Source organism: Heterodontus francisci, chromosome 4 (assembly GCF_036365525.1).
Source record: "Heterodontus francisci isolate sHetFra1 chromosome 4, sHetFra1.hap1, whole genome shotgun sequence".
In the NCBI taxonomy this organism is placed as follows: Eukaryota; Metazoa; Chordata; class Chondrichthyes; order Heterodontiformes; family Heterodontidae; genus Heterodontus; species Heterodontus francisci.
Window position 1 is genome coordinate 17,822,853 of NC_090374.1, and position 288,358 is coordinate 18,111,210.

The 288,358-nt window shown below is 44.2% G+C and overlaps 1 protein-coding gene across 2 annotated transcripts; it reads left to right on the plus strand.

Annotated features, from left to right (window-relative positions):
- The first annotated feature begins 23,457 nt into the window (after positions 1-23,457).
- Positions 23,458-193,629, plus strand: sh3bp2 (SH3-domain binding protein 2). Of its 2 annotated transcripts, XM_068029233.1 has the most exons (14): positions 23,458-23,801; positions 72,276-72,322; positions 95,988-96,130; positions 97,084-97,186; positions 125,800-125,917; positions 138,343-138,413; positions 144,938-145,023; positions 152,447-152,530; positions 154,604-155,531; positions 168,153-168,279; positions 181,848-181,903; positions 184,579-184,657; positions 184,756-184,815; positions 189,541-193,629. In XM_068029233.1, the coding sequence occupies exons 3-14, from the start codon at positions 95,992-95,994 to the stop codon at positions 189,676-189,678; spliced, it is 1,989 nt and encodes a 662-aa protein (XP_067885334.1). In that variant the 5' UTR covers positions 23,458-23,801; positions 72,276-72,322; positions 95,988-95,991; the 3' UTR covers positions 189,679-193,629. The 2 variants fall into 2 exon arrangements, with proteins under 2 accessions (XP_067885334.1, XP_067885335.1); XM_068029234.1 differs by lacking the exons at positions 23,458-23,801; positions 72,276-72,322; positions 125,800-125,917 and having other exon boundaries at positions 96,030-96,130.
- The last annotated feature ends 94,729 nt before the right edge of the window (positions 193,630-288,358 follow it).

Below are 288,358 nucleotides of genomic sequence, written 5' to 3' on the forward strand. Positions count from 1 at the left end.
TTTACTCTGTACAATAAATGTGAAACTGAGTAAAGATAGGCTCCAGCATCATCCTTCCATAACACTCTTTCTGGAATTTAACAAGGGGTCACCTGAGAGGGGTCTTTAAGATTATGAAATAGTTTAATAGAGCAGACACAGAGAAGATTTCCTGTGGGCAAATCTAAAACTAGGGGCCATAAATATAATTTAGTCTCTGTTAAGACCAGGTAAGGCAGGGGTCTAGGGCTCCCCTCTCAGCCTTTGCCTGGTTTGGCCATAACAGCGTTTAACTTAACATCTGGAGTATTTTGTACGGTACTGGCCTCTTTATTTAAGGAAGGATGTAAATGCATTGGAAGCAGTACAGAGAAGGTTTACTAGACTAATACCTGGAATGGGCGGGTTGTCTTACGAGGATAGAAAGGACAGGCCAAGCTTGTATCCGCTGGAATTTAGAAGAGTAAGAGGTGACTTGATTGAAACATATAAGATCCTGAGGGATCTTGACAGGGTGGATGTGGAAAGAATGTTTCCCCTTGTGGGAGAATCTAGAACTAGGGGTCACTGTTTAAAAATAAAGGATCACTCGTTGAAGACAGAGATACGGAGAAATCTTTTCTTTCAGAGGGTCGTGAGTCTTTAGAATTTTCTTCCTCAAAAGGCGGTGGGAGCAGAGTCTTTGAAAAGTTTTAAGGCAGAGATAGATAGATTCTTGATAAGCAAGAGGGTGGAAAGTTATCGGGGGTAGGTGGAAATGTGGAGTAATCAGTTCAGCCATGAACTTATTGACTGGTGGAGCAGGCTTGAAGGGCCGAGTGGCCTACTCCTATTCCTAATTTGTATGTTCGTATGTAATTTTTATAACACCGTGTTTTAAGCTTCCCCTCAGTGAATCCTTGTTCACCGTTCTCTAATTGTAATGGAAAAGAAATCAACCAGACAGGTTTTCTTAGATTTAAACAAGAAAGGTGTAAGTTTATTAACATTAAAACTCTAATTCAGTTAAAACTACTAGAAATATGCGACACAATCATGCATATGCGATAAACACACATGCAAATAGAGACAGAGGAGGAAAAATGTTTAAAGTAATAGCTGGAGTTCAGTTACTAGCTTTTGGGTATGATGTAGAGTCTTGGATTGCAGTTGTCTTGCAGTTCTCATTGGGACCCAGTGCATACTTTCAAACTTGTTTAGCTGCAGGAGTCTTCTCTCTTGAGGTTTGAGTGGCTTCAGTGGATCCCCCGGAACTTCATGAGAGAGAGAGGGAGAGACCTTCCTTCTCAGTTGTCTTCTAATTGCAGTCTCTGTTCAAAACTGTTCTATGCACAATTCAAACAACTTCAAGTTGGTCAGCGGGTTGTCATGTGACTAGTTCCTTATTTGGAACAACCTTCCCATTCGAGGTTTGTGGATTGTCCATCTTCGCGGACATACTCAGTGGAGGGATGGAATGCTGGCTTTTTGCACATTCAGTGTCTTTTGATCAAAATCCATCTGGTTAATTGAATCCGGGAGCAGTTCCATTGTCTTCTCCAGGCAACTGTCTTTTAGAATGCAAATGTGTGCAGCCATGCCTCCAGTGGTCTTTTAAACCAAGCCACTTTCAGTCCAGCAACAATTTAAAATTAATGTTCCATATAATGAAATTAATATGCCTCATTTTGGCAGGTGTGGTTTTCCTGACATCACGAATAGATCCAGTAGGGAATTCAGGAGAAACCTTTTACCCACAGAGTGGTTAGAATGTGGAACTCGCTATCATAAGAAATAGTTGAGACAAATAGTAAATATGCATTTAAGGGGAAGCTAGAAAAACACATGAGAGAGAATGGAATAGAAGAATATGTCTATAGGGTTAGATGAAGAGGAGTCGTAGAGTCATTATGGCACAGAAGGTGGCCATTCGGCCAATTAAATCCATGCTGGTTCTCTGTAGAGCAATCCAATCAGGCCCATTCTCCCGCGGTATCCCCATAGCCCTGCAAATTTTATTTCCGTTGAGTGCCCATCCAGATTGCCTTTTCAAATCATTGATTGTCTCCGCTTCCACCACCCCGGGTTCAGGTCATTACTATTTGTTGCATAAAAAAGTACTTCCTCAAATCCCTCCTGTATCTCTTACCCAAAATATTAAGTCTGTGTCCCCTAGTTCTTATCCCATCAGCTAATGGGAACTTTTTTTTTTGTCTACCTTATCTAAACCTCTAACAAATCTCCCCTCAATCTCCTTTGCTTAACTTCAGTTTCTCCATCATAACCTTGTAACTAAAATCCCCCATCCCTGGAACCATTCTGGTAAATCTCCTCTGCACCCTCTCAAGGACCCTCTCACATCCGTCCGAAAGTGTGGTGACCAGAACTGGACGCAATATTCCAGTTGTGGCCTAACCAGACCTTTATAAAGGTTCGGCATAACTTCCCTGCTTGTGTACTCAATGCTTCTATTTATGAAGCCAAAGATTCCCACAAGCTTTGCTAAGTACTCGCTTTACAACGGTATCATTATTGCTATATTGCCTCTCTGTATCCCTTCTGCTGAAATGCATCACCTCACATAGGATGCGGGAGGGATGTGAAGAAGATCTTTTTTATGCAGCAAGCGGTAATTACCTGGAACTTGCTGCCTCCCAGGGTGGTGGAAGCAGAGACAATGAATGATTTCAAAAGGAAATCTGGATAGGCACTTGAGGGAAATAAACTTGCAGGGCTACAGGGATAGATCAGGTGAATGGGACTGACTGGATTGCTCTATAGAGAGCCGGTGTGGCCTCTTCTACGTAAGAACCTAAGAACATAAGAAATAGAAGCAGGGGTAGACCATACAGCCCGTCGAGCCTGCTCCACCATTCAATATGATCATGGCTGATCTTTGGCTTCAACTCCACTTTCCCACCTGCTCCCCATATCCCTCAATTCCCTGAGAGACCAAAACTCTGCCTATCTTAGCCTTAAATATATTCAATGATGGCACATCCACAATCCTCTGGGGTAGAAAATTCCAAAGATTCACAACCCTTTGAGTGAAGAAATTTCTCCTCATCTCAGTCCTAAATTATCCCCTTTATCATATGAACATACGAATTAGGAGCTGGAGTAGGCCACGGCCCCTTGTGCCTGCTTCGTCATTCAATAAGATCATGGTTGATCTAATTGTAAGTTCAACTCCACATTCCCACCTACCCCTGATAACCTTTCACCTCCTTGCTTATCAAGAGTCTATCTACCTCTGCCTTAAAAATATTCTGAGACTCTAATACCACCTTGTTTTGAGGAAGAGAATTCCAAAGACTCTCAACCCTCTGAGAGAAAAAATTTCTCCTCATCTCTGTCTTAAACGGGCGGCACCTTACTTTTAAACAGTAACCCCTAGTTCGAGATTCTCCCACAAGAGGAAACATTCTTTCCACATCCACCCTGTCAAGACACCTCAGGATCTTGTATGTTTCAATCAAGTCGCCTCTTACTCTTCTAAACTCTAGAAGATACAAGTCTAGCCTGTCCAATCTTTCCTCATAAGACAGCCCGCCCATTCCAGGTATTAGTCTAGTAAACCTTCTCTGTACTGCCTCCAACACATTTACATCCTTCCTTAAATAAAGAAACCATTACTGTACACAGTACTCCAGATATGGTCTCACCAATGTCCTGTATAGCTGAAGCATAACCTCCCTACTTTTGTATTCAGTTCCCCTCATGATAAACAATAACATTCTATTAGCTTTCCTAATAGCTTGCTGTACCTGCATACTAACCTTTTGCGATTCATGCACTAGGACACCCAGATCCCTCTGCATCTCAGAGCTCTGCAATCTCTCACCATTTAGATAATATGCTTCTTTTTATTCTTCCTGCCAAAATGGACAATTTCACATTTTCACACATTATACTCCATTTGCCAGATCTTTGCCCACTCATTTAACCTATCTATATCCCTTTGTAGCCCCTTTATGTCATCTTCACAAGTTACTTTTCTACCTATCTTTGTGTCATCAGCAAATTTAGCAACCATTCCTTCAGTCCCTTCATCGAACACATTTATATAAGTTGTAAAAAAATTGAGGCCTGACAGCACACCACTCATTATATCTTGCCCACCTGAAAATAACCCATTTATGCCTACTCTCTGTTTCCTGTTAGCTAGCCAATCCATGCCAATATGTTGCCCCCTACACCATGAGCTTTTATTTTCTGCAATAACCTTTGATGTATCACTTTATAAAATACCTTCTGGAATCTAAATACAGTATATCCATCGGTTCCCCTTTATCCATGTTACTTCTTCAAAGAACTCCAATAAATTGGTTAAACTTGATTTCCCTTTCACAAAACCATGTTGATTCTGCCTGATTACCTTGAATTTTTCTAAATACCCTGCAATAACGTCTTTAATAATAGCTTCTAACATTTTCCCTAAGACAGATGTTATGCTAACTGGCCTGTAGTTTCCTGCTTTCTGTCTCCCTCCCTTTTTGAATAAAGGAGTTACATTTGCTATTTTCCAACCTAATGGAACCTTCCCCAAATCTAGGGAATTTTGGAGAATTAAAACCAACACTATCTCACTAGCCACTTCTTTTAAAACCCTAGGATCAAGTCCATCAGGACCCGGGGGCTTGTCAGCCTGCAACTCCAACAATTTGCTCAGTACCACTTCCCTGGTGATTGTAATTTTCTTGAGTTCCTCCCTCCCTTCCATTTCCTAATTTACAGCTATTTCCCCTTAAATGTCTGCCACTGCATCTCTATTGACTAATCCCCTAACCTAATTTGCCTGTTCACTTTAGCTAGCTCTGCTTTCACGCCCTCATAATTGCCCTTATTTAAGTTTAAAATACTAGATTAGATTTTTTAGATTAGAGATACAGCACTGAAACAGGCCCTTTGGCCCACCGAGTCTGTGCCGAACATCAACCACCCATTTATACTAATCCTACACTAATCCCATATTCCTACCAAACATCCCCACCTGTCCCTATATTCCCCTACCACCTACCTATACTAGTGACAATTTATAATGGCCAATTTACCTATCAACCTGCAAGTTTTTTGGCTTGTGGGAGGAAACCGGAGCACCCGGAGGAAACCCACACAGACACAGGGAGAACTTGCAAACTCCACACAGGCAGTACCCGGAATTGAACCCGGGTCCCTGGAGCTGTGAGGCTGCGGTGCTAACCACTGCGCCACTGTGCCGCCACTAGTCTTAGACCCACTCTTCTCTTCCTCAAAATGAATGTAATCTTCAATATATTATGATCACTGCTGCCGAGGGGCACCTTCACTATGAGATAATTAATTAATCCTATCTCGTTGCACAATTCCAGGTACGGTATAGCCTGCTCACTGGTTGACTCCAGAATATACTGTTCTAAGAAGTTATCCCGAAAACTTTCGATGAACTCCTGAAATTGTGCCCTTTGTTCTAGATTCCCCAGTCCGGGGAAATGCCTCAGTATCTACCCTGTTAAGTCCCTTCATAATCTTGAATGTTTCAATTAGATCATCTCTCATTCTTCTAAACTCTAGGGAATATCGAGTCATAGAGTCTCTCATCATCGGACAACCCCCTCATCCCCGGGACCGATCTAGTAACCTTTGCTGTACTGCCTCCAATTCAAGTATATCCTTCCTTAAATATGGAAACCAAAATTGCACACAGCACTCCAGGTGTGCTCTCACCAAAGCCCTGAGCAATTGTAGCAAGACTTCCTTATTCTTGTACTCCAATCCCCTTGCAATAAAGGCCCAAATGTTGGGCTGAACTTTATTTTATTTCATTTATTTTTATTTATTTTATTTTGAGATACAGCACTGAAACAGGCCCTTCGGCCCACCGAGTCTGTGCCGACCAACAACCACCCATTTATACTAACCCTACAGTAATCCCATATTCCCTACCACCTACCTATACTAGGGGCAATTTACAATGGCCAATTTACCTATCACCTGCAAGTCTTTGGCGGTGGGAGGAAACTGGAGCACCCGGCGAAAACCCACGCGGTCACAGGGAGAACTTGCAAACTCCGCACAGGCAGTACCCAGAATTGAACCCGGGTCCCTGGAGCTGTGAGGCTGCGGTGCTAACCACTGCGCCACTGTGCTGCCCCACCCTAGCCCTCTGATGTCAGGGCTCGTGGCAGAGTGGGGGTGGGGGCGAGTGGAAAATCCTTCCGGGAGAGGCCCGCCATGACCTTTGACGCTGGAAAGGCCCCGCAGCATTTTACCTGCGACGGCAAGGCCTCGGTGCAGCTCCTCCCCCAACACCCCCTCCCCCCCCACCCGCCACTTGGTGGTGGAGCCTTCATTTAGTATTCAAATGATATTACAAATAAAGGATCATTACCTGCCTGGTAGCAATGGCTGTGCCTTGCCGATACTCTGGGCGCTAACTGGAACTTCGTTCAGAGTTCCAAGGCGTGACATTGGTGGGGAGGGAGGAGGAATGAAAATTTCAGGGCGGGGTGGGGGGGAACGGGGAAAAACGTGTGGGAATGGTGGGAAGGGGTTGAGGTTCAAAGGTGCTGAAGTTGGAGGGTGAAAGGTCTTCATTTAAAAAATTGGTTTTCCTGGGGGTGGGATTATTTTATTTATTGACAACTCAGGGGAGGGTATTGGAAATAGGATTGAAAGTGTCAGTAAAATGCTATTTCTCCTTGCAGGGCAGTGGCTCCAGACACAGTTGCCGGGGATAGAGTGGCCGTCCTGTCTATGTCATCGGGGGTAGCTGCTCTGCCCTCTCCACTTAAATGAGCCCCCACGCGAAATATCACGGGGACTCAGCGACGGCGCATCAGTGTGGGAAGACCGCCTAGATCAGGGCACGCTGCCGCAATTTGCAGCCTGCTCATAAAATTCAGCACGCCATTTTTTTCCTAATTGCTTGCTGTACCTGCATGCTAACTTTTTCATTCCTTGTACAAGCACGCCCAAGTCTCTCTGAACATCAACACTTACGTTTCATGCCTTTTAAAAATATTCTGCTTTTGTGATTGTCCAACAGGTTCGAAGTTCTTTCAGCTTGTCTGGATGAGAGTGGGGGCTGCAGGGTGGATGAGCAACCTGACCATGACACCATGGTACAGGAAGCCATTCAAGTGGAAGGAGAAAAAAGGAATGTAGTGGTAGCAGGGGACAGTATAGTTAGGGGATTGACACTGTTCTCTGCAGCAAAGAGCGAGAGTCCAGATGGCTGTGTTGTCTGCCCGGTGCCAGGGTTTGGGACATCTGCTCAGGGCTGGAGAGGAACTTACAGTGGGGGGGAGGATCCAGTCGTCGTGGTCCATGTAGGTACCAACAACATAGGCAGGACAAGGAAAGAGGTTCTGCAAAGTCAGTAATTAAGATAAGTAACAATCTCTGCAAATTGGCATCGGGCAAATAAGATTAGAGAAATTAATGCGTGGCTCGAAGACTGGTGTGGTAGAAGTGCGTTCCGGTTCGTGGGGCACTGCCACCAGTACTGGGGAAAGTGGTGGCTGTATCGTTGGAACGGGCTACACCTGAACCGTGCTGGGGCCGGTGTTCTAGCAAGCCACATAACTAGGGAAGTAGAGAGGGTTTTAAACTGAATAGTGGGGGCAAGGATTCAAATTTGGGAAGATATGCTAAATCAAGTAGTAGAAACAAGGCAAGAGTGAAAGGTATTAATACAGGAAATGATCAACAGACTGTGACAGGAAGGGACAGAGCGTACAAATCGAAGAGTAAATCAACTCTTAAGGCCAGAGGTTACAAAAATAATAAAAGGACACAACTAAAGGCTCTGCATTTGAATGCACGTAGCATTCGAAACAAAACAGATGAACTGAGAGTGCAAATAGAAATAAATAAGTACAATCTGATCGCCATTACAGAGACATGGCTGCAGGATGTCATAGATTGGGACCTGAATATTGAAGGGTACATGGCATTCAGGGAGGGTAGGGAGCTAGGAAAAAGTGGAGGGGTAGCTCTGTTGATTAATGATGATATAAGCGCAATAGAGAGGGATGACCTAAGTTCAGGAGACCAGGATGTAGAAGCAGTTTGGGTAGAGATGAGAAAACATAAAGACAAGAAGTCACTTGTGGGACTGGTGTACAGGCCACCTAACATTAACCACACTGTAGGACAGGGTATAAAGGAAGAAATAATGGCAGCTTGTCAGAAAGGTACAGTGATAATTATGGGGGATTTTAACCTACATATAGACTGGAAAAATCAGATGGGCAGAGGTAGCCTAGGTGAGGAGTACTTAGAATGTTTTCGGGATAATTTCTTGGAACAATACATTCTGGAACCAACCAGACAGCAGGCTATACTAGACCTGGTATTGTGCAACAAGATAGGATTAATTAATGACCTCATAGTTAAGGCGCCCTTAGGTAGCAGCGATCATAATATGATTGAATTTTACATTCAGTCTGAGGGAGAGAAGAGTGAGTCAAAGTATTTTAAACTTATGTTACGACCAGGTGAGAAACGTGTCTCGGGGTCCATTATTATCTTCACCTGGTCTTATTGTAACAGGGTTTAATTTTAAACACGCTGTGTTTTGAGTTCCGCCTTTGTGAATTCTTGTTCACAGCTTTCCAATTATAAGGCAAAGAAATGAGCACAAACAGACTTTCTTTGATTTAAAGAAGAAAAGTGAAATTTATTAAACTTACTTAAACTCTAATACAGTTCACGCCTATGGATATACGAAGCGTTCACACTAGCATCGATATACACATGCAGATAGGGACAGAAAAGAGAAGAAAAGATAAAGTGGAACAGTTTGAGACAATATCTTGTTCCTGTGCTTCGCTCACAGTATAGTCCTTTTGTAGGTAATTCCTGTGTTTCATTGGGGCCCAGTATTCTGCGTAAACCTTGTTCACATAGGAAACTTTTCTCTCTTTGAGGTTCAAGATTCAGTACCCTGAGAGATGAGCAGGCAGAGAGGAGAGGAGGTCATTCTTACTTCAGTTCCAGGAGCACATGGCGCTCTGAGTTCAAATTCTGTTTTTCCAGTTTAAAACTCTCCTAGTTGGTCAGCAGGTAGTCACGTGACCCACTGGTTTAACCAGGTCTCTTCTGTGCATTGGGGTGGGGGACTGGTTCCTTTGTTTCAATACTGTCTGGCACTATGCAAATGTCCTTATAGCCAGGGTCTGCAGTTTTAAGTTTAAATGTTCATGTGGCAAAATCATGTGTGCCTCAGTCTTGGCAGGGGGGGGGGGGGGGGGGTGTAGTTTGCCTGACACTTAAATAAGGGCAATTATGAGGGCATGAAAGCAGAGCTAGCTAAATTGAACTGGCACATCAGGTTAAGGGATAGGTCAATAGAGACATTTAAGGGGATATTTCAGAATACATAGAATAGATACATTTCAACGAGAAAGAAAAGTTCCAGGGTGGGATCCACCATCTGTGGTTAACTGAAACAATTAAAGATAGTATCAAACTTAAGGAAAAATCATAATTGCACAAAGATGGGAGGCAGGTCAGAAGTTCGGACAGCATATAAAAAACAGCAAAGAATGACTAAAAGCTTGATAAGGAGGGTAAAATTAGAGTATAAGAGAAAGCTAGCTAGAAATATAAAGACAGATAGTAAGAGTTTATTTATTATTTAGAGATACAGCACTGAAACAAGCCCTTTGAGTCTGTGCCAACCAACAACCACCCATTATACTAACCCTACATTAATCCCATATTCCCTACCACCTACCTACACTAGGGGCAATTTACAACAGCCAATTTACCTATCATCTGCAAGTCTTTGGCTGTGGGAGGAAACCGGAGCACCCAGCGAAAACCCACGCAGACACAGGGAGAACTTGCAAACTCCGCACAGGCAGTACCCAGAATCAAACCCAGGTCCCTGGAGCTGTGAGGCTGTGGTGCTAACCACTGCGCCACTGTGCTATTTAAAAAAGAAAAGAGTTAACAAAGTGAGCGTTGGTCCTATAGAAAGTGAGTCTGGGGAATTAATAATGGATAATAAGGAGATGGCAGATGAATTGAACAGATATTTTGCATTGGTCTTCACCATGCAGGATACAAGTAACATCCCAGTATTAGCTGTAAGTCAGGAAATGGAAGGGAGGAACTCAAGAAAATTACAATCACCAGGGAAGTAGTACTGAACAAATTGTTGGAGCTGCGGGCTGACAAGTCCCCAGGTCCTGATGGACTTCATCCTAGGGTGTTAAAAGAAGTGGCTAGTGAGATAGTTGTGTTAGTTTTAATTTTCCAAAATTCCCTAGATTCGGAGAAGGTTCCATTAGATTGGAAAATAGCGAATGTAACTCTTTTATTCAAAAAGGGAGGGAGACAGAAAGCAGGAAACCACAGGCCAGTTAGCTTAACATCTGTCTTAGGGAAAATGTTAGAAGCTATTAAAGATGTTATAGCAGGGCATTTAGAAAAATTCAAGGTAATCAGACAGAGTCAACATGGTTTTTTCTGGTTGTGGTTGAAGGAGGGACATCAGCCAGGACACTGGCAGAACTCCCCTGCTGTGGGATCTTTACAATTCAGAAACAGGCCATTCGGCCCTAAACAGTCTGTGCCAGCGTTTACCTTTCACCCAAACAGGTAGGTTAATCATATTTAACTGCCTTGTTTGCACATCCCTTCAGTCCCTGTACCTGAAGGGAGGACTGTACCATCAGACCTGATGTACTGAGGGAGGCGGGTGGGGAGTTTTTACTTATTTGGAACTGATGTACTTGGCAGGGGAGATTGTACAATAAGGATAGAAATACTAAAGGAGTGCTAACCAGAGAAATATTGGTAAAATAGAGAGAGAAGAAAGCTTTCAACAGAACAAAGGAGGTTGGGGGGGTGAGAGTTGAGTGACAGATTTATTTATCATGTTCTTTCATACCCATGGGTTTTCTCGAGGGTCAGTTCGAAATCTCTTTGCCGTTATTGAGAGATGCCAATTGAAGGTCAGGGGTTTCTGAGAGTGAAACCGACAGGGTACTGGTTGGTTTCGAGAGAAATTAGGCAAGACACTTGCTCTCAGCCAGAGATGCTGTTGGGAGGGGGTGAGGGGAGCAATGGGGGGAGGAGAGGGGAAGTCCCAGAAACAGACCCAGAAAGTAGAAACCGAAGTCAATCAAAATAAAAACCCCTGAATAGATAGCATTATTATAGAATCATAGGGTCATACAGCACAGGAGGAAGCTAATCATCCCACCCAGCCTGCACTGGCCTTTTCCAAGAGCAATCCAGTTAGTTCCATTCCTTCGTTCCTTCGCCATATCCCTGCATTTTTTCATCCAAGTTTTTATCCAACTCCCTTTTGAAGGCTACAATTGGATCTGTATCCACTGCCCAATCCTACTAGGTTTCCCCCTGACACCTTGCTCCAGTATAGTCCCACTGGCACCCAGTTCTCTCAGGTGTCCCACTCGAGTGCCCATTCTTCATGTGCTAGTCCCGAAAGTAAGCGTGGGTAGGCTAGTCTGCAGTGAGGGGCACCACAGCTCAGCCAGATCCTACTCTCGGCCAATGCCCACACTTCCAGCTGGGTTCACTAGTCAGTGATCCACGTGGCCAATTGAAACCCTCTCTAGCTCAAGAGTTGGGGAAGGGGGGAAATGGCACCAGACCCAGCTGCAGTGCTCTCAAATGTCAGCTGTGGCTCAGTGGGCAGCACTCTGTCCTCTGAGTCAGAAAGCTTTGGGTTCAAAGTCCCACGCCCAAGACCTGAACACAGAATCTAGGCTGACGCAGTACTGATCGAGTCCTGTTAATACTGTTAAGCACATAAGAACTAGGAGTAGGCCACACAGCCCCTCAAGCCTGCTCTGCGATTTAATAAGACCATGGCTGAGCCCAACCTGGTTAAACTGACCCCCCTCCTGCCCCCTCAGGTGGATATAAAAGATCCCATGGCACTATTTGAAGAAGAGATGGGGAATTCTTCCCAGTGTCCTGGCCAATATTAATCCCTTAACCACCATTACTAAAACAAATTACTAAGGATTAATTATGAACTAATTAACAGACTGCAGTGACTGCACTACAAAAAATGCTTCATTGTCTGTAAAGTGCTTTTGGAATGTCCTGAGATTGTGAAAGGTGCTATATGAATTCTTTCTTTCAATTGTTGCTTGGCTTGAGTTCAGTATGGATCAGTGATTGAACCTGAGACCTCTGCCGCCAGCAGGGGGAGTTAGAGCATCTCTTTTCTGTTATTGGAGACTGAGAGGTGCCTTGAACTTGAATTGAATACTATATGGCTCTGCTCTACTGAGAGTTCCCATTCAAACATCAAAAGTTAGAGAAATAGTCAAATGAGCTGAGTGTTGAATCAGTGTGGAATACCCAGGTATTTTGAGGAGAGCTCTGTGGCACTTGTACTGTGTCCAAGAACAGTGGAAGGTACAAAATGTTCCACAAGACGTCAGAATGAGACTGTGAACTGGTAAGTAATTAACGCATCCCATGGCTTTGACAAGAGATTTTGGGATTGTTTTTCCAGAACCTCTGACCAGCCAAACCGTTAGCTGCTTACATTACACTTCAAAGGGTAAATCAGACACAGAGAGAAAAATAAAAGGGCGAGATTTTAACTCATTCAAAACCCATCCACTTGCACAGCGTTAAAGTCTGGCCCAAAGAGAGGGAATGAAAGAATAGATTAAGAGAAAGAGAAAAAAAAAAAGAGAAAGAAAGGAAAATTTTAAAAATCTCTAACATCAATATACTTACATGTAGGAATGAGTCACAAAAGTTTAAGTAGTTCCCTGTCCGAGACGGGGAAATTAGTTGACATTGCATTAACCATTATCATGGCGTTACAAGTATACTTATGCTGTTACTTATGGCCCTAACTTTCTGGGTCGAGTTAATGGAAAATTAATGTGTCAATTGAGCAAGTTCTTAAAAGTAACGGGGAAGCTAAGGGCGAGATGTCATTTGTGTGAGGCAACACAGGAGCGGGGGTAAATCGATCTGCAAATTCCGGAAATTCACAACTTACTGTGTAGTCATCTCCTGAACTTGCTGACTGGTACAAGATTTTTGTTTTTGTATTAAAAACTTAATGCTGTATGTTTTTAAAAATTGAAAAAGATTTTTCAGTGGACATTGACACCTGCAAATAGCTGAAATTTTTGGATATTTTGAAAGGAAGCTGACTTTGTATACAAGGACGGGAAAGCAGGCAATTTGAAGGAAACCAGCAAGGGGTTTGACCTTCTCAGAGCAACGCTTTGAATGACAAGGGAGACTCGATGTCTGGACATGTGACCTGTTTAAGGAAAGTTTTGCTTTCACTTTGGACCGTTTAAAAAAATAGTGAGTTGGACAAAGAGCAGGTATTTGAAATTTGATTTTTGACCTGCCTGGAGATCAGAGAGGAAGACCCAGAAAAAAGTGTTACCTCTCTCTGTAAAGAAATCCTACATCTCTTGAGAAGAAATCCAGTATTTCAAAGGTGGAAGATTCCTATTGCCTCCTGTCTCTGTCCACCATCTACACGGCACAAGCCAGGAGTGTGATGGAATACTCTCCACTTGCCTGGATGGGTGCAGCTCCAACAACACTCAAGAAGCTCGACACCATCCAGGACAAAGCAGCCCACATGATTGGCACCCCATCTACAAACATTCACTCTCACCACCACCGATGCGGAGTTGCAGTACTACGTACCATCTACAAGATGCACTGCAGCAACACACCAAGGCTCCTTAGACAGCACCTTCCAAACCTGCGACCTCTACCAACTAGAAGGATAGGAGCAGCAAATACATGGGAACACCACCACCTGCAAGTTCCCCTCCAAGTCACACACCACCCTGACTTGGAATTATATCGCCGTTCCTTCACTGTCGCTGAGACAAAATCCTGGAACTCGGTGGTAGGGAAATATAGGGACAGGTGGGGATGTGGTAGGAATATGGGATTAGTGTAGCATTAGTATAAATGGGTGGTTCATGGTCGGCACAGACTCGGTGGGCCGAAGGGCCTGTTTCAGTGCTGTATCTCTAAACTAAACTAAACTAAACTAAACTCCCTTCCTAACAGCACTGTGGGTGCACCTACCCCACATGGACTGCAGCGGTTCAAGAAGGCAGCTCACCACCACCTTCTCAAGGGCAATTAAGGATGGGCAATAAATGCTGGTCAGTGATGCCCACATCCCATGAAAGAATAAAAAAAAGACCTGGGAAAGTTGCAGTGATAAGGTGGGGTCGAGGCCATAGAGGGATTTAGAGATGAGATGAGGATGTTACATTTAATGCACTGAGGGTGACAGAAATCTACTGTGGGTCAGTGGAGATGGAAGTGCTCGTGTAGCCACAGTATTTATGTGGCTGGTTTAATTCAGTTCATGGTCAATGGTAACCCCCTAGGATGTTGATAGTGACGGCTTCAGTGATGGTAATAGCATTGAACATCAAGGGGAGATGGTTAGATTCTCTCTTGTTTGAGATAGTCATTGCCTGGCACTTGTGTGGCACGAATGTTATTTGCCACTTATCAGCCCAAGCCTGGGGGTTGTCCAGGTCTTGCTGCATCTGGACTGCTTCAATATCTGAGGAGTCATGAATGGTGCTGAACATTGTGCAATCATCAGCGAACATTCCCACTTCTGTCCTTATGATGGAGATGAAACAGCTGAAGATGGTTGGGTTTAGGACACTACCCTGAGGAACTCCTGCAGTGATGTCTTGGAGCTGAGATGATTGACCTCCAACAACCACAACCATCTTCCTTTGTGATGGTAATGTCACTGAAGCACAGAATTTAGACGAGAAAGAAGAACTGGTCAAGGATATATCCTTGGAAGATTGCTGAGGTGATCTGCGATGATGCCCTTTTTGGGAAGGGTGGGAGAGAAATCGGAGGAGCTTTCAAGTAAGACATCGGGCTCCCATGAGAAAAGTTGGTGTTGAAATCTTGTGCCCTCATCAAAATCTGTTGAGATTGGCTGTCAGCTATCCAATAGCACACTGCACTGATGGCTCTCCAGTTTTGTGGGGATTAGGTCATTTAAATGATTAGCATAAATTCCACCACAGCCTTGACCTTGCTAACTGAATGGGGCATACAGAAAATCTGGTTACCAGCTCAAATTTATAAGCATTCACCTTCATCAAGATTAAGTTGCTGTATATGAGGGTAGAAGGTGGTGTAGTGGTAATGTCACGAGACTAGTAATCTAGATGCCCAGAATAATGCCCTGGGGATATAGGTTCAAATCCCACCTTGGCAGCTGTGGAATTTAAATTTAATTAATTTTAAAAATCTGGAATTGAACACTAGTCACAATAATGGTGCCATGATTGTTGAAAAAACCCATCTGGTTCACTAATGTTGTTTAGGAAGGAAATCTGCTGTCCTTACCTGGTCTGGCCTACATCTGACTCCAGATCCACAGCAATGTTGGTGACTCTGAACTGCCCTCTGAAATAGCCTAGCAAGCCACTCAGTTGTCAAGGGCAATTAGGCATGGGCAATAAATGCTGGACTTGCCATTGACATCCACATCCCATGAAAGAAAAAAATGGGGGAAAATATTGTTTCAGCCTTCCGAAAGGTTCAAAGTGGATTATAAATATTTGTCAGCCCTGCCATTGTATTGAAGAAGAAGTACCAGGCAGAAATAAAAGGACTGGAAACCTAATGTGGAGGCATGAAATAGGATCTTTAGATGAGTGATAGAGTGTCACAGTGCCCTGATAATGGGCTGGCATGTGAAGGTGCTACCACATGAAGTGGTGCAAGAAGGATTTTACCATTTGGCACAGTGCAGGCACCCTTCCCCGATGATGATAGTGCCCCTGGTTTGCCAGGAGGTGGCACAACAGTCACTATATAATACATGGGTGGTGACCCTGCGGACTAGGGCAAGCTCAGTGCTCAGTCGTGCTAATGCCTCCTTCCCACAGGGAAAATGATGAACATTTTGCTTCTTTGCAGGCAAGTTCTGTTACTTACTTGATGTTTCAGTTGTCAACCAATGGACTGATCTGGCTTATGTCGCTGGTGGTGATTTAGAAGGACCCAATGTGCAATAACAACAACAATAACTTGCATTTATATATCACCTTTAACATAGCAAAAACATTCCAAGGTGCCTCACAGAAATGTTATCAAACAAAATTTGGCACTAGGCCCATAAGGAGATATTAGAACAAGTCGTTTTATTCTAGATAATAGCCAGGCAGTAAAGGATAGAACTGGGGGCTAATCTTTACACACTTTTAAACTTTTATTTACAGATATACACATTACAAGCATGCACTTCCAAACCCAACAACCACAGTTTCAGAAATAAAAACAGAAAGTGCTGGAAATAATCAGCAGGTCTGGTAGCAACTTTGGAGAGAAAAACAGAGCTAACATTTTCGGTCAAATGATGAAAGGTCATCGATCTGAACCGTTAACTCTGTTTTTCTATCCTCAGATGCTGACACATCCGCTGAGTATTTCCAGCATTTTCTGTTTTAAGTTTAGATTTCCAGCATCTGCAGTATTGCTTTGGAATCAGTTTCAGTCTGCTCCTATATACAGCAGCACAAGTGAATTCCCTGAATATAATTAAACACTCAATTAAACACTCAGGTGACCAAAGGCTTGGTCAAGCAGATAGGTTTTAAGGAATGCTTTAAGCAGGCGAGTGAGGTAGAGAGGCAGGGAGAGAAATTCCAGAGCTCGGGACCTCAACAGATGAAGGCATGGCCACCAATGGTGAAATGGTTACATTTGGGGCTGTGCAAGAGGACAGAATTGGAGGAGTACAGTGATCTCGGAGGGTTGTAGGGATGGAAGAGGCTCTAGAGATAGAGACGCCATGGAGGGATTTGAATTTTTAAACAGAGGCATTACCAGACTGGGAGCCAGTTTAGCTCAGCAAGCACAGAGCGATGGGTGAATGGGACTTGATATGAAGTAGGATATGGTCAGCAGAGTTTTGGATGCGCTCCAGTTTACAACAGGCACAAGATGGGAGGCCAGCCAGGAGTGTGTCGGAATAGTCACGTCCAGAGGTGACAAAGGCAAGAGTAAGGGTTTCAGCAGCAGTTGGGTTGAGGCAGGGGCGAAGATGGGTGTTGTTACTGGCTGGCAGTGTGATGCAAGTTGGCTGGTGGTCAAGATTCCAGGAGATGGTACAATGTTGTGCTTGGGCAGCCATGACTGGTCTCCCCTGAAGGACTCCCAGCCTACTTCATCTCACCCTATCATATATCCTTCTGTTCCTTTCACCCTCATGTGTTTATCAGGCTTCCTCTTAAATGCATCCAAGCCATCAAACCTGAACTAGTAGTGAGTTCCACATTATCACCAATCTATGGATAAAGAAATTTATTCTTATTTCCTTATTGGATTTATTAGTGCCATAATATATTTATGGCCCCCAGTTTTGGAGCCACTAGATGAAGTACACATGTGCACACTTAAAGAAAATCTAACCCTTGTATTTATTGGTGGAGGGGGGGAGATTGTACAATGAGACTCAATTTATGCTAAAACGCCCCAAAGCACTTGACACATTAAATAAGTTTTTCATAGCAGTGGGTGTTTTACAGTAAACCCAAGCAGTCATTTTATACCAACATGTCACCAAGCTACCTGTTGCTAACACCCCTCAATTTCCGATACCCCCTTGTTTACCAATATCATTGATTTCTGACACCTCCTCAATTGCCAACACACCTTCAATTCCTGACACCTTCGAATCCTGATGTCGTCGATTCCCAACACCCCCTCGATTGCCGACACAGTCATCTGACTCTCCCCACCCGACTCCAAAATGTTTCTGGTACTCCAGCTATCCCTGGCTCTCTGTCGTGGTGGCAGGACAGTGATGTCAGTGAGCAGAAGGCTTCTCCTCACAGCAGTCAGTGATGTCAGGGAGCTCAGAGGGAAGGAAGTGGGGGTTAGGGGGAGAAATTTAAATTGTGGGATCTCCCAGGTCAGGGAAAAGCAGCATTCTGGAGTTCTATTCCCTGTCCGGGGAGACTCCGAGCAAACCTGGAGGGTTGGCATCCCCGCTGGTGAAGCAACCTGCTCCAGCCCATTTCCAGAACATTCTGTCCTTTTAATGAGAGGGTAATGGGCCAGTAAACACTACAAGGAATCTAAAGGCTCCAAAATAAGGGTCAGGAATTCAGCTAAAGTGCCTGTGAGGATCCATGGGGTTGGTTTCCTCAAACAGATTTCCAAGCACTTACCTAGGGTTGCCAACTATCTAGGATTGTCCTGAAGTCTCTGGGAATTACATTAGAACTTAATAGGAGCAGGTGTAGGCCATACATTCCCCCGATCCTCCTCTGCCATTCAATAAGATCATGGAACATTGAAACATAGAAAAATAGGAGGCGGAGTAGGCCATTCGGCCCTTTGAGCCGCTATGCCATTCAATACGATCATGGCTGATCATCCAAACTCAGTAACCTGTTCCCGCTTTCTCCCCTTATCCCTTGATCCCTTTAGCCCTAAGAACTATATCTAACTCTTTCTTGAATATAATTAATGATTTGGCCTCAATTGCTTTCCGTGATAGAGAATTCCACAGGTCCACCACTCTCTGGGTGAAGAAATCTCTCCTCATCTCAGTCCTAAATGGCTTACCCCTTATCCTTAGACTGTGACCCCAGGTCCTGGACTCCCCCGCCATCGGGAACAGCCTTCCTGCATCTAGTTTGTCCAGTCCTGTTAGAATTTTGTATTTCTCATTCTTCTAAACTGTACTGAATACAAGCCTAATCGACGCAATCTCTCTTCATACGTCAGTCCTGCCATCCCAGTAATCAGTCTGGTGAACCTTCGCTGCACTCCCTCCATAGCAAGAACATCCTTCCTCAGATAAGGAGACCAAAACTGCACTCAGTACTCAAGATGTGGTCTCACCAAGGCCCTGTATAATTGCAGCAAGACATCCTTGCTCCTGTACTTGAATCCACTCGCTGTGAAGGCCAACATACCATTTATCTTCTTAACTGCCTGCTATACCTGCATGCTTACTTTCAGCGACTGGTGCACAAGGACACCCAGGTCTCGCTGCACCTCCCCCTTTCCCAATCTATCGCCGTTCAGATAATCTGCCTTTCTGTTTTTGCCACCAAAGTGGATAACCTCACATTTATCCACATTATACTGCATCTGCCATGTATTTGCCCACTCACTCAACCTGTCCAAATCACACTGGAGCTTCTCTGCATCCTCCTCACAGCTCACACTCCCACCCAGCTTTGTGTCATCTGCAAACTTGGATATATTACATTTAACTCCCTCATCTATATCATTAATATATACTGTGAATAGCTGGGGTCCTAGCACTGATCAGGCCTGATCTTTTACCTCAACGCCACTTTCCCACCCTATCTCCATTGCTAATTACATATGAACATGCGAACATACGAATTAGGAGCAGGAGTAGGCCATTCAGCCCCTCAAGCCTGCTCCGTCATTCAATAAGATCATGGTTGATCTGATTGTCACCTCAACTCCACATTCTTGCCTATCCCCGATAACCTTCCACCTCCTTGCTTATCAAGAATCTATCTACCTCTGCCTTAAAAATATTCATTGCATTTTGAGGAAGAGAGTTTCAAAGACACAACCCTCTGAGAGAAAAAAATTCTCCTCATCTCTGTCTTAAATGGTCTTTATTTTTAAATAGTGACCCCTAGTTCTAGATTCTCCCACAAGGGGAAACATCCTTTCCACATCCACTCTGTCAAGACCCCTCAGGATCTTATATGTTTCAGTCAAGTCGCCTCTTACTCTTCTAAACTCCAGCGAATACAAGCCTAGCCTGTCCAACCTTTCCTCATAAGACAACCTGCCCATTCCAGGTGTTAGTCTAGTAAACCTTCTCTGAACTGATGCAACGCATTTACATCCTTCCTTAAATAAGGAGACCAGTACTGTACACAGTACTCCAGATGTGGTCATACCAAGCCCTGTATATCCTCCTGACTTTTATATTCAATTTTGTATTCAATTCCCGTCAGAATAAACAAAAACATTCTATTAGCTTTCCTAATTACTTACTTGCATACTAACCTTTTGCGATTCATGCACTTGGACACCCAGAGCCCTCTGCATCTCAGAGCTCTGCAATCTCTCACCATTTAGATAATATGCTTCTTTTTTATTCTTCCTGCCAAAGTGGAGAATTTCACATTTTCCCACATTATACTCCATTTGTCAGATCTTTGCCCACTCACTTAATCTATCTATATCCCTCTGTAGTTTCCTTATGTCTTCTTCACAACTTACTTTCCCACCTATCTTTGTGTCATCAGCAGATTTAGCAACCATACCTTTGGTCTGTTCATCCAACTCATTTATTTATAAATTGTAAAAAGTTGAGGCCTCAGCACAGATCCCTGATTGAAGCTTAATCTCCTAGACACTGCTGTGAACAATTATAGGGGCATTAAAAAAATAGGGTTTATTTTCATTTTCTTCCATGCTTTTGTTTACTTGTTATAAAAATACTGGAGTTGGGAAAAACATCTGTGAGACTGACAGTCAAGAATCATCTAATTGGGTAATTAAGGCTGAAGGTAGGAAACCAACCAGGAGAGCGTTGGAATAGTTGAGCCTGGCTGAGGTTTTCAGCAGCCAATGAGTCCTTCAACTGTATTGTCACCATGGCAATATCTATGGTCATCTGTGAAATGAATGAAATTGTAAGGAGAGAAATTACATCTCTATTGAGGAAATGTGTTAGAAACAGGCAAAAACTGGGAACTGGCCTGTAAAATGGTCTATCTGACCGGTTGCAGTGCCTAGGAAATATTCCTCTCACATCCCTCTCTCAATTGGCACCACTTCGATTAGTCACAGAAGCGACGAATCTAACCAGAGAATCTCCTCTTTTTACTAAATTTGACTTGCGCAGTCATGCAAATGATGGAGTAGAGAAGTTTTCCGACAGATGACTCACCCTGTGACTTACATGTGTTTCATGAACAGTTGCATCACCTGCAAACATCCAACCACATCTAATAAAAGTTTCTGTGTCTTACTCGTTGCAGTAAAGTGAATTTCCATTTGATATTTATTAGGTGCTTTTTCTGTAAATTGCACTCATTCCAAAAAAGTGATAACCAGTTTTTGACAGATGTAAGTAATAAACTGACAGCTCCTCCCCACCCGCCCCCCTTGCTTTTTAGTTTTAGCAGTGGCTCAGTGTGTTGCACTCTCTCCTGTGCGTCAGAAGGTTGTGGGTTTATGTCCCACTCCAGGACTTGAGCATAAAAATCAAGGCTGATAGTCCCAGTGCTGTACTAAAGTGGAGGAGCCTTTCAAATGAGATGTTAAACCAAGTCCCTGTCTGCCCTCTCAGGTGGATATAAATGATCTCATGGCCACTATTTTAAAGAAGAGTAGGAGCGTTATCCCCAGTGCCCTGGCCAATGTTTATGCCTCAACCGACAACACTAAAGCAGATTATCTGGTCATTATCACTTGCTATTTGTGAAAACTTGCTATGAGCTGATTAGCTGCTGTGTTTCCTACATTACAACAGTGACAACACTTCAAAAGTACTTCATTGGCCATAAAGCACTTTTGGACATCGCAAGAATTTGAAAAGTTATATAAATGCAAGTTCTTTCTTTTTTCCCTCGCCCTTTTCTGAAATGTAAAATTTCACAAGTGCCACATGTCCTCCAGTATCTCCTCCCGGTGGCCATGTGAGAGGAGACACAGTATGACAGGCTGCTTGACAACAGGAGGGACAACTGCCAGTCATCACCTGACATCCACAAACATGCCCATTTCTAGCAAAGGTCACTGGATAGCCAGAATTGTGGCTGCCCACCCCCTAAACCAAAGAGGATGAAGAATTGAAGCATGCCAACTATCACGCAAGCCGAGAGTGCTAGCCGATTCAGTACAGAGCAGGAATCAATCCTGCCAACACCGTAACATCTGTATGGCTCAGTACTGCAGAGGAGGCTCCGTGATGATCCCATTGTCAATGACAGCGGAGCCCAGAATGCGTGCAAATGTATATTCTGTAGAGTTTAGAGGAATGAAAGATGCAGGGGGAATGTGAGGAGGAACTTTTTTACGCAGTGAGTAGTAATTACCTGGAACTCGCTGCCCACGAGGCTGGTGGAATCGTAGACAATCAGTGATTTCAAAAGGAAATTGAATGGGCATTTGAAGGAAATAAACTTGCAGGGCTATGGGGATTGAGCGGGGGAGTGGGACTGACTGGATTACTCCATGTAGAGCTGGCATGGATTTGAGGGGCCGAATGGCCTCCTTCTATGCTGTAAATGATTCTATGTAATATGTGATCTCATTAAAACATATAACATTTTTAAGAAGCTTGAGAGGGTAGATGCTGCAAGGATGATACTTCTGGATGGGAATCTAGAGTTAGGAGTCACAGTCTCAGAATAAAGGGTCAGCCATTGAGGACTGAGATGAGAAGAAATTACTACACTCAAAGCATTGTGAATCTTTGAAATTCTCTACCCAGAGGGCTGTGGATGCTCAGTTATTGGGTATATTCAACACAGAGGGCGATAGATGTCTGGTATTAAGGGAATTGAGGGATATGGGGAGAGTGTGGACATAATGGAGTTGAGGTAAAAGATCTTATTGAATGGCAGAGCTGGCTTGAAGGGCCGAATGGACTACTACTCCACCTATTTCTTATGTGCTTATGTTCTTAAAAGACAAGGCTGAAACAATCACACCATCTTCAGCCAGCAGTGCTTTGTGGATGATCCTTCTTGGTTTCTTTTTTTATTCATTCCTGGGATGTGGGCATCGCTGACCAGGCCAGCATCTATTACCCATCCCTAATTGCCCTTGAGAAGGTGATGGTGAGCTGCCTTCTTGAACCGCTGCAGTACATGTGGGGTAGGTACATCCACAGTGCTGTTAGGAAGGGAGTTCCAGGATTTTGACCCAGCGACAGTGAAGGAATGGCGATATAGTTCCAAGTCAGGATGGTGTGTGACTTGGAGGGGAACTTGCAGGTGGTGGTGTTCCCATGCATTTGATGCTCTTGTCCTTCAAGGTGCTAGAGGTCGTGGGTTTGGAAGGTGCTGTCTAAGGAGCCTTGGTGCGTTGCTGCAGTGCATCTTGTAGATGGTACACACTGCTGTTACTGAGCGTCGGTGGTGGAGGGAGTGAATGTTTGTGGATGGGGTGCCAATCAAGCGGGCTGTTTTGTCCTGGATGGTGTTGAGCTTCTTGAGTGTTGTTGGAGCTGCACCCATCCGGGCAAGTGGAGTGTATTCCATTACACTCCTGACTCCACTAATGATCTGAAATAATGATCTGAACTCACATTTGTTGTGTTGTTAGTTTTGTTCTCCGGATTACTAGTGCACTAACATGACTGCTAAACAACTCTACCCCTGTCAAAGGGCTTCACCCACAGCCAGTTCCCCTGGTGTCCGATAGTGCTCTCACTGTGCAGCAATGGTGACATCCAGCACTCACATGGTTAACAGAAAGTAGCCGAGGGAAGCGAGAGGGCGCTTCCAGTTTGCACCCTGTTGGGTCGAGAGGTAGTGAGGTTCGTGCTGAGGTCGCGTTCTGGGGCAGGCACACAGGATTAGATCAAGTGCAAGGGCAAATTCTACTTGTGCAGCTGAAGCTTCCACAGGGGCGACTGAGAACCCGGCAGTGAGAATTATTTCTTGAAAAAGAAAGCCTTTTCCCCCTGCACTCGAACAGTCCGCCGTACTCAAAGGAACTGAGTCACCGGGTTGCGTTGAGGAAGTTCAGAGAGGCTGTTTGGGAGACTCTGCACTGACTGAGGGGAAGAGTTCAACTCAGATGACGCTCCTCTGGTGAAACATCGAGCTTCTGGATTCCACTGGGACTCCAATGGAAGTTTTACTCAGGTACACTGTTATTGCTGTGTTGTTAGTTTAATGTTTTTAAGTTGGGACGGATTGAATTAAGTTTGAATTAAACTGATAGTTTGTTCGGAGAGAGTCCTTGTGTTAGAAACCCTGAAACCTGTAGGTTGAGTTCTCTCGGAAGGAAAATGTTCGCCTCCAGATGTCGTGGACACGTGTGGGGCTGTGTATCCTGAAATGATAGTCTGTTATGGAAATGAAACAGGGCGAGTGGCAGTGAAGGAGATGAAAAAAATGCCATTATTCACCTTCATCTATTTTGCAACAAGCTATAAATTATTTAAAGAATTTAAGAAAAAGGCCATTTGGTTCATCGCTCCAGTACGTTAGGAAATTCATCTGTAATTTATTTTTAAATAAAGTCCAGAAAATCTGGAATCACCCAGTATCTGTGGAGTGAGAAATGACAAGTTGATAATGCGGTTGAGGACTCTCCAAATCAGTTCTGAAGAAGGGCCCATAGGAGAAGCGTTAACAGGTGCGAGCGGCAGAATGGCCAAGACGACTTGTTTCCAGCTTGTTGTGGTTTTGTTCCACATTTCCGGCAAATGCTATGTGTATATAATCAGAAATTCACTCCCGAAACTGCTCTGCTTCTCTACCTCTCTTCAATCTCACCTTAAAACAATACAGCAAGTAATTAGGAAAGCAAATGGAATGTTGGCCTTTATTGCAAGGGGAATGGAGTATAAAAGTAGGGAAGTCTTTCTACCAGTGGTGTGCCACAGGGATTGGTGCTGGCCCCTCTGTTGTTTGTCATATATATTAATGACTTGGGTGTGAATGTAGGGGGCATGATTAGTAAGTTTGCAGATGACACCAAAATTGGTGGTATAGTGGACAGTGAAGAAGGTTGTCTAAGGTTACGACAGGATATAGATCAACTGGGAAAGTGGACAAGGGAGTGGCAAATGGAATTTAATGCAAACAAGTGTGAAGTGATGCATTTTGGGAAGTTAAACTAGGGCAGGACATAAACAGTGAATGTCAGGGCCCTAGGGAGTGTTGTTGAGCAGAGAAACCTTGGGGTGCAAGTACATAGTTCCCTGAAAGTGGCAACACAGGTAGACAGGGTGGTGAAGAAGGCTTATGGCATGCTTGCCTTCATTGGCCGAGGCATTGAGTACAAAAGTTGGGACATCATGTTACAGTTGTACATAACGTTGGTTAGGCCGCATTTGGAGTACTGTGCGCAGTTCTGGTCGTCGCACTACAGGAAAGATGTGATTAAGCTAGAGAGGGTGCAGAAAAGATTCACAAGGATGTTGCCTGGTTTGGAGGGCTTGAGTTATAAAGAGAGATTGGATAGGCTGGGTCTGTTTTCCCTGGAGCAAAGGAGGCTGAGAGGGGACATGATAGAGGTATATAAAATTATGAGAGGCATAGATAAGGTAGATAGCCAGAGTCTGTTTCCCATGGTAGGGGTGACTAAAACTAGAGGGTATAGATTTAAGGTGAGAGGGAGGAGGTTTAAAGGGGATCAAAGGGGTAAATTGTTTACTCAAAGAATAGTTGGTATCTGGAATGAGCTGCCTGAGGAGGTGGTGGAGGCAGGAACAGTAGCGACATTTAAGAAGCATCCGGACAGGTACTTGAATGAGCAAGGCAAAGAGGGATATGGAATTAATGCAGGCAGATGGGATTAGTATAGATAGGCATTACGGTCAGCATGGACGTGGTGGGCCGAAGAGCCTGTTTCTATGCTGTATGACTCTATCACTCTAAGTGCACAGGGCGTTGATAAGACCACACCAAGAGTACTGTGTACAGTTTTGGTCTCATTATTTAAGGAGGGATATACGAGCATTGGAGGCAGTTCAGGGAAGGTTCACTAGATTGATTCCTGGGATGAAGGGGTTGTCTTGAAAGGAAAGGTTTTAACATTTTTTCGTGGGATGTGGGTGTCACTGGCAAGGCCAGTATTTGTTGCCCATCCCTAATTGCCCTTGACAACTGAGTGCCTTGCTCGGCCATTTCAAAGGGTAGTTAAGAGTCAACCACATTGCTGTGAGTCTGGAGCCACATATAGGCCAGACCAGGTAAGGATGGCAAATTTCCTTCTCTAAAGGACATTAGTGAACCAGAATAAAGAACAGTACAGCACAGGAACAGGCCATTCGGCCGTCTAAGGCTGTGCTTATCTTGATGCCTGTCTAAACTAAAACCTTCTGCACTTCCGGGGACAGTATCCCTCTATTCCCATTCTATTCATGTATTTGTCAAGATGCCTCTTAAATGTCGCTATCGTACCTGCTTCCACCACCTCCCCCGGCAGCAAGTTCCAGGCACTCACCACCCTCTGTGTAAAGAACTTGCCTCGCACATCCCCTCTAAACTTTGCCCCTCGCACCTTAAACCTATGTCCCTGAGTAACTGACTCTTCCACCAGGGAAAAAGCTTCTGACTATCCACTCTGTCCATGTCACTCATAACTTTGTAAACCTCTATCATGTTGCCCCTCCAGCTCCATCATTCCAGTGAAAACAATCCGAGTTTATCCAACCTCTTCTCATAGCTAATGCCCTCCAGACCAGGCAACATCCTGGTAAACCTCTTCTGTACCCTCTCCAAAGCCTCCACGTCCTTCTGGTAGTGTGGCGACCAGAATTGCACGCAATATTCCAAGTGTGGCGTAACAGCTGTAGCATGACTTTCCAATTTTTATACTCTATGCCCCGACCGATGAAGGCAAGCATGCCGTATGCCTTCTTGACTACCTTATCCACCTGCGTTGCCACTTTCAGTGACCTGTGGACCTGTACTCCCAGATCTCTCTGACTGTCAATACTCCTAAGGGTTCTGCCATTTACTGTATACTTCCCACCTGTATTAGATCTTCCAAAATGCATTACCTCACATTTGTCCGGATTAAATTCCATCTGCCATTTCTCCGCCCAAGTCTCCAACCGATCTATATGCTGCTGTATCCTCTGACAATCCTCATCACTATCCGCAACTCCACCAAACTTTGTGTCGTTTGCAAACTTACTAATCAGACCAGCTACATTTTCCTCCAAATCATTTATATATACTACAAAGAGCAAAGGTCCCAGCACTGATCCCTGTGGAACACCACTAGTCACATCCCTCCATTCAGAAAAGCACCCTTTCACTGCTACCCTCTGTGTTCTATGACCGAGCCAGTTCTGTATCCATCTTGCCAGCTCACATCTGATCCCGTGTGACTTCACCTTTTGTACCAGTCTGCCATGAGGGACCTTGTCAAAGGCTTTACTAAAGTCCATATGGACAACATCCACTGCCCTTCCTTCATCAATCATCTTCGTCACTTCCACAAAAAATTCGAAAAAAGTTGGTGAGACATGACCTCCCCTTCACAAAACCATCCTGCCTCTCGTTAATAAGTTCATTTGTTTCCAAATGGGAGTAAATCCTGTCCCGAAGAATCCTCTCTAATAATTTCCCTACCACTGACGTAAGGCTCACCGGCCTATAATTTCCTGGATTATCCTTGCTACCCTTCTTAAACAAAGGAACAACATTGGCTATTCTCCAGTCCTCTGGGACCTCACCTGTAGCCAATGAGGATGCAAAGATTTCTGTCAAGGCCCCAGAAGTTTCTTCCTTTGCCTCCCTCAGTATTCTGGGGTAGATCCCATCAGGCCCTGGGAACTTATATACCTTAATGCTTTGCAAGAAGCCCAACACCACCTCCTTTTTGATATGGTGGTCATGTCTTCAGCTGGCAAGGCCCCGAGCTCTTCCAGATGGGTTTTTACAGCAATGATAGTTTCATTAGGAAGACTAGCTTTCAATTCCAGATTTTCATTCATTAAATTTATTAATTAATTTAATTTTAAATTCCACCAGCTGCCATGCTGGGATTTGAACCTGTGTCCTCAGGGCATTAGCCTGGGTCTCTGTATTAATAGTCCAGAGACATTACCACTACACCACTGTAGGTTGAGCTTAAAAGAACGAGAGGTTATCTTATTGAAACACAAGATTCTGAGGGGGCTTGACAGGATAGTTGCTGAGAGGATGTTTCCCCTTGTGGGGGAATCTAGAATTAGTGGGCATAGTTTCAAAATAACGGATCACCCATTTAAGATGGAGATGAGAAATTTCTTCTGAGGGTTGCGAATCTTTGGAATTTTCTATCCCAGAAAGCTGTAGAAGCTATTGTCATTGAATACATTCATGGCTGAGATAGATGGATTTTTGAAATATAGGGGAGTCAAGGGTTAGGGAAAATAGGCAAAGTGGAGTTGAGTCCAAGATCAGATCAGCCATGATCTTATTGACTGGGGGCGCAGTGTATCCTACTCCTGCTCCTATTTATATCCTATTCTGCCTCTGAACAACAGTTTGGCCACTTATCCTGTTGATTTCTTTGCTTGATGACACGTTTTGTTTAATAACGCCCCTGTGAAGTGCCTTGGGACGGTCTACTACATTAAAGTTGCTATATAAATGCAAGTTGTTGTATTTGGGTTTTTGCATGTATTTTGAATGAGAGCAGTATCTTTTTATTTACCTCTTGCCTCCTTCAGTAGATTATTTCAAACTTCAGTCTCTCTTTGAGTGAAGACGTTTTTCCTGGTACCTGTTCAAAAAGTGCTTTTGACTAATTTCCATTTATGTCCTTGCGTCGTACTTTTATAAAGTATTGTAAATAATTAGGACTTATTTTATCGGCAACACCTAAACTTTTTAAATTCTCTGTAAAGTGACACTGTTTCTCACAAACGTGGTATAGAATGAGTTGAATTTCTATAGCGTCTTTCATAACCTCGGGATGTCCCAAAGTGCTTTTGAAGTGTAGTCACACAATCCCACAAGCCTCTGAGATCTCTGCATTCCTCGAATTCCACCCTCTTCAACATTCCCGATTTTGATTGCTCTACCACTGGTGGCCATGTCTTCAGCTGGCAAGGCCCCGAGCTCTGGAATTCCCTCTTTAAATCTCTCCAGCTTGCTACGTATCTTTCCTTCTTTGAGACACTCCTTAAAAACTACCTTTTGAACAAGCTTTTAATCATCTGCCCTGTGCCAGTGCCAAAGTTAGCTTTATAATGCTCCAATGAAACATCTTGGGATGATTAAGGGTGGTGTTATAGATACATGTCGTTGTGATGTAACAAATGCCATAGCCAATTAGCACATAGCAAATGACCACAAACAGCAATGAGATAATTACCAGATAATCTGTTTAATGATTGGTTGAGGGATAAATATTGGCCAGGGCATTAAAAAGAAATTCCCTACTCTTTGAAACAGAGCCATTGGGACTTTTACATAGTGTGCTGGGAATGTCAGTCTGGATTTTCCGCTCAAGTCTCTGGAATGAGACTTGAATCCATGAGTCAGAGGCTGAGCCATGGCGAACTGATGTGTGCTACGGCATATATCTTCTCTCCTTTGGCCTCCTTGTCTCGAGAGACAATGGGTAAGCGCCTGGAGGTGGTCAGTGGTTTGTGGAGCAGCGCCTGGAGTGGCTATAAAGGCCAATACTAGAGTGACAGACTCTTCCACAGGTGCCGCAGATAACATTGGTTGTCGGGGCTGTTACACAGTTGGCTCTCCCCTTGCGCTTCTGTCTTTTTTCCTATCAACTGCTAAGTCTCTTCGACTCGCCACACTTTAGCCCCGCCTTTATGACTGCCCGCCAGCTCTGGCGATCGCTGGCAACTGACTCCCGCGACTTGTGATCAATGTCACAGGACTTCATGTCGCGTTTGCAGACGTCTTTAAAGCGGAGACATGGACGGCCGGTAGGTCTGATACCAGTGGCGAGCTCGCTGTACAATGTGTCCTTGGGGATCCTGCCATATATACACCAGATTAATCCAGCAGTGCAGAAAATAACAGAAACACAAAATAGAATGATTGGCATTCCTTTTCCAAATTACTCAATCGGCCCATCTCAATCCTCTGAGACCCATTTTTGTTTCATTTCATTCTTATTTGTTCACGGGATGTGGATGTTGCTGGCAAGGCCAGCATTTGTTGCCCTAATTGATGGTGAGCTGCCTTTTAGAAGCACTGCAATCCATGTGTTGTAGGTACGTTCACAGTACTGTTTGGAAAGGAGATCCAGGTTTTTGACCCTGATGGAATGAGAATATATTTCCAAGTCAGGATGATGTGTGACTTGGACTGGAACTTGTAGATGGTGGTATTCCCATGCATCTGCTGCCGTAAGAACATAAGAAATGTGACAAGAGTAGGCCATATGGCCTCTTGAGCCTGCTCCGCCATTTGATAAGATTGTGGCTTTCCACTTTCCTGCCTGACACCCATTACTCTTGACTCTCTTGTAGATCAAAAATCTGTCTAGCTCAGCCCTGAATATATTCAATGGCCCAGCCTCTACTGCTCTACCCAAAAGTCCACTCCACAAGTTGTTTATTCATGCAAAGAACTTCCTGACATCAGTCCTAAACTTGCCTTTTACTAGCTTGAGCCTGTGGCCCTTTGTTTTACTGGCACCATTTAGTTTGAAGTAGCATTGTGGATTTACTTTTATCAATATTGCTTCCTGGCTTGCAAATTTCTGAGATCTTATCTCAGTTGCCTCTTTCACAAGCTGAAGACCTTTCCTTATATTTGTTAACCAAAGGTATGAGGGATTTGGGCCAAAGGCGTGTATATGGAGTCATGTCACAGTTCAGCCAGGATCTCATTGACAGCAGAAGCTAAAGCTTCTGAATGGCCTACTCCTGTTCCTATGTGCCTGAAAGCCTCCCAAGCTTCTCCATTCATAGCTCAGTTCCTCTGACATTATCCTCTTTCTGTACTTAAATGTCTTCTTTGTATCTCAGTGACCTGAACTTGATGCAGCCTGACCAGACCTCTGTTCAGTTTCATGTTGGCAGTCATGCTCCAGTGATGTAGTAATACTGCTCAGCGTACTATTTTCTTCATTGGTTGTCCCATGGTCATACATATTGACCTTCATTTCCTCCAATTCTTTCGTCTGCCAACGTTCCTTCCAGGGTCTGCACTGAATGCTGCTGGAGGGCACAGAGTATGAAGAAGGGAGTTTGGTAAGTGAGGGAGTTCAATCAGGAGGGGAACTAAAGTTTAGTTTTTGTTTTGTTTACATTCAGCAAATAACTGAAATTACTGTTTAAGTTAAACGGCAAGTTAGCTTTCTTACCAGTTTTACTCAGGGGTATACAAGCTCTCTGAGAGGAGCTGTAGCTAATTAATTAGGTAGCTAGCTTAAACTGGTTTCTGAGCTCCAGCAAAGCTGACACATCATTGTTTTCAGAGTGTATAAATTCAGGGGACTCTCAGTGCTGCTGGAGGGTACAGAGTATGAAGAATTGAGTTTGGTAAGGAGGGGACCTGTAAATTAATTAAGAGAAAAAGAGGGCGGCACAGTGGCGCAGTGGTTAGCATCGCAGCCTCACAGCTCCAGCGACCCGGATTCAATTCTGGGTACTGCCTGTGTGGAGTTTGCAAGTTCTCCCTGTGTCTGCGTGGGTTTTCTCCGGGTGCTCCGGTTTCCTCCCACAGCCAAAAGACTTGCAGGTTGATAGGTAAATTGGCCATTATACATTGCCCCTAGTATAGGTAGGTGGTAGGGGAATATAGGGACAGGTGAGGATGTGGTAGGAATATGGGATTAGTGTAGGATTAATATAAATGGGTGGTTGATAGTTGGCACAGACTCGGTGGGCCGAAGGGCCTGTTTCAGTGTTGTATCTCTAAATCAAAATCAAAATCAAAAAAAAAACCTAAATCAAAAATCAAATCAAATTGAATTAAATTAACACAATAAAGATGGCAGGACGGGTGATGTGTTGCAGCTGCAGTATGTGGGAGCTCCTAGATGCCACAGCAATCCATAGCAACCACATCTGTAGTAAGTGCCTGCAGCTCGAGGAGCGTCAGCTCCGAGTCAATGAGCTGGACGCTGAGCTGCAGACACTGTGATGCATCAGGGAAAGGGAAAGTTACCTGGACACTTTGTTCCAGAAGGCAGTCACACCCCTTAGGATAGAATCATCGGTTTCGGTCAGTGGTCAGGGACAGGTGTGACTGCGAGTCAGGCAGGTAAGGGGATCGAGACAGTGGGACTGGAGGATGTTCAGCCCTTTCAATTGAGCAACAAGTTTGAGATTCCTGCAGTTTGTTTGGACAAGAATGAGGGCTGTAGTGTGGATGAGCAGACTGACCATTGCACGATGGTACAGGAAGCCATTCAAGTGGGGGGAGCAAAAAGGAAAGTAGTGGTAGTAGGGGACAGTATAGTGAGGGGCATTGACACTGATCTGTGCAGCAAAGAGCGAGAGTCCAGATTAAAGGTTCAGAGACCTGAAATATTAACTCTGCTTCTCTCTCCATCGATGCTGCCAGACCTGCTGAGTATTTCCAGCACTTTGTTTTTATTTCAGATTTCTAGCATCTGGAGTATTTTGCTTTTATCTCTGAAACAGCTATGCAGTTAGTCGATTTCCTCTGCTCTTTCTCCATAGCCCTGCAAACTTTTATTTTTCATGTCTGTATCCAATTCCTTTCTGAAAGTTACTAATGAATCTGCTTCTACCACCCTTTCAGGCAGCGCATTCCAGATCACAACAACTCACTGCATTTTAAAGGAAAAAGTAATTCTCCTCATCTCCGCCCTGGTTCTTTTACCAATTATCTTAAGTCTGTGTCTTCTGGTTACCAACCCTCCTGTCAGTTCCTGATTTTGAACACCTACATTAAATCTTCCCTTAACCTTCCCTACTCTGAGAAAATTCCATTCCCTAAACTCACTCCTGTAATAGGTACCTGTTGCTTCCTTTTCTTCAACCAGTCTCTAATTTATTTCCTGGTTTTACCTATCATTCCCACAACGTTAATCATACATAGCAGCTTTTCATGCAAAGATGGACAGAATTTTCATTGATCAAGCACTTTTTCACATTCTTTCAGGGCATCCCAAAATTCTTCACGGGCAATGAATTACTTTTAGGAACAGGAGAAGGCCATTCAGTTAGATCACGTTTGGTCTGTACCTCAAAAAGCCTGACTACCCGACCCGAACCCGACCAAACCCGACTACACATGTCGGGCTTGGGTGGGTCGGGTCTATATTTCTGTGTCCAGCCTTCGGGCTCGGGTCGGGTCGGGTTCTGATTGGCTGTGGTCAGATTTTGCTTTGTATTGTTTTTTTTTAATCTACATTTTGACACTATTTTTGTTCTGGACTAACAACATGTTTGATATTGTCGGGTCGGGCATAAAAAAAATTGAAGGACTCGGGCCCGGGTGGGGCTTGGGTTGGCTGTGGTCATGTCGGGCCCCGATCGGGTTTTAATTTTATACCCGAGCCAGGCTTTACCACAGCTCCGTTTACCCACCTTGGTTCCATATCCCTTCATAGTTTTGAAGGGCAGTCACTATTATGTTGGCAAATCTAGAAGCCAGTTTCTGCACACACCAGTGAGATAAATCCTGTCTAGAATACTGGAAGAACACTATTCATCCCCCTCATCCTTGTCACTGCAGGATTTGTAGAGTTTGCTATTCTGTCTTATTTCACCTCTGGACAGTAGTGGCAGCGCTGTCCAACTTTTAGAAGCGGGAGGCTGGATACACAACAATAACTTGCATTTTTATCGTGCCTTGAACATAGTAAAATGTCCTAGGTTGCTTCACAGGAGAATTATCAAACTCCTCTTAAAGGAGGAGAGAGAGGTTTAAGGAGAGAGGCAGAGAGGTTTAGGGAGGGAACATGGCCACCAATGGCAATGGTAAGGGGATCAGGGACGCTCAAGATGCCAGAATTTGAGGAACAGAGGATGGCGGAAGTTTACAGAGATGGGATATGCCTAAAAATATCAGTAGGTCCTCCACCTATGGTAATAGAGAAATACAAACACCCATACACAGTGCAATACCATCGTACAAAAGGTGACAAACACCCATATGTTGAAAGTCTAAATCCCCATAAATCAGAACTCCAAACTCCCAAAATTTATGTGCTACTTCCCTTTCCATCCTAATTAGGAATTGGACAAATAGCTGAAAAGCAGACATTTACTGTGGGGAAAGAGTGGGTCTTTAATTGGATAACTCTTTCAAACTGCTGGCAGGCACAATGGCCTCCTTTTGTGCTGTAAGATCCCTAAGAATGCCCTCGTTATTCCACTTTCTTTCCTCATTATTTCCCTCCATTTTCCTCTATCCACTCCTTCCTCTGAAACTCTAATGCTTGGAGACTCCTTGGTCTTTAACCTTCCCGGGGCTGCTAAAGGTTGATTTCTTGATTGGTAAAGGAGCATTCCCTGACTGATCTAAATCCATCAGTCAGAGAGTTCACTTTCTCAATTCCCTAGGCCTGGGCAGGTTAAAGATCTGAAACTGACTAGTAATTGAAATTCACCTGGTGTACAAGCACACAAAGCCAAGAACCTTCTTGGACCTCAAAGGCTAAAGGGAGTTTGTGGGCTGGATTTTCCCTGTGGGAAAACCCTCATCCATGTCTTTGTTACCTCCAGCCTCGAATATTCCAATATTCTCCTCGATGGGCTCCCACCCTGCACCCTCCATTAACTTGAGCTCGTCCAAAACACTCCTGCCTGTATCCTAACTCTCACTACGTCCCGTTCACCCATGACTCCTGCCCTTGCTAACCTACATTGGCTCCTGGTCCAGCAATGGCTCCATTTTAAAATTCTAATCCTTGGTTTCAAATCCTCTATGGCCTCGCCCCTCCCTATCTCTGTAATCTCCTCCTGCCCTACAACCCTCTGAGATATCTGCGCTCCTCTAATTCTGGCCTGTTCACCATTCCTGGTTTTAATTGCTTCACCATTGGTGGCCGTGCTTTCAACGACCTAGGCCCTAAGTTCTGGAATACCCTTCTAAGCCTCTCCTCCTCTCTACTTCACTTTCCTCTTTTAAGGCACTTCTTTTAGTCAACCTCTTTGACCAAGATTTTGGTCATCTGCCCTAATATTTCCTTATGTGGCTCGGTTTGATAACACTCCTGTGAAGCGCCTTCGGACGCTTCACTATGTTAAGGGCGCTATATAAATGCAGGTTGCTGCTGTTAAAAGCGATGCAGTTGAGGGAGGTGGGTGGCGTAGTGGTATTGTCACTGGACTAGTAACCCAGAGACCCAGGGTTCATTGGGGACATTGATTCAAATCCCACCACAGCAGAAGGTGGAATTTGAATTCAATTAATAAATCTGGAATTAAAAAGCTAGTCTAATGATGGCCATGAAACCATTGTCGATTGTTGTAAAAACCCATCTGGTTCACTAATGTCCTTTAGGGAAGGAAATCTGCTGTCCTTACCTGATCTGGCCTACATGTGACTCCAGACCCACTGCAATGTGGTTGACTCTTGCATGCCCTCTGAAATGGCCCAGCAAGCCACTCAGTTGTATCTAACTGCTACGAAATCAATAAAAAGGAATGAAACAGGACGGACCACCCGGCCTCGACCTCGGCACCGGAAATGACAACGACAAACCCAGCCCCGTCAACCCTGCAAGGAGAGCTGTCCCACAGACTAGTCAAGCAACAGCCGGACATTGTCTGTCAGGTGTGATTCCCTGAGTATGACTATGTCCCAGACACTGCCATCACCATCCCCGGGTATGTCCTGTCCCACCGGCAGGACAGACCCAGCAGAGGTGGCGGCACAGTGGTATTTAGTAGGGAGGGTCTTGCCCTGGGAGTCCTCAACATTGACTTTGGATCCCAGGAAGTCTCATGGCATCAGGTCAAACATGGACAAGGAAACCTCCTGCTGATTGCCACCTACCGCCCTCCCTCAGCTGATGAGTCAGTACTCCTCCATGTTGAACAGCACTTGGAGGAAGCACTGAGGGTGGCAAGGGCACAGAATGTAATTTGGGTGGGGTCTTCAATGTCCATCACCAAGAGTGGCTCGGTAGCACCACTGCTGACCGAGCTGGCCGAGTCCTAAAGGACGTAGCTGCTAGACTGGATCTGCGGCACGTGGTGAGGGAAACAACAAGAGGGGAAAACATACTTGACCTTGTCCTCACCAATCTGCCTGCCGCAGATGCATCTGTCCATGACAGTATTGGTAGGAGTGACCACCGCACAGTCGTTGTGGAGATGAAGTCCCGCCTTCACATTGAGGATACCATCCTTCATGTTGTGTGGCACTATCACCATGCTAAATGGGTTGATTTCGAACAGATCTAGCAATGCAAAACTGGGCATCCATGCGCTGTGGGCCATCAGCAGCAGAATTTCTCACCCACAATCTGTAACCTCATCCCCCACTCTACCATTACCATCAAGCCAGGAGACCAACCCTGGTTCAATGAAAAGTGCAGGAGGGCATGCCAGGAGCAGCACCAGACATACCTCAAAATGAGGTCTCAACCTGGTGAAGCAACAACACAGGACTATCTGCATGCCAAACTGCGTAAGCAGCATGCGATAGACAGAGCTAAGCGATCCCATAACCAACGGATCAGATCTAAGCTCTGCAGGCCTGCCACATCCAGCCGTGAATGGTGGTGGACAATGAAACAACTAACTGGAGGAGGTGGCTTCACAAATAACCCCATCATCAATGATAGGGGAGCCCAGCACATCAGTGCGAAAGATAAGGCTGAAGCATTTGCAACAATCTTCAGCCAGAAGTGCCAAGTTGATGATTCATCTCGGCCTCCTCCTGAAGTTCCCAGCATCACAGATGCCAGACTTCAGCCAATTCGATTCACTCCGCGTGATATCAAGAAATGACTGAAGACACTGGATACTGCAAAGGCTATGGGGCCTGACAATATTCTGGCAATAGTACTGAAGACCTATGCTCCAGAACTTGCTGTGCCCCTAGTCAAGCTGTTCCAGTATAGCTACAACACTGGCATCTACCCTGCAATGTGGAAAATTGCCTAGGTATGTCCTGTACACAAAAAGCAAGACAAGTCCAAGCCGGCCAATTACTGCCCCTTCAGCCTACTCTCAATCATCAGTAAAGTGATGGAAGGTATCATCAACTGTGCCATCAAGCGGCACATGCTTAGCAATAACCTGCTCAGTTTGGGTTCCACCAGGGCCACTCAGCTCCTGACCTCATTACAGCCTGGGTTCAAACATGGACAAAAGAGCTTAACTCGAGGTGAGGTGAGAGTGAGTGCCCTTGACATCAAGGCAGCATTTAACTGAGTATGGCATCAAGGAGCCCGAGCAAAACTGAGGTCAATGGGAATCAGGGGGAAAAGGCTCCGCTGGCTGGAGTCATACCTAGCACAAAGGAAAATGGCTGTGGTTGTTGAAGGTCAATCATCTGAGCTCCAGAACATTCGTGCAGGGGTTCCTCAGGGTTGTGTCCTTGGCCCAACCATCTTCAGCTGCTTCATCCATGACCTTCCTTCAATCATAAGGTCAGAAGTGGGGATGTTCGCTGATGATTGCACAATGTTCAGCACCATTCGTGACTCTTGAGATACTGAAGCTGTTCATGTAGAAATGCAGTAAGACTTGGACAGTATCCAGGCTTGGGCTGATAAGTGGCAAGTAACATTCACGCCACACAAGTACCAGGCAATGACCATCTCCATCAAGAGAGAATCTAACCATCTCCCCTTGACATTCAATGGCATTACCATTGCTGAATCCCCCACTATCAACATCCTAGGGGCTGCCATTGACCAGAAACTGAACTGGAGTAGCCATATAAATACCATGACTACAAGAGCAGGTCAGAGGCTACGAATCCTGTGGCGAGTAACTCACCTCCTGACTCTCCAAAGCCTGTCCACCATCTACAAGGCACAAGTCAGGAGTGTGATGGAATACTCTCCACTTGCCTGGATGGGTGCAGCTCCAACAACATTCAAGACGTTCAACACCATCCAGGACAAAGCAGCCCGCTTGATTGGCACCCCATCTACAAACATTCACTCCTTCCACCACCGATGCACAGTTGCAGTACTACGTACCATCTACAAGATGCACTGCAGCAACACACCAAGGCTCCTTAGACAGCACCTTCCAAACCTGTATGGGAAATGGGTTGGACACAGTTGAGGGCCCTTTCAACCACAGTGAGGAGGATTCCTCATTTAAGAAAAAGGGAAGACCTATCAGAAGCACTGTTGTGGAAGGTCGAATCATCAGAGCAGATGCATTGGAGGCTCAGATACTGGGAAAATGGAATGGAGTCCCTACAGGAGGCAGGGTGTGAAGAAGTGTAGTCAAGGTAGCTGTGGGAGTCAGTGGGCTTATAATGAATATTAGTAGACAACCTATCCCCTGAGATGGAGACGGAGAAGTCGAGGAAGGGAAGGGAAGTGTCGGAGATGGACTATGTAAAGGTGAGAGAAGGGTGGAAATTGGAAGCAAAGTTGGTGAAGTTTTTTAGTTCGGGGCGGGAGCAGGAAACGGCACCAAAAGAGTCATCAATGTACCGGAAAAAGAGTTGGGGGAGGGGACCTGAGTAGGACTGGAACAAGGAATGTTCGACATATCCCACAAAAAGACAGGCATAACTAGGACCAATGCGGGTACCCATGGAAACACCTTTTATTTGTAGGAAGTGAATGGAGTTGAAGGAGAAGTTGTTCAATGTGACAGCAAGTTCAGCCAGGCGGAGGAGGGTGGTGGTGGATGGGGACTAGTTGGGCCTCTGTTCAAGGAAGAAGTGGAGAGCCCTCAAACCGTCCTGATGGGGGATGGAGGTGTAGAGAGGGTGGTCTTGGCTGAGGGATTGAATGCTGACCTCCTTACACTTTGGTTTTCACCCTGAGAGTGTCTGGTTTCTGTACAGCGGAGCCTGTAGTTTCTATCGAACTCTTACCCCATTGCTTTAAGATTAGGTGGCAATGTTTGATGATGAGCAAAGTATACTTTCATCCCTCAGCCAGGACCACGCAAAAATACAAACCGATTAGCTGGGTGATTCATCCTATTGATCATAGAATCATACAGCACAGAGTGTCCTTTTGGACCATCATGTCTGTGCCAGCTCTTTGACAGAGCTGTCCAGTTAGTCCCACCCACCCTATTCTTCCCTCCGTAGCCCCATAAATTCATAAGTTATATATAAATTATAAATCAATTATCTTTTGAAAGTTAGCGAGATCTAGTGTGAAAAATTCCTTCTGCATTTCCCTAAATAACAACAGACTGCACTTTGTAAGTAACCCATAGAATCGTAGAATCTTATAGCACAGAAAGAGGCCATTTGCCCCTCTGGCTCTTTGAATGACTAGTTGTGCTTAGATCCACACCCCTGTTTTTTGTCCATAACCCTGTGCATTCCTTATTCCTCATCCTCAAGCACCTGTCTAACTCTCTTTTGAAAAGAGGGGTTAAATGAAGGCATTGGATATGACAGCAGGAAGCACAAAGCACCAGCTTTATTTATAAATTCGTGTGCTATCTTCAGAATAAAGTGGTCATTATCTCAGTTTGTCAGACTTTGCTAATGTTTGTCTTGCAAAAGTGTATGCTGCAAAAAAAGCCGGCCTTCAAATAAGGGTTTGGTGTTCAATTTGATCAAGAAAAGAAAGAACGTGCACTTATATGGCACCTTTCACAAGCTCAGGATGTCCTGAACCACTGATAAAGTAATTTTCAGTTGTGCAATGCAGGAAATGTGTGCACAACAAGCTCATACAAACAGCAATGTGATAATCTGTTTTAGTGATGTTTGTTCAGGGATAAATATTGGCCAGGACATCAGGGAGAGCTTCCCTGCTCTTCTTTGAAATAGTGGCCATGGGATCTTTTACAGCCACCTTTGTTTTTTATTTGTTACTGGAAGGTGGGTGTCCCTGGCAAGGCCAGCATTTGAGAAGGTGGTGGTGAGCTGCCTTCTTGAACCGCTGCAATCCATGTGGTGCAGATACACTCACAGAGCTGTAGGAAGGGAATTCCAGGATTTTGACCCAGTGACAGTGAAGGAACGGCGATATAGTTCCAAGTCAGGATGGTGTGCAGCTTGGGGGGGGAACTTGCAGGTGGTGATGTTCCCATGCATTTGCTGCTCTTGTCCCTCTGGGTGGTAGAGGTCGTGGGTTTGGAAGGTGTTGTCAAAGGAACCTTGGCGAGTTGCTGCAGTGCATCTTATTGATTGTACATACTGCTGCCATTGTGTGTTAGTGGTGGAGGGAGTGAATGTTTAAGGTGGTTAGTGGGGTGCCGATCGAGTGGCCTGCTTTTTCTTGGATGGTGTCGAGCTTCTTGAGTGTTGTTGGAGCTGCACTCAAGTTGAACTGGAGACCATTCCCATCATGCTCCTAATTTCTGCCTTGTAGATAGTGGACCTGAAAGGGGATAGGAACATAGCAGCAGGAGGAGGCCATTCAGCCCATCGTGCCTGCTCCACCATTCAATACAATCATAGCTGGTCATCCACTTCAACGCCTTTTTCCCACATTATTCTCATATACCTTTATGCCATTTGTAGATGGAGCCTTGGTTTAATGTCTCATCTGAAAGATGGCACCTCCTGGAGTGCTAGCACTGGAATTTGAGCCTAGATTTTGTGCTGAAGTCTCTGGTTTGTGCGTGTAATACTCCTAAATGGTGTCACGATCATACTGCTGGGTTTAAACACTCCCTGCATTATGGGGTGCGCTGGCACCTTTATAAAGCAAAAGTACTTTCAGTCACTCAGTACCTTTCATATCCCGTCTCAAGGGCCTCACAACCAGTGGATGATTCTTGAAGTTCAGTTCTGCTGTTTTGTGGGCCATATATCACAGCCAGTTTGCACAGCAAGATCCCACAAACAGCAGATGAGGTAAATGCATAGTTAATCTTTATTTAGTGTGGTTTTTATTTATTTTTTATTTAGAGATACAGCGCTGAAACAGGCCCTTCGGCCCACCAAGTCTGTGCTGACCATCAACCACCCAATTATACTAATCCTACATTAATCCCGTATTCCTACCACATCCCCACCTTCCCTCAATTCCCCTACCACCTGCCTACACTAGGGGCAATTTACAATGCCAATTTACCTATCAACCTGCAAGTCTTCGGCTGTGGGAGGAAACCGGAGCACCCGGCAAAAACCCACGCGGTCATAGGGAGAACTTGCAAACTCCGCACAGGCAGTACCCAGAACCGAACCCGGGTTGCTGGAGCTGTGAGGCTGCGGTGCTAACCACTGTGCCACCCTTGATTAGGATACCTTCTAGTTCTTCTTTTGATGGGATCTGTTAAATATGCAAGAACTGGGTTTAAAGCCTGTCTGAAAGATGCCAACTCCGACAATACAGCACACTCTCTCAGTACTGCACTGGAGTGTCAGCCTGGCTGGTAAGCTGAGGTATTGGAGCAGAGCTTTGAATCAATGTCCAATCTTCTTGCAAGAGCACGAGCAAAACAGATGGGTCAAACTTCAGGGCATTGTTGGTTGGGTTTAGAATGATGAACGGACCAACTTCCACTTGTTTCTCGCACAGTACAGTCTCACTTAGTCTACTTTTTAAGCTTAAACTTTCCTTCATTAATACTGTGTGTAAAAATTAGTGGTTAGATCCTGATCAGTAGTGTAGCAATTTGATCATATCACCCACTGCATCTCTGTGCGCTCTGCTGATTACAGACACGATCAGAGGGTATTAAGGCTTGTGGAACCAAGGCAGGTAGATGGAGTTAAGATTCAGATTGTCCATGATGTAAATCAGTATTGTCTAATAGGATTTTGATGCTCGCCAAACGTGTGGTAATTGGGTCACCAGATCTGCCACATGATACAAAATATATGCAATATTGATAAAACAAACATGCACCAATCAAGACTGATACACTCACTGTCAGAGCCAGGAGAACAGCATCAAAAGGGTTTTGCAATCCAACTGTTCCGCAAAGCAAGCCTTCTGTATGCACTCTCAAAGGGTGATGACTATCTGTTATCCCAATATCCCTTGATTCCCTTAGTGTTCAAAAAGATCTATCGATCTCAGTGTTGAATATACTCAAAGACTGAATATCCACAGTTCTCTGGGGTAGGGTGTTCCAAAGAGCTGGTGGTAGAAACTGGCTGAATGGATCACCATTCAAGTGTTGCACTGGTATTATGGGATGGCTCCATAATTTAATATTTTCTGGGGGTCCTACCAAGCTTGTAGCCTGGCTCCAGAGCACTCTGTGGCCTCAATGGAAGGGGAGCAATGGGGTACACCAGGTCTGATCATCTGGGCATGGACACCTGATTCGTCTCAACATTATCACAGTGTTACAGCCACAGAGAAGTTATGGGGGAGAGAGAGAGCGATGCACCTGAAGACAATTTATCATCACATCTGTGCACAAATAGAAGGATCGGCTAACAAAGAATCTAAGGAGCTTGCATTTTTATAGCACCTTTCATGACTACAGGACATCCAAAAGTACTTCATGACCAATAAAGTATTTTTGAAGTGTAGTCACTATTGTAAAGCAGGAAATTCAGCAGCCAGTTTCTGCACAGCAAATCCTACAAACAGTAATGGAATGAATGACCAGATTTTTTTTTTTGTGATGTTGGTGGAGGGATAAATATTAGCCAGGACATTGAGGAGAACTCTAATATTTTTATAACTAGTAAACAAGTCTTCAAAGAAATTACAAATAGAAACACAATTTTAATGCCCGAGTTAGATTTTTGTCCTGGGTTTGTTCATAGCAGTGTCCTGGAGATTAAACTTTAATTCCTGGAGACCCCAGGATAATCCTGGAGTTTTAGAAATTCTAATTACACCTCAATGTTGTCACATTATAAACAACGGTGATGTTGGTACGGTGCCCAGGCTCTGACTTTGCTGTTCAGGGCTAGCCCATATTTCTTCAGCTTTCTACTTGTACCAGAAAAAGGGAAAATAATGTGAGCTGATCAAAGTGACTGTTATTCTGTTTCAGTGATATTGGTTGAGGGATAAATATTGGCCAGGACCCCAGGAAGAACTCCTCTGCTTTTCCTTGAATAATGTTGTGGGATCTTTCATACTGTTAATGGTGGAATGATTAAAATAGAGGATATGCAAAAGGCAAAAATTGGAGTATCACAGAGAGATCTCGGAGGGTTGTAGGGCTGGTTACAGAGATAGGGAGGGACGAAGTCATGGAGGGATTTGAAAACAAGAATGGGAATTTTAAAATTCAGTCATTGCACAAGGGTGATGGGTGAACGGAACTTGGTGCGAGTTAAGATAAGGCAGCAGAGTTTTGAATGAGCTCCAGTTTACGATATCACTCCAAAACAGGGTATTCAACCCAACCAGTCCATGTTCTCCTGAATATTCCTAATCACATTTACTCACCATGTTCCTCATATTCCTTTATCCATTTATCCAATCTAGTCTTCAAAGTTGACAGAGCTTCTACCTCAATCATTAACCTTGGACATTGCACTACTATTGGAGTGTTAGCCTTGGCTCACTTACCTCTGAGTCACAAGGTTGTGGGGTTAAGTCCCACTCTTGAGCACATAATCCAGGCTGAGAGAGTGCTACACTGTCTAAGGTGCCATCTTTTGGTTGAGATGTTAAATCGAGGCCCTGACTTCCCTCGCAGGTGGATGTGAAAGATCCCATGTCCACTATTTTGAAGAAAAGCAGGTGAGTTGTCCCCAGTGTCCTGACCAATGTTTATCCCTCAATCAACACCAAAAACAAGTTATCTGATCATTCAGCTCATTTTTGTTTGTAGATCTTTCTGTTTGCAAACTGCTGCCCCCATTCCTTCAGTACCACAGTCTTCCTTCTTCCAGTTAATGTAAATGTAGAGCAACAATCATCATTTTATATTCAGGTGTTTAAGCCAGATAATTCAATCAGGAGTAGCGATGTGTACTGCTGTGATGCTGCAAGATAATTACATCGAGGTAGCAGAATGTATTGCTGTGATATTGCCAGATATTTGGGTCAGGAGTAGCAGAGTGTATCGCTGTGGTGCTGCCAGATAATTGTCAGGAGTAGTGGATTGTATTGCTGTGATGCCTCCTTCATATTTGTGAATCGGGAATTGAGTTGCTATCTGTTCCATGGTCTGCTCTGGGTACCACAGTCATGTATTGGAGAGTTTTCAATTTCCCGTTTTAACTGCAGTTGCCATGGTTTGTGTGAATGCAATGTAGTGTTGCCCATGAGCTTTGTGGGAGATTGAAACCAGGATCTTCTATGTCAGGTCTATCAGGAGGTGTTTTTTCAGGGATTTTTTATGAATTCCACTCGGCTTTCCAAACTTCATCAGAATTGAAGTTGATTTATTTAAGGTTAGCACCTAGGTCCCAAAAGGCTTGCAGTGACTTCAAAGGATGTTGAGTCTTAATGGATGGGGAGATGTTCATTTTCCTGAATTTGCTGGACTCCCCTGAGGATTGCTGCTGTGTGGCGAACAGATGGGCGAACCGATATGCTGTGTGACAGCACGACCAGCCAAGGTCTTGGGATCGACTTGAGGATTCCAGTACTACACGCATTGCAGTTTCAGTTGGATATCAGCAAGTTGAGTACAGTTACTTCTGGTCCATTCCAGTACATAGTACGAGGCTACAGCGTACGCCAGGGGCATTGCTGATGTTCAAAGCACTGATGCTAATGCTCCCCAAATGATTACAACAGTGACTATACTTCAAAAATCCTTCATTGGCTATAAAGCGCTTTGGGATATTGAGAAGTCCTAAAAGGTGCTATCTAAATGCAAGTTGGTTCTTTCTATTGCTTCACTCACAGAGCAAATCACGACAAAACGTTACTTGACTTTTTAACCAGCCCTTAGCAAGATCAAAACTGCTTCTCCATCCTACCACCACCAGCTCCCCCCACACCCCACCTCCAAATTGATACTAAACCTCTGGAGCACAATGCAGACAGTGGAGGAATACTCCGAGTAATGCTAATGATATATAATCTCCTCTTCCTTCTTCCAATTATTCCCTAGGCACTAACGCTGGTCTTCACCCCATGGCATGAGATCAGTTTGTCAGTGATTGCTTCACCGCTAACCTGCCCATGCTGACACAGTCCTAGTTAGATGCCTTCCTTCTGCTTTTTGTAATAATACAGTATGCACATACTTCCAATATTATTCTGAGACAGTAGTATTGAATCCTTTTGTAAAAAAAAGGAAGTACAGTTAAGGGAAAAGTAACCTCTTTCAAATAGTAACAAAGTGGCCATACATACCAACCGTAATAGCTCAACTTCTGCTAACTTCTCTATTTTTACAGCAGCAGTTACATCCTTGTTTTGGAGGCAACAGCACTTAGAGCCAGTTAAAATGATTGGAAACTGTTGCTTAAAGGGTTGATTCTCTAATCCACTGCTTCCAGAGGGAGCTGCAATCGTAGGGAACACATCCCTATCCGGTGCTCCCAGAGGGAGCTGCAATCGTAGGGAACACATCCCTATCCGGTGCTCCCGGAGGGAGCTGCAATCGTAGGGAACACATCCCTATCCGGTGCTCCCGGAGGGAGCTGCAATCGTAGGGAACACATCCCTATCCGGTGCTCCCGGAGGGAGCTGCAATCGTAGGGAACACATCCCTATCCGGTGCTCCCGGAGGGAGCTGCAATCGTAGGGAACACATCCCTATCCGGTGCTCCCGGAGGGAGCTGCAATCGTAGGGAACACATCCCTATCCGGTGCTCCCGGAGGGAGCTGCAATCGTAGGGAACACATCCCTATCCGGTGCTCCCGGAGGGAGCTGCAATCGTAGGGAACACATCCCTATCCGGTGCTCCCGGAGGGAGCTGCAATCGTAGGGAACACATCCCTATCCGGTGCTCCCGGAGGGAGCTGCAATCGTAGGGAACACATCCCTATCCGGTGCTCCCGGAGGGAGCTGCAATCGTAGGGAACACATCCCTATCCGGTGCTCCCGGAGGGAGCTGCAATCGTAGGGAACACATCCCTATCCGGTGCTCCCGGAGGGAGCTGCAATGGTAGGGAACACATCCCTATCCGGTGCTCCCGGAGGGAGCTGCAATGGTAGGGAACACATCCCTATCCGGTGCTCCCGGAGGGAGCTGCAATGGTAGGGAACACATCCCTATCCGGTGCTCCCGGAGGGAGCTGCAATGGTAGGGAACACATCCCTATCCGGTGCTCCCGGAGGGAGCTGCAATGGTAGGGAACACATCCCTATCCGGTGCTCCCGGAGGGAGCTGCAATCGTAGGGAACACATCCCTATCCGGTGCTCCAGGAGGGAGCTGCAATCGTAGGAACAAATCCCTATCCGGTGCTCCCGGAGGGAGCTGCAATCGTAGGGAACACATCCCTATCCTGTGCTCCAGGAGGGAGCTGCAATCGTAGGGAACGCATCTCATAAAATGGTACAGAGAGTGATGACAAACGGCGGTTTTAGTGACTGGAAGCCAGTGTCCAGTGGTGTACCCTATTGTTTGTCATTTATATAAATGACACAGATGACTATGTTGGCGGTAGGATCAGTAAGTTCGCGGATGACACAAAGATTGGCCGAGTGGTTAACAGTGAGGTTGGGTGTCTTGAGTTACAGGAAGATATAGACGGGATGGTCAAATGGGCAGAAAAGTGGCAGATGGAATTTAACCCTGAAAAGTGTGAGGTGATACACTTTGGAAGGAGTAATGTGACATGGAAGATTTCATTGAATGGCCTGACACTGGGAAGTTCCGAGGAACAAAGGGACCTTGGCGTGTTTGTCCATAGATCCCTGAAGGCAGAAGGGCAGGTTAATAGAGTGGTGAAAAAGGCATTTGGGACACTTGCCTTTATCAATCGAGGCATAGATTACAAAAGCAGGGAGGGTCATGTTGGAGTTGTATAGAACTTTGGTAAGGCCACAGCTGGAGTGCTGTGTGCAATTCTGGTCGCCACATTATAGGAAGGATGTGATTGCACTGGAGGGGGTGCAGAGGCGATTCACCAGGATGGTGCCTGGGATGGAACATTTAAGCTATGAAGAGAGGTTGGATAGGCTTGGGTTGTTTTCGCTGGAGCAGAGAAGACTGAGGGGTGACCTGATCGAGGTGTACAAGATTATGAGGGGCATGGACAGGGTGGCTAGGGAGCAGCTGTTCCCCTTGGTTGAAGGGTCAGTTACTAGGGGACACCAGTTTAAGGTGAGGGGCGGGAGGTTTAAGGGGGATTTGAGGAAGAACTTTTTTACCCAGAGAGTGGTGACGGTCTGGAATGCCCTGCCTGGGAGGGTGGTAGAGGCAGGTTGCCTCACATCCTTTAAAAAGTACCTGGATGAGCACTTGGCATGTCATAACATTCAAGGCTATGGACAAGTGCTGGCAAATGGGATTAGGTAGACAGGTCAGGTGTCTTTAATGCATCGGTGCAGACTCGATGGGCCGAAGGGCCTCTTCACTGTATTATTCTGTGACTGTGATTCTTTTGCAAGTCAAGGATGTAACTGCTGCAGACTGAAGTTGAGCTACTGCTGTTTATTTGTATGGCTGCTTTGCTACTATTTGAAAGAAGAGGCCATTGTTCCCTTAATTGTACTTATAAAAAAAAAAAAATAATTTTAACACTCCTTAATTCAATAATACAGCCTCAGAATAATAGAAGTATGTGTGTTCTGTATTATAATAATAATATAAAAGCAGAAGTGAATGGCAGGGTATCTTGTCAGGACTATCTAAAGGAAATTATGATGTGGATGCTGGTGATTTTCCAAGGTGAAGATCCTCCCCTCGCTGACAGTACTGAATTGCAGAAATGCTGCTGAAATGTCAGCCTGCTTTCAGGAGCATGCTTCCAAAGGGATACCATGAACAAGAAGGTCTCTTGCTACTCCGATGGCTAAGCTAATTTATCCACACTCATGCACACCAGGAAGGTCCAAGGTTGGATTGCCAGTCTGCTCTGAGCTAGCTGATCCCAGCTTTTCTTCAGTTCATTCATGGGATGTGGGTGTCGTTGGCAAGACCAGAATTTATTACCCATTGCTAATTACTCTAGATGAGGTGGTGGTGAGCTAACTTCTTGAATACAACTGAGTGGCTTGCTAGGCCATTTCAGATGGTAGTTAAGAGTCAACCACAGTGCTGTGGGTCTGGAGTCACATGTCGGCCAAACCAGGTAATGGTCACAGATTTCTTTCCCTAAAGGAAATTAATGAACCAGATGGGTTTTTTCATGACAATCTAGTAGTTTTATTGTCACCATCATAGATACTAACTTTTTTATTCCAGATTATTCCAGACAACAGACTTATGAGCAAAATTATGGAATAAAAGGGACAGTAACAACATGGATATGAAATTAGCTGAGTGATACGAAATAGAGAGTAGTAGTTAATGGATGTTTTTTGGGCTGGAGGAAGGTTTGTAATGGAGTTTCCCAGGGGTCAGTGTTGGGACACTTGATATATATTAATGACCTGGACCTTGGTGTGCAGGGCACAATTTCAAAATTAGCTGATGATACGAAACTTGGAACAATTGTGCACTGTAAGGAGGATAGTGTAGAACTTAAAAGGACATAAACAAAAGTTGTTGAAATGGGCGGGCAAGTGGCAGATAATGTTCAATGAAGAGAAATGTGAAGTGATTCATTTTGGTGGGTAGAATGCGAAGAAACAATATAAAAGGTACAATTCTAAAGGGGGTGCAGGAGCAGAGGGACCTGGGTATATATGTGCATAAATCATTGAAGGTGGCAGGACAGGTTGAGACCGGTCAATAAGGCATACAGTATCATGGGCTTTATTAATAGGAGCATAGAGTACAAGAGCAAGGAAGTTATGTTCAACTTGTATAAGACTCTAGTTCGGCTCAACTGCAGAATTGTGTCCAATTTTGGGCGCGGCACTTTAGGAAAGATGTGAAGGCATTGGAGAGAGTACAGAAAAGATTCATGAGGATGGTTGCACAAGAAATAGAAGGAGGAGTAGACCATATGACCCACTGAGCCTGCTCCACCCTTCAAAACGATCATGGCTGATCTTAGGCCTCAACTCCAGCTTCCCACCCGCTCACCATATCCCTGATTCCCTGAGATTCCTGTCTTTCCCAGCCTTAAATATATTGAATGATGGAGCATCCATAACCCTCTGGGCTGGAGAATTCCAAAGATTCACAAACCTTTCGGTGAAGTAATTTCTCCTGATCTCGGTCCTAAATGATCGGCCCCTTATCCTGAGAATGTGTCCCCGTGTTTTAGATTCCTCGACCAGCGGAAACAATCTCTGCATCTACCCTATCCAGCCACTTCAGAATAGAGTCAGAGAGAGTTTTACAGCACAGAAACAGGCCCGTCGGCCCAACGCGCCTACGCCAACCATCAAGCACCCGTCCAAAACTAATCCCACTTCCCCACACTTGGCCTGTAGCCTTGTATGCTATGGCGTTTCAAGTGCTCATCTAAATAATACTTAAATGTTGTGAGGGTTCCTGCCTCTACCACCCCTTCAGGCAGTGTGTTCCAGATTCCAACCACCCTCTGGGTGAAAACATTTTACCTCAACTCCCCTCTAAAGCTCCTTACGTTAAATCTATGCCCCCTAGTTATTGACCCCTCTGCTAAGGTAAATAGTTTTTTCCTGTCTATCCTATCATTGCCCCTCATAATTTTGTACACCTCCGTCAGGTCACCCCTCAGCCTTCTCCGCTCCAAGGAAAACGACCACAGCCTATCCAGTCTCTCTTCAGAACAGAAATGCTCCACCCCAGGCAACATCCTGGTGAATCTCCTCTGCACCCTCTCCATTGCAATCACATCCTTCCTATAGTGTGGTGCCCAGGACTGTACACAGTACTCCAGCTGTGGCCTAACCAGCATTTTATACAGGTCCATCATAACCTCCTTGCTCTTATATTCTGTGCCTTGGCTAATAAAGGAAAGTATTCCGTATGCCTTCCTAACCACCTTATCTCCCTGTGCTGTTGCTTTCAGTGATCTATGGACAAGTACACCAAGGTCCCTCTGACCCTCTGTACTTCCTAGGGTCCTACCATCCATTGTATATTCCCTTGCCTTATTAGTCCTCCCAAAATGCATCACCTCACACTTCTCAGGATTAAATTCCATTTGCCACTGCTCCACCCATTTTACCAGCCCATCTATATCGTCTTGTAATCTAAGACTTTCCTCCTCACTATTTACGCCACCACCAATTTTCGTAACATCTGCGAACTTACTGATCATACCTCCTATATTCATGTCTAAATCATTAATGTACACTACAAACAGTAAGGGTCCCAGCAACGATCCCTGCAGTATTCCACTGGTCACAGGCCTCCATTTGCAAAACAACCCTTGACCATCACCCTCTGCCTCCTGCCACTTAGCCAATTTTTAATCCAATTTGCCAAATTACCCTGGATCCCATGGGCTCTTAACTTCTTAACTAATCTCCCATGTGGGACCTTATCAAAAGCCTTACTGAAGTCTATGTAGATGACATCAATTGCTTTACCCTCATCTATACCTCTAGTCGCCGCCTCGAAAAATTCAGTCAAATTTGTTAGACACGATCTCTCTCTGACAAAGCCATGCTGACTATCCCTGATTAATCCCTGCCTCTCCAAGTGGAGATTAATCCTGTCCCTCAGAATTTTTTCCAATAATTTCCCTACCACTGATGTTAGACTCACTGGCCTATAATTATCTGGTTTATCTCTGCTACCCTTCTTGAATAATAGTACCACATTCACTGTCCTCCAGTCCTCTGGTACCTCTCCTGTGGCCAGAGACGATCTGAAAATTTGTGTCAGAGCCCCTGCTATCTCCTTCCTTGCCTCACACAACAGCCTGGGATACATCTCATCTGGGCCTGGGGATTTATCCACTTTTAAGCCCGCTAAAACAGCTAATACTTCCTCCCTTTCAATGCTAATTTGATCAAGTATATCACAATCTCCTTCCCTGATCACTACACCTACATCGTCCCTCTCCATTGTGAACCCAGGTGAAAAGTAATCATTCAAAACCTCACCTATGTCCTCCAGCTCCACACACTGATTACCTCTTCGATCTCTGATGGGCCCCACTTTTTCCCTGGTTATCCTCTTGCCGTTAATATACATAAAATGGGGATTTTCTTTATCTTGCCTGCCAGTGATTTTTCATGCCCCCTCTTAGCTCTTCTAATTACTTTTTTAAGTACTCCCCTACACTTTCTATACTCCTCTAGGGCCTCCGCTGTTTTCAGTGCTCTGAATCTGCCACATGCCTCCTTTTTTTTTCTATATTAGAGGGGATAGCCTGAGTGCCAGAGGAATTCTTCAAGTGCATTCAGGAGAGCTTTTTGAGCCAGGACGTAGAAAGTTCTACAAGAGAAGGGGCAGTACTGGACTTAATTCTAGGGAATGAAGCCGGACAAGTGGTAGATGTGTCAGTGGGGGAGCTTTTCGGGGATAGTGACCATAACTCTGTAAGATTTAAGGTTGTTATGGAAAAGGACAAAGACGGGCAGGAAATGAGAGTACTGAATTGGGGGAAGGCACATTTCGATATGATAAAACAGGATCTGGCCAAAGTGAACTGGGAGCAGCTTCTTATAAGAAAGTCTACATCAGACCAGTGGGAGTCATTTAGAAAGGAAATTGCGCGGGTTCGGGTCCAGCATGTTCCCATAAAGGTGAACAGTAGAACCAATAAGTCCAGGGAACCCTTGATGTCAAGGGTTATAGAGGATTGGATAAATATGTTTCAATGAGATCGCCTCTCATTCTTCTAACCTCCAGAGAATATAGGCTCAATTTACTCAGCCTCTCATCATAGGACAACCCCCTCATCCCAGGGACCAATTTAGTAAATCTTGGCTGCACCATCTCCAGTGCAAGTATATCCTTTCTTAAACATGGAGACCAAAACTGCACATGGTGTTCCAGGTGCAGTCTCACCAAAGCCCTGCATAACAAACAAATAGTTGATTGGTTGGTGAGAGATTTCTCATATCTCTCAAAACTTGGGTAATTTTAGTAATTGTAAGCTTTTATTTACTAATAGTAGTAAAGCTTAATAGATTGGCCGGTATTTCCTATTAATTAAGTAAATAATTAATTAGTTATTTAAAACACAATCAGGATGATGATGTGTTGCACCTGTAGTATGTGGGAGCTCATGGTCACCGATGTGACCCACAGCAACCATGTCTGCAGTAAGTGTTTGCAGCTCGAGGAGCTTTGGCTCAGAGTTGATGAGCTGGAGGCCGAGCTACAGACACTGCGATGTATAAGGAAGTGGGAATGTTACCTGAACACTTTGTTCCAGAAGGCAGTCACACCCCGTAGGATAGTGTCTTCTGATTTTATCAATGGTCTGGGACATGAGGGTGTGACGATGAGTGAGGCAGGTAAGGGGATCAAGATGGTACAAGTGGAGGGGACTCGTCCCTTGCAATTGTTTTAACAGGCTTAAGGTTCTTTCAGGTTGTATGGTAACAGCGAGAGCTGCAGGGTGGATGAGAAAACTGACCTTGGCACCATAGTACAGGAAGCCATTCTAGTGGGGGGAGTAAATAGTGATAGTAGGGGACAGCATAGTCAGAGCTCTCTGCGAGAGGGAGAGTCCCGAAAGTTGTGTTGCCTGCCCAGTGCCAGGGTTTGGTACATCTGCTCGGGGCTGGGGAAGAACTTGCAGTGGGAGGGGTAGCATCCAGTTTTCGTGGTCCACGTGGGTACCAATGACATAGATAGGACTAGGAAAAAGGTTCTGCATAGGGAATATAAGCAGCTAGGGGCTAAATTAAAAAGCAGAACCTCAAAGGTAATAATCTCTGGGTTATTACCTGAACTACGAGCAAATTAGTGTATGGTAAATAAGATTAGAGAGTTAAAGGTGTGGCTCAAAGATTGGTGTGGGAGAAATGGGTTTCGATTCATGGGGCACTGGCACCAGTACTGGGGAATGTGGGAGATGTACTGTTGGGATGGTCTTCACCTGAACCATGCTGGGATCAGTGATTAGAGTCGTATACCTAGGGCAGTAGAGAGGGATTTAAATTAAATAGTGGGGGTGAGGGATCAAGAGAGGGAAGATGTGATAATTTAAAGAGAGAGGAGAAGGCAAGAGAGCAAGATAGCAATAAGAATAATGATAATCACAGTGTGACAGGAAGGGACAGTGCGTTCAAATTCAAGAGTGAGCTAGCAGATAAGACGAGAGGTTGCGAACTAACAGAGTTGGGTGGGGGAGGGGGGGGAGATTTTATGAGAGGTGAGATTTAGAAATCCAAAGAGAAAGGCCAAGGCGTAGGAACGGTATAGTTTTGTGGGTAAAGACAAACAGAATGGGACAGGAAAGAACAGAGAATTTAACAGAAATTGTACATCAGTAAATTAGGTCATTGAAGGGAACGGGAGCAAAGAAATGAAATTAAAGGTTCTATATCTGAATGCACAAAGTATCTGCAATAAGATAGATGAACTAGTGGCACAAATAGAGGTACATGATTTAGATCTAATCACCATAACAGAGACATGGTTACATGGTGATCAAGGTTGGGAAATAAATATTCCAGGGTACACAATATTTCTGAAAGACAGACAGAATAGCAGTGGAGGAGGGGTAGCACTGATGATAAAGGATGACATAAGGACATTAGTGAGGAAGGATCTGGCCTCAGAAGATCATGAAGTAGAATCAGTATGGGTGGAAATAAGGAAAAGCAAGAATCAGAAAACACTGGTGAGAGTTGTTTATAGGCCCCCTGATAGTAGTTTTAACTTTGGACAGAATGTTAAACAAGAAATTATTGGAGCTTGTAACAAAGGCAATGTAATAACTGTGGGGACATTAATCTTCATATAGACTGGGACAATGAAATTGGTTCCAGGGATGAGGAACTTCAGGTATGAAAACAGATTGCAGAAGTTGGGACTGTTTTCCTTGGAGAAGAGAAGGCTGAGAGGATATTTGATAGAAGATTCCAAATCATGAGGGGTCTTGACAGAGCAGATAAAGAGAAACTGTTCCCACTCGTGAAAGGATCAAGAACAAGAGGGCACAGATTTAAAGTGATTGGCAAATGAAGCAAAAGCGACATGAGGAAAAACTTCTTCTCACAGCAAGTGGTTAGGATCAGGAATGCACTGCCTGAGAACATGGTGGAGGCAGGTTCAATCGAAGCATTCAAAAGGGAATTAGACTGTTATCTGAAAAGTAAGAATGTGCAGGGTTACGGGGAGAAGGTGGGGGAATGGCATTAGGTGAATTGCTCATTCAGAGAGCCAGTGCAGACATGATGGGCCAAATGGCCTCCTTTTGCGCTGTAACAATTGTGTGATTCTGATTTATTTAATTAATTGAGTTCAGCTACCATAGCAGGATTTGAACTTCTGTCCCTAGATAATTAGTCTAGGTCTCCAGATTACGAGTCCAGTAGCATAACCACCAAGCTACAGTACCCTGTTGGGGCAGGGTAAAGGCCTTTTTCCCTTTGGTCTCTAGGAAGGAAATTTCAGCCAGTGGAATCAGTTTCTCCCTATCTTTTTAAAGGAAAATAAATTCTCATATCCTCCCGGATTTTTTGCCAAGTAACTTAAATCTGTGTCCTCTGGTTACTAACTCTCCCGCCAGTAGAAACATTTCATCTTGATCTACTCCCTCAAAACCCCCCATAATTTTGAACACTTGTATTAAATTTCCCATTCTTTACTTTAAGGAGAATAATCTCAGTTTCTGCAGTCTCTCCACATAACAGAGGTTCCTCATCCTTGGTATAATTCAAATAAACCTTCTCTGCATCCTCTCTAAGCCCTTGACATTCTTCCGAAAGTGTGGTGCCCAGAATTGGATACAATAAGGCGCAGCCAGTGTTTTATAAAGGTTTAGCATGACTTCCTTGCTTTTGTACCTAAGCCTTTATTACTAAAGCCTAGGGTCTTGCATGGTTTATAAACAACCTTCTCAATTTGTCCTGCCACCTTCAAAGATATGTATGCATACACGCCTAGGTCTGTCTGTTCCTGCACCCTGTTCAGAACTGTATCATGTAATATATATTAGGTGCATAATCTGGGCTGACACTTCAGTGCACTACTGAGGAAGTGCTGCACTGTCGGAGGTGCCGTCTTTTGGATGAGATGTTAAACTGAGGTTCTGTTAAATGGACACCATTTCAAGAAGAGCAGGAGAGTCATAGAGTCATACAGCACAGAAACAGGCCCATCGTGTCTGTGCCGGCCATCAAGCACCTAACTATTCTAGTCCCATTTTCCAGCACTTGGCCCGTAGCCTTGTATGCTATGGCAGTTCAAGTGCTCATCTAAATACTTCTTAAATGTTGTGAGGGTTCCTGCCTCCAGCACCACTTCAGGCAGTGCGTTCCAGATTCCAACCACCCTCTGGGTGAAAACATTTTTCCTCAAATCCCCTCTAAACCTCCTGCCCCTTACTTTAAATCTATGCTCACTGGTTATTGACCCCTCCGCTAAGGGAAAAAGCCTATCGAACCAATCAATGCCCTCATAATTTTGTATACCTCAATCAGGTCCCCCCTCATCCTTTTCTGTTCCAAGGAAAACAACCCTAGCCTTTTCAGCCTCTCTTCATAGTTCAAATGCTCCAGCCCAGGCAACATCCTGGCGAATCTCCTCTACACCCTCTCCAGTGCAATCACATCCTTCCTATAGTGTGGTGCCCAGAACTGTACACAGTACTCCAGCTGTGGCCTAACTAGTGTTTTATATCGCTCCATCATAACCTCCCTGCTCTTATATTCTATGCCTTGGCTGATAAAGGCGAGTATGCCCTCCTAACCACCTTATCTATCTGTGCTGCTGCCTTCAGTGATCTATGGACAAGTACACCAAGGTCCCTCTGACCCTCTGTACTTCTTAGGGTCCTACCATCCATTGTATATTCCCTTGCCTTGTTAGTCCTCCCAAAATACATCACCTCACTTCTCAGGATTAAATTCCATTTGCCACTGCTCTGCCCATCTTATCAGCCCATCTATATCGTCCTGTAATCTAAGGCTTTCCTCCTCACTATCTACGACACCACCAATTTCCGTGTCATCTGCCGCTGCCCAATGTATAACCCTCAACCAACATCAAAAAGCAGATTAACTGCTCATTTAGCTGTACGCAGATTGATGTATTTTCCTGCAAAACAATAGTGCCTACACTTCAGAAAGAAGCTAGTTGTGATATAAATGCAAGTTCTTTATCTTGTCTGCTATTAGCAGCAAAAGACTTGGGTGAAAAATGCAGTCTAGTGTTCCTGTGGCAGTAAAGTCCCTATAACTGGAACTTTCCCTTCATTTTTTTTTGGCTGTTTGATTGAAAGTGAGACTGAAACACTCTGAAACTAGTAGCTTCTGTATTTGTATTAGGTTCACAATGAGTATGGTACAAGAGGATTTGATTAAGGAGCCAATGGGGGACAAATTACATGGCTGCTGGTGGGGGGAGGGGAGGGGGGGTCGGGAGGAGTAGGGTTGCCAACTCTGGTTGGATGTATTCCTGGAGGTTTCATCACCTGCCCAAGAATCTGCCTAGTGAACGTTCTCTTAACTGCTTCCAATGCAAATATGTCCCTCCTTAAATAAGGTGACCAAAACTGTACACAGTACTCTAGGTGTGGTCTCACCAATGCCCTGTACAGTTGTAGCAAGACTTCCCTACTTTTATACTCCACCCCTTTGCAATAAAAGGCTAACATTCCATTTGCCTTCCTAATTACTTGCTGTACCTGCATGCTGACTTTTTGTGATTTAAGTACGAGGACAACCAGGTCCCTCTGTACGACAGCATTCTGCTGCTTCTCTCTATTTAAATAATTTTCTGCTTTCCTATTCTTCCTGCCAAAGTGGGCAACCTCACATTTTCCCACATTTTACTCCATCTGCCAAATTTTTGCCCGCTCACTTAACTGATCTATGTCCTTTTTCAGGCTCTTTGTATCCTCCTCCCAACTTGCTTTTCTATCTATCTTCGTATTGTCAGCAAATTTGGCTACAATACAGTTGGTTCTTCTATCCAAGTCATTAATACAGATTGTAAATAGTTGAGGCCCCAGCACTGATCCCTGTGCCATTCCACTAGTTATAGTTTGCCATCCTTAAAATGACTCATTTATCCCAAATCTCTTTCCTGTTAGTTAGCCAGTCTTCTATCCATGCTACTATATCACCCCCAACACCATGAGCTCCTTACCTATGGAGTAACCTTTTAGGTCGCACCTTATCGAATGCCTTTTGGAAATCCAAATACACTACATATACTGGTTCCCCTTTATCCACCCTGCTTGTTGCATCCTCAAAGGACTCTAATTAAATTTGTCAAACATTATTCCCTTTCATAAAACCATGTTGACTCTGCCTGATTGCATTATGATTTTCTAGATGTCCTGCTACTACCTCTTCACATAGAACATAGAACAGTACAGCACAGTACAGGCCCTTCGGCCCACGATGGTGTGCCGACCCTTTAACCTACTCTAAGATCAAACTACCTACATACCCTTCATTCTACTATCATCCATGTACCTATCCAAGAGTCGCTTAAATGTCCCTAATGTATCTGCTTCTACTACCACCGCTGGCAGTGCATTCCACGCACCCACCACTCTCTGTGTAAAGAACCTACCTCTGACATCTCCCCTAAACCTTCCTCCAATCACCTTAAAATTATGCCCCCTGGTGATGGCCCTTTCCGCCCTGGGAAAAAGTCTCTGGCTATCCACTCTATCTATGCCTCTCATCATCTTGTACACCTCTATCAAGTCAACTCTCATCCTTCTTCGCTCCAATGAGAAAAGCCCTAGCTCACTCAACCTTTCTTCATAAGACATGCCCTCCAGTCCAGGCAGCATCCTGGTAACTCTCCTCTGCATCCTCTCTAAATCTTCCACATCCTTCCTACAATGAGGCGACCAGAACTGAACACAATATTCCAAGTGTGGTCTAACCAGGGCTTTATAGAGCTGCAGCATAACCTCGCGGCTCTTAAACTCAATCCCCCTGTTAATGTAAGTCAACACACCAAACACCTTCTTAACAACCCTATCAACTTGGGTAGCAACTTTGAGGGATCTATGGACGTGGACCCCAAGATCCCTCTGTTCCTCCACACTGCCAAGAATCCTGTCTTTAAGCCTATATTCTGCATTCAAATTCGACCTTCCAAAATGAATCACTTCACACTTTTCCAGGTTGAACTCCATCTGCCACTTCTCAGCCCAGCTCTGCATCCTGTCAATGTCCCGTTGCAACCTACAACAGCCCTCCACACTATCCACAACTCCAGCAACCTTTGTGTCATCGGCAAACTTACTAACCCAGCCTTCCACTTCCTCGTCCAAGTCATTTATAAAAATTACAAAGAGCAGAGGTCCCAGAACAGATCCCTGCGGAACACCACTGGTCACCGAGCTCCAGGCTGAATACTTTCCATCTACTACCACCCTCTGTCTTCTATGGGCCAGCCAGTTCTTTATCCAGACAGCCAAATTTCCCTGTATCCCATGCATCCTTACTTTCTGAATGAGCCTACCATGGGGACACTTATCAAACGCCTTGCTAAAATCCATATACACCACATCCACTGCTCTTCCTTCATCAATGTGTTTTGTCACATCCTCAAAGAATTCAATAAGGCTTGTGAGGCATGACCTGCCCCTCTCAAAGCCATGCTGACTATCTCTAATCAAACTATGCTTTTCCAAATAATCATAAATCCTGTCTCTCAGAATCCTCTCCAATAATTTGCCCACCACCGACGTAAGACTGACTGGTCTGTAATTCCCAGGGTTATCACTATTCTCTTTCTTGAACAAGGGAATAACATTTGCCACCCTCCAATCATCTGGTACTACTCCAGTGGTCAGTGAGGATGCAAAGATCATCGCCAAAGGCGCAGCAATCTCTTCCCTCGCTTCCCGTAATAACCTTGGGTATATCCCGTCTGGCCCCGGGGACTTATCTGCCCTCATGTCTTTCAAAATTTCCAGCACATCCTCCTTCTTAACATCAACCTGTTAGAGCATATCAGCCTGTTTCGCGCTGTCCTCACAAATGACAAGGTTCCTCTCACTAGTGAATACTGAAGCAAAGTATTCATTTAGGGCCTCCCCTACCTCCTCCGACTCCAGGCACAAGTTCCCTCCACTATCCCTGATCGGCCCTACCCTCACTCTGGCCATCCTCTTGTTCCTCACATAAGTGTAGAACGCCTTGGGATTTTCCTTAATCCTACCCGCCAAGACTTTTTCATGTCCCCTTCTCGCTCTCCTAAGTCCATTCTTCAGTTCCTTCCTGGCTACCTTGTAACCCTCTAGAGCCCTGTCTGATCCTTGCTTCCTCAACCTTAAGTAAGCTTCCTTCTTCCTCTTGACTAGCTGTTCCACATCTCTCGTCATCCAAGGTTCCTTCACCCTACCATCCCTTCCTTGCCTCATCGGGACAAACCTATCCAGCAGACACAGCAAGTGCTCCTTAAACAACCTCCACATTTCTGTCGTGCATTTCCCTGAGAACATCTGTTCCCAATTTATGCTTCCCAGTTCCTGCCTAATAGCATTGTAATTCCCCCTCCCCCAATTAAATATTTTCCCATCCCGTCTGCTCCTGTCCCTCTCCATGACTATAGTAAAGGTCAGGGAGTTGTGATCACTATCACCGAAATGCTCTCCCACTGAGAGATCTGCCACCTGGCCTGGTTCGTTGCCAAGCACCAAATCCAACATAGCCTCCCCTCTCGTCGGCCTATCTACATATTGAGTCAGGAAACCTTCCTGGACACACCTGACAAAATCTGCTCCATCCAAATTATTTGCACTAAGGAGGTTCCAATCAATATTAGGGAAGTTGAAGTCACCCATGACAACAACCCTGTTACTTCTGCACCTTTCCAAAATCTGCCTCCCAATCTCTTCCTCCGTGTCTCTGTTGCTATTGGGGGTCTATAGAAAACTCCCAATAAAGTGACTGCTCCTTTCCTGTTTCTGACTTACACCCATACTGACTCAGTAGACAAACCCTCCTCGACGACCTCCCTTTCTGCAGCTGTGATACTATCCCTGATTAGCAATGCCACTCCCCCACCTCTTTTACCTCTCTCCCTATTCCTTTTGAAACATCTAAACCCCGGAACATCCAACATCCATTCCTGCCCCTGTGATAGCCAAGTCTCCGTAATGGCCACAACATCGTAGCTCCAAGTACTGATCCATGTTCTAAGTTCATCACCCTTATTCCTGACACTTCTTGCGTTAAAATAGACACACTTCAACCCATCATACTGGCTGCAACTTTGCCCTGTCAACTGTCTAACCTTCCTCACAGACTCTCTGCACTCTGTATCTGCCTATTCAACAGCTACCCCATCCACTGATCCGTAGCTCCGGTTCCCATCCCCCTGCCAAACTAGTTTAAACCCTCCCAAAGAGCTCTAGCAAACCTCCTGCCCAGGATATTGGTGCCCCTCCAGTTCAGATGCAACCCGTCCTTCTTGTACAGGTCCCACCTTCCCCAGAAGGTATCCCAATGATCCACATATCTGAAGCCCTCCCTCCTACACCAGCTCTGTAGCCACGTGTTCAGCTGCACTCGCTCTCTGTTTCTAGCCTCACTAGCACGTGGCACCGGTATCAATCCTGAGATTACTACTCTGCTCGTCCTGCCTTTTATCTTCCAACCTAACTCCCTATATTCGCTTTTCAGGTCCTCATCCCTTTTCCTAGCTATATCATTGGTACCGATGTGTACCACAACTTCTGGCTGCTCCCCCTCCCCCTTAAGAATCCTGTAGACTCAATCCGAGACATCCCTGACCCTGGCACCCGGGAGGCAACATACCATCCGGGAGTCTCGTTTGCGACCACAAAATCTCCTGTCTGTTCCTCTAACCATTGAATCTCCTGTCACTATCACTCTCCTATTCTCCCCCCTTCCCTTTTGAGCCACAGAGCCAGGCTCTTTAATAATGAATTTTAGCATTTTCCCAATGACAGATATTAGGCTAACTGGCTTATAGTTTCCTGCTTTCTGTCTCCCTCCTTTCTTGAACAGAGGTGTTATATTTGAGATTTTTGAATCCACTGGGACCTTTCCAGAATTGAGGGAATTTTGGAATATTACAACCGATGCATCCTCTATCTCTGCAGCCACTTCCTTTAAGAACCTAGGATGCAGGCCATCAGGTGCAGGGGACTTGTCAGCCTGTATTCCCATTACTTTTTTTCCAGTGATAGTGATTGTTTTAGGTTCCTCCTTCCTTTTTGCCTCCTGATTTTCTACTATTTTTGGGATGGTTTTTGTGTCTTCTGTTATGAAGGTGGATACAAAATACTTGTTCAAAGCCTCTGCCATTTCCTCGTTTCCCATTATTAATTCACCAATGCTCACTTTAGTTACTCTTAACCTTTTTATATATTTGTGGAAACTTTTACTGTCTTTTTATATTTTTTGCTAGTTTTCTCTCATACTCCAATTTCTCCCTCTTTATTACTTTTTAATCACCCTTTGCTGGTTTGTAAAATGTTCCCAATATTCTGGCCTACCACTAATCTTTGCAGTATTGTACACCTTTACTTTCAATTTGATACCAACCTTAACTTCCTTAAATTAGCCATGGATGGTGCATCCTTCTGGTAGAGTCTTCCTCAATGGAAAGTATCTTTGTTGAAAGTTCTAAAATATCTCCTTAAATGTCTGCCATTGCTTCTCTACTGTCTTTCCTTTTAATCTATTTTCCCAGTCCACTTTAGCCAACTTTGTCTTTATTTATGTTTGAGACACTAGTTTCAGACCCACATTTCTTACCCTCGAACTGAATGTGAAATTTATCATGTTATGATCACTCTTGGCTGGAAGATCTTTTACTTTGAAGTCTTTAATTAATCCTGTCTCATTCACATTGCCTGGTCCCTGTTAGGTTCTAGAACGTATTGTTCCAAGATGTCTCCAATACGCTCGATGAACTCATCCTCCAGGCTACCTTTGACAATTTGATTTGTGCAATCAATATGAAGATTAAAATTACCCACGATTATTGCCATACATTTCTTGCAAGACCCCATTATTTCTTGATTTATATTCTGTCCTACAGTGTAGCTACTGTTAGGGGGCCTATAAACTACTCCCACCAGTGACTTCTTTCCTTTGCTGTTTCTTATCTCCACCTAAACTGATTCTATATCTTGATCTTCTGAACCAAGATCCTTGCTCACTATTGTACTGATCTCATCCTTTATGAACAGTGCTACCCCACCTCCTTTTTCTTTCTGTCTGTTCTTCTGAAATGTTAAATATCCTTGAATATTCAGGTTCCAGCCTTGGTCACCTTGCAACAATGTCTCTGTAATGGCTATCATGTCATACTCATTTATTTCTATTTGTGCTATCAATCACTACAAATGTTGCGAGCATTCAGATATAGAGTCTTTAATGCTGTCTTCTTACCATTTTTCCCTTCTCTGACCTTATTTGCTGGTGCACTCTTATGTTATTACACTCTGTTCCTTCCTGTCACCCTCTGGTTCTCATAACCTGTATCATTACCCTGCACTATTTCCTTGTCCTTTGTCTTTAACTTTCCAAATCTCCCCTCAGGTGAACCCTCCCTTCCACTAATGAGTTTAAAGCCCTCTTTACTGCCCTAGTTTTGTGATTTGCCGGGACACTGGTCCCAGCATGGTTCAGGTGAAGGCCATCCCAATGGTCCAGCTCCCTCTTTCCCCAGTATTGGTGCCAGTGCCCCATGAACTGAAATAAAAGCAAAATACTGCAAATTCTGGAAATCTGAAATAAAAACAAGAAAAGCTGGAAATGCTCAGCAGGTCTGGCAGCATCTGTGGAGAGAGAAACGCAGTTAACGTTTCAGGTCAGTGACCCTTCATCAGAACTGGCAAATATTAGAAATGTAAAAGGTTTTAAGCAAGTAAAGGGGGGAGGGCAAGAGATAACAAAACAGAAAGTGTTGATAGGACAAGGTCACAGAGAATAACTGACCAGAAGATCATGGAACAAAGGCAAACGGTATGTTAATGGTGTGCTGAAAGACAAAGCATTAGTGCAGAGAGGGTGTTAATTGACTGTAAAATGAACAGCCCTGGCTCCAAGCACAAACATTAAAAAAAACCATGGATAGGCACAGTAGAAACAAACTAAACAAACTATATAAAATAAACAAAGAAAAAAGAAAATAAAACTAAAAAGGGGGGCCCGTCATATTCTGAAATTATTGAACTCAATTTTCAGTCCGGCAGGCTGTAGTGTGCCTAATGGGTAAATGAGATGCTGTTCCTCGACCTTGCGTTGATGTTCGCTGGAACACTGCAGCAAGCCCAGGACCGAGATGTGAGCATGAGAGCGGGGGGGAATGTTGAAATGGTGAGCAACCAGAAGCTCAGGGTCATGTTTTCAGACTGAGTGGAGGTGTTCTGCAAAGCAGTCACCCAATCTACGTTTGGTCTCCCCAATGTAGAGGAGACCACATTGTGAGCAGCGAATACAGTATACTACGTTGAAAGAAGTACAAGTAAATCACTGCTTCACCTGAAAGGAGTGTTTGGGGCCTGGGATAGTGAGGAGAGAGGAGGTAAATGGGCAGGTATTACATCTGCTGCGATTGCAGGGGAAGGTGCCGTGGGAAGGGGACGAGGTGGTGGGATTAATGGAGGAGTGGACCAGGGTGTCACGAAGGGAACGATCCCTTCAGAATGCTGACAAGGGAAGGGAGGGGAAGAACCTTGAACAAAAACATTGAATTCTCATATTGAACAACTTCTCCTTCAACTCCACTCACTTCCTTCAAGTAAAAGGTGTTGCTATGGTGAGTACATTAGATTAGATTAGATTAGAGATACAGCACTGAAACAGGCCCTTCGGCCCACCGAGTCTGTGCCGACCAGCAACCACCCATTTATACTAATCCTACACTAATCCCATATTCCTACCAAACATCCCCATCTGTCCCTATATTTCCCTACCACCTACCTATACTAGTGACAATTTATACTGGCCAATTTACCTATCAACCTGCAAGTCTTTCGGCTTCACCAGAGATGGACCATGGGTACCCGCATGGTCTGGGTCCTAGTTATGCTGGCTTTTTGTGGGATATGTCGAACATTCCTTGTTCCCGTCCTACTCGGGCCCCCTCCCCCAACTCTTTTTCCAGTACATTGATGACTGCATCGGTGCCGTTTCCTGCTCCCGCCCGGAACTGGAAAACTTTATCAACTTTGCTTCCAATTTCCACCATTCTCTCACCTTTACATGGTCCATCTCCGACACTTCCCTTCCCTTCCTCGACTTCTCTGTCTCCATCTCTGGTGATAGGCTGTCTACTAATATTCATTATAAGCCCAGCAACTCCCACAGCTACCTTGACTACACTTCTTCACACCCTGCCTCCTGTAAGGACTCCATTCCATTTTGCCAGTATCTGAGCCTCCGACGCATCTGCTCTGATGATGCTACCTTCCATGATAGCACTTCTGATATGTCTTCCTTTTTCCTCAACCTAGGATTCCCCCCCACTGTGGTTGACAGGGCCCTCGGTCATGTCCGGCCTATTACCCACACCTCTACCCTCACCCCTTCCCCTCCCTCCCAGAACCGCGACAGGGTTCCCCTTGTCCTCACCTTCCACCCCACCAGTCTCCAGATCCAAAGGATCATCCTCTGCCACTTCTGCCACATCCAGCGTGAGGCCACTGCCAAACGCATCTTCTCCTTCCTTCCCCTGTCAGCATTCTGAAGGGCTCATTCCCTTCGTGACACCCTCGTCCACTCCTCCATTAACCCCACTACCTCGTCCCCTTCTCACGGCACCTTCCCAGGCAATCGCAGGAGGTATAATACCTGCCCATTTACCTCCTCTCTCCTCACTATCCAAGGCCCTAAACACTCCTTTCAGGTGAAGCAGCGATTTACTTGTACTTCTTTCAATGTAGTATACTGTATTCACTGCTCACAATGTGGTCTCCTCTACATTGGGGAGACCAAACGCAGACTGGGTGACCGCTTTGCGGAACACCTCTGCTCAGTCCGCAAGCAGGACCCTGAACTTCCGGTTGCTGGCCATTTCAACACTCCCCCCTGCTCTCATGCTCACATCTCTGTCCTGGGCTTGCTGCAGTGTTCCAGCGAACATCAACACTAGCTCGAGGAACAGCATCTCATTTACCCATTAGGCACGCTACAGCCTGTCGGACTGAACATTGAGTTTAATAATTTCAGAGCATGACGGGCCCCCCTTTTTATTTTTAGTTATTTTTTATTTTATTTTAGTTTGTTTAGTTTGTTTCTACTGTGCCTACCCACTGTTTTTTTTAATGTTTGTGCTTGGAGCCAGGGCTGTTCATTTTACAGTCAGTTCACACCCTCTCTGCACTAACGCTTTGTCTTTCACCACACCAATAACATACTGTTTACCTTTGCTCCATGATGTTCTGATGAGTTATTCTCTGTGACCTTGTCCGATCAACACCTTCTGTTTTGTTATCTCTTGCCCCACCCCCGCTTTACCTGCCTAAACCCTTTCACATTTCTAATATTTGCCAGTTCTGATGAAGGGTCACTGACCTAAAAGTTAACTCTGCTTCTCTCTCCACAGATGCTGCCAGACCAGCTGAGTATCTCCAGCATTTCTTGTTTTTATACCCCATGAACTGAAACCCACTTTGCCTATACCAATCTTTGAACCACGCAGTCAACCCTCTTTATTTAAAAGTTCGTTCCTGGGGTGTGGGTGCCGCCACCCCACGTAAAATCCTATTTACCCTATGCCAATTTGCTCATGGATCTGGTAATAATCCAGACATCATTACCTTTGGGGGTCTACAGAGAGCTGGCATGGACTCATCCTGTACCGTAATGACTCTATGAAAGTGACTTTTTCTTTAATATTCATGATTTTTCTCCCAGAGTTGCTTGCAGCTGTGTCCAGGTGATTATTCTTTAATTCCTGCAGTCTCCAGACAATTCTGGAAAGTTGGCAATCCTAATGGGGAGGAGGGGAAGTGTTTAGACATGATGCTTCAACCATCATGAGTGTGGAGCAGGCTTGATGGGATCAACTTGTCTTTTCCTTTCCGTCAATTCTGTACTTCTGTATTACATAGTGATGCATAGAATTTCTCTATACATACATTCTGTATGCAAGCTAATCACGCTCATCCGTCCTGTACCTGTATCTCCTTGTGCCTGATTTCTCATTCCCCTATCTGGTCTTTTCCCGAATGTTGACATCGTTCCTGCCTCAAGCACTAGCACTGGGGTTCCCAACTGTAGATGGATGTATTTCTGGAGGTTTGTTTTCAGAATCACGAGGTAGTGTAAATGGGGAGAAACTGTTCCCATGAACATAAATAAAAACAGAAAGTGGTGGAAATATTCAGCACTTCCTGTTTTTTATTTCAGATTTCCAGTATCCGCAGCATTTTGCTTTTATCCCGTTAGCAGAAGGTCAAGAACCAGAAGTCACCAATGTAAGATGTATGCGGATGCTGGAAATCTGAAATAAAAACAGGAAGTTCTGAAAATACCTCAGCAGGAGAGGTGGCGCCTGTGGAAAGATGAACAGAGTTAACTTTTCAGGTCGATGACCTTTCACCAGAACTGGAAAACGTTGGAGAGGTAACAGCTTTTAAGCAAATACAGAGGTAGGGGAAAGGGGCAGGGGAGGAAAAAACAGAAAAGGCCTGTGATAGGGTGGGAGACAGGAGATATTAAATGGCAGAATGGATGCTGATGCAAATTAAAAGGAGATGGTATTTTTTGAAGTGTAGTTCACAAACTGATTTTCTCATGCAGTCCCTTGTCATGAAGAAATTTGAGACTTTGTCAGAACAATGGTATAAAATTCCAAGATTCAAAGCTGCAATTTTTTTTTTCCTTTCAGCAGTTTATTTTCAGTTCTAGAATTTCATAAGACAGGAAGCCTCCTTAAATTGAGGCTTATGTTACATACTTCACTGCAGTAACTTTGTTATTATCAAAAGACATTTCTTCAACAGGGTAATTAACCCATTATGGTTAATTGGCCCTTAGCCAAGCTATTCCAGTACAGCTACAGAATCTATCTACCCGACAATGTGGAAAATTGCCCAGGTATGTCCTGTCCACAAAAAGCAGGACAAATCCAATCCGGCAAATTACTGCCCCATCAGTCTACTCTCGATCATAAGCTAACTGATGGAAGGGGTTGTATCAAGTATCAAGCCCCACTTAAACAGCAATAACCTGCTCACTGATGTCCAGTTTGGGTTCCGCCAGGGCCACTCAGCTCCTGACCTCATTACAGCCTTGGTTCAAATATGGGTAAAAGAGCTAAACTCAAGAGGTGAGGGGAGAGTGATTGCCCTGGATAGCAAGGCAGCATTTGACCAAGTGTGAAATCAAGGAGCCCGAGCAAAACTGGAGTCAACAGGAATCAGTGGGAAAACTTTCCACTGGTTGGAGTCATAGCTAGCGCAAAGGAAGATGGTTATGGTTGTTGGAGGCCAATCATCTAAGCCCAAGAACATCACTGCAGGACTTCCTCAGGGTAGTGTCCTAGGCCCAACCATCTTCAGCTGCTTCTTCGATGACCTTCCCTCCAGCATAAGGTCAAGTGGGGATGTTCGCTGATTGTAGAATGTTGAGCATCATTCGCAACAATTCAGATACTGAAGCAGTCTGTGCCCATACGAAGCAAGACTTCGACAACATTCAGGCTTGGGCTGATAAGTGGCAAGTATCATTCGTGCCAGGCAAAGTCTCCAACAAGAGAGAATCTGACCATCTCCCCTTGACATTCAATGGCACTTTCAGCATTGAATCTCCCACTATCAACATCCTGGGATCAGAAACTAGACCAGAGCAGCCACACAAATACTGTGGCTGCAAGAGCAGGTCAGAGGCTGGGAATTGTGCAGCGAGTAACTCACCTCCTGATTCCCCAAAGCCTGTCCACCATCTACAAGATACACAAGTCAGGAGTGTGATGGAATACTCACTACTTGCCTGCTCCAACAACACTCAGGAAGTTCAACACCATCCAGGACAAAGCAGCCTGCTTGATCAACACACCATCCACCACCTTAAATATTCACTCCCTCCACCACTGATACACAGTGGCAGCAGTGTGTATACAAGATATAAGATGCACTGCAGCAACTCACCACGTCTCCTTCGACAGCACCTTCCAAACTTGCAAATTCTTCCACCGAGAAGGACAAGGGCAGTAGATGCATGGGAACACCACCACCTGCAAGTTCCCCTCCAAGTCACACACCATCCTGACTTGGAACTGTATCGCCGTTCCTTCACTGTTGCTGAGTCAAAATCCTGGAACTCCCTTCCTAACAGCACTGTGGGTGCACCTGCCCCACCTGGACTGCAGCGGTTCAAGAAGGTAGCTCACTAGCACCTTCTCACGGGCAATTAGGGATGGGCAACAAATACTGGCATAGCCAGCGATGCCTGCATTCCAATGAAATGAATCAAAAAAGGACTTTACTCATATTAACATTTTTAATATTTGCATTCTTCTCTTGCCCATCCATTTTTTATTCTTTCATGGGATGTGGGCATCACTGGCAAGGCCAGAATTTGTTGCCCATCCCTAATTTGCCCTTCAACTGAGTGACCTCCTGGGCCATCTCAGAGGGCATGTAAGAGTCAACCACATTGCTGTGGGTCTGGAGTCACAAGTAGGCCAGACCAGGTAAACACGGCAGATATTCTTCCCTAAAGGGCATTAGTGAACCAGATGGGTTTTTCTGACAATTTCTGACAGTTTCATGGCACCATTACTGAAAGTATCTTTCAATCCAGATTTTTATTAATTAATTGAATTTATATTCCTGCTGGGGTGGGATTTGAACCTGTGTCCCCAGGGAATTAACCTGGGTCTCTGGATAACTAGTTTAGTGACATTATCACTGAACCCCCATCTTCCCCCTAATTGTAATCAAATTCTTTGTTACTTTATAGAAGCAGAGTATCACAAAACTAAATTTAACAATTTAAATAGCTAACTGGAAGTTGGGTAATTGTTAACTACTTCCAAACTGTACATTTCTAGTTTGTCGATGACACGTTCTGCTTGAAACCTGAAGCCTGAACTGCTGTGAAAGCTGAAAAAGAAAATGGTCCATTAAAATGCCTGATATTGTGCCCCAGATACTCTTCAGGGTGAAATCGTTTAGGTTTTGGCCCTTTGCATCTCTGAGTCCAGTGTCAGTTCCAAAATCAGCCTTCATTTCAGGAGAAAATGCTGGAAATACTCAGCAGGCCTGGCAGCATCCGGGAAGAGAGAAACAGAGTTAACATTTCAGGTCAGTGACCTGCACCAGCAGAACTCTGACAGACACACACTGACCAGTGCCACTCAGCCCAGACAACACACTGACCAGTGCCACTCAGCCCAGACAACACACTGACCAGTGCCACTCAGCCCAGATGCACACTGACCAGTACCTCCAGGAAACAAAGAGTAGGCATAAATGGAGCATTCTCAAATTGACAGGCTGTGACTAGTGGAGCGCTGCAAGGATCAGTGCTGGGGCCTCAGCCATTTATAATCTATATTAATGACTTAGATGAAGACACAGAGAGTAATGTTATCTAAATTTGCTGATGAATCAAAGGTAGGTGGAAATGCAAGTTGCGAGAGGACACAGAGAGGCTGGAAAGAGATGTAGGCAGGTTAGGTGAGTGGGCAACAAGGTGACAGATGGAGTATAATGTGGGAAAGTGTGAGGTTATTCACTTTGGTCATAAGAATAGAAAAGCAGAATATTGTTTAAAAGGCGTGAAACTTGTAAATGTTGACATTCAGAGAGATTTTGGTGTGCTCATGCAAGGAATACAGAAAGTTAAAATGCAGGTACAGCAAGCAGTTAGCAAGACAAATGGCATGTTGGCCTTTATTGCAAGGGGATTGGAGTACAAGAATAAAAAAAGTCTTGCTACAGTTGTTCAGGGCTTTGGTGAGACCACACCTGGAGTGCTGTGCACAATTTTGGTCTCCATATTTAAGGAAGGATATACTTGCATTGCAGGCAGTACAGCGAATTTTAAAAAATTCTTTCATAGGATATGGATGTTGCTGGCAAGGCCAGCATTGACTTCCCATTCCTAATTGCCCTTGACAACTGAGTGGTTTGCTAGGCCATCTCAGAGGGCAGTTAAGAGTCAACCACATTGCTTTCGGTCTGGAGTCACATGTAGGCCAGACCAGGTAAAGACGGCAGGGATCACTGCTGGGACCTCAACTTTTTACAATTTATATAAATGACTTAGAGGAAGGGACCGAAGGTATGGTTGCTAAATTTGCTGATGACACAAAGATAGGTAAGAAAGTAACTTGTGAAGAGGACATAAGGGGGCTACAAAGGGATATAGATAAGTTAAGTGAGTGGGTGAAGACCTGGCAAATGAGTATAATGTGGGAAAATGTGAAACTGTCCACTTTGGCAGGAAGAATAAAAAAGAAGCATATTATCTAAATGGTGAGAGATTGCAGAGCTCTGAGATGCAGAGGGATCTGGGTGTCCAAGTGCATGAATCGCAAAAGGTTAGTATGTAGGTACAACACGTAATTAGGAAAGCTAATAGAATGTTATCGTTTATCGTGAGGGGAATTGAATACAAAAGTAGGTCATGGTTCAGCTATACAGGGCATTGGTGAGACCATATCTGGAGTACTGTGTGCAGTACTGGTCTCCTTATTTAAGGAAGGATGTAAATGTGTTGGAGGCAGTACAGAGAAGGTTTACTAGACTAATACCTGGAATGGGCGGGCTGTCTTAGGAGGAAAGATTGGACAGGCTAGGCTTGTATCTGCTGGAGTTTAGAAGAGTAAGAGGCAACTTGATTGAAACATATAAGATCCTGAGGGGTCTTGACAGGGTGGATGTGGAAAGGATGTTTCTCCTTGTGGGAGAATCCGAACTAGGGGTCACTGTTTAAAAATAAGGGGTCACCCATTTAAGACAGAGATGAGGAGAAATTTTTTCTCTGAAGGTCGTAAGTCTTTGGAATTCTCTTTCTTAAAAGGCGGTAGAAGCAGAGTCTTTGAATATTTTTAAGGCAGAGGTAGATAGATTCTTGATGAGCAAGGGGGCGGAAGGTTATCGGGGGTAGGTGGGAAAGTGGAGTAATCAGTTCAGCCGTGAATTTATTGAATGGCGGAGCAGGCTCGAGGGGTCGAGTGGCCTACTCCTGCTGCCAATTTGTATGTTCGTAAGTAATGGGTCAATTTAAAACAAATCCTTGGGGGAGGGGGGAATTTCTTAATTCAAGAGAGAAAAATGTTTAAAATAATCTGCTCACCTGCTATTGGCGGAGCTAAAGACATAGCTAGACTCAGAGTGTCGCTGGAAGTGTTTGAGTCCTGGTGTTAGCTGTGGCTGATTGGGTAGTTTTCTTGCCTCTGAGTCAGAAGGCAATGGGTTCAAGTCCCAATCCAGAAACCTGAGCCCAAAATCTAGGCTGACATTCCCAGTGCAGTGTTGAGGGAATGCTGCACTGTTGAAGGTGCCATCCTCGCTAGTTTTTATCTTTCAATATTTATCTGCTCATAAATCTCATTGCTGTTTGTGAGCTTTTTTGCTGTGTGTGAATTGGCTGCCATATTTCCTACATTACGAATGGCCTCCTTCTATGCCCTGAAGATAATTACAACACTGACCTTCCTTCCGAAGTATTTCGTTGGCTGTAAAGAGCTTTGGGACATCCTGAGATTGTGAAAGGCACCAGAGAACTGCAAATCTTTCTTTCTACCATCCCCTCTGACCAGGCAAGAAGAGGTTTACTAGAATGATACCTGGACTACAGGGGTTAAGTTACGAGGAGAGATTACACAAATTAGGCCTGTTTTCGCTAGAATTTAGAAGGTTAAGGGGTGATCTGATTGAAGACTTCAAGATATTAACAGGAAAAAACAGGCTCGATAAAGATAAACTATTTCCACTGGTTGGAGATTCTAAAACTAGGGAGCATAGAACATAGGACCAGACGGTTCAGGAGAGATGTTAGGAAGCACTTCTTCACACAAAGGGTGGTAGAGGTTTGGAACTCTCTCCCACAAATAGCAGTTGTTAATTTAAAATCTGAGATAGATAGATTTTTGTTAAGCAAAGATATTTAGGGATATGGGCCAAAGGCAGGTTTACGGAGTTAGGCCACGGATCATCCGTGATCTCATTGAATGGTGGGACAGGCTCGAGGGGCTGAATGGCCTACTCCTCTTCCTATCTTCCGATGTTCCTATAAGAGCATATTCTGTATCACCGTCACAACAGAGATGTGCAGACTGCCTTAACTTCCATATAATACAAAAAAATGATAACATAAGGCAGTCTCTCCGTCTATTATTTAATCCTAAGGTCCTGATGTGAAAAGCAGAATTAATGATTCAGTTGTGTTGCATAATTATATTTCTAATCATGTTGCATGGTATTTGTAATAGGTGGAGTTTCCTCTTCGGGTGTGACTGGAGATCTGGGCGACGGTTTTTTTGCGACGGTTCTGATGAAAAAGCTAGCGCAATCGAGCCGAAACTCAAGGCCTATGTCTTTCCTTAAGTTGTTGAAATGCTGATGTGATTGTTGAATATGTTGTTCATTTGTTGGCAGTCTTTAGAATCTGCTCCAATACCAAACATTTGATGTTTGCTTTCCACAGGAATTGAATGTGCTTCCTAATCCTCCAATAGTGGCCTCTCCAGGCAGGTATGTACTCTGTTGTTCAATCTTGCCATTGTTATTTGATTATGGTTATTCCAATTCATATCCTGGTGGAAGAAATCCAAGAGTGAAAAGCTGACGCTGCATTATCTGCACTAAGCTGCAGCTCCGATGGCCAACAAAGGAATTGATGTCAATCAGTCATGGTGTCAGCCTGAGGTACTGGGTTTTTAAAAATTCATCTGTGGGATGTGGGCGTCGCTGGCCATGCCAGCATTTATTGCCCACCCTAATTCCCTTGAGAAGGTGGTGGTGAACTGCCTTCTTGACAACTTGAGTGGTTTGCAAGGCTATTTCAGAGGGCAGTTAAGAACCACCCACATTGCTTTCAGTCTGGAGTCACATATAGGCCAGACCAAGTAAGAAAGCGGGTTTCCTTTCCCTAAAGAATATTAGTGACCCAGCTGGTAACTGGTACTTACATCCTCTCCGCATCTACCCCCTCAGTATCTTACATGTTTCAGAAAGATCACCTCTCATTCTTTTAAACTCCAGTGAGTATAGGCCCAACCTGCTCAACCTTTCCTCATAAGATACCCCCTTTATCCCAAAAATCAACCTAGTGAACTTTCTCTGAACTGCTTCCAATGCAAATGTATCCCTCCTTAAGTAAGGAGAGTAAAACTGTGCACAGTACTCTAGGTGCAGTCTCTCCAATGCCCTATACATCGTCACTATTACTGATGCCAGGTTTTTTTATACCAGATTTCATTTAATTAAACTTAAATTCCCAGGTGCTGCAATGGGATTTGAACTCATGTTTTCCGATCAGTAGCCCAGGTCACTGGATTACTACTCCAGTGGCATAATTACTTTTCTAATGTACCTTAGTGCTACCAGTGTCAGGCCTTTTGGGGTGGTTCAGTGGTGTCCCTAAGTTGTCTGTGACTCATTCAGCTGTTTTATTTTAAGTTGGTTGAACGTACAGTACAACAGTTACAATCAGACTCGTGTATTTCTGTAGGAACAGCAGGCTTTTAAATGATCCTTGGACTTTGTGCTCTTTTATTGCTTGATCTGCCTCTTGGAATCAGATTTTGGCCCAGATTTCTTTCTCGTTCCAGGAGCTAGCATTGTAAGATCATATGAAAAAGGAGTAGGAATAGGCCATTTGGCCACACAAGCCTGTTCTGCCATTCAATAACCTTTTCCAACATTTTACCCACAACCGAAGTAAGGCTCACAGGTCTATAATTACCAGGGCTGTCTCTACTCCCCTTCTTGAACAAGGGGACAACATTTGCTATCCTCCAGTCCTCCGGCACTATTCCTGTCGACAATGACGACATAAAGATCAAGGACAAAGGCTCTGCAATCTCCTGCCTGGCTTCCCAGAGAATCCTAGGATAAATCACATCTGGCCCAGGGGACTTATCTATTTTCACACTTTCCAAAATTGCTAACACCTCCTCCTTGTGAACCTCAATCCCATCTAGCCTAGTAGCCTGAATCTCAGTATTCTCCTCGACAACATTTTCTTTCTCTACTGTAAATACTGACGCAAAATATTCATTTAACGCTTTCTCTATCTCCTCTGATTCCACACACAACTTCCCACTACTATCCTTGATTGGCCCTAATCTAACTCTAGTCATTCTTTTATTCCTGATATACCTATAGAAAGCCTTAGGGTTTTCCTTGATCCTATCCGCCAATGACTTCTCGTGTCCTCTCCTTGCTCTTCTTATCTCTCCCTTTAGATCCTTCCTGGCTAGCTTGTAACTCTCAAGCGCCCTAACTGAGCCTTCACGTCTCATCCTAACATAAGCCTTCTTCTTCCTCTTGACAAGCGCTTCAACTTCTTTAGTATTCCAGTCTCTGTCTTCTAGTATTGATTTCAGCCAGAAACGCCTGCATAGATGCATCTGAAAACCTGGGAGCTCTTGCTCCTTTCTTCCCTGAGGCTGATGCTCCTTGAAATATCTGACACTATCTGTGGCTGGAAAATAGATGAGCATCCTTAACTGGCTATGGTGGCAAACACATCAAATGTGTTGGGGTGGATTCATGTGGACAGGTACTATTGCTGTTCTGCTGCTAAACATGCCTACAGGAGGCAAATACAGCTCCTGATGGTCTTTGCCAGATAACCTACTGCCTTTTGAAAGCTTCATAACAACATCTCTAAGGGTCTGCAGGATCTAACTAATATCATCAGCTCCGTCCTCCTGCTGATCAGTGCCATGGCTGGAGTCCACTTTCATGATGCCATTTTCTCCTGGTTACTGCATTGTGATGTTTTTAGCCAGCTGTCTCAGATACCAGCTTATGCAGGTGTCAGTACATAGGATCAGGTTTCCCACACACCTACAGTGACAATGCAGTCTGTTGAAGAGTGCCCTCCCCCAGTAGGTTAGATCTCTGACGACAACCGATAACGTTGGCGAGTATCGGATTTTGTACCAGAATAGCTTAATTTTAATTAATTTGCATACTTAATGCTCATAATACATCTATTTGTTAATAGCCTTTATTAAATATTTATTACTAATTTGTAGCAGAAAAGTCTGTGATACGTTTACCACCATAGCCAGTTTAAGCTGCATATCTTCCTATTAGCATAAAACTCATGAATCACGTGTACTCCTGGTTATGGAACAACGCAAAAGAATTCAGTGGTTGTTCACAGATTTACTCAGAGCATCACAGACCATATTGAAATAAAAGATAACTACTACAATACTGTTCAAAGTCTAAGCTAACATTAGACTAGACTATTAACTGCAAGAAACTGATTTGCAGTAAGCAACTGAAAATCTGTGTCTTTGAACGAAGCAACCGAATTTAAATGATGAGCTTATTCGGGCTTTGAACTAAGAGGTTATTAAGAACTGTGCCATAGGGCAGAGTTTTTTCAGCCCCTTGGAGGTGGGGGGCCAGGAAAATTGGAACAAAATGCATCAGGTCGCCTCTCCGATGTGTTTTTTTTCCTTCGTTTCATGGGAAGTGGGTGTCGTTGGCAACTCCAGCATTTGTGCCCATCCCCAATTGCCCTTGAGAAGGCGGTGGTGAGCCGCCCCCCCCCCCCCCCCGAACGGCTGCATTCCATCTGGTGCGGGTACACCCACAGTGCTGTTAGGGAGGAAGTTCCAGGATTTTGATCCAGCGACAGTAAAGGAACGGCGATATATTTATAAGTCTGGATGGTGTGTGGCTTAGAGGGGAACTCGCAGGTGGTGGTGTTCCCACGCATCTGCTGCCCTTGTCTTTCTAGGTGGAAGAGGTCATGGGTTTGGAAGGTGCTGTTGAAGGAGCCTTGGTGAGTTGCTGCAGTGCATCTTGTAGATGGTGTACACTGCTGCCACTGTGCGTCAGTGTTGGAGGGAGTGAAAGTTTAAGATGGCATATAGAAGGTGGTGGTGAGCTGCCTTCTTGCATCGCTGTAGTCAATGTGGCGTAGGTACACCCACAGTGCTGTTAGGAAGAGAGTTCCAGGATTTTGACCCAGCGACAGTGAAGGAACGGTGATATAGTTCCAAGTCAGGATGGTGTGTGGCTTGGATTGGATCTTGCAAGTGGTGGTGTCCCTATGCATCTGCTGCCCTTGTTCTTCTAGGTGGTAGAGGTCACAGGTTTGGAAGGTACTGTCAAAGGAGCCTTGGTGAGTTGCCTCAGTGCATCTTGTATATGGTACACATTGCAGCCAGTGGTGGTGGAGGGAGTGAATGTTGAAGGTGGTGGATGGGTGCCAATCAAGCAGACTGCTTTGTCCTGGATGGTGTCGAGCTTCTTGAGTGTTGTTGGAGGTGCACCCATCCAGGCAAGTGGAGAGTATTCCATCACACTCCTGACTTGTCTTATAGATGGTGGGCAGGCTTTGGGGGAGTCAGGAGGTGGGTTACTCACTGCATAATTCACAACCTCTGACCTGCTCTTGTAGCCACAGTATTTATGTGGTTGGTCCAGTTAAGTTTCTGGTCAATGATAACCCCCAGGATGTTGACAGTGGGGGATTCAGCGATGATAATGCAATTGAATATCAGGGACAGATGGTTAGATTCTCTCTTGTTTGAGATGATCATTGCCTGTCACTTGTGTGGTGTGAATGTTACTTGCCACTTATCAACCCAAGCCTGGATATTGTCCAGGTCTTGCTGCATCTCTACACAGACTGCTTCAGTATCTGAGGAATCGTGAATGGTGCTGAACATTGTGCAATCATCAGCGAACATCCCCACTTCTGACCTTATGATGAAAGGAAGGTCATTGATGAAGCAGCTGAAAATGGTTCGGCCTAAGATACTACCCTGAGGAACTCCTGCAGTGATGTCCTGGAGTTCAGATGATTGACCTCCAACAACCACAACCATCTTCCTTGTGCTAGGTATGATTCCAACCAATGGAGAGTTTTCCCCCTTTTTAGAATTAGAATTAGAATTAGAATATTACAGCGCAGTACAGGCCCTTCGGCCCTCGATGTTGCGCCGATCATCTGACCTACACTATTCCATTTACATCCATATGTCTATCCAATGACCACTTAAATGCCCTTAAAGTTGGCGAGTCTACTACTGTTGCAGGCAGGGCGTTCCACGCCCCTACTACTCTCTGCGTAAAGAAACTACCTCTGACATCTGTCCTATATCTTTCACCCCTCAACTTAAAGCTATGTCCCCTCGTGTTTGCCATCCTCATCCGAGGAAAAAGACTCTCACTATCCACCCTATCTAACCCTCTGATTCCCATTGACTCCAGTTTTGCTAGGGCTCCTTGATGCTATACTCTGTCAAATGCTGCGTTGATGTCAAGGGCAGTTACTCTCACCTCACCTCTTGAGTTCAGCTCTTTTGCCCATTTTTGAACCAAGGCTGTAATGTGGTCAGGAGCTGAGTGGCTCTGGTGGAACCCAAACTGAGTGTCACTGAGCAGGTTATTGCTAAATGCCACTTGATAGCACTGTTGATGACATTTTCCATCACTTTGCTGGTGACTGGGGGTAGAGTGATGGGCCGATAATTGGCCGGATTGGATTTGTGTTGCTTTTTGTGTACAGGACATACCTGGGCAATTTTCCACATTGCCGGGTAGATGCCAGTGTTGTAGCTATACTGCAACAGCCTGGCTAGAGGTGCGACCAGTTCTGGATCACAGGTCTTCACTCCTATTGCCTGAATGTTGTCAGAGCCCATAGTTTTTGCAGTATTCAGTGCCTTCAGGCATTTCTTGATATCAGATGGAGTGAATCGAATGGGCTGATGATTGGCATCTGTGATGCTGGGGACTTCAGGAGGAGGCCGAGATGGATCATCCACTCGGCACTTCTGGCTGAAGATTGTTGCAAATGCTTCAGCCTTATCTTTTGCACTGATGTGCTGGGCTCCCCCATCATTGAGGATGGGGATATTTTGTGGAACAACCTCCTCCACTTAATTGTTTAATTGTCCACCACCATTCATGACTGGCTGTGGCAGGACTGCAAAGCTTAGTTCTGATCAGTTGGTTGTGGGATTGCTTAGCCCTGTCTATTGCATGCTGCTTCCACTGTTTGGCATGCAAGTAGTCCTGTGTTGTAGCTTTACCAGGTCGATACCTCATTTTGAGGTATGCCTGGTGCTGCTCCTGGCATGCCCTCCTGCACTCTTCATTGAACCAGTGTTCATTCCCCTGGCTTGATGGTAATGGTAGAGTGGGGGATGTCAGGCCATGAAATTAGAGATTGTGGTTGAATACAATTCTGCTTTTGCTGATGGCCAACAGCACCTCATGGATGCCCAGTTTTGAGCTGCTAGATCTGTTTGAAATCTATCCCAAGCAATATGGTGGCACATAATTCGATGGAGGGTATCCTCAATGTGAAGAAGGGACTTCGTTTCCACTAGGACTGTGTGGTGGTCACTCCTCCCAATACTGTCATGATGCAGATGCATCTGCGGCAGGCAGATTGGTGAGGACGAGGTCAAGTATGTTTTCCCTCTTGTTGTTTCCCCGACCACCTGCCGCAGACCCAGTCTAGCAGCTATGTCCTTTAGAACTCAGCCAGCTCGGTCCATAGTGGTGCTACCGAGCCACTCTTGGTGATGGACATTGAAATACCCCACCCAGAGTACATTCTGTGCCCTTGCCACCCTCAGTGCTTCTTTCAAGTGGTGTTCAACAAGGAGGAGTGCTGAGGTGGGATGGGGGTGGGGGGGGGGGTGGGGGTTGTGGGGAGCGGTGGTAGGTGGTAATCAGCAGGAGATTTCCTTGCCCACATTTGTCTTGATGCCATGAGGTCTGGAGTCGATGTTGAGGACTCCTAGGGCAACTCCATCCTGACTGTATACCACCATGCCGCCGCCACCTCTGGCACCACTGACAGAACAGACCCAGGAATGGTGATGTTTGTGTCTAGGACATTGTCTGTAAGATATGATTCCCTGACTATAACTATGTCAGACTGTTGCTTGACTAGTCTGTGGGACAGCTCTCCCAATTTTGACACAAGCTTCCAGATGTTAGTAAGGAGGACTTTGCAGGGTCCATCCAGTTTCATTCCTTTTTAGCTTTTTCTCTAGCGGTTTGGTGCAACTGAATGGCTTGCTAGGCCATCTCAGAGTCAACCACATGTAGGTCAAACCAGGTAAGGACAACAGATTTCCTTCCCTATTGGACATTAGTGAACCAGATTTTTTTTTTATGACAATCGACGATGGTTTCATGGTCACTATTACTGAGCCTAACTTTTTAATTCCAGATTTCGTAATTGTATTTAAATTGCATCAGCTACCATGGTGGGATTTGAACCCACGCCCCCAGGGCATTAGCCCAGGCCTATGGGTTGCTAGTCCGTGACATTAGCACTGAGCCACCTCGAGATAAAAGGGTAGTAACCTTTTATGTGGCATCTTATCAAATGCCTTTTGGAAATCCAAATACACTACATCTGCTGGTTCCACTTTATCCACCCTGCTTGTTACATCCTCAAAGAAGTCCAATAACTTTGTCAAATACGATTTCCCTTTCGTAAAACCATGTTGACTCTGCCTGATTGCATTATGATTTTCTCAATTTCCTGCTACTACTTCCTTAATAATGGATTCTAGCGTTTTCCCAATGACAGATGTTAGTCTAACTGGCATATAGTTTCTTGCTTTCTGTCTCCAAGCTTTCTTGAATACAGGTGTTAGCTCTTAAGTTTTCCAATCTGCTGGGACCTTTCCAGAATCTGGGGAATTTTGGAAGATTACAACCGATGCATCCACTATCTCTGAATACCCTAGGATTCAGGCCATCAGGTCAAGGAGACTGGTCAGCTTTTTAGTCCCATTAGTTTTCCTAGTACTTTTTCTCTAGTTTTAGTGATTGTTTGTTTTATGTTCCTCCCGGCCTTTTGCCTCCTGATTTTCTACAATTCTTGGGATGCTTTTTGTGTCTTCTACTGTGAAGACAGATACAAAATAATTGTTCAATGTCTCTAACATTTCCTTGTTTCCCATTCTTAGTTCCCCAGTCTCATCCTCTAAGGGACCAAAGCTTACTTTTCCTTTTTATAAATTTGTAGAAGCTCTTGTTCTTTTTATGGCTTGGTGCGTAGCACCCTTGTCTCTGAGTCAGAAGGTTGTGTGTTCAAGCCCACTTCCGCATGTAATCAGGACTGAGAGCTTTTGGGTGAGACATTAAAGCGAGGCCCCTTTCTGGTGCACGTGAAAGATCCCATGGTCACTATTTTGAATAAGACTGGTTGAGTTCTCTCTGGGGTCCTGGCCAATATTTATCTCTCAACCAACATTGCTGAAAAAAAAAGATAGATTTATCTCATTGCTGTGTGTGGGAGCTTGCTGTGCACAAATATGCTGCCACATGTCCTACATTTCAACAATGGCTACAATTCCAAAAAGTACCTCATTGGCTGTAAAGCACTTTGGCATGGTCTACGATTGTGAAAGGTGCTGTATAAATGCGTTACCGGTCCCGTTGGTCTTTCTTTCAACCTATTTTAATACGTTTGTATGTACAAATTTCAAAGTTTGTCCGTTGGGGACAGAGATGAGTCTTCTAAGAATTCCAATTTTTCCAGTGCTTGAGTTGGAATTAGTGCTAAATATCAGTGGTCAGACAGGCACTATTCACGATCTAGCAAAAGAGACCAGCAATTTCTGCCAGTGATTTGTTCTAATAAATGGGGCATGAATTGGTCTTGGGCAGTTGTACAAAACGTGCAATATCCATTTGGCACGCCACCCAATTTTTTTATTTCTTCCATTGAAGCCAATGGGGCGGGGGTTGGTGGGGGTGGTGGGGAAGTGTAAAACAAGCTGCTGATTCATTAGTGCCTCTTTTTCACTACCATCCAAGACCAACCACTGTGTTGATTGTGCAGCTGAGGAACAGTCAGTAACACTATCGTGGAAGGTCCAATGGTGCATTAGGTCTGTTCCAGCCCCAATGTCACCCATTCCATTCTTTCAACAGATGACTCAGCTGGGCAGAAATCACATTCCCCACCTCCCCTCTGCCACCCATCTTACACATACTTCAAAGGTACTTCATTGGCTGTAAAGCGCTTTGGAACGTCCTGAGGTAGTGAAAGGCACTATATAAGTGCAAGTCTTTTTAAAAGTTGCTTCTTCTTTGATACGATACTGCTTGTGAGGGAGGATCACTTGACTGATCCGTTACCAGAGCTTTAGTGTGCTGCCTGACACACTTTTATCAGATGGGTTTCTGTTTGGACAAATACAAGTTTAAGACAAGGAAAAAAAATTACTGCAGCAGTTGGAAATCTGAAATAAAAAGAGAAAACATTGGAAACACTCAGATCAGGCAGCATTTGTGCAGAGCGAGAAACGGTTAATGGTGATGGAGGGCTTGGAGGCAGGGGAGATGTTGGGATGACTCCCTGAAACATTCCTGCCACTGGGCAACTTTCCCAGGGACAGACCGGGAATAGGATCAGCTGCCCCCTCCATGGGCTCAGGACCCCAATTTGATCCTGATGTCGGGGCCCTGAAGCTCGTGGGAGAATCCAGACTAATGTTTCAGGTTGATGTGTGTTTAGGTGGGATGTTGACTAGTTTTTGACCCACAAGGTACAAACTCTGGTTTCTTAATCAAGGTAGAGAGTTTATTAAGTACAGCAGAATGTACAAGCAATACTTAACCAACAGCAGTAGTTATACAGCAGAGTATAGGGTCCCCTCACTCCTTGCTTTCTGAGCTGCTGTGGTGCTGTCTTCTTTCTTGAGGTGTTCTGTTCACTGTAGGTTAGTTTCTTTTTGAATCAGTGCACCCTGAACTGTCCCAGCATTTATGGCCCCCCTCCGAGGGTTCCTTCCTTCCGTATTAGGTTACAGTCCATCCTTTGATTGTTCAGGTATGACCTCACCTTCTTTATATTGTCTCTTCTAGTTTGTAGTAGTCAGCTATAGCAGATATGACCCTTCACTCTGTAATTGTCTCTGCAGATGGCTTGATGGCCCTAGTCATTGTCACAAAATGGGGAATGTTTGCTGTCCCCATCCACTATTCCAGTCTTGAAGGGTCTCTGAATATCTTTATTTGCATTACCATTACTCTTGTTGGCACCCTCACCACCTGCTGCAGACCCAGTCTAGCAGCTATGTCCTTTAGGACTTGGCCAGTAGAGGTGCTACTGAGCCACCCTTGGTGATGGATATTGAATTTCCCTACCCAGAGTACATTCTGTGCCCTTGCCACTTTTTTCAGTTGGTGTTCAACATGAAGAAGCACTGATTCATCAGCCGAGGGGGCGGGGTGCGGTAGGTGGTAATCAGCAGGAGGTTTCCTTGCCCATGTTTGATCTGATGCCATGAGTCAATGTTGAGGACTCCCAGAGCAACTCCCTCCTGTCTGTGTAACACTGTGCCACCACCTCTGGTGAGTCTGTTCTGCCAGAGGGACAGGACATACCCAGGTGTGATGCTGGTGTCAGGGACATTGTAAAGTATGATTCTGTTAGTATGACTATGTCAGGCCGTTGCTTGACTAGTCTGTGGGACAGCTCTCACAATTTTGGCATAAGCCCCGAAATTATCATGCACAGTCGAAAGGGCTGGATTTGCCTTTGTTGTTTCCAGTGCCTAGGTCGAGTTTCATTCCTTTTCTTACACTTTGTAGTGGTTTGATACTAAAAAGTGGCTTGCTAAGCCATTTCAGAGAGCATTTAAGACTCATCCACATTGCTGTGGGTCTGGAGTCACATGTAGCCCAGACCAAGTAGATTTCCTTCCCTAAAGGGCATTAGTGAACCAGATGGGTTTTTACACCAATCGACAGTGGTCACCATTACACTAGCCTTTAACTCCAGATTTATTAATTGAATTCAAATTTCAGCATCTGCCATGGTGAGATTTGAACCCATGTCCCCAGAGCATTTGCCTAGGCATCTGGATTCATAGTTTGATGACATTAGCACTACACCACTGCCTCCCTATTTATATGCCTTTGTAGCTTCCTTATGTCCTCTTCACAACTTAACATGATTCTAAACGCAAAGTCCGTAACTTAGTTCTAATCTAATAAATTGATAATATACAAAGTATAACTATTCAGAGCATAACTGCAACATCACTCAAAATCATTCAACTTGCAAACTCACATGAGGTGCTATATTTTAATCAGGACATAACATACATAGATTCATCCAGCAGAAAAAGCATGGCAGAGGATAATCTTAGTTCCTACATGACCTTTCATCAGTAATGGAAGACGTCAGAGATTTAACAGTTTACGAACAGGTATGGAGTCAGGGGAAGGGTGGGGACAAAAAGGAAGGTCTGTGATGGCATGGAAAGGCAGAGTGAATAAAGTAGTTCAGGGATAATTATGTAAGGTGTAAGGGGAGTGGTAATGGGACTATAAAGGGATAAAACCATGTGGTGCCAGTGTTGAGCTGCTCCCTGTCGCGCCATACCAAGCTATAATACTCACTTCCAAGGATATTGCCAATGCTTTCCCTTGTTGGGCAGAGGGAATGCCTCTTTGGGCAAGGGACTTAACTGGGTGCTAGTGGGACCTGTACCCCAGCAAAAATCCAGGATAGAAGTGGGGAAGATTTCTTAAAAGTTGAACAAGGAAATAGTTTGCAGGAAATTAACTTTACACAACCCATTAGGTAGAAAACAACCTTTATCTGATAAACATGCAACTCATTCCATGTATAAAGGCTATAAAGCTATGTCAATGCCACTGTCAGCAGATCGATAAAGAAGAGAAAGGCACCACCCTAAACCAGGAAGGTGCCAATTTGATCAGTGCTAAAATAGCTGATCTCAGCTGGGCAGCTTTAGGAGCTACAGTTTGCCTCAGAACCCCTGGGTTAGTGGGGGTGGGAGGGAAATAAGCAGGGTTCCCAATACATAGAATATTACAACACGGAAACGGACGATTTGTCCCAACAGGTCTATGCCAGTGTTTATGCTCCACAGAAGTCTCCTCCTGTCCTATTTCATCTAACCTTAGTAACAGACCCCTCCATTCCTTTCTTTTTTATGTACTTACCTAGCTTGCCTTTAAAGTGCATCTTGGCTATTCACCTTAACTACTTCATGTGATAGAAAGTTCCATGTTCTAACCATTCTCTGGCTATAGAAATTTCTCATGAATTGCAATCCAGTGGCCCTTGCACAGACAGTGGAACTAATTTTGAATTGCTGTAGCAAGGAGATAGTACACAATGGGCTTACATAAGAACATAGGAATTAGGAGCAGGAGTAGGCCACTTGGCCCCTCGAGCCTGCTCCACCATTCAATAAGATTCTAAAAAAAAAAGGTCATGGCTGATCTGATTGTAACCTTGACTCCACATTCCCGCCTACCCCAGCTAACCTTTCACCCCCTTGTTTATCAAGAATCTATCTACCTCTGCCTTAAAAACATTCAAAGACTCTGCTTCCACTGCCTTTTGAGGAAGAGAATTCCAAAGATTCACGAGCCTCTGAGAAAAAAAAAATTCTCCTCATCTCTGTCTTAAAATGTTAACACCCCTTCCCATCACCCCAGTAGTTCAATGGAGATTGGGCGAGGCTAGATTGAGCAAAGCTGGGGAAACTCCACCCCCACCACCCCGCACTCTCCTTAATGCTGCCTCCTGATATTTATTGGCTAAGCTTGCAAAGAGGCCACTTTGGTGAAGTGTGGGAGGAAGCTTGCTGCTTGTACAGCCACATCCTGCAGCAGGAGCAGCACCTTCAAAGAGGAGGAGGCAGAGAACACTACCAAAGAAATAGCTTTTTCCACTCTGAGAATTGCACGATGGGAGAGAGAAGCTTCCCAATGTGGGACTGATGAAAGAGCAATGCACAACATAGGGTGGAGAAGGGTGGAAGGTCCTCTGAGTGCTTTTTCCGTTATCTGAGGACTCAGGTGCCCAGTGGCCCAGCAGTGGGATCACGTTGGTTTGCTGTAAACATTTGGCCACAGCTCAACATTACCGATGGGCACACCAGATATTCCGGTGGTCATTTATTGGTTGAGATGAAATGGAACAGAGGGAAACATTAGTAGAATTTGACATGACTACTGAAAGAATACTTTACATCCCCATGTAACTGTGTGGGATGATGCTGACATGGTGTTTATAATTCTTGAACTGTTAAACAAGAGAAAGAACTTGCATTTATATAGCGCCTTTCACATCCTTAGGATGTCCCAAAGTGCTTGACAGCCAATGAGGTACTTTTGAACTCACTGTTGTAATGTAGGAAACGCATCAGCAAGTTTGTGCACATCAAGCTCCCACAAACAGCAATGTAATAATGAACAGATTATGACCGTGGGACAGCTCTTATACTCTTCCAGTAGTGGCGTGGGACCTTTTACTTTCACCTGAGAAGTCAGATCTCATTTGAAAGTTGGCATTAGTGCTTCACTGGGAGCGTCGGCCTTGGTTATGTGCACAAGTCTCTGGGGCTTGAACCCACAATCATCTGACTCAGGTGGGAGTGCTACGAACTGAGCCAAGCCACCAATGTCATTCTCCAAACAGGAAATCTTAGAACGAGAGCTTCTTGTAGCAGGGAGCATGGGAATGTACTGATAAGACTCAACATTAGCCTGACCCCTACCATGAGCAAAGCATCATTAGGGAAAATCCCTGTCATAGAAAGACATATGGAGAATGGTATAACCAGTCTTCAGCCCTCTCCTTAACCAGTTCCTGCTCCAAGTGAATCCAGATCTCCAAGGCATTCCCTTGTTTCTTCATGTTGGTTGCCACCCAATGCATGATGGTATCCTTTACAGAAAATGCTGGAAATACTCAGGAGGTCTGGTGGCTTTTGTGGCGAGAGAAACAGAGTTAATGTTTCAGGTTGATGACCTTTCATCAGAACCCGAGAAAAGGTCATCAACCTGAAATGTCAACTCTGTTTTTCTCTCCAGAGTTGCTGTGTATTTGCAACATATTTTGTTTTCATTTCAGATTTTCAGCCTCTGCTGTATTTTGCTTTTGTATCACTGTTTTATCAACTTGCTTTCACAAGCTGTTGATGAGTGTCAAAAAACATTCCCAAATCTTGACATATCAAATAGCATCCAGTTGCCCCTCTGGTTATTGTGTCAGATGATATTTCACTACGCAATAGTCACTACTTCAAAATGGATATATTGTGTGTAGAGACATTTACATGTCAAAGCGTGTTTTTTTTTTATTCGTTCCTGGGATGGGTGTCACTGGCTAGGCCTGCATTTATTGCCCATCCCTAATTGCTATTGAGAAGGTGCTGGTGAGCTGTCTTCTTGAGCTGCTGAAGTCTTTGAGGTGTAAGTACATCCACAGTGCTGTTAGGAAGGGAGTTCCAGGATTTTGACCAAGCGACAGTGAAAGAATGGTGATATAGTTCCAAGTCAGGAACCTGGTTTTTCTCATATTTTGTTGTGGGAGCTTGCTATGCACAAAACTGGGCTATGAGTTCAAATTCCAACTTAGCAAATTGTGAAACTGAATTGAATTCTTGAATTGATTCTGAATTCAAGAAATCTGGTAGATTTTTGGGGGAGTGAGATTAATTGGATAGCTCTCTCAAAGTGTTGACACAGGCATGGTGGGCCATGTATGCTGTAAGATTCTATGTAACACCATGCCAAAAGGCAACTTTAAACTTGCAGTGATGGAAGGTTGCGTAATGCATGCTTGTCATCAAAGTATTCATGCTTTAGCATATGATAGTTATGTCTTTAACTGTGTCTGCTTGATTTTGATTTCCCTTATAAGCATTTGTTGTTCTCCGCCCACCGATGCAAGAAGTGATATTTATAATTCAGAAATGAGGAGGAGTGAGTATAGAATGCGTAGGCGAGTGGAGATAAATAGATCTATAAATATCTTTCACAACAACAGCACTGTTGAGCTGACACATTCTTGTGTAGCAACAACACGGGCTGGAGAGCTAAGAACAGCAGTCAATCATTAAGTCCCTCGAACCTCTTTCACCACTCCGTTCGATCATGGCTGATCTGTACCTCAACTAAATCTACCGCCAGCCTTGGTTCCATAGCACCCAGTACCCTTATCTAACAAAATTCAGTTTTGAAATTTGCAGTTAACCTGCAGCCTCAGTGTTTTTTTTGGAGAGAGCATTCCATTCAATCAGATGAAAACGGGAGATACAAAAATGGGCAAATTTCCCACTCCCTGTTTTCCAACTAATATTCTTAACTCCCCTCTGCTTCCAGCTGTGGTTCAGTTGTAACCTTTCTTTCCTTTGAGTCAGAAATTTGTGTCAAGTCCAACTTTAGTGATTTAAGCATATAATCCAGGCTGCCATTCCCAGTGCATTACTGAGGGAGTGCTGCATTGTCGGAGGTGTCATCTTTTGGTTGAAATGTTAAGCGAAGGCCCCTTTTGTCTTCCCGTGTGAAAGATTCCACTGTACTGCTCTCAGAAGAGCAGGAGTTGTTTTACCCCAGTGTCTTGACCAATATTGACTAACTTCACAAAAACATTGTCTGGCCATTATCTCATTACTGTTTGTTGTATCTTGCTGTGCACAAATTTGCTGCCCTATTGCCTACATTTTGACAGTGACTGCACATCAAAATTACTTCTTTGACTGTAAAGTGCTTATGGACATCCTGTGATTGTGAAAGGTGCCTAATAGAAATGTAAATTCTTTCTTGCTTTCCCTTAAAGCCTTAGATTCTGTGACAAGGTACATGAGTGGATTCTATAGTGTGTGGGCATTCCACTCCCCAAAAGCAATGAAGGTGAAAATTAGCCCAGTGACCCTTACTCCAGCGTGAGAGTCGCTAATTTTGACTCACCCATAGAATTACATAGAATTTACAGCACAGAATCAAGCCATTCGGCCCAATGGTCTATGCTGGTGTTCAGGTTCCACACAAGCCTCGTGCCACCCTATCAAAATATCCTTGTATTCCTTTCTCCCTCATGCACTTATCTAGCCTCCACTTAAATGGATCTATGCTATTAGCCTCAACCACTTCATGTGGTAGCGAGTTCCACATTCAAACTACACTCTGGGTAAAGAAGTCTCTCCTGAATTACTTATTGGATTTATTCCCGACCATTTTATATATATATGACTCCTGCTCTTGGTCTATCCCACAAGTGGGAATCTCTTTTCTACGTCTACCCTGTCACACCCTTTCACAATTTTAATTACTTCCGTCAGGTCATTCCCCAGCCCCCTTTTCTATGGACAAAAGAGACTCAACTTGTTCAGTTTTCCTGGTAGGTGGGGTATCATCCATGTAAAATGTTTTTGCTCCTTCTCCAGTGCTTCCATATCCCTTTTGTAATATGGAAATCAGACATGTGGTCAAACCAATGTTTGATACAAAGTTTACCATGTGTGGCCAATCTGTGTGTGAATTTCAATAGTGAGTGTTCAGATTGTCAGAAACAATTACACAGAACCCACCAGTCAAACTTCAAGGAGGGATTGCTGAACAGTGATGGGATTCTTGGTCAATATTGCCTTCCCTAACCTTCGAATATTGAGGGCAATTTTAGCAGATCTTGATATCGTCCCAGTTGTGACCAGTTAAATTCAATACAGGTCATGAATTGGTCTTTATGGGTCATCTTCTCAACATCACCAGCTCGCGTTTATATAGCACCTTTAATTTAATTATCCCAAGATGCTTCATAGGAGCGTTATCAGACAAAAACTGACACTGAGCCATGTAAGGAAATATTAGGACAGGTGACCAAAACCTTAATCAAAGAGAGAGGTTTTAAGGAGTATCTTAAAGGAGGAAAAAGGAAATAAGACTTGTATTTCTATATTGCCATTTGGCCCCTCTAGCCTGCTCCGGCATTCAATAAGATCATGGCTGATCTGTTTGTGTCTCAAATTCCACACTCCCATCTACCCTCGATAACCTTTGATCTCCTTTCTTAAATGGTGAGAGGTTGGGAAGTGTTGGTGTCCAAAAGGACCTGGGTGTCCTTGTTCATGAGTCACTAAAAGCTAGCATGCAGGTGCAACAATCAATAAGGAAGGTAAATGGTATGTTGGCCTTCATCGTAAGGGGATTTGAGTGCAGAAGTAAAGATGTCTTGCTGCAATTGTATAGAGCCTTGGTGAGACTGCACCTGGAGTATTGTGTACAGTTTTGGTCTCCTTATCTAAAGAAGGATATACTTGCCATAGAGGGTGTGCAAAGGAGGTTCACCAGACTAATCCCTGGGATGGTGGGATTCTTTTAATGAGGAGAGATTGAAGAAACTGGGCCTGTATTTTCCAGAGTTTTGAAGAATGAGAGGTGATCTCAATGAAACTTAGAAAATTCTTACAGGGTATGACAGGGTGCATGTAAATAGGATGTTTCCCTGGTTGGTGAGTTTAGAACCAGCGGACACTGTTTCAGAATAAGGGTAGGGCATTTAAGACTGAGATGAGGAGGAATTTCTTCACTCGGATAGTGGTGAATCTTTGGAATTCTCTAGCCCAGAGGGCTGTGGAAGCTCAATCATTGAGCATGTTCAAGACAGAAATCGATAGAAATGATAAGGGATGTGGAGATAGTGTGGGAAAGTGGCATTGAGGTAGATGATCAGCCATGATCTAAATGAATGGTGGAGCAGGCTCAACAGGCTGAATGGCCTAATCCTGCTCCTATGTTCCTACAAAGATCTTGGCAGGTATAGGGCTGCCGGCAGTTATAGAGATAGGGAGGGGCGAGGCCATGGAACCTCGATAAGCAAGAAGGCAAAAGGGCAGGGGGATGGTGGCTTCTGTTGAGGAGCTAGAATCCATAGAGAAGTAGTGGGACCAGTGGCCATTTTCTCATTCCATGTTTCCTTATGTTTTTAATGTAAAGTATTTACTCCATGACCCCAATTTTAAATAGGCATTCTACAGCACACTCGGACTCTCTGATGACCGCCGGAGTAAAAATGGTGGCGGGCACTAAAGCATTGTGTTGGGATTGTATTATGCGAATTTAACATTTAAAACCCTTTCCACCACTTGACCCCCTTCTTTTCGTGGGGTAGGGGGAGGTGCAATCAGCACTGAGGCCTAGTATTCGACAAATAGCTACTGGTTCTCTGAGACTTTAAACTGATGCTACTTGTCACGTACTGTTTGGGAAGAGTTGTATCAGCAGGCGTGGGGTAGGGTGAGGGAATGTGTGTGATGTCATTTTTGGTGCAGAATTAGAGTGGAATGCTTCCTGTAAATATAAAAGTCAAGAAAGTGTTGTAAATGCAGATGATCATTTTATTTTTATAAATGTTGTGATCAGAAATTGTGCAGCTGTTGAAGGAAGTTGCCAGCAAGAATCATCCTTCAGTGTTGTATGTGAGGAGAACGAGTCTTTGTCATATTGGGAGGTGCTGGAGTCAGTGAACTCATGGGACACAGATTCCAGCAGCATCCACTGACCAGCCCATTCCTCTCTTTATAACCAGATGGTGGGGAGAGCATCTGATGCATTTCAGTGAATCATTTGCCTTCTCTGAATCTGTAGATGAATCACTGATAAAGAGGTGTCTGATATAAATCATGCATTATTGGATTCTTTGTTGTGTGGGAATGGAAACAGGTAAGTTATATTGCTATTTTGTATCTCATTTCCTTGTCATTTTTCTCCTCCTCTTCACTCCGAAGGCTTTGACTCCTTGGCCATTATTTATTTACGTGTAGGCCTAGGCACTAAGTGTTGGCAGGGTAATGCTGCTCATGTCATCTTCCAACATTTACACACGTATCCTGGGAAATGCGTCACCAGTAACTTGAGCCCTTCACACACGTGCTTTATAACCAAGGCATTATAGACATTATTATCGTGGTTATGTTACTTGGCTAACAATTGGGTCGAACTAATAATTCAGAGATTGTGAGTTCAAATTCCACCATAGCAGTTTGAGAATTTGAATTTTTTTTTGATTAGAGATACAGCACTGAAACAGGCCCTTCGGCCCACCGAGTCTGTGCCGAACATCAACCACCCATTTAGACTGATCCTACACTAATCCCATATTCCCACCAAACATCCCCACCTGTCCCTATATTTCCCTACCACCTACCTATACTAGTGACAATTTATAATGGCCAATTTACCTATCAACCTGCAAGTCTTTTGGCTTGTGGGAGGAAACCCACGCAGACACAGGGAGAACTTGCAAACTCCACACAGGCAGTACCCGGAATCGAACCCGGGTCCCTGGAGCTGTGAGGCTGCGGTGCTAACCACTGCGCCACTGTGCCGCCCCAAATTGAGCTTAAGAAGCAAAAAAGACTGCAATAAAAAGCTGGTATCAGTGAAAGTGACTGTGAAGCTGTCGGATTGTCATAAAAAAACAACTGGATCACGAGTGTCCTTTTAGGGAAGGAAACCTGCCGCCCTTACCTGATCTGGGGTTATATGTGACCCCAGCCCACACTAATGTGGTTGACTTTCAGCCAGCCTCTGAAGAGGCCTAGCAAACTACTCCGTGCTGCTTCACGGAACAATTCAAGAAGATTGCCCACAACCAATCACTTTCTTTGGGAACAACGGGTGGGCACTAAACGCTGGCCATGTCAGCGATGCTCACTTCGGAGAATGAATAATGGACCTCTTCTGAAGCGAGGCCACTGTTATGTTGTGGATTTAGGTCTGAGTCCATTCAGCTGATCATAGGCCAGGTTTCGGGTCGAATGCTATAATTGAGGCTCGGAAGGAAGACTTGGAAGGAAATTGGAAAAAAAATTAGGCAAAGCGACTGCACCTGCTAGAAATCCAGCAGACTCTTACCCCCTTCCCTGACCCCTTTACAAACACTGTTGACTGTGGAGATCAGGAGGGCCTTGAATTGAGCACTGCTGTGATGTCCCTTGTGGTGCCAAACCTTAATGGAGTCTTGTGTGTGAACACCTTTCCACGTGGAGTATATTACCAGTGGCCACCTGACACCAATGCAAGTTCTTAATTTCAGTGCGAATCTGCACCTGCAGGAGAGGAGAAGGATAGTTGACAGGAAAAGGAGGGTATTTTATTTTTAAATTTCAGCTGAAGAGTAGATCCATGAGGAGAGAACGTTTAGTTGAGAGTGAGTAGCTTATTGGAAAGAGAATTCCACATCTCACTAACTGCTGGTTTCCGTTGTCTCCATACAAATGTGGACCTAATGGGTTTCAAGAGGGAATTCCAGAGCTCAGGCCCAGGCAGCTGAAAGGCCTGGCCGCCAATGGTGGAGCGATTAAAATTGAGGATACGCAAGAGGCCAGAATTGGTCAAGCTTAGCGATCTCGGGGTTTTAGGGCTGGAGGAGGTTGCATAGATAGGGAGGGGCGAGCTCATGGAGGGATTTGAAAACCAAAATGAGAATTTTAAAATCGTGGTGTTGCCAGACTGGGTTTTCCCAGTTCCTTTGCTATGAGCATGCAAAGTAGACACTGGGAAAAGGTTTAGAAATAGATTGGAATGTTCATGGTCACCAGCAGATCTTGAAACATTTTCTCGCAGCATCAACATCTGGGAAAATGTTAACATTGGAAGTTTGTTTGGCATTCTTCCATCTGTGAAAGATGTTGGACATGCAGTAAATAATCCACTTAGGTGGGGTGTCTTTTGATGCACCTTTGCTGATGGCTGTGAAGGCCAATCCTTGAGAGGCAGGTTCTGCCACAAGTGCTGCACGTGAAGCTGCCAAGTAACTCTGTGAGTTGTTGTTTTTGACGTTGGCTCCTGTTGCCAAGCATACCCAAGGGCCTTCTGTATGGTGAGGTAGCTGGGGCCAGACGACCAGTGGGGAGCCCAAAGCTCCACATCAAGGATGCTTGTAAGCATGAGATGAAGGCCCTAAATGCTGACTATCACACACTGGAGTCACTAGCTGGCGAAAGAGTGAAATGGTGACACATCCTGTGGACTAGTGTGCACTACCACGACAACCAACATTGGAAGAGGATGCATGCTATTGAGAAACTGTTTCAAGCACTGCTCATCACAATATGGCATCACAGAGTGCAACTGAAAAATGACAAATATGCAACAGGCAAGTTAGATTCTGAAAAGACAAGTAAGCATTTCACGTGAGAATTCCTGCATCAGTCCATTCTGATGAAAGGTCCAAGTCTGAAAATTTAACCTGTCAAATTCTTATTGACAGACCCCAGGTGCCTCAGTGAGTTTATTCAATGGGTGCTTACTGACCTACATTGGCTCCCTGTCTGGCAACACCACGATTTAAAAATTCTCATTCTGGTTTTCAAATCCTTCCATAACCTTTCCCCTTCCTATCTCTATAATCCTCAGACCTACAACCCTCTGAAATATCTGCGCTTCTCCAATTCTGGTCTCTTGCATATCCCCGATTTTCTTCGCCTCACCGTTGGTAGCTGCCTTGGCTCAAAGCTCTGGAATTCCCTCTCTAAACCTCTCCGCCTCGCTAAATGATTATAGCACCTTTCACAACATCACAGAGCATGTTACAATTACTGTATGAAACATAGCCAATTTATGCATGGAAAGCTCCCACAAACAGCAATATGATAAAGACCACTTTAGTTGGTTGAGGGATAAATATTGGCCAGGACACCAGGGATAACTCCCCTGCTCTTTTGTGAAATAGTGCTGTGGGATCTTTTCCGTCCATCAGAGAGGACAGACGAGGCCTCCCAACAGTGTAGCATTCCCCCAGTACTGCTGCAGAGTGTCAGCCTGGATTTTGTGCTTAAGTCTCTGGATTGGGACCTTTATAAATCATTGGTTAGACCTCAGCTAGAGTATTGTGTTTATTTTAGAAAGGACATTAAATCCTTGATGAAGGTGCAGAGGAGATTTACCAGAATGGTACCAGGGATGGGGGCTTTAGTTATCTGGAGTGGAGAGGTTAAGCTGTTCAAAACTGTGAAAAGTTTTGATAAAGTGAACAATGGGAGAAACTTCTTCCACTGGCAGAAAGCTCACTGATCAGAGGACACAGATTTAAGATAATTGTCAAAAAAGCTAGGGAGATAAGAAATGTTTTGACTCAGCAGGTTTTTATGATCTGGAATGCATTGGCTGAAAGGGTAGTAGAAGCAGAATCAATGGTAACTTTCAAAAAGGAATTGGAACTGTACTTAAAAAGGAAACTTTTGCAGAGCAATGGGGAAAGAGCAAGGGAGTAGGACTAATTGGTATGTGTTTGAGAGTTCGCACAGGCACGAGGGGCCGAATGGTCTCCTTGTATGCTGTATGATTCTGTAAAGAGAATGTCCAGCCAACTTGGTCTTGTCTACTTCCAATCAGAATGGGCCACCTCTTGCCTATCTCCAAGTGAAAACTATTTTTAAAATGGAGTATGTTGGCATAGCGGTTATGTTGCTGAACTAGGAATCCAGAGGCCTAGACTAATAATCTGGAGACATAAATTCAAATTCCATCTCGGCTACTGGGGAATTTAAAGTCAGTTAATGAAATAAATCTGGAATAAAAAGCTAGTACATTACTGGTGATCAGGAAACTACTGGATTGATGTAAGCACCCATCTGATTCAGTAATGTCCTCCGGAGATGAAAATCTGCTGTCCTTACCTGGTCTGCCCTATATGTGACTACAGACCCACACCAACTCTTAACTGTCCTCTGAAATGGCCTAGCAAGCCACTTAGTTGTACAGAGATTTGCAATGAATGCTGGCCTTGCCAGCAATGCCCAAATCCTGTGGGTGAATTAAAAAATGATTGGTATGCTGGTTGTGGGCTCCAAAGAAAGACAAACTTATTTATATCGCACCCTTTGGGAATTCAGGATACTGGGGATAACTCGTATATTCTTCTTTGAAATAGTACCACGGGATCTTCTTTGCCCACTTCCGAGGCAAATGGGGTCTCAGTTTAATGCCTCATCAAAATAGATATTGTGATGGGAGGGGTTTCAATATGCTTGTTCTGAATGAATAAGCCAGTAAAGCCTTCCACGTTTTTGTCTATCGTGTGACCTTACGTTACTAAATCTGTTCTCAAAGTCCAAATCTGATCATAACGGGCGTGTCAGCAAAGTTAACGCCCATGGAATAACCGGGACAGTGGCAGCATGGATATAAGTTGACTGAGTGACAGGAAACAGAGTAGGGGGTGAATAGTTGCTTTTCAGACTGGAGGAAGGTGTCTAGTGCGGTTCCTAGGGTCAGTATTGGGGTCACTACTTTTCTTGATATATATTAATGACTAGACTTGGGTGTGCAAGGAACAATTTCAAAATTTACAGATGACACAAAACCTGGTGATATTGTGAACTGTAAGGAGGATAGTGATAGACTTCAAGAGAACATAGACAAGCTGGTGGAATGGGCGGACACCTGGCAGATGTAATTTAATGCAGACAAGTGTGAAGTCATACATTTTGGTAGGAAAAATGAGGGAAGGCAATATAAAATAAAGGATATAATTCTAAAGGGAATGCAGGAGCAGAGGGACCTGGGGGTAGATGTGCACAGCTTGTTGAAGGTGACAGGGCAGGTTGAGAAAGCAGTTAATAAGGCATACAGGTCCTGGGCTTTATAAGTAGAGGCATCGAGTACAAAAGCATGGAAGTTATGATGAATCTTTATTTTTTTAAAAACTGGTTCGGCCTCAACTGGAATATTGTGTCCAATTCTGGGCACACATTTTAGGAATGATAAGAAGTCACTGAAGAGGGTGCAGAAAAGATTTGCGAGAATGGTTCCAGGGATGGGGAACTTTAGTTACGTGGATAGATTGGAGAAGCTGGGGTGGTTGTCCTTAGAGAAGAGAAGGTTGAGAGGAGATTTGATAGAGGTATTCAAAATCATAAGGCATCTGGACAGAGTAAATAGGGAGAAACCGCTCCCATTGGTGGAAGCATCGAGGACTACAGGACACTGATTTAAGGTGAATGGCAAAAAAACCAAAGGCGACATGAGGAAAACCTTTTTACACAGTGAGTGGTTAGGATCTGGAATGCCTGAGAATGTGCTTTCAAAACATTGTGGCTTTCAAAAGAGAATTGGATGATTATCTGCATAGAAAAAAATGGCAGTGCTACAGGGAAAAGGCCAGTGAGTAGGACTAGCTGAATTGCTTTTGCAGAGAGCTGGCACGGACAGGACCACTGAATGGCCTTCTGTGCTGTAACCATTCTATGATTTCGTAATGATAAAAATGTAAGTAAGCAGAAGTCTAAAACCCAGTAATCCCTGAGGTCGGGTTAAGTAACTGTTGGATAATAGGTTGCAGTAATGAATTGGTCCTGTTCGGGCTGGTGTGAATTTAATGGATAACCAGTAATTTTTGATAGTTGTTTTGTTTCAGCGCAATGACCACTGGAGCAGAGGAGAACTGGCCGATGCCAATGCGAGCGATTGGAGCCCAGAACCTCCTCACCATGCCGGGAGGGGTTACACTGTCTGGTTACCTCCATAAAAAAGGAGGCTCCCAATGGAAGATCATGAAGTGTAAGTTCATTAGCCAGCCAAAGTTTTTCGAGTTTATCAAATCAATTTCTTCACCTCCTTCTGCCCCTGGTGCCAGGTATAGAGTGTCTTCCTCTTCCAATGCCAGCCTTCTTTACATCCCCTATCCTCTCTTCAACTGTACCCTCACACCCTAATTCTTTTCCCGCCATCTCTGTGAAACTCTTCAGGATGATTCCCTATATTAAAAGCGTTTTAAGAAATGCAAGTTGTTGTCATTTGTTCATGTTCATGAGATTAAAAACAATGATAGGGAGATAAATATTGGCCAGCACATGCAGAGAACTCCCCTGCTCTTCTTTGCCATTATGGGCACGTAAGGCAAAGCCTCGTTTTAAGATTTCATCCGAATGTTTGATAATATGATCCATGCGAATGATGTTTGATGGTAATTTGTTTTTCGAAGCTGAAATGTCCACTTCTGCCAGTCCTACACACTCTTCCTCTCCTGAGGGCTGGAGATCACACTTCCACTGAGACTGGCAGGCATTTCTGAAACCAGCAGCTGTAGAAATCCAACCAACTGTCTCTCCAATTTCTCTGCTTCCCTGTGGGAGTGAAGCCTGGTCTTTGGCTACTCTTCCCCCACCAAGGAGATGAGAGAACCAGTTATCACAAAAGGAGGCCATTTGGCCAATTGTACCTGTGCCAGCTCTTTGAAAGAGCTATCTTCTACACTTTCCTCATAGTCTGGCAAAATTTTCCATTTCAAGTATTTATCCAGCTCCCTTTTGAAAGTTACTGCTGAATCTGCCTCCACCAGTCTTTCAGGCAGTGCATAATAAATATTTAGGTAGACGAATATTAATAGTTCATTCCTGCTCTGATTTTTAAATTGATTTTGTCTTCTCCATTCACTCGGTCACCTAGCTTCCTTACTTCACCCCAAGGCCAGTCTTTACTGTTATAAATTTGATTTTTATTTATGATTTCAGGGCCACTGCGATTTGTCATCATTCACAAAGGCTGCATTTACTACTTCAAATCCAGCACTGCAGCCTATCCACAGGGAGCGTTCTCTTTGAATGGTTACAACAGGTCAGTACCCAGCAACTATATTACCTGTATCAGACCTTCCCCACTGCGGTTAAAGCAGGTTGGTGGGTGGGTGGGTGCTGGGGCCAGTGAGTGTGTTTCCGCTGATTGATCATTTTATCCTGTGAAATCCATCTGGTTCACTAATGTCCTTTAGGGAAGGAAATCTGCTGTCCTTACCTGGTCTGGCCTACATGTGACTCCAGACCCACAGCAATGTGGTTCACTCTTAACTGCCCTCTGAAATGGCCTAGCAAGCCACTCAGTTGTCGAGGGCAATTAAGATGGGCAACAAATGTTGGCCTTGCCAGTGACACCCGCATCCTAGAAAAGAATAAAAAAAATTCCAGAACACTGCTATGAGCAAACACGATTCACCATTCAAAAATTTGTGAGTTTTTTTCATTGTCTTTGAGCACTTTGATCATTAGTAATAAAAATATTGGAGATGGAATCAAAAGGCTGCTTAACACACAGTCAAAAATCATCAAATCAGGTAACTAAGAGCATACTCACATTCCAGTTGGCCACGGGAAGGCAGGACACTACCAGGATGGTGGTAATGGGCGGCCAATTGAGGGGGGATGGTGTGGTTGGAGGCAGGAGGTCATGTGATGAAACTTCTGCTAATGTGTCCAACCAGAGTTGGCAATCCTAGGTCCCGATGACATAGTAGGGACCCTTCCTGCTTCTGTGAAGAAGGGCCTCGGCAGCTTATGGACTGGCGTTTTTGCTGCCTGCTTAGTAGAGCAGGTTAAAGTTGGGAGGCTTGGTTCCTGCCGACTCTAGGAAGGTTAGGCAACCCGAAAGATTTTAATTGTCCAATTGTCTGGTTTCTGCTGGAAAGGAGGAATTTAAAATTGCGCTTTTTTATAAATTATTGAGAAAGACGACGCTCCTGCCACCCTCTAAACATTAAATGTTTGGCAGCCTTGACCAGATGCTTGTATCAACATGCATGTGCAGAGTATGCCCATTTTGGGTATTGTGTTACTTATACAGAGGAAATGTGACACAGCTCTTCCAGCTGCACATTACACCTTACAGATAGGTGGCCTTAGATCAGTGTTGTGGTGTTGCTGGATTGCTAAGTCCAGCTTTGGGCCCGAGTGGAATATGGACATCAGGGAGGCATTTTGCAGTGAGTCGACTTTGCTGCTTCAAAATTACCAAAGTATCATAGCCATTCCTGAAAGAGTCTGCTGTTAGAGGCTGCTCAGTGATGCTGCTCCTGTTGTTGTATAAAGGAAATGCTTGTTCTAAAGATAGCCTGTTCTAGATAGAAGCAGGACTGTGGCTTCCCCTTTGCAACTCATAGACACAGGACGTCGACCACATTCAGATCAGTGTGCCACATCATTACACAGTATGCAGGGTCTTTTGTAGAGGTTAAGCTGGTTCATTTAAAAAATCTATGCAAATCACTTCTGCTTTCCCCTCCATCCTGCCCCTCTGCAACTCTTTGTTACCAAGATACAGATCCATGTGCCCTCCACTATTAAGAATTGGTTGTTCCTGTAACGAAAGAAAGAAAGATTTTGCATGTACATAGCATCTTTCAGGACTTCGAAAAGTGCTTTACAGTCAATGAAGTATTTTTGAACTGTAGTCACTGTTGTAATGTAGAGAACCCAGCAGCCAATTTGCACCCAGCAAGCTCCCACAACCAGCTATGAAATAAATGACCAGATCATCTGTTTTAGGTGATGGTTGACAGATAATATTGGCCAGTAGATCAGGGACACTATCTCTTCTCTTTGAATAGTGGCCATGGAATCTTCAATGTTCACCTGAGAGGACAAATGGGGCCTTGGTTTAACATCTCATCCAAAAGATGGCACCTCTGACAATTCCCATAGTACTGCACTGAAGTGTCAGCCTGGATTTTGTGCTGAAGCATTTGGAGAGGGACCTGAATCCAGGCATGAAACTTGAACTGTAGCATGGTCCTTGTAGGTGACCCTCAATAGATTCAATCGGACTGGGTGGAGAATGAAAGCAGAGCTCAATCAACACACACAAACACACATCAGTGGAGAAGTGGTGAGTAAGTGAAAATTCCAAAGAACATTCCCTTATAAATCATTAAGAAAATCATGTAGGTGTAGAGATCAGGGAGGGGGATTGTGATATAGTTGAATATATTAGCATTGAAAGGGAGGAAGTATTAGCTGTATTAGCGGGCTTAAAAGTGGATAAATCCCCAGGCCCAGATGAGATGTATCCCAGGCTGTTATGTGAGGCAAGGGACGAGATAGCAGGGGCTCTGACACAAATTTTGAAATCCTCTCTGGCCACAGAAGAGGTACCAGAGGATTGGAGGACAGCAAATGTGGTGCCATTATTCAAGAAGGGTAGCAGGGATAAACCCGGTAATTACAGGCCAGTGAGTCGTAACATCAGTGATTGGGAAACTATTGGAAAAAATTCTGAGGGACAGGATTAATCTCCACCTGGAGAGGCAGGGATTAATCAGGGATAGTCAGCATGGCTTTGTCAGGGGGAGATCGTGTCTAACTAACTTCATTGAATTTTTTGAGGCTGTGACTAGATGCATAGATGAGGAAGAAACTTTTTCCCTTAGCGGAGGGGTCGATAACCACAGGGCATCTTCTTTGGCCTCCTTGTCTTGAGAGACGATGGGTAAGCGCCTGGAGGTGGTCAGTGGTTTGTGAAGCAGCGCCTGGAGTGGCTATAAAGGCTAATTCTAGAGTGACAGACTCTTCCACAGATGCTGCAGATAAAATTGGTTGTCGGGGCTGTTACACAGTTGGCTCTCCCCTTGCGCTTCTGTTATTTTTCCTGTCAACTGCTCAGTCTCTTCGACTCGCCGTTCTTTAGCCCTGCCTTTATGGCTGTCTGCCAGCTCTGGCAATCACTGGCAACTGACTCCCATGACTTGTGTTCAATGTCACATGACATCATGTCGCGTTTGCAGACGTCTTTAAAGCGGAGACATGGACGGCCGGTGGGTCTGATACCAGTGACGAGCTCGCTGTACTATGTGTCCTTGGGGATCCTGCCATTTTCTATGCGGCTCACATGGCCAAGCCATCTCAAGCGCCGCTAGCTCAGTAGGATGTTTATGCTGGGGATGTTGGCCACCTCGAGGACTTCTGTGTTGGAGATACGGTCCTGCCACCTGATGCCTAGGATTCTCCGGAGGCAGCAAAGATGGAATGAATTGAGACGTCGCACTTGGCTGCCGTACGTTATCCAGGCCTCACTGCAGTAGAGCAAGGTACTGAGGACACAGGCTTGATACACTCGGACTTTTGTGTTCCGTGTCCGTGTGCCATTTTCCCACACTCTCTTGGACTGTCTGGACATAACAGTGGAAGCCATTCCCATGCGCTTGTTGATTTCTGCATCGAGAGACAGGTTACTGGTGATAGTTGAGCCTAGGTAGGTGAACTCTTGAATCACTTGCAGAGCATGGTCACCAATATTGATAGATGGACTATTTCTGACGTCCTGTCCCATGATGTTCATTTTCTTGAGGTGATGATTAGGCCAAATTCGTTGCGGGCAGCCGCAAACCTGTTGATGAGATTGTGCAGACACTCTTCAGTGTGAGATGTTAATGCAGCATCGTCAGCAAAGAGAAGTTCCCTGATGAGGACTTTCCGTACTTTGGTCTTCGCTCTTAGACGGGCAAGGTTGAACAACCTGCCACCTGATCTTGCGTGGAGGAAAATTCCTTCTTCTGAAGACTTGACCGCATGTGAGAGCAGCAGGGAGAAGAAGATCCCAACAGTGTAGGTGCGAGAACACAGCCCTGTTTCACACCACTCACGATAGGAAAGGGGTCTGATGAGGCGCCTCTATGCTGAATTGTGCCTTTCATTATTGTCATGGAATGAGGTGTTGATACTGAGTAGCTTTGGTGGACATCAGATCTTTTCTAGTAGTCTGAAGAGACCACGTCTGCTGACGAGGTCAAAGGCTTTGGTGAGATCAATGAAAGCAATGTAGAGGGACATCTGGCATTTCTCCTGTATCTGATGAAGGGAGAACAGCATGTCAATGGTGGATCTCTCTGCTCGAAAGCCGCACTGTGCCTCAGGGTAGACGCGCTCAGCCAGCTTCTGGAGCCTGTTTAAAATGACTCGAGCGAAGACTTTCCCCACTATGCTGAGCAGGGAGATTCCACGGTAGTTGTTGCAGTCACCGCGGTCACTTCTTATAGAGGGTGATGATATTGGCATCGCGCATGTCCTGTGGTACTGCTCCCTCATCCCAGCACAAGCAAAGCAGTTCGTGGAGTGCTGAATGTATCGCAGGCTTGGCACTCTTGATTATTTCAGGGGCTTTTCCACTGGCTAGAGAATCAATGGCATCACTGAGTTCCGATTTTGTTTGTCCAGCTCATCCATGACTGGCAGAGACTGGGCTGCATTGAGGGCGGTCTCAGTGACCACATTTTCCCTGGAGTACAGTTCTAGGTATCCACCCAGTGTTTCAATTGCTTGCATTGGTCAGTGATTGTGTCCCCTGATTTAGATTTAAGGGGGGCAATTTTCTTGATTGTTGGCCCAAAAGCTCTCTTAATGCCATCATACATTCCTATAATGTTTCCGGTGTTGGAGGCCAGCTGAGTACGACAAATGTACAGGGGGCATAGATTTAAGGTAAGGGGTAGGAGGTTTAGAGGGGATTTGAAGAAACATTTTTTCACCCAGAGGGTGGTTGGAATCTGGAACGGACTTCCTGAAAAGGTGGTAAAGGCAGGAACCCTCACAACATTTAAGAAGTATTTAGATGAGCACTTGAAACGCCATAGCATACAAGGCTGCGGGCCAAGTGCTGGGAAATGGGATTAGAGTAGTTAGGTGCTTGATGGCCGGCAAGGACACGATGGGCCGAAGGACCTGTTTCTGTGCTGTATAACTCTATGACTCTATGTATACTCTATCAAAACCTTTCATAATTTTAAAACCTCTATTAGGTCTCCCCTCAACCTTCTCTTTTCGAGAGAGAAGAGACCCAGCTTGTTGATCCCTTCCCGATAAGTATAACCTCTGGTATCATTCTTGTAAATCTTGTTTGTCCCCTCTCCAGTGCCTTTCTATCCTTTCTGTAATAGAGCTACTAGTAACGTACTCAGTATTCTGCGTGTGGCCTAACCGTGGTTCGGTATAAATTGAACGTGACTTCTCCGCTTTTCAATTCTAGCTATCTCGAAATAAAGTCTCGTGCTTGGTTTGCTTTTGTTATGGTCATTATTGACCTGTTTTGCAACTTTCAGTGATTTATGTATTTGTATTTCCAGATCCCTTTGCTCCTCTATTCCATTGATATTTTTATTTTCCAAGTAATATGTGGCCCTTAGTTTTCTCACCAAAGTGTAATACCTCCCACTTATTTGTGCTAAAATTCATTTGTTAATTATATATCCATTCTGCAAGTTTATTAAGATCTTCTTGTGACTGTCTTGTAAGTAGGATCTCTTAGAGAGTGTGTCCATTCAGAATTTGCACTGGTCACCAATAAGCATTATGTTTATATATCTTGAATAGATGAATCAAGTAATGTACAGGCGTAGATTATGCTGCTCATCTTTGCATGTTACACTGGAATACACCAACACTAGGACCCTGTAGAATCTTTGTTCACTATGTCTATGGTAATGCAGTCTTTGAGAGATTTTGAGCCTTCCATTGCAAGCACAGTGACCTCATTTACACCAGCCTCTCCTTCTGCTCCCTCCCTCCCAACCCCGCCTTTCTGCTCCTTGTTTCCGGAAAGCACAGCCTCACACAAAGGGACTGTCTTATGCTGCACACAAATGGCTAGTCAACATGTGTGAGCGTGGACAGTGAAGGGCTTAGGCTCCCAGTGGAGAGTCTTGCTGAGTGGAAGCCCATATTGAAAATTTGGGACATGGGCCGGAATTTCCCGCCCACACCAAAAAAGTCAGGGGCAAGCCTGCCTTTGCCTGGCCTGAAAGCTACACTGTAATTTTACATGGCACAGGCCCTTAATTGGCCTCCGTTGGGATTTCCGCCCCTCTGAGGCAGGAAGTCCTGCCTCCAAGAGCTGACAGCTGCTCAGTTCCAGTGGCACCTCTGGGAGCAGTGGCCACTACTGGGAATGCACCCAGCAAGAGCAGCCAGCATGGATGCCAGCCTAAAACAGGCGAGTGGGGGTCGGGCCTTGCTAGGAATAATCTGCTGGGTGTGTGAGTCAGAATTTAGGACAGGCGGGTTAGATTTAGGTAGAGCTGCCCTTACTGATGGCTGATTTACTGTTTAGAAATGTGGCTGTCGTAGCCAATTGTCATGCTGTTACAGGCACCATGGCTGAAACAAGCGAACTGGGGGACCAAACCTAGCCTGTTCAATTCAGATATTCGCCAGCTAAAGTAGCTGAGTCATTGGTGGGGGAGTGGGGAAGGCTGGCCTTTATTTATTTAAGGACACCTGTCTTAGTATGACATATTATACCCTGTTAGAATGGCGAAAATGGGTAGGCACAGTATGTGACTTGAAGCCAGATTCACTCTGCTACTGTAACACCTAGAGGCAGGTCCTGTAAATAGTTGGCTCTGTACTGTATATAATATCTGTTTAATAAACCTGTTTGAGATCTTCAACCAGCTGGACTCCATGCATCTTATTTATGTTGCATCAGACAACATAAGAAGAACTTATTACATGGTGGCAGCTGTGGTGAGAAGATAAAGTCTAAGATTGAAGACCACAGGTCAAACAGCTCTGAAAACAACCTTTCCTACAGCCAGAAGAAAGTTTTAAAAAAAAAAGTACTGGTCCAAACAGGGAAAGAAGAAAACACTTATCTGAAGCTGTAGAAGACTGTGCTGAACGACAGGCTGCAAATCAATCACTGCAATCGGGTCAGTCATTGTCCCGATGGTCCAAGAATCCCCATTGAAAAAAGATTTGAGGTGCTTGCAAAGTTTTTTTTTAAAAGGCTCAGTAAAAAAAACACAGGGAAAACCCAATTCCTATCTCTGGCTGATGGATTGTTCTCGAGGGCTCTCCTCCCAGGCTGATTGAAGTCGTCACCATTACAAGAGGCACCTGACAGCAAAACATGCAGGAATCCTCCATTCGCGCAGCTCGCAGCTAAAGCTTAAAAAAATGTTATCAAACCACTTGAGAATGAAGACCTTTCATTCACTCAGCCAGAGTTAAAAAAAAACCTCATAAAACCACTCAAGTGTTAAAAATTGCCTATTGAATGGCTGTATAAACAAACTCTAGCAGGTGCTACCAGGTGTGGACTAGACGAGGGTGCTGGATGCTAGATAAACAGACAACCACTGCTAAACACCTGCTCCTGTCAATCAAAGCAGCTAAGAGTTGTTTTTAAAGGAAAAGCAGTACAGTCATAGAACAAGTCTTAAAGCAAATTTTATTTATTTATTTTATTTAATATACAGCACTGAAACAGGCCCTTTGGCCCACTGAGTCTGTGGTGACCATCAACCACCCATTTATACTAATCCTGCATTAATCCCATTACCCTCTCACATCCCCACCTTCCCTCAATTCCCCTACCACCTACCTATACTAGGGGCAATTTACAACAGCCAATTTACCCATCAACCTGCAAGTCTTTGGCTGTGGAAGGAAACCGGAGCACCCGGTGAAAACACACGTGGTCACAGGGAGAACTTGCAAACTTCGCACAGGCAGTACCCAGAATCGAACCCAGGTCGCTGGAGCTGTGAGGCTGCGGTGCTAACCACTGCGCCACTTATGTAAAAGAACAGCAGGAAGCTGGATGTCAAATTTCCCAGCATGAACTGGAAGGCCATGGATATCCGAGTTCCAACTTGTCAAACAAAGAATGCAGTTATGCTTCACTGACAAAGCAACTGTAGAACCAGAAAAGCAAGCTGTAAAAATTCTGATACCAGTTGGAAATGAATACCTCAGGCATATCAGAAAGATCCTGCAAAGATATGGAAAGTACTGGAAGATCAACTCTAATTAAGAGTGAATTTCAGAATTCACAACAACAACCACAGGAATCAATCGACCAGTTTGTCAGTAGATGCCGTTGTAAGGGCAACAAATGCGAGTTTTCAGAAGCTGAGCTGTCAGACTGAATAATGGAGTTGGTGATTGTATCAACACCCACTGAAGTGTTTCTGAAAGACCTCTTGTGGGAAAATAAAAAGTCACAGCATTGATGCACTGCTGGAAGATGGCAGGAAATACGAAGCCATTGTAGCTGGACAACAGCATCTGCAAGAACTAGGTGCAGCTAACCGTATCAGCACAATAACCAGGTTGAAAAGAGCAAGCAAGCTGTGTGGTAAATGTGGTTGGTTCCATTCACGACGACATCCTGCAGTTCAAAGCCTGTGCAAGGTGTGCGGTGCAAAAGGACACTGGGCTCACCTATATTTTTTATTTGTTCCTGGGATGTGGGCATCGGTGGCTAGGCCAGCATTTATTACCCATCCCTAATTGCCCTAGAGAAGGTGATGGTGAGCTGACTTCTTGAACCGCTGCAGTCCATGTGGGGTAGGTACATCCACAGTGCTGTTAGGAAGGGAGTTCCAGGATTTTGACCCAGTGACAGTGAAGGAACAACAATATAGTTCCAAGTCAGGATGGTGTGTGGCTTGGAGGGGAACTTGCAGGTGGTGGTGTTTGAGCTGCACCCATCCAGGCAAGTCGAGAGTATTCCATCACAGTCCTGACTTGTGCCTTGCAGATGGTGAACAGGCTTTGGGGAGTCAGAAGGTGAGTTACTCACCGTAGGATTCCGAGCCTCTGACTTGCTCTTGTAGTTTCTGATCAATGGTAACCCCCAAGATGTTGAAAATGGGGGATTTAGTGATGGTAATTCCATTAAATGACAAGGGGAGATGGTTAGATTCTCTCTTGTTGCAGATGGTCACTGCCTGGCACTTGTGTGGTGCGAATGTTTTCCGCAGGGTTGATGGGGCTGGGTTTGCGTGGTCGTTTCAGGTCGATGCTGGGTGGTCCGTCCAGTTTCATTCCTTATTGACTTATGCAAGAAATCTGGCTCCAAAGACAGCCAGAAGTCACCGTAGGACACAAACAAACAACAGACAGGCACAGCAACAGGACAACAGCAGAAAGGAGGGCTCCAGAGACCTGCATAAACACAAGCCGATATGAGGTCCACAGTGAAACAGAGCTGAGAGAAGGCTGAGAGAGAAGTAATTCTCAGCAGGAAGATGAACAGGCATTCCACATTGTGAACCTGACACATCATGTTGGTGAAGTCAAACAACTAGAAGCTTTTGCCACTTAGCATTACCTGCCCAAAGAAAGCTGGCAAACATACACTTGAGGTTAAGATTGACACTGACGCTAGTGCAAATATCCTACCAGTCTGAATCCTGAAAGATATGTACTGGAGTAGTTGGAAATCAATGATACAACCAACAACTACTAAGTTATCTGCATACAACGGGTCACCCATCCCGTACAGTGACACGCTAACAATGGAATGCAGTTATGGCAAGTCAACATGGAAACCACAAACATTTTACCTAGTAGACATGAGTGGACCAGTAGTGGCAGGACTGCCAGCATGCAAGAACCTCAATATAACTATCCACAAGAGCATTGCCAAGGGGAAATCTTCAGTGACTGGAACCCGCTCACAGACTCCGGCCAGCATCAAATGGTGCAGTCTGGAAACCCAGCAACAGTACAACTGTGTCGCGCCTTCACCTCTGCTATCCAGAGAACCGCCAGCATCACAAAGAACCAGAATGGGCAGGTACTGCCATGAGGCCAAGTACTCCTCCCCCAACAAGTCCTTGACCTTGAGCCCAAGACCGTCAGAAGCGGAGGATGAGGAGAGGCGATGGACATGCAATGTTCTGAGGAGGCAGAGGAGGAATGAATTGAAGCATTGTCCATTGGCTCTTAGAGATGAGGTGTTGGAACTTTCCAAGAATGATAAGACCTCAAAAGTGGTCATTTTGAGAAAAGCAACAGAGTATCTTAGGCTGAACATCAGACAACATAAAAAGAACTCTTTACATGATGACAACTCCGATTTACAGGGGAGGTTGTTCTTTATTTATTTAAGGACACCTGTCTTAATGTGACATCTTATACCCTTTAAAAACTGCGAGAAATGGGCAAGCACAGTCCAATCCTCTAATTGCCAGGCTTTTTTTTCCCCAAAAATAGACCCTATTCATAAAATTTGTTTTAAAAAAAAAATACATTGCAGAACATTTCAAATTGGATCTAATTTGTCGTGGGGCAGGGAGCATTTTACACTGTAGTTAAATCTTCAGAGAGCTCGTCATCTGATCAGGATGCCCTGTCCCTAATGCTAACTGTCTAATGCTGACTGTTTCACTCGCATTGTGACGTAGTGTAACAACCTCAGTGAGATCATTATCGTGAAAAATACGAGATATGAACCCCCTAGAACAATTTAAAGAATTACACAACATGATTTCACATTTTAAACAAAGAACAAAGAACAGTACAGCACAGGAACAGGCCATTCGCCCCTCCAAGCCTGCGCCGATCTTGATGCCTACCTAAACTAAAACCTTCTGCACTTCCGGGGATCGTATCCCTCTATTCCCATCCTATTCATGTATTTGTCAAGATGCCTCTTAAACGTCGCTATCCTACCTGCTTCCACCACCTCCCCCATCAGCAAGTTCCAGGCACTCACCAGAAATCCCCATTAACTAAATAGTACTTTGCAAGTAGCTGATGCCCCAGATTACAAAGAAAAGTATTTTCTTTACTTATTAAAATTCATGGAAACCTCACACTACACTTAAACATTACACAGTCCTTTTTAATGGCAAAAGCCTGGTGGTTAAATGTCCCAAATCCCTCCCAGTAGTAATGGGTTGGATCTCCCAGACCTTTTCAAAAATCAATGTCCTCTTCAATTGCTTCTCCGAGCACTTCCAACCTGGATGACCGTGCATAAGGTGATTCCTGGTGATCCTGCTGGTCTTCTACTTCTCCACAAGCTTCAACCTTCAGAAACTTTTGCTGTCTCAGGCTTCCGACAGCAGGTGTCTCCTCTCTCTTTCTCTCTCTCTCTCTCGAGGCCGCAACCGCTGGTTTCTTCTCTTCGCCTATCTGTCTTCAGATAATCAGTTAAATTTATCTGGACACAAAAATCAATAGCTTATTATCCTGTTCCAAGACACAAAGTACAGTCTGGTTTCACAGAGCCACTTGGACCTTCCATTGTTCCCAGCTGTTAAAAGCTGCTTGGTACATTTGCATCTACAGAATCACTGACTCCTTGTTTTATGACCTACAAGTCTGGGTGAGCGAAACCCATTGTTCGTCAGATGTTACTCCTGTAGTCTCTGTTTTTTTTTAAAGTCTTTGATTTGTTGTCCTGGTAACCAAGACTTCTGTCTTATTCTTTCACAGAGTGGATGTGAGGTCACCTGACCTTACGGACTCCATCTTGAACTTTTAAAAATTACAGTTTTAAAAACATAATCATGAAACAGAGTCCAGCGTTCATCACACATCAAATTGCTCTTCCTACCTCACATACATGTCATGAAGTTGTTTTCATACACTTAACAGGCTAGATTCTGAGCAGCTAAATTTCAAGGGATCTAAATCCATTGTCCCCATCTCCTCCATAATAACGCATCTCCAGACCCATTGCATTATTATACTTCTATATTACAACAAATACTTCAAAAGTACTTAATTGGCTGTAAAGTGTTTTGGGACATCCTGAGATCATGAAAGGTGCCATATGAATGCAAGTTCAATCTTTTTTTACTGACCTAATCGGATTGGTCCTGAGCACTGTCTCCACAGTAGTATTGTCACTATGTTAATTAGAATAGTCTTGACAGCTTGATGACCTCCTCTAATTCCCATGTAATTGTAATGTTCAGGTCCCCCTTCACTTACTACATTCAGGATCAGTGATGGAGGTTGATAGCTTTACTGAATCGAGCACTCCTTATAAAGCTGCAACCCACAGGCGTTCTATGTGAACTTTGCGGAGATGGTATGTTCAAGCTCAACAAATGTACATCCTGACTGTAGTCACTATATTCAGATTTTTCTTCTGAATCTCTGTCAGAATTCTCTGAAGTTCAAACTTAACCTTTCATTGTGGTCTGTCCAACAATGTTATGCAATGCAGGTGTTGTCCCCTTATCAGACACGTTTGCAGATGACCAGAGGGAGCTGGATGCGGAAATTGAGTACACACTGAGTTCTGCTGAAAAATATCTATTTTTGTTGCACAGAATTAGAGAGGTTTAAGGCACAGAAATAGGTCATTTCGCCTAACATGCCCATGTCAACGTTTGTGCTCCACACGAGCTTCTTCCCACCCTCCTTCATCTTACCCCATCAATATATCCTTCTATTCCTTTCTCCCTCATGTGCTTATCTAGCTCCCGCTTAAATGCATCTATGTTATATGCCTCAACTACCCAGAGAATCGACAGCAGGCGGGAAAGTGGAGTTGAATCAAAAATCTGTCTATCTCAGCCTTAAATGTATTCATCAACGAAGCATCCAGAACCCTGTGAGGTAGAGAATTCCAAAGATTCACAAACCTTTGAGTGAAGTAATTTCTGCTCATCTCAATCCTAAATGATTGGCCACTTATCCTGAGACTGTGCCCCTGTGTTTTAGATTCCCCGACCAGCGGAAATAATCTTATCCTGTCTGTTAACCAATCCTCTATCCATGCTAATATATTACCCCCCAACTCCATGTGCTTATCTAGATTCCCCGTAAATGCATTGATGCTATTCGTCTTAACTACTCCATGTGATAGCGAGTTCCACGTTGTCATCACTCTTGCCACAGGGTTCAGTCCTGGGGCCTCAACTTTTACAATTTATATAAATGACTTGGATGAAGGGACCGAAGGTATGGTTGCTAAAATTGCTGATGACACAAAGATAGGTAGGAAAGTAAGTTGTGAAGAGGACATAAGGAGGCCACAAAGGGATATAGATAGGTTAAGTGAGTGGTCAAAGATCTGGCAAATGGAGTATAATGTGGGAAAATGTGAAATTGTCCATTTTGGTAGGTAGAATAAAAAAGAAGCATATTATCTATTGGTGAGATATTGCAGAGCTCTGAGATGCAGAGGGATCTGGGTGTGCTAGTGCATGAATCGCAAAAGGTTAGTGTGCAGGTACAGCACGTGATTAGGAAAGCCAAAAGAATGTTATCATTTATCACGAGGGGAATTGAATACAAAAGTAGGGAGGTTATGCTTCAGTTATCCAGGGCATTGGTGAGACCACATCTGGAGTACGTGTACAGTATTGGTCTCTTTATTTAAGGAAGGATGTAAATGCGTTGGAAGTAGTTCAGAGAAGGTTTACTAGACTAATACTTGGAATGGGCAGGTTGTGTTACGAGGAAAAGTTGTACAGGCTAGGCTTGTATCTACTGATGTTTAGAAGAGTAAGAGGCGACTTGATTGAAACATACAAGATCCTGAGGGGTCTTGATAGGGTGGATGTAGAAAGGATGGGCTGAATTTTACCAGCCCCTGATGTCGGGACTTGTGCGGAAGGGCCCGGAAAATACCTCCGGGAGAGGTCCGCCACGGGCCTTGACGCTGGGAAGGCCCTGTCCAATTTTACAGGCGGCGGCGATGCCTTGGAGTGCCCCACCCCAGCCGCTTGGCAAAAAAACTTAATTTAAATATGTTAATAAATTGTAATAAATGAATAATTACCTACCTTTCCACGACGGCTGTTCCACGACGGCTGTTCCAGCCAATTGCTGGAAGTCCCGTGCTTTCGGATCTCCATTCAGAGATCAGAGGTGGAACACTAGTGGGGGGGGGGGGGTGCAGCAAAATCAAATGTGATTGGTTGAGGAGATGGTGGGAAGGGGTTAGAAGAAAGAAAGTTCGGAGGAGAAAGGTCGTGATCGAAAATATTTTTTTGGGGGTGGGGGGAAGAGTACAAAAAATAAACTGATTAGTCATTAGGGGGTGGTTGGTGGGAGAGGGGATTGGCACTGTGAATAAATGTTCAATTTTGTTATTCAGAAAACTGTGACTTTAAATATTGTGATGAAATGGAATGGCCTGAAGCCTTTTAAAAATGGCACCGGCACCAGTGTTGTGGCACTGGATGCCGTTGCCAGGGACGGAGTGCCCACCCCCTCTACATCATTGGGGGCTGGCGCCGTGCTATTTTTTAAGCTCGTCATCGCTTGAAAAATTCATCCAAATGTTTCCTCTTGCGGGGAGGATCTAGAACAAGGGATCAAAATAAGGGGTCGCCCATTTAAGACAGAGATGAGGAGAAATTCTTTCTATGAGGGCCAGGAGTCTAAAGAAATCTCTTCCTCAAGAGGCGGTGAAAGCGGTGTCTTTGAATATTTTTAAGACAGAGTAGAGAGATTCTTGAGAAGCAAGGGAGTGAGAGGTTATCAGGGGTAGGTGGGAATGTGGAGTTGAGATTACAATCAGATCAGGCATGATATTGAATGGCAGAGCAGGCTTGAGGTTCTGAGTGGTCTACTCCTGCTCCTAATTCATATGTTCTTGTTGCGTTGGTCTTCATGGTTTTGCTCGGGTTTGCAATCTGCAGACTAAACGAGCCTTAGTTCACACACAGCTCATGAATTGAAAGCTGGCACTCGGCATGCAGCTGAAGCCACGGGATGCTGCTCTTACGAGAATTTTTTAATGTGTGTGTGGTTTACAAATTAGAGTCTATTCAAGGTCATATATAGTGTCCATTTGAGCAGAGACAGGATGTGAGTTTTGGTGTATAGCATCCTTGCAAAGCTTGAAAACAGCAACTGTAGCATTTCAGCCTCTGCATCCAGCGCTACATCAATACTGACCCTGCAATGTGTGTGGTTTCTTGTCTATGACACTATTCAGAATCAAATGTTGATCAAAGCCAGTTGGGCAGGTCGATGGTACAGACTAATTATTATTAACGTCTGACCCCACACGGTTTAAGTTCAGCCCAAGATTTCCGTGCCAGATTTCGCTTGAGTTGAATTTTTTTTAAAGTTTATTCTTGAGAAGTTGATGGTGAGCCACCTTGTTGAGAACTGAGTGGCTTGCCAGGCCATTTCAGAGAGCAGTCCGATTATTGTGGGTCTGAAGTCACATTTGGCCAGATTGAATTAGAATGGCAAATTTCCTTCCCTACAGAACATGAGTGAACCAGATGGGTTTTTACAACAGTCCTTTAGTTGCAGAGTCACCATTACTGATCCCAGACTTATTTAATTAACTGTACTTAAATTCTCCAGCTGCCGTGGGAGTTGAACGCCTGTCTGCAGATCATTAGTCAATTAACAATCACTACACTATTAGCTCCCAATGGGACCTGGCAAACACACCAGTTCTTCCACCCACCCCCCAACAACATTAAAAAGTTTTTTTTCTCTATTAAATCTCTCCTCTTTTTATTTGTATCGTTCCCCATCCAAACTTCTATTTAAATCCCTTTAGAGCCTGCCATACTCTTCAGGAGTTTGACGAATTGAATGTAATTCCTGATGAGCATGAGCCCACCTCATAAAACTGACCTTAAATCATCACTTAATAAACATTAAGTTGGCAGTCTCACTCGGGGAGTATTGTATGACTGTTGTATGAAATGGAGAAAACATCACACAGGTCTAGTAAGGGGATGTTCTTCGAGGGCTGGGTACAGTCATATAGTTGGGACAGGATAGAGGGAGGGTTAACTCTGCACCTGGCTGAGCTTGATGTTGAAACAGTCTGTACTTAATACATCGCAATAGTGGAGCAACAACAACTTGCATTTATATAGCTCCTATAACATAATAAAATGCCCCAGAGCACTTCACAGGAGCATTATCAAACAAAATATGACAGCACGCTAGATAAAGAGATATACGGACTGATGGCCAAATGCTTGGTCAAAGTGGTAGGTTTTAAGGAGCATCTTACAGGAGGAAAGAGAGGTAGAGGGGTGGGGAGGTTTAGGGAAAAGAAAAAAAGACTTGGATTTATAATGCATTTTTCACGACCACTGGACGTTTCAAAGCACTTTATGGTCAATTTCCCCTGCACCCCCACCCCCTCCCTCTACCCCTCCCCCTTGCATCCCCTCCTCCCACCGGCACCATCCTACACCTGTGTAGGGGCCCCAACAACCCCACTGCCTTGTGGGCGTCTCGGGAGAGACCAAGGCTAAGGGAGTAAACCCTAACAGAAAATCCGGAGCGGAACCCCGTAGGCGGTCATGTGTCACCTTTGGCATGTTTCCGGCAGTTCCTGCAGCCATACTGGTGCCAAACGTCGTGTCCTGCACTCCTTTGGACCCCACCAGAAAGGCTGAGAGGGGGGTTTTGACGACTGGGCAACTCTCAACCTCCATAAATTTGCCCAGGCATGCGCCATGGAGAGGTCACTCCATAGTTGCCTCACAGCGACTAAAACAACACGGAAGGCAGCAGTTACGGGTTATAAGTCCAGATAAATTGGCGTAGAAACTGGGCGCCACGGGTTGCCTTTGTCGGTGGGAGAGGTCATTGCACCTCACTGGACAGCTACCGCCCGCCTCAAACCGGGCAGCCCCCGGTCAATAAGGTTCTGTCCCGCCACAGTCTGCCTGCTTCAATGGGTGCTTGGAGCTCAGGGTCATTGCCCGAAAGGTGGACTGATACACCGCACCAAACAACATGAAAAAAGGAAAGAAGGTACCAGCCCTTCGCTTTGCAAGCTGGAACGTCAGAACTATGTGTCCTGGCCTGTCGGAAGACCTTACACAAATCAACGATTCTCGGAAGACCGCCATCATTAACAACGAGCTCAGTAGATTCAATGTGGACATTGCAGCACTTCAGGAGACTCGCCTCCCCGCGAGTGGCTCTCTAGCAGAGCAAGACTACACCTTCTTCTGGCAGGGCAGGGATCCTGAAGAACCAAGACAGCATGGAGTGGGCTTCGCCATCAGAAACTCCTTGCTCAGCATGATCGAGCCTCCCTCAAATGGCTCGGAACGCATACTGTCCATCCGACTGCTCACCACCTCTGGTCCAGTACACCTACTCAGCATCTATGCTCCAACACTCTGCTCCGCACCTGAAGCTAAAGACCAGTTCTATGAACAACTCCACAACATCATTAGCAGCATCCCCAACACCGAACACCTATTCCTGCTGGGGGACTTTAATGCCAGGGTTGGGGCCGACCATGACTCATGGCCCTCCTGCCTTGGGCGCTATGGCGTTGGAAGGATGAATGAGAACGGGCAGAGACTGCTTGAGTTGTGTACCTATCATAACCTCTGCATCACCAACTCGTTCTTTCACACTAAACCCTGTCACCAGGTTTCATGGAGGCACCCAAGATCACGTCGTTGGCACCAGCTAGACCTCATTGTCACAAGGCGAGCCGCCTTAAACAGTGTTCAAATCACACGCAGCTTCCACAGTGCGGACTGCGACACCGACCACTCCCTGGTGTGCAGCAAGGTTAGACTCAGACCAAAGAAGTTGCATCATTCCAAGCAGAAGGGCCACCCGCGCATCAACACGATCAGAATTTCTCACCCACAGCTGTTACAAAAATTTCTAAATTCACTTGTAACAGCCCTTCAAAACACTCCCACAGGGGATGCTGAGACCAAGTGGGCCCACATCAGAGACGCCATCTATGAGTCAGCTTTGACCACCTACGGCAAAAGTGCGAAGAGAAATGCAGACTGGTTTCAATCTCATAATGAAGAGCTGGAACCTGTCATAGCCGCTAAGCGCATTGCACTTTTGAACTACAAGAAAGCCCCCAGCGATTTAACATCCGCAGCACTTAAAGCAGCCAGAAGCGCTGCACAAAGAACAGCTAGGCGTTGCGCAAACGACTACTGGCAACACCTATGCAGTCATATTCAGCTGGCCTCAGACACCGGAAACATCAGAGGAATGTATGATGGCATGAAGAGAGCTCTTGGGCCAACCATCAAGAAGATCACCCCCCTCAAATCTAAATCGGGGGACATAATCACTGACCAACGCAAACAGATGGACCGCTGGGTTGAGCACTACCTAGAACTGTACTCCAGGGAGAATGCTGTCACTGAGACTGCCCTCAATGCAGCCCAGCCTCTACCAGTCATGGATGAGCTGGACATACAGCCAACCAAATCGGAACTCAGTGATGCCATTGATTCCCTAGCCAGCGGAAAAGCCCCTGGGAAGGACAGCATTACCCCTGAAATAATCAAGAGTGCCAAGCCTGCTATACTCTCAGCACTACATGAACTGCTATGCCTGTGCTGGGACGAGGGAGCAGTACCCCAGGACATGCGCGATGCCAATATCATCACCCTCTATAAAAACAAAGGTGACCGCGGTGACTGCAACAACTACCGTGGAATCTCCCTGCTCAGCATAGTGGGGAAAGTCTTTGCTCGAGTCGCTCTGAACAGGCTCCAGAAGCTGGCCGAGCGCGTCTACCCTGAGGCACAGTGTGGCTTTCGTGCAGAGAGATCGACTATTGACATGCTGTTTTCCCTTCGTCAGATACAGGAGAAATGCCGTGAACAACAGATGCCCCTCTACATTGCTTTCATTGATCTCACCAAAGCCTTTGACCTCGTCAGCAGACGTGGTCTCTTCAGACTACTAGAAAAGATCGGATGTCCACCAAAGCTACTAAGTATCATCACCTCATTCCATGACAATATGAAAGGCACAATTCAACATGGTGGCTCCTCATCAGAGCCCTTTCCTATCCTGAGTGGTGTGAAACAGGGCTGTGTTCTCGCACCCACACTTTTTGGGATTTTCTTCTCCCTGCTGCTTTCACATGCGTTCAAATCCTCTGAAGAAGGAATTTTCCTCCACACAAGATCAGGGGGCAGGTTGTTCAACCTTGCCCGTCTAAGAGCGAAGTCCAAAGTACGGAAAGTCCTCATCAGAGAACTCCTCTTTGCTGACGATGCTGCTTTAACATCTCACACTGAAGAATGCCTGCAGAGTCTCATCGACAGGTTTGCGTCTGCCTGCAATGAATTTGGCCTAACCATCAGCCTCAAGAAAACGAACATCATGGGGCAGGATGTCAGAAATGCTCCATCCATCAATATTGGCGACCACGCTCTGGAAGTGGTTCAAGAGTTCACCTACCTAGGCTCAACTATCACCAGTAACCTGTCTCTAGATGCAGAAATCAACAAGCGCATGGGTAAGGCTTCCACTGCTATGTCCAGACTGGCCAAGAGAGTGTGGGAAAATGGCGCACTGACACGGAACACAAAAGTCCGAGTGTATCAGGCCTGTGTCCTCAGTACCTTGCTCTACGGCAGCGAGGCCTGGACAACGTATGCCAGCCAAGAGCGACGTCTCAATTCATTCCATCTTCGCTGCCTTCGGAGAATACTTGGCATCAGGTGGCAGGACTATATCTCCAACACAGAAGTCCTTGAAGCGGCCAACACCCCCAGCTTATACAGACTACTGAGTCAGCGGCGCTTGAGATGGCTTGGCCATGTGAGCCGCATGGAAGATGGCAGGATCCCCAAAGACACATTGTACAGCGAGCTCGCCACTGGTATCAGACCCACCGGCCGTCCATGTCTCCGTTATAAAGACGTCTGCAAACGCGACATGAAATCGTGTGACATTGATCACAAGTCGTGGGAGTCAGTTGCCAGCATTCGCCAGAGCTGGCGGGCAGCCATAAAGACAGGGCTAAATTGTGGCGAGTCGAAGAGACTTAGTAGTTGGCAGGAAAAAAGACAGAGGCGCAAGGGGAGAGCCAACTGTGCAACAGCCCCAACAAACAAATTTCTCTGCAGCACCTGTGGAAGAGCCTGTCACTCCAGAATTGGCCTTTATAGCCACTCCAGGCGCTGCTTCACAAACCACTGACCACCTCCAGGCGCGTATCCATTGTCTCTCGAGATAAGAAAAGAAAGAAGAAAAAAGAAGTACTTTAGATGTGTAGTCACTGTTGCAATGTAGAAAATGTGGCAGCCAGTATGCGCACAGCAAGCTCCCACAAACGGCAATGTGATGATGACCAGATAATCTGTTTTTGTAATGTTGATTGAGGAGTAAATATTGGCCAGGATACCGGGTATAACTCGCCTGCTCTTCTTCAAAATAGTGCCATGAGATCTTTTCCATCCACCCGATCAGGCAGATGGGACCTCGGTTTAGTGTCTCATTCAAAAGACGGCACCTCTGATAGTGCAGCACTCTCTCAGTGCACTGGAGTGTCAACTATGATCTTTGTGCTCAAGCCCAGAGCTTAGGACCTAGGCAGCACCATTGGTGGCTGTGCCTTCAGCCCCCACTAAAATCGGGGATGCTCAAGAGGACAGAATTGGAGAAGCAAAAGCCATATACCCTTATGCAACATGTTGCATAATGCAGTGTATCTGTAGAATGATTTTATCATGGTAACTACATCACACTTAGCCTCATGGTCTGATAACTGCTAGAGTTATGAGCAGCTTTATGCTATCCTTTGGGAACTGGCTACCCCTGTTCAGATAAGAAATCCTGTTATTATTGATGAATGTTTGAATCATACCTATAAATCGTTAAGTTGGATTTTATACCAAAACCAAACTGTGCCATTTTCAGCTCTGGCCATTGGATAGGGTTGCCAACTCCGGTGAGATGTATTCCTGGATTTTCATCTCAGGACCTCCCACCTCCAACTGCCCCACCTAATCAAACAGTGTTTTCCACCCATCCCCAATGTATTTATAATGGAATAACTGAACGTGTTCAAAGAAAATGAAAGTAATGCTCCAATTCTTTTTCTCCTGCGTTATCTTTGGCATGTAAATAATAAGTGGGTATTAAGAGTGTGGCCTATTAGGGACAAAGAAGATGCTTCGAGGCATAGGGAAAGGCTAGAATACTTAATGAGTACTTTGTATTAGTGTTTACTAAGGAAGAGGAGACTGACAAAATATCAGTAGAAGTGGAGAGAGTAGAAGCAATAGATAGGGTAAAACTTGTGAGGGAGGAGGTACTGAAAAGGATGGCTGTGCTTAGGGTAGATAAGTCACCTGGTCCAGATGGCTTGCATCCCAGGTTGCTAAAGGGAGTGGGGGTGGAGAAAGCAGAAGGGCTTGCCATAATCTTCCAATCTTCCCAAGATACAGAGGAGGTGCCAGAGGATTGGAGAGTGGTAAATGTGACACCCTTATTCAAGAAAGGATGTAAGGACAGCCTTAGCAACTACAGGCCAGTTAGTTTAACATCAGTGGTGGGTAAGGTTTTAAAAACAATACTCAGTGAAAAAAATCAACAGGCACTCTCAATAAGGGATGAGATCAGCACATTAGTGAGAGAGGATCTTAGATCGAAGGAGCAAGATGTAGAATCAATTTGGGTGAATCTAAGAAACAGCAAGGAGCAGGAAACATTGGTGGGAGTTGTTTATAGGCTCCCAAACAGTAGTGGTAATGTTTGGCACAGTATAAATCAGCACTAATGCTGTGGAGTATGAATTCCTGGAGTGTGTTGCGAGATGGGTTTCTGGAGCAGTACATTGAAGAACCAACTAGGGATCAGGCTATTTTAGATTTAGTATTAGGGGCCAATTAATAACTTTACTGTAAAGGAGCCTTTGAGAAATAGTAACCATAATTTGATAGAATTTTACATTAAGTTTGAAAGTGATATAGTTCATTCTGAAACTAGGGTCTTAAATCTGAACAAAGGAAACTATGAAGATACAAGGGCAAGTTGGCTATGGTGGATTGGGAAAATACACTAAAAGGTTTGATGGTAGACAAGCAATGGCTAGTATTTCAAGAAGTATTACATGGTCTACAACAAATATACATTCCTCTAAGACACAAAAACCCAACAGGAAAGAAGTTAAAGATTGCACTAGGTCAAAGGAAGTGGCTTATAAGGTTGCAGAAAAAGTGGTAAGACTGAGGTTTGGGAGCAGTTTAGAATCCAGCAAAAGATGACCAAGAAACTGATAAAGAAAGGAAAAAGAGAATATGAATGCAAACTAGTGAGAAACATAAAGGTGGACTGTAAAAGTTTTTTTAAGTATGTGAAAAGGAAAAGATTAGCAAGGACGTATGTGGGTCCATTGCAGGCAAGACAGGAGAATGTATGATAGAAAATAGGGAAGTGGCAGAGAAACGAAACAATTACTTTGTGTTTGTCTTCATGGAGGAAGACAAAGAAAATCTCCCAGTAATACTAGGGAAGCAAGGAATTTGTGAAAATAAGGAACTGAAAGAAATTAGTATTAATAAAGAGGTAGTATTCAAAAAATTAACTATTGTATATAAATCCCTGAACCGATGAGCTACATCCCAGAGTATTGAAGGAGGTGGTTATAGAGATAGTGGATGCATTGGTGGTTACCTTTCAAAATTCAATAGATTCTGGAAAGGTTCCTGCAGACTGGAAAGTAGTAAATGTAACCCCACTATTTAAGAAAGGAGAGAGAGAGAAAACGGGGAACTACAGACCGGTTAGTTTGACATCAGTCGTAGGGAAAATGTTAGAATCTATTATAAAGGATGTTATGCCACTACCAAATGCATCTTCCCCTGTCAGCATTCCGAAGGGATCGTTCCCTCCGCGACACCCTGGTCCACTCCAAAAAAATTTTTTTTTTTCCCTACCACATCCCCACCTGTCCCTATATTTCCCTACCACCTACCTATACTAGGGGCAATTTATAATGGCCAATTTACCTATCAACCTGCAAGTCTTTGGCATGTGGGAGGAAACCGGAGCACCCAGAGGAAACCCACGCAGACACAGGGAGAACTTGCAAACTCCACACAGGCAGTACCCAGAATTGAACCCGGGTCGATGGAGCTGTGAGGCTGCGGTGCTAACCACTGCGCCACTGTGCCTATCTCTATCCTGGACTTGCTGCAGTGTACCACTGAACATCAACGCAAGCTCGAGGAACAGCATCTCATTTACCGATTAGGCACACTACAGCCTGCCGGACTGAACATTGAGTTCAATAACTTCAGAGCATGACGGGCCCCCCATTTTACTTTTATTTTTAGTTATTTTTTCTTTTTTACATTTTTTTTTTGTTTATTTCATTTTATCTTAGTTTGTTCAGTTTGCTTACCCACTGTTTTTTTCATGTTTGTACTTGCTGCTGTTCAATCTTCAGTCCATTAACACCTTATCTGTACTAATGCTTTGTCTTTCAACACGCCATTAACATATTGTTTGCCTTTGCTCCATGACCTTTTGGTCAGCTATGTGGCCTTGTCCAATCTACACCTTCTCCTTTGTTATCTCTTGCCCCACCCCCGCCTCACTTGCTTATAACCTTTGACATTTCTAATATTTGTCAGTTCCGAAGAAGGGTCACTGACCTGAAACATTAACTCTGCTTCTCTTTCCACAGATGCTGCCAGACCTGTTGAGTGGTTCCAGCATTTCTTGTTTTTATTTCACTTAAAAATAATGATATTTATGAAAGGGAAATCATGTTTGACAAATCTGTTGGCGTGTTTTGAGGATGTTACTTGTAGCATAGATAAAGGAGTACCAGTGGATGTGGTGTATTTGGATTTTCAGAAGGCTTTTGATAAGGTCCCACACAGGAGGTTAGTAACAAAATGTGGGCACATGGGATTGGGGATAATATATTGGTATGGATTGAGAATTGGTTAACAGATAGAAATCAAAGAGTAGTAATAAATGGGTCTTGCTGACAATAGAGTCCTGTTGTTGAAGGTATGCCTGTATACTCAAGTTCTATACTACTAAACGACTATTAATAAATGGATCATTCTCAGGATGGCAGGTTGTTACGGCAAGGATCAGTGCTGGAGCCACAGCTGTTGACAATCTATATCAATGGTTTGGATATGGGGACCAATGTAATATTTCCAAATTTACTGATGACACAAAACTAGGTGGGAATGTAAGTTGTGAGGAGGATGCACAGAGGCTTCAAGGGGTCTTGGACAGGCTAAGTGAATGGGCAAGAACATGGCAGATGGAATATAATGTGAATAAGTGTGAAGTTATCCACTTTGGCAGAAAAAAATGAAAGACAGCATAATTCTTAAATGATGAGAGATAGGGAAGTGTCGATGTCCAAACGAACCTGGGTGTCCTTGTTCATAAGTCACTAAAAGCTAGCATGCAGGTACAGCAAGCAATTCGGAAGGCAAATGATATGTTGGCCTTCATCGCAAGGGGTCTTGAGTACAGGAGTAAATAAGTCTTGCTGCAATAGAGCCTTGGTGAGACTGCACCTGGAGTATTGTGTACAGTTTTGGTCGTCTCATCTAAGGAAGGATATACTTGCCATAGAGGAAAGCATTGTGTACCATCTACAAAATGCACTGCAGCAACTCACCAAGGCTTCTTCACTAGCACCTTCCAAACCTGCGACCACTACCACTTAGAAGGACAAGGGTAGCAGATGCATGGGAACATCACTATCTGCAATTTCCCCTCCAAGTCACACACCATCCTGACTTGGAACATTTTAGTTTTAGAGATACAGCACTGAAACAGGCCCTTCGGCCCACCGAGTCTGTGCCGACCATCAACCACTCATATATACTAATCCTACATTAATCCCATATTCCTACCACATCCCCACCTGTCCCTATATTTCCCTAAATCGCCATTTCATCACTGTCGCTGGGTCAAAATCCTGGAACTCCCTTCGAAACAGCACTGTTAGTGTACTTACACCCCAAGGACTGCAGCAGTTCAAGAAGGCAGCTCACCAGCACCTTCTCAAGGGCAATTGGGTTTGTGCAATAAATGCTGTCCTAGCCAGCGATGCCCACATCTCACAAACGAATAAAAAAAAAGGAGGTTCACCTGACTAATCCCTGGGATTGCGGGACCGTCTTATGAGGAGAGGTTGAGAAAACTGGGCCTGTAGTCTCTAGAGTTTCGAGGAATGAAAGCTTATTGAAGCTTACAGAATTCTTACCAGGCATGACAGGGTGGACGTAGGTAGGATGTTTCCCCTGGCTAATGAGTCTAGAACTAGGAGACGTAATCTCAGGATAAAGGATAGGCCATTTAAAACTGAGATGAGGAAGAATTTCTTCACTCAAAGGGTGGTGAATCTTTGGAATTCTCTACCCCATGGGGCTGTGGAAGCTCAATTATTGAGCGTGTTCAAGACCGAAATAGATGGATATCTGGATACTCATGACATGAAGGGATATGGAGATAGCATGGGAAAGTGACGTTGAGGTAGGTGATCAGTCATGATCTAATTGAATGGCGGAGCAGGCTCGAGGGGCCGAATGGCGGCTATGTTCGTAATACAGAGCAAAATTTCAAAATTTGCCAATGACACCAAACTTGGAGGAGTGGCAAACAGCGAGGATGATAGGAACTGCCTGCAAGAGGACATAGCTAGACTATCAGAATGGGCAGATAAGTGGAAGATGGAATTTAATACAGAGATGTGTGAGGTGATGCATTTTGGCAGAAGGGTTAGGGTGAGGCAATATAGATAGACTTAATTGCGCAGTTCTGAAGAATGTGTAGAACAGAGGGGTGCATGTGCATTGATCTTTGAAGGTGGCAGGATATATTAAGAGAGTGGTTAGCAAAGCAAAGCATATGGGATCTTGGGCTAGAGTACAAAAGCAGGGTGAACCTTTATAAGGCTCTGGTTAGGCCACAGCTAGAGTATGTTGTGATAGTGTATTTGTTAGTATATTAAATATCTTAATTTAAATATGTTTATGCAAATATGTCATCACAGGAAGTGATGCAATGTCAAGCAATTCAGTTCTCTTGCACAGCCAGTTAGCACATGTAACTTGAAGCAACAAGTCTCCTTAAAACTTTGCATTCAAACCTTTATGCCTGCCCTTCAACTTCGTTTATATTTGTCCAGAAAGAGATGATACAACTGAGCACTGAGTCCAGTTCTGTTCACCACACTTTAGGAAGGATGTGAGCATCTTTGAGAGGGTGCAGAGGAGATTTACCAGGGATGGAGGATTTTTAATTACAAGGCTAGGTTGGAAAAATGGCGTTGTTCTCCCTGGAGCAAAGGAGATTGAGGGGAGATTTGCTAGAGGTGTACAAGATTATGACAGGCTTGGATAAGTTAGACAAGGAAAAACTGTTCCCATTAATGATAGTACAAGGACTCGGGGACACAGATTGAAGGTTTTGGACAAGAGATGCAGGGGGAATATGGGGAAGAACCTTTTGTACACAGCGAGTACTAATGACCTGGAACTTGCTGCCCACAAAGGTGGTGGAAGTGGAGACAATCAATGACTTCAAAAGGAAATTGGATGGGCACTTGAAGGAAATAAACTTGCAGGGCTACAAGGATCGAGCGGGGGAATGGGACTGACTGGAATGCACCGCGGAGAGCCGGCATGGACTCAATGACATGGATTTGTTAAGGGAAGGTTGTGTCTTACTAACTTCATTGAATTTTTTGAGGAAATAATAAGGAGGATTGATGAGGGTAGTGCAGTGGATGTTGTCTACATGTATTTTAGTACGGCATTTGACAAGGTCCCACATGGCAGACTGGTAAGAAAAGTAAAAGTCCATGGGATACAGGGGAATGTGGCAGGTTGGATCAAAAATTAGCTCAGTGACGGGAAACAAAGGGTAATGGTCAATGGATGTTTTTGTGAATGGAAAGTGGTTTCCAGTGGCATTCCACAGGGATCAGTGTTGGGTCCCTTGCAATTTGTGGTATATATTAATGATTTGGGATTAAATGTGGGAGGCATGATTGGGAAATTTGCTGATGACACAAAACTTGGCCATGTAGTTGATAGTGAAGAGGATAGCTGTAGACTCCAGAAAAATATCAATGGCTGGTTGAGTGGGCGGAAAAGTGGCAAATGGAATTCAATCCGGAAAAATGTTTCTTTGAGAGGGTGCAGAGGAGGGCAAGGAATGCAAGGGAATACACAATAAACTGGAGGATATTGAGAGGGGTAGAGAAAGTGAGAGACCTTGGAGTGCATGTCCACAGGTCCCTAAAGGTGGCAGGACAGGTAGGTAGAGTGGCGAAGAAGGCATATGGAATGCTTTCCTTTATTCACCAAGGTAGAGAATACAAAAGCAGGGATGTAATGCTGGAACTGGATGCAATGCTGGAACTGTATAAAATGCTGGTTAGGCCACAGCTGGAGTATTGTGTACAATTCTGGTCATAATACAGGAAGGACATAATTGTTCTGGAGAGAGTACAGAGGAGATTTACAAGAATGTTGTCAGTGGCAGCTATGAGAAAATATTGGATTGGCTAGGGTTGTTTTCCTTAGAACAGAGGAGGTTGAGGGGTGACTTAATTGAGGGGTACAAAATTATGAGGGACCTAGATAGAGTAGACAGGAAGGACCTGTTTTCCCTAGCAGAGAGGTCATTTACCAGGGGACACTGGTAAATCCAGATTTAAGATGATTGGTAGAAGGATTAGAGGGGACATGAGGAGAAACTTTTTCACCCAGAGGGTGGTGGGTGTCTGGAATTCGCTGCCCGGATTGGTGGTGGAGACAGAAACCGCCAACTCATCTAAAAGGTACCTGGACCTGCACCTGAAGTGTTGTAGCCTGCAAGGCTATGGACCAGGTGCTGGAAGATGGGATTAGAATAGGCGGATGGTTTTTTCAGCTGGTGCTGACACGATGGGCTGAGTGGCCTCTTTCTGTGCTGTAACTTTTCTATGATTCAAATGGCCCCCTCCTATGCCGTAAAGACTCTATACTTGCCGTAATGTCCAGGAAACTAATCTTTGATCCCTGGAGGCTCCAAGACGGCGCTAGAGTCTTGGTAACCGTAGGTTAACTGGCTTAACCAAAAGCCAAAGACTGAGTTTTTAATTCACTCTAGAGATCTGACGCTGCTGGCAAGGTCAGCATTTATTGCTCATCCCTAGTTGACTTGGGAACTGTGTGGCTTGCTCAGCCACTTCAGAGAGCAGTAATAAGTCAACCACATTTGGAGTCACATAGAAACAATGATTGCACTTCAAAAGTACTTAGTTGTTTGTAACGTCCTGTGGTCATGAAAGGTGCTATATAAATGTAAGTATTTCTTTCTTTTGTAAAGCCAGGCCAGCAGGTTCACTTCCCTAAAAGACATTAAGTGAATTAAAAACAAAATACTGTGGATACTGGAAATTAGAAATAAAACCGGTAAATGCTGGAAATACTGAGCAGGTCTGGCTGTTGAGAGAGAAACAGAGTTAACGTTTCAGATCAATGAACATTCGTCAACTGAAGTGAAGCAGTTGATCTTTTATAACATTCACCAGCTTCATGGTCACTTCTACTGGTACAGCTTTTTAAAATTTCAAAACTGAATTCAAATTCTCAAGCTGCCTCTAATGTAAACCCTCTTAATGAGAAAAGACTGGTGAATCTTGGACATTCCTTCACTGTTGCTGGTTCAAAAACCTGGAACTCCCTTCCGAACAGGATTGTGGGTGTACCTTACACCATGTGGGCTATAGGGGTTCAAGAAGGCAGCTCACCACCACCTTCTCAAGGGCAATTAGTGATGGGCAATAAATGCCGACCTTGCAAGTTCTTTCTTTTTATCCACCGGGAACTGGATTAAAAGTCTTCAAGTGTGACATTACTTATCACACCAATGTAATCATTACGATCACTTGTGTTTGAAGTCTGGAGCAAATTACAGCATCGTGAATGGCTTTGCTGTGATGTTTATATCTTTTTTTCCCCCTAGAGTTATGAGATCAACTGAGGAAACAACTTCAAGCAACGTGTTTCCCTTCAAAATCATTCACGTTAATAAGAAACACAGAACCTGGTACTTCTCTGCAGCGTGTGAGGAGGAGAGAAAGGTGAGAGCGGTTTTTATTGTGCACAGTGCTGCTTGTGTCTGGTTGAGACAGTTGAGGGCAGGGAAGTGCCAGGGTCAATGACTGCCTGCAGGCAGAGGATGGTATGACTCATGACAATAGGGTCATTTGGAGGTTACAAGCCATACTATCCTGACTTCTTTTAACTGCTGTTGTGTGTGCTGCATTTAAAAGTATCTCAAACGTGCAAGCCAAACTTTTTTTTAAAGAATAGAATATAAATTGTCCAATTTTTTTTTTATTGTTTAAGCTTAACCCCAGTTCTCACTCACAAGACAGCAACAAAATACTGAAGAAGGGTCACTGACCTGAAACGTTATCTCTGCTTCTCTCTCCACAGATGCTGCCAGACCTGCTGATTTTTTTCCAGCACTTTCTGTTTTCCCAACAAAATACAGTGGATGCTCAAAATTTGAAACAAAAACAGAAAATGTTGCAAACACTCAGCAGGTCAGACAGCATCTGTGGAGAGAAAACCCGAGTTAACGTTTCAGGTTGATGATCTCTCATCAGAACTGGTAAAGGTTAGAAATAGGTTTTCAGCAAGTGAAAGGAGGGCAGGGAGGGGGGGAGAAGAACAAAAAGGAAGGTCTGTATAGGGTGGAGGGCAGGCGAGATTAAATGACAAAAGGTTTCATAGTACAAAGCCAAGTAAAGAAACAAAAGATGTGTCTGGATGAGGTGTAACTGGCAGGAGAGCAGCTGTCCAAACACAAAGTAAAGGATTAAGAAAGAAAGTGGGGGTGGTGGGGTGGGGGAGCATGAAAAACAGTTTTAAAAAAAACACGAAGAAAGAAAAAATGGGGGAAGAGATTATAAACTAAAATTACTGAACTCAGTGTTGAGTCCAGAATGCTGTAAAGTGCCCAGTCAAAAGGTGAGGTTCTATTCCTCAAGCTTGCATTTGAGCTTCATTAGGACACTGCAGCAGACCAAGGACAGAAAGGTGGGACCAAGGTGAAGAATTAAAATGATAAGTGATAGGAAGCTCAGGGGCATGCTTGCGGACTGAACAGCGGTGTTCGGCAAAGTGGTCACTCAGTCTACGTTTAATCTCCCCAAAGTAGAGGAGACCACATTATGAGTCCATCATTGGCTAAAAACATTGAAATCACAATTAGCTGCCTCCCGTTTGTGTTGCCCAGTACGTTAGCTATTCACTACATGTGATACTTACTTTCATTTTTGATTAGTAAATAAAATGGAAAGTAGATACCAATGATAGGTATGTGATCTCATTACTTATTCACACGATGTATGCCTGTGAATTTTGTGTAATGCTTTTGTGAAGTAAATATACATACGTGTGTAAAGTCTGTTTACCTGTATTGTGTGGGTATATTTTTTAATTCATTCATGGGATGTGGGCATCCCTGGCAAGGCCAGCATTTATTGCCCATCCTTAATTGCCCTGAAGAAGGTTGTGGTGAGATGCCTTCTTGAATTGCTGCAGTCCATGTGGCGTAGGTACTCCTACATTGCTGTTAGATAGGGAGTTCCAGGATTTTGACCCAGCTACGATGAAGGAATTGTGGTATATTTCCAAGTCAGGATGGTGTGTGACTCAGAGGGGAACTTGGAAGTGATGGTGTTACCATGCGCCTGCTGCCTTCATCCATCTAGGTTGAAAGGTTGCGGGTTTGCGACATGCTGTTGAAGCAGCCTTGGTGAATTGTTGCAGTGCATCTTTCAAATGGTACACGCTGCCACTGTTCGCCACTAATGGAAGGAGTGACTATTTAAGATAGTGGATGGGATGCTGATCAAGTGGACTGCTTTGTCCTGGATGATGTTGAGTTTCTTGAGTGTTGGAGCTGCACCCATCCAGGCAAGTGAAGAGTATTCCATCACACTCCTGCTCTGTGCCTTGTAAATGGTGAAAAGGCTTTGGGGCGTCAGGAGGTGAGTCTGGCGCTGCAGAACACCCAACATCTGACCTACTCTAGTAACCACAGTATTTATGTGGCTGGTCCAGTTAAGTTTCTAGTCAATGGTTACCTCCAGGGTGTTGATGGTGGGGGATTCAGCAATGGTAATGCCATTAAATGTTAAGGGGAGGTGTCTAGACTCTCTCTTATAGGAGATGGTCATTGCCTGTCTCTTGTATGGCACAAATGTTACTTGCCACTTTTCAGCCCAAACCTGAATATTGTCCAGATTTTGCTGTATGTGGGAACAGGCTGCTTCAGTATCTGAGGAGTTGTGAATGGAACTGAACACTGTACAATCATGAGCCAATATTTCCACTTTTGATGTAACTTTGGAGGGAAGGTCACTGATGAAACAGCTGAAGGTTGGGCTTTGGACTCTGCCCTAAGGAATTTCTGCAGCAATGTCACGGGGCCGAGAAGATTGGCCTCCAACAACCACAACTTTGTGCCTTCAGCACTAAAGCCAGGATGCTATTGGGGCCCATAGCCTTTGCTGTATTCAGTGTGCTCAGCATTTCTTGATATCACGTGGAGTGAATTGAACTGGCTTCTGAGATGGTGGACTTCAGGCGGATGCTGAAATGGATCATCCACTCGGCACTTCTGGCTGAAGATGGTAATAGATGCTTCAGCTTTCTCTTTTGCACTCATGTACTGGGCTCCATCATCATTGGGAATGCTCCTCGAGCCTCTTCCTCCTGTTAGTTGTTTAATTGTCCACCACCGTTCATGGCAGGTCTGCAAAGCTTTGATGTGATCTGTTGGTTGTGGGATCGCATAGCTCTGTCAATATCCTGATGCTTTCACTGTTTAGCATACATGTAATCCTGTGTTCCAGCTTCACCAGGATGGCATCTAACTTTTCGATACACCTAGTGCTGCTTTTAGCTTGCTCTTATACACTCCTCATTGAATCAGGGTTGGTCCATAGCTGGATGATAAAGGTAGAGTGAGGGATATGCTGGACCGTGCAACATGGATAAAGGAGAATCTGCAGATGTGGTGTACTTGGATTTCCAAAAGGCATTTGATAAGGTGCCAAATCAAAGGTTACTACACAAAATAGGAGCTCATGGTGTAGGAGATAACACATTAGCATGGATAAAGGATTGGTTAGCTAACAGGAAGCAGAGAGTAGAGATAAATGAATCATTTTCAGGTTGGCAAGCTGTAACTAGTGGAGTGCCACAGCGATTAGTGCTGGGGCCTCAACTATTTACAATCTATATCAATGACTTGGAAAAAGGGATGGAATGTGTTGTTGCTAAATTTGCTGATGACGCAAAGATAGGTAGTAGAGTAAGTTGTGAGGAGGACATAAGGAGTCTGTAAAGGGATATTGATAGGTTAACTGAGTGGGAAAATTTGACGTTTGGAGTATAATATGGGAAAATGTGAACTTTTCTACTTTGGTAGGAAGAATAAAAAACCAGTATATTTAAATGGAGAGAGATTGCAGAACTAGCGGTACGAAGGCATCTGTGTGTCCTGGTACATGGATCGTAAAACATTAGTATGCAGGTACAGCGAGTGATTAAAAAGGCAAATTGAATGTTGTTGTTTATTGCAAGGGGAATGAAATATAAAAGTTGTACAGGGTGTTGGTCTGGAATATTGTGTATAGTTTTTGTCACCTTATTTAAGAGAGGATATCATTGCATTAGAAGCATTTCAGATACAGTTCACTCGACTGATTCCTGGAACAAAGGGGTTATCTTATGAGGAAAGGTTGGACGGTTTGGGCCTGTATCCATTGGAATTTAGAAGAATGAGAGGTGATCTTATTGAAACATATAAGATCTTGAGGGGACTTAACAGAGTGGATGCTGAGAATGTTTCCTCTTAGAGAGACTAGAACCAGGGGACACAGTTTAAAAAAAATAAGGGTCTCCCTTTTCACATGGCGATGAGGAGAAATTTTTTTCTCTGAAGCTCGGTCGCCTGTAGAAGTCTCTTCCCCTGGAGAGTAGTGGAGGCAGGGTCATTGAATATTTTTAAAGCTCTGTTAGATTCTTGATTGACAAGGGAGTCAAAGGTTATAGCAGGTAGACAGGAAAGTGGAGTTGAGACCACAAACAGATCAGCCATGATCTTGCAAATGGCGGAGCAGGCTCGAGGAGCCGAATGGCCTACTCCTGCTCCTAATTCATATATACGTATGTAAATACTACAAATGTGTTTTAAGGCTTGACAATATTGTGCAATCATACCTTATTTGGATAACATACTTTAACTAAAAAATTCTTTCATGAGATATGACCATTGCTGGCATTTGTTGCCCATCCCTAATTGCCCTTGAGAAGGTGGTGAGGAGCTGCCGCCTTGAACCTCTACAGTCTATGTGGGGTAGGTATACCCACAGTGCTGTTAGGAAGTGAATTCCAGATTTTTCACTCGGTGACAGTGAAGGAACGGCGATATAGTTCCAAGTCAGGATGATGTGTGTCTTGGAGGGAATTTGCAGGTGGTGCTGTTCCCATGCATCTACTGCCCTTGTCCTTCTAGGTGGTAGAGGTCATAGATTTGGAAGGAGCTGTCGAAAGAGGCTTGGAGAGTTGGTGCAGTGCATCTTGTGTATGGTACACACTGCTGACACTGTGTGCCAGTGGTAGAGGGAGTGAATGTTGAAGGTGGTAGAGATGGAGTGCCAATCAAGTGGGCTGCTTTGTCCTGGATGGTGTCGAGCTTCTTGAGTGTTATTGGAGTTGCACCCATCCAGGCAAGTGGAGAGTATACTATTTCTTACTGATGTTCAAAATCAACTGGCTTTATCCAAGTTTGGCCTACTTTGTGGGACTCTAATTAATCTCCCTGATTTTAAAGATGCAAAAGATTAAAAAAATTTAAAACTCCCATAAAGGAAATCCCAGGTTTTTACATTGGTAGTAAAAACTGATTTTGAGAGTCCTTCATTCTAATTTACACAGCAATGCAAATCTTCTGATTATTTTGTTGGGAGTGGGGTGGGGATAAAAAAAAAACCCAAAGCTTATTGTTGTAGTCAAAACAGGAAACAAAAGTTCTGTATATTGAGCGGTGTGCATTCACTCAGTGAAGTGAACAAAGGTGTAAGTATTGACCCATTTTCATAAAGATCATGCACAATGCTCCATACGTCAGTTGCTCTGGTTAAACTGTTTGTCAGTTTGTTAGTTCCCTACCCCTAAGTTAATACATACAGCCACTTTTGTCAGTTCTTGTGCCTCTGCCCTTTACAACTGTCTTTCTAAATCTTCTTTACATCTCTCTGCCTTAAAAAGCCCACTGAAACATAGCTTTTACTTTCTGTCCCCTCCCAACAGTAACAACTTATATAGCACCTTTAAAGTCTGAGTATTATAAATTAAAACTGCCACCAAGCTACATAAGGAGATATTCGGACAGGTAATCAAAAGCTTGGTAAAAGAGGTAGGTTTTGAGGAGCATTTTAAAGAAAGGAGAGGCAGAGGTTTAGCTTAGGGCCTTAGCAACTAAAGGCATGATGCCCTGTAATGGAATGCAGAAGAGGCCAGATTTACAGGAACACAGATATCTCAAAGGGTTGTGGGGCTGCAGAAGATTACAGAGGTAGGGAGCACAAGGCCATGTAGGGATTTGAAAATAAGGATTAAAATTTTAAAGTCGCGGTATTGTTTAACCGGGAACCAATGTAAATCAGCATAGAGGTGATTGATGAACTGGCATTGGTGCAAGTTGTGATGAACCTTTATAAAGCAATGGTTAGGCCCCAACTGGAGTATTGCATCCAGTTCTGGTCACCACACTTCAGAAAGGATGAGGGTGCAAAGGAGATTCACCAGAATGATTCCAGGGATGGGGGATTTTAGTTACAAAGTTAGGTTGGAAAAACTGGGGTTGTTCTCCTTTAGAACAAAGGAGATTGAGGGGAGCTGTACAAGATTATGACAGGCTTAGACAAGTTAGACAAGGGAAATCTGTTCCCATTAACTAATGCTACAAGGACTAGGTGGAGATAGAAGGTGTTGGGCAAGAGATGCAGGGGGAATATGAGAGAGAAAATTTTTTAATGCAGTGGGTGGTAATAACCTGGAACTCATAACCTAGAAGCGGAGATGATCAATGACATCAAAAGGAAATTGGATGGCCACTTGAAGGAAATAAACTTGCAGGGCTATGGATTGGACTGTTGAGTGGGGCTGACTGAATAACTCCATTGAGAGCCAGCATGGACTCTATGGGCCAAATGGTCGCTTTCTGCTGTAAATGACTCTATGACTCTAAGTATGAACACTGGCAGAAGAGTTTTGAACGTCCACATGTTTACAGAGGGTAGAATGTGGGCAATTGGAGAGGTGTGCATTAGAATAGTCAAATCGAGAGGTAACAAAAGCATGGATGAATGTTTCAGCAGATGGGCTGAGGCAGGAGCGGAGTTGGGTGATCCTTTGGGACTATGTCGCCATTCCTTCACTGTCGCTGGGTCAAAATCCTGGAACTCCCTTCCTAATAGCACTGTTGGTCTACCCCAAGGACTGCAGCGGTTTAAGAAGGCAGCTAGCCACCACCTTCTCAACGGCAATTAAGGATGGGCAATAAATGCTGGCATAGTCAGTGATGTCCACATCCCCTGATTGAATAAAAAAAAATCACAATTGTTACAACACAGGAGGCCATTCAGCCCATTGTGTCTGCACTGGCTCTCCGAATGAGCAATTCACTTAGTGCCATTCCCCGCCTTCTCCCCTTCACCCTGCACATTCTTCCTTTTCAGATAACTATCTAATTCCCTTTTGAATGCCTCGATGGAACCTGCCTCCTCCGCACTCTCTGGCAGTGCATTCCAGATCCCAATCACTCGCTGCGTGACAAAGCTTTCCCTCATGGCGCCATTATTTCTTTTGTCAGTGATCTTAAGTCTGTGCCCTCTCATTCTTGATCCTTTCATGAGTGGGAACAGTTTCTCCCTATCTAATCTGTCCAAACTCGTCATGATTTTGAATCCCTCTATCAAATCTCCTCTCAGCCTTCTCTTCTGCAAGGAAAGCAGTCCCAACTTCTGCACTCTGTCCATGTAACTGAAGTTCCTCATCTCTGGAACCATTCTCGTGAGTTTTTTCTGCACACTCTCCAATGCCCTCACATCTTTCCTAAAGTGCGGCGCCCAAATTGGACGCAATACTCCAGCTGAGGCCAAACCAGTGTTTTATACAAGTTTAACTTAACCGCCTTGCTCATATACTCTATGCCCCTATTAATAAAGCTTAGGATAGTATACTGAATGATTTATTAACTGCTTTCGAAACCTGTCCTGCCACCTTCAATGACTGATGCCCAGGTCTCTCTGATCCTGCACTCCTTTTAGAGTTGTACCCTTTATTTTGTATTGTCTCTGTGTTCTTCCTACCAAAATGAATCATTTCACACTTGTCCGCCCATTCCACCAACCTGTCTACGTCCTTTTGAAGTTCTACACTACACTACAAGGATCCCAAAACTTACCCTGGGAAACTCCATTACAAACCTCCCTCCAGTCCGAAAAACATCCATTAAACATTAGGCTCATTCCTATCACTCAGCTAATTTTATATTTTTGAAAGGTCACAGATCTGAACGTTAACTTTGTTTCTCTCTCCACAGGTGCTGCCAGACCTGCTGACTATTTCCAGCACTCTCTGGTTCTATTTCAGATTTCCAGCATCTGCAGTATTTTGCTTTTATTTATTACTCTTATCAACCCTCTCTGTTACCTCTTCAAATAACTCCAGCAAATTAGCTAAATATGATTTTCCCTTAATAAATCTGCACTGGCTTTTCTTAATTAACCCGCATTTGTCCCAGTGACTATTAATTTTGTCCTGAATTATTGTTTGTAGATGTTTCCCCACCACTGAATATAAACTGACTACCCTGTAGTTGCTGGGCTTATCTTTACACCCTGTTTGAACAAAGAGGTAACATTTGTAATTCTCCATTCCTCTGGCACCACCCCTGAGTCTAAGGAATTTGGGAAAATGTGATGTTATAAAAGTGGAAAGAAGCAGTCTTAGTGATGGTTTTTTAACATGGGTGGATGCTCACTCTGGGGTCAAATATGACACCAAGGTTGCGAACAGTCTCTCCAACCCTCCTCCCCCTTTTAATTTCCTGCACAGGATCCACTAAGATTGCCAATCTTCCAGGATTGTTCTGGAGTCTCCAAGAGTTGAAAACAAATTTCCATTTTTATCTTCTTTAAACACTTTTATTTATTAATTATAAAAATATTGAAGATGGTGGGGGGCAGGTTGTTTTGACCGACAATCAAGAATCGACCAATGGGCTTTCAAATTGGCTTGGAAAGGCGATGTGCTATGAGGATGTACATGTCGGGCGACCAATGGGGAAAACATTGTGTAAGGAGCAGTTGAAGGTAGCAGGTCATGTGATGAAACCTGCATTAATCAATGCAAGCAAAGTTGCCAACCCTGTAATCCACCTCCGTGTCTGGAGTCAATGGGAATCAGGGGGAAAACCCTCCACTGGCTGGTGTCATACCTAGCACAAAGGAAGATGGTTGTGGTTGTTGGAGGTCAATCATCTGAGCTCCAGGACATCACTGGAGGAGTTCCTCAGGGTAGTGTCCTAGGCCCAACCATCTTCAGCTGCTTCATCAATGACCTTCCTTCAATCATAAGGTCAGAAGTGGGGATGTTCGCTGATGATTGCACAATGTTCAGCACCATTCATGACTTGACAGATACTGAAGCAGTTCGTGTAGAAATGCAGCAAGACTTGGACAATATCCAGGCTTGGGCTGATAAGTGGCAAGTAACATTCGCGCCACACAAGTGCCAGGCAAAGACCATCTCCAACAAGAGAAAATCTAACCATCTCCCCTTGATATTCAACAGCATTACCATCGCTGAATCCCCCACTATCAACATCCTAAAGGCTACCATTGACCAGAAACAGAACTAGAGTAGCCATATAAATACTGCGGCTACAAGAGAAGGTCAGAGGCTAGGAATCCTGAGGCGAGTAACTCACCTCCTGACTCCCCAAAGCCTGTCCACCATCTACAAGGCACAAGCCAGGCACTTGCCTGGATGGGTGCAGCTCCAACAACACTCAAGAAGCTCGACACCATCCAGGACAAAGCAGCCCGCTTGATTGGCACCCCATCCACAAGCATTCATTCCCTCCACCACCGACGCACAGTGGCAGCAGTGTGTACCATCTACAAGATGCAGTGCAGCAACGCACCAAGGCTCCTTAGACAGCACCTTCCAAATCCACGACCTCTACCAGCTAGAAGGACAAGGGCAGCAAATGCATGGGAACACCACCACCTTCAAGTTCTCCTCCAAGTCACATACCATCCTGACTTGGAACTATATCGCCGTTCCTTCACTGTCGCTGGGTCAAATTCCTGGAACTCCCTTCCTAACAGCACTGTGAGTGCGCCTACCCCGCATGGACTGCAGCGGTTCAAGAAGGCAGCTCACCACCACCTTCTCTAGGGCAATAAGGGATGGGCAATAAATGCTGGTCTGGCCAGTGACGCCCACATCCCGTGAATGAATAAAAAATAATAATAAATGCGGCATTTTCAAGCAGTGACTAATGGAGTGCTACAAGGATCAGTGCTGGGGACTCAGCTATTTACAATCTATATTAATGACTTGGATGAAGAGACAGAGAGTAATGTATTTAAGTTTGCTGATGATGCAAAGGTAGATGGAAAGCTAAGACGTGGGGAGGATACAGAGAGGCTGCAAAGAGATATAGACAGGTTAAATGAGAGGGCAACAAGATGGCTGATGGAGTATAATGTAGCGAAGTGTGAAGTTATTCACTTTGGTTGTAAGAAAAAAAAATATTTTTTAAAAGGTGTGAAACTTGCAAGTGTTGATGTTAAAGGAGACTTGGGTGTGCTTGTACAAGGAATGCAGAAAGTTAGCATGCAGTACAGCAAGCGATTAGGAAGGCAAATGGCATGTTGGCCTTTATTGCAAGGGGACTGGAGTCCAGGAATAAAGAAATCTTGGTGCAATTGTACGGGATTTTGGTAAGACCACATCTGGAATACTGTGTGCACTTTTGGTCTCCACATTGGAGTTGGTTTAGCAAAGGTTTACTAAATTGGTCCCTGGGATGAGGGGATTGTCCTATGATGAGAGGCTGAGTAAATTGGGCCTGTATTCTCTGGAGTTTAGAAGAATGAGAGGCAATTTCATTGAAACATACAAGATTCCAAAGGGGCTGGATAGGGTAGACGCTGAGAGATTGCTTCCGTTGGTTGAGGAATCTAAAACACGGGGACACAGTGTCAGGATAAGGGGCTGATCATTTAGGACTGAGATGAGGAGAAATTACTTCACTCATTAGGGTTGTGAATCTTTGGAATTCTCTACCCCAGAGCATTGTGGATGCTCCATTTAAGGCTGGGATAGACCAATTTTTGGTGTTTCAGGGAATAAAAGGATATGGCGAGCAAGTGGAGTTGAAGCCTCAGATCAGCCATGATCGTATTGAATGGCAGAGCAGGCTCGATGGGAAATATGGTCTACTCCTGCTCCGAGTTTTTTTGGTGTTCTTGTATGTAGAGCGAGATTTACTCTTTGTCTAACCCATGCTGCACCTGCCCTCAGAGTGTCCAGTGCTGAGTTAGCTGAACTCGCCCAGAGTAGTGGGACTGGCTGATTAATTAATTGGCTTCCTCCAATTAAATATTGGGAAGATAGAAGGCATTGTCTTCACTCCCCACTGCAAACTGAATTTTACAGCCCCCCGATGTCGGGGGTCGTGGCATGGGAAGGAGGGCCGGCAAAAGCCTCCAGCAGAGGCCCGCCACAGCCCTCAATGCCGGGAAGTCCTGGCCCAATATTGCTAGCGGCGGCGAGGCCTAGTGACAGCCCTGCTGCCACTCGGCTACAGGAGCCCCATTTAAATGTTTAAATTTATTTCAATAAATGAGTTTATTGCTTTTCCGCTCCCACCATCCGTCCCAGAGTGATATTGGTGCTGGTGGCCGGCACTTCCGTGCCTTCGGATCCCCGTCTTGGGTGGGGCGGGTAAGTTTTTCAGTGTGGGTGTGGGGAGCGGGGTCAGACTCATTTCATTGGTCGAAGGGGTAGGGGTAAATTGTAAAGTTTATGAACTTTGTTGGGGGGAGGTCAGGTACATATGATAAGTGTTTTTGTGGGGGAGAAGCAGGTAATTAATTCAGTGATTATTGGGGGGGGTGGGAGAGGGTCAGGATCAATTTATTTTATTTTTTTAAAACACTGTATTAAATTGAATGTTAGGGCTTGAAGCCCTTTAAAAATGGCGTCAGTGCCTACGCAGAGACTGCTGACGCTACTGCCGGGAACGGACTGTCAGCCACATCATCGGGGCGGGGGGCAGTCCATTCCAGCCATGTAAATGAGCCACCATGTTTAATGTCGCGGTGGCTCTGCAATGTGTGGTGGCTCCACGACGTGCGGTCCACCTGGGTGGACCGCCATTATTTACGTTCAGTTTCAGCAGTGGGAATGTGAAATGCAGCCCTCTGTTACCAAGCCACTGAATCCACACCTCACCCTAACAAACTATCTGAGGCTGAACCCGTCTGTTCCCAACGTTGGTGCTCCAACTAGATATCCACTCCATCACTGAGACCGTCTATTTCCACCTCCATAATATCACTTCACTTCGCTGCCGTCTCGGCTCATCTGCTGCTGAAACCTTCATCCATACCTTTGATACCTCTAGACTTTGCTATTTCTACAAAGTCCTGGATGGTACCTCACATTCTACCCTCTGTAAACTTGAGGTTATCCAAAACTCTGCTGCCTGTATCTTAACTTGCACCAAGTTCCGTTCACCTATTATGCCTGTGCTCGCTGACCTACATTTCCTCTTGGTTAAGAAATGACTCGATTTTAAAATCCTCATTCTTGTTTTCAAATCCCTCTAGACTTGCTTCTCGCTACCTCTCTATTCTCCTCCAGCTGTACAATCCCCAATATATCTCTGCTCATCTAATCCTGGCCTCTTTAACATGCTCGATTTTAATTACTCCAGCAATGACAGCCTAGCCTTCAGCTGCCAAAGGCCTAAGCTCTGGAATTTTGTCCTTAAACTTCTCTACTTCTCTTTCCTCCTTTAAGATGCTCCTTAAAAGCCACCATTTGACTAAGCTGTTAGTTATCTGTCCTAATATCTCCTTGTGTGGCTCGGTGTCAAATTTTGCTTTGTGTTGCTCCTCTAAAGTGCCTCTTTGTTTGGACTGGAAGTGTAGTATGGAAGAAGAGCTGGATAGGAGGTCACAGCCTCAAGGTTTCATTCTAAAATGATGTAACGACTATTCAGTACCAGAATTTTAAGAGTTAAAACAACGCATGTTGTATGCAGTGTGCCAATTGGATGACCGGGATCAAGAAGGCTTGGGAGCCTTGATTGCTCCCTCTTCCCATGCCTTCCATGGTTAATTGGTGCTGAACAGATGCCATGTAATCTGGTCTGACCGTTCTTTATTACTATTCCTTTCAGGAGTGGATGATGAGCTTGCGAAAAGAAATTGATCGTTATCATGAGAAAGCAGACTCCCAAGGAAATCTGAGGTACTGGGTTACAGTGAAAATATTTCAACTACACAAAAGTTCATTTTCTACAGATACAAATATTTTTTAACTAGAAGACCCACAAAACATTTGTGGTCAAATTAGTATACTTAATCAATTCCATCATTGCATCCATTCCCCTCCTACACCATCCTCCTATCCCACGCCACCCCTCCCTCCCTTGCCATCCCATGCCATTCCATCCTTCCCATTCCACCCCCCATCTCATTCCATTCCTTCCCATGCCACCCAATCCCAATCTTCCGATGCCACCCCCCCTCCAATGCCATCCCCTCCCTCCCATGCCGTTCTCACCAGAGCAAACCTTAAAGTTTGAAGAATCTCTTGCCCAGTGTTCTCTTTCACTGATTCCATGTCATGAGTGAATTTTCATTGTGCACCAGGCTCAGTTGTCCACATCTTAATTGCCCTCATTCTCTGTGGGCTTTTCTTCCTGACAAAGTGAACAACTTTACATTTTCCCACATTATACTCCATCTGCCAGATTTTTGCCCACTCTCTCAAACCATCTATATCGGTCTGCAACCTCCTTATGTCCTCTTCACAACATACTTTCCTACCTATCTTTGAGTCATCTGAAAATTTAGCTACCATGCCATCACTCCCCTCATCTAAGTCATTAATATAAATTGTAAAAAGTGGAGGCCCCAGCAACGACCCCTGCGGATTCCACTCGTCACATCCTGCCAATCAGAAAAGGACGCATTTATGCATACTCTCTGTTCTCTGTCAGCCAGCCAATCTTCTATCCAAGCTAATATGTTATCCCCCCCCCCCCCCCCACACCATGAGCTCCTACTTTGTGCAATAACCTTTTATGTGGCACCTTGTCACATGCCTTCTGGAAATCCAAGTACAGAACGTCAACGGGCTCCCCTTTATCCACAGCACATGTTACTCCTTCAAAGAACTCCAATAAATTGGTTAAACATGATTTCCCTTTCACAAAGCCATGCTGACTATTCACGATTACCTTGAGTTTTTCTAAGTGCCTAGTTACAGCCTCCTCAATTATCAATTCTAACACGTTCCCCATGACAGGTGTCAAGCTAACTGGCCTATAGTTACCTGTTTTCTGCCTCACCCCTTTCTTGAATAGAGGGGTTATATTTGCTATTTTCCAGTCTGATGGAACCTCTCCAGAATTTCCCAATTTTGAAAAATTAACACCAACGCATCTACTACCTCATTAGCCACCTAGGATGAAGTCCATCAGACCTGGGACTTGTCAGCCCGCAGCTCCATCAGTTTGGTCAGTGCAGTTTCCCTGGTGATTGTAATTTCACCAAGTTCCTCTCTTCCTTCCACATCCTGATGTGCAGCTATTACTAGAATGCTTTTTGGATCCTCTATGGCGAAGACAGAAGCAAAATATTTGTTCACTTGATCCACCATTTCCTATTATCTAATATTAACTCCCCATTCTCACTCTCTAGAGGACCAACACTCACTTTACTTACTCTTTTCCTTTTCAAATACCCGTAGAAACTCTTGATATCTGTTTTTACATTTCGAGCTAGCTTTCTCTCATATATTCTAATTTCTTTCTCCTGATTAACCTTTAAGTCATTCTCTGCCGTTATTTATGATCTTTCCAGTTTATATGTAGATTAAAATCACCCCTTATTACTGCCTTTATCCCTTTATCACAAGCACCCAATATTTCTTCTTGTATACTTCGTCCTACATTATGGTTACTGTTAGGGGGCCTGTAGAACACTCCCACTAGTGACTTCTTTCCTCTACTATTCCTCATCTCCGCCCAAACCAATTCTACATCCTGATCTCTTGAACCGAGGTCATCTCTAACTATTGCACCAATGCCATCCTTGATTAACAGTGCTACCTCTCCACCTTTATCTAGCTTACTATTCTTCTTGAATATTATATACTCCTCAATATTCAGGACCCAATCCTTGTCATCCTGCAGCCATGTCTCTGTAATGGTTATCAGATCAGATTTATTTACTTCAATGTACGCTGTCAGTTCATCTACTTTGTCATGAATGCTATGTGCATTCAGATACAGAGCCTTTAGTTTTGTATTTTTGTTATCTTTATAACATCTAGTCTTGACTGTTGGTGTGTTATTAGGTTTTTTTCTCTTTGTCCCTTCCTGCCATTCTCTGACCTTCATTTTCCATATTACTATTCTGCTCTCCTACCTTGACTCTACCCCTTCGTTTGCAATGTCTACCCAGGCTTGATCCCTCACCCCACTTGTTTAGTTTAAAGCCCTCTCTACTTCCCTAGTTATACTGTTTGCTCGAACACTGGTCCCAGCACAATTCAGGTGCAGACCATCCAACGGTACAGCTCCCACTTTACCCAGTGCTGGTGCCAGTGCCCCACGAACTGAAACCTACTTCTCCCACACCAGTCTTTGAGCCATGTATTCATTTCGCAAATCTTATGTGCCCTCTGCCAATTGGCATGTGGCGCAGGTAATAATCCAGAGATTATTACCTTGAGGTTCTGCTCTTCAATTTGTTGCTTAACTTCTCATACTGTCTAAGCAGAACCTCTTTCCTAGTCCTACCTATGTCATTGGTACCTACATGGACCATGACAACTGAATTCTCCCTCTCCCACTCCAAGTTCCTGCCCAGCTCTGAGCTGATGTCCTGAACCCTGGCACAGGGTAGGCAACACAGCCTCTGGACTCGGGCTGTTGGCTGCACAGAACAGTGTCAATCCCCCTCACTATTCTATCCCCTACTACCACTACATTCCTTTTTGCTCCCATCACTTGAATGGCTTCCTGTACCACAGTGCCATGGCCAGTCTGCTCATCCACCTTGCAGACCTCACTTTCATCCACACAGGTTGAGAGCACCTCAAACCTGTTTGACAATTGCAAAATATGAGTCTCTTCCACTACTGTCTGCTCGGTCCCTTTACCTGCCTCACTCATGGTCACATCCTCCTGTCCTTCACTGCTGACCAAAACAGATGACCCTGTTCTAAGAGGTGTGACCGTCTTCTGGAACAAAATGTCCAGGTATTTCTCCCCCTCCCTTAGGTTGCACAGTGTTTGCAGTTTGGCTTCCAAATCAATAATCCTGATCTGGAATTCCTCCAGCTGCTTACATTTTCTGAGGACGAGTTTGCCCTCGATCGCCTTGGCATCCAGGAGCTACCACATACCACAGCTGACATAACACCTGTCCTGGCATTGTTACTTATGCTATAAGTTAATTCAGCTTAATTACTTAATCACTTTCTTAATTAACTCTCTCACTGTTTACCAATCTACTAAGTTTAACTAGTATTACCAAATGAAAACCTTACAATTTCTGAAATTACCTGAGTTTTGAAAGATATATAATAAAACACTCATCAACCAATCTTGGAGTCAAAGGAAGAAGCCTCACCAACTGCTGGAGACTAAAAAAGATAGGAAGAGGAGCCCTTCTTTCCCCCTCTGCACAGAATTCCCATGTGTACCAAATTTCAGCTTCACTCTGGCAATATCTCTCACTCGGGCAACTGTCTCTTCTCACTGCGTCTCCTCACAGGCAAAAGTGCTTCTCATGGCAGAAAGGAGTTTCCTGTAACATCAGATTGGCAATTCATGCTTATTTAGACTGAGACTCAATCATTTTGAATTTTAAAAAGTGACCTATTTTAATCTCTCTGTATTTACAAATGAATGCACCTCTCGGGTTGAAGTTGGGATTTAAAATTTTAACAATTAATGTATCAACACATTCACAGTTTTGAAGGGTAGTCACTGTTGTACTGTAGGAAAAGCATTAGCTAAAATGCACGTAGTTTGCTCACAACATAACAGAGAATTAGAATTAGAACATTACAGCGCAGTACAGGCCCTTCGGCCCTCGATGTTGCACCGACCTGTGAAACCATCTGACCTACACTATTCCATTTTCATCCATATGTCTATCCAATAACCACTTAAATGCCCTTAAAGTTGGCGAGTCTACTACTGTTGCAGGCAGGGCGTTCCACGCCCCTACTACTCTCTGAGTAAAGAAACTACCTCTGACATCTGTCCTATATCTATCACCCCTCAACTTAAAGCTATGTCCCCTCGTGTTTGCCATCAACATCCGAGGAAAATGACTCTCACTATCCACCCTATCTAACCCTCTGATTATTTTATATGTCTCTATTAAGTCACCTCTCCTCCTCCTTCTCTCCAACGAAAACAACCTCAAGTCCCTCAGCCTTTCCTCGTAAGACCTTCCCTCCATACCAGGCAACATCCTAGTAAATCTCCTCTGCACCCTTTCCATAGCTTCCACATCCTTCCTATAATGCGGTGACCAGAACTGCACGCAATACTCCAGGTGCGGTCTCACCAGAGTTTTGTACAGCTGCAGCATGACCTCGTGGCTCCGAAACTCGATCCCCCTACTAATAAAAGCTAACACACCATATGCCTTCTTAACAGCCCTATTAACCTGGGTAGCAACCTTCAGGGATTTATGCACCTGGACACCAAGATCTCTCTGTTCATCTACACTACCAAGAATCTTCCCATTAGCCCAGTACTCTGCATTCCTGTTACTCCTTCCAAAGTGAATCACCTCGCACTTTTCCGCATTAAACTCCATTTGCCATCTCTCAGCCCAGCTCTGCAGCCTATCTATGTCCCTCTGTACCCTACAACATCCTTCGGCACTATCCACAATTCCACCGACCTTAGTGTCATCCGCAAATTTACTAACCCACCCTTCTACACCCTCTTCCAGGTCATTTATAAAAATGACAAACAGCAGTGGCCCCAAAACAGATCCTTGCGGTACACCACTAGTAACTAAACTCCAGGATGAACATTTGCCATCAACCACCACCCTCTGTCTTCTTTCAGCCAGCCAATTTCTGATCCAAAGCTCTAAATCACCTTCAACCCCATACTTTCGTATTTTCTGCAATAGCTTACCATGGGGAACCTTATCAAATGCCTTACTGAAATCCATATACACCACATCCACCTGTTTGGTCACCTTCTCGAAAATCTCAATAAGGTTTGTGAGGCACGACGTACCCGTCACAAAACTGTGCTATCGCTAAGAGGCATAACCTGCTTTTTTAAAGGGTTGACTCCTTTGTTTGAATAGAGAAAAAAATTAGCTTTGTCCCATTCCATCAATTTTACTAATATCCCACATGGATATTTCATCCCATTCTTACACTTTCTAGATTATAAATTTCACTACTTCTACTCAGATATTGAGAGCTCTGTCAGAGTCAAAACAACACAGAAGGAGGCCATTTGGCCCATTGAGTCTATACTAGCTCCCCGTAGAGCAATCCAGTCTGACCCATTCTACCGCTCTACCTCCGTAGACCTGCAAGTTTATTTCCTTCAAGTGTCCATCCAATTTCCTTTTGAAATCATTGATTGTCTCCACTTTCACCACTCTCATATGCAACGAGTTCCAGGTCATTACCACTCACTGTATAAAAAAAAAAAAGTTCTTCCTCGCATCCCCTGCATCTCTTGCACAAAATCTGTGTCTCCTAGTCCTTCTCCCATCATGTATGTACATCTTTTTATTGCTAGGAGTTCTGGGGTAATGATACAGTTGATGCCTCATTTGCACAAGTGCATGCACATTGAGTGGAATTTACACAGGAAACCTGCAGTCTAAATTATGTGATTACTCTTTAATTCCAAGGAAGAAAATGAGCTCATTATCTTCCTTGGTAGGTGAATCCAGTGCTTTTGGAAATAAAAATGAACAGGCAGTATAAATGAAATGGTACATTGTAATGTGCGCACGGGAATAGAAGATGCAGATTCACGTACATAAATCTTTGAAGATGGCCAGACAAGTTTATAAGGCTCTATTTAAAAAAAAAATACAGGATCCTTGTCCTTATAAACAGAGGCATAGAGTACAAAAGCAGGAAAGCTTTGGTAAACCTTTTCTAATCACTGGTTAGGCCTGAGCTAGAATATTGTATCCAATTCTGGACACCACAGTATAGGAAGGACCTCTTATGCAGTGAGTTGTTACGATGTGGAATCTGCTGCCTGAGGAAGCAGATTCAATTCTAACTTTCAAATATACTTTCAATACTTTCAAGTATATAAATACTTGAAAAGGAGAAACTTGCAGGTCTATGAGGAAAGAGTAGAGGACTGGGTCTAATTGGATAGCTCAAAGAACTGGCACAAGTATGATGGGCCAAATGGCCTCCTCTACGCTGCATGATTCCGTGAAATAAATGAGAGTTAAATGATCATTAACGAATGATGTAAAACTAACAATGTTCAGATTCTAGTTACCCATTAATTATCCAGGTTGCTAATTGCTATTTTTCTGACAGTATAATACCTACAGTTAATACACAGCAGGCCTGCCAACACTTGAAACTAAAAAAGATAGGTTCAGGTTTGAGGTGCAGATCCTTCATCAAAGTGGCACTGTGAATCTCCAACATTAAAGAGAACTCGTGATGAGGCAACCCCAGCGGTGCTGGATCCAACAGTGTGGATTTTAGCAAATCTTTTTGTATGTTCTTCCTTTCAGTGACTACTCTGATACTGAGAAGTTTTATGGCTCAGTAGAGCGCCCGGTGCAGATAAAATACACGTCAGGAGAATCAGAATCTGGAGGTAGGGAGTTTGCTTTTTGCTTTTCTGCTATATTTACTGGAATCCTGTATTCTGGGTAATGATGGGAGCTCTTACTTCAATAGGCTGGTGCTGGCGCCAATAATGTGCGACTCTCATGCTGTCAAATATATGAACCAAAATCCACAAGGCCAGTGCCAACAGTAATGCACTTTTTCATGCATCTGCTGACAGAATGATGATCTTCTGTGGCCCTCAGATGTTTTCAGCGTATCTCTAGATCTCCATCTTGATGCAAAGTAGCGTGGTTAAGCAGGGTAATCCACCGAAACAGCTGAGTGTGAACTATCAAGACCTGTTACATCCAGTATTTTCCCCTGAATCTGCCACATGAAATATCCCAGATTTTGTGGTCAGCAGCGATGGAGTGGCACTAGCTGTTGGCTTTCAAGAAAGATGCCCACAAAGATTTAGCAGGCTCTCGAGATTTTTCCCATTTCCAACATCATGTTTTAATGACTGGAAGCCAGTGTCCAATGGCATACCACAGGGATCTGTGCTGGGTCCCCTATTGTTTGTCATTTATATAAACGACACAGATGACTATGTTGGGGGTAGGATCAGTTAAGTTCGCGGATGACACAAAGATTGGCTGAGTGGTTAACAATGAGGTTGAGTGTCTTGGGTGACAGGAAGATATAGACGGGATGGCCAAATGGGCAGAAAAGTGGCAGATGGAATTTAACCCTGAAAAGTGTGAGGTGATATACTTTGGAAGGAGTAATGTGACACGGAAGTATTCAATGAATGGCCTGACACTGGGAAGTTCCGAGGAACAAAGGGACCTTGGCGTGTTTGTCCATAGATCTCTGAAGGCAGAAGGGCAGGTTAATAGGGTGGTGAAAAAGGCATAAGGGTAGGCGGTGGCGTAGTGGTATTATCACTGGAGTAGTAACCCAGAGACCCAGGGTATTTCTCTGGGGACATGGGTTCAAATCCCACCACAGCAGAAGGTGGAATTTGAATTTAATTAATAAATCTGGAATTTAAAAAAGCTAGTCTAATGATGGCCATGAAACCATTGTCAATTGTTGTAAAAACCCATCTGGTTCACTAATGTCCTTCAGGGAAGGAAATCAGCTATCCTTACCTGGTCTGGCCTACATGTGACTCCAGACCCACAGCAATGTGGTTAACTGTTACATGCCCTCTGAAATGGCCTAGCAAGCCACTCAGTTGTACCTAACTGCTACAAAGTCAGTAAAAAGGAATGAAACTGGACGGACCACCTGGCATCGACCTAGGCACCGGAAACGACAACTGCAAACCCAGCCCTGTCGATCCTGCAAAGTCCTCCTTACTAACATCTGGGGACTTGTGCCAAAGTTGGGAGAGCTGTCCCACAGACTAGTCAAGCAACAGCCTGACGTTGTCATACTCACGGAATCATACCTTACAATGTCCCAGACACTGCCATCACCATCCCCGGGTATGTCCTGTCCCACTGGGCACAGTGGTATACAGTAGGGAGGGAGTTGCCCCGGGAGTCCTCAACATCGACTCTGGACCCCATGAAGTCTCATGGCATCAGGTCAAACATGGGCAAGGTAACCTCCTACTGATTACCACCTACCGCCCTCCCTCAGCTGTTCACTCAGTACTCCTCCATGTTGAACACCACTTGGAGGAAGCACTGAGAGTGGCAAGGGCACAAAATGTACTCTGGGTGGGGGACCTCAATGTCCATCACCAAGAGTGGCTCGGTAGCACCACTACTGACCGAGCTGGCCGAGTCCGAAAGGACATAGCTGTTAGACTGGGTCTGCAGCAGGTGGTGGGGGAACCAACACGAGGGAAGAACATACTTGACCTTGTCCTCACCAATCTGCCTGCCGCAGATGCTTCTGTCCATGACAGTATTGGTAGGAATGACCACCGCACAGTCCTTGTGGAGACGAAGCCCCGCCTTCACATTGAGGATACCGTCCATCGTGTTGTGTGGCATTATCACTGTGCTAAATGGGATAGATTTCGAACAGATCTAGCAATGCAAAACTGGGCATCCATGAGGCGCTGTGGGCCATCAGCAGCAGCCGAATTGTACTCAACCACAATCTGTAACCTCATGGCCCGGCATATCCCCCACTCTACCATTACCACCAAGCCAGGACACCAACCCTAGTTCAATGAAGAGTACAGGAGGGCATACCAGGAGCAGCACCAGGCATACCTCAAAATGAGTTGTCAACCTGGTGAAGCTACAACCCAGGACTACTTGCATGCCAAACTGCGTAAGCAGCATGCGATAGACAAAGCTAAGCGATCCCATAACCGACGGATCAGATCTAAGCTCTGCAGTCCTGCCACATGCAGCCGTGAATGGTGGTAGACAATTAAACAACTAACTGGAGGAGGTGGCTCCACAAATATCCCCATCCTCAATGATGGGGGAGCCCAGCACATCAGTGCGAAAGATAAGGCTGAAGCATTTGCAACAATCTTCAGCCAATAGTGCCGAGTTGATGATCCATCTCGGCCTCCTCCTGAAGTCCCCAGCATCACAGATGCCAAACTTCAGCCAATTCGATTCACTCCGCGTGATATCAAGAAACGACTGAAGGCAATGGATACTGCAAAAGCTATGGGCCCTGACAATATTCCGGCAATAGTACTGAAGACCTGTGCTCCAGAACTTGCCGCGCCCCTAGCCAAGCTGTTCCAGTACAGCTACAACACTGGCATCTACACTGCAATGTGGAAAACTGCCCAGGTATGTCCTGTCCACAAAATGCAGGACAAGTCCAACCCGGCCAACTACTGCTCCATCAGCCTACTCTCAATCATCAGTAAAGTGATGGAAGGTGTCATCATCAGTGCCATCAAGTGGCACTTGCTTAGCAATTACCTGCTCAGTGACGCTCAGTTTGGGTTCCGCCAGGGCCACTCAGCTCCTGACCTCATTACAGCCTTGGTTCAGACATGGACAAAAGAGCTGAACTCAAGAGGTGAGAGTGAGTGCCCTTGACATCAAGGCAGCATTTGACCGAGTATGGCATCAAGGAGCCCTAGCAAAACAGAGGTCAATGGGAATCAGGGGGAAAACCCTCCACTGGCTGGTGTCATACCTAGCACAAAGGAAGATGGTTGTGGTTGTTGGAGGTCAATCATCTGAGCTCCAGGACATCACTGGAGGAGTTCCTCAGGGTAGTGTCCTCGGCCCAACCATCTTCAGCTGCTTCATCAATGACCTTCCTTCAATCATAAGGTCAGAAGTGGGGATGTTCGCTGATGATTGCACAATGTTCAGCACCATTCGTGACTCCTCAGATACTGAAGCAGTCCGTGTAGAAATGCAGCAAGACTTGGACAATATCCAGGCTTGGGCTGATAAGTGGCAAGTAACATTCGCGCCACACAAGTGCCAGGCAAAGACCATCTCCAACAAGAGAAAATCTAACCATCTCCCCTTGACATTCAACGGCATTACCATCGCTGAATCCCCCACTATCAACATCCTAGGGGCTACCATTGACCAGAAAATGAACTGGAGTAGCCATATAAATACCGTGGCTACAAGAGCAGGTCAGAGGCTAGGAATCCTGTGGCGAGTAACTCACCTCCTGACTCCCCAAAGCCTGTCCACCATCTACAAGGCACAAGTCAGGAGTGTGATGGAATACTCTCCACTTGCCTGGATGGGCGCAGCTCCAACAACACTCAAGAAGCTCGACACCATCCAGGACAAAGCAGCCCACTTGATTGGCACCCCATCTACAAACATTCACTCCCTCCATCACCGACGCACAGTGGCAGCAGTGTGTACCATCTACAAGATGCATTGCAGCAATGCACGAAGGCTCCTTAGACAGCACCTTCCAAACCCGCGACCTCTACCAACTAGAAGGACAAGGGCAGCAAATATATGGGAACACCATCACCTGCAAGTTCCCCTCCAAGTCACACACCATCCTGACTTGGAACTGTTTCGCCGTTCCTTCACTGTCGCTGGGTCAAAATCCTGGAACTTCCTGCCTAACAGCACTGTGGGTGTACCTACCCCACATGGACTGCAGCGGTTCAAGAAGGCAGTTCACCACCACCTTCTCAAGGGCGATTAGGGATGGGCAATAAATGCTGGCCTGGCCAACGACGCCCACATCCCATGAATGAATAATAAAAAAAAAACTTGCCTTTATCAATCGGGGCATAGATTACAAAAGCAGGGAGGTCATGTTGGAGTTGTGTAGAATTTTGGTAAGGTCACAGCTGGTGTACTGTATGCAATTCTGGTCGCCACATTATCGGAAGGATGTGAGTGCGCTGGAGGGGGTGCAGAGGCGATTCATCAGGATGTTGCCTGGGGTGGAACATTTAAGCTATGAAGAGAGGTTGGATAGGCTTGGGTTGTTTTCGCTGGAGCAGAGAAGACTGAGGGGTGACCTGATTGGGGTGTACAAGATTATGAGGGGCATGGACAGGGTGGATAGGGAGCAGCTGTTTCCCTTCGTTGAAGGGTCATTTCCGAGGGGACACAAATTTAAGGTGAGGGGCAGGAGGTTTAAGGGGGATTTGAGGAAGAACTTTTTTACCCAGAGGGTGGTGACGGTCTGGAATGCACTGCCTGGGAGGGTGGTAGAGGCGGGTTGCCTCACATCCTTTAAAAAGTACCTGGATGAGCACTTGGCACGTCATAACATTCAAGGCTTTGGGCCAAGTGCTGGCAAATGGGATTAGGTAGACAGGTCAGGTGTCTTTAATGCATCAGTGCAGACTCGATGGGCCGAAGGGCATCTTCTGCACTGTATTATTCTGTGATTCTGTGATCAGTTTTAATTTGGTGCCATCTGCAGGGAAGCTGTAATGTCTGGGAACAGAGGGCAGGAAGCAGAAAGGGTGATCAGCCAATCAGATTGAAACATTGTCACAGACAGCAAAGGAGGAAGTAAAAAGCAGGGAATATAAATCGCCTTTAAATCACTGTACAGAAAGTGAAATAAAGATTGGGACATACTCATGGGGCTATGGGAGAAATACATATCTGGAAAAAAAAGTTTTAAAATATATATTTTATTTTTTAAGATCAGCAATTTTTAAATGTTATTCTGAGTCAATAAGACACAACACATGTAAAATTAGTTTTACAGGGCCAGAGAATTTGTTTAGCGGTATCTATGATTTAGTACACTATTAGTACTCCTGGCTGATCAAGGCTTAACAATTTCATTGTTTTTTTACAGCAAGAATATTGTATAAATTGAAGTTCATGACCAATCAATGCGTTCTAATGATTCCATCTGTGAAGATTGCTACAGTGCACCCTATAGAGCAGGGTTGGCCAACCTTTTCACGTGGAGGCCACATTACAATTTTTGTTTTACAAAGAGGTCCGACAGAATTTTGGAAGGATAAAGGCATTAAAAATTAATCTTGCTATTAAACAAAACAACAACAAATGTGCATTTTTGTGAAGAAGCTTTAAATGAGAAAATTAATTTATTGACTTATATTCTCATCACTATGTTGGACATTGATACAGTGAGATATCTGGCATTGTTTTGCTTGCACAAATCGTCAATGTCTGCCAGCACATGTCCTGTTGTGATGTGGAGTATGCCGGATAGCTGTCCATCTGTCTGGGGTGGTCTTGATCACTCTCTCTCTCCCTCCCTCCCACTCTCTGTTGCCCCTCCTGCTCCATGTTGCCGCCCTCTGTGTTCCCCCCTTTGCTCCGTGTTCTCCCCCCCCTCCCCGCTCGGTGTTCCCCCCCAGCTCGGTGTCCCGTCCCCCCCCCACCCCCCCCGCTCCGTGTCCCCCCCCCCCCCCATCCCACCCCCCACTCTGCATTCCTCACCCTGGTCTGCGTTCCCCTCCCCTCTCTGTTATTTTCCCCCCTCTCTGCGTTGTTCTGCCCCCTCTCTGCGTTGTTCTGCCCCCTCTCTGTGTTTGGAGGGAGTTTGGAAACCACCGTTCCCGATGTTATCACCTGTCAGCTGTGAAACTGACAGTGCGATTTTTAAAAAAGCCGATCTGAATGAAGAAGACGATGGAAAATTTCTCATCTGTTAAATACATCCACGGGCCAGATGGGAACCTTTGGCAGGCCAGTTCCTGGCCCATGGGCCGTATGTTGGACATAGAGAAACAGGGTATCACTAACAGCAACCTTTGGATTTCTATGTTTAATTGCGCTTGTGTGGACGTCAATAGTTGCTGTCATTTCTACACAGTAATGACAGTGAGTGCTAACAGTTATGCAGTCATTACAGCCACAAATTCTAGGCTCGTATATTCCCCAAGACTCGCTGGTTGTGTTGCCAGCCTTCCAGGATTGTCCTGGCGTCTCTAGGAATTGAAGACTAGTCTCCAGAACACTGCTGTGAGCAACTCCAGAGAAAAATCACAGGGGCTTTAAATAAATTGTATGTTTAAAAAAAAATTTCTTTAAATACTTTTGTTATAAAGTATTGCAGCTGGGGATGGGGGAGTAGAAGGCTGATTACCAGTCAAGAATCATCCAATCAATAAGGTAACAAAGAGTCTGTTTTCCAATTGACGTGGGAAGGCAGTGTGCCTTGAGGATGGATACATTAGGGGACCAGAGGTGAGTTCGTGGGAGCAGTTGGAAGTCATATGGTGAAATCTCCCAGAAAATGTTCAATCAGAATTGAGAACACTACTGCTGTGTCAGAGGGAAAATAAACTTGCATTGTTCTTTGGTTACGCTTTCCAATATGCCTGTTGGAGGTACATGAACAATTTTCTGAAATGGCCTCCATTGTGCCTTCAAGAGAACAGAGCAAAATAAACGTGGGAGGGAGATGCACAGAACTTGATAAGGAATTGCACTTCCAAATCTCGGGTTATAACTAAAAGTTCCTTCAATTCAAAAGTTGTGTTTTTGCATCAAAAAGTCACTTGTCACTGTGACTAATTAAGTATAAATCCCTGACTGGATGGAGGGTTGGGAGATGAGAACCTGGGAACATAGCTCTGTGAGGGGGTGCAGAGCAGCAAAGATCTGGGAGGTAAAGAGAATGGAGTCATCTGAGGCAGAAGTGTCTCTTCACTCATTCACTTTCCCTTCATGCGGTCATTCATTGTGTTCCTCACATGCTCTCCATTCATTAGTTACTCCAGAAGTTACAATAATTTAATTGAGCCTGTGCTGGTGTAGATATAAATGTTAGCAGATCCATTAACTCTACCTCCTCTCTTGTACAGAACATACAGTGGGTACAATCGTGTTGATGTAGTGTAAGGAGGGGGGGGGGGGGGGGGTGAGATCCTTGGTCACTACATATAGCAAGATTGTAAATAGGTTTGAATATATTCTCTATTGAGTATTTCTAGCAATGTTGAAAGATACTAAGCAGAGCAAGTCTTCACATGTACAAAGTACCCAAAGGAATCCGTACCCCAATGTCTTCTCCTTTATGTATTTACAGCCTTTAATTGTCTTTTTCAGATTATGCAGATGATGATGATGATGATGACGATGAGGATGAGTACCTGAGACCAGATGGACTCCACGTAAGCCCAGAATCAGAAGGTACTGAACCATTCGAACCATTTTACTGAATACTGTTTTATGATAGGTTAATGAGGCAGAGAAAAGGCCACAAGCCCAAAAGAAATAGGAGCAGGAGTAGGCCATATGCCCCTTGAGCTGATCTTTGACCTCTGTTCCACTTTCCTACCCGATCCCCTTGATTCCTGGAATGCTGGAACTGTATAAAACTTTATAAAACGCTGTTTTGGGAACAGCTGGAGTATTGCGTACAGTTCTGGTCACCACATTACAGGAAGGAGATAATTGCTCTGGAGAGAGTACAGAGGAGATTTACAAGAAGTTTTCAAGGTTTGAAAGTTGCAGCTATGAAGAAAGATCGGATAGGTGAGGGTTGTTTTCCTTAGAACAGAGGAGGCTGGGGGTGACTTAATTGAGGGGTACAAAATTATGAGGGGCCTAGGTAGAGTAGACAGGAAGGGCCTGTTTCCCCTAGAGGAGAGGTCAATTACCAAGGGGCACAGATTTAAGGTGATTGGTAGAGGATTAGAGGAGACATGAGGAAAATCTTTTTCACCCAGATGGTGGTGGGTGTCTGGAATTCACTGCCAGGAATAATGGTGGAGGCAGAAACCCTCAATTCTTTTAAAAGAAGTGCTGTAAACGGCAAGGCTATGGACCAGGTGCTGGAAGGGGGGATTAGATTGGGCGGCTAGTTTTTTCGGCCGGCACGGACACAACGGGCTGAATGGCCTCCTTCTCTGCTTTAATTTTTCTATGATTCTATGGTTCTATTCCATTAGTGTCCAAAAATCTATCAATCTCAGCCTTGAACTTACTCAATAACTGAGCATCCACAGCCCTCTGAGATCCAGAATTCTAAAGATTCACAACCTTCCGAGAGAAGAAATTCCTCCTTATCTCAGTCTTAAGTAATCAGCCCCTTATTCTGAGACTCTGCAGCCATAGGAAACAACCGCTCAGCATCTTATAAGTTTCAATGAAATCTCCTCTCATTCTTCTAAACGCCAGAGTGTATAGGCCCAATTTGGTCAACCTTTCATTGTTGTACATAGTCTTGGGATACTTTGGAGATAATTGCACCACTGATGACATGTTATGTTCTATGTGTTATGTTCTGTTCCACTGCAATGTTAAATAATTCAAGGTGGAGTGGGTAAAATTCTCCAGTGGTAATTTTGTTGAATGAACCGGTGTGATCACAATGCAGAATTTCCTGGCTTTTCCCAAAGTTTACAGTAAACAATAACAACCATAAGTAAGTTAGATTTGCATTTATATTGACACCTTAAAGTTTCAGCTATGGCTCAGTGGTGGCACTCTCGGTTCTTAAGTCAGAACGTTATGGGTTCAAGTCCTGCTCCCAAAACGTAAGCATGTGATCTTGGCTGACACTTCAGTACAGTACTGAGGGAGTGTTGCACTGTCAGAGGTGCTGTCTTTCAGGTGAGATATTAAACCGAGGTATTGGCTGCCCCCTCAAATAGATGTAAAAGATCCCTTGGCTCTATTTTGAAGAAGAGCATCACAGGAATTTTCCCCTGTGCCCTGGCCGATAGTTATCCCTCAGCCATCGTCACTAAAACAAATTAGCTGGTCATGATCACATTGTGGGAGCTTGCTGTGTGTAGATTGACTTTAGCGTTTCCTACATTACAACACTTCATTTGTTGTAAATCACTTTGGAACGTGCTGAGGTGGTGAAAGGTGCAATCTTTCATATATCTCAAAAATATCCCAAAATGCAACATGCAGTGAACTGTTTGTTTTTTGAAGTATGGTCACTGTGTGGGTAATAAAGAATAATAAGGTTGTCATAAGGCATAATGTTGGGACAGTCTAAATGGTAACACAGGATGCTAACGTCCCTTGATTCAACAAACACAGATATTCCCAACAATCAGAAGTGCTAAATGGTTGTAGAATGCATTGAACCAGTTAATTTCTTAATTTCTTAATTTACAGGAGTCAGTGAAAAGGATTATAGACATCTTCCGTTACATATTTGCAAATTGCTTCTGTAGTAATTCAGTAGGCATTTTAGTTACTGTATCAGTGAATTGAATATTCTTTTTCTCTTTCCAATGTGTTTAGATTTTTGCCCTATATTGAATTCGTCTCCAAGCCATTCAGGAAGAAGCAGTAAGAAACCGCTCCCTCCTCTGCCACCTCCCAATCAAAGACGCACGTCACTTGGGTTGGCTATTAAAAAAGAGAATTTACCAAGTTCACTACAGGACCGTTTGCCTCCCCGACGCCCTTCAAAAACTGAAAATAGTGCACTGTTCAGATGTTCATCTCCCAATGCATCACCAGGCTGCCCAAACCTCCCTCCTGTACATTTAAAACCCACTTTTTGTGAAAAGGAGCTACATATGAGACTTACAGAAACCACAGACACTGATGTCAAAGTGAGAAATAACTTTGCAATGGAGTTAAATAAGCACTTACAACAGCCAACTGGAAAAAGGACATCACTCGATGTTGCATCTCCTTCTGTGCCTATGAACAAAGGATCGAGTGCTGGATTGCCTCCGCTGCCCATGAACAAAGGATCTAGTGCTAGACTTCCTCCAGTGCCTGTGAACAAAGAATCTAGTGCTGGACCTCCTCAAGTGCCTATGAAAAAAGGGTCTAATGCTGGATCTCCAATGCATATGAACAAAGGACCTAGCACTGGATTTTCTCCAGTTCCCATGAACAAAGGATGTAGTGCTGAATCTCCTCCAATGCCTCTGCCCAAAGGATCTAGTGTGGGCCACCCTCCAGTGCCTTTGAACAAAGGATCTAGTGTGGGCCACCCTCCAGTGCCTTTGAACAAAGGATCTAGTGCAGGACCTCCTCCATTGCTATCGAACAAACCCACATTGTCACCAATTCCATCCCAAACTGAACAGGTCAAACCTAAACTATACAAACCAGACATACTGCCAAAAGGAGCTCAGGTTTTGGCTAAACCACTACCTGTTGCTGCTAAGCCTAAGATTCAAAAGCACAGCACACTTCCGGCATCACCCTTACAGTAAGTGTTTTAATATAATAAATTATTAATATGATTGTGTATTTGATGTCTCAAGTAAACTGGCTATTCAACTTATCAGTCTGTGTTGGAATTTACCCTCCAGGTGAGCAGCAGGTCTAATCACATTTATTTACCCTGTTTCCATATTAAATGTTCCTTCTAAACGTTTGGCTTCATCCAGCTATCCAATCACTAGCCCTGGAAGCAAATTCCACCGCCTCACAACTCTGTGTAAAGAGGGCCTATCCCTCACTCTACCATTAATGTCAAGCTAGGGAACAAGCTCTGGTTCAATCAAGAACCCAGAATGGTACAGCACAGAAGAAGGCCTTTTGTCCATCATGCCTCAGAAGAGCATGTGAACAGCAGCACCAGGTGTACCTAAAAATGAGGTGCCAACCCGGTGAAGCTACAAAGCAGGACTACGTACATGATGCACAGCGGATGCAGCATGCTGTAGACAGAACTAAGCTACTCCACAACATAGGGATCAGATAAAAGCTTTGCAGACCTGCCACGTCCAATTGTGAATGGTGGTGGACAATTGAACAAATAACTGGAGGAGAAGGTCACGATCAATGATAGGGGAGCCCAGCAGGTGAACGCAAAAGACAAGGCTAAATGGATGGTCCCTCTCAACTTCCTATTCTATTTGAAGAATGAGAGGTGATCTCATTGAAACTTACAAAATTCTTACAGGGTGTGACAGGATAGATGTGGATAGGATCTTTTGGCTGGCTGGTGAGTCTAGAACCAGGGGACACAGTCTCAGAATAAGGAGCAGGTTATTTAAGACTGAGATGAGGAGGAATTTCTTTACTCAGAGGGTGGTGAATCTGTGGAATTCTCTACCTCAGAGGGCTGTGGAAGCTCAATCATTGAGCATGTTCAAGACAGAGATCAATACATTTCTGAATACTAATTACATCAAGGGATATGGGGATAGTGGGGAAAAATAACAGAGGTAGGTGATGAGCCATGATCTGTTTGAATGGCGAAGCAGGCTTGACAGGCCAAAAGGCCTCTACTCCTGCTCCTATTTCCTATGTTGCTATGTTCTGAGGACCCCACCATCTCAGGCACAGTCTTGGGACAAGGGGTCGATCATTTAGGATTGAGATGTGAAGAAATTTCTTCACTCAGAAGGTTGTGAAGTTTTGGAATTGTCTACCCATAGGATTGTTGATGCTTCATCATTGAGTATGTTCAAGCCTGTGAGACAGATCTCAGGGAATCAAGGAATATGGGGAGTTAGGGTAAAAGTGGATTTGAGGCAGAAGATCAGCCATGATCATATTGAATAGCAGAGCAGGCTGAAGGGGCCGTATGGTCTACTCCTGCTCCTATTTCTTATGCTGTTATCTCGGACATCAGTCTTTAGCCAATTCGGTGTTCTCATGTGATTTCAAGAAGTACACTGGATACAGCCAAGGCTGTGGGCCCCGATTACATCCCGGCTGTTGTGCTGAAGAATTGTGCTGTGGAACTAGCCATGCCTCTAGCCAAGCTGTTCCAGTATAGCTACAACATGAGCACCTACCCAACAAAGTGGAAAATTGTTTAATTGTGTCCTGTCTCCAAAAACAGGACAAATCCAGTCCAGCCAATTACCCCCTCATCAGTCTATTCGTAATCATCAGCAAAGTGATGGAAGGTGTCATCGACAATGCTATCAAGCAGCATTTACTCACCAAATGATATATATAAATTGTTGTTGAATTACTGTGCCAGAGGAGAAAGATTTTCGGGTACAGGCTCACAGGACATAGACAGCATAAGGGGATAAAGTAAAGCCGAATGGAATTCTAGGTTTTCTTACAAGCAGTATAGAATATAAATACCAAGAGGTAATGAGACTATATCGAACTTTAATAAGATCTCAATTTCAGTCTTGTGTGCAGTATTAGATTCCACACTAAAGGACAGATATTGAGGGTATAATGCAGATTCACCAGGATGCTGAGGAAATATAAATACAAAGAATTTAGGTCTTTCTTTAGAAGGAAGCAGAATACAGAATATATGACAGAAAGGGACACAGATACAAGATTAACTGTAAGAAATTGATAGAGAGCAAAAAGAAACTTTTTTTATTTTCATATATTCATTTGTGGGATGTGGGCATCGCTGGCAAGGTTAGCATTTATTGCTCATTCCAAGGCCTATTAGAGTATAATCATTGCTCATTTTAACCAAAATTGATGATGTCACGCTGAAAGCCATTGATTTCCATCTGCTACCTTTTAGCTGTATCCCTCATCCTATCAATATCCATTTGCAGCTGTGATACCTCCTATCTTGGTATCAGCTGAAAATTTCAACAACACGCCCTTTAGACCTATATCGAAATGTTTTATAACACTGAACATAAGTGGCCCACAGAACTGAACCCAGACAGACAAGACAAAACCCACTTCTGGCCACATTTTAAAAACTGACCTTAACATATACTCCTTGCTTTTCCCCTTCCAACCAATTTTTAATCCACTCCTCTCTCTAATTCCATACCCCTTCATTTTCTATAGTAATGTCCCATGTTATACCTTGTCAAAAGCTTTCCTAAAGTCTACATATACTACATCTACTACATTTCCCTCATCTACCTTATCTGTTACTTTAGCAAAAAATTCTGAGGTTTGTCAAGCAAGATCATCCCTTTTGAAACTTGCACTGACTACTCCTAACTATTTTCTCATCAGATATGTGGTAATTAAAAATTCTGAAATTTTCAATACCACTAATTTTAATGCTTAATCAGTCTCTCTTATTAAAAATAAGTACTACATTATCCACTCTTCAGTTCTCTGACAAACATTTACTGTCAATAGGGCCCTGAAAAATAATTTCTCGGGCCTCAGCAATTTCCTACCTCAGATCCCTCAGGACTTGAGATATCTTATCATGCCCTGGCCCTTGGTGGTCTTTCAGCTTAACTCATTTATTTATTTATTCTAATGTTTAAATTTTGTTCTTCAGATGTGGCTGTTGCTAGCTAGGCCAGCATTTATTGCCCATCCCTGATTGCCCTTGAGAAGGTGGTGGTGAGCTGCCTTCTTAACCCGCTGCAGTCCATACGGTGTAGGTACACCCACAGTGCTGTTAGGAAGGGTTTTGAACCAGCAACAGTGAAGGGAAGGCGATATAGTTCCAAGTCAGGATGGTGTGTGGCTTGGACGGGAATTTGGTGTTCCCATGTATCTGCTGCCTTTGTCATTCTAGGTGGTAGACGTCACAGGTTTGGAAGATGCTGTTGAAGGAGCTTTGGTGAGTTGCTGCAGTGCATCTTTCAGATGATACACACAGCTGCCACTGTGCATCTGTGGTGGAGGGAGTGAATGTTTAAGGTGGTCAATGGGGTGCCAGTCAACCAGATTGCTTTGTCCTGAATGGTGTCGAGCTTCTTGAGTGTTGTAGCTGCACTCGTCGAGGCAAGTGGAGAGTATTCCTGACTTGTGCATTGTAGATGGTGACAGACTTTGGGGAGTCAGGAGGTGAGTTACTGACTGCAGAATTCCCAGTCTCTGACCTGTTTTTGTAGCCACGGTACTTATATGGCTGGTCCAGTTAAGTTTCTGGTCAATGGTAACCCCCAGGGTGGTGTTAGTGAGGGATTCAGCGATGGTAATACCATTGAATGTCAAGTGGAGATGGTCATTGACCGGCACTTATGTGGCGCAAACGTTACTTACCACTTATCAGCCCAAGCCTCGATGTTGTCCAGGTCTTGCTGCATATGGACACAGGTTGTATCTGAGGAGTCACGAATGATGTTGAACATTGTGCAATCATCAGCTAGCACCCCCACTTCTGACCTTATGATTGAAGAAAGGTCATTGATGAAGCAGCTGAAGATGGTTGGTCCTAGGATACTACCCTGAGGTACTCCTGCAGTGATGTCCTGGGACTGAAATGATTGATCTCCAACAACCACAACCATCTTTCTTTGCGCTAGGTATGATTTCAACAAGTGAAGACTTTTCCCCTGAATCCCATTGACTCCAGTTTTGCTAGAGCTCCTTGATACCATACTCAGTCAAATGCTACCTTGATGTCAAGGGTTTGGACCAAGGCTGTAATGAGGTCAGGAGCTGAGTGGCCCTGGCAGAACTGAAACTGAGCATGTGAACAGGTTATTGCTAAGCAAGTGCTGCTTTATAGCACTGTTGACGACACCTTCCATCACTTTGCTGATGATCGAGAGTTGACTGTTGGGGTGGTAATTGGCTGGGTTGGATTTGTCCTACTTTTTGTGGACACGACATACCTGGGCAATTTTCCACATTCTCTGGGAGATATCAGTGTTGTAGCTGTACTGGGACAGCTAGGCTAGGTGCGCAGCAAGTACTGGAGCACAGGTCTTCAGTACTATTGCTGGCATGTTATCAGGGCCCATAGCCTTTGTAGTATCCAATGCTTTCAGCCATTTCTTGATATCACATGGAGTAAATCGAATTAGTTGAAAATTAGCAGCTGCGATGTTGGTGACCTCAGAAGGAGTCCAAAATGGATCATCCACTCAGCACTTCTGGCTTAAGTTAGTTGAAAATGCTTTAGCCTTATCTTTTGCACTGATGTGCTGGATTGGTATGTTTGTGGAGCCTCCTCTTTTTTATTCATTTATGGGATGTGGGTGTCGCCGGCCAGGCCAGCATTTATTACCCATCCCTTATTGCCCTTGAGAACAAAGAACAGTACAGCACAGGAACAGGCCATTCGGCCCTCCAAGCCTGCGCCGATCTTGATGCCTGTCTAAACTAAAACCTTCTGCACTTCCGGGGACCATATCCCTCTATTCCCATCTTATTCATGTATTTGTCAAGATGCCTCTTAAACATCGCTATCGAACCTGCTTCCACCACCTCCCCCGGCAACAAGTTCCAGGTACTCACCACCCTCTGTGTAAAGAACTTGCCTCGCACATCCCCTCTAAACTTTGCCCCTCACACCTTAAACCTATGTCCCCTAGTAACTGACTCTTCCACCCTGGGAAAAAGCTTCTGACTATCCACTCTGTCCATGCCACTCATAACTTTGTAAACCTCTATCATGTCGCCCCTCCACCTCCGTCGTTCCAGGGAAAACAATCCGAGTTTCTCCAAACTCTCCTCATAGCTAATGCCCACCATACCAGGCAACATCCTGGTAAACCTTTTCTGTACCTTCTCCAAAGCCTCCACGTCCTTCTGGTAGTGTGGTGACCAGAATTGCACGCAATATTCGAAGTGTGGCCTAACTAAGGTTCTGTACAGCTGCAGCATGACTTGCCAATTTTTATACTCTATGCCCCATAGAAGGTGGTGGTGAGCTGCCTTCTTGAACTGCTGCAGTCAATGTGGGGTATGTACACCCACAGTGCTGTTAGGAAGGGAGTTCCAGGATTTTGACCCAGCGGCAGTGAAGAAACAGCGATATAGTTCCAAGTCAGGATGGTGTGTGACTTGGAGGGGAACTTGCAGGTGGTGGTGATCCCATGCATTTTCTGCCCTTGTCCTTCGAGTTGGTAGAGGTCGCGGGTTTGGAAGGTGCTAAGGAGCCTTGGTGCGTTGCTGCAGTTGTTCCTGTTGTTCTTCCTGTTGTTTAATTTTCCACCACCATTCACGACTGGATGTGGTAGGACTGCAGAGCTTATATCTGATCCATTGGTTGTAGAATTACTTAGTTCTATCTATTGCATGCTGCTTCCGCTGTTTGGCATGTGTGTAGTCCTGTGTTGTAGCTTCACCAGGTTGACGCCTTCATTTTTAGGTATGTCTGGTGCTGCTCCTGGCATGCCCTCCTGCACTCTTCATTGAACCAGGGTTGATCCCCTGACTTGATGGTAATGGTAGAGGGTATTGTCCATGACAATATTGGTAGGAGTCACCACCACACAGTCCTTGTGAACTCCTCACATTGAGGAAGCACTCAATCATGTTGTGTGGCGCTATCACAATGCTAAATGGAATAGACTCAGAACAGATCTAGCAGCTCAAAACTGGCCCCTCAGCGCCTCAGGGATGCCATCACCCCATCAGAATTCAATACAATTTGTACCCTCATGGCCCGGCATATCCCTCACTCTACCATTACCATTCAATGAGGTGTGCAGGAGAACATGCCAGAAGCAACACCAGGCATACCTAAAAATGAGATGCCAACCTGGTGAAGCTACAACACAGGACTATGTGCATGCTAAAAAGCATGAGCAGCTAAGCAATCTCAAAACCAAACAATCAGATGAAAGCTCTGCAGTCCTGCCACATCCAGTCAAGAATGGTAGTGAAAATTAAACAACTAACCAGAGGAGGAGGAGGCTGCATAAAAATCCCCATCCTCAATGATGTCAGAGCCCAGCACGTCAGGGCAAAAGACAAGGCTGAAGCATTTGCAACCATCTAAAGGTCAGAAGGGCCAAGTGGATGATCCATCTTGACCTTCTCCTGAGGTCCCCAGCATCACAGATGCTAGTCTTCAGCCAATTTTATTCACTCCAAGTGATATCGAGAAAGAGCTGAAGGCACTGAATGGTTTTGAATACAGCAATGGCTATTGGGCCATGTCAACATCCCAGCTGTAGTACTGAAAACTTGTGCTCCAGAACTAGCCATGCCATTAGCCAAGCTGCTGTAGTACAACTACAACACTGGCATCTACTTGACAATATGGGAACTGCCCAGATATGTCTTGTCCACAAAAAGCAGGATAAAACCAATCAGGCCAATTACCACCCCATCAGTCCACTTTCAATCATCAACAAAGTGATGGAATGTGTCGTTGACAGTGCGATCAAGCAGCACGTACACAGCAACCACCTGCTCACTGATGCTCAGTTTGGGTTCCACCAGGGCTACTCAGTGACAGACCTCATAACAGCCTTTGTCCAAATAAGGACAAAAGTGCTGACTTCCAGAGGTGAGGTGAGAATGACTATCCTTGACCTCTAACCAGCATTTGACCAAGTGTGGCACCAAGGATCCCGAACAAAATTGGAGTCAATGGGAATCGGTGAAAAATCTCCACTTGTTGGGATCATACATAGCACAAAGAACATTCAACAGCATTTCCAACGTTGAATCCCCCACCAATAACATTGAGCAGAAACTTAATTGGAGCAGCCATATAAATACTGTGTCTACAAGAGCAGGTCAGAGCCTGGGAATTCTGCAACAAGTAACTCACCTCCCAACTCCCAAAAGCCTATCCACCATCTATGAGGAGTGTCAGGAGTGTGATGGAATACTCTCCCCTTGCCTGGATGAGTGCAGCTCCGGTAACACTCAACAAGCTCGACATCATCCAAAACAAAGCAGCCTACTTTATTGGCACCCCATTCACCACTCTCTCCACCACTGCTGCACAGTGGCAGCAGTGTGTACCATATGCAAGATGCACTGCAGCAACTCGCCACACCTCCTTTGACAGCACCTTCCAAGTCCACAACCTCTACCACCTAGAAGAACAGCTGCAGCAGAAACAAGGGGCAGGCAGTGGTGTAGTGGTAATGGCACTGGACTAGCAATGCAGAGGCCTAGGCTAATGCTCTGGGTACACTGGTTCAAATCCCACCATGGCAGCTGACGAAATTTATATTCAATTAGTAAATCTGGAATTAAAGAAAAACTAGTCTCAGTAATGGTGACCGTAAAACCATTGTCGATTGTTGTAAAACCCATCTGGTTCACTAATGACCTATAGGGAAAGAAATCTGCTGTCCTTGCCTGGTCTGGCCTACATGTGAGTCCAGACCCACAGCACTGTAGTTAAATGCCCCCTGAAATGGCCTAGTAAACCACTCAGTTGTACAAAACCACCAGAGAAAAGTCTAAAAAAGGAATGAAACCGGACGGATCACCCAGCATCAACCTAGGCACCGGAAACGACAATGGCAAACCCAGCCCTGTCAACCCTGTAAAATCCTTCTTACTAAAATCTGGGGGCTTGTGCCAAAATTGGGGGAGCTGTCCCATAGATCAGTCAAGCAACAGCTGGACATAGTCATACTCACGGAATCATACCTTTCAGACAATGTCCATGACACCATCATCGCCATCCCTGGGTATGTCCTGTCCCACCGGCAAGGCAGAACCACCAGAGGTGGCAACACAGAGGTATGCAGTCAGAAGGGAGTTGCGCTGGGGATCCTCAAAATTGTCTCTGGACCCCATGGAGTCTCATGGCATTAGGTCAAACATGGGTAATGAAACCTCTTGCTGATTACCACCTACTGCCCCCTCTCCTCAGCAGATGAATCAGTACTCCTCCATGTTGAACACCATTTGGAGGAAGCACTGAGGGTGGCTAGGGTGCAGAATGTATTCTGGGTGAGGTACTTCAATGTCCATCACCAAGAGTGGCTTGGTAGCACCACTACTGACTGAGCTGGCCGAGTCCTAAAGGACATAGCTGCTAGACTGGGTCTGCGGCAGGTGGCATGAGGACTAAGAAGAGGGAAAAACCTACTTGACCTTGCCCTCACCAATCTACGTGTCTCAGATGCATCTGTCCATGGCAGTATTGATAGGAGTGACCACCACACAGTCCTTGTGGAGATAAAGTCCCATCTTCACACTGAGGATACCCTCCATCGTGTTGTGTGACACTACCATCGTGCTAAATAGGGTAGATTTCAAAACAGATCTACAAACTCAAAACTGGGCATCCATGAGGTGCTGTGGGCCATCAGCAGCAGCAGAATTGTATTCAACCACAAATTGTAACATCATGGCCCGGCATATCCCCCCCTCTCAGCCAAAGACTTGCAGGTTGATAGGTAAATCGGCCATTGTAAATTGCCCCTCGTGTCGGTAGGTGGTAGGAGAATGGTGGGGTTGTGGTAGGGAATATAGGATTAATGTAGGATTAGTATAAATGGGTGGTTGTTGGTCGGCACAGACCTGGTGGGCCGAAGGGCCTGTTTCAGTGCTGTATCTCTCTATAACTTTTCTGTAACAGTTTTGATACAACTGTGTGGATTGTTAGGTCTTTTCAGATGGCAGTTAAAAGTCAGCCACATTGCTGTTGGTCTGGAGTCACATGTAGGCGAGACCAGGTAAGGACATTAGTGAACAAGAAGGATTTTTAACATGATCATTATTAATGAGACGAGCATTTTATTCCAGATCTTTTAATTTAGTTGAATTTAAATTCCCCCAGCTGCCTTGGTGGGATTTGTACTCATGTCTCTGGAGCATTAATCTAGGTCTCTAGATTACTAATCCAGCATCCACCTTCATTCCCGTGACCTCTACCACCTATAAGGACAAGGGCAGCAGATACATGGGAACATCACCACCTGCAAGTTCCCCTCCAAGCCACACATCATCCTGACTTGGAACTATATCGCCGTTCCTTCACTGTCACTGGGTCAAAGCCCTGGAACTCCCTTCCTAACAGCACTGTGGGTGTACCTACACCCCAAGGACTGCAGTGGTTCAAGAAGGCAGCTCACCACCACCTTCTCAAGTGCAATTAAGAATGGGAAATAAATGCTGGCCTAGCCAGCAACATCCACATCCCACAAACGAATAAAAAAAAATTACTACTATGCTACCGTTCCCATAGTCCCCATTTGTCTAAAATGTTATGTCATAATATCACTCTCAGCCATTTTAAGATTCCCTCCTCTATGATATCCTTCTAATACTTCCACATTATAGGTGAGAATGATGAGCCAATAAACTCAACATAATGGAGAGGCTGCTTTCTAGTTCAATAGAGTCTGCCAAGAAATAAGAGACCTGCAAATCTGAAGGTTCATGTATCAAATGATTCAGAAATTTTAGATTGTTTGACATAACTGTACTGTCCAAGACATTAGTCACTAACCACATGTGGCCAATTGGACATCCAGATGTTGCTCATTGGATTTCTGATTAATCAAAAAAAAATGATTAATGGACACTCTTATTGGGCATAAAAACAGAAAGTGTTGGAAATGCTCAGCAAGTCAGGCAGCATCTGTGGAGAGAGAAACCGAGTTAATGTATCAGGCCTGTGATCGAGTTCTCTCTCCACAGATGCTGAGTATTTCCAGCACTTTCTGTTTTTATTTCAGATTTTCGGCATCCACAGTATTTTGCTTTTATTTTACTGTCATTGGGCATGTGACCTCAATATTCATATTTGGAAGGCATATGTGTACTTTGACCTTTTTGTGAGTTTTATTGAAAAAATGGTAAGACAAAAAGCAGAGTGCATGAGTCTTTTTTTAATTGCACGTGCTTTACTTCCTTCGTTACTGAATGGTGGTTGATAAGTAAATACACACATTCAAAGTCCTTTTACTTGTATTGTGTAAGTCACTCAGTTCAAGGGCAATTAGGGATGGGCAATAAGTGCTGGCCTTGCCAGTGATGCCCACATCCCTTGACCGAATAAAGAAAAAATCTGTACCTGATTTGACATTCAATTAAATATCCTTAACTGACACTTCCTGGTTCAGCAACTATTCTATAATCTAATTAATTAAAGGGCAAGCAATTTTCTTCTATCATTAATGCTTGTGGATAAAAAGTACCACCGTAGCCACAACTGTGGGTAGTCAGCAATTTCTTTGTATAACTCTGCAATATAATGTTTGGATCTATGGATACTTTGATAAATGTAGATTTCTCAATTCAGTGGCCAAGATTTTGTACTGATAATGCCGGTGAAACTGTTGGCTTTTGCTGCCATGTGCTCTCAGTTTCAGGAGAGCAATGCATGGGGTAACATGGAAATCCAGAAGTTGCTGTAAGTGACCCTCCAGACGGTGCACTATTGAGATCCCCCAGAGTTCAGTCCATAAGCAATCAGAATTGACAGGAATTTCCACTTTTACACAGTTGGCCTCATGGTGTAAACCCTTAAAAAAAAAGTTCCACTTTGTTGAATGAAGTGTAACTAGATTTTTAACAGCATACTAATTTCAGAATTACACCTTGACTTGCCTAAGAAGCTAAATTTATATTGGGGGAATATCAAATTTCTCCATTCTGATAAATTTCACATACAATTAAACTTTTTTGTAAAGTTTGTTTACATTGATGTTAAGCTTTTATCTGAATCCAGTCATCAGTTATTTCACTATATGAAAATTTAAATTAAATGTGAAGAATAAAGTGTTTTTAACTTCTGGTTTGCTGTCTGTGAGAATACTTCAATGGGATTAGCTCCTTATCATGTTGACATCACTGCTGCTGTATGCCTGGAGAGCACCTTGACTTGGTGCCAGATTTAAACTGCATTTGGAAAGGGGCATCACAGAGATCGCTAGATCTTTGTGGTCATCTTTCTTCAAGGTCAGTGGCAAACACCGTTAACTGCAAAATCGAGCTCAATGTATTTAGCAGTTAACAGTTATTATCATTGAGCATTTTAATTTTTTTGAAGAAGGGATTTAATGTTTAAAAATATGCTATTACATACGTAGCCAACTGAGGGAGCCAAGCCATGGATGCCATGCTGTTATTTAATGGGTAAGCTTTTTGCTGGAGTGAAGAAGATTGCTGAGTAAACATAGAGGGATCTTGTAAAATGAGTGATTTCTCTTTAATAATTCTCTTTACAGACATATCAGGAAATGGGAGGAAATTACCTTTAGGTGATAACAGTGCAATTTGACAGGAATTATTGGGTTTTATTTTGCCCATAGTGGTGAATTGCCATTGATTACACTTGCACTTGCCCACAGATTTTTTATGGGATTTTGCACTGGAATGTACTGTAAATTAGAAAGCCAAAATAGCGTCATGCCTCTACTGACAATTTGAGAAAAGGGCAAGCAATTGCGTTTCTTTTTAATTAATCAGATTATAGAATAGTTGCTGAACCAGGAAGTGTCAGTTAAGGATATTTAATTGAATGTCAAATCAGGTACAGAATTTTTCTTTATTCGGTCATGGGATGTGGGCATCACTGGCTAGGCCAGCACTTATTGCCCATCCCTAATTGCCCTTGAACTGAGTGGCTTGCTTGGCCATTTCAGTGGGCAGTTAAGAGTCAACCACATTGCTGTGGGTCTGGAGTCACATGTAGGCCAGACCAGGTAAGGATGGCAGATTTCCCTTCCCTCAAGGACATTAATGAACCAGATGGGTAATGAAATAAAATGAAATAAAGAGGGGGAATACGATGGGATTAAGAGACAAAGAAGAAGTAAAAAACTTATTTTTTTCATCTTTAACAATAATTCAAATCGCAGGAATGAGATTTCATGCTTGTTAAAGTTAGTTTTCAGTGCCAGAGAAGTTGTTACCACACATTAATAATTTACTTACACTGCAATGGGAAAACCCTAACTTTTTCTGGCAAGCTTAGTCGATATCTATAAGTACCGCAAGTTCATGCCGTTTCATTTATTGAATGCTGAGGCCCTCATCGAGATGTCGGTATAGCAGCACTTCTGGAGGAGCAGAGCAACTGGGAGAGCAACTTCATGATATCCACATTTTAACTACACCTACAGCAAAATCTGGCCCAATAAAAACCACATTTCAGTTTCTGGACTGCACATTTTCTGTAATAGTTTACACCATGAAGTGTATGTACATATAACATGTGTAATATAGGACAACTCACATTGTAAGATGATACATCAGAATGTAAGAAAGGTCACGGCCAATACATAACAACTAAGAATCAATAAATCATTATTTCTTGTAGCCGGATATCTCCTGAAGGACAAAGTTTTCGTTCTGTCGAACCTGAAAAACCACTTCCTCGACTCCGGTCTCAATCACAGCCATGCCAACGTCAGGAGTCTGAGGATGATGACGATGATTATGAAAATGTAAGATCGTGCTTTTTTCCTGTGACACACTCCACTCTTTGCTGACTGTAATTAGCATTATGAATTCCACCAGTGTTTCTTCCCTGAGCCCCCACCCCACCCAGTGGCTCAAAGGGGAGCACAACAGAGCGTGGTGGACAGTAATGAGAAAGCATGGCACTGCCTGAATTATACTTTTTTTTAAAAATTGAAGCATTTTATTTAATATAGAGATGCTGCTGTTAGTAATGATTGAACCTATTATCTATAAGTAGGGGTTTGAGGGTGAAATGAACACAAAAAATAGGAGCAGAAATAGACCATATGGCCCATCAAGCCTGCTCCACCATTCAATACGATCATGGCTGATCTTGGGCTTCGATTCCACTGTCCTGCCCACTCTCCATATCCCTTGATTCCCTGCGAGACCAAAAATCTGTCTATCCCAGCCTTAAATGTATTCAATGATGGAGCATCCACAACCCTCTGGGGTAGAAAATTCCAAAGATTTCACAACCCTTTGAAGTAATTTCTCGTCATCTCAGTCCTGAATAATTGACCCCTTATCCTGAGACTGTGTTCTAGATTCCCTGACCATTGGGAACAATCTCTCAGCTTCTACCCTATCAAGCCCTTTCAGAATCTTGTATGTCTCAATTAGATCGCCTCTCATTCTTCTAAACTCCAGAGAATATGGGCCTAATTTACTCAGCCTCTCGCCATACGACAACGCCCTCATTCCAGGGACCCATTTAACAAATATTTGCTGCACTGCCTCCAGTGCAAGTATATCCTTTCTTAAATGTAGAGATCAAAACTGCACACAGTATTCCAGGTGCGGTCTTACCAAAGCCCTGTACAATTTTAGTAAGACTTCTTTATTCCTGTACTCCAATCCCCTTACAATAAAGGTCAACATGCCATTTGCCTTCCTAATAGACTGCTGCATCTGCCTGTTAACTTTGTGTGTTCCTTCAACAAGTACCCCCAAGTCTCTCTGAACATCAGCACTTACCAGTTTCACACCTTCTAAAAAAATATTCTGCTGTTCTATTTTTGTGACCAAAGTGAACAACTTCACACTTCCCTATATTATACTCCATTTGCCATCTTGTTGCCCACTCACTTAACCAATCTATATCCCTTTTCAGCCTCTCATCAGCTAACTTAGATACATTACTCTCTGTCTCTTTATCCAAGTCATTACTATGGAGTGTATATTGCTGAGGTCCCAGTACTAATCCTTGCGGCACCCCACTATTCACTGCCTGCCAACTTGAAAATACCCCATTTATGCTCAATCTCTGCTTCCTGGCTGTTAACCAATCCTCTATCCATGCTAATATATTACCCCAACAACATGAGCCCTTATCTTGCCTATTAACCTTTTATGTGGCACCTTATCAAATGTCTTTTGAAAATCCATGTATACTACATCTTCTGGTTCCCCTTTATCTACCCTACTAGTTACATCCTCAAAAAATGTGACAAACAGGATCTCCCTTTAGTAAAACCGTGCTGACTTGTTCTAATCGTACTATGCTTTTCCAAGTGCAATGTTAAGACTTCCTTAATAATAGTTTCCAGCATCTTCCCAATGATTGATGTTCGGCTAACTATAGTTCCCTGTTTTCTCTCAAACCTCCTTTCTTAAAAATCGGGGTAACATTTGCCAACTTCCAATCTAACGGGACTATTCCTGAATCTAAGAAATTCTGGAAAATCATAGCCAGCGCATCCACTGTCTCTGCAGCTATCTCCTTTAGAACCCTAGGATGTAGACCATTTGGTTCTGGGAACTTGTCAGATTTTAGTCCCTCACGTTTCTCCAATATTTTTTCTCGGCTGATATCAATATCCTTAATTTCCTCACTTTTTGTAGCCCCTAGGTTACTGCCTATTTCTGGTATGGAACTTGTGTCTCCTACTGTGAAGACAGACACACAATATTTGTTCAATGCCTCTGCCATTTCCTCATTCCCCATGATGATTTCTCCTGTCTCTGCCTCTAAGGGACCAATGTCTACTTTAGCTACTCTCTTCCTTTTTATGTACTTATAAAACCTATATACTCTTACTATCTGTTTTTATATTGCTAGCTAGTTTACTCTCATTCTATTTTTTCTGTTTTATCAACATTTTGGTGGCCCTTTGCTGGTTTCTAAAATACTCCCAATCCTCAGACTTGCTACTATTTTTTGCAACGTTGTAAGCCTCTTCTTTTAGTCTAATACTCTCCTTAACTTCCTGAGTGAGCCACAGATGGGTCTTTCTGGATGAGTTTTGTTTTTGAACAGAATGTACTTTTGTTGAACCCTTTGAATTGTTTCTTTTAAATGTTTCCCGCTATTCATTTACTGCCATTCCTTCCAGTCTATTTACCCAATTAACCTTTGCCAATTCTCCCCTCATATTTAAGTAATTGGATTTGTTTAAGTTTAAGATTCTTGTTTGTGATTGAAATGTGTAACTTTCGAATTTAACATGAAATTTAATTGTATTATGATCACTATTTCCCAGTGGCTCTTTTACATTGCTTATTAACCCTGCTTCATTACACAATACAAGATCTAAGATAGCTTTATCCCTAGTCGGTTCTACAACGTATTGTTCCAAGAAACTGTTACGAAAGCATTCCACAAATTAACCTTCGAGACCACTGTTGCCAATTTGATTGTCCTAGTCTATATGCAGATTAAATTCCCCCACAATTAATAAATTACCTTTTTTACATGCTCCAATAATTTCCTGTTTGATGTTCTGTCCAATAATGTAACTACTGTTAGGGGGCCTGTAAATTACTCCCACCAGTGTTTTCTGACTCCTGCTATTCCTAATTTCCACCCAAACTGAGTCTACTTCATGATCTTCTGAGGCCAGAACCCTTCTTATTAATATCATCCTTTACTGTCAGGGCTACCCCTCCTCCTTTGCTATTCTGTCTGTCTCTCAAATATTTTGTACCCAGGAATATTTATTTCCCAACCTTGATCTCCTTGTAACCATGTCTTGGTAATGGCAATTAGATCTAGATCATTTACCTGTATTCATGCCACTAAGTCATCTATCTTTTAACAGATGCTTCGTGCATTCAAATAAAGTAACTTCAATTTAATTTTTTTACCTCTATTCCCTGCAATGACCTTATTTGCTAATGTACAATTTTTGTTAAGCTCTCTATCCGTTCCTGTCCCATTCTGTTGGGAGTTACCCACATCACTATTCTGCTCCAATGCCCTGAGCTCTCCCTTTGGATTTCTAAATTTCCCTTTACCCACCTCCACCAGTCCCACCCCCCTGCCCAGTCCACAGCCCTAGTTATGCAATTGGCCAGGACACTGGTTCCAGCCAGGGTCAAGTGAAGCCCACCCCAATGGAATAGCTCCCCTTTCCCTGAGTACTGATGCCAGTGCCCCAAGAATCGAAACCCCTTCTTCCCACACCACTCTTTGAGCCATGCGTTTATTTCTCTGATCTGCTTGACCCTGTGCCAATTTGCGTGTAGCTGAAGTAACAATCCAGAGATGATTACCTTTGATGTTCTGCATTTTAGTTTGGACCCTAACTCCTCAAATTCTCTAAGCAGAACATCATTTCTGGTTCTACCTATGTCACTGGTTCCCACATGGACCACGACAACTGGATCCTCCCCCTTCCACTTCAGGTTCCTCTCCAGCTGTGAGGAGATGTCCTTAACCCTGGCACTGGGCAGGCATCACAGCCATCGGAGCTGCTGGTCACGGCTACAGAGAACAGTATCTATCCCCCTGACTATACTGTCTCCTATCACTATCACATTCCTCTTCAGTCCCTCCACTGGAATGGCATCTCTCACCATGGTGCCATGGTCAGTCTGCTCATCCACCTGCAGTCCTTCTGTTCATCCACACAGGTAGCAAGGACCTCATACCTGTTGGACAAGGCCGGGGATGAGGCTCCTCCATCACTCCATGCTGATTTCCCCCTGCCTGCCTCACTTGCAGTCAAACCACCTGTCCCTGACCATTGGCCATCTCTAATGTTCTCTGTACTCTGATGGGTGTGACTGCCTCCTGGAACAAAGTGTCCAGGTAACTCTTCCCCCCTCCCCGCCCCCCCAATGCTCCGCAATGTCTGCAACTCAGTCCCGAGCTCAGCAATTCTGAGCTGAAGTCATGCAAGCTACAGAAATTTACTGTAGTCATGGTTGTCCATGATTGCAGTGCAGTTGCAGCACACCACCGGCCCTGCCATCTCTGTACAGTCTTGTTTTAGTCAATTAGTTAATAATTCAAGCTGAAGTAATGGAAAGTTGCACTCACCTACCTTGGAGTCAAAGGAAGAAGACTCACTAGCTGCTGGAGGCTAAAAAATATCGGGAAAGGAGCCTCCCTTTCCCCCTTTGCACCAAATTCCCACCTGCACCAAATTTCCAACTTCACTCTGGTAACTGTCTCTTCTGAACTGCGTCCCCTCACAATGAAATACACCCTTCACATCCCTTATCTCTATTAATCTCACTGTGTCTGTTTTTAATCTGTATATTAGCAACTTTTGATAAATAATAGCCTACATTTATAAAGCATCTTATTGTATTCTCAAAATATTAGTGTTTCACAATGAATTATGCTACCAAATATCGCTGTTATTTTGCATTAGCAGTGTCTTGAAAGAATAATGAGATGATTGACGGTTAATATTTTGGTGACGTTGGTTGACTGAGGAATGTTGGCTAGGACACCAGGCTAACTTTCTCCCCTTTAAAATAGTACCATGGGAGCTTTAGCATCCGCCTGAAAAGGGAGATATGACCATTGTTTAAACTGTCATCCAAATATGGGTGACTATGCAGCCTTCAATTACTTTCTGCTCCCTATATGCTTGTTGTATTGAAATCAAGGCTCACTGGCACTCATTCATTCCCAGCATCTCATAACAGTAGAATTCCTTACCTTCCTCAGTCTTCACTTCCTTTACAATGTTCAGATTGTAAAAATCTAAGCCTGATCTTTATTTTATCATTTTTTTCACTATCTTCAATCTTGGCATCCTGCACTGTTGTCTTGGTCCTTGAACCTGGATTCGCAATTTGTTTTAAAAAAGTGTTGTATTTTATGCTAACAGTAAGAAAATCAGAAATGGTGATGCTATGTAAAATTCATAAAACATATAAACAATTGTATTAGCATTGAGGATTGAAAAGTGTATTTATTGTGCAAGTGACTGGGTGTGATCCACTCTGGAAAGAGATGATGGAGGTTAATAAATAGTGGCCTCTAGTGGGATTATTTAGCAATGCTGGGGAGGAGTCTAGAGTAAGCAAGCTCAGGCAGAGGGGCAGGCCAGATCTATTGCTGTTGGGTAACAACATTTGCAGTTCAGCTGATTTACAGGAAACCACATCTAATCTATGTATTACAAAAGTTACATTACTGCAAAGTGACTGCAAGATCTGAAATATCAGAGCTATAGTGTCATAGAATAATGGAATGATACAGAACAGAAGAAGCCACTTGGCTCATTGCAGCTGTGCTGGCTCTTTGAAAGGGCTGTCCAATTAATCCCACTTTCCTGCTCTTTCCCCACAGTCCTGCTAAATTCTTTCCTTTCAATTCCCTTTTGAAAGTTGTTATTTAATCTGCTTCAATCACCCTTTCAGGCATTGTATTCCAGATCACAACAACCACTGCACAGTCCTTGTAGAGACAAAGTCCCGTCTCCACATTGATGATACCCTCCATCGTGTTGTGTGGCACTACCGCCCTGCTAAATGGGATAGATTTCGAACAGACCTAGCAACTCAAAACTGAGCATCCATGAGGCGCTGTGGGCCATCAGCAGCAGCAGAATTGTATTTAATGACAATCTGTTAACTAATATCCCAGCATATCTCCCACTCTACCATTACCATCAAGCCGGGGACCAACCCTGGTTTAATGAAGAATGTAGGAGGGCATGCCAGGAGCAGCACCAGGCATACCTCAAAATGAGGTGTCAGCCTGATGAAGCCACAACACAGGACTACTTGCATGCCAAACAGCAGAAGCAGCATGCAATAGACAGAGATAAGCGATCCCATAACCAACAGATCAGATCAAAGCTCTGCAGTCCTGCCACAACCAGTCATGAATTGTGGTGGACAATTAAACATCTGACAGGAGGAGGAGGCACCACAAATATCCCCATCATCAACGATGGGGAGCCCAGCACATCAGTGCAAAAGACAAGGCTGAAGCATTTGCATCCATCTTCAGCCAAATGGATGATCCAACACAGCCTCGTCCTGAGGTCCCCAGCATCACAAATCCCAGTCTTCAGTCAATCCGATTCACTCCACGTGATATAAAGAAAAGGCTGAAAGCACTGGATACTGTAAAGGCTATGGGCCCTGTCAACATTCCGGCAATAGTACTGAAGACTCCAGAACTAGCCGCGCCCCTAGCCAAGCTGTTCCAGTACAGCTACAACACTGGCATATGCCCGACAATGTGGAAAATTGCCCAGGTATGTCCTGTGCACAAAGAGCAGGACAAATCCAACCCAGCCAATTACCGCCCTATCAGTCTGATCATCAGCAAAATGATGGAAGGGGTCGTTGACGGTTCTATCAAGCGGCACTTGCTTAGCAATAACCTGCTCACTGATGCTCAGTTTGGGTTCCGCCAGGGCCACTCAGCTCCTGACCTCATTACAGCCTGGGTCCAAAATTGGACAAAAGAGTTGAAATCCAGAGGTTAGGTGAGAGTGACTGCCCTTGATACCAAGGCAGCATTTGACCAAGTATGGCATCAAGGAGTCCTAGCAAAACTGGAGTCAATGGGAATCAGGAGAAAACTCTCTGCTAGTTGGAGTCATACCTAGCACAAAGGAAGATGGTTGTGGTTGTTGGAGGTCAAGGACATCACTGCAGGAGTTCATCAGGGCAGTGTCCTAGGCCCAACATAGGAACATAGAAGCAGGACTAGGCTATTCAGCCCATCGAGCCTGCTCCGCCATTCAGTACGATCATGACTGATCATCCACTTCAATGCCTTTTTCCCACACTATCCCCATATCCCTTTATGTCATTGGTATTTACAAATCTGTCAATCTCTGCTTGAAACAAACTCAATAACCAAGCTTCCACAGCCCTCTGAGGTAGAGAATTCCAAAGATTCACAACCCTCGGAGTAAAGAAATTTCTCCTCATCTCAGTCCTAAGTGGCTTCCCCCTTATTTTGAAATTGTGTCCACTGGTTCGATACTCCCCAACCAGGGAAAACATCTTAATGCATCTACCCTGTTTATCCCTTTAAGTATTTTGTAGGTTTCAATGAAATCACATCTTATTCTTACAAACTCTAGAGAATGCAGGCCCAGTTTCCCCAATCTCTCTTCATAGGACAGTTCCGCCATCCTGGAATAAAGGTCTGGTGAACCTTCGTTGCACTCGCTCTATGGCAATAATATCCTTCCTAAGGTAAGGGAACCAAAACTGCACACAGTACTCCAAGTGCGGTCTAACCAAGGTTCTGTACAACTGAAGCAAGACTTCGCTACTTCTGTACTCAAATCCTTTTGTGATAAAGGCTAACATACCATTAGCCTTCCTAATTGCTTGCTGCACCTGCATGTTAGCTTTCAGTGACTTTGTACATCCACACTTTCTAATCTCTTACCATTTAAGAAATACTATGCACATCTATTCCTCCTACCAAAGTAGATAACCACACATTTTTCCACACTATATTCTATCTGTTCCATGTTCTTGCCCACTCACTAAGTCTGTCCAAATCCCCTTGAAGCTGCTTTGCATCTTCCTCACAACACACATTCCCACCTAGCTTTGTGTCATTCGCGAACTTGGAAATATTACATTTGGTCCCCACATCCAAATCATTGATCTATATTGTGAACAGCTGACTGGGAAAATACAATGGATGGTAGGAAGTACAGAGGGTCAGAGGGACCTTGGTGTACTTGTCCATAGATCACTGAAGGCAGCAGCACAATTGGATAAGGTGGTTAGGAAGGCATATGGGATACTTGCCTTTATTAGCCAAGGCATAGAATATAAGAGCAGGGAGGTTATGATGGAGCTGTATAAAATGCTAGTTAGGCTACAGCTGGAGTGCGGTGTACAGTTCTGGGCACCACATTATAGGAAGGATGTGATTGCACTGGAGAGGGTGCAGAGGGGATTCACCAGGATGTTGCCTGGGCTGGCGCATTTCAGCTATGAAGAGAGACTGAAAAGGCTTGGGTTGTTTTCCTTGGAGCAGAGAAGGCTGAGGGGGGACATGATTGATGTATACAAAATTATGAGGGGCATTGATAGGTTAGATAGGAAGAAACCTTTTCCCTTAGCGGAGGGGTCAATAACCAGGGGGCATTGATTTAAGATAAGGGACAGGAGGTTTAGAAGGGATTTGAGAAAAAAAAGTTTCACCCAGAGGGTGGTTGGAATCTGGAACGCACTGCCTGAAGAGGTGGTAGAGGCAGGAACCCTCACAACATTTAAGAAGTATTTAGATGAGCACTTGAAACGCCATAGCATACAAGGCTACGGGCCAAGTGCTGGAAAATGGGATTAGAATAGTTAGGTGCTTGATGGCCGGCACAGACACGATGGGCCAAAGGGCCTGTTTCTGTGCTGTATAACTCTATGACTCTATGACATTAAAAGGTATGACCAGTACATAGGCAAAGGATAGTCTTTAAAGAATTATTACATAGTTTACAGCCATTATACATTCCTTCAAGGCACAAAAACTCCAAAAGAAAAGGCAGTCAACTGTGACTAACAAAGGATGTTAGGGATTATATAACATTAAAAGAAAAGGCCTATAAAGTTGCCAGAAATAGTAGTAAACCTGAAGATTGGAAGTATTGATCCTTGCGGTTCCCCACTGGTCACAGCCTGCCAAATTGAGAATGACCCGTTTATTCCTACTTTCTGTTTTCTGCCTGTTAACCAATCCTTAATCCAAGCCAGTATTACCTCCTATCCCATGTGCTTTAATCTTGCTAACCAACCTCCTGTGGGGGAATTTATCAAAAGCCTTCTAAAATCCAAGGATACTACATCCACTGACTCCCCTTTATCAATTCTGTTAGTAACATCCTCAAAAATCTCTAACAGGTTAGTCAAACATGATTTCCTATTCATAAATCCATGTTGACTTTGCCCAATCAGATCATTTTATCTAAGTGTCCAAGTGTACCTTGAGAATAGATTCTAGCATTTTCCCAATGACTGATGTAAGGCTAACAGGTCTGTAATTCCATGTTTTCTCTCTCTCCCTTCTTAAATAGTGGGATGACATTTGCGACCTTCCAATCTGCAGGAACTGCTCCAGAATCTATAGAATTTTGGAAGATGATCACCAATGCATCCACTATCTCCATAGCTACCTCTTTCAACACTCTGGGATGTATAATATCAAGTTCTGGGGACTTAACAACCTTCAGCCCCATTAATTTCTCTAATACAACTTCTTACTAATACTAATTTCCTTCAACTCCTCATTCTACCTCATCCATTGGATCTCTAATTCTGGGAGATTTCTTGTATCTTCCTCTGTGAAGACAGACACAAAGTAATCATTTAGCTTCTCTGACATTTCTCTATTCCCTATTATAAATTCTCCTGACTCTGCCTGTAATGGACCCACATTTGTCTGAGCCAAATGTTTCCTTTTTACGTACGTATAGAAGCTTTTACAGTCCATTTTTATGTTTTTTGCTAGCTTACATTCATATTCTATTCTACCTTTCTTTCATTTTCTTTGTCCTCCTTTGCTGTATTCTAAAATCCTCCCAATCTTCAGGTTTAATGCTATTTCTGTCAACTTTATAGGCCTTTTCTTTTAATCATATAATCCTTGACTTCCTTTGTTAGTCACAGTTGACTGTCTTTTCTTTTGGAGTTTTTGTGCCTTGAAGGAATGTATAATGGCTGTAAACTATGTAATAATTCTTTAAAGACTATCCATTGCCTATGTGCTGTCATACCTTTTAATGTATTTTCCCAAACCACCTCAGCTAATTTGTCCCTCACACCGTGATAATTTCCTTTGTTTAAATTTAATACCCCGGCTTCAGACTGAACTACCTCACTTTCAAACATAATGCAAAATTCTTTCATGTTATGGTCACTCATCCCTAAAGGTTCTTATACAACAAGATTGTTAACCCTTTCTCATTACATAATGCTAGATCTAAAATAGCCTGTTCTCTAGTCGGTTTCTCTGGAAAACCATCCCTAATACACTCCAGAAACTCATCCTCCAGAGCATTGGTGCTCATTAAGTTTACCCAGTCTATATGCAGATTGAAGTCACCCATGATTACACTATTACCCATGCTACATGCTTCTCTAATCTCTTGATTAATACCATGCCCCACACTGCCACTGCTGTTTGGTGGCCTATAAACCACTCCTACCAATGTTTTCAGCCCCTTGCTGTTTCTTAGCTCCACCCAAACAGATTCCACATTTTGTTCTTCCGATCTGAGATCCTCCCTGACTAATGTACTGATCCCATCCCTTATTGTCAGTGCAACACCATCTCTTTTTCCTTTTTACCTGTCCTTCCTAAATGTCGGATCTCCTTGAATATTCAGTTCCCAGACTTGTTCACCCTGTAGCCACATTTTCGTAATGGCAATTAAATCACACCCATTTACCTCTATTTGTGCCTTTAAATCATCTACCCTGTTGCGAATGCTGCATGCATTCAGGTAGAGTGCCCTTAACCTTGTCGTCTTGACTTTCTTCTGCATTCTAAGCCTGGTTGATGCTTGCCTTTGTTTAGCCCACCTTCTACTGTCACTTGTTACTTTTCTACCTCCTGTTACCAGCTTCACCTCTTTCCAATTTGAGCTACCCCTCATTTTCCCATCCCCCTGACAAACTAGTTTAAACTCTCCCCGACAGCACCAGCAAATCTCGCTGTGAGTTTATTAGTTCCGGTCCTGTTGAGGTCCATCTTGTACAGGTCCCACCTGCCCCAGAACCGGTCCCAATGCCTCAGAAATCTGCCCTCCCTCCTACACCAACTCTCTAGCATGTGTTCAATTGAGCAATCCTCCTATTCCTATGCTCACTAGCATGTAGCAATGGGAGTAATCCTGAGATTACTGCTCTTGAGGTCCTGCTTTATAATTTCCTTCCTAACTCCCTAAAATCTGCTTTCAGGATCTCATCCCTCTTCCTACCTATGTCATTGGTACCACGACCTCTGGCTGTTCACCCTACCCCAGAAGGATGTCCTATAACTGCTCCGTTACATCCTTGGCTCTGGCACCAGGGAGGCAACACACCTTCATGGAGTCACGTTTACTGCTGCAGGATCACCTGTCTGATCCCCTGACTATCGAATCCCCTATCGCTATTGCTTTTCCACTCTTCCTCCTCCCCCCTCCTGTGCAGCTGAGGCACCCATGTTGCCACAAACTTTGCTCTGGCTGCACTCCCCTGAGGAACCATCACCAGTATCCAAAAATGGAAAACCAATTAGTAAGCAAGATAGATTCAGGGGACTCCTGCACTGCCTGCCTCGTTCTCTTATACTGCCTGGCGGTCACCCATTCCCTCTCTGCCTGCATGCTCCTAACCTGCGGTGTGACCACCGCCGCTCGAGTACCGAAACCCAGAGCTCAAGCTTCCGCAGCCAGTGACACTTCCTGCAGATGGTGCGTCCACGACTTCCCACATACCGCAGGATGTACATTCCACTTGGCCGAGCTAACCTGCTATACTGTAACTTTAAAAACTATTTATTACAATTAGAATAAATAGAATAAATTTGCCAGTTACTAACCAATCAACTTCTTCTCCTGTACTGAAGTAAGAGCCAGCTACCGGAGGCTGAAAAAAGATAGAAAAAGGAAGAAAGGAGCACCTCCCTCACTGAACTTCCTCACTCACCAAACTCCCACTGTGTATTCAAAACAGTACTCAGTACAGACGAAGCAGCACTGAGGAAGCCTTGCTTTCCAAAAAAATATAACTGATTCAAGCTTCTGAAAACCAGTTTAAACCAGCTACCTGATTAACTTGCTGCAGAGAACTTGTATAACCCTGTTTTAAAGCTGGAATAAAACTTAACTTTTCTTAGGAGTAATTTTTAGTTAACTGCTAAATTGAAGAAAAACTAGACTTTAGATAGAAAGCAACCCTTGAAACTCATTCTCACCAGACTCAGCAGCTCTCAGTGCAACCATCTTCAGCTGCTTCATCAATGACCTTCCCTCCATCATAAGGTCAGAAGTGGGGATGTTCGCTGATGATTGCACAATGTTCAGCTCCATTCGCAACTCCTCAGATACTGCAGCAGCACATGTCTAGATGCAGCAAGACCTGGACAATATCTGGTCTTGGGCTATAAGTGGCAAGTAACATTCGTGCCACACAAGTGCCAGGCAATGGCCATCTCAAACAAGAGAGAATCTAACCATCTTCCCTTGACATTCAATGGCATTACCATTGCTGAATCCCCCACTATCAACATCATAGGGGTCACCATTGACCAGAAACTGAACTGAATCAGCCACATAAATGCTGTGGCTACAAGACGAGGTCAGAGGCTGTGAATTGTGCAGCGAGTAATTCAGCTCATGATTCCCCAAAGCCTGTCCACCATCTAGAAGGCACAAGTCAGGAGTGTGATGGAATACTCTCCACTTGCCTGGATGGGTGCAGCTCCAACAACACTCAAGAAGCTCAACACCATCCAGGACAAAGCAGCCCGCTTGATTGGCATCCCATCCACAAACATTCACTCCCTCGCCGCACAGTGGTAGCAGTGTGTACCATCTACAAGTTGAACAGAAAGGTCTATATTGAAGCAACTCTTAGATTGAATGAATAGGCTGTATTTTTGCCACGGAGGTGAGAAACAGGAGCTGGGTTTGTTTTTGGATCAGAAACCCATCTCCAGGGGAAACTGATTAAAGTTAAGATTTTCAATTGGGTAAGCCCTTAAAAGGCATGGAGATGGATTTCCTGTCCAATTTAGGGCTACAGGCGGGCTCTCAAAGCTAGAGGGCTAATCAGAGGCATTTCAGCTTCAGGGAAGACCCTGACTGCTGTACAAGTTAAGTAATTGGGAGGGTACCTCAACAAGAAGGTGTCCTCTCAGCCACTTTTGAAACAAAATTCATAAAAAACACAGAAAAAGCAGCCAGGCCACCACTGTTGGGCGAGGTGGGACGCCCTCTACAGAGTGGTCTTCAGCTGTACCCCCACCTAGGCAGGCAGGGAGGACATGTAGGCCTGCAAGAATCACTGGCACCCCAGCGTCCTACTGTGGCCTGCTTCCAAGTAGTTGATCTGTCCTTCCATCGCGTCAGGAAACTGGAGGCCAACTGGAAAATCCCAGTCGGCCTCTTAACTCACCTCTTAATGGGCCTAATTGCCTGTCCGCCTTGTGGGGGCGGATGGCCTTCCTGGGCCCCAAACTTGTCTCTTTCAAAATGTCTGGTACCTTGAACATCCTGCAACTGACATGCCGCCAGTGCCGGTATTTCCGGGGTCCTCCGCCTCTGTACCCGCCTTTTGAGGGGCTCCGAAAATTCAGCTCATTGAGTCTATTTATTGACATTTTTATTGTGTGGCTTGATTATAGGTGCAGCTGCTGCCCTCTGTTTTTGTGAATACAACAGAATCCAATGATGTTGAAAGGTAATTGTTCCTTACACTATTAAATATACATTCATTACTGACCATTTGGGCTGAATGGCACTGTTGCAGAAGGACTCAATGGCACCATTCAATTTTTCTGCCATTTTGAAGCAATTGTAGAAATTCAATTGTGTTTTCTTCCTGCAGTGTACAACATAACTCTTCAGAGAATATGATTTCAACTCAAGATAAACATTAATATTTTTGAACATTTTTAAGTATAAAAATATTTTTTAAGTATATCAACAGAACCTAGGCAACCAACAGTTATGGCATTTAGAGTCCGTTATTTATAGAGTCATTTATGACACAGAAAGAAGCCATTCAGCCCATCAAGTCCATGCCGGCATGATTTTTTCCAGTATTAATTTTCTCCCCTATCTTTCATATGTTTTGACTGTTTGATGCAACATATTTACGTATACATCAGGCACCCTTTTTCCAAAGTGGTTGTTGATCTGTAAGCCTTGACCATGAATATTTTCTGGGCTTTGGACTATGCAGAGCTTCAACCAAGCCCCATTCTACTCTTAGAATCATAGAAAGTTTAAGGAACAGAAAGAGGCACTTGGCCCATCGTGTCTGTGCCAGCCGAAAATCGATCCACCTATTCTAATCCCACCTTCCAGCATTTGGTCCGTAGCCCTGCAGCTTACGGCACTTGAGGTGCAGATCCAAACTCCTTTTGAATGAGTTGAGGGTCTCTGCCTCAACTACTCTTTCAGGCAGTGAGTTCCAGACCCCCACCACCCTCTGGGTGAAAAAGTTTTTCCTCATCTCCCCTCTAATTTTTCTACCAATCACTTTAAATCTATGCCCCCTCATCACTGACTTCCCTGCTAAGGTGAATAGACCCTTCACCTCCACTCTGTCCAGGCCCCTCAAAATGTAGTACATTTCAATCAGATCTCCCCTCAGCCTTCTCTGTTCCAAAGAGAACAACCCCAGACTACCCAGTCTTTCCTCATAGCTGCATTTTTCCAGTCCTGGCAACATCCTCGTAAATCTTCTCTGTACCCTCTCGAGTGCAATTACATCCTTTCTGTAATGAAGTGACCAGAATTGCACACAGTAGTCGAGTTGTGGCCTAACCAATGAGTTATACAGTTCCAGCATAACCTCCCTGCTCTTGTATTCTGTACCTCGGCTAATAAAGAAAAGGATTCCATATGCCTTCTTAACCACCTTATCGACCCGTCCTGCTACCATCAGGGATCTATGGACATTCACTCCAAGATCCCTTACTTCCTCTACATTTCTCAGTATTTTCCCATTAATCATATATTCCTTTGCCATGTTTGACCTCCCTAAATGCATCACCTCACATTTCTCCAGGTTGAATTCCATTTGCCACTTTCCTGCCCATCTGACCAGACCATCAATATCTTCCTGCAGTCTACAGCTATCCTCCTCGCTATCTACCACACGGCCAATCTTTGTGTCATCCGCAAACTTCTTGAACATACCCCCTACATTTATGTCCAAATCGTTAATATACACCACAAAAAGCAGGGGACCAGGTACTGAGCCCTGCGGGATGCCACTGGAAACAGCCCTCCAGTCGCTAAAACAGCTGCCACTGAACTAATTTTATATCCACCTTGCTGCATTTCCCTGGATCCCATGGGATTTTTTTTAATGGGACATTGTCAAAAGCCTGGCTAAAATCCATGTACATCACATCAACTGTACTACCCTCATCTATCTTCCTTGTTACTTCTTCAAAAAATTCGATCAAGTTGGTCAAACAAATCCATGCTGACTATCCTTGATTAACCTGTGCCTTTCTAAGTGACAGTTTATCCTGTCTCTCAGAATAGATTCCAATAATTTGCCACTGCTGAGGTTAGACTGACTGGCCTGTAATTATTCGATCTGTCCTTCGCTCCCTTGTTAAACAACGTTAGCAATTCTCCAATCCCCCAGCACCACACCAGTATCCAGTGAGGACTGGAAAACGATGGTCAGACCCTCTGCTATTTCCTCTCCCATTTCTTTTAACAGCCTAGGGTACATTTCATCTGGCCCTGGTGATTTATCAACTTTCAAGGATGCTAATCCCATTAATACTTCCTCTCTCCCTATGTTTATCACATCCAATACTTCACAGTCTTCCTCCTTAACTACAATATCTGCATCGTCCCCCCCCCCCCCCCTCTTTTGTGAAGATAGACACAAAGTATTCATTAAGAAGCATACCAATATCTTCCGCTCCTACAAGTAGGTTACCTTTTTGGTCTTTTATGGGCCCTACTCTCTCCTTAGTTATGCTCTTACTCTTAATGTATTGATAAAACATCTTTGGATTCACCTTGATTTTGCTTGCCAATATTCTTTCATGCCCTCTCTTTGCCTTCCTGCCCATCTGTGCTCACATACCAGCTGAATAATAATCAGGAGCAGCAATCTTGACTGTTTTCCCCATCCCTCCCCCGCCTCACCCCCAAACCAGAGGCAGTGAGGCCAATTGCAGCTTTCCTAATGCTGTACTGGACAAGATTAGCTGAGACAACACAGAGCAGCGATGCCATCAGTCAGAATGTACTATAGGGAGAATGGAAGTTACTAGTACCAAGGTACAGAAACACAGTGTTGAATAAGACTGAATTCACTTTTAACAAAGTACACCGATTCATTAAGTAATCATATGAAATCATTCTCATCTATTCAATAAGGTTGTTCATATCCACAAGTCCTGGCTCCAACCCAGAGAAGGGATTGTACTGCATAAGGAATTCTTCAAAGTCGGGAAAGGTACCAGTCTATAATTTGTACAAGGTTATGCTGTTTGCTCCATTACTGATATTTAGTCTGTTGTCAAACTCATCCTACCTTTTCTGTTCTTGCAAAAGGTTTTAGTTGTATGGGATGATTCAGAGATGAAAGTGAGGAACTACAGAATCTTTGAAAAGGTCAGTAAATTTTATTTAAATATTTTTGCAGCTACATTTGTAATTATGAATGTTGGGTAGTAAGCCACATCTGCTGCTTTAATACGGATTTTTTTCAGTTCAGTGGAAACCCTTCTAGAACAGTGATATCTAATACACTAACCACTAGCCACATGTGGCTAATTGGGAATCACAACGTGGCTAATTGCATTTTTGATTAGTAAATAAAAACGAGTACATAGATTGTCTTCCGAAGAAGGGTCACTGACCCGAAACGTTAACTCTGCTTCTCTTTTCACAGATGCTGCAAGACCTGCTGAGTGGTTCCAGCATTTCTTGTTTTTATTTCAGATTTCCAGCATCCACAGTATTTTGCTTTTATTATTATGATGTATGTGTATGTATACTTCACCTTTCTGTTTGTTTTTTAATATAATAGTAAGATGAAAAGGAAAGAGTGTTTTTCGATCATTGTGTGTGCTTTACTTCCTTGGTTATCTGCTAAAATGGTGTGCAACACGGACGAAACCATCGAACTGCAGCACTATAGAAACACTAGCAACATTACAATGGGGAGGGGAATCATGCTCAGCTTGACCAATCAGATTAACTGCAGAAGAAAGTAAACACAATCAATAATGAGCAGCTCCAACAGGCTTCCACATGACTAAGGGCAAGTTAAATCCATGTTCTGCATGGAGAGTAGAAGAATGTGTACTGTGTCTCGTGAGTCAACATTCTCAGCAATCACTATGTGGACAAAAGCCCAGAAGCTGTACTAAGGTGGGCAGAAGATCGTACTGGCAGAAACCCGCCATCGAGCCCGATGCCGGAGTGCCAGGCCCGATCTTCCCGGCGGCAGCAAGGCTCTGTGGCGACAACCCCCCCACCCCACACCTAACTGCTGGGAGACGGGGCCTGACTTTAAATATTTAAATAATGTAAACGAATACATTTAAATAAAATTGACAGCAATCTTACCGGCTACCCGGGATCTTCCGTGTGACAGCAGGCACACGTGCCTTCACTTTCCCGTCCAGGGAAAGATGGCACCACCGAGGTGGTGGGGTGGGGGGGACTTAGGATTTTTAGTGTAGTTGGGGGTAGGATGGGGTCAAATCTGCATTAATACTGTAGGGAGTGTTGGGAAGGGGTGACCTCTGCACTTTGTACAGTTTATGGGGGGAGAAGGTCAAATCATCCATGTAAGTCTTTTGGTGGGGGGGGGGTTGGTGGAGAGGGCAACTATTATATGTGTTATTGGGCGGGGGGGAAGGGGCGATTTTTTTTTTTTGGCACTGTACTTTGGTGGCACAGGTTTAATTATTTAAATATAGCGGCAGGTCTGGCTGTCCTTTAAAAATGGCACCAGGGCCTGCACAGAGGCAGCTGACACCATTGCCGGCATTGCAGAGCCTGCCCTGACCATGCTCGACCGGCGTATTATTATGAGCCACTGTGCACTAGCTCGCGGTGGCCTGACGGTGTACAACCCGCGCATGTGGACCAACATTTTTTATCCCGGTGGCATGAACGTTAAATCCAGGCCTTTGTGTGTAACACATTATCTACTAAAATTAGTGCATATCGCTAAAACAGTGTTGCCGTAGCCACACTTGAAGTTTGTCAGCAATTTTGATTGGACAACACTGTTCTAGCTAGCTTTCCCGCAAGTTTCAATTCATTCCGGAGCCACGCAGCACATGTCTTCACTCGTAATAAGTCAATCATTCCCATCTTCTCCAAGTTCCACGAGCAACCTATGTCCCAGAATTTGACATTTTTCTCATCCTATTTTCAAATTTCTCCATGGCCTTGCTTCATCATCTTAGTGATCTCTTTATGCCCCTGCATGCGCTCTCTGCTCTTCTAACACCACACCTCTTCTCAGTCCCTCCACTCCTCCACCAATAGCCACTCATTCACCCATTTTACCCCCTCAAAACCCTGCTCTTTAACTTTGCCTTCTGTTCCATTCCTAAACTCTCAAAAGCCTTTTACACTGTAGTGCTGTGGCCATACTTTCCTCCTTTTTATGAAGAGCTCTAAGACAGTTTCCTGCATGTAAGGAGTGCCATATAGAAATGGAATATACTGTCATAAAATAGCACTAGTTAATGGAATTATTGCTCCTATAGTTTTTCTTCCCTTCCTGCCTGGTCTCCACTGTCATCATGGCATGATTGTAATGAAGAGCAGACTATGAGGAATCAGAGGTGCACATTTGCATTCTATAAACCTGTAGTACTGTATTCCTGATGGTGACTTTGAGTGTTGAATATTAGGATCAGAATTGAGTCTTAGCATCATTACAGTAGAGATGGAGGCTATTTGGCCCATTGAGTCCATGCCGACTCTCTGTAGAGCAATCCAATCAGTCCGTTTCCCCCATTCCACCCCCTTAGGCCTACAGGTTTATTTCCCTCTTCTATTTGAAATCAATGATTGTCTCCGCTTCCACCACCCTTTTAGGCAGAGAGTTCCAGGTCATTGCCACTCGTTGTGTAAAGAGGTTCTTCCTCACAACGCCTCTGTATCTCTTGCCCACAACTGTGTCCCCTCGTCCTTGTACCATCAACTAATGGGAACAGCTTTTCTTTATGTACCTTATCAACACCTGTCATAATCTTGTTCATCTCTATCAGATCTTCCTTCAACCTTCTTCGCTTCAACGAGAACAACCCCAGCTAAATTCCCTCATCCGTGGAGCCATTCTGGTAAATCTCCTCTGCACCCTGTCAAGAACTTTCACACCCTTCCTAAACTGTGGTGACCAGAACGGGACACAATACTCTAGTTGTAGCCTAACAGGTTCAGCATAATTTCCCCTCTTTTGTACTCAATACCTCTATTTTATGAAGCCCAAGATCCCATATGCTTTGCTAACTACTCTCTCAATATATACTGTCACCTTCAAAGATCTATGCACATGAATCCTCAAGACCTTCTGTCCCTGCACTCTCTTTAGAACTGTGCCATTAAGTCTATATTGCCTCTATATATCCCTTCTGTAAAAATGCATCACCTTACACTTCCCTGTATTAAATTCCACCTCTCACTCATCTATCCATTCTGCCACACCTCCAAGTTTGCTATCATGGGAAAATTTGAAATTTTACTTTGTGTTCAAGTTATCCAAGTCATTTATATATATATATATATTTTTATATATATATATTTTTTTTTTGTCCAAGTTGACAATGATCCTCCTATTCCATGAGTCACATTTATTAATCAGCCCTTTATGTGGCATTTTGTCAAACACTTTTCTAAAATCCATATCGACAACATCCACTGAATTCTCTTCAACAATCTTCTTTGTTACTTAATCAAAAATTTCAATCAGATTTGCCTTTTACAATCTGTGCTTGCTCTCCTTAATTAACTCAAACCTCTGCAAGTGCCTGTTGATTTTTTTTTTTCATTGATTATTGTTTCTAAAACCTTATCCACCACAGATGTTAAACTGACCAGCCTGTAGATACTAAGAATGTCCTACACCCTTTCTTGCACCATCAACAAACAACACTTTCCAATCCTCTGGCACCTCCTCCCTATCCAGGGAAGATTAGAAGATTATGGCACGAGCACCTGTTATCTCCATCCCCACTTCCCTTAGCAACTTGGATGCAAGCCATCCTGACCAGGCAACTTATCCACTATAAGCATAGCCAACTTTTCCAGTACATCCTGCCTATCAATTTTCACCCCATCTATTACCTCAACCATCTCCGCTTCTGCGGATAATTTGTGAGCACCATCTTCCTTAGTAAAGACTGTTACAAAGTATTCATTAACTATTCTAGCCTTACCCTGCACCTTTAAGCATATATCACCTTTTTGTCCCTAATAGGCCCCACGCTGCCTTACTTACCACTATTTGCCTTTTCTGCTAACTGCCATTCTATTCTCTTATTCTGTCTCTGTCAGTCTTACTTTCCTTTTCACTTCCCCGCTCAAGTTATTGTATTTGGCCTGGTTCTCGCTTGAGGAATTCACCCGACATGGGTTATACACCATTTTTTTCATATTCTTTATCTCCCTCACCATCCAAGGAGCCCCAGCTTTGGTTTACCTGCCTCTTGTTTGAATGTACCTCGCCTGTACCTGAAACATGTCTTGCTTAAAGATGGCGCAGTGGTTAGCACTGCAGCCTCACAGCTCCAGCGACCCGGGTTCAGTTCAGGGTACTGCCGATGCAGAGTTTGCAAGTTCTTCCTGTGATCGCGTGGGTTTCTGCCAGGTGCTCCGGTTTCCTCCCACAGTCACAGACTTGCAGGTTGATAGGTAAATTGGCCATTGTAAATTGCCCCTAGTGTAGGTAGGTGGTAGGAGAATGGTGGGGATGCGGTAAGGAATATGGGATTAATGTAGGATTAGTATAAGTCGGTGGTTGTTGGTCAGCACAGACTCGGTGGGCCGAAGGGCTTGTTTCAGTGCTGTATCTTTAAATAAAATAAATAAAATAAAAATCGCTTAAAGAATTGAGATTGTGGCCTTTGGCAAAAACTTAGTAACTATAGTCTGCAATAAATCTAACCCACATTTAAAACTCAGCACGCATATTCATTTTTATTCCTGACTTGTATTCAGAGGTTTAAAGCAATGACCTGCTACTCATATCAAGGAGCTGTATTGGAATTCAGTGTTCATTATTTATTTCATTTTACTGTATTTGTATTCCTGATAACTGTAGGGAAGGAAAGAAAGTAATGTTCTAAATACTGGTTTTTGTTTTTCTTGTAGGAATCCAAGTTCTTTCTAGAAGCCGAGATAAAGTTCACATGCCTTGCAAGCATGGTTGAGTATTACTATAAGCACACACTCCCAATCCACAACAGTCTACGTCTGAGAGTGCCTTATGGCTATGAGGACCTGCAATGACACTAAGCCTTCAATATGCAGTCCTTCTTAAACTTGAAAAAAACTGAAATGGCTGACAAGACAAATTAAAAATATAAATTGCACACTCAAGGCTTGAAGAATACTTAAGCAATACCATTTTAGAAGAAAGCAGAAAGAATGAAGAAATAGAACTGCAGTATATTGCATGAGGCCTCACACCAGAGAACCTGAAAAGCTGTGAAATCTCACTATCAAAACAAAACAGCTATAATACTGACCTCTTGATCATTTCTGTAGTTACACAAAAGATACTGGCGATTATCTGGACTGTGAGTTTTGCTTCTATCTTCTGGTTATGAAGCACTTTCTGCCCAGCATCCTAACCACTCCACCAAGATGGGGGAACTGCAAGGGGAATCATGGGTGCCACATGGGCTTTTCTAACTCTGTGGCACAATGTATTGCCAAACACCCACCTGAAGCCCAGAGATTGTTACAATTTAATTCACTTTTTGAGCACTGAACTATCACATCAAATAGTAATCCTACAATAGAAATTTCCAGAGACTCCTTATATTTGCTCTGGAATAGACACCAGTAGGATTTTTATCTAGAATATCATTGCTTATAAAAAGTCTAGGATGGAGGGAAAGTTTTGAGAATTTTAAGCATTCTTTGGTTTGCACAGGTTGAAACGACTAGAAAGTGGACTACAGATGCCAGCACCACCACCAGGTCTTTGCAGATTCACAGTTATATTTTAGTAAGTTTTTATTTGCTGTCCTGACATCATTGATTAGATAGAATATGCAGCACAGAAACAAGCTATTTTGCCCAACTAGTCTTTGCTAGTGTTTATACTCTACATAAGTCTCCTCCCATTTCATCTACCTCATCTTTCAGCTTATCTTCCGATTCCTTTTCCTCAAATGTATTTGTCCAGTTTCCTTTTGAAAGCATCTGAGCTACTTGCCTGAACCACTTCCTGTGGTAGCATGTTCCAAATTCAAAAATGAGTAAAGAAATTTCTCCTTTTTTCCCTATTGGATTTATTAGTAACTATCTTGCATTTATGGCCCTAGTTTTGGATTCTCCCACAACATTCTCTCCACAGCTACCCTGTCCAACTCATTCTTAATTTTAAAGAGATGACCTCCAAGTCTTCTCTTTTCTAAAGGGAAAAAAATTTCCCAAATTATTCAGTCTTTCCCAATAACTGTAATTGCAGTTCTGGTACCATCCTTGTAAATCTTATTGTACATGGGAGTGGCATCAAAAATAACTTGTATGGTCAAATTTTTCCAGTGCCATCCCTCAAATCACCAGATGTATTGAATTTATGACCTCTGGGTTATGAGGTGCAGAATCATAACCACTAGGATGGCATACCTATCTAAATACTCCTGTCTAATAGACAGCACCAGTACACATTCTTAGCTGGGGAATTGCCCATTATTTAAGGGGCTGGGGAAATTTCAAAAATAGAGGAGAGAATTTTTAAAAGCTTTGTTTTCTCAATTACCTTCCTCCTTAATTGAAGCTACTGACTCCTTGCTCGAGTACAGTTCCCACATCACTTTCTTATGCATGAGGCTCAAGAGTTAATATCAAGCATGGTGAGGGGAGTCAAGACTGTCTTCATCCAATATTCACACATTGCGGTTTCCAGCAGAGATGAGATAGATGTTCTGCTTCCTAACCTAGGGACACTGAGGGCAATTTTAGTAGCTCTTGTGCTACTCCAGTGGAAATCAACTAGTTCAGCAATGGAGCAGAACCTAGGACCCATCTGTAAGGCTCAGCTACTCAATGCCTTAACCAGCTGAGCCATTGCAGTGTCCTAGAATATTGTCTAATTAATCCTATCCTTCTAATAAAACAAAAATAGTGCTCCTAAAATTACACTGCATAATAGTAGCTACAACTGTGGAGAGAGGAATTTCAGATGAATAGCTTAAACATTTGTACAGCAGTATTCCAAAATGTACAGAGGAACAGGAGTAAGCCATTTAGCCCCTCCGTTGAGTCTGTTCTACCATTCAATAAGATCAGGGCTAACCTGCAACCTAACTCCATATACCCGCCATTGCTCATATCCCTCAAGCCTATGGTTAACAAAAGTGCATCAATTTCAGAATTAAAATGTATGATTGATCTTGCATCAATTGCTGTTTATGGAAGAGAGTTCCAAGCTTCTCCTATCCTTTACATGTAGAAGTGTTGCATGATTTCACTCCTGAAAGATCTGGCTGTAATTTTTAAACTGTGTCCCCTAGTCCTAGACTTCCGAACCAGCGGAAATAGTTTCTCTCTATCTACCCTATCTGTTCCCCTTAATATAACTTTAGGGCCTAGAGTCTTTGGATTTGATATAGAACTGAGGGTTAAATTGGTGGTGGTGATGGGGGAAGGGTGAGAAGTAGGGAGTAGGGTGGGGAGAAAGCTTAATCTTGTAATTTTAATGGTGCAGAGCTTTTTTCAGTTTTTAATTATAAAGTTGTTCCATTTTACTTATTCACGGAGTGTTCAAAAATAATTTTCTGAAAAGGAGACAGCTAATTTAATGGACTAATAGATATATATGGTTTTAATCATTGATGAAATTCACACACACACCCCTATTCAAACCTCAGCCTCCTCATAATTACATCGTCATAATCAATTCAGGAGCATTCTGCAGAGATCATAGGAGCACAATTGAACAATAATGAGGATTTGTTTTCCAGTCCTGTCACTGGCACTGCGCTGTGGCTAACAACAGTTCATAATTCCATATGTCACATCTAAAATTTTAAAAAACAGAAAACATTGCAAATGCACAGCAGGTCAGCTAGCATCTCAAAAGGAGCAAAGATAGGCTAATGTTTCAAGTCACAGCTGTGACATAGATCTGACGGGGAGCCTAAACCTGTGATGTTAGCCCATCTCTTCTCTCTTTGGATGTTGATGAACCTGCTGTTTATTTTCATGATATATGTTTTGTTGATACTTCAAGTCCAGAGTTTCCCTTTTTAACTCTTGCAGATTGAGTGAGGAGGATGAAGAAAGGGGATAAGATGTGCTGTGTATTAGTTTTGAAAAGTTTCTAAGTATAGCACAAGAATGGGTTTCAGTGGTATCAAAAGTTTTAACGATATTGCATTTATTTAAAAGCGAACTACATTGTGGACTGATTTATATGTGAATAACTTCCATTTATACATATTGCAAATTATTTTGAAAATGTATATAGGACATTTTTTATGTGAGTAAACTATTTTTGAGATCTGTTTGTCTGAAAACAATTTATTATCCAATGTTTGCCAATGGTTTGTGTAATTTTTTGGTTAAGTGGCAGAATAGTTGATCCTATCATCATCTGACATCCACACCTGCACACTTTCAGTAGGATTGTAATTAAGAGCAGGAACCCAGGGTAATTTTTTTTTCTCCCTCATCCAAGACCCTATCATGGTGAGCACAAGCTAGGGATCAGACCTGAGAACCTGCTGCTCTGTATGGCTTGGATATTCAGTGGCTTAGCAATTGAGCCAGTAGGAGAGCCTTTTCTTTTTGATGTGTCAATAGCATCCACCATGTAAAACCATCCTGAAGCTGCTGTGCTGGAAGCAATAGGTTTCTGCCAATATAGGCAGGGTAGAAATTCTTGGAAGCTGTGGAATTGCAACTCTGGTGTTCATTTTCTAAATGGTAGTAAAGAGGATGGTTGTTACCACTGCACTGCCAGACCCAGCCTTTAAATGCATTCTTGCCATCACAGAGCCTAGTCTTCAACAAGGCTGGGTACCAGCTGTGGTTTTATGTGGCATAAGGGTTTTATAAAACAAAAATGTTCACATCTCCCCACAGTTTGCTACTGGGGCAGCCACTCTCTTGCAGCTAACAATATTCCTTGTGATAGACCAGCAGAATATTACCACTGGCTCCCAGCCAATATTGGAAAATATTGCTGAAAAAAGAGACATGCTTTTGAAGCTTTTTGTCTTGCACTCATCAGGACAATGCAAGAATGCCAAATTTCAAAGGGAGCAACAATTTATACTGCATGAGAAAAGGGTGCTGATTGGTTATCAAATTGTCTCTGGTTGTGGAGTTACCATGGAGAATGTAACAGGGAACTATTGTCCTCCACACTTTGGAGTTCCCTGGTGCATTCGCAATGGCAACGTCTTGACCAATCAAAACTCTTTTCTTGTGCTTTGTCAATTGTTGCTCCCTTTGAAATTTGGCATTCTTGCATCTGTCCTGATGAGTGCAAGATGAAAAGCTTCAACAGCATGTCTCTCTTCAGCAATACTCAAGTTCTGTAATACTAAGCAACTATTGGTAAATACAGTGAAGAAAAACAGTGTCAAAAATGCACAGTTATCGAGCATTGGAAAGAGAAAGGAATCAGCATTTGAGAAAAGTTAAGGTTTGGGTGAGACCATTCGTCAGAACACACCAAAATGTTGATATGTCTTTTCAGATGTTGACTGACTTGCTGTTCGAATTTTCAGTTTTAATTTTCGATTTCCAGCATTTACAATTTTTCTCTTTCTTTGAGTTCAAATTGCAGTGTGCTGTGTTAGTAATGCTTGTGTCAATACTTTTGTATGAGGTTCTTGGCCCACTGTTTTAACAGAAGAGTAAATCTTAACATATTTGTTTAAAATAGCAGAGTGCATTCCTTACTAATATTGCACAGTGCAGTTTTTGTTCTGTAACTGATCACAGATGCCAGATAAACACCACTGTTAAGAACAGTGGTTGTGTGAGCATGTTTACTCTTTAGCCACTGGAAGGGCCATCAATGCAGATGTCTTCTATCTTATGGCAGAAAGCTGAGCTCAGAAGGATGCATGAGAAGGGTCAACAAAAATTAGCTCAATAATTAAAAATTAAATGTGAAAGTAAGAAACTGCTAGTTTGTGTTTTTGACTTCCTTGCTCTGTCATGTGGCAGTTCTTGCACAAACAGGTCATAGGAATGTAAGAGCAGGAGTAGACCGTTCAGCCCGTCGCGCTGGTTCCGCCATTCAGTTAGATCATGACTGATCATCGACCTCAACACCACTTTCCCGCGCTATCCCCATATCCCTTGATGTCATTAGTATACAGATATCTATCGATTCCTGTCTCGAACATGCTCAATGATTGAGCTTCTGCAGCCCTTTGGGGTAGAGAATTCCAAAGATTTACCACCCTCTGAGTGAAGAAATTCCTCCTCATCTCAGCCTTAAATGGCCTATCCCTTATTCTGAGACTGTGGCCGGAATTTTACAGTGGGCAGATGGAAGCCGGACTCCAACGGAAATGTTGGTGACGAACCCGCTTCCGCCCAGCCTGGGGATCCATCCCTTATTTTACGGATCCCCAGGCTTTAATTGGCCCGAGGTAGGACTTCCACCCACTTGAGGGAGGCCAATCAGTGGGCCGGCAGCTGTTAGTCTCAGCAGCGCCACTGGGAGTGGTGGCCACTGCTGGGACTGCAGCCCAGCTGATGCCATGGACCCGAGAGAGTGGGTAAGTTTGGGTTGCCTCACCAGGGGGATCGGTTGTGCCCTGGTGAGGCTAGGGTGGTCGTTTGTGGGGAGGGGAGCGTCTTGGATCCTGGGGGTGGGTTGAGAGGCGGGGGGGAGGCGGCCCTCAATTGCCATTTCCTCTTCCCCCACCCCCAGGGCACGGAAAGGCCGGCAGCTGTTGCTGGGCGGCCTTTCACGTCCCCGGCACACCCACTTGCCACAGGTAAAATACCCGTGGAGGCGGATGAGGGCCCTTAAGTGGTCACTTAAGAGTCTTGATTGACTTCGGGCGGGCTGTTCCCCGCCGGACCTCCGTAAACTTGGTCAGAGGCGGAATCGGGGTGGGTAGGCCTCCCGGAGCCTGCCGCTCAATTTTACGCCCCCCACGTCACCATCCGAGCCACTGGGGCGGCATTAAATTCCAGCCTTTGTCCCGTAGTTCTAGACCCACCAGCCAGGGAAACATCCGGTCGACATCTATCCTGTCACGCCCTGTAAGAATTTTGTAAGTTTCAGTTAGATTACCTCTCATTCTTCGAAACTTTAGAGAATACAGGCCCAGTTTCCTCAATCTCTCCTCATAAGACAACCTGTCATCCCAGGGCTTAATCTGGTAATCTAATGATGGACATGAAACTATTGTCGAGTGTTGTAAAAACCCATCTGGTTCACTAAAGTCCTTTAGGGAAGGAAATCTGCTGTCCTGACCTGGTCTGGCAGACATGTGACTACAGACCCACAACAATGTGGTCGACTCTTACATGTCCTCTGAAATGGCCTAGCAAGCCACTCAGTTGTATCTAACCGCTACGCAGTCAATAAAAAAGAATGAAACCAGACGGACCACCCGGCATCGACCTAGGCACCGGAAACGACAACAGCAAACCCAGCCCAGTCAACCTTGCAAAGTCTTCCTTACTAACATCTGGGGCCTTGTGCCAAAGTTGGGAGAGCTGTCCAACAGACTAGTCAATCAACAGCCTGACATAGTCATACTCATGGGATCATACCTTACAGACAATGTCCCGGACACTGCCATCACCATCCCTGGTTATGTCCTGTCCCACGGCAGGACAGACCCAGCAGAGATGGTGGCACAGTGGTATACAGTTGGGAGGGAGTTGCCCTAGGAGTCCTCAACATCGACTCCAGACCCCATGAAGTCTCATGGCATCAGGTCAAACATGAGGAAGGAAACCTCCTGCTGATTACCACCTACCGCCCTCCCTCAGCTGATTAGTCAGTACTGCTCCATGTTTGAACAGCACTTGGAGGAAACACTGAGGGTGGCAAGGGCACAGAATGTACTCTGGGTGGGGGACTTCAAAGTCCATCACCATCACCAAGAGTGGCTCGGTAGCACCACTACTGACCGAGCTGGCCGAATCCGAAAGGACATAGTTGCTAGACTGGGTATGCGGCAGGTGGTGAGGGAACCAACAAGAGGGAAAACATTCTTGACCTCGTCCTCACCAATCTGCCTGCCACATATGCGTTGGTCCATGACAGAATTGGTAGGTGTGACCACCTCACAGTCCTTGTGGAGACGAAATCCCGCCTTCTGTTGAGCCTAATCTGCAGTTAACTCTAAAAGAATTCGCAAAAGCGGACTGGTAAAAGGTATATCAAAGTTTTATTCACACATTAAATCATCAAGTACAAGCTCTCACTGCTTGCACAGTATCAAAAATCAATCAAGTACAAGCTCTCACTACTTGCACAGTATACTACCCCTCAAGGCACGAGGTGATCAGTCTCGGACTTGCAGCTGCTGTTCTGATCTCTGAGTCCTTAACTTGGGTACCTTCTCGAGTGTTCTTCCCCGAGGTTCTCATGCCTTTCCCAGTTTCAGTCAGGGGTTAAATCTTATTTCCAAGACCCTCTCCTCTTACTTACTCATAAGGGTCTGGTATAATGACATAATGATAATTGCTTATTTGGTTCAGTGAGAACCTGGTCAGCACGTCTTGTTTGTTTACAGTGTCCCATTGTCTACTATGAGTCTAATCATATCACGTGTCCATGGTGACTCCTTTATCTGGTATGTGCAAGGACACTGGTAGCATCTCATGTTTTTCTGTACTGTCTACAATTCCTTGGCCATCTGTGTGCTGTAGCCCCTTTCTACCCAGCCCCCCTATACTTCAACACACTGTGTATTGTTGTGTGACTAGCACCTTTGTTTCAACTAAGTTCTTATGTGTTTTTACTGTGTCTACACTTCACATTGAAGATACCCTCCATCGTGTTATGTGGCACTACTACTGTGCTAAATGGGATAGATTTCTAGCAATGCAAAACTGGGCATCCATGAGGCGCTGTGGGCCATCAGCAGCAGCAGAATTGTACTCAACCACAATCTGTAACCACGCTCTACCATTACTATCAAGCCAGGAGACAAACCCTTGTTCAATGAAGAGTGCAGGAGAGCATGCCAGGAGCAGCACCAGGCATACCTCAAAATGAGGTGTCAACCTGGTGAAGCTACAACACATGCCAAAGCAGTTTGTGATAGACAGAGCTAAGCGATCCCATAACCAATGGATCAGATCTAAGCTCTGCAGTCCTGCCAGATCCAGCAGTGAATGGTGATGGACAAATAAACAACGAACTGGAGGAGGTGGCTCCACAAATACCCCCATCCTCAATGATGGGAGAGCCCAGCACATCAGTGTGAAAGATAAGGTTGAAGCATTTGTAACAATCTTCAGCCAGAAGTGCCGAGTTGATGATCCAACTTGGCCTCCTCCTGAAGTCCCCAGCATCACAGATGCCAGACTTCAGCCAATTCGATTCACTCTGTGTGATATCAAGAAACGACTGAAGACACTGGATACTGCAAAGGCTATGGGCCCTGACAATGTTCCAGCAATAGTACCTGTGCTCCAGAACTTGCTGCGCCCCTAGCCAAGCTGTTCCAGTACAGCTACAACACAGGCATCTACCCGGCAATGAGGAGAATTGCCCAGGTATGTCCTGTGCACACAAAGCAGGACAAGTCCAATCCAGTCAATTACCGCCCCATCAGTCTACCCTCAATCATCTGTAAAGTGATTGAAGGGGTCGCCGACAGTGCTATCAAGCGGCACTTGCTTAGCAATAACCTGCTCAGTGACACTCAGTTTGGGTTTCGCCAGGGCCACTCAGCTCCTGACCTCATTACAGCCTTGGTTCAAACAAAAGAGCTGAACTCAAGAGGTGAGGCGAGAGCGACTGCCCTTGACATCAAGGCAACATTTGACCAAGTATGGCATCAAGGAGCCCTAGCAAAACTGAAGTCAATGGGAATCAGGGGAAAACACTCCACTGATTGGAGTCAGACCTAATTAGAATTAGAACATTACAGCGCAGTACAGGCCCTTCGGCCCTCGATGTTGTGCCGACCTGTGAAACCATCTGACCTACACTATTCCATTTTCATCCATATGTCTATCCAATGACCACTTAAATGCCCTTAAAGTTGGTGAGTCTACTACTGTTGCAGGCAGGGCGTTCCATGCCCCTACTACTCTCTGAGTAAAGAAACTACCTCTGACATCTGTCCTATATCTATCACCCCTCAACTTAAAGCTATGTCCCCTCGTGTTTGCCATCACCATCCGAGGAAAAAGACTCTCACTATCCACCCTATCTAACCCTCTGATTATCTTATATGTCTCTATTAAGTCACCTCTCCTCCTCCTTCTCTCCAACGAAAACAACCTCATGTCCCTCAGCCTTTCCTCGTAAGACCTTCCCTCCATACCAGGCAACATCCTAGTAAATCTCCTCTGCACCCTTTCCAAAGCTTCCACATCCTTCCTATAATGCGGTGACCAGAACTGCACGCCATACTCCAGGTGCGGTCTCAGAGTTTTGTACAGCTGCAGCATAACATCGTGGCTCCGAAACTCGATCCCCCTACTAATAAAAGCTAACACACCATATGCCTTCTTAACAGCCCTATTACCCTGGGTAGCAACCTTCAGGGATTTATGCACCTGGACACCAAGATCTCTCTGTTCATCTACACTACCAAGAATCTTCCCATTAGCCCAGTACTCTGCATTCCTGTTACTCCTTCCAAAGTGAATCACCTCGCACTTTTCCGCATTAAACTCCATTTGCCATCTCTCAGCCCAGCTCTGCAGCCTATCTATGTCCCTCTGTACCCTACAACATCCTTCGGCACTATCCACAACTCCACCGACCTTAGTGTCATCCGCAAATTTACTAACCCACCCTTCTACACCCTCTTCCAGGTCATTTATAAAAATGACAAACAGCAGTGGCCCCAAAATAGATCCTTGCGGTACACCACTAGTAACTAAACTCCAGGATGAACATTTGCCATCAACCACCACCCTCTGTCTTCTTTCAGCTAGCCAATTTCTGATCCAAAGCTCTAAATCACCTTCAACCCCATACTTCCGTATTTTCTGCAATAGCCTACCGTGGGGAACCTTATCAAACGCCTTACTGAAATCCATATACACCACATCCACTGCTTTACCCTCATCCACCTGTTTGGTCACCTTCTCGAAAAACTCAATAAGGTTTGTGAGGCACGACCTACCCGTCACAAAACCGTGCTGACTATCGCTAATGAACTTATTCTTTTCAAGATGATTATACATCCTGTCTCTTATAACCTTTTCCAACATTTTACCCATAACCGAAGTAAGGCTCACAGGTCTATAATTACCAGGGCTGTCTCTACTCCCCTTCTTGAACAAGGGGACAACATTTGCTATCCTCCAGTCTTCCGGCACTATTCCTGTCGACAATGACGACATAAAGATCAAGGACAAAGGCTCTGCAATCTCCTCCCTAGCTTCCCAGAGAATCCTAGGATAAATCCCATCTGGCCCAGGGGACTTATCTATTTTCACACTTTCCAAAATTGATAACACCTCCTCCTTGTGAACCTCAATCCCATCTAGCCTAGTAGTCTGAATCTCAGTATTCTCCTCGACAACATTTTCTTTCTCTACTGTAAATACTGACGCAAAATATTCATTTAACACTTCCCCTACCTCCTCTGATTCCACACACAACTTCCCACTACTATCCTTGATTGGCCCTAATCTAACTCTAGTCATTCTTTTATTCCTGATATACCTATAGAAAGCCTTAGGGTTTTCCCTGATCCTATCCGCCAATGACTTCTCGTGTCCTCTCCTTGCTCTTCTTAGCTCTCCCTTTAGATCCTTCCTGGATGGCTTGTAACTCTCAAGCGCCCTAACTGAGCCTTCACGTCTCATCCTAACATAAGCCTTCTTCTTCCTCTTGACAAGCGCTTCAACTTCTTTAGTAAACCACGGCTCCCTCGCTCGACAACTTCCTCCCTGCCTCACAGGTACATACTTATCAAGGACACGCAGTAGCTGCTCCTTGAATAAGCTCCACATTTCGATTGTTCCCATCCCCTGCAGTTTCCTTCCCCATCCTACGCATCCTAAATCTTGCCTAATCGCATCATAATTTCCTTTCCCCCAGCTATAATTCTTGCCCTGCGGTATATACCTGTCCCTGCCCATCGCTAAGGTAAACCTAACCGAATTGTGATCACTATCACCAAAGTGCTCACCTACATCTAAATCTAACACCTGGCCGGGTTCATTACCCAGTACCAGATCCAATGTGGCATCGCCCCTGGTTGGCCTGTCTACATACTGTGTCAGAAAACCCTCCTGCACACACTGGACAAAAACTGACCCATCTAAAGTACTCGAACTATAGTATTTCCAGTCGATATTTGGAAAGTTAAAGTCCCCCATAACAACTACCCTGTTACTCTCGCCCCTGTCGAGAATCATCTTCGCTATCCTTTCCTCTACATCTCTGGAACTATTTGGAGGTCTATAAAAGACTCCCAACAGGGTGACCTCACCTCTCCTGTTTCTAACCTCGGCCCATACTACCTCAGTAGACGAGTCCTCAAACGTCCTTTCTGTCGCTGTAATACTCTCCTTGATTAACAATGCCACACCGCCCCCTCTTTTACCATCTTCTCTGTTCTTACTGAAACATCTAAATCCCGGAACCTGCAACATCCATTCCTGCCCCTGCTCTACCCATGTCTCCGAAATGGCCACTACATCGAGATCCCAGGTACCAACCCATGCTGCAAGCTCACCCACCTTATTCCGGATGCTCCTGGCGTTGAAGTAGACACACTTTAAACCAGGTTCTTGCTTGCCAGTGCCCTCTTGCGTCCTTGTAACCTTATCCCTGACCTCACTACTCTCAACATCCTGTACACTGGAACTACAATTTAGGTTCCCATCCCCCTGCTGAATTAGTTTAAACCCCCCCGAAGAGCACTAGCAAATCTCCCCCCCAGGATATTGGTACCCCTCTGGTTCAGGTGAAGACCATCCTGTTTGTAGAGGTCCCACCTACCCCAGAAAGAGCCCCAGTTATCCAGGAAACCAAAACCCTCCCTCCTGCACCATCCCTGCAGCCACGTGTTCAACTCCTCTCTCTCCCTATTCCTCGCTTCGCTAATGCAAAGGAAGACCATTGTGGTTGTTGAAGGTCAATCATCTGAGCTCCAGGACATCACTGCAGGAGTTCCTCAGGATGGTGTTCTAGGCTCAAGCATCTTCAGCTGCTTCATCAATGACCTTCCTTCAATCATGTCAGAAGTGGGGATGCTCGCTGCTGATTGCACAATGTTCAGCACCATTTGTGACTCCTCAGATACTGAAACAGTCCGTGTAGAAATGTAGCAAGACCTGGACAACATCCAGGATTGGGCAGATAAGTGGCAAGTAACATTCGCACCACACAAGTGTCAGGCAATGACCATCTCCAACAAGACAGAATCTAACCATCTCCCCTTGACATTCAGTGGCATTGCCATTGCTGAATCCACCACTATCAACAACCTAGGCACTACCATTGACCAGAAACTGAACTGGAGTAGCCATATAAATACCGTGGCTACAAGAGCAAGTCAGAGGCTCGGACTCCTACGGTGAGTAACTCACTTCCTGACTCCCCAAAGCCTGTCCACCATCTACAAGGCACAAGTCAGGAGTGTGATGGAATACTCTCTACTTGCCTGGATGGGTGCAGCTCCAACAACACTCAAGAAGCTCGACACCATCCAGGACAAAGCAGCCTGCTTGATTGGCACCCCATCCACAAACATTCACTCCCTCCACCACCGACGCACAGTGGCAGCAGTGTGTACCATCTACAAGATGCACTGCAGCAACGTACCAAGGCTCCTTAGACAGCACCTTCCAAACCCACGACCTCTACCAACTAGAAGGCAGCAAATGCATGGGAACACCACCATCCTGACTTGGAACTATATCGCCGTTCCTTCACTGTCGCTGGATCAAAATCCTGGAACTTCCTTCCTAACAGCACTATGGGCATACCTACCTCACATGGACTGCAGTGGTTCAAGAAGGCAGCTCACCACCACCTTCTCAAGGGTAATTAGGGATGGGTAATTAATGCTGGCCTAACCAGCGACGCCCACATCCCATGAATGAATTAAAAAAAACCTCCTTTGCACTCCCTCTACGGCAAGTCTATCCTTCCTTAGATGAGGAGACTAAACCTGTACACCATACTCCAGCTGCGGTCTCACCAAGGCTGTACACAATTGCAGCAAATTTCTTTACTCCTATACTCAAAACCCCTTGTGATGAAGGCAAACATACCATTTGCCTTCCTGATTGCTTGCTGCACCTGCATACTAGCTTTTAGTGACTCATGAACAAGGATGCCCAGGTCCCTTTGGACATCAACACTTCCCAACCTCTCACCATTTAAGAAATGTGGATGACTTCACACTTATTCATATTATATTTCATCTGCCATGTTCGTGCTCATTCACTTAGCCTGTCCAGGGCCCCTTGAAGCCTCCTTGCATCCTCCTTACAACTTACATTCCTATGTGGTTTTGTGTCATCACCAAATTTGGAAATATTGCATTTCGTCTCCACATCAAAATCATTTATATAGATTGTGAACAGCTGTGGCCCCAGCACTGATCCTTATGGTACCCCACTAGTAACAGCCTGAGAATGAACCATTTATTCCTACTCTGTTTTCTGTTTGTTAAGCAAACCTCAGTTCAAAACAGTATATTACCCCCAATCCCATGTGCTCTAATTTTGTTTACTAACCTCCTGTGTGGGACCTGATCAAAAGCCTTCTGAAAATCCAAATACCCCACATCCACTGGTACTCTTTCATCTATGCTACACGTAACATCCTCAAAAACCCTCTTCAGGTTTGTCAAACATGATTTCCCTTTCATAAATCTATGTTGACTCTGCCCAATCATATCATTATTTTTAAGTGTCTGGTTATCACATCCTTTATAATAGATTCTAACATTTTCCCTACTACTGATGTCAAACTAACTGGTCTGTAGTTCCCCGTTTTCGCTCTCCCTCCTTTCTTAAATAGTGGGGTTACATTTACTACTTTCCAGTCTGCAGGAACCTTTCCAGAATCTATTGAATTTTGAAAGGTAACCACCAATGCATCCACTATCTCTATAACCACCTCCTTCAATACTCTGGGATGTAACTCATCCGGTTCAGGGATTTATCAACCTTCAATACAGTTAATTTTTTGAGTACTACCTCTTTATTAATACTAATTTCTTTCAGTTCCTTATTTTCACAAGTTCCTTGCTTCCCTAGTATTTTTGGGAGATTTTCTTTGTCTTCCTCCATGAAGACAAACACAAAGTAATTGTTTAGTTTCTCTGCCATTTCCCTATTCTCCATTATACATTCTCCTGGCTTGCCTGCAATGGACCCACATTCGTCCTTGCTAATCTTTTCCTTTTCACATACTTAAAGAAACTTTTACAGTCCACCTTTATGTTTCTCACTAGATTGTATTAATATTCATTTTTTCCTTTCTTTATCAGTTTCTTGGTCATCTTTTGCTGGATTCTAAATTGTTCCCAAACCTCAGGCTTACCACTTTTTCTGCAACCTTATAAGCCACTTCCTTTGACCTAGTGCAATTTTTAACTTCTTTTGTTAGCCAAGGTTGATTCATCTTTCTGTTGGGTTTTTGTGTCTTAGAGGAATGTTTATTTCTTGTAGACCATGTAATACTTCTTGAAATACTAGCTCTCGCCTGTCTACTGTCAAATCTTTTAGTGTATTTTCCCAATCCACCATAGCCAACTTGCCCCTCATATCTTCATTGTTTCTTTTGTTCAGATTTGAGACTGAATTACAGAATGAACTATATCACTTTCAAACTTAATGTAAAATTCTATCATATTATGGTCACTATTTCCCAAAGGTCCTTTACAGCAAGATTATTAATTAGTCCTTTCTCATTACATAATACTAAATCTAAAGTAGCCCAATCCCTAGTTGGTTCTTCAACATACAGCTCCAGAAACCCATCTCGGATACGGTCAAAGAATTCATCCTGCACAGCAATAGTGCTGATTAAGTTTACCCACTCTATATGTAAATTTAAGTCACCCATTATTACTATATTATTCATTTTACATGCACTTCTAATTTCCCGATTTATACCGTGCCCAACATTACCACTACTGGTTGGTGGCCTATAAACAAGTCCCACCAATGTTTGCTGCCCCTTGCTGTTTCTTAGCTCCACCCAAACTGATACTACATCTTGCTCCTTTGATCGAAGATCCTCTCTCACTAATGTACTGATCGCGTCCTTATTAAGAGTGCTACCCCACCTTCTTTTCCTTTTTGCCTATCCTTCCTTAATGATTAATATCCTTGAATATTCAGTTCCCAGTCTTGGTCACCCTGTAACCACATCTCTGTAATGACAATGAAATCGTACCCTTTTACCCCGATTTGTGTCTTTAAATCATCTACCTTGTTGCAAGTGCTGTGTTCATTAAGATAGAATGCCCTTAACATTGTCGTTTTAACATTATTTCACATTCTGATCCTATTTGATGCTTGCCTTCGCTTCTAATTTCGCTTACTACTTTTCTACTTCCTGTTACAGTTTTGCTTTCCTCCAATCTTCCCTTCCTGCCACACTCAGATTATCAATTCCTTAAATTATCACATCTTCCCTCACTTGATCCCTTGCCTCCACTATTTAGTTTAAAGCCCTCTCTACCGCCCTACTGGCAACTCGCCAGAACACTGATCCCAGCACGGTTCAGGTGAAGACCTTCCCAACAGTACAGCTCCCACTTTCCCCAGTGCTGGTGCGAGTGCCCCATGCATTAAAATCCACATCAATCTTTGAACCATGTATTGAACTCTCTAATCTTATTTACCCTTCTTCAATTTGCACGTGTTTCAGCTAATAACTCAGAGATTTTTGATTTAGCCCCAAGCTGCTCATACTCTCTATGCAGAACCTCTTTCCTAGTTCCATCTATGTGTTGATCATTAATTTTACTGTATAACATAGAAGAGAACTCTCGAACATACTTAGCATTCCTATGAGTTTAGTAGGAATATGAAAAATGCACAAGTGGCAAAACTGATTCAGTGCAATTACACTGAGAAAGAATACCTCATGTACTGTCAGGTATTGTATGGTTTCATATTTTTGTTTTCACGAATCTACATACTAAACAGATAATAAGTGACGAAAAGTTATTGACCTGAAAAGGCTGATTTTTCCTGGTCCTGTGTGTTTTGAGGTGGGGGAGGGGGTGCCAGGAAACTAGTAGGAAATCCCATTGGGACGCACACCGAAGCTGTCCCAGCTCCAGGCAACTTTCCTAGGTGGGAGCGGGGCTGCCAAGTGAATCTGCTGCCCACTTCATGGAGGCAGGCAGACAATTAAGCCAATTAAGGCCTCAATCAAGAGCCATTTTTCCATAGTGTTGAAATGTTGCCAGTGTTGCCCGCACTCCACTTTGTGTTGGGAAACCAGCAACACTGAGGAGGCAGCCTCTTGCCAGAAGGTCAGCGGGCTATACATAGTTGAATTAAGTGGCAGCAACAGGGTGCTGCAATGCTCACAGGGACCAGGAGCAGCTGCAGGTACTGTTCTGGTGCAATCAATCCTCTACCCTGAGGTCCCTCACAGTGTTTTGTCATCTTTCTCACCACTTTCACACCGCCTTCATAAGCGCTTCCATTTTGAGGTGTCGCCTAGGTCTCTCTCTTCCCAGCAGTGCTCACCTCTCCCAGTGGAGCTGCTGTCCAGACACCGCTGTGAGCCATCCTATTGCACCTCCCAATTCTCTGGTCTGCCCACCACCCTTAAAGTGAATGACGAATGAGGAGGCAGCCAATTAGCAGGCCGCCTCATGTAAGGTTGATCCAGTGGGCTCACTGATGTCATGCGGGGGCGCCAGGACCTGCATTTGGTCCTGACCCCCATGGGAAATTTCAGCCTGTTAACTCCATTTCTCTCTTCACAGATGTTGTCTGACCTGCTGAGTATTTCCAGAATTTTCTGTTTTTATTTCAGATTTACAGTCTCTGAAGTATTTTGCTTTAATGAGGGACAATTATCTGGTTGAATGTGGACAACAGTTTTTTGTTCATTTCCTGTCTATTTTTGTCTCTTCTCCACCTCCCTGAATGCATTGATTCCTTGCTGTAGACATATCCATATATGCCAGTACTCTTGACTATCTTGTCCAGTGGCCATTGTGCATCTGAGAGACTTGACAGTGTCAGCAGCACAAAGGAAAATGTGGTTGTTGGAGACCAATCATCTCAGCCCAGGATTTTGCTGCAGGAGTTCCTTTGGGCAGCGTTCTAGGCTCAACAATCTTCAGCTACTTCATCAAAGACCTTCCCTCCATCATAAGGTCAGAAGTGGGGATGTTTGCTGATGAAAGTAGTGATGCCCTGGGACTGAGATGATTGACCTCCAACAACCACAACCATCTTCCTTTGTGCTAGCTATGACTCCAACCAATGGAGAGCTTTCTTCCCGATCCTATTGACTCCAGTTTTGCTGGGGCTCCGTGATGCCATACTCGGTCAGGTGCTGCCTTGATGTCAAGGACAGTCACTCTCACCTCACCTCTGGAGTTCAGCTCTTTTGTCCATGTTTGGACCGAGGATGTAATGAGGTCAGGAGCTGAGTGGCTCTGGCGGAACTCAAATTGAGCATCAGTGAGCAGTTTACTGCTGAGCAAGTGCCACTTGATAGCACCGTCGACGACCCCTTCCATCACTTTAATGATTGAGAGTAGACTGATAGAGTGGTAAGTAGCCAGGTTAGATTTGTCCTGCTTTTTGTGCACAGGACATACCTGGGCAATTTTCCACATTGCTGGGTAGATGCCAGTGTTGCAGCTGTACTGGAAAAGCTTGGCCAGGGGCACAAGTCCTCAGTACTATTGCTGCCATGTTGTCAGGCCCCATAGTCTTTGCAGTATCCAGTGCCTTCAGCCTTTACTTGATATCACATCGCGTGAATTGGATTGGCTGAAGACTGGCATCTGTGATGCTGGGGTCCTCAGGTGGAGGCCTCCTTGCTCTTGCACTCTACACCCCTATTAATAAAGCCGAAGATACTGTATGCTTTATTAACCACTCTCTCAACCTGTCGTACCATCTTCAATGACATGCACATTGTTAACCGAGGAGGGAAGAGTGCACAGTTTTTCTAGTTCCACTTCTCCACAGGTCACAACATATATTTAGATTTTTTCCTAGCTACTGATACAGTCAATCATAGACTCTATTTTTATCCCAGAATAACATACACCAACCAGGTTTCTTTAATAAATAACAAAATTATAAGTTTATCATAAAACAAGTCTTAACCAGTAATGAAGCAAGACATAAACACACAGATTGAAATATGAGAGTTCCTTTGTTAGCTTAGGCCACACACACACACACACACACACACACACACACACACACACACACACACACACACACACACACACACACACACACACACACACACACACACACACACACACACACACACACACACACACACGTACGTTAACTGGAAAAAAAAAGAGATTTACTCTTTAGAGCTCTATTACAAAAAAACAGACAGAAAGAATACTTTGACCAGATATTTGCTAATTCTTGAAGAAAAAAAGAGAAAGATGTCAGATGTCCTTTATTTTGGTTTGGCATCCCAAGTACATGTAGATGGCTATCACTGGGATCTACCTAGAACAGTTCTAGTCTGGCGACGTTGAAGATCAGTTTGGACAGGCTTTCCAGGAAAAATGAAGCAACAGTTTCAGTCCGTTTCTTACACTTGCTTCTCAGAGCTTCTCAGAGTTGGGAAAGTTGGCAGGCTTTTTTTTAAAGAGATGGAACAAGCTGAGTTGTGTTTTGCTCCCTTGGCAAGTATTTTCCAACTGTCTTTTTAACACTGTCCATATCACCCCACTCACTGTCCAAAGAGTCAAGCCTCCTGACCCTGATAAATCTTGATCTGTCACTTCTTTGTAAACATCTTTCCCCAAGTCAAAAAATACCCCTGCTGGGTAATTATCTTAAGGCGTAAAGATGACCTCTTTAAAAAAATACGAAGTTCCAGCATCTATGGAATCTTTTTCCAGTTTTAACACACAAATCCTCATAATTTAACAAAAAAAAATGGAAGCACTTGTAACAACACCCAGGTCCCTCTGCTCCTGCCCCCCCCCCCCCCTTTAGCATTGTACCTTTATTTTATATTGTCTTTCCACGTTCTTCTTACCAAAATGAATCACTTCACATTTCTCTGCATTGAATGTCATCTGTCACTTGTCTACCTATTCCACCAACTTGTCTATGTCCTTTTAAAGTTCTACACTATCCTGTTCACAGTTCACAATGCTTCCAAGTTTCATATCACTCTCAAATTTTGAAATTGTGCCCAGTACACCAAGTTCTAGGTCATTAATATATATCAGGAAGAGTAAGGGTCCCAACTCTGACCCCTGCAGAATTCCATTGCAAACCTTCCTCCAGTCTGAAAAATATCCATTAACCACTGTTCTCTGTTTCCTATTGCCCAGCCAATTTCGTATCCATGTTGCTACCGTCCATTTTATTCCATGAGCTGTAACTTTGCTCACAAGTCTGTTTTGTGGCACTGTATCAAATACCTTTTGAGGTCTATGAAATCGGAACCTCATCTCAGGGTCAAATGTGACACCAACTCTGAACAGACTGATTTAATATCAGACTATTACCAGGGAGAGGGATGGAGTTGGTCGCTAGGGAAAGGAGTTTGCAGCAGGGATTAAAAGCAATGGCTTAGTCTTTCCAATATTTAATTGGAGGAAATTTCTGCTCATCCAGTACTGGATGTCAGATAAGCAGTTTGATAATTTAGTAACAGTGAAGGAGTCAAGAGAAATGGTGGTGAGGTACAGCTGAGTGTCATCAGCGTACATATGAAAACTAGTGCTATGGTTTCAGATGTTGTTGCCGAGGAGCAGCATGTAGATGAGAAATAGGAGGGGGCCAAGGTTAGATTCTTGGGGGACACTAGAAGTAATGGTGCGGGAACAGGAAGAGAAGCCATTGCAGGCGGTTTTCTGGCTACAATTAGATAGATAAGAATGGAAACAGGTGAGAGCAGTCCCACCCAGCTGGATGACATTGGAGCGGTGTTGGAGGAGGATGGTGTGGTCAAATGCATCAAAGGTCAAGAAGGACAAGGAGGGAAAGTTTACTTTTGCCATTTGTGACTTTGAGAAGTGCTGTTTCAGTACCGTGGCAGGGTGGAAACCTAATTGGAAGGGTTTGAACTTGGTGTTCCGGGCACGGATTTGGGAGGTGACAACACGTTAACGGACTTTGGAGAGAAAAGGGCATTGGAGATGCAATGGTAGTTTGCAAGGGCAGTGGGGTCAAGGGTTGGTTTTTGAGAAGGGTGATGACAGCAGATTTAAAGGATAAAGGGATAACACTGGGAGAGAGAGAGAACCATTAACAATATTGGCTAAAATGGGGGGACCAGGAGGGAAAGTTGGGTGACCAAATGTTTAGTAGGAATAGGATTGAGGGAACAGGAGGTGGATCTCATGGACAAGATGAGCTCAGAGAGGGCATGAGGGGAGCAAGGAGAGAAACTAGAGAAAGATGTAAGTTCAGGGCTAGGGTAGGGGGAGCATTATAGGAACTCTGGTTAGGTGGGCTAGTGGAGGGGATGGTCTTTATCTTAGTGAAAAAGAAGTCATGAGCTCCTTACACTTATTGTTGGAGGTGAGGATGGAGGGTCAGGGGAGAAGGGTTTAAGAGGACAGTTTGCAGTTGTAAAACAAAAGACCGGAGGTTATCTTTGCATTCCAAGGTGATCCTGGAAGAGTGAGCAGTTTTGGAGGCCTGTGCATGGCAGGTAGATGATTAGGCTTGTTGAGGGCCTTATTGAGGCCAATTAAAGGAGGCTGACTGGATTTTCCAGTTGGCCTCCAGGTTCCCACACCGGCACAATGGTGGGGTGGCTATTTTTTAAATAAAGATTTAAAGAGGTTGGCCAGAGAGCACTGTATGTTGAGGCTCCCTCTCTCTTAATTACCTTCCATTACAGCCTGCTGCTCCTCTCAAGCTGGAAGTCCTCTGACTGGCCCTCCAACTTTGAGAGCCCACCCATCACCCTTAATTGGATGAAGAACATGTCTCCATGCCAATTAAGGGGGCGCCCCTGTGAAAATCCCAATGAGTGACTACTTTCCCCCGGGATGGGGTTCGGGATCTGGAAACAGTCCTAACTTCTGTTTTCCGCTCCCAAAGGGAAAATCCAGCCCGCTGACACTCGCTATTGAAAATATTGACATACTGCTGCAAATCGCTTGTCCCAAGACAGTGCTGGCTGCCCAGAAAAAGCAGTGGCTGTCATTTCAGGAATTGTTGAAACGTTTATTTTAACGTACACAACAGCAGAAATAATGGGTGGAACTTTACTGGCCACCGGATGACGGGCTAGGGGACAGAAGGCCGGTAAAATGCTGGGAAGCCACATTGGGATGGCTCCCCGATGCAGTCTCGCAGTTGGGGAAGTTTCCCAGTGGCAGGGATGGCAGCGGCTCGGCTACCCGCCGACCAGAGGCAGGTGACCAACTTAGGCAATTAAAAGCCCAATTAAGGGCCATTTTCCTGGGCTGCTTCCCTGGGTGGGGGGGTGGCCATTGGAGCCGGAGCCTCCATGGCCCAAGGAGGGGGCCACCAGTGGCAAAGACCGCCTCCATGGCCCTGACGTTGGCTGGAGGGATTTCCCCTCTGATTGATGGGTCCTGTAGCCTTGGCCCTGGCAAAAAAAAACATTCTTGCCATCCTTGCAAGAGCGCCTCAAACTGGATGTGCCCTCGCATTTCCCTTGCTGTCTCGGGTCACCTCTCTCAGTCACACTGGTGAGGCTGCAGAGCTGCTGTTCCTCTAATTGGGCTGACGGCTTGGAAGGCTTGCCCACCTTACTTAATTAGCTACCTCCTCCACCTACCGCTCGATTGCCTCCTCCTGGCAACATCACAGGGGATATCCTGCCTCCCACCTGAACATACCGGCCACCCAAAAACCTGGCCAACGTTGCGACCTCTCCCCCCACTTCTGGGAAGATTCCGCCCATTGAGCAAGTAAGTGAAAAACTACAGCAAAACCAGAAATCTGATTGGGAAATCTGTAGACTTTTGTGATCCTTTGTGGGAAGCGAATTGGTGTTCATCCTTCCAACCACGGTATGGTCCATGGTATGCGAAGATTTGGAAACCTATTATAAAAAAGGGAATGTAAGGTGCTTAAATTTGTGTAAACTTAGTGGCCATTTTGTTCTCAGTATCCAGTAAGAATTAACAATCTTCAATCTTCAGGAGGGAGACAGAAAGTAGGAAACTACAGGGCAGTTAGCCTAACATCTGTCACTGGAAAAATTCTAAAATCCATTATTAAGGAAGTAGTAGCAAGGACATTTAGAAAATCATAATACAATCAAGCAAAGTCAACATGGTTTTATGAAAGGAAAATCATATTTTACAAGTGTATTGGATCTCTTTGAGGATGTAATAAGCAGGGTGGAAGAAGGGGAACCAGTAGATGCAGTGTATTTGGATTTCCAAAAGGAATTGGATAACATGCCACATAAAAGGTTACTATGCAAGATCTCATGGTATTGAGGCAATATATTAGCATTGATAGAGGATTGGCTAACTAACAGGAAACAGAGAGTCGGATAAATGGGTAATTTTCAGGTTAGCAAACTATCTAGTAGGATGCCACAGGGATCAGTTCTGGGGCCTCAACTACAAAAATCTATATTAATGACTTGGATGAAGGGACTGAATATATTGAAGCCAAATTAACTGATGATACTAAGTTAAGCAGGAAAGCAAGTTGTGAGGAGGGCACAAAGAGTCTGCAAAGGGATATAGATAGGTGAGTGGGCAAAAACTTGGCAGATGGAGTATAATGTGGGAAAATGTGAGATTGTCCAGTTTGGTAGGAAGAATAGAAAAGCAAAATATGATTTAAGTGGAGAGAGACTGTACCAATCACCTTAAATCTGTGCCCCCTGGTAACTGACCTCTCCGCTGGGGGAAAACAGGTTCTTCCTGTCTACTCTATCTAGGCCCCTCATAATTTTGTACACCTCAATTCAGTCGCCCCTTAACCTCCTTTGTTCGAAGGAAAACAACCCTAGCCTGTCCAATCTTTCCTCAAAGCAGCAATTTTCCAGCCCTGCAACATTCTTGTAAATCTCCTCTCTTCAGAGCAATTATGTCCTTCCTGCAATGTGGTGACCAGAACTGTACACAATACTCCAGTTGTGGCCTAACCAGCGTTTTATACAGTTCCAGCATTACATCCCTGCTTTTGTATTCTATACCTTGGCCAATGAAGGAAAACATTCCATATGCTTTCTTCACCACTTTATCTACCTGTCCTGCCACCTTCGGGGACCTGGGCACATGCACTCCAAGATCTCTCACTTCCTCTACCCCTCTCAATATCCTCCAGTTTATTGTGTATTCCCTTGCTGTGTTTGACCTCCCCAAATGCATTACCTCACACTTCTCCAGGTTGAATTCCACTTGCCACTTTTCTGCCCACTCAACCAAACCATTGATATCATTCTGGAGTCTACAGCTATCCTCTTTACTATCAATTACACGATCAATTTTTGTGTAAATTTCCCAATCGTGCCTCCCACATTTAAGTCAAAATCATTAATATAGACCACAAACAGCAAGGGACCCAACACTGAGCCCTGTGGAATGCCACTGGAAACCGCTTTCCATTTGCAAAAACATCTGTGACCATTACACTTTGTTTCCTCTCACTGAGCCAATTTTAGATCCAACACGCCACATTCCCTGGATCCCATGGGCTTTTACTTTTCTGACCAGTCTTCCATGTGGGACCTTGTCAAATGCCTTACTAAAATACATGTAGACAACATCCACTGCACTACTCTCATCAATTCTTCTTATTATTTCCTCAAAAAATTCAATTAAGTTGGTAAGACATGACCTTCCCTTAACAAATCCATGCTGACTATCCCTGATTAATCTGTGCCTTTCTAAATGACAGTTTATCCTATCTCTCAGAATTGATTCTAATAATTTGCTCACCACCTAGGTCAGACTAACTGGCCTATAATTATTTGGCCTATCCCTCACATCCTTTTTAAACAATGGTACAACATTCGCAGACCTCCAATCCTCTGGTACCTTGCCCGTATCTAGTGAGGATTTGAAAATGATCCTCAGAGTATTGGCTATTTCCTCCCTGGTTTCCTTTAACAGCCTGAGATACAATCCATCTGGCCCTGGTGATTCAACTACTTTCAAGGATGTCAGACCCTCTCTCATTATTCTTATTGTATCTAATATTTCACACTACTGCTCTTTAACTACAATGCCTGAATCATTCCTCTCCTTTGTGAGGATAGAGAAAAAATACTCATTAAGAACCCTGCCCACATCTTTTGCATCCGCGCATAAGTTACCTTGTACATCTGATAGGCCCTACTCTTTCCTTAGTTATCCTCTTGTTCTTAATGTACTGATAAAACATCTTTGGGTTTTCTTAGATTGTACCTGCCAATATTTTTTCATGTCCTCTCTTTGCTTTCCTAATTTCCTTTTTTACTTCACCCCTGCATCTTCTATACTCCTCAAGGCTTTTAAAGTATCAAGTTTTTTGTGACTGTCATAAGCTATCGTTTTCTGCTTTATTTTACCCTGTATGCTTCTAGATAACAAGGGTGCTCTAGATTTGGCAGTATCACCCTTTTTCTTTGTGGGGACATGTCTACACTGTGCCTGTAGAATCTCGCTTTTGAATGCCTCCCACTGCTTTGCCATTGATTTACCTTCAAGTAGCTGTATCCAGTCCACTTTTGCCAGATCATCTCTCAGCTTTGTAAAATTTGCCTTCCCCTAATTAAGAACTTTTACTCCTGTTCTATCTTTGTCCTTTTCCAAAATAATGCTAAATTGAACTCTATTATGGTCTCCAAGATGGTCACCCACTGCTACTTCATCCACTTACCCAGCTTCATTTCCTAAGACTAAATCTAGAATTGCGCCCCCTTTCGTTGAGCTTGTAACATGTTGGCAAAATAAGTTCTCTTGAATGCAGTTCAAGAATTTTGTGCCCTCTGTGCCCTTCACACTGTTGGTATCCCAGTTGATATTTTTTTTTTCTCTTTGGCCTCCTTATCTCGAGAGACAATGGGTAAGCGCCTGGAGGTGGTCAGTGGTGTGTGGAGCAGCGCCTGGAGTGGCTATAAAGGCCAATTCTAGAGTGACAGGCTCTTCCACAGGTGCTGCAGAAAAATTTGATTGTCGGCGCTGTTACACAGTTGGCTCTTCCCTTGTGCCTCTGTCTTTTTTCCTGCCAACTGCTAAGTCTCTTTGACTTGCCACACTTTAGCCCCGCCTTTATGGCTGCCCGCCAGCTCTGGCGAACGCTGGCAACTGACTCCCACGACTTGTGATCAATGTCACAGGATTTCATGTCGCGTTTGCAGACGTCTTTAAAGCGGAGACATGGACGGCCGATGGGTCTGATACCAGTGGCGAGCTCGCTGTACAATGGGTTTTTGGGGATCCTGCCATCTTCCATGCGGCTCACATGACCAAGCCATCTCAAGCGCCGCTGACTCAGTAGTGTGTATAAGCTGGGGATGTTGGCCGCCTCGAGGACTTCTGTGTTGGAGATACGGTCCTGCCACCTGATGCCAAGTATTCTCCGGAGGCAGCGAAAATGGAATGAATTGAGACGACGCTCTTGGCTGACATATGTTGTCCAGGCCTCACTGCCATAGAGCAAGGTACTGAGGACACAGGCTTGATACACTCGGACTTTTGTGTTCCGTGTCAGTGCGCCATTTTCCCACACTCTCTTGGCCAGTCTGGACATAGCAGTGGAAGCCGTTCCCATGTTGATTTCTGCATCTAGAGAAAGGTTACTGGTGATAGTTGAGCCTAGGTAGGTGAACTCTTGAACCACTTCCAGAGCGTGGTCGCCAATAATGATGGATGGAGCATTTCTGACGTCCTGCCCCATGATGTTCGTTTTCTTGAGGCTGATGGTTAGGCCAAATTCATTGCAGGCAGCCGCAAACCTGTCGATGAGACTCTGCAGGCACTCTTCAGTGTGAGATGTTAAAGCAGCATCGTCAGCAAAGAGGAGTTCCCTGATGAGGACTTTCCGTACTTTGGACTTCGCTCTTAGACGGGCAAGGTTGAACAACCTGCCCCCTGATCTTGTGTGGAGGAAAATTCCTTCTTCCGAGGACTTGAACGCATGTGAAAGCAGTAGGGAGAAGAAAATCCCAAACAGTGTAGGTGCGAGAACACAGCCCTGTTTCACGCCACTCAGGATAGGAAAGGGGTCTGATGAGGAGCCACCATGTTGAATTGTGCCTTTCATATTGCCATGGAATGAGGTGATGATATTTAGTAGCTTTGGTGGGCATCCAATCTTTTCTAGTAGTCTGAAGAGACCACGTCTGCTGACGAGGTGAAAGGCTTTGGTGAGATCAATGAAAGCAATGTAGAGGGGCATCTGTTGTTCGCGGCATTTCTCCTGTATCTGACGATATTAGGGTAGTTGAAATCCCCAACTATTAATGCCCTATTGTTTTTGCACTCAGAAATTTGCTTGCATATTTGTTCTTCTATCTCCCTTTCACTATCCCCAACAGCACTATCAAAGCTTCCTTCAAGGATATTCGTATTGGTACTGTTCAGGTGTAGACCGTCTGGCTTGAACAGGTCCCACCTTCTCCGGAACCGATCCAAATGCTGCAGAAATCTGAAACCCTCCCTCCTGCACCATCTCTCCAACCATGCATTTATCTGGTGCATTCTCTTATTTCTATGCTCACCAGCATGTGGCCTTAGGAGTAACCCGGAGATTACTACCTTTGAGGTCCTGCTTGCTAATCTCTTTCCTAACTCCCTAAATACAACCTGCAGGTCCTCATCCCTTTTTCTACCAATATCGTTGACACCAATGTGGACTCCTCCTTCCCTGCACAGCTGAGCCACCCATGGTGCTCTGGTCATGATTCTCGCTGCACTCTCCAGAGGAACTCTCTCTCCCATCGGTACTCAGAACTGAATACCGGTTAGAAAATGGGACACCCTCCAGGGAATCCTGCACTACCTGCCTTGTCCTTCTTGTCTTTCTGGCAACCACCTAGTCCCTCTCTATCTGCGCTCTCTTAAGCTGCGGGGTGACTATCTCCTGAAACGTGCTACCCATGTATCTCTCATCTTCGCAAATGCACCTCAGTGACACCAGCTGCTCCTCGAGTTCCAAGATGCGGCACTTGAGTTTTTGCATTTGGTGACACTTTCAGCATCTGTAGTTGTCCAGGACATGGGTAGGGTCCTGGGGTCCCCACATGGCACAGGATGTGCCTTCAACGGGTGTGAGCAGCCCTGCCATGCCTTGAATTATTTATTTACTGCACTAAAATTGGAAGTTAAATAAACACAATAAAATGGTTATAAACAGAATGAACAAAGGGGTAACCACCTACCGAATACTGGTATTTTAGCTTCTACTTAGTAAATAGGCTTAAATGCTAGAGAAAAATTAAATAAGAAAGTAAACAAATACCCACCAGATACTCACCAACTAGCTCCCTGTGCCTCGACGCTCTCTTTCCCCACTCATGCTGTCTGTAGCTCTGAAGTCTCACCCAGCCAATCACCTACCTGCTTCCCTATGATGTTACACCTTGATTTTTCTTTCTGATCACTTGCTGTGCTGTTGGAGATGTGAAGATGTTCTCTGCTGCTGTGTCTCTGTTGGTGGTTCCCACACTCTTTTTAAACTCCTCACTCCCTATGTGCTCAGCTGTTGTGTCTCTGCCAGTGGTTCCTGTGCTCTTTTTAAACTCCTCTCTCCCAATGTGCTCTGCTGCTGTGTCTCTGCTGGTGGTTTACACACTCTTTTTAAACTCTGTCCTGATGTGTTGTGCTGCTGTAGTTGAATTAGAGTCCAGAGCAAATAAAAAAATAATATATAGTCCGTGGGGTCTGGTACTTCAGTTGTCTTCTAGCTGAATTCCTGGTTTTGACGTTTCTGGTTGGTAGAAATACACTTACAGTTGGTCCACCTATTTCAGGGTTTTCTTGGAGACAGTGATGTAAATGGTTTTCTCCCCAGGGTCTCTGTCTGTAGCAATGATAGACTTAGACAGGGTACTAAACTTGCAGTATTATCATGTTATGACGGGAGGAGTGCACTGTCTTTTCAGTCCCACTTTTCCACCAGTTCCGAAGAAGGGTCACTGACCCGAAACGTTAACTCTGCTTCTCTTTCCACAGATGCTGCCAGACCTGCTGAGTGATTCCAGCATTTCTTGTTTTTATTTCAGATTTCCAGCATCCGCAGTATTTTGCTTTTATAGATTTTAAAATGTTTACCCAGTTACCGATAGTCAATCATATACTCTACTCTTTATCCCAGAATAAAATACACCAACCAGGTTTACATAGAAACATAGAAAATAGGAGCAGCAGTAGGCCATTCGGCCTTTCGGGCCTGCTGCACCATTCAAAAACAGATCATGGCTGATCGTCTAATACAGTACTCTGTTCCCGCTTTCTCCCCATATCCCTTGATCCCTTTGGCATTAAGAAATATATCTATCTCCTTCTTTGAATATATTTAATGACTTGGCCTCCATTGCCTTCTGCGATAGAGAATTCCATAGGTTCACCACCCTGCATCTAGCGTGCCTATTCCTGTTAGAATTTTATAGGTTCATATGAGATCCCCTCTCATTCTTCTAAACTCTGGTGAATATAGGCCTAGTCAAGCCAATCTCTCCTAATACGTCAATCCTGCCATCCCAGGAATCAGACTAGTAAATCTTTGCACTCCCTCCATGGCAAGAACATCCTTCCTCAGATAAAGAGAGCAAAACTGCACACAATACTCCAGCTGTGGTCTCACCAAGGCCCTGTATAACTGCAGTAAGACCTTCTTGCTCCTGTATTCAAATCCTCTTGCAATGAAGGCCAACAAACCATTTGCCTTCCTAACTTCTTGCTGCACCTGAATGCTTGCTTTCAGCGACTGATGTACAAGTACACCCAAGTCTCGTTGCACCTCCCCCTTTCCCAATCTATCACCATTCAGATAATAATCTGCCTTTCTGTTTATACAACCAAAGTGGATAACCTCACTTTATCCATGTTGTACTGCAACTGCCATGCATTTGCCCACTCACCCAACTTGTCCAAATCACATTGGAGCCTCTTTGCAACTTCCTCACAGCTCACATTCCTCCCCAGCTTTGGGTCATCTGCAAACTTGGAAATGTTACATTTAGTTCCCTCACCCAAGTCATTAATATATATTCTGAATAGCTGGAGCCCAAGCACTGATCCTTGCGGTACCCCACTAGACACTGCCTGCCACCCAGAAAAAGACTCGCTTATTCCTACTCTCTGTTTCCTATCTGTCAACCAATTCTCAATCCATGCCAGTATATTACCCCCAATCCCATGTGCTTTAATTTTGCACACTAACCTCTTATGTGGGACCTTATCAAAAGCCTTCTGATTTCTTTAATAAACAACAAAATTATCAGTTTATTATAAAACAAGACTTATCTAGTAAAGAAGCAAAGCACAAACACACAGATTGAAATATGAAAGCTCCCTTTTTAACCCAACACACAAACTCACACACATACTGAAAAAATGCAGAAATTCTCTATGCAGAGGTCTGTTACAAAAAAAAGACAAAAAAAAAGAATGCTTTGGCCAAATACTTGCTAATTCTTGAAAAAAAAGAGAAGATATGGAAGGATGTCAATTGTCCCTTTTGATCTGATGTTTGGGTATACGAAGATGGGTCACTGGGATCTTTTCCGGAGCAGTTCTTTTCAGGTGGCGTCGAGGATTAATCCAGCAGGCCTTCCAGGGGCATCTCAGGAGAAATGCTGTTTCAGTTTCTCTATTTCTTACGTTTGATTCGCAGGGCTTCTCAAAGAGATGGAAAAGTATGAGCTGGTGGTGGCTGCTCTCTGGTAGGCGTATCTCCAACTCCTTTCAAACACAGTCCACACCCCAACCGATCCAAAACAATATCTCAGAAGTGAAACTACGAACAGTCAGTCAGAACCTCCTGACCCTCATAAATCTTGACATGTCACTTCTCTGTAAACATCTTCCCCAGGTCAGCAAGGTTTCTGTTGTTTATTGAGCATAAAGTATGTGACTTCCAGTCAAAGGTTGGTTTCAAACATGACCTCTCCATTACCCTTGTAAAATAATATGCCCATGGATTCTTTTCAACAAAAACACAAAGTCCAGCATCTATGAAATCTTCATCCTTCCAACAAATGAATCCATATCACAATTTAAATATGAATCCTCAAAAAATATTTAACAAAAAACAGAAGCACTTTCACTACAACCTGGAGAGGGGGGAGGGGGGGGGGGGGGGAGAGAGAGAGGGCGAGAGCCGCACTGGGATCCTGCAATGATTAGCTCTCAAAGCTTGTCTGCTATGTGTAACGGAAACTCCAAGTTTTCACACAGACTGGGGAGGCTGTCACATGATTCTCTCATTGCATTTTTTTCACTCTAATGAGATCCAAGTCTAAGAATCCCAATCTCTCTCAGCTCTTATTGTTTCAATGTTTAGCCCCGGAGGTTCATCTCCACTTGTGTAAATGCTCCAAGATGGCTTTGAATGTCTTGCTAACAAGGGTGATATCAGATAATTCACTCAGCTGTTCAAGCCATTGTTCTGGAAGAGAGCTATTTAGACATGTGTTTCCACTTTGATGCCTTGGAATGTGAGGTTTTTCAATGCAAGTTGTGGTGGCCATCTTAGCTACCAGTTTTCAAAAAGTTGAATGTAGGATTCCAGCTTTCCTTTTTAAAAGTTTAATGTAGGTTTCCAACCAATGAATTAAAAATCATCATTCAGCATCGCACATTTTCATGGCTGTATCTTTGAATAGTAATTTTTTTTTGCTGGAGAGCAATAGAGGATTGACTAGCGCTGTTATCCAGCTCATCAGTCAATATTGTATAGAAAGGCAATAAAAGAAACCCAAGGCAGCAAGTCTGCCAAGAGCCAAAGGTGAAGGGGATGTAGGGCACACATCACCCTAAGCATGAGTAATGGTGTTTTAAAGGAATAAGGCCCTACAATTGTTTCTTAAGGCCCCTTCTTTTCCATCTATTCTGTGCAACTTTTAAACTTATTTGTGAGTTGAAGAATGCGTAAAATGTTACCTTGCAGTAATTGGCGTCCCTTTGGAGTTTCCATCTTCACAACATTTCCTAGGCTGTGGGCAATATACACAAGTGTAAAGCAATTGTAAGGTCTTTTGTTGAAATCCTTCTTAAAGAAAATTATTGACAAGACTAGGTGGGCTATCACTTTCTTTCGTAAGTAATTTATGTTGAACATCATTCAAAACAGCACCAATAAATGGCAATGCAACCAGTAAGGGAATGAACATTAAAGAAATTCTTCAACTTTTTTTTGATGTGAGGAAGGAACAAAGTAAATGAAAGGGATCAATCCAGATGTGAGAATAACATGAACGGATCAAATAACATTCCTTCTTTAATTGAAGGATCTTTACTGGTGTTGTTAGATTCTGTTATAAATCAAGGACATCAACTGGCTTGAATCTCAGGCTATACCATTCACAACAGGGGGGATTCTAATGGTAACAGTTGCTTTTTAATCAAAGTTAGAAGAAAGAAAATAGTTTTAATAAATTAAAGTAATAATTTGCTTTCAACTTTATGAACTGCCTGTTACATTTTCTAAAGGTATCCACAATCAGTATCTCTCGACAAAATATTCTAGCTGTTCTTTGACTGAAAATTTGCAAAGAAGTTCAAGAAGTGAGCTTAAATTCTTCAGGAATGTCTCAAGTACTTAAAAACACATACAATGCTGCCATTATTACTGTCATTAACCTGGGGTTCAAACCTCAGGTCATACAGGGATTCATTTGTACAGTGTTGTGCTTGAAGCACTTCACAAAAATAAAAAGATTATAAAATTCCTGACCATAGAATTTCTATGCTACTCAGGGAGTGAATTTCTGCAAAAATGCACAATACTCTATTTCAATTTATTTAAAGCATTTTTAAAAATTCATTCATGGGATGAGAGTGTTTCTGGTAAGGTCAGCATTTTATTGCCCTTGAGAAGATTATGGTGAGCCATCTTCTTGAACCGCTGCAGTTTCAATGGTGTAGGTTCACCTACAGTGCTTTTTTTTTCTATAGCGGTCTGATACAACTGAGTAGCTTGCTATGCCATATCCATTTCAGAGGTCAGTTAAGAGTCAACCACAATGCTGTGGATTTGGAGTCATGTGTTGGCCTGACTGAGGAAGAATGATAGATTTCCTCCCCTGAAGGATTGGTTTTTACAACAATCCGGTGGTTTCATGATTATTAATGAGACGAGCATTTTATTCCAGATTTGGGCGGCAAAGTGGCACAGTGGTTAGCACCGCAGCCTCACAGCTCCAGCGACCCAGGTTCGGTTCTAGGTACTGCCTGTGCGGAGTTTGCAAGTTCTCTCTGTGACCGCGTGGGTTTCTGCCAGGTGCTCCGGTTTCCTCCCACAGCCAAAGACTTGCAGATTGATAGGTAAATTGGCCATTGTAAATTGCCCCTAGTGTAGGTAGGTGGTCGGAGAATGGTGGGGATGTGGTAGGGAATATGGGATTAATGTAGGATTAGTATAAAATGGGTGGTTGTTGGTCGGCACAGACTCGGTGGGCCGAAGGACCTGTTTCAGTGCTGTATCTCTAAAATAAAAAAAACTGTTAATTGAATTTAAATTTCCTCAGCTGCCATGGTAGGATTTGAACTCATGTCTCCATAGCATTCATCCAGGCCTCTGGAGTACTAGACAGTAACATTACCATGATGCTACCACCCCCCATATAACAAATGGTAAAAAAGTAGAAAAAAAACAATCACTGGGCTTCTCCCACTCTGCATAACATTGATGCAAGTTGTTACAACCGAGGTAGGAGGAGTGCATGGTTTTTCTAGTCCAATACTTAACCACTATTAAAGCAAAGCATTAACACACAAATCGAAATATGAAAGTTCCCTTTTTACCTTAGACACATACACACGCACACATTAACCGAAAAATAGAGATGTTCTCTTTAGAGCTCTGTTACAAAAAAAGAATACTTTGGCCAAATACTTGCTAATTTTTGAAGAAAAAAGAGAAAATATGGCAAGATGTCAGTTGTCCCTTTTTGGTTTGGCATCCCAAATACGTGTAGATGGCTGTCACTAGGATCTTTCTAGAACAGTTCTTTTCAGGTGATGTTGAAGATCAGTTTGGCAGGCTTTCCAGGAGAAATGCAGCATTAGGGGTTTCTGGCAGCCTTTCCCAGGAGAAATGCAGCATCAGTTTCTCTATTTCTTACACTTAATTCTCAAAGAGATGGAGGAGGGTGTTGATGGTGACTTCTTGTCTGTTTTTTTCCAACTCCCTTCAAAACAGTTCACACTCCAACACACTGTCCAAAGCGAAACCAAAATATCTTAAGAATCAAGCCTCCTGACCCCTATAAATCTTGACCTGTTACTCTGTAAACATCTTTCCCAGGTCAAAAGGTCCCCACTGGGTAATTATCTGAAGACAGGTGATTTCCAGTAAAGGTTGTTTACAGACCAAGTCCAAAAGACCTTCCGATGAACTCAGTGAAAAAAATCCATAGAATCCTTTTTAGTTTTCCCAAATAAAACAAACTCCATAATTCTAAAATACATGAGTACTCAAAAAATATAGAAGCACCGTCATAACAAAGTGAAATTTGCACTAATCCTCTGCCAAAGTTATGATGGTGGCGTGGGAGAAGTCCTGAGGAAATTCCCAGTGAGTATTTTAGACCCCGCTTTGGCTGCAGGATGGTACCACTGGTACAGGTCACTCTCTGCCACCTCACTAAAGTGTTCATTTTGCAATTGAACCAGGCACCTATCGTTGTGAATATATCTGACTGCGAGCCTATTCTCACACAATGTTCACACTTGCACTTTTGGCAGATAATGTTGCATAACATTAAAATGTAGGAAGTCTGCTCGATCTTTATCCTCTCTAGTCGAGAGGTATGGAGGTCAACTGTGGTGCCTAGCCACTACCCAATCCATGTCCTCCTGAAGTCTGTTACTATACTGCTCATTGTTTACTATGGGCTGGAATTTATCAGCCCTCTAGGGACAAGCTGGGAGGCACGGTGGGGGGGGGGGGGTGTAAAATGGCGAGGAAAGGCGGGGGATGGAGTGTGAGGGAACGCGAGGGCTTCCTTCCCGCCCAGAGGCCAATTATGCAGCCCGCCACCTCTCCATTGAGATTTTCTGGATTTTCGATGAATGCCGCCCATTCACGATTGGAATAGCCGGCGGGTCCACAGAGGCAGAAGGGTTCACGGCAGAAGGTAAGTTTCTTTTCAGGGGTCTCACTCTGCATTCCTAAAGGGAGGAGGGAGAGGGTCATTACAGGGGTCTCACTCTGCATACTGGAAGGGAGGAGGGGGGGATACACAGGGGTCTCTCTCTGCATTTTTAAAGGGAAGAGGGAGGGGGCATTACAGGGGTCTCACTCTGCATACTTGAAGGGAGGGGGTCATTACAGGGGTCGCACTCTGCATACTGGAAGCGAGGGTGTCTGGGATTACTGGAGGGAAAGCTCTTCTGGCATGAAGGAAGGCACTGTGTACCATCCCTCCATTAACAGTGTACACTCTGTGTTTGTTCGTGTTTGTGAGGGAGCTATGGTACTCCGCCGCTCAGCGCAGCGCCCGAATAAAATTCAGCCCCTGGAGTGTGTACGAGATGGGTTTCTGGAGCAGTACTGTAAAGAACCAACTAGGGATCAGGCTATTTTAGATTTAGCATTATGCAATGAGAAAGGGCTAATTAATAACCTTGCTGTAAAGGAGCCATTCGGAAATAGTGACCACAATCTGATGGAATTCTACATTAAGTTTGGAAGAGATACACTTCATTCTTAAACTAGGGTCCTAAATCTAAACAAAGGAAACTGTGAAGGTATGAGGGGCAAATTGGCTATGGTGGATTAGGAAAATACATTAAAAGATTTGATGGTAGACAGGCAATAGCTAGTATTGAAAGAAGTATTACATGGTTTACAACAAATATATATTCCTCTAAGACATAAAATCCCAACAGGAAAGGTGAATCAATCGTGGCTAAAAAGAAAGTTAAGGATTGCAAAAGGTCAAAGGAACTGGACTGACAGCAATTTAGAGTCCAACAAAGAAGGATCAAGAAACTGATAAAGAAGGGGAAAATAGATTATGAATCTAAGCCAGCTACAAAATAAAGGCGGGCTGTAAAAGCTTCTTTAGGTACGTGAAAAGAAAACAATTAGCAAGAGCGAATGTGGGTCCATTGCAGGCAGAGACAGGAGAATTTGAGGTGGAGAATAAGGGAATGGTGGAGAGACCAGACAATTACTTTGTGTCTGTCTTCACAGAATCACAGAATAATACAGTGCAGAAGAGGCCCTTCGGCCCATCGAGTCTGCACCGATGCATTAAAACACCTAATCTGTCTACCTAATCCCATTTGCCAGCACTTGGCCCATGACCTTGAATGCTATGACGTGCCAAGTGATCATCCAGGTACTTTTTAAAGGATGTGAGGCAACCTGCCTCTACCACCCTCCCAGGCAGGGCATTCCAGACCGTCACCACCCTCTGGGTAAAAAAGTTCTTCCTCAAATCCCCTTTAAACCTCCCGCCCCTCACCTTAAACTTGTGACCCCTCGTAACTGACCCTTCAACTATGGGGAAGAGCTGCTCCCTATCCACCCTGTCCATGCCCCTCATAATCTTGTACACCTCGATCAAGTCACCCCTCAGTCTTCTCTGCTCCAGTGAAAACAACCCAAGCCTATCTCTGCTTCTCTTTTCACAGATGCTGCCAGACCTGCTGAGTGGTTCCAGCATTTCTTGTTTTTATTTCAGATTTCCAGCATCCGCAGTATTTTGCTTTTATCCAAGCCCATCCAACCTCTCTTCATAGCTTAAATGTTCCATCCCAGGCAACATCCTGGTGAATCGCCTCTGCACCCCCTCCAATGCAATTACATCCTTCCTATAATGTGGCGACCAGAATTGCACACAGTACTCCAGCTGTGGCCTTACCAAAGTTCTGTACAACTCCAACATGACTTCCCTGCTTTTGTAATCTATGCCTCGATTGATAAAGGCAAGTGTCCCATATGCCTTTTTCACCACCCTATTAACCTGCCCTTCTGCCTTCAGAGATCTATGGACAAACACGTCAAGGTCCCTTTGTTCCTCGGAACTTCCCACTGTCAGGCCATTCATCGAATACTTCCGTGTCACATTACTCCTTCCAAAGTGTATCACCTCACACTTTTCAGCATTAAATTCCATCTGCCACCTTTCTGCACATTTGACCATCCCGTCTATATCTTCCTGTAACCTAAGACACTCCACCTCACTGTTAACCACTCGGCCAATCTTTGTGTCATCCGTGAACTTACTGATCCTACCCCCCACATAGTCATCTATGTTGTTTATATAAATGACAAACAATAGGGGACCCAGCACAGATCCCTGTGGTTTGCCACTGGACACTGGCTTCCAGTCACTAAAACAGCCATCTGTCTCCTACAGCTAAGCCAATTTTGAATCCAGCTTATCAAGTTACCTTGTATCCGATGTGCATTTGCTTTCTTGATAAGTCTCCCATGTGGGAACATGTCAAAGGCTTTGCTGAAATCCATGTAAACTACATCAACTGCACTACCCTCATCTACACACCTGGTCACATGCTCAAAAAATTCAATCAAATTTGTTAGGCATGACCTCCCTCTGACAAAGCCATGCTGACTATTCCTAATCAAATTTTGCCTCTCCAAGTGGAGATAGATTCTCTCCTTCAGAATTTTCTCCAATAGTTTCCCTACCACTGACGTGAGACTCACTGGTCTGTAGTTCCCTGGCTTATCTCTACAACCTTTCTTAAATTGTGGGAACACATTAGCTGTTCTCCAGTCCTCTGGCACCTCCCCCGTGGCCAGAGAGGAATTAAAAATTAGGGTCAGAGCCCCTGCAATCTCCACCCTCACCTCCCACAGCATCCTGGAACACAAATCATCCGGCCCTGGAGAAGGGCAGGTTAATAGGGTGGTGAAAAAGGCATATGGGACATTTGCCTTTATCAATCGAGGCATAGATTACAAAAGCAGGGAGGTCATGTTGGAGTTGTACAGAACTTTGGTAAGGCCGCAGCTGGAATACTGTGTGCAATTCTGGTCGCCACATTATAGGAAGGATATGATTGCATTGGAGAGGGTGCAGAGGTGATTCACCAAGATGTTGCCTGGGATGGAACATTTAAACTATGAAGAGAGGTTGGATGGGCTTGGGTTGTTTTCACTGGAGCAGAGAAGACTGAGGGGTGACTTGATCGAGGTGTACAAGATTATGAGGGGCATGGACAGGGTGGATAGGGAGCAGCTCTTCCCCATAGTTGAAGGGTCAGTTACGAGGGGTCACAAGTTTAAGGTGAGGGGCGGGAGGTTTAAAGGGGATTTGAGGAAGAACTTTTCTACCCAGAGGGTGGTGACGGTCTGGAATGCCCTGCCTGGGAGGGTGGTAGAGGCAGGTTGCCTCACATCCTTTAAAAAGTACCTGGATGATCACTTGGCACGTCATAGCATTCAAGGTCATGGGCCAAGTGCTGGCAAATGGGATTAGGTAGACAGGTCAGGTGTTTCAATGCATCGGTGCAGACTCGATGGGCCGAAGGGCCTCTTCTGCACTGTATTATTCTGTGATTCAATGACAGGATTGTCTTATGAGGAGAGATTGTAGAAATTGGGCCTGTGTTCTCTCGAGTTTCGAAGACTGAGATGCGATCCTATTGAAACTTACAAAATTCTTACAGGGCATGCATGACAGGGTGGATGTGGATAGGATGTTTCCTCTGGCTGGTGAGTCTAGAACCAGCTGACACAGTCTCAGAATAAGGGGCAGGCCATTTAAGACTGGGATAAGGAGGAATTTCTTTACTCAGATGGTGGTGAATCTCTGGAATTCTCTACCTCAGAGGACTGAGGAAGCTGAATCATTGAACATGTTCAAGACAGAAATCGATAGATTTCTGACTATTAATGACATCAAGGGATATGGGGATAGTGGGGAAAAATGGCACAGAGGTAGATGATCAGCCATGATCTGTTTGAATGGCAGAGCAGGCTCGAGGGGCCGAATGGCCTACTTCTGCTCCTATTTCCTATGATCCTATTAACCAATGAAGAATTGCTGGCCCTCTTATTGGACAGCAGCTCTTGAAGGCGGGACCTCAGCCCTTAAAGGGACGGAAGCCCTGACACCAGGCAGTTAAATGCCTAATGGCCATGTAATTATGTTGGAGCTCCTGAAAAAGGCCACGGCGGAATGCTCCCGGCATTCTGGCCCATTGTCAAGGCCTCCGCTGCAGCCATTAAATTCAGTCCTACATTTGAGTTTTGTGTCATTTGCAAACTTTGGAATTGTGCCTTGTATAGCCAAGTCCAGGTCATGTCAAAAAGTGGTCCTAATATCAACCCCTAGGGAACACCAGGGTATACTTCCCTCCAGTCTAGAAAAACTGTTCACCACTGCCGTCTACTTTCTGTCCCTTAGCAAGGTTTGTATCCAAGCTGCCACTGCCCTTTTAATCCCACAGGCTTCATTTTTTCCAAGAAGCCTATTATGTGGTACTTTGACAAATACTACCCTCATCAACTCTCTCTGTTAATTCATTAAAGAACTCAATCAAGTTAGTGAAACACATTTTGCCTTTAACAAATCTATTCTGGCTGTCATTTAATTACAGATAGTTTTAGAAGTGACAATTAATTTTATTTCGGATCATACGAACATATGAATTAGGAGCAACAGTAGGCCAATCGGCCCCTCGAGCCTGCTCCGCCATTCAATAAGTTCAGCCCTGAACTGATTACTCCACATTTCCACCCCCTTGCTTATCAAGAATCTATCTACATCTGCCTTAAAAATATTCAAACACTCTGCTGCCACCACCTTTTGAGGAACAGAATTCCAAAGACTCACAACCCTCAGAGAAAACATTTTTTCCTCATCTCTGTCGTAAATGGGCAACCCCTTATTTTTAAACAGTGACCCCCTAGTTCTAGATTCTCCCACAAGGGGAAACATCCTTTCCACATCCACCCTGTCAAGGCCCCTCAGGATCTTATATGTTTCAATCAAGTCGCCTCTTACGGTTCTAAATTCCAGTGGATACAAGCCTAGCCTGTCCAATCTTTCCTCGTAAGACAGCCTGCCCATTTCAGGTATTAGTCTAGTAAACCTTCTCTGTTCTGCCTCCAACACATTTACATCCTTCCTTAAATAAGGAGACCCGTACTGTACACAGTGCTCCAGATGTGGTCACACCAATGCCCTGTCTAGCTGAAGCATAAACGACCTACTTTTGTATTCAATTCCCCTCGTGATAAACGTTAACATTCTATTAGCTTTCCTAATTATGTGCTGTACCTGCAAATTAACCTTTTGCGATTCATGTAGTAGGACACCCAGATCCCTCTGCATCTCAGAGCTCTGCAATCTCGCACCATTTAAATAATATGCTTCTTTTTTATTCATCCTGCCAAAGTGGACAATTTCCCACTTTCCCACATTTCCCAGGTCTTTGCCCATTCACTCAACATACGAACATACGAATCAGGAGCCACTCGGCCTATGTCTTTAATAATAGCTGCATGGCAGAACTGATTACTCCACATTTCCACCTACCCCCGATAACCGTCCACCCCCTTGCTTGTCAGTCTAACATCAGTCGTAGGGAAACAGCTAGAATCTATAATAAAGGATGTGATAACAGGACACTTAGAAAATAATGCTAGGATTGGGCATAGTCAACTTGGATTTATGAAAGGGAAATCATGCTTAACAAACCTGTTGGAGGTTTTTGACGATGTAACTAGCAGAATAGATAAGGGAAAACCAGTGGATGTGGTACATTTAGCTTTTGATAAGGTCCCACACAAGAGATGGGTAATAATTGTAGCCCCCTTATGTCATCTTCACAAATTACTTTCCTATCTGTCTTTGTGTCATCAGCAAATTTAGCAACCATACCTTCGTCCCTTCATCTAAGTCATTTATATAAATTGTAAAAACTTGAGGCCCAGCACAGATCCCTATGGCACACCACATCTTGCCAACCAGAAAATGACCTAGTTATGCCTACTCTCTGTTTCCTGTTAGCTAGCCAATCTTCTATCTATGCCATTATGTTACCCCCTACACCATGAGCTTTTATTTTCTGCAATCACCTTTGATTGGCACCTTATCAAATGCCTTCTGGAAATCTAATTACAATACATCCACCAATTCCCCTTTATCCACAGCACATGTAACTCCCTCTAAGAACTCCAATAAATTGGTTAAACATGATTTCCCTTTCACAAAGCCATGCTGACTCTGCCTGATTACCTTGAATTTTTCTAAGTGCCATGCTATAACGTCTTTAATAACAGCTTTGAACATTTTCCCTATGAAGTTATGCTAACTGGCCTGTAGTTTTCTGCTTTCTGTCTCCCTTTTTGAATAAAGGAGTTACATTTGCTATTTTCCAATCCAACGGAATCTTCCCTGAATCTACGGAATTTTGGAAAATTAGAACTAACGCATCAACTATCTCACGAGCCACTTCTTTTAAGCCCCTATGATGAAGTCCATCAGGACTCGGTGACTTGTACTAATGCTTTGTCTTTCAACACACCATTAACATATTGTTTGCCTTTGCTCCATGACCTTTTGGTCAGCTATGTGGTCTTGTCCAATCTACACCTTCTCCTTTGTTATCTCTTGCCCCACCCCCGCCTCACGAGCTTATAACCTTTGACATTTCAAATATTTGTCAGTTCCGAAGAAGGGTCACTGACCCGAAACGTTAACTCTGCTTCTCTTTCCACAGATGTTGCCAGACCTGCTGAGTATTTCCAGCATTTCTTGTTTTTATTTCAGATTTCCAGCATCCGCAGTATTTTGCTTTTATTTTAGCCAATATTGGGATGCTACTTGTACCCTCAATAGTGAAGACCGATGCAAAATACCTGTTCAATTCATCTGCCGTTGCCTTATTATCCATTAATTCCCCAGCCTCACTTTCTATTGTCTGTAAAGAAAAATGTCCCCTCCACTGATGATGTGTAATGACTTTAACTAGTACAGATCTCCGATCCAACTGTATAACAGCCCTGACAACCAATTTTATCTGCAGCACCTGTGGAAGAGTCTGTCACTCTAGAATTGGCCTTCATAGCCACTCCAGGCGGTGCTTCACAAACTACTGACCACCTCCAGGCGCTCACCCATTGTCTTGAGACAAGGAGGCCAAAGAAGGAGAAGATGATCTACGATCCATTACAATTTTGTCTTCTCTTTTTTTTCGTTCTTTCAATCATGCTACTACCTGCACTATGAAACTGGACTTTGCCTCTCACCTAGCTTCTTCAATCAAAAAAATCCTGAAGATGGCATCACACCATTGATTATGTTGCTTTTCCAAGATCAATTAGTGTACTGCTGTTACACACACAACTGACATTGCCATATCTTAATTTATTAGGAATAATTGTATAAAAGGAGATCTAACATACATTACATTACAGTATATTTGGGAAAATGTTTTATAAACAGAATGGCATGACATTAGAGCAGCTATATACTAGTTATACTCTAGTCACGTAAATGGAAGCAATAATAAGTCTGGAAGCTACAATTTACTGAACATATGCATTTCACAGAACAGGTTTAATAAAAAATAATTTGAAAAATCTGAGCTTTTTAGAAAATGTTACACTTGACGGTTACATTAAGGCAGCTGGAGAAACAGTCTTCCATGAGATTTACAGTAGAGATGTTTTTGATTGCTTTGAGAGGGCATTATAATTTTTTTTAAATCTCAGAATTAAAACTTTAAAAATGTTGACTATTCATTCTCCTATCTTAGCATTTGCTTATATATAGTAGCAACAATCGGAATCACTTTACATTACTTTGCTAATAGAATAATTCATGTCTTTAGTTGTCAGAATTTTGCAAATTTGTTCTATCGTTACCAAGTTAATGGAACTGGCACTTCCTTTCAGATCGAGTTCTTCATTTTCCCTTACAGGAAACAAAAGAAACAAACCAAGGGAGCCTGTATCCCATAACAACTGGGAGCGCAAGAGCAATAAATCTTTAGATTTCACTGATCTGTATAAGGGAGCACTGTTCGTGTGTGTTATTCAAAATTTAATTAAAACATCTTAGTATTGTGCAGAAAGGGAAATTAACATTTTAGATTTAGAAGCTGGATGCAAGATTACAGCACGATGCCTCATGATGGATACTCTGAAACAGCACAGCCCAAAAATTGTTCAACTTCCAGCAAAATGATGCCTAGTCCCAAAGACTTTCAGCTAAAAAGAATAAAACAGAGGCACAAATGGATGGAATAGAAGGAGGCTTAGAAAACAGAGGAAGACAGGGAAAAAAAACTGTGTTCCATCACTGAGCTGGATTGGCACAGAATCCAGTTTTTCAAATGAGAAGACCAGTACTTGAAGGACATCATATCATTTCAATGTGTATGCTTTAAAAGAAAAAAAAACTGTAACTCATATGCACACAAATTATTCCATTTAAGAAGCCTTCATTTATAAACTGTGAACTGGTATGCTGCTGTGATGAACATCTGGAGATGTGAGCTAGTGTTGTAGGGTATTCCCAAGCGCAGAGACACCTGCAGTAAATATCATACTGTTTAAATGTTATTTGAGTAAGTAGATTCATATAATCCTAGTGAACATATATATATATATATACATATGTACAAGTTGAAAGTATAGCCACATATTGTTACAAAATGGAGTACTCACCCAAGGCACTGTGGGAGCAAGATTGGCTAAGTCATATCCCTGAGAATGGTACTGTGAGACACAGACAGTTAGGCTGACCAAGGAGGCCCCTCATATCAGTGTATAAGACAGCTGCTTTGTGTAACCACAGACAGCATGAAGCAATCAGGAATGCAAGTTTGATAAAGGTAAAAGGAGTCATTGTGAAGACTCAAGGATAGTTGATAAGGGGGTCTGGGGAACATCACAAGATGATCAGGGGGCTTGCATGAGCTGATCACGTAGCCACATGATGCCTAATGAGTAATCTAATTGGTAATATGTGTAATGTATGTAATCAATAACCGTTATGATTGGATTATGTCCAGCCAGGATGGACTGAGTAACTGTATAACCGTTGTGGATTTTCCTTTGTTCGGTGGAGAGGCATCTGGACAGCTCAGTGACCTGCTCCCCGCTGGCGTAACTAAATAAACTGTTTGACGTTGGAGCAGACCTGAGTGTCGAGTGATTCTTCTAGATTCATTCCCGCTAACAATTGGCGTAGTCGGCAGGATCAGGGGTAAGTCAACTCTTCTGCGACCCTGATATCCCAATCACCCAGCCTGAGCCGGAATTAAGAGGACGACTGAGTCCCACGTGAAGGCCAGGAATGGGCGAAGGGAACAAAGGGGGCAAGGGAGAATTGGCTGGAGCCTGATCCCGAACTTGAGAACAGGATTCGGCGGTCGCTTGATGCCATCAGGAATACCGGGTGAGTATCTAACAGAAGCTTATCCCAGGTTCGGGTGGTGTTTCGCGACCAACGAATGCCAAGTTTGTGAACAGGATCTGAACAATGGTCAAACGGTGGTAGGTAGTTCGTTAAGAGACGTAGGCACTGTCAAGGAGGGTTTGGAATATATGTATGCGTATATATATCATAAGCTTGTTGTATGAAATACGGACAGACTTGTGACCCGACAGATAGCCAGAAGACGGTCTACTACAAGTTGCGCTAGGTTAAAAGCGGACCTCTGAGAGTAGATTCTAACGGTTCTAATCCTACCCAAGTATGGCCAGTGAAAAAATAGAGCTCGAGTGGGGACCGGAGGGGTCCGTTACCTGCCAACTGGCAGAGAAACAAAAAGAAAAAAAGCATTCACTAAGTTTATGGCAGAGTGACACAAAGGACTATGTTTTAGAGTAAAAACAAGTTACTGTGTCTTTGATTCGAATGTGTGATTGTTGGAAGCGTCCACGAATGAATTGAATGTCTGGGATGTACAGCTTGTGTTCTGTACAGCTTGTGTTCTGTAGAACTGACTGTCGTTAACTCTTTGTTGTCTGGCTTTAATGTTGAAAGCATGAGTCTATTGAGTTGTTTGGAATTGAATGAGTGTGAAAAGTGATTGTTGAGTGTGTTCATTTCGATTTAAGATTGTGCACCCAGGAATGGGATATAAAATTGAATTATATTTTAAGTTAAAATTTTATTTTGATTTTAAAAGTTGGTTTTGCAACTGTGAAAAGGCAATGAACAATTTTCTAAAGAGATTAGCTTCAGCCTTGAAGGTCTGAAGATGTTTGGCAGAAATCCAATTTGAAGTTTACAACTCCTGCTTTAGTTGGAGTTCCAGTTTAAAATCTGTTCTAGTTTTTTTGGAGTTTAAATTCAAGACATGTTTTACTGACTGTTTTAAGTAGCAAATGTCAGGAATTGGATATTGGTTTTAAGGGAGAGAAGGATAAGCAAAGGAGATAATGGGAAAGATTAAAGTTTGTGTAAGGAGCTGGTGTTATGTCTTTTGTTGTAAGAATGTTAAATAACTTTTTCTTTAGTTTTTGGTTTTATTACAGTCATTTGAAAAGGCGCCTGAAGAACAAGAAAAATGACGTAATTTACCTATCTTTTTTTTAAAAAGCACGTGCTATTCTGTTCTGTGTGTAGTTAATAAGTATTATAAGTTAATAAGACTGAATTAAATTAATACTGTTACGGTTAATTGACCTGTTAAATTTTTTAAAAACTGGAAATGTCATTTGCAACCACAATGAACTTTCAAGTTTAGCATGTCGAGTTTTGGGGGAGTCTTAAGTTCCGGACATAAGACTCACTCATATAACATCAGCAGTTTTGATTTTTAAATATTTATTGCAGTAAATTGGAATTTGGAATCATCTTTGTTTTATCAAAAATCCTTGGATTAGAAACCTCTTACAAAAGATGCTAAAAGTTTGGAAACAATTGGAGTTTAATCTAAAATGCTGTCTTTCCTGATGGAGATGGTTTCCTTTGAAGTTGATAATGTTACTAAAGATTTTGTTGTTTGAAAATCCTAAGGATACCAAAAACCATTTAAAATGGAGTTTAATTCTTTTCGATAAAAAAAAGGTTACGTAATGCGACGCAGCAGAGAATGCTTTGCTCTGCCCATTTGGAGACAAGCAAGAAATTAACCTTGCTGCAACTATCTTTATCAATGAGACAAAGTGCTTGAGAAGGAGAAATAGTTGCAAGCACTTCTGTCTTTAATAAAAAGAAATGCAATATCACCAAGTCTGGGCATAAGAAATTGGAACCGATAAACAAAATTAAATTGATATGAGTGGTTAATTAAAGCATTCAAAGGGAAATTTACTGTTATTTGAATTTGGAATAATCTGAGATGTCGAAAATCCAGTTTAATTTGACAAGTTATTTAAGGAATTAAAATGTCATCAAAGGTTAAAAAAAACACAAACAATATATACTAATGTCTGGAATCAAACGGAAATGTTTGATTTCTGTTTTAAGGAATTATGAATATTAATTGTAAAGGTTCTCCAGGGCTCAAAAATGAAATAGAATTATAATTAATGGGAATTGGCAATCAGATCTGGCTGATGCAAGCGCTAATAAAGGAATTCTGGGGATAAACAAATAGTGAAATAAACAGCTAATTTCCAAGAATATAAATTAACTCCTGGATTCCGCAGGACATGTTCGGTCCCCACAGGTAGACATGTATCCCTCGTTAGGGGATACTCACAACATGGACAAGTACTAACACCTGGTGACCACCAGGGCAGTGTGTTTAAATTACAGATATAACCACTAGTGGAGAATGGGAAAGAACCGGACTGCAGTGGCTAAGGGGCCTGATGCTAATATCCGGAGAGGAAGAACAAAGACCCGGTAATGGATGCACAACGGATTAATGAAAGGAGTATTAATATGGACTATATGAACTATGGGGCATTGCACAACATGTTGGATGGGAAGTGCATAACGGTGAGTAAACCTACTTGACTGCATGGCTTACGGTGAATCCGGGCAAAGATGCAGTATGAGTAAGGTGTTCCACAGATGACCCGCGCTAACTGCGTGACCAGACAGAAAGGGGAAGAGGTAACTGAGAGCTGTGTCTTTGGAATTGTTTGTGCCCCTCCCATTGGGCAACAGATGATAAGGAAAGTTGAAAGGAACATGGATGTGTGTGGGTACTTCAAACCCAGGGGAAGCGTTGTATGATAATGTAAAACATGAAATTGTGCCTGTGTTGATCAATGTCTCAGGTATCCGGATGCCAGAGTATTGTTCAGAACTGGCTAAGAACATGTATAGTATGTTAGCCACTGTAATAGTGCGACAAGCTGCTGACGCCACAGGGGCCACAAGGATAAGGGGGCGTAACCCATTTCATAGATGCAAGAGGAAAAAAAAAATATTAAATGATGAGTTAACAGGGATCAATACTGGGACTTCTTTAATCAATTCTTTACATACACAAGCGGTAAACGAGAATGTGGAACGACTCTGGAGGGTTATAAGGGAGCTCATAATTCAAGCTGAGGGGGCCCAATTAAACAGGTCTGGGGCAGAGAACAATGGAAATACAATTAGAAGGAATATCGGTGCTGGAGGCCCATGCCAAGACTTTTAATCACTTTGGATGCCGTACCCGGCAGGGACAATTGTGCCACACTTATAGGCTGTGGATGGTGGAACAAATGAGACACAACCTCGATCAGCTTCAAAGGGGGGAGGTACCAGATTGGATCGACAGGGAAATACCTCCCTCCGATATTATCTGACAGAGATTTTGCAAAGTCGGGGTACCAGGGAAATGGAAAGTACTGCGTTTCCACCATCAAAACTTCATAGTGCTATGGAAGTTGACTTCTGTTTTACCCCTCAACAACCAGTCACTACAGGACTAACCTGGATAGTTTATATCCAACAGCGGGGGCTGGAAACCATCAATGCAACTGATCAACTCCACGATCACCTCCAGCATTATAAAGAGTCAGAGCAAGCCCCAATCCCACACATAGATGAGAAATTGAGCGGATTACGGGACAAAGTAGGTCACTCAGTGAAGCTTTACCATCAGTTAAAAAGAAAGTTAAATGTTCTTAAGGAAAATAATGAACAGGAACTTCAAAGTACAAGCTGGCGGAGGAAATTTGGGATTGGGGGATGAATTTGAATATCCACCCTTGGATTAGGATAATTTCTCATGTGCTGGTTGGAATACAGTTAATACTGGCCATAGCATGGGGCGTACTAGCTTGCCGATCATACAGGCGCCATGTGCAGTGAAGTAGGATGAAAACCAGAGCAAAGGCAAGAGAGACAATTTGTCTATCTAAACGGCTAAGTCAGGTGGATCAGATTAATTTGATATAATACGACCGGAATTCCTGAAATCACATGACTGGCCAGCACGTCCGAGGCAGGGAATACCGGGCGAGTTTAAAAGGGTAAAAACAAACAATAAATGGTGTCGGTTGAGGAGACTAGGGTTAGTCTCCTACCGAAAGGGGGGATTGTTGTAGGGTATTCCCAAGCGCAGAGGCACCTGCAGTAAATATCATACTGTTTAAATGTTATTTGAGTAAGTAGATTCATATAATCCTAGTGAACATATATATATATATATATATACATATGTACAAGTTGAAAGTATAGCCACATATTGTTACAAAATGGAGTACTCACCCAAGGCACAGTGGGAGCAAGATTGGCTAAGTCATATCCCTGAGAATGGTACTGTGAGACACAGACAGTTAGGCTGACCAAGGAGGCCCCTCATATCAGTGTATAAGACAGCTGCTTTGTGTAACCACAGACAGCACGAAGCAATCAGGAATGCAAGCTTGATAAAGGTAAAAGGAGTCATTGTGAAGACTCAAGGATAGTTGATAAGGGGGTCTGGGGAACATCACAAGATGATCAGGGGGCTTGCTATGAGCTGATCACGTAGCCACATGATGCCTAATGAGTAATCTAATTGGTAATATGTGTAATGTATGTAATCAATAACCGTTATGATTGGATTATGTCCAGCCGGGATGGGCTGAGTGTATATCCGTTGTGGATTTTCCTTTGTTCGGTGGAGAGGCATCTGGACAGCCCAGTGACCTGCTCCCCGCTGGCGTAACTCAATAAACTGTTTGACATTGGAGCAGACCTGAGTGTCGAGTGATTCTTCTAGATTCATTCCCGCTAACAGCTAGCTGTTTTAAACACAGATGTCCACAGGGATAGGACTGTAAAACAAATAAGTTTGGTTTTAACTTCAGCTATACAGGTTGTCAGTAAGAAGCACCCAGTGAACCGGAGAGAAGTATATGTTACATGAAAATATTCTGCAGTGCTGTATTTAGAAATTACATTCCTTGCATCTAGTCAGAAAATTATAGCTCTTTACTAACTCTATATGGCCACCTAAAGAGGGGTAGTTTTAATGGGAAAATATTCATAAAATTTTTTCCTCCTTTGCTGAAAGTGCTGATTCTTGCTAGATGGTGTTTCAGTGGGTCCACATCCTCTGGTATAACACCCATAACTATTATTTAATGTGTGAGACTGCATATTGCTTGTGAGCAGGCCATTTCAGCATGGAGAGCATCACAGCTGAGTCAAATGCTATTCTCACATGATGTCCATACAGCATTTTTACAGCAGGGAGTCCCCAGATAGTGATCAGTTGTAGGTATCTTGCCTGATTTCAGCTTGCCCAGCTCTAACGTTGAGGCCAATTGCTATATTTCAGTTGAGATCAGCTAGCTCATCACAGACAGGAATGCAATTTGGGATCTTCTGGTATGTGTGACTTATTGTGATCCACTAAACCATTTGGAGGGCTTTCTTTTGTGAAAGCAGAGGAGCTCAACCCATTTCAACATGATGGCATCTCTGAGAAAGGACATAATTAGGTGCTTCAACTCGATTTCCATCGTCTTCTGTGTCTTTTTGCAACAATACAGATAGTGGGCTGGATTTAATGGGCCCCCCGGAGACGGACTAGGAGGCGGGGGGCCCATACGATTGCGGCGGGAGCGAGGGCGGAGGACCTGTTGCCTTCCCTAGCACTGCAATTAAATTGGGGGCGGGAAAGGCAATGGTGGCCTTCCCACCCAGAGGCCAACTGAGGCCCTTAAGAGGTCTATTATCAGCCACTTAAGGGCTTCCCCACCACAACTGGAATTAAGCCAGCCTGGGGAGGGGGTGGGGGGCCTCCGCCACGTCAGGTCATAGGATCACAGGAAATAGGAGCAGCAGCAGACCATTCGGCCTGTCGAGCCTGCCCCACCATTCAAACAGATCATGGCTGATCATCTACCTCTACCCCATTTTCCCCCACTATCCCCATATCCCTTGATGTCATTAGTATCCAGAAATCTATTAATTTCTGTCTTGAACATGCTCAATGATTAAGCTTCTACAGCCCTCTGAGGTAGAGAATTCTACAGATTTACCACCCTCTGAGTAAAGAAGTTCCTCTTCATCTCAGTCTTAAATGGCCTGCCCCTTATTCTGAGACTGTGTCCCCGGTTCCAGACTCAATTTAAGAAATACTCCGCCTTACTGTTTTTTCCACTAAAGTCACAGAGTCGTACAGCATAGAAACAGGCCCTTCGGCCCACCGAGTCCATGCCGACCATAATGCCTATCTATACTAATCCCACCTGCCTACATTAATTCCATATCCCTCTATGCCTTGCTCATTCAAGTACCTGTCCAGATGCCTCTTAAATGTCGCTACTGTTCCTGCCTCCACCACCTCCTCTGGCAGCTCATTCCAGATACCCACTATTCTTTGTGTGAAACATTTACCACTTTGATCCCCTTTAAACCTCCTCCCTCTCACCTTAAATCTATACCCTCTAGTTTTAGTCACCCCTACCATAGGAAACAGACTCTGGCTATCTACCCTATCAATGCCTCTCATGATAGAGGTATATAAAATTATGTCCCCTCTCAGCCTCCTTCGCTCCAGGGAAAACAGACCCAGCCTATCCAATCTCTCTTTATAACTCAAGCCCTCCAAACCAGGCAACATCCTTGTGAATCTTTTCTGCACCCTCTCTAGCTTAATCACATCTTTCCTGTAGTGCGGCGACCACAACTGCACACAGTATTCCAAATGCAGCCTAACCAACATTATGTACAACTGTAACATGACATCCCAACTCGATGAAGGCAAGCACACCATACGCCTTCTTCACTACCCTGTCTAGCTGTGTTGCCACTTTCAGGGAACTATGTATTTGCACCCCAAGGTCTCTCTGCTCAACAACATTCCCCAGGACCCTGCCATTCACTGTACATGTCCTGCCCTGGTTTAACTCCCCAAAATGCATCACTTCACACTTGTCTGCGTTAAATTCCATTTGCCACTCCCTTGCCCACTTTCCCAGTTGATCTATATCCTGTTGCAACCTTAGACAACCTTCTTCACTGTCCACTATACCACCAATTTTGGTGTCATCTGCAAACTTACTAATCATGCCCCTTACATTCATATCCAAGTCATTAAGATATATAACAAACAACAGAGGGCCCAGCACTGATCCCTGTGGCACACCACTGATCACCGGTCTCCAATCTGAAAAACAACCCTCCACTACCACCCTCTGCCTCCTATCACCAAGCCAATTTTGTATCCAATTTGCTAGCTCACCCTGGATCCCATGTGTTCGAACCTTCTGGACCAGCCTACCATGCGGGACCTTGTCAAAGGCCTTGCTAAAGTCCATATAGACAACGTCCATCACCCTGCCCTCGTCAATCATCTTGGTCACCTCCTCGAAAAACTCAATCAAATTCGTGAGACATGATTTCCCACGCACAAAGCCATGCTGACTATCCCTAATCAGACCATGCCTTTCCAATTGCATATAAATCCTGTCTCTCAGAATCACTTCCAATAACTTTCCCACCACTGATGTAAGGCTCACCGGCCCATAGTTCCCTGGCTTATGCCTGCTGCCCTTCTTAAATAAAGGCACAACATTAGCTATCCTCCAGACTTCCGGTACCTCACACGTGGCTAACGATGATACTAAAATCTCTGCCAGGGCCCCAGCAATCTCCTCCCTTGCTTCCCATAGCATCCTAGGATACACCTGGTCAGGGCCTGGGGATTTATCTGCCTTAATGTGCATCAAAACCTCCAACAGCTCCTCCTTTGTAATGTTGATATGCTCCAGGATATCGCTGTTCCCTCCCTTGAACTCACTAGCTTCCATGACCTTCTCCACGGTAAATATGGACGAGAAATATTCATTTAAGACCGCCCATTTCCCGTGGCTCCACACATAGATTGCCACACTGATCATTAAGGGGACCTACTCTCTCCCTTGCTACCCTTTTACTCTTAATATACTTAAAGAATCTTTTAGGATTCTCCTTTATCTTATCTGCCCGGGAAATCTCATGGCCCCGTTTTGCCCTCCTAATTTCCTTCTTAAGTGTAGTCCTACATCCCCTATACTCCTCGAGGGACTTGCTCGATCCCAGCTGCCTATACCTGACATATGCCTCCTTCTTTGTCCTGACGAGACCCTTAATATCCCTCGTCAACCAAGGTTCCCTAAACCTGCCGGCCTTGCCCTTCCATCCAACAGGAACATGCCGGCCCTGAACTCTTCCTATCTACTTTCAAAAGCTTCCCACTTGCCAGACGTCCCTTTACCTGTAAACAACCTCTTCCATTCAACTTTTGAGAGTTCCTGTCTGATGCCATCAAAATTAGCCTTCCCCCAGTTTAGGACTTCAATCTGAGGACCAGTCCTATCCTTTTCCATAACTATCTTGAAGCTAATAGAGTTATGGTCACTGGTCCCAAAGTGCTCCCCCACTGACACATCAACCACCTGTACATCCTCATTTCCTCAGAGGAGGTCGAGTGTAGCCCCTTCTCTAGTAGGGCCATCCACATACTGCTTTAGAAAACTATCCTGGACACACTTAACAAATTCTTCCCCATCTGATCCCTTAGCACTAAGGCAGTCCCAGTCAATATTAGGGAAGTTAAAATCACCTACTATTATAACCTTATAATTCCTACACCTATCTGTGATTTCCCTGCATATATGCTCCTCCACTTCCCTCTGACTATTGGGGGGCCTATAGTATAATCCCATCAAAGTGATCACCCCTTTCTTATTTCTACGTTCTACCCATATGGCCTCGCTGGACATTCCCCCCGGGATATCCTCTCCAAGTACTGCCGTGATGTCCTCCCTAATCAATAGTGCAACTCCCCCTCCTCTCTTACCTCCACCTCTGTTACGCCGGAAGGATCGGTACCCCGGAACATTGAGCTGCCAGTCCTGTCCATCCTTCACACATTTCCGTAATAGCTATAATATCACAATCCCATGTACCGATCCATGCTCTGAGTTCATCTGCCTTACATGTAAGGCTGCTCACATTAAAGTAAATGCAGTTTAGCCTACTAGACCTTCCACGCTCCCTGCCCTGCCCCTGAAGTGAATCACTTCATACTAAATTGGGGCGGCACAGTGGCGCAGTGAGTAGCACCGCAGCCTCACAGCTCCAGGGTTCCGGGTTCAATTCTGGGTACGGCCTGTGCGGAGTTTGCAAGTTCTCCCTGTGACCACGTGGGTTTTCGCCGGGTGCTCCGGTTTCCTCCCACCGCCAAAGACTTGCAGGTGATAGGTAAATTGGCCATTGTAAATTGCCCCTAGCGTAGGTAGGTGGTAGGGAATATGGGATTACTGTAGGGTTAGTATAAATGGGTGGTTCTTAGTCAGCACAGACTCGGTGGGCCGAAGGGCCTGTTTCAGTGGTGTATCTCTAAATAAAAAAATAATTTACATTATATTCCATCTGCCATGTTCTTGTCTGTCCTAATCCTCTTGAAGCCTCCTTGCATCCTCCTCACAACTTGTATTCCCTCCTAATTTTGTGTCATCAGCAAATTTGGAAATATTATAATTGGTCCCCATATCCAAATCATTTATATAGATTGTGAATAACTGTGGCCCAAGCAGTGATCCTTGCGGTACCACACTATTAACAGCCTGCCATCCTGAAAATGACCTATTTATTCCTACGATAATAAAAACAGAAAGTGCTAGAAATACTTAGCAGCTCAGGCAGCATCTGTGGAGAAGAGAACAAAAGGAAATGTGTGACAGGTCAGAGGGCAGGAGAGATTAAATAACAAAGATGTCACGGAACAAAGGCAAAGAGTGTGTTAATGGTTGTTGTGAACGACAAAGCATTAGTCCAGAGAGAGTGCTAATGGCAGAATAATGAGCAGTTCTGTCCAAAAGCACAACATGAAAACCAGCAATATATGGTTGTAAACTAAAATAATCAGGCCAGTCATGTTCTGAAATTGTTGTACCTAATTGAAAGATGAGGTGCTGCTCCTCGAGCTTGCATTGATGTTCACTGGAACACTGCAGCAGGCCAAGGACAGAAATGTGGGCATGAAAGCAGGGTGGTGTGTTGAAATGGCAAGGCAAGCAACCAGAAGCTTGGGTTTATGCTTTCGGACTGAGTGGAGGTGGTTCGCAAAGCAGAAGCTCAGCGCCAACTCTCAGACACTTCTTCCTACCTCCCCCTGGACCATGACCCCACCACTGACATCAAGCCACAGTCTCCAGGACTGTCACTGACCCGTTCTTACATTGAACAACTTCTCCTTCAACTCCACTGACTTCCTTCAATAAAAGGTGTTGCTATGGGTACCCCCATGGGTCCTAGTTATGCCTGTCTTTTTGTGGGATATGTTGCATTTTCCTTGTTCCATTCCGACTCAGGCCCCCTCCCTCACTTTTCTTTCCCCAGTATGTTGATGGCTATATCAGTGCCGCTTCCTGCTCTTGCTCCGAAGTGGAAAACTTCATCAACTTTTCTTCCAATTTCCAACCTTCTCTCACCTTTACATGGTCTATTTCCAACACTTCCTTTCCCTTCCTCAACTTCTCCGTCTCTCTAATATTCATTATAAGCCCAATGACTCCCATGGCTACCTTGACTACACTTACTCACACTGTAAGAGTTCCATCCCATTCTCCCAATTTCGCCGTCTCCAAAGCATCTGTTCTGATGATGCAACCTTCCACGACAAGGCTTCTGACATGTCTTCCTTTTTCCTCAACTGAGGATTTCCCCCCACCCCACTGTGGTTAGGGCCAACTGTGTCCGACCCATTTCCTGCACTTCTGCCATCACCACCTGCCCTCACTTTCCACCCCAGCAGCCTGCGCATCCAAAGGATCATCCTCCGCCATTTCTGGCACCTCCAGCGTGATGCCACCACCAAGCATATCTTCCCTTCCCCTGTTGGCATTCCGAAGCGATCATTCCCTCCGCAACACTCTGGTCCACTCCTCCATCACCCCCAATACCTCGTCCTCTTACCATGGAATCGCAGGTGTAATACCTGCCCTTTTAGCTCCTCTCTCCTCACCATCCAAAGCCCCAAACACTTCTTCCAGGTGAAGCAGTGATTTACTTGAACTTCCTTCAATTTAGTATACTGTATTCATTGTTCAAAGTGCGGTTGCCTCTACATTGGGGAGACCAAACGTAGATAGGGTGATCATCTTGAGGAACACCTCAGCTCAGTCCGAAAGCATGACCCCAAGCTTCCAGTTGCTTACCATTTCAACACTCCTCCCTGCTCTCATGCCCATATTTCTATCCTTGGCCTGCTGCAGTGTTCCAGTGAACATCAACACAAGCTCGAGGAACAGCACCTCATCTTTCGATTAGGCACTCTATAACCTTGCGAATTCAATACTGAGTTCAACAATTTCAGAGCATGACTGGCCTTTTCATTTATTTATTTATTTTTAAATTATTTTATTTTACAACCTTGCTGGTTTTCATGTTGTGCTTTTGGACAGAACTGCTCATTACTCTGCCATTAACACTCTCTCTGGACTAATGCTTTGTCTTTCACCACAACCATTAACACTCCCTTTGACTTTGTCTCATGCCATCTTTGTTATTTAATCTCTCCTGCCCTCTGCCTTATCACACACATTTTCTTTTGTGCTCTTCCGCCATCACCCCCACCCTGCTTCACTTGCTTAAACCTAATACTTTTCTAACCTTTGCCAGTTCTGATGAAACTTTAACTCTGCTTCTCTTTTCACAGATGCTGCCTGACCTGCTGAGTATTTCCAGCACTTTCTACTTTTATTTCAGATTTCCAGCATCTGTAGTATTTTGCTTTCATTTATTACTACTCTCTGCTTTCTGTCTGTTAACCAATTCTCAATCAATTGCAGTATATTAATCCCCAATCCCATGTGCTCTAATTTTGTTCACTAACCTCCTGTTTGGGACCTTACCAAAAGCCTTCTGAAAATCCAAATACACCACTTTCACTGGTTCTCCTTATCTATGCTACAAGTAACATCCTCAGAAAACTCCAACATGCTTGTCAAACATGATTTCCCTTTCACAAATCCATGTTGACTCTGCCCAATCATATCATTATTTTCCAAGTGGCCAGTTATCTCATCCTTTATAATAGATTCAAACAGTTTGATGTCAGATCCTTAAGGGGGAGGGGGAGCACCCCCAAGTCATGGTCCACATAGGCACCAACGACATAGGTAGGAAGAGAGATGGGGATTTAAGGCAGAAATTCAGGGAGCTAGGGTGGAAGCTTAGAGCGAGAACAACCAGAGTTGTTATCTCTGGGTTGTTGCCCGTGCCACGTGCTAGCGAAGAGAGGAATAGGGAGAGAGAGGAGTTGAACACGTGGCTGCAGGCATGGTGTAGGAGGGAGGGTTTTGGTTTCCTGGATAATTGGGGCTCTTTCTGGGGTAGGTGGGACCTCTACAAACAGGATGGTCTTCACCTGAACCAGAGGGGTACCAATATCCTGGGGGGGAGATTTGTTAGTGCTCTTCGGGGGGGTTTAAACTAAATCAGCAGGGGAATGGGAACCTAAATTGTAGTTCCAGTGTACAGGCTGTTGAGAGTAGTGAGGTAGGGGATAAGGTTACAGGGACGCAAGAGGGCACTGGCAAGCAAGAACTTGGTTTAAAGTGTGTCTACTTCAACGCCAGGAGCATCTGGAATAAGGTGGGTGAGCTTGCAGCATGGGTTGGTACCTGGGATCCTGATGTTGTGGCCATTTCAGAGACATGGGTAGAGCAGGGGCAGGAATGGATGTTGCAGGTTCCGGGATTTAGATGTTTCAGTAAGAACAGAGAAGAGGGTAAAAGAGGGGGGGGTGTGGCATTGTTAATCAAGGAAAGTATTACAGCGGCAGAAAGGACGTTTGAGGACTCGTCTACTGAGGTAGTATGGGCCGAGGTTAGAAACAGGAGAGGAGAGGTCACCCTGTTGGGAGTTTTCTATAGACCTCCGAATAGTTCCAGAGATGTAGAGGAAAGGATAGCGAAGATGATTCTCGACAGGAGCGAGAGTAACAGGGTAGTGGTTATGGGGGACTTTAACTTTCCAAATATTGACTGGAAATACTATAGTTCGAGTACTTTAGATGGGTCTGTTTTTGTCCAGTGTGTGCAGGAGGGTTTTCCGACACAGTATGTGGACAGGCCAACCAGGGGCGATGCCACATTGGATTTGGTACTGGCCAGGTGTTCGATTTAGATGTAGGTGAGCACTTTGGCGATAGTGATCACAATTCGGTTAGGTTTACCTTAGTGATGGGCAGGGACAGGTATATACCGCAGGGCAAGAATTATAGCTGGGGGAAAGGAAATTATGACGCGATTAGGCAAGATTTAGGATGTGTAGGATGGGGAAGGAAACTGCAGGGGATGGGCACAAACGAAATGTGGAGCTTATTCAAGGAGCAGCTAATGCGTGTCCTTGATAAGTATGTACCTGTCAGGCAGGGAGGAAGTTGTCGAGCGAGGGAGCCGTGGTTTACTCAAGAAGTTGAAGCGCTTGTCAAGAGGAAGAGGGCGGCTTATGTTAGGATGAGACGTGAAGGCTCAGTTAGGGCGCTTGAGAGTTACAAGCCATCCAGGAAGGATCTAAAGGGAGAGCTAAGAAGAGCAAGGAGAGGACACGAGAAGTCATTGGCGGATAGGATCAAAGAAAACCCTAAAGCTTTCTATAGGTATATCAGGAATAAAAGAATGATAAGAGTTAGAACAGGGCCAATCAAGGATAGTAGTGGGAAGTTGTGTGCGGAATCAGAGGAGATAGGGGAAGCGTTAAATGAATATTTTTCGTCAGTATTTACAGTAGAGAAAGAAAATGTTGCCGAGGAGATTACTGAGATACAGCCTACTAGGCTAGATGGGATTGAGATTCACAAGGAGGAGGTGTTAGCAATTTTGGAAAGAGTGAAAATAGATAAGTCCCCTGGGCCAGATGGGATTTATCCGAGGATTCTCTGGGAAGCCAGGGAGGAGATTGCAGAGCCGTTGTTGTTGATCTTTATGTCGTCATTGTCGACAGGAGTAGTGCCGGAGGACTGGAGGATAGCAAATGTTGTCCCCTTGTTCAAGAAGGGGAGTAGAGACAGCCCTAGTAATTATAGACCTGTGAGCCTTACTTCGGTTGTGGGTAAAATGTTGGAAAAGGTTATAAGAGATAGGATTTATAATCATCTTGAAAAGAATAAGTTCATTTGCGATAGTCAGCACGGTTTTGTGAAAGGTAGGTCATGCCTCACAAACCTTATTGAGTTTTTCGAGAAGGTGACCAAACAGGTGGATGAGGGTAAAGCAGTGGATGTGGTGTATATGGATTTCAGTAAGGCGTTTGATAAGGTTCCCCACGGTAGGCTATTGCAGAAAATACGGAAGTATGGGGTTGAAGGTGATTTAGAGCTTTGGATCAGAAATTGGCTAGCTGAAAAAAGACAGAGGGTGGTGGTTGATGGCAAATGTTCATCCTGGAGTTTAGTTACTAGTGGTGTACCGCAAGGTTCTGTTTTGGGGCCACTGCTGTTTGTCATTTTTATAAATGACCTGGATGAGGGTGTAGAAGGGTGGGTTAGTAAATTTGCGGATGACACGAAGGTCGGTGGAGTTGTGAATAGTGTCGAAGGGTGTTGTAGGGTACAGAGGGACATAGATAGGCTGCAGAGCTGGGCTGAGAGATGGCAAATGGAGTTTAATGCGGAGAAGTGTGAGGTGATTCACTTTGGAAGGAGTAACAGCAATGCAGAGTACTGGGCTAATGGGAAGATTCTTGGTAGTGTAGATGAGCAGAGAGATCTTGGTGTCCAGGTACATAAATCCCTGAAAGTTGCTACCCAGGTTAATAGGGCTGTTAAGAAGGCATATGGTGTGTTAGCTTTTATTAGTAGGGGGATCGAGTTTCGGAGCCACGAGGTCATGATGCAGCTGTACAAAACTCTGGTGAGGCCGCACCTTGAGTATTGCGTGCAGTTCTGGTCACCGCATTATAGGAAGGATGTGGAAGCTTTGGAAAGGGTGCAGAGGAGATTTACTAGGATGTTGCCTGGTATGGAAGGAAGGTCTTACGAGGAAAGGCTGAGGGACTTGGGGTTGTTTTCGTTAGAGAGAAGGAGGAGGAGAGGTGACTTAATAGAGACATACAAGATAATCAGAGGGTTAGATAGGGTGGATAGTGAGAGTCTTTTTCCTCGGATGATGATGGCAAACACGAGGGGACATAGCTTTAAGTTGAGGGGTGAAAGATATAGGACAGATGTCAGAGGTAGTTTCTTTACGCAGAGAGTAGTAGGGGCGTGGAACGCCCTGCCTGCAACAGTAGTAGACTCGCCAACTTTAAGGGCATTTAAGTGGTCATTGGATAGACATATGGATGAAAATGGAATAGTGTAGGTTAGATGGTCGGCGCAACATCGAGGGCCGAAGGGCCTGTACTGCGCTGTAATGTTCTAATGTTCTCATAGGGAAAATAACAGGTCTGTAATTCTCCATTTTCTCTCTCGCTCCCTTCTTCAACAGTAGGGTTACATTTGCTACTTTCCAGTTTGCAGGAACGCTTCCAGAATCTTTAGAATTTTGCAAGATTACCACCATTGCATCCACTATCTTTATCACCACCTTCTTTAAGACTCTGGGATGTAGCCCATCTGGTCCAGGGGATTTATCAACTTTCAATCCAATTAATTTTTCGAGTCATTCTCCGCCTCAAACTCTCCTGTCTCCGCGTGCAATGGCCCTATATTCGTCCTTGCTAATCATTTCCTTTTCACATACCGAGAAAAGCTTTTACAGCCCACCTTTATGTTTCTAGGTAGTTTGCATTCTTTTTCTCTTTTCCCCTTCCCTGTCAGTTTCTTGGTCTTCCTTTGTTGGACTCTAAATTGCTTCCATTCCGCAGGCTCACCACTTTTTCTGGTGATCTTATAAGCCATTTCCTTTGACCTAATGTAATTTTAACTTCTTTTGTTAGCCACAGTTAATTTACATTTCTTGTTGGGTTTTTGTGTCTTAGAGGAATGTATATGTGTTGTATACCATATAATAGTTATTTAAATACTAGCCATTGCCTGTCTACTGTCAAATCTTTAAATGCATTTTCCCAATTCATCATAGCCAATTTGCCCCTCATTTCTTCATAGTTGCCTTTGTTCAGATTTGCCCAGTAAAAAAAGTCAACCTCCCTGTGGGCTTGGGCGAGGGGCTCTCCTCCATCGGCAATTTGTGGCCCAAGAAGGGCCTCTGACGGAAAACTATCCATCTCCCGGAACACCCTCCCCCCAGCCCCCACTGCACTCATTGCCCACCCTCCCTCCAACCATTGCTGGGGCCTGCCAGACTGGCCCCAGCAACCCCGCTTCACTTACCTAAGATCCGGGTCTCCAGCGCTGCACCTGGTTCCAAGGCCTCCTGTAGTACTGCAGTGGCCACCGCTTCTGGTAGTGCTGCCGATACTAATGAGTTGCTGGCCCTCTGATTGGCCAGCAGCTCTTGAAGACAGGATCCCCATCTTCAAAGGGACGAGGGTCCCGGCGCTGGCAGATAATTGCCCAAGCGCTGTTAAACAGAGCTAGGGGAGCTCTAAATGGCCGAGGCAGGGTTCCCACCACTTTTTTAGCCGGTGCTGGGACCCCTGCTGGCTCCACTAAATCCAGCCCAGTGAGTGAAAAATAAATGGCTGAAGTGTTCACAGTCAGCTTTAGCCAGAAGTGCTGGGTGGTGATCCACCTCAACCTGCTTCTGTGGTCCTCACTATCAGAGATAACAATCTTCAGAAAATTTAATTCACTCCATGTGGTACCATTAAACGATTGAGTGCACTGGCTGCAGCAAAGGCTGTGGGCCCTGACAACGTCCCAGCTGTAATATAACAAAGTGCTGGAAATACTCAGCAGGTAAGGCAGCATCTATGGAGACAGAAGCAGAGTTAACGTCTCACATCTGTGACCTTTCATCAGAACTGGCAAAGGCAAGAAAAGTATTAGGTTTTAAGCAAGTGAAGGGGGGTGGTGATGGGGAAGAGAACAAAAGGAAAGGTGTGTGATAGGGCAGAGGGCAGGAGAGATTAAATAACAAAAATGTAATGGGACAAATGCAAACATCCCAGCTGTCGTGCTGAAGCCTTGTGTTCCAGAACTAGCAACTCCTCTAGTCAAGATGTTCCAGTATTACTACTACAACACTGGCACTTACCTGACAAAGTGGAAAATTTCCTAGGTATGTCCTGCTCACAAAATACAGGACAAATCTAATCCAGCCAATTACCACCCCATCGCCTACTCTCAATCATTAGCAATGTGATGGAAGGTGTCATTGACGGTGCTATCAAGCAGTACTCACTTACCAATAACCTGCCCATCGATACTACTCAGCTCCTGACCTTATTACAGCCTTGGTCCAAACACGGACAAAACAGCTAAATTCCAGACATGAGGTGAGAGTGACAGCCCTTGACATCAAGGCAGCATTTGACTAAGTGCGGCATCAAGGAGCCCTAGTAAAACTGAAGTCAATGGGAATCAGGGAGAAAACTCTTCACTGGAAGGAATCATACCTAGCACAAAGGAGGATGTTTGTGGTTGTTGGAGACCAATCATCTCAGCCCCAGCATATCATTGTAAGAGTTCCTCATGGCAGTGTCCTAGGTTCAACCATCTTCAGCTGCTTCATCAATGATCTTCCCTCCATTCTTAAAGTCAGAAGTGGGGATGCTCACCTATGATTGCAGTGTTCAGTTCCATTTGCAGTTCCTCAGATAACGAAGCAGTCCATGCCTGGATGCAGAAAAACATGGACAACTTTCAGATTTGGGCTGATAAGTGGCAAGTAACATTCATGGTATGCAGGTGCCAGGCAATGATCATGTACAATGCTACAACCAAGGCGGGAGGAATGCACTGTTTATTCTAGTCCCACTTCTCTACAGGTCACAACACATTGTCACGGAACTATATTTATTTTCTCCTCAGATTAAAACAGTGTGCCTTTAAGACTCTGTTAAAAACAGTGTTTTTAAGACTGGGAGAAGCTTTTGGATTTGTGAAGCACAGTGTGCTAGCTGCACTTGTTACTTCGGCCACAGTATGAGGGAGAGAGGTCACATGGTATAATGTTTCTATTAGACTGTGTGTAAAACTGGCAAAAAAGGGTCTGAACCAGCCACCAAAGCATGCTTACTGAAGAGAAGAGCTGTCTATTCTCTCGCAGCAGAAATTCTACAAGGAGCTACAGGCCTGTTAATTACCTAAGGAGCAAAAAAGCTTTTTTTTTTTTGAAGAGACCATTTGTATTGCTGAAGGTAGCAAAACTCCTTTTCTTTATTTCCAAGCTAAAAAGTATTTGCTTCAAGATTGAATCTCTCTTGCCTGACTGTATTTTCAGGAATTCACTGGTGGTCTTGACGCCTGTTGCAGCCGAAGTGGTTTGAATGCCTATCTGCTGAAAAGACTATTTCATCAAATCTATGTGGAGACTTCAAGTAGCATTTGATTATTTTCACATTAGAATACCTCCCCCATTAGGAATGTAACCCACAAAGACATACTTATTTATTAAGATACAAATAATTTTGAAAAACATAATATTTTTATAAGTAGTCGGTTAACTGTGATTTTTGTGTGTGTGTGTGTGTGTGTGTGTGTGTGAGTGAATGAGTGAGTGAGTGAGTGTGATGGGGGAAGGTAGGTTAAATTAAGAAGTCATAAGGTCTTTAGACACAAGTTTATCTTAACAGTGTTTAAGATTTAGTTTTAATAGATAGTTAATTTAATGTTGTATAAAGATACCTGGTTTGGTCTGTTTTATTTTGGGGGTTACTAAAGTGTTTAATTTGGCTGTTTTCCAGTTGGGTGGGAAAACTTTAATGATATGCTGCGATCTGTGGCGTGATGGGACTGAACTGACGGTGAATTGCTCCTGCCTCGGCCATTAAATATATTTAAATTTTCCCACTTACCGATACGGTCAATCATATATTCTATTTTTCCCAGAATAAAACACATCAACCAGGTTTCTTTAATAAACAATCAAATTATCAGATTATAAAATAAGCCTTAACCAGTAATGAAGTAAAGCATAAACACAGATTGAAATATAAAAGCTCCTTTTTTTTTACCTTAGCCCCTCACACACACAAACATACACCGGTTAACCGGAAAAATAAAATGGATTTTCGTTTAGAACTCTGTTACAAAAAAACCCCACTTAGGCTGAATACTTGCACATTCTTGAAGAAAAAAAGATAAGATATTGAAAGATGTCCTTTGTTTTGGTTTGGAGTCCCAAATGCATATAGACTGTCACTGGGATCTTACTAGGACAGTTCTTTCCAGGCGATGCTGAAGATCAGTTTGGGTAGACTTTCCAAGAAATTAAGCTACAGAGGCTTCAGACAGGCCTTACAGCAGAAATGCAGCAACAGGGGGTTTTGGTTCCCTTATGTAGGATATGCAGGGTTTCTTCAAATACAGGAGGAAAGAGGAGACTGGCACACTAGGTACACAGGGTTTCTTTCAAAAGCAGAGAAAGATGAGCTGGGGTTTTTTGGCAGGCAAAAAACAACTGTCTTTATTTAAACAATTCAAAGTGAAACTAAAAACATCGCAGAAGTCAAGCCTCCTGACCTCTATCAATCTTGACTTGTCACTTCGCCGTAAACATCTGCTCCAAGTCAAACAACAAGCTCCCAGTTGGTATTTCATCTGCAAACAGGTGCCTTCCAGTAAGGGCTTGTTTACAAGCCAAGTCCAGGAAGCCTTCTGGTGACCTCTTTGAAAAAAACCCACTAAGTTCAGCATCTCTTCAAGCTTCCAGAAGAATCAATGTCCATAGTTCAACTATAAGCCCTTAAAAACATTTTTTATAAAAAACAGAAGCACTCTCAAGAGAATTTTTAAAAATTGTTATGAGATGTGCGCATTGCTAGCTTGGTCAGCATTTATTGCCCATCCCTAATTGCCCTCGAGAAGGTGATGGTGAGCTGCCTTCCTGAACCACAGCAGTCCTTGGGGGTGTAGATACACCCACAGTCCTGTTAGGAAGGGAGTTCCAGGATTTTAACCCAGCGATAGTGAAGGAACAGTGATATACTTCCAAATCAGGATGGTGTGCAGCTTGGAGAGAAACCTGCAGGTGGTGCTGTTCACAAGAACACAAGAAATAGGAAAAGTAGACCATATGGCCCATCGAGCCTGCTCCGCCATTCAATGTGGTTTTGGCTGATCTTGGGCTTCAATTCCACTTTTCTGCCCACTCCCCATATCCCTTGATTCTCTGTGAGACCAAAAATCTATCTATCCCAGCCTTAAATGTATTCAATGATGGAGCATCCACAGCCCTCTCGGGTAGAGAATTCCAAAGATTCACAACCCTTTGAGTGTAGTAATTGCTCCTCATCTCAGTCTTAAATGATTGGCCCCTTATACTGAGACTGTGCCCCCGTGTTCTAGATTTCCCTACCAGTGGACGCAATCTCTCAGTTTCTACCCAATCAAGCCCTTCCAGAATCTTGTATGTTTCAATTATATCACCTCTTATTCTTCTAAACTCCAGAGAATGTAGGCCCAATTTACTCAGCCTCTCATCATAGGACAACCCCCTCATCCCAGGGATCAATTTGGTAAATCTTTGCTGCACCACCTCCAGTGCAAGTATATCCTTTCTTAAAACGTGGAGACCAAAACTGCACATGGTATTCCAGGTGCAGTCTCACCAAAGCCCTGTGCAATTTTAGTAAGACTTTGTGTTCCTGTGCTCCAATCCCCTTGCAATAAAGGCCAACATTTGCCTTCCTAATTGCCTGTTGCGCCTGCATATTAACTTTCTGCGTTCCTTGTACGAGTACGCCCAAGTCCCTGTGAACATCAACGCTTACTAGTTTCATACCTTTTAAAAAATATTTTGCTTTTCTAATTTTACGACCAAAGTGAACAACTTCACACTTCTCTACAATATACTCCATTTGCCATCTTGTTGCCCCCTCACTTAGCCTATCTATATCGCTTTGCAGCCTCTTTATGTCCTCCCCGCAGCTTACTTTTCCACCTACCTTTACATCATCAAACGTAGATACATTACTCTCCATCACTTCATCCAAGTCATTAGTATAGAGAGCAAATAACTGAGGCCCCAGCACTGATCCTTGTGGTACCCCACTATTCACGGCCTGCCACTTGAAAATGCCCCATTTATGCTTCCTGTTGTCAACCACTCCTCTATCCATGCTGTTATGACCAGGAGAGAAAGAGGTCTAGGGATCCTTTTCAGCCTTCAACTGGTCTTACTGTAACAGGGTTTAATTTTAAACACTCCATGTTTTGAGCTCCCCCTTGGTGAATCCTTGTTCACCGCTTTCCAATTATAAGGCTAAGAAAGTAGCACACACAAGCTTTCTTAGGTTTAAAGAAGAAAGATTGAAATTTATTGAACTTAAAATTAAACTCTAATTCGGTTAACGCCTACGGATACACGATGCGCCCATGCTAGCATGCATACGTGACACACACATGCAGATAGGGACAGAAAGAGAAGAAGAAAAATAAAGTGGAAAAGTTTGAGGCAATCTCTGAAGAAGGTTTATTGTTATTGTGCTTCGAGCTCACTGTAGAGTCCTCAATTGTAGGTAGATCTTGCTTTTCGTTGGGGCCCAATATTCTTCTTAATCCTTGTTCATTGTAGGAGACTTTTCTCTCTTGGGGTTCATGCGTCTTCAGTGGGCTTTGGATTTCCGTGAGAAAGCGATGGCAGCAGACAGGAGAGGCTGTGGCGAGCCAGCCAGGAAAGGTCTTTTCAATCCAGCAGCAAACAGCTCTCTACAGACTCTCAGTTCAAACTGTACAATTCAGAAACCCCCAGTTTGTCAAGCAGGTTAGTCATGTGACTAACTTATCTAACCATGTCTGAGCTCTGTGTATTGTATGCCAGGGGATGGTCCTTTGTCCTTTCCAAGCATTACCTGTTAATATGCAAATATCTTTTCTCCAGCCAAGGTCTGGCAAGCCTTGTAACAGGCCTTCGCTTCTTCCCAGCAACAATTTGAAATTTAATGTCCATGTGGCAAAATTAATAATGCCTCATCCTTGGCAGGTGGGGGCCTGCATGACAATGCTAATATATTATCCCCACCTCCATGAGCTCTTATCTTGCCTATTAATATTTTATGTGGCACTTTATTGAATACCTTTTGGAAATGCAGGTATACTACATCTACTGGTTCCCCTTTATCTACTCTACTAGTTACATTCTCAAAAAACTCTAATAAATTTGTGAAACAGGATCTCCCTTTAGTAAAACCATGCTGACTTGTTCTAATCATACTATGCTTTTCCAAGTGCAATGTTAAGACGTCCTTAATAATAGTTTCCAGCATCTTCCCAATGACTGATGTTAGGCTATCTGGCTTGTAGTTCCCTGCTTTCTCTCTACCTCCTTTCTTGAAAAGCAGTGTAACATTTGCCAACTTCCAATCTGATGGGATCATTCCTGAATCTAAGGAATTCACAAAGTATCCCTTCAGAATTAAATCTTGGCTGAAGATTTCTTCTGGCACACTGACATTGATATTTTTTGGAGGCACACCCAAATGTGCAATACTTTCAAAACCTTCCCTCAGCTGTGACCCGCATTAAAGAATGGAAACTGTTGAAGCTCATATCTGTCTAGCAGGGCTTGCGAGCACTCTACGATCCAAAAAAAAATTCCATGCAGTACGCATGATGTTAGCTAGGCAGTTCAGCAGTAATCCCAACTGAAGAGAAATGATTCAATCCATGGCTAGAGTTTAGATTATATTGGGGTTCTACTCTCTGCACCCTATGTACAATAGATCAAGAAGAATAAAAGCAAGTTTTAAGAGTGAATTACTGACTAACATTCTGAACCATGTAGAGCAAAACAGCTTTTTGGTAATAATTGCACAGATCTGAACACTGGTAGAAGTGTACTTTTATTAGGACTGCATACATCATTAAATAGAGCTGGATTAGGAAGGCTTTTTGGTACAGCTCAGTTTATTTATAAAGCTCTGCAATCCCTCTATTACAGCACTTCAGTGTCTCTGGAATGTTCCACTACTCGACCTAGAGGCCATTTGCATGAGTTGATCAATTCCTGCATGAAGAACTTTCTGACATTAATCCTTGATTTACCTTTTTCCATCATTTATTATAAGCAGGGATAAAATCTGATTTTGTCCACAATTTTACAAGTTATATCGTCTTTCAGCATAATGGCAATTCTTGTTCATGCATGAATTTCAATCTACTGGGATACAGTGCTGGATTTTACCAGCCCCTCGACGTTGTGGGTCGTGGCAGGGAGGCCTGTAAAATGCTTGCGGGAGCAGTCCAACATGAACCACGACGCTGGGATGCACCCCCCCTGGATATTCGCCACTGTGGTGAGGCCTCGGTGTGGCCCCCTCACCGCTTGGTGGTGGGGTCTTCATTAAAATATTGAAATGAGGTCAATAAAGATGCAAATCAACTTACCTGCTCCTGGCGGCCGTCCCACGGTTTTACAGTCGCCAGCCGCAACATGTGCACCTTTGGAACTCCATATGGTGGGGGGGGGGGGTAGCGGGAAAAACAATCCTTATTGGCTGTGGGGATGGTGGGAAGGAGTTTAGGGTCAAAGGGAATAAAGTTCGGGAAAGGGGGGGGGGGGGGGAGAAGGTCATGAGTGAGAACAACGTTTTTGGGGGGACAATAGGGCATAAAACTAAATATTTATGCATGGGGGTGCGGTGGGAGAGGGGATTGCAGCTGTGGACAAATCTTTAAATATTTAAAGGTGCCGGTCCAAAAAAATTTCAAATCTCTTCTCAACGGCTTGAAGCCCTTTAAAAATGGGACTGGGGCCTTTGCGGTGGTGCCGGACGCTGTTGCTGGGCACACGGCAGCCACCTCCTCTACGTCATCAGAGGCAGCAGCTCCAGCCCCTCCTGAGACAATGCAGCAGCTGCACAGTGCGGGCAGGCCGCCGACTTCAAAGCACGCCGCCACGATGAGCAACGCGCTAGTAAAATTCAGTCCAGTGTTCACAATCCATGCCAGTAGCACTTGGGTAGTCATAGAGTTATACAGCATAGAGTTATACAGGCCCTACCTTTTTTTTAAAGTTATCTTCTTGCTCTTAATGTACTAATAAAACATCTTTGGGTTTTCCTTAATTTTACCTGCCAATATTTTTTCATGTCCTCTCTTTGCTTTTCTAATTTCCTTTTTTACTTCACCCCTGCACATTCTATACTCCTCAAGGCTTTCTAAAGTGTTAAGTGTTTTGTGATCGTCATAGAGTTAAAACAGCACAGAAACAGGCCCTTCGGCCCATCGTGTCTGTGCCAGCCATCAAGCACCTAACTATTCTAATCCCATTTTCTAGCACTTGGCCTGTGGCCTTGTATGTTGTTGCGCTTCAAGTGCTCATCTAAATACTTCTTAAGTGATGAGGGTTCCTGCCTCTACCACCCCTTCAGGCAGTGCATTCCAGATTCCAACCACCCTCGGTGAAAAAAAATTTCCCTCAAATCCCCACTAAACCTCCTGTCCCTTACCTGAAATCTATGCCCCCTGGTTATTGACCCCTCCGCTAAGGGAAAAAGTTTCTTCCTATCTAACCTATCAATACCCCTCATAATTTTGTATACCTCAATCAGGTCCCCCCTCAGCCTTCTCTGCTCTAAGGAAAACAACCCTAGCCTTTTCAGTCTCTCTTCACAGCTGAAATGCTCCAGCCCAGGCAACATCCTTGTGAATCTCCTCTGTGCCCTCTCTGGTATAATCACATCCTTCCTATAGTGTGGTGACCAGAACTGTACACAGTACTCCGGCTCTGGTCTAACTAGCGTTTTATACAGCTCCATCATAACCTCCCTGCTCTTATATTCTATGCCTCAGCTGATAAAGGCAAGTATCCTATATGCCTTCCTAACTACCTTATCTACCTGTGCTGCTGCCTTCAGTGATCTATTGACAAGTACACCATGGTCCCTCTGACTCTCTGTACTTCCTAGGGTCCTACCACCCATTATATATTCCCTTGCCTTGTTAGTCCTCCCAAAATGCATTACCTCACACTTCTCAGGATTAAATTCCACTTGCCACTGCTCTGCCCATTTTACCAGCCCATCGATATCGTCCTGTAATCTTAGGCTTTCCTCCTCACTATTTACAACACCACCAATTTCTGTGTCATCTGCGAACTTACTGATCATACCTCCACATTCACATCTAAATCATTAATGTACACTACAAACAGCAAGTGTCCCAGCACTGATCCCTGCGGTACACCACTGGTCACAGGCTTCCAATCACAAAAACAACCCTCGGCCATCAACCTCTGCCTCCTGCCACTAAGCCAATTTTGGATCCCATGGGCTCTTACCTTCTTAACCAATCTCCCATGCGGGACTTTATCAAAAGCTTTACTGAAGTCCATGTAGACTACATCAACTGCTTTACCTTCATCTACACAAATGGTCACCGCCTCGAAAAATTCAATCAAGTTTGTTAGACACAATCTCCCTTGACAAAGCCATGACTATCCCTGATCAATCCCTGCCTCTCCAAGTGGAGAGTAATCCTGTCCCTCAGAAAATTTTCCTATAGTTTCCCAACCACTGATGTTAGATTCACCAGCCTGTAATTACCTGGGCGGCACAGTGGCGCAGTGGTTAGCACCGCAGCCTCACAGCTCCAGCGACCCGGGTTCAATTCTGGGTACTGCCTGTGTGGAGTTTGCAAGTTCTCCCTGTGTCTGCGTGGGTTTCCTCCGGGTGCTCCGGTTTCCTCCCACAAGCCAAAGACTTGCAGGTTGGTAGGTAAATTGGCCATTAGCAATTGCCCCTAGTATAGGTAGGTGGTAGGGAAACATAGGGACGGGTGGGGATGTGGCAGGAATATGGAATTAGTGTAGGATTAGTATGGATGGGTGGTTGATGGTCGGCACTGACTCGGTGGGCCGAAGGGCCTGTTTCAGTGCTGTATCTCTAAACTAACTAAACTAAAACTAAACATCTCTGCTACCCTTCTTGAATAAATGGTACCACATTCGCTGTCCTCCAGTATCTCTCCTGTGGTCAGAGAGGATTTCAAAATTTGTGTCAGAGCCCCTGCTATCTCCTCCCTTGCCTCACATAACAGCCTGGGATACATCTCATCTGGGCCTGGGGATTTATCCACTTTTAAAGCCTGCTAAAACAGCTAATACTTCCTCCCTTTCAATGCTAATATGTTCAAGTCTATCACAATCCCCCTCCCTCATCTCTACACCTACATCGTCCTTCTCCATAGAGAACACAGATGAAAAGTAATTATTTAAAACCTCACCTATGTCCTCCGGCTCCCCACACAGATTGCCACTTTGGTCCCGAATGGGCCCTACTCTTTCCCTGGTTATCCTCTTGCTCTTAATATACTTATAAAACACCTTGGGATTTTCCTTCACCTTGCCCACTAGTATTTTTTCATGCCCCCTCTTTGCTCTCCTAATTACTTTAAGTACCCCCCTACACTTTCTATACTCCTCTAGCGCCTCTGCTGTTTTCAGCCCTCTGAATCTACCATAAGCCTCCTTTTATTTCCCCTTATCCAATCCTCTATATCCCTTGACATCCAGGGTTCCCTGGACTCGTTGGTCCTACCCTTCACCTCAAAGGGAACATGTTGGCCCTGAACTGTCACTATTTCCTTTTTGAATGACTCCCACTGGCCTGATGTAGACTTTCCTACAAGTAGCAGCTCCCAGTCCACTTTGGCCAGATCCTGTTTTATCATATTGAAATTGGCCTTCCCCCAATTCAGTACCTTTATTTCTGGTCCATCTTTGCCCTTTTCCATAACTACCTTAAACTTTACAGAGCTATGGTCACTATCCCTGAAATGCTCCCCCACTGACACTTCTAACACTTGTCCGGCTTCATTCCCTAGGATTAGGTCCTGTACCGCCCCTTCTCTTTGTAGGACTTTCTATGTGCTGGATCAAAAAGCTCTCCTGTATGCATTTTAAGAATTCCTCCCCCTTTCTAGCCTTTTGCACGAAGACTATCCCAATTAATATTGGGGAAGTTGAAATCCCCTACTATTATTACCCTATTATTTTTACACCTCTGAGATTTGCCTACATATCTGCTCCTCTATCTCTCCCTGACTGCTTGGAGGCCTGTAGTACACTCCCAGCCAAGTGATTGACCCCATTTTGTTTTTAAGTGGCCTCATTTGAGGAACTGAAAATATCATCCCTCCTTACTGCAATACGTGACTCTTTGGAAAGGATGGCATTACCCCTGAAATAAAGACCAGTTCTATGAACAACTCCATAACATCATTAGCAGCATCCCCAACACCGAACACCTATTCCTGCTGGGGGACTTTAATGCCAGGGTTGGGGCCGACCATGACTCATGGCCCTCCTGCCTTGGGCGCTATGGCGTTGGAAGGATGAATGAGAACGGGCAGAGACTGCTTGAGTTGTGTACCTATCATAACCTCTGCATCACCAACTCGTTCTTTCACACTAAACCCTGTCACCAGGTTTCATGGAGGCACCCAAGATCACGTCGTTGGCACCAGCTAGACCTCATTGTCACAAGGCGAGCCGCCTTAAACAGTGTTCAAATCACACGCAGCTTCCACAGTGCGGACTGCGACACCGACCACTCCCTGGTGTGCAGCAAGGTTAGACTCAGACCAAAGAAGTTGCATCATTCCAAGCAGAAGGGCCACCCGCGCATCAACACGAGCAGAATTTCTCACCCACAGCTGTTACAAAAATTTCTAAATTCACTTGTAACAGCCCTTCAAAACACTCCCACAGGGGATGCTGAGACCAAGTGGGCCCACATCAGAGACGCCATCTATGAGTCAGCTTTGACCACCTACGGCAAAAGTGCGAAGAGAAATGCAGACTGGTTTCAATCTCATAATGAAGAGCTGGAACCTGTCATAGCCGCTAAGCGCATTGCACTTTTGAACTACAAGAAAGCCCCCAGCGATTTAACATCCGCAGCACTTAAAGCAGCCAGAAGTACTGCACAAAGAACGGCTAGGCGTTGCGCAAACGACTACTGGCAACACCTATGCAGTCATATTCAGCTGGCCTCAGACACCGGAAACATCAGAGGAATGTATGATGGCATGAAGAGAGCTCTTGGGCCAACCATCAAGAAGATCACCCCCCTCAAATCTAAATCGGGGGACATAATCACTGACCAACGCAAACAGATGGACCGCTGGGTTGAGCACTACCTAGAACTGTACTCCAGGGAGAATGCTGTCACTGAGACTGCCCTCAATGCAGCCCAGCCTCCACCAGTCATGGATGAGCGGGACATACAGCCAACCAAATCGGAACTCAGTGATGCCATTGATTCCCTAGCCAGCGGAAAAGCCCCTGGGAAGGACAGCATTACCCCTGAAATAATCAAGAGTGCCAAGCCTGCTATACTCTCAGCACTACATGAACTGCTATGCCTGTGCTGGGACGAGGGAGCAGTACCCCAGGACATGCGCGATGCCAACATCATCACCCTCTATAAAAACAAAGGTGACCGCGGTGACTGCAACAACTACCGTGGAATCTCCCTGCTCAGCATAGTGGGGAAAGTCTTTGCTCGAGTCGCTCTGAACAGGCTCCAGAAGCTGGCCGAGCGCGTCTACCCTGAGGCACAGTGTGGCTTTCGTGCAGAGAGATCGACTATTGACATGCTGTTCTCCCTTCGTCAGATACAGGAGAAATGCCGTGAACAACAGATGCCCCTCTACATTGCTTTCATTGATCTCACCAAAGCCTTTGACCTCGTCAGCAGACGTGGTCTCTTCAGACGACTAGAAAAGATCGGATGTCCACCAAAGCTACTAAGTATCATCACCTCATTCCATGACAATATGAAAGGCACAATTCAACATGGTGGCTCCTCATCAGAGCCCTTTCCTATCCTGAGTGGTGTGAAACAGGGCTGTGTTCTCGCACCCACACTTTTTGGGATTTTCTTCTCCCTGCTGCTTTCACATGCGTTCAAATCCTCTGAAGAAGGAATTTTCCTCCACACAAGATCAGGGGGCAGGTTGTTCAACCTTGCCCGTCTAAGAGCGAAGTCCAAAGTACGGAAAGTCCTCATCAGAGAACTCCTCTTTGCTGACGATGCTGCTTTAACATCTCACACTGAAGAATGCCTGCAGAGTCTCATCGACAGGTTTGCGTCTGCCTGCAATGAATTTGGCCTAACCATCAGCCTCAAGAAAACGAACATCATGGGGCAGGATGTCAGAAATGCTCCATCCATCAATATTGGCGACCACGCTCTGGAAGTGGTTCAAGAGTTCACCTACCTAGGCTCAACTATCACCAGTAACCTGTCTCTAGATGCAGAAATCAACAAGCGCATGGGTAAGGCTTCCACTGCTATGTCCAGACTGGCCAAGAGAGTGTGGGAAAATGGCGCACTGACACGGAACACAAAAGTCCGAGTGTATCAGGCCTGTGTCCTCAGTACCTTGCTCTACGGCAGCGAGGCCTGGACAACGTATGCCAGCCAAGAGCGACGTCTCAATTCATTCCATCTTCGCTGCCTTCGGAGAATACTTGGCATCAGGTGGCAGGACTATATCTCCAACACAGAAGTCCTTGAAGCGGCCAACACCCCCAGCTTATACACACTACTGAGTCAGCGGCGCTTGAGATGGCTTGGCCATGTGAGCCGCATGGAAGATGGCAGGATCCCCAAAGACACATTGTACAGCGAGCTCGCCACTGGTATCAGACCCACCGGCCGTCCATGTCTCCGTTATAAAGACGTCTGCAAACGCGACATGAAATCGTGTGACATTGATCACAAGTCGTGGGAGTCAGTTGCCAGCATTCGCCAGAGCTGGCGGGCAGCCATAAAGACAGGGCTAAATTGTGGCGAGTCGAAGAGACTTCGTAGTTGGCAGGAAAAAAGACAGAGGCGCAAGGGGAGAGCCAACTGTGCAACAGCCCCAACAAACAAATTTCTCTGCAGCACCTGTGGAAGAGCCTGTCACTCCAGAATTGGCCTTTATAGCCACTCCAGGCGCTGCTTCACAAACCACTGACCACCTCCAGGCGCGTATCCATTGTCTCTCGAGATAAGGAGGCCCAAAAGAATTAAGAGTGCTAAGCCTGCTATACTCTAAGCACTCTATGAACTGCTTCGCCTGTGCTAGGATGAGGGAGCAGTACCACAGGACATGCGCGATGCCAATATCATCACCCTCTATAAAAACAAAGGTGACCGCGGTGACTGCAACAACTACCGTGGAATCTCCCTGCTCAGCATAGTGGGGAAAGTCTTTGCTCGATTCGCTTTAAACAGGCTCCAGAAGCTGGCCGAGCATGTCTACCCTGAGGCACAGTGTGGCTTTCGAGCAGAGAGATCGACCATTGACATGCTGTTCTCCCTTCGTCAGCTACAGGAGAAATGCCGCAAACAACAGATGCCCCTCTACATTGCTTTCATTGATCTCACCAAAGCCTTTCACCTCGTCAGCAGACGTGGTCTCTTCAGACTACTAGAAAAGATCGGACGTCCACCAAAGCTACTAAGTATCATCACCTCATTCCATGACAATATGAAAGGCATAATTCAGCATAGCGGCGCCTCATCAGACCCCTTTGCTATCCTGAGTGGCGTGAAACAGGGCTGTGTTCTCGCACCTACACTGTTTGGGATTTTCTTCTCCCTGCTGCTCTCACATGCGTTCAAGTCTTCAGAAGAAGGAATTTTCCTCCACGCAAGATCAGGTGGCAGGTTGTTCAACCTTGCCCGCCTAAGAGCGAAGACCAAAGTACGGAAAGTCCTCATCAGGGAACTTCTCTTTGCTGACGATGCTGCATTAACATCTCACACTGAAGAGTGTCTGCACAATCTCATCGACAGGTTTGTGGCAGCCTGCAACGAATTTGGCCTAACCATCAGCCTCAAGAAAACGAACATCATGGGACAGGACGTCAGAAATGCTCCATCCATCAATATCGGCGACGATGCTCTGGAAGTGGTTCAAGAGTTCACCTACCTAGGCTCAACTATCACCAGTAACCTGTCTCGCGATGCAGAAATCAACAAGCGCATGGGAAAGGCTTCCACTGCTATGTTCAGATTGGCCACGAGAGTGTGGGAAAATAGCGCACTGACACGGAACACAAAAGTCCGCATGTATCAAGCCTGTGTCCTCAGTACCTTGCTCTACGGCAGCGAGGCCTGGACAACGTACGTCAGCCAAGAGCGACGTCTCAATTCATTCCATCTTCGCTGCCTCTGGAGAATCCTTGGCATCAGGTGGCAGGACCGTATCTCCAACACAGAAGTTCTCCAGGCGGCCAACATCCCCAGCTTATACACCCTACTGAGTCAGCGGCTTGGCCATGTGAGCCGCATGGAAGATGGCAGGATCCCCAAGCACACATTGTACAGCGAGCTCGCCAGTGGTATCAGACCCACCGGCCGTCCATGTCTCCGCTTTAAAGACGTCTGTAAACGCGTCATGAAGTCCTGTGTCATTGATCACAAGTCGTGGGAGTCAGTTGCCAGTGATCGCCAGAGCTGGCGGGGCTAAAGTGTGGCGAGTCGAAGAGACTTAGCAGTTGGCAGGAAAAAAGACAGAAGCGCAAGGGGAGAGCCAACTGTGAAACAGCCCTGACAACCAATTTTAGCTGCAGCACCTGTGGAAGAGTCTGTCACTCTAGTATTGGCCTTTATAGCCACTCCAGGCGCTGCTCCACAAACCACTGACCACCTCCAGGCGCTTACCCATTGTCTCCCGAGACAAGGAGGCCAAAGAAGAAGATCAACAGTGCAGTGCCACCTCCTCTTCTACTCCCTCTCCTGTCATGCCTGAAGATTCTATACCCTGGAATATTGAGCTGCCAGTCCTGCCCCTTCCTCAACCATGTCTCTGTGATAGCAAAATCATATCCATAGGACTGGTAGCTCCCAGTCTTGTCCATTAGTAGCTGGGCTCAGGAAGGAGCAGCCTGAGGGGAGAGTGGCTGGTCCGTGCTGATATTTGTCAGCAAATCCAAATAAGTGTGGAGCACATTTTTGTTTTTGTCATCACTGGAGTTGCCTAGCAGCAAGAAAAGGCTACTCAATGCATGGGTAGGATTTAGGTCAAATTGGGGTTCTACTCTCTGTGCTCTATGTACAATTGGTCAGGAAGAATAAAACCAAGTTCTAAGAGTAAAGCACCCTGGATCTCCACCTTGGTGTTGGAAATAATATTTAATTATTAAAAAATAGTAATAATTTTTCTAAAATATGGTAGCACTTTAAAAAAAGGGGTGGTTCTGTGATCAGGCACTCTCAGTGAACTGTGCTCAACAGGAAAATTAGTCCCAATATGCACAAATACAAAATAGAAGATTTATATTCAGAATAAACGATGAATTTTCTCAATATGTTGATAGTTATTAAGCAGTACGCAGCAGTTGTACATTCAACTAATGACTGAGCCTCCTTTCCAAACAGGAGGTTTATTACTCCAGGAAAATCAAACAGAGACACCAGATATATGCTTTTCATGTTTACATATCCAACACTGGAAAGCCCATTGGAATTACAATTGGTTACCCAGTGACAAGCTGGCTTAGTTACAATGCCTTCTTTAGCAGTTCAGGTCAAATTCCACACCTGCAGTTATGTCATTATGAAGGAAATGGGCAGGTGGTATCTTTTGCAGGACTGGAGAACTTGCTTTCTTTTGAAAAAGAGAGCAACGTACACACATCAAATTTAACAGGCATTAGGTCTGTTATCAGGCCAAATAGGCCATTCACCCTTTAACACATTCCAGCTGACACAAGAATGGCCAACAATCTCCTGCTAAACTTGCTTTAGATACTCACCTCAGTTTTGTAAAGTCAATAAAATAAACATGGTAGATGACATTTGAAATAGATATTGCAGTGCCATAACTTTTGATTAAATGTTTTGAGAAACAACTTTGCGTTTTTGCTCAAATTAGAGCCAGGCAATGAGATCACTGTGTGAGTGGATTGCTGTAGTACACTCACTTTTGGGCAGAAAAGGTATAGTAAAACTGTTACTGTTACACTCAGGCTTTCCCCTCAGTACTTTTGTCTGGGGTGCATAATTAAAAGGTAGTTTCCTTAATCAGACCACATTTCAGAGGATCCAAAAACGAAACCCTTGATCATGCTCTGTATGGGTTAGCATGCTCATGTTTAACAATTAGCCCCTTATCCTTATCACTGATGAATGCATGGCACTCCCTACATCTTCTGCTGACGTTCTAAATAGTGGAAAAAAATGTTGTCATACCACCGCTTACAAATTAAATCTGTTAGATTTATTTATAGATGGAATAGTGCCAATTATACACAGCACCATACCGAAACTAAGGAACTGCCTCATGAAACTCACTGCAAGGTATGGCCCACAGGACAATGGTGGTGACCCAAAGATACTTAAGTAAAAAATGGCCCTTCATAGCAGTGTTACTGCAGTCAGTCAACTGCAGTCAGGAAACCCTGGCCTTTTAAAGAATCCAGCATTATTAAGGGTAGAAATATGAGAATGATGTTGCATATGAGAGCAGGCATTTTAACATTCAGGCCACAATGTTTTGTGGATAACATGAATACCAGCTCACCCGAGGGGTTTAAATATTTTGCGGAACTAAAAATTACAGAATACCAGTTTTGGTTCAGTTTAAAGGCCCTAATATTGATTTTAATAAGTTCAGAACTTAACTTCAGCTCTCACTTTTGTCCTCAGGCAGTAGGTCTGCCCAGACCTGCTGAGTATTTCCAGCATTTTCTGTTTTTATTTCAGATTTCCAGCATCCGCAGTATTTTGATTTTGTATAGATGCTAACAATGTTGGAATAGGATGTTTCTGGGGATGGTTAGTGTAGACAAATAACATGCTGCATTTCATTATACTACTATCTGGGGAATGCCATTATATTTACATAAACCTTTTCCTTAAATTATATCTCCTTGTGGATTTGTGCCAGGTAATTAACTTCATGGTGCAACAGAATTACAATATCAAACTGAGGACTGAAAATAATGCCAAAGTACTTGACTAAAGATCATACATCTGACTATGCTATATGGGTGGATCAACCTAGAAAAGTTATAAATTCTAATAAATTCATTTGGGGAAAATTTCCTCAGAAAACATAAGTGAAACAAGATGTGGGAGAGAAATCTTTCTTTTTAAATAGTTGATGAAACTTACTTACATATTTTTGATGCAGTTATGAAACCAGTATGTTCTGCAATAATGATGGATTTTCTGAACACTTAATTCCATAACAAACATCGTCACCTAACATCTGCAAGAATTGATCATACAACCAGTGCTGCCAGCAAGGAAAAAACTATGAAGGACATTTAAACAATAACAATGAATGTTGTTAATACCCCGTGGGCTAAACTTACAAAGTTAGGGATAGTCATTGCTTACAATCAAATGTTTTTCAAGTACATGAACTTATATTCACTGATTACAACAATTTTTAAATGGGACATGGTGATTAAAATTTCCCATGTTATTTACCTATGCTAAAGCTGCCAGGAGCTGACAAGTTTCAATTTTACTTGCTCTGCTGAGCAGGCAGAGAGAACATCTGTCCAAAGCCTGTAGGTCATTTTTTGGCAGATACACATAAAGAGGAGGCGGTGGCATAGTGGTATTGTCACTGGACGAGTAACTCTGAGACATAGGGTATTGCTCTGGGGAGATGGGTTCACATCACCCCACAGCAGAAGATGGAATTTCAATTCAATTAATAAATCTGGAATTAAAAAGCTAGTCCAATGATGGCCATGAAACTATTGTCGATTGTTGTTATAAACCCAGCTGGTTCACTTTAGGGAAGGAAATCTGCTGTCCTTACCTGGTCTGGCCTACATGTGACTCCAGACCCACAGCAATGTGGTTGACTCTTAAATGCCCTCTGAAATGGCCTAGCAAGCCACTCAGTTGTATCAAGCCGCTACGAAGTCAATAAAAAGGAATGAAACTGGACGGACCACCTGACATCGACCGAGGCACCGGAAACGACAATGGCAAACCCAGCCCTGTCGACCCTGCAAAGTCCTCCTTACTAACATCTGGGGGCTTATGCCAAAGCTGGGAGAGCTGTCCCACAGACTAGTCAAGCAACAGCCTGACATAGTCATACTCACGGAATCATAGCTGACAGACAATGTCCCAGACACTGCCATCACCATCACCAAGTATGTCCTGTCCCACCAGCAGGACAGACCCAGCAGAGGTGACGGCACAGTGGTCTACAGTAGGGAGGGAGTTGCCCTGGGAGTCCTCAACATTGACTCTGGACCCCATGAGGTCTCATGGCATCAGGTCAAACATGGACAAGGAAACCTCCTGCTGATTACAACCTACTGCCCTCCCTCAGCTGATGAGTCAGTACTCCCCCATGTTGAACAGCACTTGGAGGAAGCACTGAGGGTGGCAACGGCACAGAAAGTACTCTGGGTGGGGGACTTCAATGTCCATCACCAAGAGTGGCTCGGTAGCACTACTACTGACCGAGCCCTAAAGGACATATCTGCTAGACTGGGTATGCGGCAGGTGATGAGGGAACCAACAAGAGGGAAAAAGATACTTGACCTCGTCCTTACCAATCTGCCTGCCGCAGATGTGTCTGTCCATGACAGTATTGGTAGGAGTGAGCACCGCACAGTTCTCGTGAAGACGAAGTCCCGCCTTCACATTGAGGATACCCTCCTTTGTGTTGTGTGGCACTACCACTGTGCTAAATGGGATAGATTTCAAACAGATCTAGCAAGGCAAAACTGGGCATCCATGAGGCGCTGTGGGCCATCAGCAGCAGCAGAACTGTACTCAACCACAATCTGTAACCTCATGGCCCAGCATATTCCCCACTCTACCATTACCATCAAGCCAGGAGACCAACCCTGGTTCAATGAAGAGTGCAAGAGGGCATGCCAGGAGCAGCACCAGGCATACCTCAAAATGAGGTGTCAACCTGGTGAAGCTACAACACAGGACTATCTGCGTGCCAATCTGCGTAAGCAGCATGCGAAAGACAGAGCTAAGCGATCCCATAACCAATGGATCAGATCTAAGCTCTGCAGTCCTGCCACATCCAGCCGTGAATGGTGGTGGACAATTAAACAACTAACTGGAGGTGGTTGCTTCACAAATATCCCCATCCCCAATGATAGGGGAACCCAGCACATCAGTGCAAAAGAGAAGGCTGAAGCATTTGCAATAATCTTCAGCCAGAAGTGCCGAGTTGATGATCCATCTCGGTCTCCTCCTGAAGTACCCAGCATCACAGATACCAGACTTCAGTTAATTCTATTCACTCCGCGTGCTATCAAGAAATGACTGAAGACACTGGATACTGCAAAGGCTATGGGCCCTCACAATATTCCGGCAACAGTACTGAAGACCTGTGCTCCGAACCTGCCGCACCCCTAGCCGAGCTGATCCAGTACAGCTACAACACTGGCATCTACCCTGCAATGTGGAAAATTGCCCAGGTATGTCCTGTATACAAAAAGCAGGACAAGTCCAACCTGGCCAATTACCGCCCCATCAGCCTACCCTCAATCATCAGTAAAGTGATGGATGGTGTCATCAACAGTCCCATCAAGCGGCACTTGCTTAGCAATAACCTGTTCAGTGACAAAAGAGCTGAACTCAAGAGGTGAGGCGAGAGCGACTGCCCTTGACATCAAGGCAGTATTTGACCGAGTATGGCATCAAGGAGCCCTAGCAAAGCTGAGGTCAATGGGAATCAGGGGGAAAACCCTCCACTGGCTGGAGTCATACCTAGCGCAAAGGAAGATGGCTGTGTTTGTTGGAGGTCAATCATCTGAGCTCCAGGACATCACTGCAGGAATTCCTCAGGGTAGTGTCCTAGGCCTAACCATCTTCAGCTGCTTCATCAATGACCTTCCCTCAATCATAAGGTCAGAAGTGGGGATGTTTGCTGATGATTGCACAATGTTCAGCACCATTCGTGACTCCTCAGATACTGAAGCAGTCCATGTAGAAATGCAGCAAGACTTGGACAATATCCAGGCTTGGGCTGATAAGTGTCAGGCAATGACCATCTCCAACAAGAGAGAATCTAACCATCACCCCTTGACATTCGATGGCATTACGATCGCTGAATCCCCCACTATCAACATCCGAGGGGCTACCATTGACCAGAAACTGAACTGGAGTAGCCATATAAATACCATGGCTACAAGAGCAGGTCAGAGGCTAGGAATCCTGCGGTGAGTAACTCACCTCCTGACTCCCCAAAGCCTGTCCACCATCTACAAGGCACAAATCAGGTGTGTGATGGAATACTCTCCACTTGCCTGGATGGGTGCAGCTCCAACAACACTCAAGAAGCTCGACACCATCCGGGACAAAGAAGCCCACTTGATTGACACCCCATCTACAAACATTCACTCCCTCCATCACCGACGCACAGTGGCAGCTGTGTGTACCAACTACAAGATGCACTGCAGCATTGCACCAAGGTTCCTTAGACAGCACCTTCCAAACCCACGACCTCTACCAACTAGAAGGACAAGGGCAGCAAATGCATGGGAACACCACCACCTGAAAGTTCCCCTCCAAGTCACACACCATCCTGACTTGGAACTATATCGCTGTTCCTTCACTGTCGCTGGGTCAAAATCCTAGAACTCCCTTCCTAACAGCACTGTGGGTGTACCTACCCCATATGGACTACAACGGTTCAAGAAGGCAGCTCACCACCACCTTGTCAAGGGCAATAAATGCTGGCATGGCCAGCGACGCCCACATCCCATGAATGAATTTTTTTTTTAAAATCCCAATCATGTTATCAGAACATGATTGCAAATTTTACTAGGAGGCCTAAATAAGAGTAGACTGATGGGGCAGTAATTGGATTTTTCCTGCTTTTTGAGGACAGGGCAGGCAGTTTTCTACTTTGTCGGTAGATGCCAGGACTGAAGCTGTACTGGATCAGCTTGGCTAGTTCTGGAGCATGTCTTCAGCACTACAGCTGGATGTTGTTGCGACCCATAGTCTTTGTTGTAATCTGTGTGCTCAGCCATTTCTTCATATCACAAAGTGAAGTGAATTGGCTGGAGACTGGCATCTGTGACGACTGGGACCTCAGCAGGGGGCCGAGATGGATCATCTTCTTGGCATTTCTGGATGAAGATAGTTGTAAACGCTTCAACCTTGTCTTTTTCACTCACTTGCTGGGTTCCGCCATCACTGAGAATGGTGATATTCAGGGAGCCTCCTCCTTCTGTTAGTTGTTCAACATCATTCACAATTAGGCATGGCTGGACTGCAGAACTGTGATCTGATTTGTTGGTTGTGGGATCACTTACCCATGTCCATATCATGCTGCTTCCACTGTTTAGCATCCATGTGGTCCTGTGTTGCTATTTCACTAGGTTTGCATCTTTTTTTCAGTTATGCCCGGTGCTGCTTCTTGGATGCCCTTCCACACTCCTCAATGAACCACGATGGGTCTCCTGGATTGATGGTAATGGTAGAGTGAGGAATATGCAGGCCATGAGTTACAGATTGTGATGGAATATAATTCTGCTGCTGCTGATCCCCCACAGCAGGGATGCCAGGTTTTGAACCTGCTACATCTGTGCTAAATCTACTTATGGTAGCTTCTATATCCAAGAATTGTGAAGAAGCTGAAGGGTGGGAAACAGAACACTTTTCCATTGAACATTACAAGGTTCACAGAATCACAGAATTGTTACAGCATAGGAGGAGGCCATTTGGCCCACTGTGTCTGCACCAGCTCTCCGAATGAGCAATTCACCTAGTGCCATTCCCCCACAAGCCTGCACATTTTCCTTTCTCAGATAACGATCTAATTCTCTTTTGAATGTACCGATTGAACATACCTGCACCACAGTCTCAGGCAGTGCATTCCAGACCATAGCCACTCACTGCTTGAAAAAGTTTTTCCTGATGTCACTTTTGCTTCTCTGGCCAATTACTTTCAATCTGTACCATCTCGTTCGCTAGCTTTTCATGAGTGGGAACAGTTTCTCCCTATATTTCCAGGCCCCTCATGATTTTGAATATGTCTATCAATTCATCTGCCAACCTTCTCTTCTCCAAGGAAAACAGTCCCAACTCCTCCAATCTATCTTCATAACAGAAATTCCTCATCCCCGGAACCATTCTCGTGAATCTTTTCTATACTCTCGAATGCCTTCATATCTTTCCTAAAGTGTAGCACCCAGAACTCTCCGCAATATTCCAGCTGAGGTCGAACTAGTGCCTTATACAAGTTCAACATAACCTCCATGCACTTGTACTCCATGCTGCCATTAATAAAACCTAGGATACTGTATGCTTTCTTAACCACTCTCAATCTGTCCTGCCACCTTCAATGGCTTACGCATATATACCCAGTTCCCTCTGCTTCTGCACACCCTTTAGAGTTGTACCCTTTATTTTATATTGTCTCTCCACGTTCTTACTACCAAAATTAATTACCACATTTCTCCACATTGAACTTCATCAACTTGTCTGCACATTCCACCAACCTGTCTATGTCCTTTTGAAGTTCTACACTATTCTCCTCACAGTTCACAATGTTTCTAAGCTTTGTTTCATCTACAAATTTTGAAATTGTGCTCTGTACACCAAGGTCTAGGTCATTAATATATATCAGGAAAAGCAAGGGTCCCAACACTGCCCTGGTCAACTCCACTACAAACCTTCCTTCAGTCTGAAAAACATTCATTAATCACTACTCTCTGTTTCCCGTCACACAGCCAAATTTTGTATCCATGTTGCTACTGTCCATTTTATTCCATGAGCCATAACTTTGCTCACAAGTCTGTTGTGCGGCACTGTATTAAATGCCTTTTGGAAGTCCAGGTATACTATATCTACAGCATTTCCCTCATCAACCCTCTTCATTACCCCCTCAAAAAACTGCAGCAAATTAGTTAAACACAAATTTCCCTTAATGAATCCAGGGGCACGAATGGCAGCTCAACATCCCTGAATATAGAGTTTTCAGATGGGCTAGAGAGGGGGATAAAAAAGGAGGGGGCGTAGCATTATTGGTTAAGGAGTCAATAACAGCTGTGAGGAGGGATGATATGCTAAATGAATCATCAAATGAGGCCATATGGGTTGAGCTCAGAAATAAAAAAAAATGGGGCAGCCACACTACTAGGAGTGTACTATCGACCTCCAAATAGTGACAGGGAGATAGAGGAACAAACATGTAGGCAAATTTCTGAGTACAAAAACTATAGGGCAATAATAGTTGGGGATTTCATCTACCCTAATATCAACTGGGATACAAACAGCGTGAAGGGCACAGAGGGCACAAAATTCTTGAACTGCATTCAAGAGAACTTTTTTAGCCAGCACATAACAAGCCCAACGAGAGGGCGTGCAATTCTAGATTCAGTCTTCGGTAATGAAGCTGGGCAAGTAGCTGAAGTAACAGTGGGTGACCATTTGAGATAGCGATCATAATACAGTTAGTTTTAGCATAATCATGGAAAAGGACAAAGATAAGACAGGAGTTAAAGTTCTAAATTGGGAGAAGGCAAATTTTATGAAACGGAGAGATGATCTGGCCAAAGTGGACCGGATACAGCTACTGAAAGGAAAATCAGTGGCAAACCAGTGAAAGGCATTCAAAAGCTAGTTTTTACAGGCACAGTGTAGGCATGTCACCATAAAGATAAAGGGTGGTACGGCCAAATCTAGAGCCCCCTGATTATCTAGAGGCTTACAGGATATGTTGAGGCAGAAAAATAAAGCTTCTGAGGGGATTTGAGGAAAAAATATTTCACCCAGAGGGTGGTTGGAATCTGGAACGCACTACCTAAAGGGGTGGTAGAGACAGGAACCCTCACAACATTTAAGAAGTATTTAGATGAGCACTTGAAACGTAACAACATACAAGGCTACAGGCCAAATGCTAGAAAATGGGATTAGAATAGTTAGGTGCTCGATGGCTGGCACAGAGACGGTGGGCCGAAAGGCCTGTTTCTGTGCTGTATAACTCTATGACGATCACAAAACACTTAACACTTTAGAAAGCCTTGAGGAATATAGAAAGTGCAGGGGTGAAGTAAAAAAGGAAATTAGAAAAGCAAAGAGAGGACATGAAAAAATATTGGCAGGTAAAATTAAGGAAAACCCAAAGATGTTTTATCAGTACATTAAGAGCAAGAAGATAACTAAAGAAAAGGTAGGGCCAATCAGAGATGTACAAGGGAACTTACACATGAATGCAGATAATGTGGGCAGGGTTCTTAATGAGTTTTTTGCCTCTGTCTTCACAAAGGATAGGGATGATGTAAACATTGTAGCAAAAGCGGAGGAGTGTGAAATATTAGATATAATTAGCATAATGAGAGAGGAAGTACTAGAGAGTCTGACATCCTTGAAAGTGGATAAATCACCAGAGCCAGATGAATTGCATCCCAGGTTGTTAAAGGAAGCCAGGGAGGAAATAGCGGATGCGCTGAGGATCATCTTCAAATCCTCACTGGATACGGGTGAGGTGCCGGAGGATTGGAGGTCTGTGGACATTATACCATTGTTTAAAAAGGGTGCGAGGGATAGCCAAATAATTGTAGGCCAGACAGTCTGACGTCAGTAGTGGGTAAATTACTGAGGGACAGAGTAAACAGCCACTTAGAAAGGCATGGACTGACCAGGGATAATCAGCATGGATTTGTTAAGGGAAGGTCATGTTTTACTAACTTAATTGAATTCTTTGAGGAAGTAACAAGGAGGATTGATGAGGGTAGTGCAGTGGATGTGGTCTACATGGATTTTAGTAAGGCATTTGACAAGGTCCCGCAAGGTAGTCTGGTCAGTAAAATGAAAGCCCATGGGATACAGTGAATGTGGCAGATTGGATCCAAAATTGGCTCAGTGACAGGAAGCAAAGTAGTCGACAGATGTTTTTGTGAATGGATAGCTGTTTCCAGTGGTGTTCCACAGGGCTGAGTGTTGGGTCCCTTGCTGTTTGTGGTATACATTAATGATTTGGACTGAAATGTGGGAGGCATGATTGGGAAATTTGCTGATGACACAAAAATTGGTCGTGTAGTTGATAGTGAAGAGGATGGCTGTAGACTCCAGAATGATATCAATGGTTTGGTTGAGTGGGTGGAAAACTGGCAAATGGAATTCAATCCCGAGAAGTGTGAGCTAATATACTTGGGGAAGGCAAATAAAGCGACGGAATGCACAATAAACTGGAGGATATTGAGAGTGGTAGAAGTAGTCAGAGACCTTGGAGTGCATGTCCACAGATCCCTGAAGGTGGCAGGACAAGGTAGATAAAGTGGTGAAGAAGGCATATGGAATGCTGTCCTTTTTTGGCCGAGGTATTGAATACAAAAGCAGGGATGCAATGCTGGAACTGTATAAAATGGCCACAGTTGGAGTATTGCGTACGGTTCTGGTCGCCACATTACTGGAAGGACCTAGTTGCTCTGGAGAGAGTGCAGAGGAGATTTAGAAGAATGTTGCCAGGGCTTGAAACTTGCATCTATGAGAAAAGATTGGATAGGCTAGCGTTGTTTTTCTTAGAACAGAGAAGGCTGAGGGGGTGACTTAATTGAGGTGTAGCTAGATAGAGTAGACAGGAAGGACCCGATTCCCCTAGCAGAGAGGTCAATTATCAGGGGGCACAGATTTAAGGCGATTGGTAGAAGGATTAGAGGGGACATGAGGAGAAACTTTTTCACCCAGAGGGTGGTGGGTGTCTGGAATTCACTGCCAGGAATGGTGGTCCAGGCAGAAACCCACAATTCTTTTAAAAGGTACCTGGACATGCACCTGAAGTTCTGTAACCTGCAAGACTATGGACCTGGTGCTGGATGGTGGAATTAGATTGGACGGCTAGTTTTTTCGGCTGGCACGGACACTACGGGCTGAATGGCCTCCTTCCGTGCTGTAATTTCTATGGTTCTATCAGGACTTCTGCTTCTATTCAGAGACTACCCTCTAGCCTTCGTTTCATTGTGGAATCTGTTCATACTACAGCCTCTATTAGCACTTGGATGTCTTTTGGCACTACCGCTAGAAGATCTCCCATGCACTTTATCGGAGGCTCTTTTTCCAGTATGTGACCCCTTCCTTACATAAGAGTCACTTCCTGACCCACTATCAAAACTTGCACTTTCTTACCCTCCATTCTTTCACCCCATTCTGCCAGTTCATGGCTCTGGCTTCTTGGCCATCATTTTGAACATTTAACCATTATTTAAACTTGCCTGCAGATTTTCCTGCACGCTCCACAATTGTTGCATCCCTCCATTTATCAGACCCCTTTGGAATATATGTCACCCGAGTACCTCCTTGAGGCAACTGGCCTTTGGATGCGATAGCTCTTTCCTGAACATCATGATTGGTTACATTACTATCCAACTCTTGATCTACCTGCGCCTCAGGACCTTCATCACAAAACACATGAATATTTGAGGTACAAGGTGCCTCTTTTCCCTCCATCAGCTGCTCAGATTCTGAGATTTTGTAATCAACCCTGATTAATCGTGAAAAATAAACCTTAACAGTTTGATTTCCATGCTTGATAACGACTTCTTAACATCCCGACTGATTACCTTACTAGGGCCCTTCTATACCCTATGGCCCTCTCTTTTATAATAGAACAAATCTCCTGAACTAAATTCCAACCTCAGATGGTCTTATACAATACCTCAGAGCTCTGCAAATTTTCTCAGAGACCTCAGCCTTAATTAAAGCCCGTCTCCCTGCATGTAAAGCATTCAAATGTGTAGAAAAAATGGAAGTAATTGTAGTACCTTCTCGAGCAGAAGGACTGTCGCACAGTACAGAAGGCAATTTGGGATTCTGCCCATAGACCAATTGATAGGGACTATATCCTCCAACCATCTGAAGCGAATTCTTTGCATGAACTGCCCATGTCAGGGCAGTTGTCAACTTGCAGTTTGGCTGGTCAGATAAGATTTTATGTAACATTTCATCAACCACTTTGTTATTTCTTTCACAAAGCCCATTGCTGAAAGGACTTTCAGCTGCAATATTCATAACTGTAATGTTTATGTTTTCACACATATCCCTGAACTCATCATTGGCAAATTCCCCTCCATTATCAGTCAGAAACTTAGTTGGTGCCCCAATCACAGTCCCTATCCATTTCTCCAGAATTTATAATTACTCTTTTGTCCTTGCTTTATTATTGCTGAAAGACTAAATCTAGTTGCTACGTTTATAAAATGTAGAATGAAAATATTCACGTTTTTGTCCCATACCTTTAAATTCATGGCAACTATCTCGTTAAAGTCACATGCCAGTGGAAGGCTGACAATAGGACCTGATAGTGTGCTCCGATACTTTTTACAAATCTCACACTTTTCACTAATCTCCTCTATTATCCTCGCATACTTTTCAATCACACCTGCATCTTTTAATAGGGTTTTTAATCTCTGACTTACCTTCCAGGAGAGCAGCTGAGAGGAGCGAACCTGCAGGAAGACCATGGAGCGAGGAGTGGATAAATAGAGCCTGAGGATTGCGGCCCAGAGCACTTACCTTCTGGGAGAGCAGCGGAGAGGAGTCCAGGCGCACCAGAGTTTGAAAACAAAGTGAACAGTGATGTCACGGGAAAACTGCAAGGTGATTGGTTGGTGAGTAACTGCTGTTAAGGAATAATTCTAAATAGTTGGGTTAGTACACTACTGTTAGGTAATAAGGAAGAAGTAAGGAGTTGTTTTTTTTGAGTAAGGTTGATTTTTAGTAGGATTTATCAGTAGTAGTAATGGCTTACTAATAATTATAAGCTGTTGTAGTATTGGTAAGGTTTTTTCTTAGCAGTAGTAAAGGGTCAACTAATAAATAAAGGATGGCAGGGTTGCTTCAACCTCGAGAGTGCACCTCCTGTGCTATGTGGGAGCTCCAGGATGCTTCCCATATCAATTGAAGCAGCTTGAGCTCCAGGTTTTGGAACTTCAGTGACAGCTGGCGACACTGCAGTGCATTCATGAGGATGAGAGCTACGTGGATAGCATGTTTATTGATGTGGTCATCCCACAGCTTAAGAGTATGCAGGGAGAGGGGGAATGGGTGACTACCAATCAAAAAGAATCAGGCAGGTAGTGCCGGAGACCCCTGAGTGCATCTCAATCTCCAACAGGTATTCAGTTCTGAATACTGAGGGAAGTGATGCTTCACCTGGGGAGTGCAGCCAGAGCCAAGTCCATGGCACCACAGGTGGCTCAGCTGCACAGTGAGGTACAAGGAAAACTGGAAGAGCCATAGTGATAGGTGATTCAATAGTCAGGGGAACAGATAGGCGTTTCTGTGGCCGCAGACATGAATACAGGATGGTGTGTTGCCTCCCTGGTGCTAGGGTCAAGAATGTCACTGAGCAACTGCAGAGCATCCTGAAGGGGGAGGGTGAACAGCCAACAGTCATGGTCCACATCGGAACCAACGGCATTGGTAGAAAGAGGGCTGTGGTCTTTCAGTCAGAATTCAGGGAGCTAGGTAAGAAATTAGCAAGCAGGACCTCAAAAGTAGTAATCTCCAGATTACTCCCAGTGCCACGTGCAAGTGAGTATAGAAATAGAAAGATAAGACAGATGAATGCGTGGCTGGAAAGATGGTGCAGGAGGGAGGGCTTCAGATTCCTGGGACATTGGGACTGGCTCTGGGGGAGATAGGACCTGAACAGGCCAGACGGGTTGCACTTGAACAGAACAGGGACTGAGTTCCTTGCGGGACGTTTTGCTAGTGCTGTTGGAGAGGGTTTAAACTAGTTTGGTAGGGGACGGGGACCTGAGGGTAGACTCAGCTGGGACAAAATCAGAAATTAAAATGGAAGGCGGAAAATTAATGGATGAGTCTGGAAGACAGAGGAAACAAGGGTTAGAAAATTTAAAAAAGTTTGGCAGTGCTCAAGGGTATCTATTTCAATGCAAGGTGTGTAGCAAATAAAGCAGATGAGCTGAGGGCACAGACAGACAGTATGATATCATATCTATTACAGAAACACGGCTTAAGGAGGGACAGGAATGGTAGCTCAACATTCCTGGTTACAGGGTTTTCAGACATGATTGGGAGGGGGAATGACAATTTTGCTCAAGGAAACTATTACAGCTGTGAGGAGGGATGACATGTTAGAAGATTCATCAAATGAGAACAAAGAACGAAGAACAGTACAGCACAGGAACAGGCCATTCGGCCTTACAAGCCTGCGCCGATCTTGATGCCTGTCTAAACTAAAATCTTCTGCACTTCCGGGGACTGTATCCCTCTATTCCCTTCCTATTCATGTATTTGTCAAGATGCCTCTTAAATGTTGCTATCGTACCTGCTTCCACCACCTCCCCCGGCAGCAAGTTCCAGGCACTCACCACCCTCTGTGTAAAGAACTTGCCTCGCACATCCCTCTAAACTTTGCCCCTCGCACCTTAAACCTATGTCCCATAGTAACTGACTCTTCCACCCTGGGAAAAAGCTTCTGACTATCCACTCTGTCCATGCCACTCATAACTTTGTAAACCTCTATTATGTCGCCCCTCCACCTCCGTCGTTCCAGTGAAAACAATCCGAGTTTATCTAACCTCTCCTCATAGCTAATGCCCTCCAGACCAGGCAAAATCCTGGTAAACCTCTTCTGTACTCTCTCCAAAGCCTCCATGTCCTTCTGGTAGTGTGGCGACCAGAATTGCACGCAATATTCCAAGTGTGGCCTAACTAAGGTTCTGTACAGTTGCAGCATGACTTGCCAATTTTTATACTCTATGCCCCGACCGATGAAGGCAAGCATGCCGTATGCCTTCTTGACTACCTTATCCACCTGCGTTGCCACTTTCAGTGACCTGTGGATGTGTACGCCCAGATCTCTCTGCCTGTCAATACTCCTAAGGGTTCTGCCATTTACTGTATACCTCCCACCTGTATTAGATCTTCCAAAATGCATTACCTCACATTTGTCCGGATTAAACTCCATCTGCCATTTCTCCGCCCAAGTCTCCAACCGATCTATATCCTGCTGTATCCGCTGACAATCCTCATCACTATCTGCAACTCCACCAACCTTTGTGTCGTCCGCAAACTTACTAATCAGACCAGCTACATTTTCCTCCAAATCATTTATTATTAATACAAACAGCAAAGGTCCCAGCACTGATCCCTGCGGAATACCACTAGTCACAGCACTCCATTCAGAAAAGCACCCTTCCACTGCTCCCCTCTGTCTTCTATGACTGAGCCAGTTCTGTATCCATCTTGCCAGCTCACCTCTGATCCCGTGTGACTTCACCTTTTGTACCAGTCTGCCATGAGGGACCTTGTCAAAGGCTTTACTGAAGTCCATATAGACAACATCCACTGCCCTTCCTTCGTCAATCATCTTCGTCACTTCCTCAAAAAACTCGATCAAGTTAGTGAGACTCGACCTCCCCTTCACAAAACCATGCTGCCTCTCGCTAATACGTTCATTTGTTTCCAAATGGGAGTAAACCCTGTCCCGAAGAATCCTCTCTAATAATTTCCCTACCACTGACGTAAGGCTCACCGGCCTATAATTTCCTGGATTATCCTTGCTACCCTTCTTAAACAAAAGAACAACATTGGCTATTCTCCAGTCCTCTGGGACCTCACCTGTAGCCAATGAGGATACAAAGATTTCTGTCAAGGCCCCAGCAATTTCTTCCCTTGCCTCCCTCAGTATTCTGGAATACATCCCATCCAGCCCTGGGGACTTAATGCTTTGCAAGACGTCCAGCACCTCCTCTTTTTTGATAACGACATGATCCAGACTATCTACACTCCCTTCCCTAGACTCATTATCCACCAAGTCCTTCTCTTTGGTGAATACTGATGCAAAGTACTCATTTAGTACCTCGCCCATTTCCTCTGGCTCCACAAATCGATTCCCTCCTTTGTCCTTGAGTGGGCCAACCCTTTCCCTGGTTACCCTCTTGCTCTTTATATACGTATAAAAAGCCTTGGGATTCTCCTTAATCCTGTTTGCCAATGACTTTTCATGACCCCTTTTAGCCCTCCTGACTCCTTGCTTAAGTTCCTTCCTACTTTCTTTATATTCCTCAAGGGCTTCGTCTCTTCCCAGCCTTCTAGCCCTTACGAATGCCTCCTTTTTCTTTTTGACTAGGCTCACAATATCCCTCGTTATCCAAGGTTCCCGAAACTTGTCAAACTTATCCTTCTTCCTCACAGGAACATGCCAATCCTGGAGTCTAATCAACTGACGTTTGAAAGACTCTCACATGTCAGATGTTGATTTACCCTCAAACAGCCGCCCCCAATCTAAATTCTTCAGTTCCTGCCTAATATTGTTATAATTAGCCTTCCCCCAATTTAGCACCTTCACCCGAGGACTTAGAACATGGAACAGTACAACACAGTACATTAAGAGTAAGAGGATAACTAAGGAGAGAGTAGGGCCCATAAAAGACCAAATAGGTAACCAGTGTGTAGGAGCAGAAGATATTGGTATGGTTCTTAATGAATACTTGGCGTCTATCTTCACAAAAGAGGGGGACGATGCAGACATTGTAGATAAGGAGGAAGAACGTGAAGTATTGGATGTGATAAACATAGGGAGAGAGGAAGTATTAATGGGATTAGCATCCTTGAAAGTTGATAAATTACCAGGGCCAGATTAAATGTATCCTAGACTGTTAAACGAAGCAAGAGAGGAAACAGCAGAGGGTCTGACCATCATTTTCCAGTTCTCACTGGGTACAGGTGTGGTGCCGGAGGTTTGGAGAATTGCTAACATTGTACCTCTGTTTAAAGGGGGAGCAAAGGATAGACCGAATAATTACAGGCCAGTTAGTCCAAGCTCAGTAGTGGGCAAATTATTGGAATCTATTCTGAGAGACAGGATAAACCGTCACTTAGAAAGGCACAGGTTAATCAAGGATAGTCAGCATTGATTTATTAAGAGAGATCTTGTTTGACCAACTGGGCAGCACAGTGGCGCAGTGGTTAGCACCGCAGCCTCACAGCTCCAGTGATCCGGGTTCAATTCTGGGTACTGCCTGAGTGGAATTTGCAAGTTCTCCCTGTGACTGCGTGGGTTTTCGCCTGGGGCTCCGGTTTCCTCCCACAGCCAAAGACTTTCAGGTTGATAGGTAAATTGGCCATTATAAATTGCCCCTAGTATAGGTAGGTGGTAGGGGAAGGTGGGGATGTGGTAGGAATATGGGATTAATTTAGGATTAGTATAAATGGGTGGTTGATGGTCGGCACAGACTTGGTGGGCCGAAGGGCCTGTTTCAGTGCTGTATCTCAAAATAAAAAATAAATTAAAAAAAACTTGATCGAATTTTTTGAAGAAGTAACAAGGATGATAGATGAGGGTAGTATAGTTGATGTGGTCTATATGGATTTTAGCAAGGCTTTTGACAAGGTCCCACATGGCAGACTGGTGAAAAAAAATAAAATCCCATAGGATCCAGAGAAATGCAACAAGGATACAAAATTGGCACAGAGGCAGGAAACAAAGGGTAATTGTTGACAGCAGTTTTTGCGACTGGAGGGCTGTTTCAAGTGGCATTCCGCAGGGCTCAGTAACGGGTCCCCTGCTTTTTGTGGTGTATATTAACAATGTAAATGTAGGGGGCGCGATCAAGAAGTTTGCAGACGACACAAAGATTGGCCGTGTGGTAGAAAGCGAGGAGGAAAGCTGTAGGCTGCAGGAAGATATTGATGGTCTGATCAGATGGGCAGAGAAGTGGAAATTGGAATTCAACTTGGAGAAGTGTGAGGTGATGCATTTAGGGAGGTCAAACAAGGCAAAGGAATACACAATTAATGGGAAAATACTGAGAAATGTAGAGGAAGTAAGGGATCTTGGAGTGAATGTCCACAGATCCCTGAAGGTAGCAAGACAGGTTGATAAGGTGGTTAAGGAAGGCATATGGAATCCTTTTCTTTATTAGCCAAGGTATAGAATACAAGAGCAGGGAGGATATGCTGGAACTGTAAAAATCATTGGTTAGGCCACAACTTGAGTACTCTGTGTAGTTCTGGTTGCTTCAATACAGAAAGGATGTAATTGCACTAGAGAGGGTACAGGGGAGATTTACGAGGATGTAGCCAGGACTGGAAAAATACATTTATCAGGAAAGATTGTATAGGTTGGGGTTGTTCTCTTTGCAACAGAGAAGGCTGAGGGGAGGTCTGATTGAAATGTACAAAATTTTGAGGGGCCTGGATAGAGTGGAGGTGAAGGGCAAATTCACCTTTGCAGAGAGGTCAGTGACTGGTGGGCATAGATTTAAAGTGATCGAGGCCTGGACAACGTATGTCAGCCAAGAGCGACGTCTTAATTCATTCCATCTTCGCTGCCTCCGGAGAATACTTGGCATCAGGTGGCAGGACCGTATCTCCAACACAGACGTCCTCGAGGCGGCCAACATCCCCAGCTTGTACACACTACTGAGTCAGCGGCGCTTGAGATGGCTTGGCCATGTGAGCCGCATGGAAGATGGCAGGATCCCCAAAGACACATTGTACAGCGAGCTCGCCACTGGTATCAGACCCACCGGCCGTTCACGTCTCCGCTATAAAGACGTCTGCAAACGCTACATGAAATCCTGTGACATTGATCACAAGTCGTGGGAGTCAGTTGCCAGCGTTCGCCAGAACTGGCGGGCAGCCATAAAGACAGGGCTAAAATGTGGCGAGTCGAAGAGACTTAGTAGTTGGCAGGAAAAAAGACAGAGGCGCAAGGGGAGAGCCAACTGTGCAACAGCCCCGACAAACAAATTTCTCTGCAGCACCTGTGGAAGAGCCTGTCACTCTAGAATTGGCCTTTATAGCCACTCCAGGCGCTGCTTCACAAACCACTGACCACCTCCAGGCGCGTATCCATTGTCTCTCGAGATAAGGAGGCCCAAAAGAAGAAGAAGTAAATTAGAGGGGAGACAAGGAAAAACTTTCACCCAGAGGGTGTTGATGATCTGGAACTCGCTGCCTGAAAGGATAGTCGAGGCAGAGACCCTCAACTCATTCAAAAGGATGCACCTCAAGTGCCGTAGTCTGCAGGGCTATGGACCAAATGCTGGAAGGTGGTATTCGAATTTCGGCCAGCACAGACACAATAGGCCAAGTGGCCTCTTTCTATACCTTAAACTTTCTATGACTCTATGAAGAAAGGTGAGCAAATTGTCTGTGTAACTTTAAGACAACTTACCTTTTATTTCTCCGATTCGTAATACCTGATGCCATCAATACTAACACTTTGACTAGAAATATCAGGTTTTGTCAAGAGTATACAATAATGCCCTGACTAGGAAAATTGCAAATTCACTGGCTTCCCAAAAACAATTGCTTTATCATGCTCCATATCAAGTTTCATCTGTGTCTTTTTCATTGAAGGCTTACTCAACAGTAAAGGTATCTCAATGGAGACAACATCAGTACTGATAATAAAAGCAAAATACTGCGGATGCTGGAAATCGGAAATAAAAACAAGAAATGCTGGAACCACTCAGCAGGTCTGGCAGCATCTGTGGAAAGAGAAGCAAAGTTAACGTTTCGGGTCAGTGACCTTCCGAAGAAGGGTCACTGACCCGAAACATTAACTCTGCTTCTCTATCCACAGATGCTGCCAGCATTTCTTGTTTTTATATCAAACTGATAAAGTGGCTTACCCCTGCGATTTTACATGGGATTACTGCTCTCTTCAGTGACTTCAATGTGTTGTCAACACCAAACCTAAAGCTGGTAGTACTTTTATACTCCTTAACCTTGTGTTGATCCTCACTATTGAGTGAATCCAGATAACACTGTAACCAATCAGTTCCACATACTGTCAACGTACAAGCACTATGCAGTACCGCACAGTTGAACAAATCCACAACTAACACATTCATCACAGGACTAAAACTCCTTGTGACTAGTACAATTCGTTCAGATCCATCAGTATTTTCCTCTTCTGCCTCAGAAGTCTCTGCACTGTGTGTTATTTCGAAGACTCTGCCCCTCCGCTTAGGGCAGTTCATTGCATAATGATACTTTGAGTCACATCTGAAGCACCTATTATCTGTTCCTTGGGATTCATTTGCCTACGATTGCTGTTCCAATTCTGTGTTCCACTGTAATATTCAGATCTGCTAAAGGTGCTTTCATCCTCATTCCTTCTGTCTTTAAATCTTCCATTGTACTGAGGCCTGCTTCCAGCATCTGGAATATTTCTAAATCTTGTAAACATTGAGTCCTCCATTCTTTGTGTCACTTCAGAATGCCCAGCTTGTTCTACCAGGACTGCAGGAAATGACTGTTTCCCCAGGAATTTTTTTAAGGATGTAGACATTTGGTCCAACAGGGAGTCTTTGCCCAAGAACTAAACCCCAGTTAGAACCAGGAGCCTGTCCATATGCCCTAACACAATCTAGCAATTTAAAAGCTAGCACTGAACCAGGGATCTCCAAATTGAATTTCCCCAATCTTCTATACAGTCCGTTAAAGTCCCTGATATATTCCTCCATTGAATAACCATCTGTTTCCCAAAATCTATCAAAGTCTGACCATGCCTCATACGCATTCAACAGGTCATCTTTCTTGTAAGTTTCATCCAAAAACTCTAACAGAAGATCCAACCCTTCATCAGTATCCAACTGATGAGCATCCAGTTTAGAAAACATTTTACTTCTGATTTTACTTTTGGTAGGAAGTGACAACGTCAAGGCCATAGCTTGTTTCCTTTTTGGTAGAGATGTAACCCATGTCCACATATCCACTTCATTCTTCCACTGGTCATACGGTTCGGACTCTGAGAATACCGGAGAGTAATCATACCCTGACAATTTGTACTGCTTTCTGCCACATTTTCCACAATAGCCCTTGAGATTTTAGTTTCCTACCCAAATAAATTTCCTATTTTCCAACCTTCAGCTTTAGGCAACACCCTGCTCGCATGTTAAATTCCAGAAAGCTTGTTATGGAAAGATAATGCTGGAGCGTATATTTACTCAGTTTCACATTTATTGTGCAGAGTAAAAACATGTATCTCCTCACTAAAAACTTCTCCCAGTCCCAGTGAGTGTCTGCTTATAAGCGCTCAACTAAAACCCCAGTTAACACCCTTCACCTGCATATAATCAAACCATTGACACACAATTAACAACAGATATAAAACATTCTATGCTTGCAGTCTCAAGGATCAGCAGCCTTCCTTTCATCTAAGTATTTTCAGACTAACTTAAATTGATGTTTTTACTTAAATCAAAATGTTTTCCCTCCCTTATTTTGTGAAAATCACCACCAACTTCACATCATTTATTTTCCTTGCAGCAAAAGTAAGTCAGATGTCAGCCAGTACCCTCAATTTGTCCCACAGCTCCCCGACGTTGAGAGCACTCAGCCCTCCCTTTAGGCCCTTTCCAAATATCTTCACACAGTACTGATCTAATCTACCTACCACCCCCGCAGCTGACAAAGTACATCTTCATCATCAACATCAACCACTCCACCTTTCCCTGCTCCTCCTTGCACCTGATCAACGCCACCCATCCCTCCCTGACTACCGTCCCCTGCTCCTCCATGTAGCCCTTGCCCATGCATCGCTGCTATCCTCTGAGATGATTCATCCTTGCTGGTCCTGTACCTGGAGGCAAACATCCATTCCAATGCTGGCATTAATTTAGCAGATGAGTTAAAGAGAGAAGAGCACAGTCCTGAGATTCAACTACACAAATCCAACTGTTTCACGTCATGTTGAAACGCTCATGAACTGGGTGGCAAGGGAATATCGCTTGCCATTCACTTAATCTGGAAGGTAGGACTAAATTGTAACTATGCATAGGGGTAATGAGTATTCATGTTATTTAAATGAATGCAAAGCTGCAATCTGCCACCTCGTTGGGGGAACCCCAGAACGCTGCAAACCCGCCACCATGTAATTCCTCTAAAATATCCCGCCCTTGTGAATCCGAAGAAACACCTCCCACCTAATTATATCAATCCGCATGCCACCAAATCCAATGCAGCATAAAATTCCAACCCCCCATCCCCATCTTCAGCAATTTTCCTGCAGCAACTAAAGACGTTAAATGCTCTTACTGCCTTGGCTGTGAAGAGGCTGGAGCTGCACCTGCCAGGATGCAGGTACAGCACATAATTAGGAAAGCTAATAGAATGTTATCGTTTATCGCGAGGGGAATTGAATACAAAAGTTACAGAGGTTATATTTCAGTTATGGTGAGACCACCACATCTGGAGTACTGTGTACAGTACTGGTCTCTTTATTTAAGGAAGGATGTAAATGCGTTGGAGGCAGTACAGATGAGGTTTACTAGACTAATACCTGGAATGGGCAGGCTGTCTTGCGAGGAAAGATTGGACAGGTTAGGCTTGTATCCGCTGGAATTTAGAAGAATAAGAGGCGACTTGAATAAAACAGATAAGATCCTGAGGGGTCTTAACAGGGTGGATGTGGAAAGGATGTTTCCCCTTGTGGGAGAATCTCGAACTAGGGGTCACTGTTTAAAAATAAGGGGGCGCCCATTTAAGACAGATATGAGGAGAATTTTTTTCTCGGAGAGGGTTGCGAGTCTTTGGAATTCTCTTTTTCAAAAGGCGCTGGAAGCAATGTCTTTGAATATTTTTAATGCAGAGGTAGATAGATTCTTGATAAGCAAGAGGGTGGAAGGTTATTGGGGGTAGGTGGAAATGTGGACTTATTGAATGGTGGAGCAGGCTCGAAGGGCTGATTGGCCTACTCCTGCTCTTAATTTGTATGTTCGTATGATGGTATTGCCCATTAAAGTGTCCTCATGCACACAAACTAGTGAGGATGATTTTATTACACCTTTTAAGAAGTCTATTAGGATTATGGAATTGTGTGTTTTATGAAAGGGGATTCTCAATCTGTACCTAATAGAGTGGAATTTTTTTTATCAGGATGAGATGTGCCCAAAGGCACCTTCCCCACCCCTTCGCCTCTTTTAAAATCCTTGTTCTCTACTGCGTTCCCGTCCCCTACCATCTCGAGTTTCTCATAGAGATCCTCACTTCTTCCCTCTTTCAGCCTCTGAACTGCATGAATCCTCATCCTCAGTATTTTTTCATCTTCACCTCTATTCCCTATTCTGCTGTTCTCCCTTAACCTTTTCTTCCATATAAACTCTCCTGCTCCTATTCCTGGCCACTCTCTCAACCTTACTTTGTCTCTCAGGGTATGGTGAGCAGGCAGGAAAGTGGAGTTGTATCCCAAAATCAGCCATGATCATTTTGAATGGCAGAGCA

Coding starts and splice junctions, on each gene's coding strand:
- sh3bp2 (XM_068029233.1), top strand. CDS start 95,992: ATGACCACTGGAGCAGAGGAGAACTGGCCGATGCCAATGCGAGCGATT. Junction 145,024..152,446: donor AGGAGAATCAGAATCTGGAG/GTAGGGAGTTTG, acceptor TGTCTTTTTCAG/ATTATGCAGATGATGATGAT. Junction 152,531..154,603: donor CGTAAGCCCAGAATCAGAAG/GTACTGAACCAT, acceptor CAATGTGTTTAG/ATTTTTGCCCTATATTGAAT.